Raw genomic sequence first — 206,738 nt, 5'->3', positions numbered from 1 at the left:
TGGGGGGGGGGGGCGGTCACGAGAGAATGACATACGAGAGTCGCTAGCAGACCAAGTAGAAACCGGCATAGTCGCGCGGTTCTCTCCAGGATAGAGGAAAGCCATTATATTCCAACCTCAGATCGAAAAATGTACTAGTACTACTACTACCCTGGGCACCGAACCCGGGCCGGCTAAACAACCGCCGGCCCGTAGCTCCATCCAGCCCGCCGAAGGCACCCGTACCCAGCTTATCCCCAAGATACTACGCCGTCCCCTAAATACAGCAATAAGAATTTATATGTGTCATGATATTAAGTCATTTGTGATAGAAATTATGAAATCCAGGCTCGATGTTTCTTGTAATCCGCGATATAAACTGTTACATATCGTAATGCATGTGTCACAATAGCCGCTTCCGGTTGCCGCCCGTCCACCAGACGGTCTCTGAAAAATTGCGCGTTCTGCAAACGGCGAGACCGTGAATGAACCGAAAAATACTAATAAAACTTCAACGTACGGCTTTTCTTTTTAGTGGTATTTGTAGACAATAGAAAACGTATGACAGGACCATTGAAAACTGATGGAAAACACTTAGCATTTTCTAGAAAAATGAAAATTTGTACTTCGATCGAGTAAAAATTGTAAACCCCAAGAGACCCTAATTTCGGGCCTTGTCAAACCGGAAGTGCCGAAAAGGGCCGTATCTCGTTAACGGAGACAGTTCCACTCCCGGATTTCGGCGATTTGGGAATTGCGAGAACCGAAAGGCTCGTAAGGGGGTTTCAACTTTTTTCGGAATATTTCATATTATGACTTTGTGAAAGTGTTAAGACGCCGAAAACCAATCGTTTTATTTTCTGTAGGATTTAACTGAAATAATCATTCACAAGCTGTTGAAATTTGTGTGTTTCTTAAGGCTAGAAAAAATTTCTAGTGTGGGACTGATTTTCCTTTATCTATCTCTTAGGTTTAGTTCTGTTCATTAAATACATGTATAGATACAAAGAATGACTCATTTTACACATTATACTGCAGTGTTTTGGTAAACCTAACCCTTTTGAAAATGTTTTGTACCTATTTCAAAACAGCAACCTGACGATAATATATTGCCATTTGGGCCTATCTTATCTCCAAGCAGATGTTGGGAGGCTAAATCATTTTCCTAGCTGCTTGTTTCTGTCACAAATATCTGCCACTAAGTTAGGCAGGCTAGATCAAATAACAGTATATATATTTCACGTACGACACATCTATTAATATACTACATGTGAATGTTATGACATATTGGTGTAATTGTAGACTATATTGTCTGTTACTAACGTTACTGTGTATATATCTCTATTGTCCAGGTTCACAATCAGTCAAGAAGAAGCAAAAACAACTTTCTTAATCAGTATGGATAGTTTATTAAGTGTATTACTTTAACACTTAATTTTGTATAAAAATATTGATCATGTACATAATGAGATTATCTACAGTGTCAATGACCTTTGTGCTTGCCTGATTATATCCTAATATAGATATAACATCTGTGTCCAAAATATCACCAGGGTCCATAATATCGCCACCTTGAGAAATAGTGTGCTTAAAGATATTTTTACTGCAACATACCCTAGGTATGTACATTTGATGTGTGAAGGAGTGCATACCAAAAGTATGTTGCAGGAAAAAATATCTTTAAGCACACTATTTCTCAAGGTGGCAATATTATGGACCCTGGTGATATTATAGACACAGGTGTTAAATCTGTAACTTAGTGGAGATGACTACTTTTAAAGCACAAAAAAACTTAAGCCACATGTCTAAGCATTCTAATTCGTAATCTCTGTGGAAATGAACAAGACTACTTAAAGCACCCATAATGATGCCTTATCCTGTTAATTTCAAAGTAGACTGACAAAATAATTTTTACTTGGCTCAGGCAGATCCATTTGGAGAGTTTTCAAGGTGAAAAAGAAAACTTTTATGGACCTGCCTAATCTTTGAAAAGTCATTTCAAGATCTTGCTCTTGTTTCACGAAAATTTTCCAATGTTTTTTTGTTGTTTTTCACTCTTTTTCGAAGTTTGCTTCCAGCTACATTCGACAGGTCAAATGTCTGTTAGGAAGAGTAAGTGTCTATTAATTATCAAATAACTCAGTTGTTCTTAGAACAAGTAAGTAAACTGAAAACCAATGAAGAAAATAATTTCATAAAATGCATAAAGATTTTTGCTGCAAATTTGGGGTAGTCTGAGGCCAGTATTGAGTTAGAAACAGTTTTTAAAACGAAAATATGTGACTGTATGGTTATATGATGCTAATTCACCTGAGTAATTGTGTAGTTTAGATATACAAGTACATGTATGAGCTATCTAACACAATGAACTTATATGCAAAATCTTATCAAGAATTCTGTGAAGCAATCAATTATAATACATCCTATCTACATCACAAGTGGTCTAAAAGTATCATGAAAGTTTATCTGTGTCGGTAGTTACATGTTTGAAGTTAAAACTTTTGTTCCAACACAAAAAGTTCTCTCACCTAGAGCTTTCGACCAGTCACTCTGGTCTTCCTCAGTAGACTGACCCAGTCTACCAGATACATTGTACCTTTGACCCAGTGTTGACGTTACACTTCAAAGAAGCCATGTGACAAGCCTCACTGGGTCAGTCTACTGAGGAAGACCAGAGTGACTGGTCGAAAGCTCTAGGTGAGAGAATTTTTTGTGTTGGAACAAAAGTTTTAACTTCAAACATGGTCTAAAAGTGTATACCTCTTTTCTACAGCGACAATAATACCATCATATTATAACATCAGACTAACATCAAAGAATATTAGTAATACTGAACATCAATGTTTGGGGAATGTTAACCAACCAATCAGGAAGGAGGAATACATGTAGTAATACGGAATGTCAGTACTTGGTGAATGGTAATTGGTCAATTAAGAAACATGTTTAAACAACAAACAGAAATTTGTTTGTAGGTAATTCCATAGCACATCCAAAAATCAAATGCTCTAAATATAATAATTAGGACCAAACTATGGTTATGGATCATAAAAATGAAATTTTATACATATATATTCTTAGCATCCTTCTGAATTTTTTTTTTCTTTTCTAATATTTTATCTACTGACCGATATGGCTTTACATGTTGGTTCTAACCAAATCTTCCAAATCCGGTAGATTTAAAGATATATGAAGACCGTAAAGTTATCCTGAACAAACCAAAACACACCTTAACAACCAGTTTCAGTCATAAGAACATTTCAAAATGCATCACCTTCTTGATGCCAGCAAACACCTTTAACACTGACCATTAAATTTACAACTCTAGACTACAACTATTTGCTTTCATCATGTGGTTTCAACCTTCCCATTGCTACTGGCTCATGTTGAAGAGGTTAGAATATAATTTAAACATCTCGTGTACCATTCAATGTCCTGTACTCAAGAATCGCATACTAGTACCATCCTTTGGGAGAAAAGTAGCTAACCTGATATCAGTTGAACTGAGGTAACGTGGAATTGAGTAACATTCCTTTCAGGAGGATCAAAATACAACAACAAAGGCAGTTCTGATGTTACTGTAATTCCTGATTTTTTCCAGTACTTTTACGTTCACGGTTTTTGTGGCCACTTCTGTGCCACAAACTTGTCATTACTGTTATAATTTGTCAACTTTCTTTTTTCTGCACCTGCAAACTTTTGCTACCGTGAACATAAAGTGAATTACAGTATCTGATTCAACAAATTTAAACATTCAAATAGAAAGAAATGAGTCTACCAGTGACAGAGTTTCAGAGGAGGGAAAGAAAGCTTTGTGTTTTAAGATGTACATAAGGCACAGGATACTTGTATATAATATTACATATGCTGGCTACTGGCCTTGGAAGGTAACTATTGTATCACAACTTAGTGCCTGACTCTACTAACCAGGCACCATGTTGCATTGTTACAGTCACCTTTGATTATTACCATCGCAATGTGCTTTGAGATAGTTGCACGCTGTTAGATAGCATGGAATTGAACACAAAGAAAGGAGAAAGTAACCATGATATCTCTATCAGTTAATTCTTGTGGCAATGAATCTTTCTCCCTGCCATATGTACACACATTCAGGTACCCTCTTGTGTGTAGTTGTCCACTAAAATAACTACTTCTGGAAGAATTATACATATTTTGGTAATCTTGTACTGTTGGGCGCTGATGATTTGTTGCCCTTTCACCTTTGATCCTTGACCTGGCTGGTGTCTGGTTGTCTGTCAGGTTGTGTGTTGATTGGCTGTTGGGTGGTGATGTCATCATGGCTGCTGCCTAGCGGGTCCTGAATAGCAGACTGAGAACGGGAGCAAAATTAAACCTTGATGAGCAGAACATTACAAAATCCTTAAGACTTTTCTCTCTTCTTTTTAGGGTTTCATTGAGTTTCAATCAAAGATTTCTCATGTTAAAATAGTGTGTGATGGTTTCAGCTCCAAGGACAGAGCCAGTCTTGTTTTTTTTTCACATTCAGACAACAATCTGTGACAAAAATACTTGTGAATGCTGACTTCTTAATTATCTTTTTGATTTATGGCTAGAAGACTGAGAGCAGAAGGAAAATTGAATAACACTAAATTAAATGTTTTGTCTAAATACTGTTCTATCTCACATTTCTGTTTTGTGTCACACAGATGAACCTGAGTTGAAATACTGACCTGTTCTATTTCTGGATCAAACTTGGTATGGGGGATCTGTGTTGCTGCTGTAGTGTGTGTGTCGTATTTGGTGCTTTCTGTGCCTGGCCCCTCCATAGTCTCCAAGTTGCCGAAATCCTCACCAACATCTTTCCTGGTCTCCTTTTCACTCTGTTGGTCGTTAAATGGTTTCATCTCGCTGTCATCGCCTGTTTCCATTGCTAAACCATCGGATGTCACATTTTCCTTCCCTCCTGCCAAACCGCTGACAAATTGGGAGAACTTTTCCCACTCCAAACTCTCCTCCTCATCTTCCATTGTATCTGCTTCAGCGTCCTTTTTCGGGTGACTCACCAACTCAGAGAAGTCATCCCAATCCATGGTCTCTTCTTCATCTTCGAGGTAACTATCCAGTTCGTATTCTCTTTCATTCATGTCTCGATTCATCGGAATCTCTGACAGATCTTTCTCAAGATCTGCACTATCAGTTCTTTCTGCTGTAAAAGGGCCCTCATCTTTGGTCACTTCTGGAGGCATTTCTTCTTCAATGTTTTCATCATTGTCCAGAGATTCATCATTTGCTGATTCTTTTGCCTCCTTTTCTGCATTGCTTAAACCATCGTTTCTTGTGTCTGTCTCTGCCTCATCCCTTGCCTCAAACTCCCATCCTCTGTGTTCCTTGTTATCTGTGTCTTCAGCAGACTTGTTCTTCTGTTCTTCCCTCTCATCAGAACGGTCCATTCCCTCAATAACCTCGTCTCGGACAAACTTCAGCCACACGGAATCCAGGTCCTCCACCTTCTCCTGGCTCTCAATGCTCAGGTTCTTCTTGTTCTGACCTGTGAAGGCAATAAATGTACAAATCAATCGATTAAAAGGCTTGCAAAGTTTTGGTTTCTCTCTTGTCAGTGTTAAGTTCATCAACTATTCTGATATTATTGTTATAAAGATATTTACACTAATCTGTTTATCCTTTCTAAAACATATTCATATATTTAATGTATGGTGACCCTGGCTTGCAACTTGCAACACAATGTAATTCAACACCACAGGGTGTCTGCTATGTACCAGTCACCATGGTGACAGATGTCTGGTCCAGGTTATTGACCTTGTGTGTTTGGGACAGAAGATGAAGAAATAGAGCATAAACAATACGTTTTCCTTCTGCAAAGGTAAACAAAAAAAGCCAGAAGCTGAGCTGACCTGACTTATGTTTCCCCCTGTCCCCACCCTTGCCATGTCTGTGTTTGTGTTGTTTTGTCTCAGCTTCCTTCTGGTCCTCCTCAAACTTCAGTATTTCCTCCTCCAGACCGGCAATGCTGTCATCTTCTCCAGAATTCCCCTCTGCAACTTCATCTGTTTCTGTAGTAGTAGAATGGTTTACTTCTTTTAAAATGGCAGCCTAGTTTCAGCCCTAGGGCCTCAGACTTGTGTATACAAATGCACAAAAAAATTATTTATAACAGAACATATTGCATTAGAAAGCATAGCATATACATGTACTGTATATAGCAAATTTATATAAGTTAAAATATAAGCAAAAGATGAGACCTACTCAAGTACAAGTGATATCTTATCAAAATTGTATTCCATATAATATTGGTTTCTCATGAAATTATATGAAGGCAATGATATTAAAGCAAATGTCATTTTCATCCTACCTGGTCCAGAGTTTCCATCCTCTTCATCCGTCCTCCAGTCCAGGTCCAGTCGGTCCACCCACAGGTCCTCGATCTCCGACATCTCCGCACTTGCTCGTCCCCTGGACTCTCTCTCACTCCCCTCATCTTTGCCGAGAAGAGGAGAGTTCACGCTCGGATTCTCTATCTCTTCTTCCCTCCCTCCTTCCTCCGAGAGACTCGAGTTTCCTTTCAGAGATGATCCCTCTTCCTTGTCCTTTCCTTCTTCTTTTCTCCCAGATTCTGTTGAATCGTGGTCCATGCTTGTCTTTTCTTTGGACAGTTCAGAATCTCCATCTTGAGCTTCTTCAACACTTGCATAGGGTATTTTTTCTTCCATTGTAAAATCGGGGACGTCCACGTCTTTGTCAAGAGGATTGTCGTACGTATCGTAATAGTTGTATCCCGCCGCCGGCTGCCAGTAGTCAGGGTTCAGCATCTTTCCCTCAGAATCTGGTTGCCAGGTGGCGTCCTCCTCCAGGACGGGCAGGGTCGGGTAGTCCAGGTTGTCGGGGGATACGGTTGCCATTGGCAACACGTCCTCCTCGTGGGTCTGTTCTCCAAAGTGTGTGGCAGTGGAGTTACCCTGGAAAACATTGGAAAAGATTTATTTTATTACCTTCATGAAAAATGGAGGTATTGTTTATGGTGTGTCTGTCTGTCTGTCTGTCTGTCTGTCTGTCTGTCTGTCTGTCTGTCTGTGTTTCCACACATTTGTAGTCAGCATAACTTCAGAACGTCTTTATGTATTGTGATGCTCAGTTTCCTCTTCCTCTCCAAACCAAAAAGGTCAATGACCTGAACCAGACGTCTGTCACCCTGTGTTGGGTTACATCATGTTGCAATTTCATAGTATATGAAGGTATTCGAGTTTAAGTAAGAATTAACAGAGCAGACCACATGCGAACGTAAGCACTATGCATTTGCTTTAGAAATGTTACCTTGCTAGTTTATTTTGCTTTGTCAGTTTTAGATAGCTAAAGTCTGTTACCTGAACGAAAATCTCTGAGCCGTTGTCCCCCGATCCCTCTGCAGGGTCTACACTAGGCTGCTCTATGGAGTAGGCGGGACACTGGTCCAGGGGTATGGAGGTGAGCTGGGTGTGGTTCTGACAGGCTGACCTCTCCAGAGAACACAGGTTTGGGTACAGGACGCCATCAGAGCCACACACCTGGGCAGCAGGAGGAGCAAAGAAAACCACTGAAGTCATGTTGGATAAAATATTTCTGTTCACATTGAAAAAAATTATAATGATCATTGCCAATGTTTAATGTAATTGCAAAGTTTGATGCCATATAAGCCTGTGTCAACTGGAAAATTCTGTCAATAAAAAAAAATCATTCATTCATTATTCACCTGTGGTCCAGTATCCTCACAGTCCCAGAAACAGGTGCATCGTGGGATATCTTCCCATGGACAGCCAAACACAGAGTTACACTCCAGACTCGGGAAATCTGCTACAGGACAAAACGTTTCAAAGTAAAGATTTAAAAAATGATCATAACCTTAAAACAATGACTTTATACAGCTGAAATCTAATATTCTACATCATTTTATTTCATGATCATTTTCAGCATGAACTTATTCTGAATTCTGTGAATTGCTAGAAGAAACCAAGTACCAATCATTTGTTTCCAATGTAAATTTGCCTGATTTCAATATTTACGATACAATAATCCATGTATCTGTCACAAGCAGAAATAAAGTCCATACTGAAAACATGTTTTCCTAGGCCTTATCAGGCTAAAGGTTAAGTTGATACCTAGTAGACTAGTAGACTGTAGATACCTAGTACATTCTCCTCAGTTGTGTCAAGGTCATCCAAGTTGACCTGGTTACATTCGGCCCCATCCTCACACAGAGCAGTTTGCAGCAGCTGGCTCTGACTGATGTTGTAGAACGTCACAGCTTCAAAACCTGAAGGAAAATAGTTCAAGAGGTTCATCAGTCACGTAGAATTAACAGTTAGTAGAAATTCTCTGATCAGTGACTGTATTTTTGTAAGGTAAATCACGTACGTCCAATGACGGTTGGGAGCTGCCCAAGTCCTACCTACCCCTACTCCGCAAGGAGGCGGGGGAGGTCAGAAGATCCACACAAGTCTCGACCTAGTCTCGTGTTCTCGCGAGACTAGGTCACTCCGTGATCAAGGTGTTCAGTCGACACCGAAAAATTGGAGGTACGTGATCTACCTTACAAAAATAGTCACTGATCGAAGTATTTCTACTAACTGAAGAAAAAATAGTTTGCAAGCAGCTGTAACATCTACAGTAGGAAGCATAGCTTTAGATAACCTGAAGTTTGAATAGAGGGTGTCTAAATTGCTAGAGGGTGTCTTATTTCTAAACTTAAACTGAAGCTAGCTCCTCATTTTTACCTGTGAGTCAAGAGAGGAAATAAGTACAAAAGTATCAGTGCAAAATATTGGGGCCTGCTAAGGATTTGAATCAACCTTCAAAGTCCTGACCAAAAACAACAACACCTAGCCACCTAAATAGAGCAACAAACACATGAAGCAAGAAATAATTGCCAATAAAAATGCAACAAAATGGTATGTACTGACTTGGCTCGTAGTAGTCATATACCCTGACAGGCATAGGCTGGACTTTTCCCACTACGAAGATCCGGAAGGCTTCAAAACTGACACACGTCAGACATTGGCTTGGGATCTGTGGATGTCAGAGATATAATTTACAAGAATTTTTTGCAGAAACTACAGAAAACAGTTAAGATTACAAGGAAAAAAACATGGACATAAGAAAAGATATTCACCAGGACTTGCTATACAACCAACACTGAATCATAGCAAAGATATATTGAATGGAAATACAAAGGTCCTGGTACATTTGTGCATTTATGAATGGTATTAAATACCATGGGCAGGCATACTCATTTGTGTGTGGATGGTGTTCAGCACCAAGGACAGGCATGTTCACCTGTGTGTGGATAGTGTTCAGCACCAAGGACAGGCATGTTCACCTGTGTGTGGATAGTGTTCAGCACCAAGGACAAGCATGTTCACCTGTGTGTGGATAGTGTTTAGCACCAAGGACAGGTATGTTTAACTGTGTGTGGATAGTGTTCAGTACCAAGGACAGGTATGTTCACCTGTGTGTGGATAGTGTTCAGCACCAAGGACAGGTATGTTTAACTGTGTGTGGATAGTGTTCAGTACCAAGGACAGGCTCATTTGTGTCTGGATATCATGAAGTAAAGAGAACTAAATGGAGATATTATATACTTACAACTAAAAGCATGTTAGATATTGTTGGTAACTTTTCCACTTCTTACCTCATCAAAGTAGAAGAAGACCTTCCTCCCATCCACTTCGTATCTCTTAGCATGTTGGTCATGTATCAGCTGGGGAGGGACATAATTTGGTTAAAGAGTATCATACAGTACATAAACTGTACATACATGACAGCTACAGTGAATATAAAGTGATTTACAGTATTTGATGTTTGAAAACTTGCTATCTTGAAGGAAACCCAAAACATTTACCTTCTCCAGACTCTCTATGTCTGCCTCAAACCCAGTCAGTAGTGAGACCTCCAGGACGGCCATGTTGGAAGCACCAGGGGGCAGCCACCTGCACAGGGACAGGCACAGGAAACAGATTTGTTAAAATTTATTTCCTTGGTTTTCTGATATGTTAAGGCAAAAATACAGCAAGGTGACATAATAAAAGCCTGGAATACAGCCTTGTCTTTATACACTGAAATCATCAGCTGCAAGCTAAATGGGGCTATCCAGCTGTCTTGAGATTAATATATAATAGTAAATAAATCTACATATTGTAGTTGTGTTGGAAAAGACATCATACGCTATGCATGCATGGTAGCCTAAGAGAAAATTCTAGCAACCCTTCCACTGGGATGGAGACCCATTCAGTTCCAGATAACATACAAAAGATTGTGTAACACAGGCTGAAATGTATGGGGTTCAGAAGCAACATTCAGATCAAGCTTTTTTGATGTGGAACATTTTCCCGAGATTGACCTTGACTGACCTTGCGCATGCCTCGATGGTGACCTTGTAGTCCCCGGGGTTGGTGATGACATTGCTGACCTCGTTCTCTGACCTCTTGCTGCGACCCTTGACCCTGTCGTGGCGGAGTTTCTCCGAGGTTTTGATGTCGAGGTGAAAGGTCGGGTGGGTGCTGGGGTCGGGGATATTGTAGGTAACGTCGATCTGCATCAGTCCGCAGCCCTCGCCGGTAGCACTCACAAACAGTCGGGTGGGGATACTGGGGATCTGAGGGAGAACCAGTAATTGAATGCATCTGTATCAGCGACACCTGCATGTGCTGCAGTGCAATGTGAACCAGTCAGAATTGCCCTGAGGAAGGTGACAGACGGTCAATGAAAAGTCGGCTGAATAAAAGACTTGGTTGTGTGAAAAGAGTCTCTTTATTCAGAACCAGTAAGGGAATGCATCTATAGCAGCGACACCTGTGCTGCAGTGCAATGTGAACCAGTCAGAATTGCCCTGAGGAAGGTGACAGACAATCACCGAAACGTCGGCTGAACAAAAGACTTGGTTGTGTGAAAAGAGTCTCTTTATTCAGAACTAGTAAGGGTTTGTAAGAAATAAATATTCATTCAAATACATTCAAGTCTCATTCTTTTGATTCTTTCTTTATTCTGAATTAGGACTGAAAAGCTAATATATATTTTCTCTTTATGATTTTGCATGGGCACACACTGGCAAGGTAGAGAATATATGAGTCAAATTATGAAACTTATGCATGTCAAAATTTAAGGCAACAGTCTTTTTTACTACCTATGCAAACCATTTCTTCAACAAAAGTTGTCCTTGTGGGCCTTCGTACCACATTTCTTACCTCAGCTGTCTGTAACACCTCGTGGTTCTCAGAGTCCAGGGAGAAGAACTTGTTAAAGTCCAGGTTAGTAGAAGCCAGAGAGATGTTCAGGTTCACACCCCCGATGTAGGCCAGGATGGCATATTCCGACAAGGACTGCAGCGCTACACATGTGTCCTGGAAAAATAACAGAAGATGGTTTAAAATTTATAAAATTGTCTGTTCTATAGCATAACATTTTTTGGGGGGTTATCAGCAAGTATTATAATAATAATTCTCCCTGATATTCTCTTTTTTGAGCTGTAGATATGCAATACCAGTTGTTTGGGTGGGTAAAAGAGCTTTAAAATTCTGAAATGCTTCCACTGTGCAAGGATATAGATTGTCATTGAGCTATGTGATTCACTGATTCAGAAAACCAACATGTATGGTGGCTGATACAGCAATGACAAAATTCACTTGAAAGCACTCTTAATATCATTAAACAGAAACAAAAATTGTCCTACCTGAGTTGATGAAAACCCTCCAAGGGAGTTGCGTTGCTGGGACAACCACTTGACGACAGGCATGGCGGAGGCCACGTCTCCCATGGCGACGTAGGTCAGCAGGGCGTAGGCAGTCATCTCGACCTCTGCAGAGGACACTGGGGTGGGAGGGGGGCGGAGTAAGGAAACATTTTACTTGCTGTGGATCTAAAGAGCCTTTAGGAAATCTACTCAAATAACTTACACTGTAGCTACATATGTCAAAAACAATATCAGTGCCACGAGGCTGCCTTGGCATAAAAAATTTGTAGCAGATTTTTGGTTAAACAATTTTTTACCTGACTGTCCCAGTCCATCCTTGAACTGTAGAAGCTTCTCTGTCTCTTCCTGTCCCCCATACAGACTCCAATGGGTGAAGCTATCTGCATGGTATAAGAATAAAAAAAGGAATAACACATTCTGCTTAGGAGGCCTGTTGTTAGCCAGAAATCCACCCTGCTGTAGCTTCTAGTTCTTATTGCCTACAGAACACCTGTTATTAGGCCATCATTTGACATGATCATCTGTAATGGAATAACAGGAATCAAACAGGGAATCCAAAGCAAATTTGAATGTAAACTCTGACTAAGAGTATTTGACTGTATATTATTAAGTTATAATGGATTTAAAGTAATTTGTCAAGTATTTCACCTTATGTTCTAGGTAACAAAAGTTTGTGGTCTGAGAAAAATGGAGGTCTTCATGCACGGAACTATATGTTTGTGAGGGTGGCAGGTGCAGAAAAAAGGAAGTCTCCGTGAATTATTTGTTAACGGTCATGATAAGTTTGCAGTACAGAAGTGACCGCGAAAGCCACGAACATAAAAGTAGCAAGAAAAAATCATGAATTACAGTTATGTTACCTGTCTTAATAGCCATGGTGTTGAGTTTTTTGACAGCTGTAGGTCCATGTGAGCTGCGGAGTGTTGTGAGAGCGTAGGCCACCAGAGCTGCAGTGTAGGGGTCCTCCACTGTGTTCACATTCTCCTCCAGAAACTTACGGGCATAGTTTATAGCCTTGTTTACCTCCTGGAACCATAAAGACATTACATTTAGTGATCTGGTTATTTTAACATATTTGGTTTGGTTTTCCTTTGATGCCCATTTTCACCCGAGCGAAGTGAGGAAAGTCCCAACTCGTGTAAAGTGTCTTTCCCAAGGGCAAAAGTTTGGTGACTTGGCAGGATTCAAACCCGAGACCTCTTGGTCCTGACCCAAACACACTGCTATTTACGCCACACGACCTCCCCACAGCAAATACGAGCTTATATGAGACATTCTGCCAAAGTGCTAAGCACAGTACATTACAGGTTTTGCGCAGGCGCAGTACGTTCTGCCGACGTGCTGGTTCCACATACCTTGCTACTGATGCCCATAACATTTGGAAACTACTGAGTGGAGTGTTCACCTTATATACGCAAATACAACTACCTTATATTAGACGTTCTGCCAAAGTGCTATGCACAGTACATTACAGGTTTCGCGCAGGCGCAGTATGTTCTGCCGACGTGCTGGTTCCACATACCTTGCTGCTGATGCCCATTTCCAGCAGGGTAGTGACCACGTAGGCGGTGAGGGACACGCGGCCCTGGAGCCCCCCCTGCAGGTCCTTGTTAATGAGCTGGCCCAGCGGAGGGAAGAACCCGTCAGGTGCCTGCTGGGAGATGATCCACTCCAGCGGCTTCTCCAGTTCTGCCGGGTCGATGTAGATAAACGATCGTGCCTGAGAGAATGACTTCAGCACAAACGATGTCAACCTGGGGTTGGACAAGAGCAGGGCAATAGTTTTATATTTCTTCCAACTTCTGAAAAAAGATTCTGACTCAGAGGTAAATGCACTATAAGCGTGATAAAATAAATGTCTAAGAGAATGACTTCAGCACAAATGATGTCAACCTGGGAATGGATAAAAGGAGAACAAAAATTTCATATTTCTTCCAACTTCTGAAAAATGTATACTTAATAGGTACTATATATCTATAATGTAATACTTAATAGGTACTATATACTAAATGCCCAAATGAGCCTTTAGTTAGAAAACAAAATGAGCCTGAGAGAATGACTTCAGTACAAACGATGTCAACCTGGGGTTGGATAAGAGGAGGACAAAAATGACTTTCGGATTTCTTCCCACTTTTAGATTCTGAGGTAAATGTAGGAAGAAGCCTGATAAAACAAATGAATCAAAAAGAATTACTTCAGCACAAATGATGTCAACTTTCAGTTGAATTGACGAAAAAGATCTTTCTGAATCATATTTTTCCAAGATCTAAAAAGATTCCAAGGAAAATTAAGGAACAAGCCTGAGAAAACATAATGAACCTAAGAAAATGACTTCAGTACAAACAATACAGTTGAATGAGAGGAAGAGAAAAATCGTTATCATATTTTAGATTTTTTTCTAATGATAAAATCTAACTAAAAATGATTCAGGCTGAAGCAACTTAGTTGGGCAGTTGGTATTCTTTCTTCCTTTCCTGACACAAAAAGGAGACTTGTTTCTAAATCTGTGTACATTCATGCAGTTTCTCTACTGTTACATATTAATAGCTCTTCAGTGAATTTCTGAAGCACATAAGCTGTAGAATTGGTAACACTACAACACTAAAAACATACTGTTGAGAAATTCACACAATACATGACGTATTCTCACCACATGGATCCCTGCGAGTCTCTGTTTCCGAAGGCACTGTAAGATCCGTCATACCTACGGTAGGTCAGCTGACGCTGGTAACCTAGGCAGGGAAAGGATCGATATTGGTGTATAAAATAAAATAGATATACAATACCATGAATAAACTAGAAACTAAAGGTAAAAATTGCAAAGCAAATGCATAATGTTTACCTTCGCATATGGTCTGCTCTGTTAATTCTTACACAAACACATTCATATATATGGTGACAGGAGACTAAATCCTTCCTGCTCTAGAATTGTAACAGAAGAAGAAGAAGAACAAGAAGAACAAGAAGAAGAACAAGAAGAAGAACAAGAAGAACAAGAAAAAAGGAGACGTTTTCTTTCTGTAAATAATTACCTTTGACGAGGTATGTTGTAGCCTCCTCCTCCACCTCCCAGGACAGCTGCCCAGTCCTCTCCAGGTACTTCATCACAAACACGTTGGGCGCGAAGTGGATCATGTTCTGTTCACCGCACCCGAACGGCAGCTTCAGGAGGTCGTGAAGGTTCGTCAGGGTGGGGCCCATGACATCACCTGTAACCATGGAAACAACGACACTCAGAGATAAAGTCTGATTAAATTGAATTTCCATATTTGGGTATGTCACCCATAGAAAACTGTACTACAAACAGAAAAACACAAATAAACTACTCTTACTACAACAATCTCTCTAATTATAGTATATATAATATTTTCCAATTAAAACTGACTTCAGTAGACATTGTATTCTGACTTCAGTAGACATTGTATTACACTGTTATTGGTGTTGTATAGTCTGTTGATGAAGGAATAGCATAATTTTCTGAGCCTGGCATCGAATGTGAGGTGGGCAAAAATTGAGACTCTTGGAAACTTCAGAAGAATACAGAAATGATTATTATATGCTACATGACATTATATAGCTAACACACTCAAATATTTTTTACATTGTAAAAACATCATCTTAAAAATCTGACAGCCTTCATTGTCAAGTACATGTTCATGTATATAGCATTTTCCATTAGGCCATCCTTGGGATTGGACATGACTAGAATTCACTTCAGTGCAAAGGTGAAAGGTGGAAGGTCATGACCTATCATGGTGGCCTCTGCCCTCTCTGACCCGGGGATGGTGTTGAGCGGCAGCCCGAGGTGGAACACCTCGCTGTATGTACCGTCTGTGTCTGGGGATCAAAGGTCATGAAAGGTCAATAAAGGTCAACTTACAGCTACAAACTACTCATACAAGAAGGAGTTATATGACTGTATCTATACATGAAACATAATGTTGTCATGAAAATCTAAACTTACATATATAATACAGATTCACAATTCTTCTCATTATTGCACTGTTAAAGTGAAGTTCATGCAACAACAATTATTACAACTTTCTACTTCCACTGACTTTTTGCTCTGAAGCAGCATGCAACTAAAGTTTTGCTGAAATACTAACCTCAAAACTACAGAACTAAAAATTGGCCTACTAACAAGTATGGACTTCAGCATGTCCAAATACAAAATAAAGAATTCAGCACCCTGAGTGATCTACTATTATTAGTATGACTGGTAGAAACCATCCTCACTTCCCTTAGGGGTTATAAAAATCCACCTACCCTCCCGTCTCCAAATTTTGAACTCTCCCAGTGACCCCCAGCCTGTGGAGAAGCCGATGTACTTGACAGGCAGCGGGTCGGGGTCAACCCAGGTCATGATCAGGGAGTCATTAGTCGGCTCTATGCCATAACCAACCTGTGGAAACACAAATTCAGAGACCTTATACTGCCATGAAATGAAAGTTCTGCTGCAGTACCAAGGTCAGCCACTGACCTTGACCTTTGTCTACCTAAGACGTAACCTCATACCAAATATCACAATCCATAAAGGCATTCTGAAGTTATCATGACTACAAATGTGTAGAAGCACACACACACACAAAGACCAAAAACAATACCTCCATTTTTCATGGAGGTAACAAAAAATAAGCTACCTGTACGTACACAGTGTATCAGGTCTTAAATATTTCACCACAAAGTAATTTAGAATTCTTAGAACTGTGGAGAAGAATTTCTCCACTGTACTAGACTTTCTGCTTTCCAGATATAACTGTTACTGACTGACCTCAATGACGCCATCTGTCCAGGACAACCAGAAAGCTCGGAACTCATGCCAGGACAGGATCTCTGGGGTGGGAACTGTCACCAGGTGGTCTCCTATAGGTGTTCAGGTTGGGGTTAATCAAGTTATCAGATTGAATGTCTGTTGTACAATAATGGTCTCCTATAGGTGTTCAGGTTGGTTATGTCTAGTCTGTAACTTAAAAGTCATAGAAGTAACAAACTTTCTTTGAAAGTTTACTTTGTGATCTTAGATTGTACAAAACTATGAAATGAAATGTTTAATTGTCTAGTACAAAAAAACTACAGTTACGTAGTAATGGTAAACCCAGTAAAATAAAATGAGGAGGCAATTTTTTGCCATTTTAGACCAAATGTCAAGGATAGAATTTATTTCTTGGAATCAAATTTCTTTTAGGATGTGTACTAGATAATGATGTACCTTGTTTGGACCTTGTAACCCAGGACTGTGTATTCTGCCAGCCACCAATCACAATCTCGTACATACTGGGCATGTCTGTCGGCCTCGCGGACAGTGACAAATGCACGTCGTTACTGGCTTTTGTAGCAAAGGTGAAGATGGTAGTCTCCGTGGGCTTCTTGACGTACTGGTATTCATACTTGTTGGGCGTTGAGATGTGGATTCTTTCTGGAGGACGGATATTTGACAATGATAAGAGAAATTGCTGATCTGTTTAAGGAATAAGAGACCAGTGTAGTACCCAACTTGATGCTATGTTCATGTGTATCACTGCATCAGAATTTTGCCCGTTGCAGACTTTATCTTTTCCAATGCATCATTTGAAAACTAGACGTGATGGCATCCTTTATTGCAACATTATACGATGGTCACCTTAAATGAGACGTTCTGCCAAATTTCTATGCACAATACATCCTCAAACTGTTTACGACACTATCCAATACAGTGTGACATTATATTCTTTGATATGAGAATGACAAAACGCTCACCATTTGGGCAGAAGTAAACACTGTGAGTGTAAGACTTCTGAGTCCCTTCTGCCTGTAATAAAGGAAATGGAGAAGAAATTTTGAGTTTTTTTCATGCATCGTCCACTTCTTTTCATGTAAACCTTCTGTTCTTTGCTTCATCTATTTGCAAAAATAATTTAACCTACATGAGAATTAATATATAAATTCTAAAGAAATAATAAATAAATAATCATATGTTGAAAACCCCAATCATCAGACAGATATATTAAGACAAGAAAGATCACAGACCTCCACTTCTATCTTGCGAGCGACTTGATCCAGCCCGACCCTGACATAAGGTTCGCTGTCCCACGAGTCTGACCTTTGACCCTCACAACATCGCTGGTCAACAAAGGCTTCAGCATAGGCTGTGGGGAGGAAAGGAAGTGTCAAAAACAAACTTATCTTAGAGGTGTGTTAAGAAAAAGTGTGTAATGGTGCCAGCAAATTTTCCTGAGTTCTAATTGGATTGAAAATTTTCTATCAAATCTCTTGGGCACTTTTCCAGCTAAGGTAAAATTGTCTGGATGAAGCTGAATAGATTGGGTCCAATCCATCTTCAATCCAGATCGAAGCCAGATAAAATCCGATCTATTCGGCTTGATCTGGACAATTTTATATCGTGGGAAAAGTGCCTTAGTCTTCATCATCTATCTACCTGTGATCTCCATGTTCCCAAGCTCCTCAAACACCATGGCAACAGAGGTGTGCTCCACCTGGTTCCTCCCCACACACACCTTCCGCAGCTGTTTCCCTGTCTTCTGGTTCAGGAAGGACACACCTGGAGGCACCTTCACTGTCACATGCACCTGGAGAGAACAGAGATAATAGAATTATCTTACACAGGGATAACAGCAATTAAAATTTTGCATCTTTATACATATTCATAGTGACTTTTAAGGAGAATCCTATTTTTTTAAGACTTTCTTTTTTTGGTAATCATTTGTTTGTTTGGCTGCTATACATAAAGCCAAGTGCCCAATAACAAGTGGATATCTTTAAGGGCAAACCATGGGAGAAATACAAAACGACATAATCAGTAGTGACAATACTAACTTAAGAATACAAGAATAGTTATATCATCACATGTACACATACACAATTTGTGCAATTCAAACTTCACCTCAGGTATGAGAATTCCTGGTTAGTTAAAATGCAAGTAATGTTTATTAAAGAAATTTTACCGGGTGGTCAAACCTTTGCACATGCACACAGTATTTCAAGCCCCGAAAAGAAAAGGACACTGACCTCAGTGCAGTACTCCAGATAGTTGTAGATGGACAGCGGAATTTTGACCTGTTCCCTGCGTATCACGGAGTACGGGAGCGTGAAATCCACGAAGAAGGGTTTGTAGGTTCTCAGCGTGACCGGCGCGGCCAGACTGAGTCCGTGAGTCTCCGACATGGAGAAGGCCTCCGTCACCCAGCTGGTGATGGCGTCCGGCGCTGTCATGGTAACCGTCTCGTGTTTCCTGGTAGAACTGCGGAAAACGGAGCATACAATCGACAGATGGGTAAAAATCCCCCTGCAGTACCACTGGAAAAAGCCAGGTGGACCATGTTTGAACTCAACATTCCTTTCCACAACAGCTACACACAGACCAAATATTTAAAAAAATCCATCTACAACTACTTCCTAGTTGTTACAGTTTTTCTATCTATGAATGCATTGGTTTGATACAAAGTTTAAAATTCATAGTTTGAATTTTAAACCAACCTGGTGTGTTGACATCATGTTGACATCATGGCTCTAATCGTAGCTTTTGGGACTATCAGAGGCTGCCTAGGTCTGATTCTAATTATTTTTTTATTAAAAAAATCCAAGAATCAGTAAATCAAAATTGGTGTGGCTTTGGGATAAGAACACATATGGCTGACCTGACATTAAAGCATTGCCATATCCATGTCTCTGGGAAGAAGACACGTTTGCGTTTCTCTGCGTTCGGCACTCCGTCATGGAACATGGACATGGTGAAGGAACTCACAGACCCTATCAGGGAGTCTGAAGGAGGCACAGGCAGCAAAAAAAGTCAAGTAAAGAAGTCTTAGAATCATACCTGATCCAGTCTCATCATTTAAGACATGACAGTCAAAAAAAGAACAATATCTCTAAAAAATACACCATTTTCTGTACAAAAATTCCTTCACTTTAATATTATGGCGTTACAAAACATATGTCACTTCAAAATCAAATTTCCTTAGTTTGTTGGTTCTTTGTCAGATTTGAATCAAGCCAAGTGTCATCCTTAATGACATAACAAAGTGAAGTAACTCTAAAAATACATCTCATTCTATTATTTTCAACAGTTTGTACTAATGGCATTAAAAAGTACACATATATTAGAAATATATGATTTTTTCAGATTAAATCGAGCTGTTGGTGATTGGTTTGTATAAATTAGTAATATTATCAATAATTTTGGGAACTTATCAAGCTTGATCACCTTTAGCTTTATGTAGACTAGCTAAGTATAAGCACAACTCTAACCTAGGGTATAGAATTTTCTTAAACAACCAGTAAAGGTTCTCACCTGCTTACATTTCGATGTCTTTCAGACACCTTCCTTAGAGCTTCTGAATGGAGTTCTGCAACTTGCCGATATTTATCGCCAAAGTAGGTGGCGCTTTTGCGGCGAGAATGCAATCCCAAACTTGGCTGAGCTTGTATCCCCCCTCGTCCCGGTTCATCACTGGGGTTGACTTGCATTCTCGCCGCAAAAGCGCCACTTACATGTACTTTGGCGATAAATAGCGGCGAGTTGAAGAACTCCATTCAGAAGCTCTGAGGAAGGTGTCTGATAGACATCGAAACGTAAGCAGGTGAGAACCTTTACTGGTTGCGTAAGAAGAAAATTCTATACCCTAAGTATCTTCCAACCTGATGAAATTATTTACGGACAACTCTAACCTGTCTGAAACCAGTTATTGCGATCCTGCCGATGGTTCAGGCTCACAACGTCCGTCATGACTTGCAGACCTGTTTCCTGTAAACAACAACAAACAAAGCACAAACATTAGAATTCAAATCTTGACACTATACAAATATAAAGCACGTTGGCAGAACATACATACATTGTGCCAAAAACGTAAATGTACTTAGTATTTTGAATAGCACTTTGGACTGTAGTTTCCAAATGTTGTGGCGGACAAGAGATTGTCTACAACAGGCTACATTCTGATGCAACGTTGTTCAAACATCCAACAAAAACTGTGAAAAAGCAGGGTTTTGCACAGGTGGAATGTTCTGCTGACGTGCTTATTATATCACATACACACAAACACAGACACACACAAACACAGGCATACACACAAACACAGACACGCACACACATACACACAGAGACACACACACACACACACACAACACACACACACACACACACACAAACACACACAAACACAGACACACAAACACAGGCAAGCCAGAATTCACTCTGTTGTATAGTGAAATTAAAGAGCAAACCTACCATAAACGCATACATGGCGTCCCTGGTGTGTATGAAGTTCCGCCACACTGATGACCTCCTCCTGCGGGCAGAGTATCCCCACCAGTACGGCTCGTCAGTCTCACCTTGGGTCACGTCAAATGTCTCCAGTTCTCTAAAAATCTGTCAAACAGGTCAGACAAAAACTGATCTCACTCAGAAAGTGCTAATCTTTACTATGTGTACCTCACAGAAGTAAATGTATTGTTTTTGCTCTGTTTCTCCTTTTCAAACACATAAGGTCAATGACCTGGACCAGAAAGCTGTCACCATGGTAACTGGTGATGTAGCAGACATCCTATATGGTGTTGGATAACATTATGTAGCAAAGGCATAGAGTTGGAGGGGCTGGTCACAATGTACATTATATATTCAATGTGTTTGAATAAGAATAAACAGATTACCATTTCCTTGGTCAGCTGGAAGCCAGGACGTAGTAGGTAGACACTCTTGTCCACAGATGCCATGCACACACACGAGCCTGGCTTGGACTTCACTGCAATGTCCACTCTGTCTCCCGGCAGGGTCTCATTGTAAGGTAGGGACAGAACCACCTGTGATGGGGACACAAAGGGAATATCTCTACCTCAGTGGAAGCACCAAGGACAGGCATGTTCACCTGTATGTGCATGGTGTTCAGCACCAAATACATACATATTCACCTATGTGTGGATAGTGTTCAGCACCAAGGACAGGCATGTTCACTTGCTACATATGTGTGGATAGTGTTCAGCACCAAAGACAGACATGTTCACCTATGTGTGGATAGTGTTCAGCACCAAGGACAGGCATGTTCACCTGTGTGTGTATGGTGTTCAGCACCAAGGACAGGCATGTTCACCTGTGTGTGAATAGTGTTCAGCACCAAGGACAGGGTTTGACAGATTTGTTTTTATTGTATCTGCATTAAAATAAGTTGAATGCAAGGACTCAACCTCTCGATCTAGTGTTTGCTCACCTAACCACTTGACGCATTTGATGGCCATCCATGTACCTTACAAACTGGTGCAATGGCCAAGTGGGTAGAGTGCTCGCCTTGCATTCGGTAGGTCGTGAGTTCGATCCCCGGGCGAGTGATACCAAAGACTTTAAAAATGGTACATACTGCTTTCTCTGCTTAGCATTCAGCATTTGGGAAAGAGTATGGGAGTTAAACACACACCACTACCAGTGGACTTGCCCCCTGCTGTAGTGATTGCTGTGTGTGGCCCAGGGCTAATGAACGGAGATGGGCGCCGCCCTATGTGTCACTTGACGTGGGAAGGCTCTTTAACTTTAACTATTAACACGTACCTTACTCTCGAACTCCGGCTCCACCTCCAGCTGCATGCTGTCTGCCACCCCCTCACCGTTAGGCCGGATGTAGTACACCACAACTCTGCTGAGGGGCGCCATTGCGTGGGTCACCAACACCTGTATCCTGGTCTCACACACCTCAGGCATCTCCATGGGGGGGTCAGTGGACGTGTCTGGAAAGAAAAAAAATCTTGAATCACGATAAACTCTATTACACAGTCAAGGGTTGTGCAAGTGGCAAATACGGCATATAACAACAATATACTGAGACAAGTCTGCCTTAAGTAGACCCCATTCACATTAAAACAAATTGAACCAGTTCAAAAACAAATTGTTTCAGAATTTAGTAAATAGACAAATGCATTTATGCTGCTCTTCACCAATCTGACTTAAATTCACACTCAAAATGGATTGGAGTGAAAGAGCCTTCCACCTTGAATGTTGAATAGTAAGAAGTCCCCACCTTGTCTGTTGGTACCATTGATGAACTTGATCACACCTTCCTCCAGGATCCTGGTCCTGTTGTCATCAGCATCTCTCCCCTCCTCTTCCTCTCCATCTTCATCCATGGTTCTCTCCACCTGTGGAACCAATGACAGCTGTCACTCAAACATCCATCATTATCCTGATTACTGGGGAACCAATGACAGCTGTCAATCAAACATCCACCATTTACCCGATTACTGGGGAACCAATGACAGCTGTCAATCAATCATCCACCATTTACCCGATTACTGGGGAACCAATGACAGCTGTCAGTCAAACATCCATCAATAGCAATAATACCTAACATTATCATGAAAGTTCATCTGTGTTGGTAGTTACATGTTTAAAGTTAAAACTTTTGTTCCAACACAAAAAATTCTCTCACCTAGAGCTTTCGACCAGTTACTCTGGTCTTCCTCAGTAGACCGCGGCAGGGGCCGACATTGTCTACCAGATACCTTTGACCCAGTGTTGACGTCACACTTCAAAGAAGCCACGTGACAAGCTTCACTGGGTCAGTCTACTGAGGAAGACCAGAGTGACTGGTCGAAAGATCTAGGTGAGAGAATTTTTCGTGTTGGAACAAAAGTTTTAACTTTAAACAAATACCTAACATTGTAAAGGTTGTGTTACCTTGACTTGTAACTCCTCCACAATGTCTTTGGGGTGTTTCCTCCAATGTCCTCTCTTTCTGTCCAGTCTTCTTCCCTTCTTGTCTTCTCTCCATTCTTCCTTATCCTGACTCACCGCTGCGTCATGTTGTTCCAGGGATTCTGGGATCTCTTCTGCATCCCTTCTGATGATGACATGGTCCGGAAGTGCTCTGTAGCATGGAATTATGTGACAATATTGTTTCATAACAATATTTATCTTTTTTCTGGGCTTTGATCATCCTGTATTAAACAAACCCATTTCAAATTTATTATTAATTTATATTTTTAACATCACAAAGAAACAAGAAGAAGCCAAACCTCTGTATTAGTGTAGTTTTAGAGCTGTTTGTACTACAAACATGTATATGTAAGTTTTCATCTGTTCACCTGTACTTAGCCCGATAGGGCATGAATGTACAATAAAGGTTATCATTATTATGTCATAACAAGTTTGTGAGGGGTAAAGGAGGCAGTGTACATCAGGGCCCATCAACCCTCTCTGAACCATGACAGTGGAAGATTCCATCTTCAGGACCATTTTAATTCACTGACGAAGGTCGACCAGATCAAGTGAAAATTCAAGGTTTTTCTGATGTGTTGGAATGACGCTTAGATTTCACAACCTCAAATGAAATCCTGTACATCTACGATCTGCAAAGAAACTCACTGAGAGCTAAAGGCTGCTTCCAAGAAAGAGGACACAGTGGAATGAAATGAAGAAAGAATGATTGTAGTTAGAGGTTGTTTGACAACTACACTGATGTGAAGAATGCAGGGAATCTTCCTCAAAAATATGGGGAAGAACTTGGGTAAACTTCCAAATCATGTCCACAGGATGGTAAAATTAGTGAATTAGAAATGAAACAGAGAAGGCAGCAGATTCAAGTTGAAAACTCTTTGATGAAATGTGTTTTGCACGTTGCGTACCTGTGTAAGCCAGACTGGACGATGTTACCCCTGGACGCCACCTCGTAATTCAGCGTGAAGTCACAGGGACAGGTGGACAGCACTGTAAGGACAGCTTTCTTACCAACCTGTAAGAACCAGCATCACAAAAAGTATTATCACTGGTACGGATCCTCTGATTGGTCAGAAAGAAACCAATCATACGACACCATCTTCTTTCTATCCTGATTGGTTAAAACTGAGCAAATGACATAACAACATCTCATAATTTGGCCAACTCGTAAATAGGCCAATCACATGTCAGCTTTTGTCATTAGCCAAACCTAAATCAGACTTAAAAATGTCTACTCTATAAATATTCTACTCATCTAAAGCAATATTCTAGTCCAAGTACAGGTTAAGATATGTTTTTATAGTGTTCAGCACCAAGGACAGACATGTTTACCTGTGTATGGATGGTGTTCAGCACCAAGGACAGGCATGTTCACCTGTGTGTGGATAGTGTTCAGCACCAAGGACAAACATGTTCACCGTGTGTGTGGATAGTGTTCAGCACCAAGGACAGGCATGTTCACCTGTGTGTGGATAGTGTTCAGCACCAAGGACAGGCATGTTCACCTGTGTGTGGATAGTGTTCAGAACTAAGGATAGACATGTTCACCTGTGTGTAGATTGTGTTCAACTCTGCTAAATTGTAAGTAATATTAACAAGCTTTGTGCTTTTCTTCTACTTTAACTTGACCTTGAAGACAGGTGTGTTGACCTCACCTTGACCTTTTTGGGTGGGTTCTGCACCTGGATGTGACACTTGCTGGGTGAGTACCAGCTACTGATGGACAGGTAGGAGCTGAAGTAACTCTCCCCAACCTCACGCCCGTGAATCGCCAACACTTTGGCCTAGAAGAGTAAAACAGTATGTCAGAGTTTTGTGATTGTGTGTCATGCTATACCAAAATGCCATTGTCCTTCAAAGGCCTAAGTTTCAAGGGTTGGAATATGTGGGTTATATATATTTGATTCAATGTGAACTCTACTTGTGAGGAACTATATGAAGTGTACAGCAGACTACATGTGGCTTAAAAGGAAAAAAAATTACCAATATCACACATTATTATCTTGTTTTATTGTATTTTCTCTTAGTGAATTATAGTATTTGTGTTCTGATGAGAGGACTTTTCATTATGCATTCTGCATTCCATCAAATTCTAAAAAACAAATGTGAAATAAATGAACAAACTACACTCACATCGAGCCAGACATTTTGAGCAATGTTAGGAAGGGCTGGTACATCAAAGATGATCATCCCGTCAGCAGACACAAACTCCTTGGTGTAGAAGAAGACTCTGTTGACGTCTGCCTTGACTTGAACTGTGATGTTGTTGGCTGGGCTGCCATCAGGGTAGCTCACAAGGACCTGGGGGGAGGGGGTGCAATTAAAACTAGCAAATGGAAATCTTAAAGGATTCCAAAGTGTTTGCCTTTCCGTCATTTGGCAGAATTTTGCTGTTTATGACGGACAAATATTTTGCTCAATCTGTCATCTTAGATATAGAATGTATAGAAATATATCAAAAGAGATTTCATTGAACTTAGGTTAGTCTACCAGCAAAATTTGCCCCTCAAAATGCTGGAAATACTGTTCCAGAGAGCACTGTGCTGAGGTCTGGGGTTCCGTGGAGCTTCAGCAGCCTGGGTGCCATCCTCCGTAGTTACCGCCGACTCCCTATTGTCACTAGCTACCATGGAGTATGGAGGATGGTACCCAGGCCAGAGCCTCGGAAGAGGTGATTTTTTTTTTTTGAGAACAGGCAAAAATCAATGAGCGCATGGATGTCATCCATAAAATTAAGTCAGTGTGGCAAAATTAACCGTTAATATTATTTCAGAGAGTCAAGATTTCAAAATTCTCAACCTACCAACCTAATATTTTCAGATATCCTTCAATGGTAAAGTACCGTTTTTGGTCATGTTTGTGTGTTTGCAGCTAAAACTCACAGTGGTTTCATTGATCTCTAGTATATGATATATAATTATAGATTTTTAGAATAGTTATTGGGGTCCAGATGACACAGAATTTTTCATTGTGTATGTACCAGCATTTTTAGGTACTGATATTAAATATTTGATAACCCTGTGATCATCTATCGTTAAGAACTGTGATCAGTCGAATGCATTAATCCTCAGCCTGACTAACAGTTACCTTTCCGATGTAGGGCAGCCCAGGTTTGAAGTGCCTCCTGGTGTCAGGAGAGAACTCGATGTCGATCAGCTGTTTGTTGACAGGCGTGGAGTCGTCCACCGCGGTCTGCGTACTCCCGTCGCCCGTGGTTACCGTCGCCTCCACAAACAACACGCCTCGGAAGTGGTCTGATAGCGCCGACACGCCCATGGCGTTGGCACACACGTTAAAGGATGCCGTGTCATCAATCTGATAGAGGTGTAAAGTCATCATGAGTCGCATAATATAATGTAGATTAGGCCAATACAAATAAAACAATAAAGATTACACATTGTCATAGCATGTCTAGAACAGAAGATACTTAGTAAAAAGTAAGTAAGTCCTAGTTACATACATTTATTCATTACATTGATAAGAATTAAACCTCCTTCATGAAGTTAACAAAAGAAAAAAAAAAAAAGAAGACCATCTCACATCCATGCTGTTAAGAACTGTGGGTCCGATCTCGTCCTTGTAGTAGCCAATCCCGCGGATGGTGGTACTGACAGTCAGCTTCCCCTGGACAGGCTGCCCAAATGTGTACCTGTAAAATAACACTTGTAGGTTTGAGAATTTAGGAAATTTATCTTGATCCAGTTTCAGCTCACTGAAGAGCTAATCTCCCACAGGTTGTAACAAAGAAGACAGACGCTATATAGTCAGTATTTACAGGTTCATTGTACCAGGGAAATTCCCCTGGCTCTTTTCAACAAGCATAGTGAACAGTGGACCATAGCTTAACATCCTTTCCTAGGGACTGCAACCATTTACAGTAGCGTGCATGTTGGATGAGTGACAACATCTGGGATTCGAACTCCCAACCTCTTAGTCCAGAGGCATGTTGCTTAAAACACTGGACTACAAATGCTACTACGAGACAGAATGAATTAGCCAAGGAGTTACAAATTGTTTGATTTTTTTGTGGGCCATTACTTTGGGAAGATGCATATTTTATCAATTGAATTGTCTCATTCTGCCTTCATAATGGAATTGGGCAAATTTGGTTGAAGAGATCTACCAAAATGCAGTCTCAACGATCCCAAAGGTATGAAAACATCAGGTATCCAGCTGAATGTTCAAAATGTTCTTTAGAGGGCCTTAACAATATTATTTATTTTGGCAGTATTAGGTAGCCTGACTACATCACACTTATTAGCAGCTCTGCTATTGGTCAGGCCTCTTTGAGGAGGACCAATCAGACCCTGTCATTGAAAGATTGTGTAACACAGGTTAGCAGTCTTAGGAGCTATGGACTTGTGTTAGCTTTATTTTTTTCGCGCCTTTTTTTTTTCAAATTTTCACCCCAAATCACTCAAACTAACCTACTCTTGAGAAGCAAAGAGACGTGAAAAGTATGTTGAGGAGCCACTTTAGAGTCTTTGTTTAGTTTACACACACTGGAAGTGGATAGGTGATCCTAAGCCGCTCAGTCAGACACAGGATCCCTAAACATGGATTTAATACAGGTCGTTCACCTGAAACTCACCTAACAGAGGGGCAGTGTCACAGTACACATGTTACTGCATGCTACACACGTTTTAGGTCAACAAAGGAGTCGGGGAGGTTCATTGTTGGTGTACGTGTGGGGTTAGAATGCTCTATTCTATATACATATTGTGGTTTTAATTTCTTGTAACAAAAGCATTAATGAAAGCTCCCAAGTTCTGGATAACACACTAATGAATGAATGAATGAATGAATGACTGGTTTATTATGTAAAACATCGCAGCCATCAGGCTGAAGTACGTTTCACTTACATAGAGCACAACTCAATATGACACTACCAATGCCTGTCATATACCCGAAACGTGCATCCTTCAGTGATGCTATTGAACCATCCCTACATGTTACCTATTAAAGGATATCCATCCCATATGCGTCAATGAACCCTCCCTACATCACAGCCTATTCAGTATCTAATCTGCATGAGAAATGTACCCTCCCGCGAAATGTAAACTCTCCGACCCCGACCCTAAACATGTGTCTGCCAATCCAAACACACCACCACCATTCACACCCATTGGACATTTAGTTACACTTGGTGAGAGAAACACAGTGCAGTTTCCACACGAATCACGCTTGACAAGAAATGTACATAGTAACCTCACAACTACCCCGACTCTTTCTTCATACAAGTGTTGCACACTTAGTATATGGTAAAAAATGTAGGCATACTCTGTGTGTACATGGTTCAGCTCTAGTTCCTTGTGTTTATGATATATTACCTTACTTGTGGTACACAAACAAGCTAGTTTTTGCTGAAGACACCTGTTGGATTCCAAAGATTCTGCGTTTTCCCTGCAAGGACACTTTCAGATGAGGTAATTTTGTATGTTGTAAAACTGTGTGGATACTTCTTAGAAAGTTTTGGTCCTTGGCATAAAATGTATTGGTTAGCACACGTTTCTCTTCTCCATTTTAGAGTCAGGTATGGTAACAGTAATAGTATCCTTTGGGTATCTTTCATGACAATCACTAAGAACAAACATTTCTTGAGATACGATTGCTGAATGCAAACTTTAACTAAGTAAGTAAAGACAAACATCAAGTATTTGATGTCATACAAGGTGACTCGTGTATTAAGTTATAAACTTATATCTTACAAGTTTAGAATACATTATTATAGTTCAGTGTTCCAAAAAGTAAAACTCTACAAAAAAAATGAACATTTCTTTCATGGATACTAAATATTGTTATGCCAATACAGTCATTCTATTTTGACAATAAACATATAGTCCATTTTCCATTTCATTTTATTTTTTTGCTTAATTTGCCCTGCAATGTAGCACCCATACAGTTACTTTGCTGCAAGTTTTATGTACATATTATGTATATAATGTTACATATTATGTTGTGCCATATGGGCACTGAGAGGATTTCTATACATACAGGGCAGGCAGCCAACTTTTTGCCAAGAGACTCTATCTACAAGTGACTGTATAGACTATACTACAAGTCATCGTGTAGCCACTTTGGTATTTAATCTGTGCAAAATCAAACTGTTATTTTCAAAGTTCAAGTAGTGACATCATTTTCCAAGTGACCCCTGCATAGATTTTAACCTCTAAATTGCTTTTAAACACAAGTAGAGTTAATCTTTTTCCAACAGCGACTGATTTTCAGCCTCACGTGGCGACACTAAGTCTGATCTCGCCTTCTAACCTGCCACCATTCCGTCTCAATTCATGTTCTATTATTGAACTTAGCTTCACGCATATCTTAACCAGTCAGGAACAATGATTGTAACCAGGCTGGTATAAGATTAATATCTTTCCAAACATCAATAAAAAAGTTGGACGTATTTATCTTCAAACAAGTGGATAATGAGGTTGCTAGCGACCACCTAATTTTGTTTGCACTTCCAAGCAAAGAGCGGACATAGTTCACACATACACGTTCGCAAAACAGCGTTTTGTTCCGCTAATGCTCGTGTGCTTGCAGGAATAATAGACAGGACAAGTACGTGAGTTAGGTGATTAGGGAAAAATTTCAGGTGGGATTCTGGCCACTTTTTTTTAGTAAACCCCGCGGCTTAACTAAGCCTTGAGATCCTGTGTTGGCTGCTGTTGCTGTTGTTTATTCAGGAGTTATTTTTGTAGTTAGGTACAAGAGACCAGGCAGAGTGGATCAGGCAGGTATGTATGGTACATTCAGTCTTTATTCAGGGAGTTTTGTAGGCTTCTTGTAGCTATTCAAGCATGAAATTTGTCTCTCATGAATGCAGTTTTAAAGTGGAAAATTTGTGTGTGTGTTAGGGTTAGGGTCAGGGTTAGTTAGGAACAGTTGTGTAGAGTGTGTTGTACTTGTAGCCATGACTGTCATGCAGGTCATTACAGAACAGAACATAGTGACCGTTGTTCTCCAAGCTTCGTTGTTCTAAAAAGCAGGATCTGTATGTTAGAGGCCCTCTCACAGACTATGAGTGTTGTATCAGCTGAACTTGGTCGTGGGTCTGACTCTTGAGATCAACTTACATTTCAAGTGGGTTCTTAACTTACATGTACCTCTACTAGCACATACAAGTTCAACAGACAATATGTCTACTTTTTTGCAGTATTGTAGCAGCAATGTGCTTTTCTAGAAGGCTGGATTTCTGGATTAAAATTTCCCTTTTTTTGTCCGTTGATGAAACAACATAAAAAACAACATATTATTATAACAGCAACTCTCATAGTTCTGTAGGATAGCCTAAGATGCTGCTACTATAAAAAAATCTATGAATTTTAAGAGCTCTACTAAAAATCAGTATTCCCAAGTAGTGGCTGTATACCTAAACCCATGTTAAGGTCCAGGGACTGATTCAAGTCCTGAGGTTTAGGTTCAGGACCATGGCATATACATTAAGTACAGAGAGGACTTCTCAGTTAACATTTCCCAATGGAAATTGGGGCATCTTTACCGCAAAATATTGTATCGAGCACTGCACTACCAGGGTTTAGAACAATAGAGGCTTAAGCAAGATATCTGGGCAAAACTGTGGCCACATATTTTACGGAGGCCAACACTTGACAATGCCCAGTGGCAATGTTTTCTTCATTTTGCATATTTTGCAAATTTTTGACTATTGAAGATTTCAGATGGTTTAGAACAAAAAGGAGAATGTGACATGATTTTTTGTAAGTCTGGAACTTTTTCCTGCAAACCGGTACAAAGCACTATTCTCAAGGTATGCATACTTCATATATCCAGGTGTTTGTGACATTTGTATCTTTCACGTTGCTAAGTTGCTGGGAGTCTATGTGTACCTTCCCATGGCTCAAGTATTTTAATTTAGATGTTTAGATTAACTTAATAAATCACAGTTACTGTTTATAAAAGAAACCAAGGGGGATAGAGAAATTAGGAAATTATGTGGTGCTTGAAGGAAATTGGCTATCAGACAAATCCCCATGGAAATCAAATTGTACACATTTCTACTTATTGGCGGATGTATTTCATTCTTTGTTCTCAAAGGCATTTAAATGCAATTTTAGGGCGGCAAAACTTTTTTGAAGTTAATTACTGGTCAATCTTTTAATGTAGTAATTTGAATCAATCCTATACCATAGGATATTCATATCTGAGAGGCAAAAAAAGCGGAAAATGTTGTTGCTTGTTTTGTATTGTTGGCTGCTTCAAGCTATTTATGGACAGTACCAAAAAAGAGACGTGTTATGTAGCCTGTTTTTAGACTATTTCAAACTCTTTAAGTATGAAATGAAGACGATAATATGCTAAGAAATGGCAGTAAATGTCAATATCAGTCAGATTTCCTCATCCAGAATATTTTTCCGACCTGAAATTGCATTGGATGCTTTTAAAAGAAGAATAACATCCCGAGCAGGTTTGTATAATTGGTCCACTTCATTCACACATGTATGAGCCAAACTAGTTCTATTCATAATATACAAAGCCTCGGGCAAAAAATGACTGACTCAGATGTATTGTATACACATTAAGCTTAGCTTACTTCTAAGGACACTCAGAAACCAGGGAAAAAACAACTTTTGCGAACAAGGTATTGCGAGTCTAATTTTCAGATTTTCCTGTTAGTTTGGTCAACGGATTTGTACACAAGTTCTTAGACCACCAGTCCTATTCTAATTAACTGTAAGGCTTGCTGGTGTCTTATAATGCGTGTGACCCACTTTAAGTATCGACTGTTGTCAAAGGACTGGTTGTCAAGTGGACTTAAGTCGACTTCCTGTGTGTACTATAAGACAGGTGGTCAGTGTAAGGAACGGAACTGCACAGAGCAGAAAATTCTGGATTTACTGGGTTCTTACAATTCCATGCCACAGAAATATCAGGTAAAGCTATATTATCTGTTGCCTTGTTTTTGCAATAGATAGACTTTATCTGAAATCTTATTGTGCTGTCATGTCTTTCTTGTATCTATGGTAAAGTCAAATGGCAGGCAGTTACAATGTATGTTGTGCAAACTCTGCTAACAATGGTGAAATAGGTCACCCTGGTTTTACATGGCTCAAATTTGTTCCTAAAACCAACTGTGTAATGTTGTGTGATTTTGTTGTAACATTTAGGGTCAATTTGCCTTGTGCAAACCTTACACTTAGACATACAATGTAGAAAACAGTCCGGGACCCATGATTTTAACATAACGTAATATAATATGCAGCTCTGATATAGATTATTATGTTCAAGTCTGATTTAGGACCATCATAAAAAGTGGGTGTGATATAGAATATTTGGCATTCTAAAGTGCTTCTTCTTTCACAATTCGCTTAAATTTGGAGTAAAAATCTAAGCTTGAAACTTGGTTGATAATTTCGTTGAATCATTTTTAGACAGAGTCAAATGGCTTCATCATTATTTGACATCACCTATTCATGTTGTCCCTACGTATCTGTGATTGTCCTAAGAATGCCACATTCTGTGATAACAGGTGTTGTTGGTATGTACTGTAAGGGACCAGGTAAACACCACACAGCGTTATCTACTGCTGTTAGCTCTGGTAACAAAACATGCCAGAAGTTAGCTACAACAAACCCATCTGTCAGGCTATGTGTATGCTACTCCCTTATGTTACCAGGTATTTTGTAGGCATAACTTCATCATCGACATGATACATAATATAATACAAGGCTTCTTCTATATGCATGCAGTCACTGTCTTTTTTATTGTAACATGTCATGTTATAATGTTAGAGGTAAGTTTTATTTTTGCTGTTGTTTTTGAATGGGCTACAGTATTGTTTCCATTATTGACTTAAAAACATTGTGAAAAAACTCTTTTCATCTCCCATTCAATCCCAGTGATATAGATAAATGAATTAAGAGTAATTTCACATTCAAAGGTGGAAACTTTGTTGTAAATGTTTCAGTGGAAAGAGATGAGGAAGCAAAGTTAGGTTAGCCAGCTACAGGTAAACACAATGAATTTATATATCATCAATTTTGCTGACCTCTGTTTTCTACTAAACAAGCAATATTTGTTTTGCAGGTGAAACAAATGAAGAAAGAGGCAATTTGTGCCCAAAATTTCTCTTGGTCAAAAGACAACCCGATCAAGGCTGTTGTCTGACACTCTATGGAGTTTGACTTGCTCAGTATTGACTGTTAAATCCTAAGAATGAATATATCGAGCAAACCTGGACATAAGGAGGCCACCCTTTCATACTGGACTTTAAAAAAAAGACTGCAGTAACATCATCTTTATCATATGCCAGCGAAACAAGGGCCAAACATCTACGGACCCTTCTCTAACAATACCATGACAACACAGTTTGGACGAGAGGGCCAGTTCTACCACCCGTTTGCGATAGGGGTGTCTCGTGAGCATGTGTACGTGGCAGACAGGGCAGGGAGGGGCCGCGTCCAATGTTTCACCTTCCATGGTGAGTTCCAGAGCTGTTTCAACTTGTACTTCAAGAGGGAAGAGGTTGATGAGACGGTTAACGGAATTAATGGACACGAGGAGGAAGAATCAGAGGAGGATGGAATAGAGTCGACTGATTTGGAGAGTCTGACATGGAAAACTCTTGAGTTAGAGGTTGAGAGCGGTGCACTGATTGTTGACGGAAAGGGTAAAGTCATATTTGTGGGACGAGGAAAACCTTGTGGAATGGACGAGTACACCAGCATGGAATGCACGCCCGTGATCTACATCTACGATCCTGCCACCGAGCAGACGACGCTCACGCGGATCACGAGCGAATCCGGCGTGATCGTGAGCAAGATCGAGGACGCGAGGCTTCTACCCAACGGCTGTGTCGCGCTCGCAGATCAGAACAAGGTCCACCTCTTAGACCCGGCGGGGTCTATCGTATCGAGTTTGGACTTGTACCATCCGGAGGGTTTTCCGGAAACCGCGTCAGAGATGTGTTCGTGTGGCAACGACACCGGCCAGGGGTCCTTCATACGCTATCCTGTACGTTTTGCAGTGTACACGCAAGACAACGCCATTCTACTACCCGTGTCTATTACAAAGTACGGCACGATTAAAGTCCTGGACAGCAGAAAACAGACCGTTTGTTTCCAGTTTGGGTCCCTCGGGCTCGGTGACGGGCAGTTCCATGGGACTACGAGTTGCAACGGACCCTACAACTACCCCCGCGACGTGTGTGTGGACATCTGGGGAAGGATCATTGTTAGCGACTACGGGAACTGCCGTGTGCACATGTTTGACCGAGAGGGGAGGTTCATTAAGCATGTAGTGACTAAGGAGAGTGGACTGCACACACCCATAGCAGTCAGAACTTCCCGAGATGGTAGGGTGGTGGTGCTTAATGCTGCTCCTCCATATGTTCAGATTTTCTCCTACGAACCATAGCAAATGGTGTGGAAAGGATACAGAACAAAACTTTAGCTGTGGTCAAAGAGATGAGCTGGTGAAAGTCAACATGATCTTGAGCCAGTTTAACTCACTGAAGTCATTACAGAAGAGACTAATACATACAGTATATTACAGGCTCATTTCACTATAGCTAGCCACTAGCATTTTTGGCAAGCACCATGATAAACAGACATAACGTCATGATTGAAATCTTTTTCAGTAGTGTGCATGTCGAGTGTAGACATACACTTTAACAGCCGGGATTTGAACCCATAACCTCTAGGTCCACAGGCAGAGTTGCTAACTTTTCTGCCCTGCAATTGCTAGCCAAAAACTAAAGTTAAACTCTTTTATCCTTTTTAGATCTTGCACTTAGTAATCTAACCAAATTATTTATTACTGATGTCACAAATTTGAATGGTTTGTCTCTTACAAGAGTGCCTCTTACAAGAGGTACATGTATACACAAGTCATTGAGGAATATTGTGCAATTATTACATAATGGCTCCTGATGTATCCAGAGCCAAGCTTTCTCCAGAACCATACTCAGGTACGGTTCTGGATAAGTCAGTGCGTATCATGAATGATGTCTGGGGCAAATCTATCTTCTTGAATACAAGAAGACTAAATTACAATGCATAGTATCCAAAACTGTGCCTGATCCTAATCCAAACTCAATCAGGCACAGAACTGAATTGGCATGAATCTGGATATGATTGTTCCTCCTTTAACCTGAGTTCTCCCTGATGACTGCATATCCTATGCAGATAATACTGTAATAGCCAAACAGGCCTCCCTAGCAGTTAACATCTGTGTCCATAATATCACCAGGGTCCATAATATCACCACCTTGAGAAATAGTGTGCTTAAAGATATTTTTACTGCAACATACCCTAGGTATGTACATTTGATGTGTGAAGGAGTGCATACCTAAAGTATGTTGCAGTAAAAATATCTTAAAGCACACTATTTCTCAAGGTGGCGATATTGTGGACCCTGGTGATATCATGGACACGGATGTTGAAGGGTTAAAGAGACATCCCCCTGCTCACCTGGCTGTGATGTTCACCTGTTCACACCTGTCCAAATCAACGATGTATCTTGGAGGAGTGATGATGACTTCAAACTTGGGTAGAACTAAAAGAAAAGAAAAAATCCATTACAGAATTGTAACATAACATAACATAACATAATAATGGTCGGATAAGGAGGCTATATAGCCTAATATAGTATATAAATCCGCTTCTTAAGCTTAACATTAAACAACACAAATATAAAGTTCAGTTCTAAGCACAAATATAAAGTTCAATTCTAAACACAAATGCAACATGCAACAATGTGAATTGAGAGTTGAGACATTACTAAGATCCATTGATGAAAATTAAACATCCAGGTAATGAGAAATACAAGGAAAATGTTACTCAAGCAACAGGATAGATTTTAAAAACTGATGAACATTTCAAGTAGCATCCACTCAACAGCCTTATGGACCTTGAGTCACTGACAAAAATAAGTGGACACTACTTGAAATGTCTGACAGTTTTCAAAATGTATCCACTTGCTTGAGTAACATTTTCCTTGTGCATTAGCAAGATTATTCAAAAACAATCTTTATGAAATAATGTAATAGTTACAGACAAAAGAAGTTGATAGCAAAGTTTTAAAAAGTTAATATTCACCACCAATCAAGTCAAAACTTGATTCAGAATTTCATGATTAGTGTACATGTACTTAATGATTCATTAATTTATTCGAATTCTATTGTAAATTATTATTCAGAATTGACGAAGGATGATTGTAGGAAGAAATCTTGGTGCCAGTTTGAATTCAAAATCAATGATGATGTGCAATTTGGGGAAACTTTTAATGAACTGGCTTCTGTTATCAAACAGAATATCTTCCTACAATATCCTGATTTGTACCTAAGAATTACGACAAAGAATGTTGTGGAAATTAAGTCCTTAAAAATTGCAGAATAGTTCTTGTGATTAATTGACATACTTTTTACAAAAACATGAAGGTCAAACACCAGGTAGAATATTGTTTGTTATTATTATTGATACAAAATAAAAATTAAAGCAAATTGGATAAATTATCTGAGATTATTTAGACTATTTCAGCCACCGATGAAAGATAGAAGATGCTACAGCTGAAACATCTGACTTCTCAAAGAATTTATCCATCTACTTGATTTTTTTATAATACGTAATGATAACACATGTATATTCAAATGCAGCAAGATATCTGTCTACACCATACGTACCGTATTTCTGTATACTGAATGTTTTGTTGTACATCTGTCCCTGCACCTCCACAAAAATGGTCCAGTCCCCCAGAATGGGCTGGTCCGAGATGGGGAAACTCATGTTCACCACCCCTGCAAAAATGGGACAGTCCAAATCATTCCAAGGAAACATATGTGGGATTTGTTACTGTTAAAATATTGTCTTTGTTTTTCTGCCATCCTTGTGCACTGTTGAACATTTTCACAACTAACAATTCTCAATATGTGACAGACCACGTTCACATAGCCTCCTTTGCAGACTTCTAGTAGGGCAGTGTTTATTTCTACAAGTGGCTAGAGTTTGTTTGTTTTTTCTACCCCAAAGCTATATCGCCTGCTTTGTTGGAGACACATTAGATAACTTCCTTGCTGCATAACTCCCTCTGTCTCAATACAGAACCTTAGCCAATGTAAAAAAAATCCCCCCTTGGACAAAAAAATATCACTGCCCCTCCAAAAAGTCTGCAAAGGAGGCTACTGTTAAAACCATGGAGTTACAGAGTATAGTTGATAATCATTATGTCACAGTAAATGTTGTCAGCAACAAAACAACGCATCTTACAGCACCAAGAGTGTCTACTGCCGCAATATCATGTAATCATCATAGCCCAAGCATGGGAAATTGTAATTTGGAAAAGCAATAAAAGCAATGTTGCAAAACAAATTTAACATTTGCAATCAATAAAAACATCCAGAAAAAGCTCATTTTTGTGATTCGTCTCTCATTTCAGTTCAGATGTGGGATTGCTAATAACTATATAATAGTATGCTACCATCAGATCAGGCTATTTTAATGAAAATATTGACAAAACAGTGGAACTTACCACAGCAAACTGGCTTTAAGTCCCTCCATTGGATCATCTTTGAACCATGTGGGTCCTGATAAATACAAAGAAACAAACGGATAAAAAGAAAAAGTGAAATTGATACTGATGTGAAAACAATTTTATCAAAGTACAGCAAGTTATAGTTTATGTTACAACATCAACAAACGCACTGAAATATTTTGTATTCTTTTTGAGTCCTATCACTCTATCATCTAAACAACTGTGAAAATTTAAACAACTTGTGAAAAACCTTTGAATCCAATCACTTCAATAATCAAATCTACGAGTATCAGAATGCACAAGTTGATCATTGCACACAATGCCTATCCAATGGTGATACAAAAACGACCTCTAGCAGTCCAGCTCAGTACTGCAGCACTACTCTAGCTCATACCATGTATACTCACCGTTATGTAAGCCTCCATCTGTTTGGGGAAAGAAAATTAAAATACTTGGTCAATAACTGAAATATTAATGGTAAAATTTGTAACGTTAACATTACAAAATGCCGGTGTCAAACATTTTTGTCATTCAATTAAGCAAAGATATCCAGCTGCAGTGAAGTGACAAATTAAGTGTGTGGCGTACAAGCTAGAGAAAATAACAGATCAAGAAACAAATATTCAAACAAACAAACAAACAAACAGTCACAGAAGTGTGCTTACCCCTGCGTCCAGTGGCCGTAGGTTGGGGGTCGTCGTAATCACATTGATAAAAGCTGTTGGGATAGACGGAGAAAAAAAACAACATTTTAGCTCAATAAAACAAGTATAAAAACACTCGTGTACGTCATAACTACACATGTGATGAAGTTAAATTTATACCATGGAGGTTTCCATTCTGATTATCCTCCTTGAAATTGGCTAAACTGAGTTTTTCCAGCGGCAATACGACTCGAATAACGGGACTACAACTTTGGGGGCAGCCGAACTTCAAACCTTCCTACGCGGCCTCCCTGCCTCGAAACGTGTTCTTCCTCGCTAGGACGGCGTTCTTCCTCCTGTATTCCACCTCCTACGACAAGGCATGGTTCTCTGTCTTCACGCATACTTAAAACTATTTGTTAAATCAAAACATTAACTTGTTGACGCGTGGAACTGCAGTTTTTAGTAGAGATGGGAGTTTGACCTTTCACCTTTGGTCTATACTAGTACCGATTATCCAAATAATTCGCATCAATACCGCCTATCTGACACTGCCTCGCCGCATCGTCCAAATCATGTCGCAACATATTTCTGACATTAAAAGGTCACATTTAACCCGGCTTTCTGACATTACAGACAGAATTTATTGTGAATTCATTCATCCATTTCGAACTATCTTATGTTTTCCCCGTAAACGTAGCTTGGCCTTTGACCTGACGTGAACATCATATTATCCATATCAAATCGCAAGAAGTTCGCGTATCTCATATAACCGACAAAATCAATTTCATGTACACACATGCTTTATGTCCGTTGCCAAAAACTTCAATATACATGTTTTGTTTTGTTACGGACATTACAAACAGTCTGCTTATAAGTACATGTATACCATCAACACATGGACAACATATCTTCTCACGTCCTCGAGTTAGGTTCGTGGACACAACTTCACAAAAACTCCAACACTCCAACCGGCCATGTGCCCGGCCGGAACTCTGATTCACCGATCTCCCGTCACGATTCCAACACAGTCCAGTTTGTTTTGAAGTGGCGCTAAACATCTCAAATCTGGACACCGGTACACAACATGCTAACTTGTAAACCAAGGAGCCACTTGAGAGCGACAAGAGGGTCCTGTGCGATACTCAATGTTGACAAGACTCTCAACACTGTGTTTATGTGCTTGATAAGAACGGACAGGCCCGTCTAGGGTGTTCAAAGTGATATGCACAGAAAATGACATTCCTCTACTTTAGAGTACGATCACTCTCGGCCAGTAAGGGCACTGTCTTTGCTCATTAAATCATGATCACGACCTCCTTTCGATCAGTTTTCTACACAAAAAGTTACAACGAAGAACTTATAAGTGTAATAGCACCATAATGTAGCTTTTCTTGTATGCTCCATGGAATCATAGGTACCATCAGAAGTTCACAACTATGTTGTGTTGAAAGTTATGTTGAATCTTCAAAAGTTCTCTCTGTGTATTTTTCTCCTAATCTCATCTTTAGGAGTAGTACTATGTGTTCCTTATTGTCATTGATGTTGTATCCGATGATCAGTAGATTGTAGTGAATTTCCGTTTTTTTTTGTACAATTTTTTTTGTACAATTTTTTCCTGTCTTTTAAAACTCCAGTGCAGCCGTGTCAGATGTCGTCTGAAATGTCACTGATCGTACGTCGTTGACGGTTTCCACCACCTCAGTGAGATAGAGAACCCTGCGGGATGTTTGTGTAGTCTGTTTATCAACAACACAAGGAGGTTGTAAACGTCCTGTGGTCCTACTGGAACTTGAGAGTTCTGACTCACAGTGGCGTGACATGGGGTCTTATCTAAACACCAGTAAAGCATCAGAAACAAGCCACCGACACGAAAATCTAGAGTTGTATTTGAAACGAAAAGTTTCCAACTGAACACGAAAGAATATTTCAAATTCATATTCAGAACTGGCATGAATGTTCTAAATCGCTGTTTTGAAAAAAATGACATGCAAAACATTCTATGCTTTTATCATCACTGAATTTTGGCACGAAGTTTGATTTGTCCGGTTCTGACCGGAACTAACTCTGACGCAAATGGGAACAAGAACGATAAAACTTTTTTTTTCGACGCTGAAAACATCGCTTATTTGTCGTAAACATTAAAAATCTATAGTCTGTTTATGTCGTACATAAACTACAAATTCCCTTTTTTTACTGTTTTTCAGTGATAAAACTGTGTGGCGCCCGGGCAGTTTACCGGCCATGTTTGTCAACAAACTGTAAAACATATTCCGTTTGATTGTGAAATGTCTGGTTCATGGCATGACTGATACTGGAAATGTACATCGCCAAGGATGTCTGAGCTGACCAACAAACTGCATGTATGTGTGTGCACGCCTGTATGTGTGTGTGTGTGCGTGTGTGTATGTGTGTGTGTGTGTCTGTGTGTGTGTGTGTGTGTGTGTGTGTGTGTGTGTGTGTGTGTGTGTGTGTGTGTGTGAGCGCGTGTGTGTACCCAGTGCAGCATCAGTGTTTTAATAATTCATGGATAAGGCAATCCGTATACTGCCCGCTAAATTCGCATCATTATTTCATAGTTCGGGCAGTTAAAAAAGCACTGCAAAAACAATCATTGGGACCTCCAATATGTCAGCCCAGTCGGTAGCGTGGTCATTAAAATTTTCAATGAGTTCTCACCACACGTACACAACGCCATCGCATTTTTCCTCCACGAATTTCTAACGTAAATATACAGTAAATAGGTGAAAATCCTGTTTTCAAGCCCTGGGATTTGTACGTGCGCCTTTAAAGTGTAATCACAACAAATACAGGCAAAGACAAATACATTGTACATGTGTAGATAAATTCGAGAACGAAAACATGAACCAAACGTGCTTCCTAACACTCGTTAAGTGTCAGGAATCCTGCGAATGTTCCCATCCATCCACCCACTTCTAACTACCAGAGATTCCAGACATTCTGTGTTGATATGGGGGACCGCCACTTGACATGACAAGGAAAGAACCGCAGTCAAATACTTGAGCGTGGCTCAGACATTCTAAGAATGCATAAAAAGCAACAAATTACTTTTTTCCTTTACAAAGTGGTCACGATAATTGTAAGTCGTCGTACAGTACGATTTTGACGTCGTAGGATGTCCAAGCGGGCTGTGAAAGAACCATCATCCGACAATGATCACCGATAGCTCTCTCGATATAATTTTCTTAAGGGCATGTTGGCCCTGGAGCCAAGGAACTGGCCTGTGTAGGCCCAGGAAATAGTCTGGAACCCAGGTAGGCCCCCATCGCGTTCACCACGATCATCGCGCGCTCTGCGACCTGAAATTGGCCGGAGCGCGGACGGAGCGCCGAGAGAGCGCCAAGGTCGCCATGGGAGCATTTGAACCAGCTCAAACCGTCGCCGTGAGAGCGCCGAGGACGGCGATCTAACAATGACCGCAGAGAGAGCGCCATTAGAGCCACGCGTCAATTTATATTCCAAACATGGCAACCTCGGAGATCTCACGGCGCTCTCTCCGCGCTCTGGCCACTTTCAGGTCGCAGAGAGCGCGGCGAGAGCGCCGTCAACTGAATGGGGGTATTTATGAGGAAAGCGGTCCTGTTACTAGTCTACCGGTAACTGCTGACCTGTTTGCCCGGGTTTGTACACGGGTTTGTCCGTCTGGATGAAGACGGTCGAGCCCCTCTCCTCGATAACGACAGACGTGGAGTTGTGAAAGAAGAAGACCTCCTTTTCCCCGACTCTGGCGGCCTGGGCACAGTTCCCACACACCTGCAAACATCAACAATAACATTCTTATTAGCAATACATTAGTAATAGTATAAAGCAGAACTATGTCCTCGGTATTTTATTCCGCGACAACTGTAAATGGTACAATGTATGGCAACAACTATTAAACAAGTAGAATAGAGGTACATGTATAAAATAAAACTTAATTAGCATCCTAAATTACTACAATAATAAGGGATAGCAGAAGCAGATATAGTTGTACAATCGAGTGGGGCTAATCATGAGTTTCGGTATGTTAGCGTTAAGTCAACATTGCTTTTGATATTTTGGTAATCCCCCATCCATTTTCTAATGTCACATTTCCAAACCGATGCCCAACCGGGACTAGAAACGCTACATCCTACGGACCCCTTGGACAGTTGCCTACTGTCTGTGTAAAAACTGACCTACCTTTAACGTGGCCTTGCCTTTTGCATCATGCGGTACCTGTAAGAGAGAGTAGTAAACCATTTAGGGGAAGTAAGGAACAAGGAGACCTAACTACATTTGCTGGCTAAAGCGTCAGCTTAGCCGGTTTCGGTGTGTGTGTGTGTGTGTGTGTGTGTGTGTGTGTGTGTGTGTGTTCAGCACGATAACTCAAGAAGCGTTGGATGGATTGTCGTTAAACAAGGTAGGTGGGTAGATCTTGATAAGACCTAGAAATAATTAGATTTTGCCCCCCCCCCCGTGGCTTGTTTTTTGCAAGATGCATCACTTAATCCATGTTTACATCTAACAAAAACGAATTTGACCCTGTGACCTTTTCCTAACGTAATTTCAGCTCATCAGATTATACTCCGTAAATAAGAAGATTGGGCCGACAGTTATTTCACCTGTTTTACGGTCACTGTAAGGTGAATAGGCTTATAATGTGGAAAGGTCAAGTTCAAGTGAAAGTCCATCACAAATATCAAGGCCAGGGCGCGACTTTGAACTTTGTTTACCATGATTTTAACTTTGCTTACCATGATTTTCTCCTGATATACATGGTTTATCCTAAACCCGTAACAACATGAGATGGGTTCGTCTGAATGTCACTCTAGTGGAGACTGAAAACAAACAACTCAGTGTTCCGTACAGCGTCGAAAGTACCCAAGTACCATCTCTTTCTCCCACTCTTCTTATTCTATCTTATTTTTTTAATCATTTCTTTCGTATTAGCTTTCATTGTGAATCTCTTTCTCTTAACATGCCACTAAAGGTAGGTGAAGCCAATATGGGGAGTAGTGTTGATCCACTGTGTCTCGGGTACAGCTTTAGAAGGCTGTCCTTTAGTTTTAACGTATGTGTGTGGTTTAGCACGATAACGCAAGAAGTTTTAGATTGTCATAAAAGTAGATACTATTAGGTGGATAGGTCTTGATGAGACCTAGAAATGATTAGATTTCATGCCCCCTGGCGGCTTGCCTGGGTACTGCAGCTGAACCTCCGGTTCTGATATCTTGTGATCTGGACATGCTACGGTCACGGATTTTGGATGTTAGAAAGCTCTTGGGCTAGGGAAGAAGCGGCATTAGTTTGGCCCCCTAGCAGCTTTTCTTGAACTGTTTGTTTAAAACTTGTTTTCTCTTGCTCCGCATGCATTGCAGACACTTTGCCCAGCTAGACAACACGCATGCCCAGTGTCCTCCCTTAACCGTGGTTTATCAGGATGTACTCCAACAAGTGGCGGTTGTCTCTCTCTCACAGCAACACCGGGGAGGAGAGCACCACTTCAGCCGGGCTGTACACGGGTCTGTATCTGTGGAGTACGGGCAGCTGGTCTGTAGTCACCCGTATCACGGCTTAGTCCAAACACACGTCTGGAGAGCACGAGTGCGTGTTTCCGCTGGACTGTACTTGACGTTATCTGTGTGTTAGAGCAGGTTTCCTGTGTTTGGTACTTCTTCAATTTCGAACAAGAGGCAACGAGACTCAGTCCTCCGTCTTTGTGTGTATGTGTGTGTGTGTGTGTGTGTGTGTGTGTGTGTGTGTGTGTGTGTGTGTGTGTGTGTGTGTGACTGTGTGTAACGTTACGTTTGTAAATCTAGGGTCAAAACGCGCATACCTTCATTCCATGCGGACCCTTGCAACATCTTCAAAAAGTGACCTGAATGAAGTTCAAGTTTAAGTTACAATTAAATTCCTCCCGCCCCTAAAATCTTGGTATATAGAGCGCTTGTCATCCCTTGCCATGGACCAAAAATTTTAAGTCGTATGGACAAAAGTAGAATCCAAACAAAAAGACTGTCTTGCTCTGTATATATGACATTCAAACAGATGTTGACAGGAAAGATCGCTAAGTTTTTTATTGTCCCATTTTTTCTGCTTGAATATGGATTGTAGAATGGCAAATATAGAGTTACAGTGTTCATTCACAAATTTGCCTTACAGTGGAAATAGTAATTTCTTATTATTTTGATAGAATTTCGTCTGTATGCTGTAAAAACGTGTGCATCACAGTGCCCTGGGTACGAGTTTACCCGGTACAGGTGGTTGACCTTCTATCACCTGATTTATCGTGACCTTCGGTCAGCTGTGGTTTGACCTCTGCGGCTAAGACTGACGGGAGCGAACCTTGGAACCACAAAGTGCCAAAACAACGTTCTTAGGGACAAAACTATCACTGCTGGAGGTCAGAAACCGTGGAGCTACTCCAGTTAAACATTCACCAAATGTGCTCCAAATAGCGCAATGGATTACGCAATCAAATAACAAACCCGCATATTGTCTTAACTCCTACTAGAAAAATTATTCCACAAATACCTTAAGAGCTTGATGTTTCAAGCCTGTATGACCGTAAAATGATTGTTTTAACAATATCTGTATGAATGTAATGACTTAATAAGAGAGAGTAAAACAATAGGAAAGTGCTCAGTGACACACTTGACTTAACCTTGGACTAGTCCATTGTGCATCGTTCGGGGGGGGACTGAACGGCACTTGTTTCGGACAAAAGAGAAAAAAATACTAAAAAAACACAACAAGGGGTGTTAAGAACAACTTAAACGTTGAATTTTGAAATGGCATGTAATGTAACATTCAAAAAGTACAGAAATGTAACTTCAGATCTTATGTTATTGTTCTAAAATAGCTTCGTCCTGAATATGATAACTGAACTGTCTGAAATGTTTGTTGTGTAAGAAGAGAGAGTCTTTGTCCTACCTTGAGACGTAAACTTCCTTTTCCTGTAAGAAGATAAGAAGGACAAAATACTTGTAAGTTGATGTAAATACAGCTGAACCTCTATGTATATCGATGCAATTAATAACGTAAAATGCACAGTATTCACAGTAACCAATCGCAATATATTTAATTAACTCAATGTTTAAGGTTCGATATTGTGAAGAATATACGATCTACCGACTTGCTACTTGGAGTAAAGTATTATAGAGCCATTGTCAAACTATCAGTATGTTGTATTTCAGTGTATTTTGGGAATTTTGTTGTCTTCGTCTTTCAAATCATATTTTCAATTGTCTTAGCATGGGTCATACAAATGAAATTCTGATCTTGAAATTAAATTTCATCTGCATGTAGAAGCCCCTCGACGGAGACGGGGCGCGCCACAGGCTTTCTGCAACTTATAGTCGAGTTACGTGACTGTGTCATTTGCATAACGTGACGTTACTGAAGCGGTGGATTGCTCATTCCTTGACAAAATCTAAAGGTATCTGTTTTTTACCTTTTCAAACCGTTTTTACTGATTGAGGAATATTCTACTAACTTCACAAAGACTGGAGTTGTACAGTCGCAAACTTGTTCAATTTCTTGTATTAGAAATTACAGTAAAATCCAATTCTAGTTCGCTCAACTGTCTCTATATATCCGGCTGAAGGGGGCCTAAATCCCTGGTTTATTTTATAACACCTCGTCTGAATAGTATGAAGTGCTAAAATCCCGACAGAAAGTTTACTAAGCCATAGGTTTTATACGCTGAAGCAGTGTACAGAAGGGCTTTGGCTTCTGAAGTGTCTATTGACTCCCCCAATTATCCCTGTCGGTGTTTCTTTGATCTGGAATTACAGGTAAACTATCTTATCTTTATTGGCGCAGGTGGGTCATCCTTCGTATCACTCCTTATGTTTTACTGTGTGGTACTTTTTTTTGTTCGCATAACCGGTAAAAACAAAATTATGTACAGAAAGTACAAGCTGCGTAAGACCATACTTTAACGTTTGAATGGCCCCCGCTCTTTTTGAAAAGTGTAGCGGGTTCTTTAACGTGGTGTGGCTATCCTAAAATACTGGACCTACAGCTTTACGTTCCATCCGAGAGGACGTCCCTAACCGAAGCTAGGTACTCATTACATAATAATTCTATGACCTCCTTGACCCAATACTTTAGTGACCTAATACGTCAGTGATATGATCTTACGGACTGTATGTGATAGAGATTGTTGACATTTTAATCCCCTGTAACACATCCAGAATCTTCCAAGGTTGACTGACGTTCGGGAGTGGCCTGAGTCTGTCTGACCACATTTAGGCCACGTCTACCTTTCTATAACAATCGAAACGAATTTGAGTTAAATTTGAGTCAAACTTGACGACCGAATACGCCCAGAACACTGCCGACCTACTCCCAACCACCAGCCAACTAAGGCCAAACCTCCCGTCCACAGTCGTATGTTTGACACATTTCGAAACATTTGGCTGGCGCAGCCGAACAGTACCCGACTTTGCCGAACACCAGCTAATAACAGTCACGTAGAATGCCTTTGTTTTCTTGTAGGTAATCCATGAAAATGAATTTTCAGACCGACCTGTGATAGTTTCAGCGGCAGAGGCCACGCTGGCCCTGTTGATGTGTACCGTAGCCTCCACATGGACGGGACTGGTGACGTTAAACATCGTGATGCTGATGACTTCCTCCACACCAGGTCTGAACACCAGGGGCGCCACGGCCATGTAACCAGCTCCGGGGCTGGGGAAGGGACGGAGGAGGGAAGAAGTGAATGAATGAATGAACGAACGAACGAACGAACGAACGAACGAACGAATGAATGAATGAATGAATGAATGAATGAATGAATGAATGAATAATAATAATTCGCAGGTTCGGTACTGCACTGGTCTAATCAATATTTCATGTCGGCTCGCTCCTAGTCTCGCTGTCTAGCAGTCTTGCTGACGGTATGAAGAGAGGCTATCCCTGAACTGGGGTTACTATTTTGTTTTGTATCCCTTCTTTGTTTAATAATCTTGAAATGACAGGTTTCTGTAATGCGCGAGCGTGTGGGTCTGAGTAGTGAGAGAGTCTACCTCTCTTTCTCTCTCTTTATGTGTGTGATTGTGTCTGCGCGTATATGAGAGAGAGAGAGAGAGAGAGGAAAGAAGAGAGGATAGAGGGAAAGAAAGTCAGAATAAGGTGGCTAAAATATCGTGCGTTGCTTGTACGTAAGCCGCTTTGGGTCCTAACAGAAGACCGTCTATCTGACAGAGTTGAAGTATGTGCGGAGGAATGCCACCAGGAGACCGTGACTTCCTGGCTTGTCGCACACGCGGTTCACGGTCAAGGTCAAACAATGAAGGACGAGGCTGTCGGGTGCACGCCACTGTCAAGGCTCGGGCTTTGTTAGTGTTTCAGAATGCCAAATATTTTCATTCAAAAAATGTGTAATTCTCGACAATGTAGTTTCATTGGATTTAGTAAAATATGTTAAAGGAAAGACTTCAGCGAATTCATTTGTGGCCTATTGGGACGAAAATGTTTGCAACGATAGAAATAGACACGCCATTGCGTTTGTTGTTAACGTTATAGACCTTCCAAACTAAAACAACATCTTACATTGGAACGGGAAACGCGGCTATGTAGATGTAAATATATAGAGAGCGGACTATTTCTCTATCTATTTAAACCGACACAATTTCGCACTGCAGTCAACCTTCATGATTCCCTAAATACAAACACACGGTAATACCAGAGGTATAAAAACGCGATGATTCGGATCGTTAAAATACTATAACAGACTCTCTTTGTCACTGGTTAAGCGAAATAGATATAATACATTCCCCATATATTGATAGAACGTAATGGAAAAATAATCAAGCAGCTGGATATATTCTCTAACGAGTCAGACGTTTCAGTTAGCATCCACAATTTGTCTTAAGTGACAGTGAATAACGAAACATTCATCGATGTAGTGAAATAGTTTTTATAAATGTGTACTCTAAAAGAATGATAATTCGGTGGCCACCACTGTCAAAAACACCTATTGTGCGGTCCTCTATAAATTTTAACACGTGCAGTCTTTTCCGCTGCTTTTGTTGTTGTTATTGGCGACTGAATTCCAGTCACAACGTGGTATCAAAGTAGCTCGTGTTTACGACAATTTTCTTTCACGCGGCTCAAAAAAACGTCTTTGTCAGCAGCAGCGTTTAAACCTGACCCCTGGCCTCAGATTCCAAAGATCCGCACACCGCATAAAAAGTCAGAACAGGCCGGGGTTTTTACAGGGCTGGTTTTGTGTGGCTACAGGATTATCGGAGCTTTGGGGGACAAACACCGTGGAAGCGAAGATTACACAACAGTTCTTAGAGAAACATGTTTTCCTACGTGTTCTCTTCGCACACGACAAAAACAGGACTTGTTTAAGACCCCTTCCAGACATGGTCATTTATTAATCAGGTGGGTTAACACCTTCGACTGTTTGCTGACAGGCAAAAAAATACTTCGTTTGAGTCTTGAAGGAAAATGAGTTTATCTATAGCTCTAGGAGTTACATCATTCGAACGATTGTTATTTTTAAGTCTTCTCGGTCCAAATGTCAGAGTCGGTTCGCACAGTGCAAGTGTCAAATGTTCAACCTGATGTTTGCTGAATGCTGATTACGCTCTGTTATCCTCCAGTCAGATTAGCTACATAGCAAACAAATCTGTCCCTTCCCCCACCGGCTTTCCCCCCAAGGCTCTCTCTTTTCTGCACATTCTTAAAAAGCTCGTTAAAGCCCCCAAACTAGCAATTGCTGAGGGGAAGCTGGTAAATAAGGACCAAATGCTCCCACCTGCTGGCCGCGGCCGGGCCCAGGAGGGCGGCGAAGAGGAGCCATGGCAGCGCCGGAGACAAGGTCGGTTCGTACCGCGGAGACATGCCTGTAGCCAGCCTACACGCCTGCTTCTCTCTCCAGAAATCCCGGCTTTTCTCAAATCTCCAGGAGAACTCCAAGGACAGGAAATGACGTCAACGTTACGTCACGGATTTTGGAGATTGTTGAGACAGGCTTGGCTAAGCGGTAAGTCCGCCCGTGCGAAGGAAGACAGAAGACTCCCGAACCTACTGGATCATAAGGTGCTCTCAAGTTGGACTCTCCTCTTTGAACGGTGGAGCCGTCCACATTTTTATAGGACCTTCAACCACTGACACCCGCGTTTTCTTAACTTTATTACAAGTTAGAAATTGCAAACCCGGCAAACTAGCATCGAAGGTTCTGTAGGGTGAGATTTAGAAACAAATAGTTTTACCAAAAAATGCAAGACCGTACCCCCTTAGGAAAGTGAATGGACTGGTCCATGCGGTTCCCTCTGATCAGCTTTATATGTGATTCATTACTGAGAGTTAAGTGCCTTCCCAGAGTGCCCTGCGGGCGGGGGAGGTACTACACACGAGCGGCACACGTGTGGGACTGTGGGTAGCGGTCCGGGGGACCTTGACCTCAAACTACGGGAGGTTTTAGGCCACAGCAAGTAACTTTTATGGATCACATCCTCAGTAGACTCCAAATCTCCAATAAGAAACAAGCAGTATTTGGACTACAATGTATTTAATTTCTTTCGATACTCCTTAAATCTTACATGGTTTAACATTAAAACTACATATTATACAAAATAAAAGCGTACAGATATACAGATGACAAGGCCCAAATAAACGAAACATACATACTAGTAATTAAATGAAACTATAAGGATTATATGTACAATGCAGTAATAGTATTAACAAATTAATTATGGACTTGACTTGTGAACAGGCAATGAATGAATGAATGAATGAATGAATCTTTACTTACGTGTCTTGTGCTTTATGTGTAATGCCCATGTGGGCTTATAAGACACCAGAAGAAAAATCTGGTACATAAATCGGAAGAACAAAGGTACAGACTGGCATAATCAATTTGCAACCAAAACTGTTTTTGCAAGGATGTGTTTTACTTACTTGTACAGCAACATTCTTCTTCGTTTCTTGGTACACCTGGATAGTATAAACACACCTTGTTAGAGTAAATGCGCCTTGTTAGTGTAAGAACACGTTTTTAGTCTAACCATGTGTGGAATTTCTGAACCCTCTCCGGTCAGGAAGTTAGGCTTTGCAGCAAAGAATTTCAAAATGTCAACAAAACAAACAGTGAGAACGATGATTCAATGATTGTTTTCAACTTGCCTGCTTTTCCATAGCCAATAACTGTATTTACAAGCGAAATGAAAGTTCAAAATTTCGAATAAATAAAACATGACTACATTTTTCAACTGCTCTTCTCTACTTTCAATGCAAAATTCTTTTCAAAAGAATTAAGTCAGCAAAAAACTCAACATAATGTTAACTATTTGTCAAAACACTCTTAGGAAAAAGAATACTAGTAGCCATTACTTATAGATATGTGTTATTATCATTTAGTTTCATCTCGTCTACTTATGAGATAGCCTGAGAGCCACCGGGCTCCCAGCCGGCACCCAGGGAGGTCAGAGGAAAGTTCTGCCTCCAACTTCTCAATGCGGTTTGCAGCAAAAGCGAAAGGAGGCGCTCTGTTCTGGACCAAACACCAGATTGTTAAAATGATGTTATAACTTGGTAGCTGGCAAGTTACTATTTTTAAATAGTAACTTGCCAGCTACCAAGTTATAACATCATTTTAACAATATACTGAATGTTGTGAGTACGTCAGCTAACATTTTAAATTTGCCTAAGTGCAGTTCTACTTTGACAAGTCAATGTACGCAACAACATGGAAAATTGTACAGGTGTAACCTTCTTTCATACAAAGCCTATTTGGTGCTTTAAGTAGTTGAACCTTTATAACTCATGATTACCACTTTATCAAATCAAACACATTACAGTGACCAATCATTTGAATACCAATTCAAGTACATGTAGTCCAAAAGTGATAAAAGCCGAAAGGCGGTTATACAGGCTCTACTGTGAGATACAGATACAACACTAAAATGCATTTTCCAATCACTTTATACAAGGTTATGATTATACAGCTGTAAGGATTGATGAAAAAAAAAAGATTTATGAAGTCAGTTTGTTCTTAATGAGGGATGGATATAGAGGGTTGTTTCTGACTGTACTAGTGACCAGTGCTTGTACTCTCTATCTGTGTCGTGCTCGGTTATTTTGGCACGTTGTTTCGGTGAAGTATCAGCTTAAGGGTCACCAATTCCATCCAAAGGTGTGATGGAGTACGGTTCCATGTCATCTTCGTCTTTGGCCTCCAGGTTTCCACGCGATGGACCCAAGTCGTCGTTCATGTCTTCGTTGCTGCTGATGTCGTCCAAATCCACACTGCTGTACGGTTCGATGCGCAGGTCGTTGTTGATGGCATCAAGAGGTACCGTGAGGTAAGGTGTCAGCTCCGAGTTCTCCTCAGGTCCTTCTGTCGTTTCTCTGCCCTGATTGGCGCAGCTGGCAGATGATGCAGACGATGTGTACATCCGATTGGAGATCATTTGAGATGTGTCGATGGTGAATCCGTGTAGTTTATGGACGGGATTCTGTCTTGCTGAATCCTCCTCAGTTTCTTTCGTCTCTTCCTTGTCCCTGTCGTCACCAGTGGCAGATCCGGAGGGTTGGTACATCCGGTTGCGGATGAGTTGAGAACTGATGATGGCACCTTGCTGTCCGTGGACTGGATTTTGTCTTCCCTTTGACACACGTCGCTTGTATATCATACCCAAACCTGTAGCCCCACCTAGCAGAACTATCACGCCGACGGTAAGTGCGATAGGCATGTAGATATAGTCCGTACGAGATTGCTGTCCGTCATCAAGATTCTTCTCCAATGCGATGCCGCGGGTACTGTCCATGGTACCAGATGTTGTTGTTCTCGCTTGCTCCGTCGTACCAGTGTGATTTTCCCGGGTCTTGGTTGCTTCTGTCATTGCGGTTGGTGGGAATGTGGCTGTCGGCTCTGTGGATGAGCAGAAGAAGCTGGTACCGAAGCCGACCAGGTCAGACCGAGACGAGCACTGGTAGTGCCCGGCCTGGACGAGCACGCCAAGGGACAAGTACTCGGGGTCACAGACCAGCCACCGCATCCTACCGTCACAGACAAACGGGTTGCCTTTAAGATAAATGCTGAGCCGAGTGTCAACGATTTTCTTGAAATTCCTTTCCAGTATCGTGAAAATCTGGTTGTTCTCGAGATAAACATTCAACCAGGCAGCTGTTGTGTTGTGACGGACCAGAGAGAGGGTCTCAACAGGAATCTTCTTCAGTTGATTTTCTTTCAAAGACATCAGATTTAAGTTGTTGAGGCCGACGAAAGCTCTTGGAGACACGGTTTCGATGAGGTTATGATCTAGATAGATTGTCTTCAAACTGGGTAGGTTTTGGAAGGTGTCTTCACCGATATGCTGGAGGCGGCTACACCGGATGGTGATCCATTGTATCGCCGGTACGGAGGAGAACGCACCCGCTTCTGCAAGAGAAATTTATTAGCAATTAGGTAACGCAAAATAAGAGCTCGCTGTTTTATTGTCTCGCTAGAATGTAGGCTGGGTGCCATCCGATTTGTAACGAGGCTTCTTAATCTTGCGCTCGCTGGCCTGAAACATCCAGCCACTCACTCAGATTTACATTGGAGATACCAAGCGCCTCTAGCTCCGATTGACTGTTTCTAACAGTCAATTAGATATAGAAGTCCAAATACTACGTAAGTGTTAATGGGCCTAAATTCTCCTCCTAGCTCTGATTGGCGGATGTTTTTCCGCCAATGAGATATAGGAGGTTACCACGTAATCTTATCTATCAAATAACTTTGTTAGCATTAACATTTTAATGTCTTGGGGTGGTGGGACTGCGTCGCACTGATATGTCAACTTTGTGTATTTAAATGTTAATTGTACTTTTTTGTTGTGTGGCGCTGTTAATATAAGTTGTAAACTTGAGTGCAGCGTCACACTGTCCTTGATGTGTTTTCATGTTTTGATGAATAAAAAAAATCCAGCCAGCGATTGCAAAGATATCATTAGCCCCTTTACAAATCGGATGGCACTCAGACTAGCTAGAATCGACCTTTTGAAGACTCTGTAACTCCTTTTACCGAAGTTAGGCTTACAGCTTTTGTTCTTGTGTATTTGTTTGCGTAGCCGTAGTCATTTCCACATGTTAGGCACGTCATGGATACTGTCACAAAGTTAAGCCAAAGGTCCCAGAAAAGGTTATCCCATCTCCTGTCTCCCATTTCTTGCCTTATGCATGTCTGTTGGCCTTATGAGGGTCATTATTGGGAAATGGCAACCTTTGCAGGTTGAAATGCACAGCTAATATATATTATAAGCCCCACACTGACCTATTGCCTGGATGGTGCTGCCGCTTATAACGAATCTGTTGAGGCTGCGTAACGGCGGAATGTCGTGTTTAGTGAGGGTGGTGAGGTTGAGCAGATTGTTCAGGAGGATTCCAATGACGGACTGGTTAAACCCGGTAGGAACGCCATTTAGACACGTCAGGCCATGATTTTCTGCACTACAAACACTGTCAGCGGCAACCTGGTGAAAAACAACAATGGTGTAATTCGTTAAGTAAGGGGTGTTGCACTTTGGAAAAACTGGTTGCACTTAATTTCCCAAATTGGTTGCACTTTCGAAAATGGTTGCGCTTGGAAAAATTGGTTGCACTTTGGGAAAATTAGACGTGCTATCACATGCATCACGCTTTGTTTCGTCCGAGACTTTTGACAGACCAGACTTTTGACAAACTTTTGACAAACACGGCAATTTTGTTCCGTCACAGCTTTTTGAAAAGAAATCCTCATTTTGCGCTCGTTAACATGTCATCACTTTAAAGTTTAAAACTAGAAGGTAACATTTGTAAAGCAAATGTCACATATGATCTGCTCTGTTAATTCTTACTCAAACACATTCACATATATGGTCACAGGAGTCTAAATCCCTCCTGCTATAAAATTGCAACATGACGTAACCCAACACCAGTTACCATGGTGACAGACGTCTGGTTCAGGTCATTGGGAGAAGAAGAAGTTTTGTTTGGAGAAGAAGAGGAAACAGAGCAGAAACAATATATTTTCCTATGGTAAACATTTTCAAAATAACCCGTTACAGCCTATCGTGCAATAATATATTTGATTTCCAAGCTTGCTGGGGAGGGAATTAAAATGGGAACTTAAAACATGTAGGTATAGTTATAGATATATAGACATATAGGTATAGAATGTCGACAGGAAAAAAAATAGTATTGTGTCCCTACCGTTAAGCCGTTGCGACGTTGAAAGCAAGACTTAGACGACTGGGGACACTGGCAGTTAGGTGACGTCGACCCACGAAGATTCTTTCGGAAACACTCCTCAGGACAAGGCAAGGAAAATTTCAGAACCAGCAAAACTAGGACAGCGACACAAAACCTGCCCATTCTCGATACGATGGCGAGACGACTGTACAACACGTACACACAGGTGTGACAGGCTGAATACAAGTTCTAAACGGGAACTATGCGGCTCCAGATGTCTTACTGAGGGACGACTGCGTGTGCGAGCTGTCGGTTAGCTTGAGGAATGAATCCCCTCTACGCACACACAGGCTCACCAAATACACAGCTCAGAAAAACATGTCTTTACAGGGATTAATATAGTCCGATTGGTACGTCTGTGATTTATAGTTCTTACTCTGACTCTTGATTATTTTCACAGATCAAAGACCAGCTTGAATGAAGAAACACTATTTGGGATTGGACAGTGTAAAAATATTCACATCACAGTGTAGATATACTCCCATCTTAAAACACTTTATAGAATAACATCTACGTTGTAGGCGTCAGCAGTGGTTTTGGGGAATTTGTATATTTTGGGAGACTTGTAATGTTTTGTGGTGTGGTCAGATTATATTTATGACAAAAAAATGTGGATAAATACTGTTTTTTTCCGTTTCATAAATCTGCACGACCTAAATACATAATTTCATAAAAGCCTACTGATATACAGGATATATATTTTTCTTTGATGGTCCGCCATTTTTTCTGTGTATGAAGGGATTGTTTAGGGTAAGTGTATGGCTCTCCCCAAACACGGGACATCCTATCCGAGGAACGTCCCTAACCGAAGCTAGGTACTCGTTTACACCTGAGTGAAGTGAGGAAATTCGTGTTAAGTGCCTTTCCCAAGGGCACAAGATCGGTGGCATCAGGCAGGATTCGAACCCGGGACCTTTTGGGTTTGAGCCGAACATGCTAACATTTACGCCACACGCCCGCACAGAGATCAGGTCATGGCCATATTTTAACCGCAGTTAAACTGTCTGGTAGCTTCCTTTGCTTATAAAATGTATTTTAGGCACCATCTGATGTTTACAAATGTACGTGGGGAGGTCAGACTGGATCTAGACACGAAATTGAATTGGTCGGATTACAAGGGTTACGTATTTCTGTCTTTTATGATCCCACCAAGGACTAAATCTTCTTGATCCCACGCGACCTAAATACATAATTTCATGAAAAATATCCTTGTGGCAAAACTACAAAAGATCAGACTGCAACAAGATATTGTCAATGTTTCAGTTTTATTGAAGTCACAAACAGCTATATACAAGGACTAACTTCCAAAGTTGACATTCATATCATAACAGATTTCATGACTGAAATCTCACCCGGTATTGCATACCAAGTGGATATAGGGTAGCACGTCAGCAGAACGTACTGCACCTGCACAAAAGCCCCATTTTTCATCGTTTTTGTTGGATATTTGGTTAATGCTGCATCAAAATTTTGCCTGATGCAGACAATATTTTTTCCGACACAACATTTGGAAACTACAGACAGAGTGTTAACTTTATATGCACGATTATGACCTTATATGAGATGTTCTGCCAAAGTGCTATGCACAATGCATTACGGGTTTCGCGCAGGTGCAGTACATTCTGCCAATGTGCTATATACATGTAGCATGAATTACCAAATATTTGTTGATATCAACCACATTTGTGGAGGGATTGACCTAGTAGCTGACTACAGACATGACTAAGGATATTGCAACTCGAATCCAATCGGAATTCTTTTGACTTGCTTATGTGTCAGACAAATGCAAAAGGACCTGTCAAAAGCTGCTGGACTATTCTATATGAAGACAATTGGAAGAGCTCAAAAACAGGTTGGAATCCATGCTACTGTACTCTCCAAGCAGAGGTTTGGGGTTATTTTTGGCTTGTTTTTAGGCTTTTTTATCAGGGTTTCTCTTTTGCACTGGAATTTTTTTCTCACCCAACCCCAACAATTCCAGTGCAAAAGAGAAACCCCGATAAAAAAGCCAAAGTTCAAAAACACGCCAAAAATAACCCCATACCTAAACCTCTGCTTGGAGAGTAATGCTACTGATATATTTGCAGTGATGAACAAATCTATCAAGGCTACAGTAATTTTTCATGGAGATGATACCATCATGCTATTTGAGTCATCTGAAGATAGCAGCACATTCCCTAGCCACACATTCAGTGAAGAGCTGGCTGTTGGATTTTACCCATAGTTCCACAGTGCTCGTGTTGACCTTCGTGGTGACCTTGACATGGAGCAGACACAGGCCCTGCTGCAGGAGAGTTCCGCTGGCTATGCCCTCATTACCTAAACAAACAAACAAATAAGCAAATAAACAAACAAACATGGATACAGCTTCTATCCAAATACATGGCAATTTCATCTCTTTCATCATACATATTTTTAACATACAATTTCTTTTCACAAGAAGGGAAAAGGGATTATCTTTTTTTCCTTTCTTTTTTTTTTATTAGACATTGGCAGTCTCTAGTGATAGTACAGTTTAACAGAGTAAAACTTGCATGAGGACACTATTTTTGGAAAACCGATTGTACAGTGTTTCATCACTCAGGTGTCAGATCATGGAGCTAGAAAAGGTTGATCAGCTCTTGCAGGGTTCCACCCAAAAAAAAGCCTAGGGATAGATCAAAATAATCTTACCTATGATATCTACAGCATGGATTCCAAGTCTGCCCTTGAACATGTCCATGACTACTGCTACTTTGGTGACTTTGTTGGTCTCCAGTTTGAGGCGCTTGTCATGTGATGTGAGCGGCCATTTCTCCCCGTACTGTTCCGTGGTTAGTTCTAATGGTCTGTAGGTAGGGCAAAAACATTATAGCAACTGTTAGTGTGCAAGTTTGTTTGAACATTCACAATACTGTGGATCACTCATATACAAAATTGGAATTTACCGACAATCTTTTTCCTTTTCCTACATTTTTCCTTAAAACTAGACTGCTTGTATCAAATCAAGAAGCTCAAATACAGTATTTTTCTTCTTTTTTCCAAAATGTGTTAATCCAAATGCGTATTACAGAGGAAAAACTGACAGGTGTATAGGACAGGTGAAATTTTACCTGAAAACATCTGACATGTGCATTATTTATTGGACAGGTGAAATTTTACCTGATGTGTGACAGGTGTATAATATATACAATGTATATACATGACAGGTGAAATTTTACCTGACAACATCCGACAGGTGCACGGCACAGGTGAAGAAGAGGCGCCTGTTGGTGAGGGTGTGGTCCTTGTACGACAGTTCCCCGCCCAGGTGCATACTCAGGGCAGGTGCTTTACAGGTGAGGTGAGCTGAATGTACCGAGCACGAACATGGTGCTATCTTCTCCTCCACAATACAGCTAGTTTCAGCTCCCCCTATGGAACACTGAGTACGGGAAAAAATAAAAATCTATGAGTATTGATACGTAAAGCATTTCCAGTTCATGATACCAACACACAAAACATAACCAAATTTTCATCTCTAAATCTAAAAGTAAATGAGTACATGTAAATCTACTTATTGTGAATTTATGCAGATTGGTCCTTCCTACTCATCAAGTAAAATATACTGTAGAATTAATTTAATTCAAGTTTGCAGGACTTAAAATTCCTGTTACATGCTTTTAAACGTTGCTGATTTAAAAAATGTCAATACTACATGTATCAAGAGTTTGTAGTATCTTTGAATTTTTAGTTGAAACAATTTATTAGTAACAAAAAGGGAGGCAAAAATATGAGGTTGCAGTGAGAGAAAACTGAACTTAAAAACACCATCATAAAAATAACAAATTTACACCTGAAAATTTGACGATGGCTCCAACTTCACACAGACGTCAGTGACAGCTCTGTTGCCACTGTGGTTGGTCAGGAAAATCACGACAACAAACTCCTCTGGTTTCCACACTTTACACAGCGTCAGGCGAACCACTTCATCGCTACACAATTCCACATGTTCCACAGAATGTGGGAATTTCATCAGGTCTTCCGGTAACGTTGTAGGAATCTCTTTTCCATTGTCGAATCTCATCCCGTCTGTATCATTGTCTCTATCAAGTATTGAGTCTGTTGATGTGGAAGTGGGTACAACCTGTGGTCTGTCTAACCCTGCAACTAAGTCTTCTGTCTGGATTTGTAAACTGTCAGGTTGTTGCAATCTTTCTGAGTCTTCAGTCCTTTGTTTAGTTCTACTGTTTGAAAGCACTTCACTAGTAGTATTGTTTTCCTGTAAACTTAATGTATTTTCTGGCATATTCGATTGTCTAGAGTCTGTAACATCTTTAGAGTCTTTTTCTACGGTTTTCAAAGTTAAATCTTCCAAGTTGATTTCTGCATGGCTTGTTTTCTCAATTTTGTCTGCAGTGGAAGACGATTTTAAGACTTCAGTGCCAATAGGATCTAGTTGTAGGACATCTTGTAGGTCTAAGATACTATCTTGTGTCTCGGTGCTGGTGAAAAAGTCTGTTCTGTCAGCTGTAGGGTTGAGGGTGTCTTGAGGAGAGAGTTCTAAGGTGTCGATTCCTTCCAGAAGGTTCCCGACGGCCGGCCCTCGAGTCTTGCCTCTTCTAGACGTCTTAAGAATTCCTCGTCCTCTGGACGTCTGAATGAAACATTTTAAGAAAAGAGAGCAGGTTTAAAGTAAAGTACAATGTATGACTGTGAACATCATTACCAATGCTTGGTGTTTTACAACCTATAGACGCTTGGTGGCTTGTATCCAGTTGGTTTGAAGGTAACTATAGTTTTCTACACTTAAGTTTGTTTCTCTACCAATATGTTGAAATGAAAACATGTTGAAATGAAAATTCATCTCTTTGAATTAATTTTCTTTACATCCAAAAATAGACAGTAACTATTTGAAAAGATTTAATTGTGGTAATGAGTTTAATATAATTCACTATTTGCCATTCACCTGTGCTGTTCCCCCCTGCTGCAGTCCACTGAACAGCGCGCTGGCCAGCTGCTGTTTCCTCCTGTCCTCCTGAAGGTCAGGCAGGTCATCGCCGTGCTGTCCTGGAGAGGCCACTACTGGACTGGGCTGGAGACAAACATCAACGTTTTCTGATTTTTTAGTTTTGCATAAGCTTATTAAATTACCTTCCCAGCCTGAAAAAAAAATGCATTTCTATTAACACCTCCCAATTCACACATCTCGCAAACATTCATACATGTTGGCCACTTCATACTCCACTGCACACAGAAAAGAAATCAAACCCAACAGTAACATTATCTAAAGTAGTATTAGCATTACTTAATATTATCATTTTTACTGTTTATTATTTTATTATGTTCTTGCAATTAGCCCTCAGGCTTGCATTAACAATTATAAACTTTCAATTAATATTTCCCAACACAATTATGACAAAGCCAACTGCAAAAAAACTATGGAATAATAATATGCTACCTCCACTTGAGCACTGCCTGAATAGCTTGACTTGTCCGGCTCATCCAGTACTACTTCAGTGGCCTCCTCTTGTCTCTCTTGCGTAACCTCAAGGTCAACAGTAGGAGCGGCCATTTTCCTGACCTTGGTGCAGCCATCTTTGCTCCAGATCTTCCGAACTCCCCGTGTCCTGAGGCCCAGACTGTAACAGTCATATTACAAAACAAAAGTATGTGAATACAAAAAACCAACTTTTTTCATTAATTAGTGCAAAATATATACACCTACATGGTAGTGCAATCTTCATGTTCTTTCTTAAATAAGCATCAAGGGTGGCCAGCCTTGTCAGATTTAGCATCATAATTTAATGTAATTGTTATTGGAATCCCTTGTACTGGCCATACAAGACAGTATTATATTGTGCAATTCTGACTGGTTCACATTGCATTGCAGCATCTATAGCAGCAACACCTGTGCTGCAGTGCAATGTGAACCAGTCAGAATTGCCCTGAGGAAGGTGACAGACAGTCACCGAAATATCGGCTGAATAAACGACACGGATGTGTAAAAAGAGTCTCTTTACTCAAGTATACTAAACTTGTACATTGTATTTACAAAGAAGGATTTTCTATACCTACCCATCAAGTTTCTCCGAACTTTCCCCCGACCCCCCTGAGCTGAGGGACCCTAAAGGCTCCGATACCCCCTTACTCTGAGAGGAGGGGGGTGTGGAGGATGCTGTGAGGGAGGGGGGGACCAGGGGGGTGTCGTATGGCTTGAAGTTGAGCCCGGAGAACAAGGCGGCTTGGGCTGGGTGAAATAAAAATACCTGAGTGAATCTTCAAATAAAAGTACATCTGTGACATTACTTGACATTATGAAAAAATTATACACTATTAAAATTTTTTATACATTATGAAAAAGCTATACACTTGTAGGAAAAAATTTATACAGCTTGAAGGTAAGCAATTACTTTGTAAATGTAAATAGTGCATGAAATATTTATAACCAGGTAGAGAGTGAATGGTACTGTTGAGTATATTGGGGTTAACTATAAAATGTAAATTTGTAAAACAAGTCATATGACAATGGCTGAATTACATGTTTATGAAAAGGTGCAGCATGTACATTTGTGGTACTGATGAATGATTCCTGACCATGAAATGATAACATTTCCTTCTATCCCCATCATTTCATCCTACTGTGTTTAACACTTTCCCATCTAACTTCATATAATTTCTAGACACCAATATAATCTTTGCATTCTATCTCTAAGAAGTACATGTATATAGAGACAAAATTATAAGTAACTTGGTTGTAAACTGTATATAGGATCAAGACAATTTGCCATAAAATAATTTTAACAAGCTCACAAGTCACAACAGTGAAATACTTGTTATAGCACATTAATTAAAGAACTCATGCAAGGAAGTTACAGAACTTCAAAAACAATTGATAATTCATTGAAAATCAAATAATAATTCTTTAAATTCCAACACCATGAACCACACACCTTTGTCCTCCATAGCCATAGTTTCTGACTGTCTCTGTAGCCTGGGTTTGTAGGGTGCTGCACCCCGACCCAACGCTTCTGACACAAACTCATCCAGGAATGACAGGGACGGGTCAATCTGGCAAATAGAAAACAGGAATCATATCTTATCTTCTTGCCTCTCTCTGCTTACTTACTAACACATTTAACACAAAGTCTTTTTTTCTGGCTGATGTTTAAAATATACTGTAATTAAAATAAAAACTATAAATAACTATGGAAGTCTTATCTTAGCCCTCTCTGCTTTCTAGGCAGGCTCTTCTACATGCAGGTCAATGTTTTTGAAACAAAGTTGTATATTTTTTGGGTAAAACAGTAAAATTAGGAAAGAGAAATGACATAGGAGTATTTTTGTATACCTCTGCTTTCTATTCTAGGCCAACGCTGTTGATATTAAGTTGCAAAAACTTGACAGAGAGTTTATTCTTAAAGATAATAACTTTACAATTTATAGTAATGCCAATGTTTGTCTCTGCACTTTTTTGAACATTTTCAATTTAGAACTTAACTGTAGCAATACCAATGTCTGTCTCTGCAATTTTTGTAAAATTTTCAATTTGATCACAGTAAGACACCAAAACATAGCCTGGGTACCATCCTGGTTAGTTTATGTCTGCTCCCACAGTCGCTACTGTTGGTCGATAGTGACTGTGTGAGTGGACGTAAACTAACCAGGATGGTACCTAGGCTAACCAAAAAAGGGTGTCGCCAAATAATAGCAGTTGTTTTTACCTGTAGGTCCTCACAGCTGGCGTCTAGCGGCAGGACAGTCTGCATGATCGGGACGTCTGTCTGGAGTTCTAACAGTTCTGCTGCTCTCTGTCTGATATCCACATCCATACAGCTCAGGTACTGTTCACACACTAACACAACCTGGGGAATAATAATAATAAATGGTTTATTGGTCAAACATTACCCATGCAATTGCAGCCTTTTATAGCCCTGAATTGATGCAGGGTTTACAATCACATAATACACATGATACATATAACATTTTTGCTCCACACACTTTTGTGGAACTGTTGCAAGAGTCTGTGCGGCTGCCATTCGGTGCCACCAGGTGACCTCAATATGACTTTCCCCAACCAAAATTACATGTAGGTACCCATTCACACCTGGGTGGAGTGAGGAAAGTCGTGTAAAGTGCCTTTATGTGATGTGGTATCATAATATTGTACAGTTTGTTAATCGTCCTTTGTACACCCAGCATTGCATAAAAAAACAGGTTGTTATGTACCTGAGTGTTACTGCTGGTGAAATAAACAAACTGAAAAAACAAACTGAAACAAACAAACCCACCTCCTCTGTGACCCTGCCCATCTGTGCACAGAGTTTAGTGATGGCTGTGAAGACCGTCCCCATGGTTTCTACGGAGCGGTACTCCCGCTCCAACAGGGGCAGGAGTCTCCGCAGGACTGCCTCTGGTTCTACATCAGGCAGCAGGTAGGAATATTCACCCAGCGTCTGGGATGGAAAGGAAAGGGTAGAACAAGTTAAGAATCATACCATGTACTAGAGAATAATCTTGAATAGTGACATTATATCAGTATCTGTATTGGCATAGTTGGTATAACCACCCTTCGGCGTAACACGCCAGCTAACTATATCACACTGAATGACCTGTTACACCCAATCTTTACACATTTTATTGTAGGAGTTGTAGTGATGATGCCTCAACAGTGCTTGATGGCAACAAGTTCCACTCTACAATAGAACAACTCAATTCTTGGTTGATAACTCTGATATTTGAAGGCATGACTGTTTCTTGTTCTTTTCTGGGCTGGTATCAGATACTTGATAGCTGGTATGTTGTCCACCAGTTTATTATTCGTTTTATACATCATGCATAGTCTGGACAGGAATTGAGAACAATACACAACCGCAAGAAAGCATTGTCACTGACCCAGCAAGACACTTGCACCAAAATATCAGGAAGGTGAGGTCGTTCTACAAGGCCGAGGTAAGACTGAACTGCATGTAGCCTCAGTTCTGCATCCTCAGATTCAGAGTCTGTTCCCTCGGCTAAAAGTAGCAGCAGATTCTGGGCCACGTCATTCGGGACCAGGTCAGAACCCAGCTCAAACACCTGGTTCATGGTAGTGATGAACCATTCGTTACTGGGGGCAAATGTGGGATTGTTAAGGAGGAAACTCAACTCATATCACTATTCATCTTACTTTACATTAAAACAAACTACAGTGTATAACATTCAAAAGGGTCAGTGCAGCTGCCATTCTGTGCCACCAGGTGACCTCAATACGACTTTCCCAAACCGAAGTTAGGTACCCATTCACACTTGGGTGGAGTGAGGAAAGTTGTGTAAACTGCTTTTCCCAAGAGCACAACATCAGAGCACATGTCCAGACATGTCCCAGGTACAACACTGGATCGAACCCGGGTCTCGCTGTTTCATAGTCGAACGCTCTAGCACTACGCCACCCGACGCCACATTATTGTAAATTTGGACTGTCTATCTTATCAATTCTACTTGCATGTTTACCTACCAATTCTATTTTCTTACAATGTTGACCCTTAATAATAGTCAACATTCAACTAGTTGGGCAACCCTGGCTGTTGCATGCCAAACTAATAAATAAACATTTTTTTTCCTAGGCCTTATTGACGGTAAGGATATCTCTCTGCCAGTTGAGTGATCTTGGTGACCAGGTCTGACTTGAGGTAAGTGTCTGTGGTGGTGCTGAGATGGGAGATGAGCCGGTCACAGATCACTGTCACGTTGGGCGGACCTGTCATCCTGTACAGCAGCTCTAAGGTCTGCGGTGGGGAGGGGGGCACAACAAGAAACAATTGTAAATGTCATTATGAAAAACATTGGGTCAAGATCTTTAATTCCAAACTGTATCTCTTTGCAAGAGGAGTGAAAGAGTCACTACATGTGGGGTGACACAGGTTATCTGGCACATATGTTCTTGCGTCTTGTACCAGAAGTAGACAGGTTCATTCCAAGAACATTAGAAAAGTTCAAGGAGTCAAAAGTAAATTTGGGTAACTCCAAATTTAGTATAAGTGTTGGAACATAAAGTTATCATATTGGAAAGACATGGACTTTGTACATTGCATGAAAGGGTATAATTTTTGCATTAATTCAATGTTTTTTCATCTTTTAAACGTGAAACTTTACGGTACCTTCCTCTGCAGGGTTTCATCCGGATCATCCAGACACTCGATCACCACCATCTGGTGTTCAGCAGCCACACCCGGTAATACAGGCAGCATGGAGGTTAGAGCTGTGATACCTACATGGGAGTATAACACCTGTCAGTACTGTAATATATACAGGTACATGTAATACAGGCAGCATGGAGGTCAGGGCTGTGATACCTACATGGGAGTATAACACCTGTCAGTACTGTAATATATACAGGTACATGTAATACAGGCAGCATGGAGGTTAGAGCTGTTATACCTACATGGGAGTATAACACCTGTCAGTACTGTAATATATACAGGTACATGTAATACAGGCAGCATGGAGGTTAGAGCTGTGATTCCTACATGGGAGTATATAATCGGCCATTACTGTTAGAGATACTATAATTACACTCTATTACTGCAAATAGTCTGGGGTTCTAAATCAGATACAGGTAAATATTGTCCCAAACGATGTGCCAAACTGTGGGGTTATGTGGGGTTAACGGTGGCGTGTTCGGCTCAGGACCAAGAGGTCCCAGGTTCGAATCCTACCCATGTCACCAATCTTTAGTCCTTGAGTAAGGCACTTTACACGACTTTCCTCACTTTCCAGTGTGAGTGATTCAAACCTCACAGTCCGGTCTTACACAGCTTGTACTTACATGTACAAAACTGGTGTGTTATGCCTAAAAAGGTGGTTTACCAGTTATGTGAAACAAACAAACTGACCGAGGTATCTGAGGTTGTTGTTCCTTGAGTGGAGGAAGCGACCAATCATGACATAACATTTAGAAACTACAGACAGAGTGTTAACCTTACATGCGTGAATACGACCTTATGTGAGATGTTCAACTGAAGTGCTAAGCATAATACATTACGGGTTTTGCACAGGTGCAGTACGTTCTGCCGACGTGCTGTGCCAGACTGACCGAGGTATCTGAGGTTGTTGTTCCTGGAGCGGAGGAAGCGGCCTATCCTCTGTGCAGCCTTCTCCAGCAGTGCAGGGTTGGGATGTACAGCGGTGACCGTACGCACACACTCATACAGCACAGCGTAGCCCATGTTGTGATTAATCTCAGACTTATCCAGGGTTTCATCCAGGACAGCGTAGATCTGTTCACTGTTCCTGTAGGGACGTATATAGCAACAAAATTAAAGTTAAAACCTGTACAGGGCACCACCTCTACAATTATGGCCTAAAAATGTTGTGCTTTCTGTTTCAGTCCTAAAAATATTAGGGTTGGTCGGTACAGGTTTTCCTTTGTTTTTTCTTTCTTTTATTAGACTTTGGTGATCTCTAGTGATCTAACTTATACAATACATGAGGAAACTTATATTTTCTAATGTCAATCAATGTTGGAAAACTGATTGTACAATGTTTCATCACTCAGGTGTCAGATCATGGGGCTAGAAAAGGTCGATCAGCTCGAAAAATTTATGTCCCTTTGCAGGCTAGGGTCAGCAGGGAAACAGGAAAAACAACATTTTTTCTAGGCCTAAGGACCACCTGGCCAATGTAACCACATTTTAGTGGTCCCTGAAAAATATGATTTCTATTGAGAGTCTTTTTGGGCAGTTCTGACTGTAGATTGAAGTCACTAAAGAGGACATACTAGAACAGATGGACCTCAGTAATACATTTATGTCTTAATTCCAAACAATTTAACACCAAATAGTTCTTACTTGTTGTGCCCAGCTCCCAACATTCCCATGATCCTCAGCAGCTGCACCTGGATCCATGGCGCGGGAACACTGTGATAAGTGAAGTCATTGGTCAGCTTTCCACCAATCACCTGCTTCATGATGCAGGCAAAGGTGTTGGTAAGATCCCTGTGCTTCTCTACATCCTCCTGGAGAATGGAAAAAAATATAACAGTTGCTGTAAAAACTATCTACTAATTAGCATGAAAGTTAATCTGTGTTGGTACAAGTCTTCATGAAATAACGACTCTTAACTTCCAATTCTAACTAAAAAGGTAAGTCCCAATTCTTTGTACATGTAGTTAGTGTTGGAAGTTAAAGCTTAGTTTTTATTTCATAACTATCTAGACTAGGTTTTCCTAATCATTTGGGTGAGGAAGAGTACCAGTATTTCTCACGATGATAGGCATGATAGCTTTGTGGTTAGAGTTGTTGATTCAAAATCTGAAGGTTCTGGAACTAGCAGATGACCCCTAATTGATTTCTTACATGTTGTGCAAAGTTACAAATAAACTAGAAAGGTAACTTTTAAATTTTAAGCAAATGCATAATGTTTACCTTCGCATATCTGTTAATTCTTCCTCAATCAGTCAAACACATTTATATATATGGTGCCAGGAGTCTAAATCCCTCCTGCTATAAAATTGCAACATGATGTAACCCAACACTTATAAGTTACCATGGTGACAGCTGTCTGGTTCAGGTCATTGACTTTATTTGCTAGGAGAAGAAGAAGACACAGATCAAAAACAATATATTTTCCTTCCGTAAAGGTAAACATATTAGTTAATACAGTAAACAACGCAAACACAGACTGTACCTTTATCAGGTCATAGAATATGTTGAGCGAGGCCCCCATGACCCCGGGGTCACGATCACACAGAACCTTGCGGAACTTCTCGTGGATGTGTTGGACCAGGTTTGGAGCCTTCAGGTAGAACCTGTGCAGAGCCATGATGGCTTTCTTACGCACAACCTCCCTGGACAAAACACAGCAATTCTGTTGTCAGTCTACAAAATCACAAATAGAGGTAAATAAAACTATGCCAAACTAATTGACAATATGACACTATTAAATGCAATATTCAAACTTTTAGTCTAGTGTATGGTGACCAGCCCCTCCGGCTCTGTCTTGCCACTTGCTACAATTATTACATACATTATATTATAATCCTACACCACAAGGTGGTCTCTGCTAGAGCACCTGGTGAGCCACTAAGGTGACAGCCATCTGGTCTAGGTCATTGACCTTATTTGTTTAGAAGGGAAGAAGAAGAAACAGAGCAAAAATATGTTTTCCTTCTGCCAAGGTGAACATAAAAACTTCTTTGTAAATCTACATTTGGATACATAATTGTACTAGATGATTTTCACATTTAGCATATTTTAGCTCATTGAAGTACTGTAAATTCACTCAAGTTCATGAGGACTATGCAAAATCTACACACAGTACAGTGATGCCCCCTAGCTCTTACTTTGGGTGCTGCAGCTTGTCTTCCACCATAGGCAGCAGTGCTGGGATCATCTCCGTGCTGATGAGAGCACAGACCGCTGTCAGGCCCATACACACATGCAGGATGTTGGTGCTCTTCAGATCCTATTGTGTATCATAGGAAAACATTTTAGATAGAGCACAAGAGAGCGTCATTTCAAAAACTAAAACAACGGTCAGAATGCTATTGTGTATTGGTGAAAAGTTTCATCAGGTTGGTAAGTCACTGAGTAAAGAGACTTTTTTACACAACAAGTGTTTTATTCACAGCCGACGTATATTTGTATACATGTATCTGTACATGTAGATATATGTAAATATTGTACGTTTAGGTAATGCATCTATAGCAGTGACACCTGTGCTGCTGTGCAATGTGAACCAGTCAGAACTGCCCTGAGGAAGGTGACAGACGGTCATTGAAACATCGACTATGAATAAACTTAATTTTACATATGCATGTACACACTCAGTGCTACATGTCAACTGTAATATATATAAAATCAAATTCAAAGATGAATTTTTTTTCAGTTATGACCTTCTGTATCGTGTTGATGAGCAGCATGATCAACTCATGGTCTTCATGGAGGAACAGCGACACTGCAAGGTACCCTGGGAACAAAAACACACATGTATGAATGATATATACACTAAAAAAATAGCCAATACAAAAACTACCAAAGTCCAGTTAATAAACTAGTTCTCAAACCTGACTACAAGTAACCACCTAAACATAACTTCATAAGGATCATTTTTTTTTCCAAACTTTTTTTTTTTTTTGCACGCTCGCATCAGTTTTGGGGTTCCCCTAGCCTGACTAAATCTGCGCTCCTAGCGGCCGGCCCAGTATTACACCAGCCGCGCAGGCTAGGGTTCCCAGAGGATGTCATCCATATAATCAAATCAACATTGCCTTAGCAGTTAAAAGTACATCTGAATCTGGACATACCTACTCTCTTCTCCACCAGTCCTCCCTGCTGGGCCAGTTTGAGTGCGTGGATGTACCCAAACGTGATGTCATGTCCCAGCATGTGACAGTACACCAGTCGTACCAACAACTCCTTCATCTGTTTCTGTAGGGGATGGTACAAGAATGATTGTCAAAGGGGTGTCACACTAGTACTGTTGTCAGAGGGACAGACCAGGAATGAAGATGAAGGGGTATAAGACTAAAAGAGTCAACTGTTTCTATATAGGATGATTTTATTCTATTTTCGCACCAAGATTTCTGGATTTCTTTTGTTGCTTTCTTGTTTAATCCTATCGATTTTTTTCCCTAGCTGTCGTAGTATGAAATAGCCCAACATAAATGATTATGGAATTTATGACAATGGGACTGATAGAATCTTACCAATCGATGTGCAAATGTAGAAGCATTCAATTATACTAGTTTGTAGATGTTATAACATAGCAGTTATCATACAATCTTGATACGTACCTTGGAGATATCTGGTTGAGTGAGTTTTTGCTGCAGGTAGCTCACCTCCTTTTTCATGATACGTTCCTCCTCCTGAGTACAGAGACATTAATATTTACACGATCAGCTTTTCGTAGATAGACAAATGTCAATTTGTGATCTGCTTTGTAAACTTGCAAGGCCCTTTTTACACTACAGCAGAATACACATTTTGAAAACTTGAATTCTAATTACAGTCGACTGGCTGTCTGGATAAACAATAGCCTATTCAAAAAGTGTGACAAACACAACTAAATGCTAGAAAATTTATACATTTATTCATACATGTACTAGTATCTACAGTACACTGCCAGTGCAGCTTCTAGTCAAAATCGCCTGCACCCATACAAATCAATAATCAAATTTTTACTGAGTTTTCAAACATGACAATGTCTTGTAAAGGAGATGATATTAATTTATACGTTACAGCATGATCGTTGAGCTTTCAATATCTTCCGATCGGTGCAAAAATGCGTGATAAAAACTACAGCGTACAGCATGCAGTGAACATATACTGTTACAGTTGTTAGTGTATAAACCCGAAAGGGGAGGGGGGTCTTACATGTTTAGACTGGGACTCGCCGATCGCCTTGATGAGGGACTGAAACCCGCGCGAACCGCCGAAAGCCCCGCCCAGCTCCCCTTTGATGAACATCGGCAGGGAAGCAAGGGTCCTCTCCATCACTTCTGTCATGTCCAGCCGCCTGTAGACAGAAATGCCGCCCGAACATATCAGAAATCGGCACTGTTATTTTTTTTCGTCAACTGGCGGAAGCCATATTGAAATCGACGTATGCATACCAATCATCCCACTGTCGAAAATAGGGGGGAAATGTTTACGTTTTTAAATCATACAAAAATTCGTTATAATAGCCTTACTTAGTAAATTATCAAATCAAAATATTATTTATATTTCTAATCTTATGATTTGATGTATAAAATCTTTGCTGTTTTCTTAAAAGAAGATGGTTTCCTCCAAGAAAATGAGTCAGACCAAGGTCACGTGACGTCAGATTTGGCTCTGCTTTCTTGTATAGCGGATATGCTTCGAGGCGAACTCTGTTGTCCAAAATTCGCATTTCTGTTCGCTTAAACGCTTCAAGTTTTCATTTCTCTCACCTTCTGGACACCACAAGTTATTTGCGACGCCACAAGCTATGTGAAGACCCTCAAAACCTCACAGAACCGCGCAGAAAGGGTGAGTACTCTATCGTTCTAGATTTCGGATCAGTCCCTTCTATTCAAAGCTATAATCGTCCCTTTGTGGTTTCCAAATAAATTGTCCATCGACCACCAACTCCTACAAATCTTACTAGATCTGAATACGTATTTTTCGCGGGTACTTCAGTACCTGTTGTTGTTTTCTTAGGAATATGTTTTGATATCGTGAGTAGAGGGGTTTTGAAAATGTGTTGTTGTGAGGTGGTGGGTGTTGAGAGATGGTATGTCGGTGTCAGTACTAGAAGACATGCTGGGAACTCTTGACATGTTTTCTACTGGCGGTATGGCACATAGAAAGAGCCTCAAACACACCACCACACACACCGACACATGTGGGGAGCGATCCGCTCTCTCCTCAGATCGGCCAGAGAAAAAAGAAACCAGTTGCTCATGCCGACCTTGCACAGGAATTTTAGCCAAGATGTTATCTGGACTGTCTACCCTTGCACAGTTGGATCCAGCCTGTTAAGATTTTAATATGCATTTCATGTCATATGGATGCTGTGGACAAGAATCAGAATGGAGAATGGTCTAGAATGTAATCTGTAATGCTAAAAAAATCTATCAGCTATTATAATTTGCAACACTTTTTTTTATTCCCAGCATTATTACACAATCAACACATTGGTAGAAAGCTCCATTGTGCCACCACAATTAAGCTAATAAGCAATTAACAATCTGCAGTGTTTCATATACTTATGCTAAATGATTGTCAGAGGTACAGATCTTAGTGATAATAAATTGTTTTTTTGTCTTTGAATAAGTGTGTAAAATGGTATGATATTGATAATCTTCCATTTTATATCATGAGTTTGCTTATTTATTTGAGCTCTGCATGAAAATACATGACTTGTTACACTATGTGCTTATGAATATGGAATTGTATGATGGTGAGATTGAGAATACATTTTATCCTGCTGCCTAACCCCATCACCAATACGAATTTTGTTGCAAAAGGCTACCTAAGTTAGTAATATTTAGTATGTTAAAGGTTGATTATAAAAATGCTGCAATATTGGAACACTTGCAGATGATGTTATAATTTAGAAATGGGGACAGTTCTGTAGTAATGCTAATAGTAATACTAGTTTTTCCTGAACCGTCTTAATCCCTGATAAAACACAGCACACACACAGGCATGTATCAGTGACATAGACCCTCTAAGTGCCTTGCTACATGCTTGAGCAGATACAAACTTGCATAAACATTGGACGCATATAATCAAATGAATCCAGCTTGGGAATCAAACATTTTCTTAAAGTCAATAAAGACTTACTAGACTATCGTGAGCTCCTTTACGTTGTTGATGGTATCAGTGTGGAAAAAATTGCTCTGGTAATTTGTATTCAGTTAGGAAAAGTAGTCCAGTATCATTATATGTTTCAAATGCATTAGCATTAGGCTTAGCAGTGGTTCAAATTTCTCTCCTATAGTTGCTACCATTTCATCAGAAATGGCTGGACCTTCAGAACCACCAGAATAGAGAGAAATTCCATCAGTGTGAGGTCTGTAATCCCAGCAGAACTAATGGTGGTCGACCTAGGCCTGTATTCCCTGCAGACCATTCAAATGGCCTTGTGAAACATACTACATAGAATGCCAAAAACTGGGGGTTTGGGGGTCTTCATGGTCTTTGGGAGCTTTTATGTGCTATTTTCTGATTGCATATAGAAAACATAGCCGGCTTGGTTGAATTACCCTCGTTTTTTGAACTGGGCTAATCAGAAACCCCCAGTTCTATAAGCCTGCTACGGAGGCTTTTAATTTAAGTGAAACAGCAGTAGCATATCTATTACCTTGGTGACTCAGAATGTCTCTCCAGGCAAATTTCAAGAAATGATCCATAAAAGTCTTTCGTCATTTTGCTTTTTTAGAGTTGAGCTGGAACAAAAATGCACTGGAGTAACTGATAAAATGTAGCTATCATCCACTCACTATAGTATATACATAATAACATCAGCACTGTAAGTGTAATTGCATGTCCCTATGTAATCTAATTATTGTATTACTGTGATACATTTCTTACTAATAATAGTGTAAATGAATTCTCTATATCTATACTGACATCCATATTATGTTAATAGCTGCTCATAATTATACAGCACAGGGCTTTGACTATGACTAATTAGCACTGAAATCTGATATCATTCACAGTTCATCAAGTGTCCTTACTACACAGCTAGGGGGTCTTGATTGACTGGCTGCCCTGGAAGTGTTCTTATCAGATGTTGATTTGGTTATTAGTGTTAATTCCACTGTTCAACAAGTGGCAATTACTTGTTATTGGACTTATTCATCATTATATGGTCATCAAGAACACATCAGTGCATAGCTAGGGGGTCTTGATTGACTGGCTGCCCCAGAAAAATTGTAATGTCACAAGTTGAATGACAGGTTGATTTGATTATTAGTAGTAATGCCCCAGTTCAACAAGTGTCATTACTGGCTATACTTGGTCATCAAGAACACATCAATGCATAGCTAGGAGGTCTTGATTGACTGGAAATGTTCATCATCATGTCACAAGTTGAACGACAGGTTGATTTGATTATTACAGTAATGTTCCAGTTCAACAAGTGTCATTACTGGTTGTACATGATCATCAAGAGTCATCAGTGCATAGCTAGGGGGTCTTGATTGACCTGTTGCCCTAGAAATGTTCATGTCACAAGTCGGACGACAGGTTGATTTGGTGATTTAATAGTAATATCACATTTCAACAAATGTCATTACATGGTCATCAAGAACACATCAGTGCATAGCTAGGGGGTCTTAATTGACTGACTACCCTGGAAGTGTCCATGTCAACATTCCTAATTAAGTTGATTTTATTGATTGTAAAAAAGAAAGTGTTTTTGATTGGCAATTAAGATTAAGATGTGACTAGAGCTATATGGTCTGTTTTAACATATTTATTTTTTACGATACTTTTTCTTGTGCTGGTAGAATATTGTGTTTTTAGATGTTGATCCCAACACATGATACTCAATTTATATTGATACAGTTTGGTGCAGTGACTGTGTATCATAATCTATATTACATTTCCATGCCTGCTTATGAAGATTTATAGTTATACTGTTATAGCGTTACATATGGATAATGCACATCATTTTTTTGTCGCATACACGTATGCCTTATTTCTTTTATTTAGCCCAGAATAGTTTTCTCAGGTTGGTATTTAATAACTGGGTATTGTCAAACCAATTGTCTATGAGTATGACTATGAGTAATACTGACTGGTTTGTTGCCCCACATGCCGCAAAGATGACATACCCTGTCGCAGTGTCTAGCTCTCAGGATGTCCAAAATAAAAGACTAGGAGAAAGAATAAAATTCAAGTAGCTTACTGTACCTGTGCAAAACACTGCCATTTCCCTGTAGGCACCTGGGTGTACATGAAACCGTAAGATGATCCCGTATGTGTACTGAATTGTATCTGGTAGTTATCTGTTACCTGCATATGCAGGTTAGTGCAGGTAAAATGGGAGTTGTGCAGGTACTATTTGTAATTTTCTGATGTCTACCTGCACCTAACCTCCACTGGTAAATGTCCTGGTATATGCAGGTTTGTGCAGCAAAAAATGTTCAGTTCTAAAAAAAATACTACAAGTACAACAAAGATTTTCTTATTTTTCTGACACTTACATATGTAGATGTCAACAACATGCTGTACAGTAGTATACATTCAGTGGCAATGATATGCAGGTGTGTAGAAAAAAAGGATTTCAAGCCCTGACCAGCCTGTACATGAAACTGTAATAAGATCCCGTATGTGTCCTGAATGGCACCTGGTCATTATAGGTGGTGAATAATGTATAACTGGGATGGTCTTACACGAGAGACTAGCCTGGTTTCACAACCCAGAGCCTGGCTTACCATGCAGGTATGTCCAAAACATGACCTCTCGGTGCTTAGTACAGGTTTGTTTATATATATTCAGGAGTGTCGAAATTTCTGAGGAGACTTTGAAACAAACAGGAAAGGCCTTGAACTGTTTATGTGAAATCTCAAGAGATAGGTTATAGGTAAGTAGATTTACTGTGTCATGTTTCTTGAACCAGGCCTTATTTGTGTGGGATTTTTTGCAACGTATATTATCAGATCAAGGAGTTCTCTCTTTAACATTCTTGGTCAGACATATATTGAGAAAAATGACATGTTTATTTCATGTGGATAAAAACCTCAAAATGGTAAATTTTACTATTTTAGATAGAGGCAAATGATAGGGTTTCAATATGGTATGTATGGTATTAGCCGTTGGCGAAAGTAAGCTGGCAAATATAGATCAGTTGCTATTTTGCTGCATGTTTGTTTTTTTACCACTACATACTAGCTACATGTAGTAGGTGTTTGTTATGAGACTGATTATTTTTTATGTTCCAAAATTGGCAACTTGATTATTTTTTTTGCCTATGGCCTGAAAATTCTTTCTACAAATTGTTCCGGTTGGATATTTCGAGCCCTGAAGATAGAATGTTCTAGAGTCAGAATGATAGTTATTATCTAAATAGTCTGTCTGTGCCTCCGTAGCAGGCTTATACGGGAACTGGGGGTTTGGTGGTCTTCGGCTGTTCTAAAACGGTTTATTCAACCAGGCCGGATATATATATGTCGTCTATATGCAATCAGAAAATAGCACATAAAAGCTCCCAAAGACCCGGCCTGAAGACCCCCAAAACCCCCAGTTTTTGGCATGCTATGGAGGCTAAGTCTGTGGTCTGTGAGATTTCAACAGTCACCAGATTAGCATGACATGTACATCCATCCAGCTGACCTCCAAATAACCTGTTTAGAGTTTTGTCCAATCAGGTGGAAGGAAGTTGGCAGTTTTATGGTCGGAATGGTGAGTGACAGGCCTGAGTCACAGGATGAAACAAGCAGAACGTTTGTGACTGTGAATTTTGTCACCTTGTGCTTTTACTCTTTGTAGGAGTACTAGGGAGAATTGTGAGTAACATATACACAAGATTATTATTTTTAATGTTAGCATGTGTCAAAAAAATAAGATTAAGGGCAAATTTTTCTGCTCAAATTTCGTTTATGATCAGAAGATGGCAGGAAAAATGTTACTTTTGCAGAAATCATATCTTGATTTGAAAATACATATAATGCATTTCATATGAGAACTAAATGTCAAACAAAATAGTGATTATATTTTGAATAGAATACCTCCAGGTTTTGTGAACATGAAATTTGCACCATTTTAGGACCACATTTTAAAAGGAATTAATGATTTATGAGTGATAATATATCGGAAAAATCTCGTCATTAAAATTGTCCTTGTCAGCCATTTTCCAATCAAGATCTGACAATTCTAACAAAGGCCGAATCCCTTCAAATGCTATGTTTGGGATTCCTATGGGGAATTTCCGCTCTTTTCGGGAATGTATCGGAATGCAGTCGTCATGGAAACAGACTAAGAAAAATGATCGTGCAAATGTTCCCAACAGATACAGCATCATGGGAATTGATGGAGGAACGGTACATGTAATATTAACGGCATTCACGGAAGCCACACCTGACCACCGCCGCGTATTGTACAAATCATATCGTATCACGGAAGAACGAAAGATGGTTGATATTTGGATCATTCCATTCCAAAGTAGGGATTCTTTGAAAACAAGTTTTATATGTGCTTTCACAGTATAGAGACACAGTGAAAACTGCAATAATAGTATTATAAACCCTCGTGCACCATGACCATTTCAAAATGTACCGTACTCGATAAAGGCATTAAAGAATTTGAATGCCATTTTCAAGGTAAGTTTGTATGCTGAATTTTAAGTGCTTTCATGGCCAGTAACATTGGAATTTACATGTGACCTGTATTGGTTGGCGATTTCTCTCACGTTTATTTCAATTTCCCTCATGTTCATGACCCATTTTATTTCAATTTTTAAATTGCGGTCAATCCTTTGGTGGTAGGGATGACTGTCAACTGACCGAATATTGACTAGAAAATTGACTTTGAAAATCCAGTTTTACTGTCCTAAAATTCCTTTAAATCTCAGAACACGTTCACACTAAGAAAGTGAACCGAATTGAGCATCAATCGTTGTCAGAAATTATCTATCCTGATTGACAATGCAGCAATTGTCTTGCACCTCCTTGAGCCAGGTTGAGGACGGTGGATTACTTTTGGTTCAGATCGGAGAAAATTGAACTGATTCCAGGATTCACACTCCAAAAACACGCGATGATCCCGATTTATGAATTCTAATCTGAATCGATGCTCAATCCGGATCATTTTTTTTTCTTGGTGTGATGGACCACTGGCCTAAGAGTCCTACGTTTGTAAACAACCAGAGTGTGAGAAATCGGAGTCTCTTATCTGAGCAGACCCTGCTCCAGTGCTGGTCAAAACAGCTCAGCGTGAGACTCTGCTTGGAGAGAAGATTATGTCCAGGAAGAATAAACAAGTTGATGCAGATTTGGGAGGGCTAACTCCCAAACTGCATGTGGGAGCACTTCCCTTTTGCATACAGGTTCAGCCCAGCATGCTAAAACCCGATTTACACATGAAGGCAAAAACCTGAGGTATGAAAACCGTGTGTGTACATGTATACACACAAGTGTACCTCAATTTTTTCCTGCATGTAAATTGGCTTGCATTGAATTGATGTTTCGTATACTTGACTTACTTGTGTGCGGGTAGACTACACTACTACTATCAGAAATACATGCACAGCTCCAATTTTACCTGCACTAAGGTGCATATACCCAGTACATGGACCAGTGCTGGTTAGGTACAGGTAGACATCAGAAATACCTGCACAGCTCCAATTTTACCTGCACTAACCTGCATATACAGGTAGTATTTCAAGCCCAACATGCATAAAAAGCACCAGAACACCATAAGTCACTGAGCTGACCCTACATTTGCTTGGCGCCAAGAGTATAGAGAGAGGGATGTAGTAAAGTGAGCGTCACTGAACGACCATCAAAGAGCCAAGGCATCTAAGGGGTTATATTCCCACTGGAGATGTTAGTACTTCTAACCCTCTGAAAAAGCTATTCCCCGCATGCATTTGAAAGGCAAATTTCAACAAAAAGCCATGGAAATATCCATGTCATTTTTATGCAATGTGGGCAAGATTTTCGACCCAGAAAAATTCATGATCGAAGTGGAAGCCATGAATACAGTACATCCAGTCTATTGATAGTCAATCCAAGTGTTCATCACACAAAGGCTAACTGTAATTAGGTACTCAACAATCGCTATTCTTCAACAGACAATGGAACAATAAAGATCACTTCAAAGCCTTTTTTATGCCATTCAAATGTAAAAGACTTGGGTGGAATATCTCTATTCAATACCCAAGGTAGGAAAATATCCACTTGGAAGAAGAAGGGACAATTGTGATAGACATAAGCTGGGATGTGCCTATCTATAAATAGCCCAGGTGTGACATTCCTATAGGGCTTTAAATAACACCTATATAGCTATCTTTGCTGTAGATATCTAGGCAAGCAGGTAAGTTTTAACAACACCATTGTAATTTCTAGATTCATAGATTTGGAAAAAAAGCTAGAATGTAATTTCCAAGCAGATTCTTTGAGCACTTGTTCTCATTCAAATGTACAAAATTCTGTCGCCACTCTTGACGACTAGGTATGAGCCAAATCACGGACCTCATCATTGCTTTCTTCATTATCCCAAGTACACTTTTGTAAGCTATATTAGTACATGATTGTATATACGTAGGAATAAAGAAATATTGAGAAAATTTGTGGTTGAAACTGTCATATGATTGGGGTCGAAATTACATTTATTTGCCCCTTTTTAGAAGTCAACCATATTATTGGATCACATGTCTCACAGCCTAGGTTTCTCTTGATACTAATAGCTAGGATTGCAAATTCAATTTCCTCTGTCTTATCTAATGCTATATCTTTATGCTGTATATTTGTCACAATAAAATTTCAATGTAGAACAAGATAGTTGTCAGCTCTTATAGCCCATGTAGGGCAGGACTGACTCAATAACTGTTAGAAACTTTGAATTGTTTATGTACAATGTATACTGTTTAGTGTTTACGCAGCATTCAAATTATAAGGATTTCCGGAAAGAAATTTACAAACTTTCCTTATTCTGGCCCCTGGCCATGTACTGTACATGCATCTTTGTTCTTGGTGTAACAAATTATAGGGCCAAGACCCTCTGCCCTGAGCCTTGTCTCCCTTTCTTTAGAATGGCAGTGGCCCAGAACAGGGGAAATTGTAGGTTGATTACAAGTTGGGACATCCCACTGTGACATAATGGGGGGGGTTGTAATCAGAGATTTCTCAGCTCTGGGGAAACTTTTTTTTGTGATGAGCAAAGTTTGGGGATATTCCAGTAAATGTTTGAAAGGGAGGACAATATTCAGGGATGTACCATTGATGAATATGATTGGTGTTACCAATTAGAAATTTGTGGAAATATTAGTCTTCTCATTCTTTGAAAACTTATTTTATATAAGATCTTATTTTGCTATCCACAAATCTTCATGTATACTGTAGGCTGTGTCTCTTCTTAACTGCAAGATTGCTTGTGTAAGTCATTTCATGACTTACCGTAAGTTACTCTAAGTGCAAAATACGCCCCCCTCCCTTTTGATCCCCTCCAGACTTCCTGGCCCCACTTCCAAGGCTGAACCTGAGGTTTTCAATTTTCCGTTATTTCATGGCGAGCGAACCGATTCCCTACGCTTCCCTGAAGGCCCACATCTGCCCGGCACCATGCTGGTCGCTTTGATACAGATCCTGGGCATTTACATGGGGTCACGGGTCTCTATGGGCCGGCACTTTGGAACCCACAAGTTGAAGTTCAAAACATCACCCACACCCCAAGGCCACAGCAAGTCATTTTTATGGATGACATCAGAGCACGCATTGATTTTCGCTTGATTTTGGGAAGGGAAACAAGAAATTTTGTTGCCCTCTGACAGTGGTCTTAAACAAGCTGAAAATGGGTTATCTGTGTATCAGTTCTGTGAATACAGGAATAAAAGACCTGTTGGGTATGATATCATGTTTTCTCACCTCAATTATTGTTACAAAGTTATTATGATCTCAAAATTTGAAAGTAGGAATCCTGTTTTTTTTTTGCCTTGCCTTGTTTTTTTCGCCCTATCGCATAAGATTTTGGGTTTGCAGAGGATGTCATCCATAAAATTTAATTGCTGTGGCCCAACACAGTATGTGGAAAACTTGATCCTCCAGATGTGTAGAAAGCATTGGAGGGGTCAACCGTTGCTATGACGATGGGATGACCTTGAATATTAGATTGTAAGGATCAACAGGCAGGCCGAGAAATTGGGTTCAAGGTCAGTTGAAGGATTATAAACGACCTTGCTGTCACTGTGGGTTGATGGATGGAATGTTAACGTGTAGGTTTTTGTAATTACAGATTTCGCAAAGTAAAAACCTGTTCATTTTCAAACTTTATTTTGTATCTGAGGGTATGTAGTGGTAATTATATTACAAGGGAATAAACATATAAACCTGAGGTACATATAAGAGCTGGAGTGGGCTAAAGTACATTTAGAACATTTTGTTACAAGCAGGCCATCACTATTGCTACGATAATATAATATACACGTAGTAATTTGGACAGATTTCGTTTACAACCGGTGTGACTTTTAGGTAGGTTTTAAGAAAAGTCAAGTTTAAAACTTTATAATAGAGTGGTTGTTCTCAGCACTTGATGATTTTCCAGTCTATCTTGTTTGAGAAAAATTTACTATAATGTAGATGTAGTTATGGGGCTTGATTCTGAACATGCCGATGTTTCGTCAGGATGAGTATAGGAATGTTTCCTGTCGAGACATTTACAGGGTGAACCAGTTTGTTACTCTATGGTGTCCTGGAACCAGTGAAGTTGAAACACAGGTCACAGGGCTCCAAATTCATTTTTGGGAATAGGTGCATGCACTGGTGCACCCAGCCTAAAAAATCGGGTGCACAAACATTTTTTGGCATGCACCATATAATAATGTCAGCAAAAACTGTTTCATTTCTAAAGAGAAGCACTACTACAAAGATTTATTATTTTTCTAGCACATGGATGTTCAGAATATGCTGTATACTACTATACATTTAACATCTTTGCATACTAATATGTAAGCCTACGAAAATATTTGGGTGTACTGGTGCACCCATAGAAGAAAATGGGTGCACAGCTCCAAATTTGGTGCACCAAGTAAGATGCACATGCAGTCAGTATTTCTAGCCCTAGGTCAAGTTTGTGTACAAATGTATCTTCTTCCCAGCCCCGACCACAGTAGACAGATGCCCTGAAGCCATTCCCATGTAAATTCCCCAGCCTTTCTTCCCTTCCCCTTTCTTCGAGCGGGGCGGAAGGAAGAAATTGCTGAATTCCATTTGGCGCAATTTTCCAGTCGGGGAGTTTTGCTGGGGAACAATGCTGGCATGCAAGTGGGCAGCAGATCTCTTTTCAACAAAATCCTGACCCTTTTGTTACCATGCAGAAATGTCAATGCAAGGGGCCTTTTTCAGGGCAAAGAGGGGGTTCTAACACCAGTAACAGAGTCTGTCTGTGATTTTTGTCCTCATTTAGGGGGCAGAGTTTTACCCGACTGGAAACTTAGAGCACGTCCAGTAAACTTGTGAGCAGCAAGAGATTGAGCAGACGCAGACAAGGCTTTAGAGTTACTCACAAGTAAGCTTAGCAGTTAGTCTTTGAGATAGAGGTCTGTAGGCTTCTTATAATGGAGAATCTGAGTGGGAAGATGCAGTTTTAGACTCCTTTGTTTGTTTTTAAGAGCACGAGTCTGGCTATTTCTGAATGGGTTTTGTCTGCGTCAGTCAGTGTAAAAATGTACAGTAGCTAAGATTTTCCTTAGCGTGTCGACTGTGAGAAACTAAGAATGGAAGAAGACTAGAAATATTCTTTTCATAATTTGTTTTGACAATTTGGTTTTGTAGTAATATGATGTTGTAATGATCGTTGTCATACAGTACTAGTATTTGTAGTATATGTACAGAATGAACAGTATGAAAACTGCATACACATGCTAGCGTACGAAAATTGCATATGTCAAATTTTTTCTGGGTGTCAACTGGCATGCTTTGACATATGTCAAGATATACGTTCAGTTCATATGCCAGCCCTTGAGGCAGCGTATGATCATTCTGAACATACATTCGTGACGTACATCATGTCAAAGAAGTCCGATTTACATGCAGAAAAAACGTACACAGTTTTCATAAGATCATTTGCCTGCATGTAAATTGGGTTGTTTTGCTGTTGCACAGCATTTAAATAACACCAACTTTAACTTAAAGTTTAAGAGCATGATGGGAGTCTAAAAGATTTACGTTCAGGAAATGATGAATGAACTGGAAGATTTAACCTATAAACAGTGGAGTTTGTCCATGTTTTAGACCTGTGTTTGAGAACACATGATGGTGTGTTAGCCTGTACTGTCCCAGGATATTTGTGGTCGCTTGTTGTTCCCTTTGAAACGTTGGAGGAGACATCCTGGCACTGTGCTTCATGTAAACACTGTCAGTCTGAGGCTGTCATTGGGGTAAACATGGCTGGAGATGGGGGCAAACCTAACACAGTGGATACAGTGTTAGAACCAGTAACAATGGTCTGAAAGGGAAATGGACTAGTAGATAGTTGAAAGTGAGAGTAGTCAAATAACGAGTTGAACTAACATTTATGTATTCTTCCATAAACATTACAAGTATACAATAGTATATATTTCCATCCATTAACGATAAGACTATACTCAGAGAAATACCAAAGATATTACTAGAAGTGGTTTAATCTGAAAATATTCAATATGTCAATTGTGACTGTTGTTATACAGAATATGATTGTTATGTTGAATATGCAAATTCCATGTCTATTTCTGTATAATTTTGCAGCAAAGGAGCACTTAAAAATAGTGCAGTATAATTACGTAGAATTTAGAAATAAACAAAGATTTGCCTTTTTTCTTGTCATGCAGGAAAGTTTTGTAGACCTTTGACCTGGTGCTGCTGGCCAATGGGGAGGCAGAATGAAGACACACCTCCAGCCACGTTGCTGCCGATTGGTCTGCTGCTGTGCTGATTGTTGAAGGTAGGTGGTGTCTGAGACTAAAATGGATATGTCATAATTATATGGTGGACATGGTGTTGGCTGTGTTCATCAGCTCCTCCTAGTGACATATGCTGAAACTGCAGCCATGAGTTTGACTGTTGTTGGGTCATCAGGTACAGTATGGATACAGAGAATAACAACAATCTTCATCTGTTACAACTCTGCTAGAATATTGGGGTAACTACAAAACCAGTAACAACTCTAACCTGCCTACATTTTTATGTCTATCAGACACCTTCCTTAGAGTTTCTCAAAAGCGGGGGGGGGGTGTTACCGGTTGTGTAAAAATAAAACCACAATATCCTATATTTACCGACCAGATAAAATTATTTTCTGTACTCTGACTGCTTTATTTCCGTAGGATATAAAATATATTTGCCCCATTCTCTGCAATGTTTATGTTAGCTCTGCTATACATTACAAAATGTATAATCTTCTTTTGTGAGGGCTAGGCTTGAGCCAATTAACACAAATTTATGGGATCTTATCAAGACCATCATAGATTTCTCTTCCCAACTGATGCTAACAACATGCTTCTCCTTTTATTTATTTGGTTAATTTCATTTCTGAGTTAATTAATTTCATCATTTCTGTGGAATGGAAATAGAAAAAAACGAGAACCAGTTAATCAAATCCACATGACCACACCAATTTTATTTGTTGGTTCACGGATTTGCCTGCTAATGTTTTTCTCACTTGCAAAAAAAAAATCATTTCAACCACTGAATCAAAATGCTCATATTTTGGCCCAAGCAGTTGAAGGAAGTCCCCTCTCTTCAGAGTTGTCACAGTTTTTCTATCTATCAATGCAGTGGTTTGATTAAAAGTTTGAAATTCGTTTTTTGAATTACAAACCAGCCTGGTATGTGGACTTTATGGCTCCTAGTAGTCCTATCATTGGATGCCAATGTCTGTTTTTATTTTTTGCCCTGCCGCTTCATATTTTTTCTGAAAAAAATTTGAGAACCAACAAATCAAATCTGTATGGCCTAATGGGAGAAAAGTTGTGTGTAGTGCTAATTCTACTCTCCATAATCGTGACAGCAGGTTTTCAGGGGTCAGGACTTGACTAATGGTGCCAGCGTGGTGCCAGGACAGTAATGATGTTGGATTCAGGATTTAATGTGTGTTGCGCATGCTTAATTACTTATTAGCATAAATTTGCAGCACCATCCCTTGGTAATAGCCCTCCCAGGGGGGTAGACAGCCTGTGGGATAATGGGGAGGCTAATGCCACACCTTTATGCTAGGCAGGTGGAAAAAGTTGCCCATAACTCACCTTCAAAAAGATGGCAATCATAAAAGCCATTTTCAATGTAGGTAGAAATGTACTAATGTAAACAACAAAAAATGTATATATCAAGGTGTCTTCATGCAGAATTTGATAATGATCTATTAAAATCTCACTGCAAAATAAAAAAAGAACTTAAATATTTATATTTACATGATGACTGCATAATAGCTTTGTGAGGTACAAAGTATTGTTAAATTGGCATGAAAGAGTCTATACTTAAAAGTAGATTTTAATTCTATGTGTGCAAAAGAGCACCTGTTTCAGTTACAAAAATGAAAGGCACTTTCACTGTGGTTTTCTATGAATGTTATAAGGATTTATTGTTTACCACAAGATTTAATGATCTGCCATAGATACCAGTTGTGATTGATGACACTCTGCAGAGATAGCCTTTATACAATCATACAGTGGAAATGAACAAAACCCTCGAAGTCAATTATGTGTCAACCTTACCAAAGAGTGCACTGTAATTATGAATGGCTGAAAAGTTTTCAGTAAATAATACAGTAAACTGATACTGAAATCTTGAAATTTTGTAGTGTTTTTTCTCACTGGCTACCATGAGCTGGTGTGTTATGCCAAAGGGCGATTATACCGGCTATACAGATACAGATAAAGATGAATTGTTGACACTGCAAATAAGCATTTCCAATATGTCAGCTCTGTAGACTCTGACTACAGAATGCCTTCTACCATGAACTTAAAACACTACAAAACCTATTTTCTGTTCTTGCAGATATTTACAGTAATATTACATCTTGATATGACATGTTTTACTTAAAAAGCGCACAAAATTTAATCAGTTGAAATTCCCATAGTTTAAAATGTAGGTGCTACTTTAAAATTCGGACACAATGATACTATAAACCTATATGTCAGAATGCCTAGTGTTTGCCAGAACAAAAAAAAATGTTTTATTTTTTAATGTGGAAAGAAAATTAATATGAACTGTTTTTTAAACCAGTCCTGACTGGTTAGATGTGAGCTAACGTCTGGGGAAAGTCACGTGACTTTTCTATAATATATTCAAAATGACGGACGAGGCTGCATTTTATCAGTCTTGACGTGTCATATATCACCACTCTGTTATCTAACGCGCCATTCCTCAACTGTCAAGGTTCTGCTCAACCCTTCAAGTTAATTAGATACTTCCATTAAACACTTGTATATTTACCCAAAATCATGACAAAAATTTATTGGATTTTACAAAGATTTCTGTAGTTAATGGTTCGCAGTAATTAAGTTACGATAAGTTATTGAGATAGTGAACATAATTTTTAATCATGGATGGAAAGACGTAGGTGGTATAATCTGCAGATTAACCAAAGTGCCGTTGGAAAGCCATTATTGGAATGCACAGATGGCAGATTATGAGGTTGATCCTTTGGAAAGCAAATTCTAAGCTATTGTACATTGTAGTTATCACAAACACACACATCTTTAAAAGCAATTTATGTGCACAAAAATGATACTATTTATTTATTGTATTATTTCTAGATTGGGTTTTTTAATAGTTTTTGTCTTTTTCATAACAATGACTTGAAATGATATCAGCCATTACTATTCATTAATACGTACATGACACTTAAAAAACGATAATAAATTTCCACTCTAAAAATTTGTACTAGTATATTGTAATTTTGTTATACATGTACCATTACCATGAAGATTATTATATTATACTAGCTGCAACTTATATGTTTATGCTATATTTCTTCAATGTTATTCATAGAATCATTGCAATATACACACTTCATGCTCGTAGGACTTTTTGAACATCCACAGAGATTTTTGTACCACAAAACCATTCGTTTTCATCCTGAAACTTTGACAGGTCCGGTCTCAGGGGGGAGGGGGCATGTATTTGTAAATTCCATCATGGACAAAGAATTTTATGACCTCATAAATGCATTTTCTTTATGTGTGCTTCTTGCAGATTCAAAGAAAAAAAGTTGCCTATCATTTAATCTGTACAATAATTTTTGTTCTGAACTTACAACAACTAATATTGCACAGAAAACAGTCAGTGTAACATCAAATTTTTGATATGTCTTTGTTCTTCTGCTATTGGGTGATGGATAGATCTCTTGATACATACATATTTGCAGTAAAATATTCTAGCAACAGAAACGTTATACGTCACTGTCACTACTACTACCATGCATGAGAATTTAGCTGGAAATTTATTTGCTTGATTGTTTGCTTGTTTGGAACTTTTGTTTGTGGTAAAATTAAGATAACTTTGATGTTCTGGAGTACATTGTCCCAAGAGAAATTCTGTGTATCAGAGCAGACTGCATTTAGCCATTTGTATGTTGTTGTGTACATGTAGCCTTTTATAAAGTAGGCAATTTAGAAATAGCCCAGGGCTAGTTTAGTAATACTATGAGTATGTTGTATGTGTACAATAGAGGGGAAATTTATGTACAGATTCTACACAAATCCCTAGTTTTATGTGGTTCAGTTGGATTCAGGCAATGTTCAAATTTTGGAATTGAAGCATTATATTTTATTTCATTAATGTCCAATTTTCATGTAAATTTACTTTGGATTTTGAGAATTTCATAGTAATAATAGTAATAACAGGCACATTGTATGTTTGTACATGTACATACATGTACATATAAGTCTGTGTTTGTTGTACCTTCTTCATACATGTACATGTAGTTTGCAAAAGAAACTTATGAAGTTTATTTTGTGAAACTGAAACATCTCCCAAACAGGCTTCATGAGTATGCTACACTGTTCTCTGGAAAAAGTTTGGTACAATTATCATATCCATCATGCTTTAATGTTTTATTTTATTATTCATGTGTATTAGCCTTATGTCTGGATAATGTAATTCGATAGCATTCCATTACCAAGGCTTTTATAATTTGTAGAAACAGCATAAAGTGTGAAATCCCACATGGGTCCAGGAAAGGTCTCTCTGCATATATGTATATCATGTATGCATAAAGTGTTCATAATGCTATATCCTAACCCATATCAAAAACATAAAATCATGTGTTGTGTATTTTGTTGTTTTTATAACAAACAAGTTCTGGCATGCATCTGAATGTAAACTTCTAAAGCAAAAGAGCAAAAAATTTAAAAGCAACCTAAAATTTTGTCCAAGTTGATACATTGTATTTTGATACAAATATAATATTATGACAACTTTAAACTGAACCTAAAATCTGAGAATTAAACTTTTTGTTTAATAACAAAACAGAAAAGTAGAACTGAAATGAGACCATCGTCATAAAAATTTAACTGATCCTAATAAATGATATTTGACTTTTACGATGATCTCAGTGACTTTTTGTCTTTTTGAAAAGTTAATGACCCATTCAGACAGAAAACTTCCACTCCAGAGAATAACATAATAAATGTACCATAATCACCAATAAAAACTCATGCATAGCAAACTGAGACTTGTAAATCCAATTTTACTTTCATGCCAGCAGTTTGAATCCTTAAAAAGCTTGTACAATGAAAAGGTATTCAAAGTTTGGTAGCTTATTTTATGACTTTTTGTTTATGGGAAAGTCATAGAAACTATACTCCCATGAAATTAATCTGAATCAAACTCTGATATATATATTACATGCCATACTATGGATATCAGTTGTTTTTGTACCTTTTTTTTATAAACTAGTACTACAAGCATTATGAGAAGTTTAGATGTTAGAAATGACCAGTCTTTTATTTTATGACTTTTCATTGATGATAAATTCATAGGAATTGTATAATTCCAATAAAATGCATCTAAATCAGAATCAAAGATATCATAATACATGTACATGTATATGGGTATCAGTTGTTTTTGTACCTTTAACTGTAGGATTTTACACTTAGTATGACAAGTTTTGATGAGTCAGCAATGTTATTGAGTTATGACAACCATTTCCTTGATGTCTCATACTCATTACCCCACATGTTAACTATACACACGTGTATGTAACTGACCTACATGTATATCAAGTGAAGGAATTTTCTTGGAAGGTCTGAGTAGACTGACTCACTCAAGAGTCATCTTCAAAGTGATAGGAACTCCTTATTTATGAGGTGAGTCAGCGAGTTCAGAGGGTTATCTGAGGTTAGGAGATACCGGCATAACTGTAAAGATGGCTGCCATGGTAGGTTATTTGCTTTGTCTTGTTCTGTTCTGTTACTGTTGTTTAAATTTCAGTCACAGTGACTAAGAGAAAATGTTACTAATAGTAATAGTCTCAATATTATGTCAGAGAAAAAAAATGTTATCTTCTAAGCTATACTACATAGACCAGGTATATACATGATATACCTAAAAGGCATGATTTTTATCATCAAAACATAAATTGCTTGATAGTATACATGATCTATACACATGTATTTATGTGTCAAAGACTTGATAGACCATATAACTTTAGATATGTCGGGAATTATATTTCTTAAGGTGATTTGATAGGTAAATTTTTGATTCACAATTTTTTTAGGTAGGTTTTTAAAAGTTTTGATTGCAGTGTGTGTTTGGACATTCATCCATAATGACACCACATGCAAAGTTTATTACCAAGTTTTGTCCCTAGGGGGAGGGTGTATGGAGGAGACTACATAACATGGATGAAATGAAACTCCCCCAGGACCTAAGCCCAGACAGGGTATAAGGGCAGTAATATATGCATGTCTGCATGTGGTGGTAATAATAGCTTTGAAATGTTGGAGACAAAGGAAGAAAAAAGGCTAGACAAAATTCTTACAGACAAGATCAATAAAAGATTGAAAGGCTTAGCTTTAAGTCAAGTTCAAGACATTATGATAGATAGAAATTGCAAAAATACATACTGCGCTTCTATAAAGTTTTTGCTTATTGCGACTGTTACAATACTTTTATATTTTGTAATTCTATGATTGTGATATATAGAATTAGTCTTTGCAGCAATCATAAAGGTTTGATGAATATTTTGCAGCAGTGCTTTATGGTAGTGTAACATTTTTTTGTGTAACATTATATTGATAAGAAGAATCATTTTGGGTAGTCATAGTTTGTCAGTTTTGTAGAAATTTGTATCAACTTTGATGGAATTTTGTAACATGCATGGCATAAATGCATAATGATATACAGAATTTTAAGTTCTTAGATATTTCAAGTTTTTTTCTTATTTTCAAAGCCAAGGTTGGAAAAAGTTGTAAATTCCAGCACAGAATCCAAAGGCATCTGTGGCTATGGTTTATGCATTTCTAGAATATGACAAAGTATGACTGCATTTTGAAATTGTCAAGAGTGTGAATCATTCGTTAGATTTTCTGAGTGTCTTAGGTTCAGGAACTGTCGGGGAATCCCCACCTTATGATGTCAGGTGACTCACACGCTGACGGTTAACACCTAACGGTCATCAGGACACCCAAGGACGCGGGGGCGGAACACATTAACACGTAGATGGCTGCGGAATTACCAACTCCAGTAATTACAGATTTGCAAATAGATGACGAGATTCATCACAACTTATATATGTGCTGGCATGCTTTCTGATGGTTCGACGAGTTTTATGGAATTTTTTATTCTGATTTATGATTTGATGAAGGTGATGATACCAGCTTTCTCGCTTACACTTGGGAGAAAACGACCTTTTACGTCATAAAACGACTATTATATTGTGGTCATCTAATATTAAAGGGATGAGTCATCGGTTGCACGTAGCTCTCTATATGCAAATGAGGAGCGTTCCGTACTTTTTCTCTGGAGTACGGTTCGTGAGAATCATTCCGGCGCCAGAATTTCCGGGAAAATGGTTCGCCGAGATGCCATTATGGTGGGTACGTTGGCATTTTTTCCTTTTTCGATTTTTTTAGCATTGAAAAATCCGTACACACAATTCTTATCCGTTCTAAGTATCGACTTTATTGCAAAAATCTCTGCCATAAAAGTCTTGTATAAGTAGAAAAGGGCAGATGGTATTTGAAGGTCAAATACAGGATTTTTGTAGGTCAAAGTCAAAGTGGCTTCTTTACGCCTTGTCAAACAATAGACAGTCCCAAATGAGCAGCTGTAATATTAGATATTTTATGTGTCTGCTGGTGCTTTTGTTTGGGGGAGGACAGGGAATATTGTTGTCTCAACTAGTGTCAGGTGACAGGGATAGAATTGACACCTTGTGAAAGACAGATGTCTAACGCAAGTACTGTAGCAGTGACAGGGATGTATTGTATTGCTTCTATGCGTCTATGAATTGTCTACGAATTTTACAATTTATAGGGCCGGGTAGGGAAAGGTTATCTAATATTTATTTGCAGGGCTGATAATATGATTATTGGGTTGTAAAATTTGATAGATATTAAGATTGGAAACCTTTTTTTCTTCAAATCAATTTTGTATGCACATATCAAGTCTTTTCTCCAGTCATTTTTTTTCGTTTTGCAAATATTGTCGGATAGACTTATAGTAATTATATCATATTTTATACTGTAAGTCATAAATAGAATATATTTTGCTGTACTTTGGATTGTGTAGATTTATCAATGAAAAAGTCATAATATTCTGAAAATGCAAACCACCAATTTTTAACAGGTTTGTTACGAATAACAGGTGCCAAAATGATTTCAGTTGATCAATGTCAAAACTATTATAATATTCTTGACTACATGTATATCATGCTGTCAAAATGTACTTTTATCTAGTATGTATATTTCTGAACTATTGGGTAGTATTCTGGCATAGCATAGAATTGTAAAATGTAGTATGAAATTTATCCAGTACTCTAAAATGGCCCTAATAATGACTACCAGCATGATGTGTGTATCTGAAGCTATTTCCCCATAATTAGCCATTGTCGGCCACATGTGGACACATGTTTCAGACCAATTTAGATGCTAACGCTGCGAAAATGCAATTTCCATACATTTGCACAAATGCGGAGAATTTGCACATTTTCGGGGCGGTGGGTTTCTCTCGTATAACTGCCACCAGTGGCCAACGCCCTACAATTGTTAAGCCTGCTCCACTTTTACCTCATAAATTATACGTCCCAGCCATGCTAATAAACTACCAGCCCATACGGGGTTATTTCCTACTACAACGTATTAAAAGAATACCTAAATCAATACTTCAGATGCCACTAGTTTTATGCAGTGTTAAAAATATGCATCATTTTTAGAGAATTTTTTTTTTTGTTTTGATGTAATGCGAGGGTGTGTCGGGGAGAAATTATACCCGATAAGCTCATTTTGTATGCTGCCCCATAATGTATCCCGAAGTCCCCAAGGGTGCCCACCAATTTCCCGACCTGCATAATGTACGGTTAGCGGAGCCAGTCAACATGAACAAGGCAGCAGGGCAGGAGGTTTGCGATGTGGACGGCAACAAGGTCGGAAAAATGTCCAAAATCAAATTCTGGAAGATGCAGTTATTGCAACTCGGTGAGTGGCGAAGATATTTTTATCGTCCGGGAAAAATCTGGCGGACTTTTTGGGGGGTCTTTGTATCAGTAGAAAGGCATTTGGGGCATTGTGTGTGTACATGTGTGTGGGTTAAGTCTATTCTTATACAATGCTGTCTATATTACAGATGCTTTGTATAGAAGAAAGGATTAACTGTACAGTACAATATGGGACAATAGCAAAATAATGTTGTCTGATACCTCTGTAAAGAATTTTTTATCTGCAAAATGGTGTGGCCACACAAAATGTTTAGAACCTGTAATTAAGTGATTTTCTAGGTAAAGAAAGCATGTTGTGACTGTGACATTAACTGTTTTTCAGTGCAGTCTCTGGTATAAAATATTGTAACACATCGCAATTGGTATATTTATTAATTATTGCTTTTAGTAACATCACAGACAGTAGAATATGTTATACAGAAATGTTATGTCCAAGCCAGTTCATAATTACAATGTATAACTTTTTTTGTCATAAAATATTTTCTATCAGAGATGGTGCTGTTAGCTTGTGTGTTTAGTATTAGGATGATTTTATTTCAAACTGAAAATTTATAGAATCATGTAGAAGTAAGAGAATTTTGATAAAATTGCGCTCTTTTTGTGAAAGTGATTTTTATTCAATATCACGTTAGAACCCATTAACTGTTGTCAGTCATTTCTTTTATGTATCATAATTACACATCTTTAAAAAGCATCAAACATTACTATTAATATTGTCATAGGAACTAATTTCTGTTCAAACTGTATGATGTTAATTTTGCAAACATCAAAAATCTTTTAATTCAAAACAAAAGATCAGTGGTGCAGTCTTTTTGCATTTTAGAGGCCATTTTATATTGATCCAGAATCAAATTACTGGAAGCCGTAGAGCCTTGGTAGTGTTTGCATGGTTATCCTTTATTGAGGATGACAGAGACAGGATTTCAGCAATATTAGCTTCACCTAGAAGGTTCATATGGTAGCGTTTGTATGTATGTTTATGGGGCAGCATAACTCGTGAAGTTGTGGATGGATCTTTATGATATTTATACGCGGGTAGCTATAGGTATAGGCAAAACAAAGGATAAGTTTAACTATGTACCCCCAGTGACTTTCTATAGTACTGCAACAGAACTTACGGTGGTTTCATATCTCTGTCTTAGTATCACAGGACTGAAAAACTAGAAGTGATAATATAAACCATATGAACAGTTTACAATGTTTAGTACATTTTGTATATTGTGTTATGATAATTTACTATTTTTGCTTTATGCAAAAAAAACTTCCCATTTTGTTTTGCTGTTGTAGGCTAGTACAATATTGAGGGTTGAAAACATATGCAGCTTTTCTAATATGAAACAAGAAATAGTACAACAGCTTATACTCAAGTCAACAGCTGGTGTTAGAATACAAAGCTGATTTTTTGTGCCACCTGTCATACTGGCCATTTTGTTGACCCACAGTGCCGCCATTTCTCATGTTCTAATCAATGATGCCAGTCACACATGGAAAAAATATTCATAATGTCATTACACGGTGTTGTAGGATCGGCTGGACTGTGTTTTTCATAAACAAAGAAATTTCTTTTTCTGGTTGTGAAAATGTTATATTGCTTTTGTAGAGCTTCACTGTAATTGTTGTTGTTGAAATATTGATAGTTCTTGTGATTTGTTTATGAACAGCAAGGGATATGTTTCCAAAACAAAATATGGTGAGAAAAAGTTGATCCAAAGCTATAAATAGGTATTGATTTTAATGTAATATGCAGGTTGGGTACTCTTAGATTTTCCAAACAAATCACAGAAAAAAAAGGGAATTTTCTAAATGAAACAAAATTAAATTGGTTAGTGTAATACCAACTGTTTCCTATTTTTCTCTTGATGAATAAAATTACCTGTATGGCTTTTCTTGCATACTCTTTCTCAGATTTGTTTATGAATGTAACTTAGTGGATATCTTTATTATAGTTGCACAGTTGATTATATTAACATGGAAAGTCCCATAAACCTCTGTATTCCTTTTGGATTCCTGCAAAACTGATCTCCTGGAATTCTAATTGTCTCTCTGTGTGTATATTGTAACCTAATCAATCTGTGATGACAGATCTACTGTCATAATGCAAGTGACAATGTCATCCTTCATCTAATAATATAATTATGCCTGTGCAGGGCTCAAAATACTGTGCATGTGCACCTTAGTGCACCCAAATTTGGAGCTGTGCACCCAGTTATTTTCTGTGGGTGCACTGGTGCACCCAAATATTTTTGTAGGTATTTTTGTACATATCAAATCTATAGTATACAGGATATTCTTGGCATCTAAGTGCCAGAAAAATAATAAAATCTTTGTTGTACTACTTGTTTAGATTTTGGCGTTAGCTCCCATTTCAGATTCAAGCTCAGAAGATGAGCAGTAAGGTCATACTATTGGGTAAATGCTTTATAATTGGTGCACCCAAAAAATTTTTTGTGCACCTAAATTTTTAGGTTGGGTGCATCAGTGCACCTATTCCCAAAAATGAATTTCGAGCCCTGGATCTACTGTCATAATGCAAGTGACAATGTCATCTTTCATCTAATAAATATAATTATGCCTATGGAATATCTCACAGCAAAATTTGGTCACTCCCCTTTTCCTTATAAGGCCACCGCAAGTAAATGTTATGGATGACATCCTCCGCAGACTCCAAATCTAATGCGAGCAGGCAAAAAAAGATGAGACGGGCAGAAAAAAAACAAGGTTCCTACATTTTTAAATTTTGACTCAATCATTGTTCAAATGGTTTTCATTCAGTGGGAACATCACATATACACAGCCAACATCACATATCACTGCATCAAAGTAAGAAACAAAACATTAAATCAGAGCCTTTTCTTGTCTCCTCTTTCCATAGTTATCTGCCATCCAACTTCCAGCATGGCAACAGACATCTTTGCCCGTTTTCGGCATGTTGATCACTGTCAGAAGGCAACCAAATTTCTTGTGTTTTTTTTCTCCGAAATCAGGCGAAAATTAATGCGTGCATTGATGTCATCCATAAAAATTACTTGCTGTGGCCTAAGGGCGTGGGTTGAGGTTGTTGGGTGACTGACATCCGGATTGGACTAGAGTGTAATTGTGTTAGTATCGACACAGACTTGTCTGTGACTCAAAAAGGATTAGTATTAGCTGAAATCTGATTGGTTAAGGGACCTAATTAGGACATAGCATTAGCTTTCAGAGATGCATCATATAATTACTTTGTCAAATGAAGAAATAAGTGAGTTGTGAGGGATTTTGTAATTGTTGAGAAAATGTTGGTGTCTATATGGACTAAATTAAGTTGAAATTTATCGTAAAGGGATATACATGTAGGCTTAAATTTTCCACAATATCTATGATGTAAACAATTTTGAGAATAAAGCATTTTTTTAAGTAATCAAACTTAGAGGATGAAAACATTTAGTTTGGGGGAATTTTTTAAATAGACAAACTTTAAGGTTTATTGCAAGTTCTTGCCCCTAGCCTAATTGCAAGACTTAGTACATGTAAGTTATTGTAACATGAAAATAAAGTATGGACAATGGATAACAATATAGAATGTTTAATTACTAGAAAATGCTCTAATTGTCTATGAAAAAGGAAGATACATGCTTGGCTCCTTCGGCAGTTTTGGGAGCCAGAAGAAACCAGCAGTCTTAACAATGGTTAATTTGTCCTGAATGATATGTTGACATGTTCTTAAGTTACGCTCTTTCTATGGTTGCACACGTGTCGACACAATAGCGCCCCCTCCCCCATTCACGCATTGTCTGATAATGCACAACTCTCGTCCACCTTCGAACAAAGCTCGTCGCAAAATCCAAAATGTCAAGAAGCTTCTTTGCTTGTGTATATGTATGGAATCGTCAACATTTTTGCTTGGTGCTACAAATTCTTGCGACATTGTGTTCCTCTGAGAAAACACACATTCAAGTAAACAGAAGCTTAAGTAAATTTCTGTTGACAATTAGTTCTCTTCATAGAATATCTTAATTACAAGGGAATCTGTAGCCTCCATAGCATGCTAAAAACTGGGGGTTTTGGGGGGTCTTCAGGTTCTTTGGGAGCTTTTATGTGCTATTTTCTGATGGCATATTATATAGACAACATAGCCGGGCCTGGTTGAATTACCCCGGTTTTGGGCTAATCAGAAAACAGCCAAAGACCACCAAACCCCCAGTTCTTTAAGCCTGCTACGGAAGCTAGGAATCTGACTTAAATTTTGGCTTGGTGAGTGGTTTGAAAGCCTGTCCGGATGCCTTTGGAAGTGGTGTGTTGTATTTAAACAGGTACTTTGCATACGTTGTGTGTCGGTGCGTTGTTCCCACTCGTGACAACAGCTGGTAACACAGTCTGTGAGGCTGGTATTTACACAACAGCTTCAGTAGGGAGAACTCCATACAACTGGCAACATGCAGGGGGGGAGGTATGTCCGCTTCTGGGTCCTGCCTGTCCCAGGTGAGAAATGGCCACGTTTTGGGTGACAAACCTGGATATTTCTGCATTCTGTAGCTTATGTACAAAGTTACAATGATTACTACTAGTATCATCTCTTAGGAAATGTTCAAACTTCAATGTAGATATTAAGTTTAACTTTAAGGAATTACTGGGTATTTATCCATGTCCATGTGTACATTTATGTCAACCACACATGGACAAGGTGAGAACTTAATGCAAATTTTGTGGGAGAAATTAGAATATTTCTACATTTTTAGCTTTGTGCAGTTTCAATGTCAGATAATTTTGGCCCCTTTGGTCAATGTTAGATAATGCATTTTTGAGCCAGCTACATTTTAGTACCTTGGTCGTCTAGACCTTGGGCTGGAAATACCTACATAATATGCAGGTGTGCAGGTATTTCTGATATCTACCTGCACCTAACCTGTACCAGTACACATATTTGCTTTACAAAATACATGTAGGTGTATGTGGATTTTTACTGTTACCTGTTAAGTATAATAGCAATGGTTTAAAGACTGAACAGGTTTTAGTATGATCCATATTTCCTAAATTCCTACTCTGAGTAGTGCAGGTAAAACTTGTCTGGTGCAGGCTGTTTTTCAGTAATACCTACACCAATACAGGTATGCAGAAAAGGGATTTTGAGCCCTGAATCGTGTCCTGAAAGTTTTCTGTCAGCGAAGGTTGTTCAAGCTGCTTGTTTTGTTGAAATGCAGGAGACATTTTGTACCGCCTCTGTCTTCATGACAGACTTACGGTCCCAAATGGGCCAATTACAACCCTGCAGTTCCTGAACTTAAACTTCAACAAAACAGCTGTGCAAAAGGCAGGTACAAATGTATACTCCAACAACAACAACTCTTACACTAGGACTACTAAAATGTTTCCTCCATATTTCCCAAAGCATACCAGGCCAGTCTTTAGAAAAAAAGAAGACAACAAAATAAAGGATACTGTTTTGAAATGAACAAAAGAAAGCTTTCTTTCTGCATGACAAAAATGTATCCACAACTATGCATGAGTACAGGTGTACAACTCAGTAGTTTGGTTGAAAATTTGTTTCTTTGTGGTTGCTATAATTATTACAGTGATTACACACATTAGTTCTAGTTGGTATGATTTAAATTGTACCAGGCATCAATAAAAGGAAATTTCTACTCCATGGAGTTCTACTAACTAGACTTGGGTGTCATAGCTCTACATGTAAAAGTAGCCTCCATAGCATGCCAAAAACTGGGGTTTTTGGGGGTCTTCAAGGTCTTTGGGAGCTTTTATGTGCTATTTTCTGATTGCATATAGACATTCAACATAGCCGGCCTGGTTGAATTACCCCAGTTTTAGAACTAGGCTAATCAGAAAACAGCCGAAGACCACCAAACCCCCAGTTCTATAAGCCTGCTACAGAGGCTACGTGTATAAAAGAACCCAACAGAATATAACAGCTTAAGGAAGGTAAAAATAAATTTCATGAAGTTATAAACAAACTTCATTGAAGACAATGTACAACAGGTACTAAGTGTTACCTGCCCAGCTGTACCTGTACTACACTGCTTGTTCTGTAACATGATATCCTAATGTATCAAACTACAACATGTGTCAGACCACCCAGGTACAGGGGGGAGGGGGGCAGGTGCCAAGGTGTAAACAAAATACTAGTATAACAGGTAGAATGTTATGGGTTTTCTGCAGTAAGTATTGAATGTTACCATTCTGTACTTGTGTACATGTATAGAAATTAAAGAGACAACATTAAGAAGATGTTTTTCTGTAGGAAATACCACCTGTACATTAGTTAGGTTAGTGTGGGTAAAATTGGAGGTGTGCAGATATTTCTGATGTCTACCTGCACTGGTCCATATACTGGGTTTATATATACAACTGGATTTATTGTCACTACCTACATTAATTAAGTAGAAATAAGCCTATTAAATAGTATTATAAGGACTATTCCATTATTTCTAAGTTCTGAATGGTGCGGGTGAATTTTGTGGTGGAGGTATGCAGAAAAAGTATTTCAAGCCCTGATGACAAAGGTAAGTACAACAACACACTGACTGTTACATGTATCCTAAAATATTATGTATCCTGGCCTTGATGACTGTTAATATTGGTCTTGCTTCTTGTTTTTGTGTAGGCACGAAGCGGAAGATGGCAGGGCCAGCCTTTGACCAGCTGCTGAGGCATGTGGAGGCCCTACAGACAGAAAACATGCACCTGAAACAGGAGCTGCAGGTAAATTCTACAGCTGTTCTGTATGGAAGTCATACGGGGTCAGGGCTAGAAATTCATTTTTGGGAATAGGTGCGCTGGTGCAGTCAACCTATATAAGACTTGATGCCCAAAAAGAATTTTGGGTGCACCATATAAAGATCTTAAACTAAAAATTACTACAACAAAGTACAAATGTATTTGAGTGCACTCACAGAAAAAAATTGGGTACACAGCTCCAATTTTGGGTGCACCTGTTAGTTAAACATCCACCCAGCATTTCAAGCCCTGCAGGGTTCAACCTAACCGTTGTACATCTAGCTGCAGAATGCCCCTACTGTATTTGGTGGCAACAAGTTCCACTCTACAATAAATATTAGAATTTGGTAAAAAATAATTTTTATCATCTCGATTATGTTAACGCTTGGGGTCAGAGTTTGCTGCTGTACTACTTTTCTCCATATGTTTCTGTCAGCCATTCAGTCTTAAACCATCTCCCTGCTAAGGTAGCCCTTTTGACATCAAATTTGTACCAGTCAAGGGGTCAGGCAGCAGGGAGAAGGTTAATGAAGCATCTCTCACCACACCAAAAAACAGTTACTCAAGCAACTGGGTATGATTTTGGAAACGGTCAGACGTTTCAGTTAGTATCCACTAGCTTTCATCACTGACTGAGAGACCAGAGGAGAATTGCAGGTTTATAAGCACAAACTATTGATTGGTATGCAAATAAGTAAAGACAGGGAGTCCGAAAAGAAACAAAAGTACGTCTCTCACCAGAGTTCCTCCCGTTTCAGGACAACTCGAGTCACTTGACCCAGCTGGAGAGTGAGGCCTGTACGATGAAGGAGGTTCTCACACACATACAGAAGGGACTGGACGAGGAGGAGAACCAACAGCCAGGAAACCCTACCTCAGGTCTGTATATAGTGCTGTGCACCTAAACCCACATTTAGGTTCAGGTCCGGATTCAAGTCCAGGGGTTTAGGTTCAGTTCGGGACTTAAGTCCGGACCTAAACCCATGGCATGTACAAAATTGCATGTTGGCAACCATGCAATGTTGTTTGGGCAAAACTTTGGCCACATAACATGGAGGCCGACACTTGACGTTGCCCAATGTCAATGTTTTCTTCAATTTGCAATATATGGAAGGCTTTAGGTGGTTCGGAAAGAAAAGGGGTATGTGACATGTTTTTTTGTTGGTAATAAGTCTGAACTCGGTTCTTGACTTTTGGGTTTTTGGACTTGAACCTAAACATTTTTACAAGACTTAGTCAGGATCCAAGTCCAGTGAACCGGTACACAGCACTAGGTCTGTAGTAACTAACCTCAGTTCCGTAGTAATAGTTACTGTAGTAACAAAAGACTTTTTTTCTTTCTCATTTACAGAAAATGGCTTGGACCCTGCAGCAGCTCAGTTGGGAAACGGCATCCGCCTACGGAACAAACCATTGCGGGCGTGGGGGAGCCACGAGGGTTCCCCGCAGCAGAGTAACCACAGCGCGTCCAACCACAGTGCCAAGTCCTCGCACACGTCCGCTGAAAGCACCTCCGCAAAACGGAAGCTGATCGTCCAACCATCGCGAGAGTATCTGGATGAGTTAGAGAAAGAGAGGTAAGAGAAGTCACACTTTTAGTAGTGAAATGCTTGGAAGAAGGGATGTTTTGTGTGTGTGTGTGTGTGTGTGTGTGTGTGTGTGTGTGTGTGTGTGTGTGTGTGTGTGTGTGTGTGTGTGTGTGTGTGTCGGTGTGTGTGTATGNGTTTTTGTGTGGCTCTGTGTGTTGTAAATCAGTGGTGACTGTTCCATTGAAATGGTTTATAAAGAATGGCTATCATATAGTTAAATTCCAAGCAGAACATTTTTATGTCACTTCAATGGAGTAAAGTATTTATTGTCTTAATTAAGCTTGTAGGTGTGTGTCTATCTGTGCGTATGTGAATATCTTTGTGGGTGTATGTTTGCATGAGTGTGTATTTGTGTGTGTGTGCGCACGTGTGCGTGTGTGCATGCACGTCTGTGTGTTTTTCTGCGATTCTCAATATACCCCCAATGCAGTATTGTCATGCAGTCTATAACACTGGAACTGTGTGAGTGGAAGAGCTGCAAAGCAGCGTGGGTAATGGGGATGAAGTCTGCCATCTTTTTATTTGGTACAAGCTGTTTTACAGTCTTTCAAATACAAGTATGATAAATGACTTACAAAGCAGCAGTATACCCTGCATGAGCTGAATGAATTTGCAAAATGACTGTCCAGCTTGCCATATATGTATTTCTCTGACCCCATACATATCAACAAAAATGGTGTAAGGTAACATCTGTGTCCATAATATCACCAGGGTCCATAATATATGATATTTTTACTGCAACATACTTTTGGTATGCACTCCTGCACACCTCAAATGTACATACCTAGGGTATGTTGCAGTAAAAATATCTTTAAGCACACTTTTTCTCAAGGTGGCGATACCCTGGTGATATTATGGACACGGATGGTAAGTGGGACACGAAGAATCAAAGGTCAATCAGTACAGATCAGTCATCAAATATTCATGAGTGTCGCAGCATCAAGACTGGGAATCACAGAGAGAGAATTATTTATAAGGTCCTTATTGTGTGATGTTTGTCCACATGCAAGCTGTATGGGGAGGTTTTTCATGTGTTTTGTCTTAATTTTGATTCTGACATTTGTATGATATTAGGGCTAATAGTAATAGTTTCCACTATAAAGGAGGATATATCTTTTCCTGTACAGTTTTGTTGGTTGGTTGGTTGCTGCTTGCTTGCTTCATTGGTTTCTTATAAAACAGAATAACCCAGTTATTTATGGATTTCTTTCAAATGGTTTTCTTTGTGGTGGTTTTATGTACGTATCGGTCATAAATTGCATTAATTGAAGATCAAATTTCAAAGCCATTTTGGCTACAATATCAAACCTCCTTGGCTCATATACAAATTGTGAACAATGTGATTTGGTCCCTAGATAATTTGTAAGGTATGTTGTGTGTGTAAATTGAAGCCACCTGCATTTTAGAATTACTAGTAGAATTTTTCCACTCTGAATCACCAGTATTCAAATAAAGTTCCAGTTTCTAAATCACCAAATTACCCAGTGGCACACAGCAGTGTAGTCACCCTATGGAGCTACTTAACTCACTTATCTTAGTATGCCATATTACCTGCACACGTACTGAGTAAAATGTCCTTGGATATCAATCATAAAAGCTTTCAAATTTTCCACAGTTACGGCTAAACCATTTCTGTACAGCAGGGGGTTTCAGCGTATGGTTTTCTTGTAGAATAATTAGTGATTTTTACAAATGTAATGACCCTTTTTTGAACGTTATGGAACTATCAGGTTTTGTTTACAATGAAACATTTGTCTTGCTAAGATTATCTTTATTCTGTTATCCTTTTGTATATCAAACGGTTTGTCCCTAATCCAGGTTGGAAATTACTGAAAGTGGTTTGTCCCCAAGTGGTTGAAAGCGAAGGATGAGGTTTTACATTATCTATCACGGGATCAACAAAATGTGTACGCTCATCATTTGTATGGGGGGACTAAATCCCTGGTCATATACATTGAGCACATCTGCAGAACTAGTGCTGTGTACCTAAACCCTGGATTCAAGTCCAGAGGTTTAGGTTTGGGTCTAGAGTTGCAAGTCCAAACCTGAACCCAGTTAACATTTCCAAATAAAAAATGGGGCATCTTTATAAACCGCAAGATCTTTACACATAACCTGTAATGTATTGTGCATAGCACTTCAGCAGAATGTCTCACTTAAGGTTGTATTTGCGGAAGACTGCATGTTGTGTTAGAAAAGATATCGTCTACAACAGGCAATTTTCTGATGCAACACATTATCCAGTGCAACAAAATGAAGACTTATGACTATTGCCCTTATAGGGGGTCCATGTAATAAAATGGCAAGCAATCATCATCAAATTGTGATAAAGTATTACAAAAACTAACAAAAGAAGTATGTCACATATTATTAAGAGAAAAGGGAACATTATTATCCCTATCCCTGTATTCCTCATAATATTCTTAATTTTCTCAATCGTCATAAAATTTGCTAACTAGAAACAATGTCAATGTTGTTAAATTTGCAGACCTTTAATTTGAATAGTAAGATTTATTAGTTTAATATGTGACTAAAGGCTTCAGATCATGTACATGTAGCTTTCCATACATATTCTTTATTTTCTCCAATGTCATAGAATTTGCTTATTATATAACTAAAAACAATGCCGATAAAATTGCAAATCTTAAATTTGGACAGTAAGAATTATTAGACTAATAAAATAATATGTGACTGAAGGCTTCAGATCAATATTATTGTACATAAAGCTTACCATACAAACTGCAATGATTAATATTCATCACTATAATTCTACTCTGTCAATATCTTTACAAATCCTCACAGCAGTCCACAGAGATCTACAGTTCATGCCAGGCTTTTGTCTTGTACTGAATAGCGTCTAAAGAGAACAATAAAGCCTTTGTGTAGGTGTGACAGTTTTAATGTACTTATAGAGATAAATATAGGGGATGGTTCACTTGCCAGCCACCTGCGCAGCTCGGTTCAACAGATTCTCGATATTTTAACATTTAATGGACTTGGGCATGTTAAGGCTAGGACAAGTTTATTCCATGGTTTTGCAGAAATAAAAGGGAGGATTTTTTTATTTGATTATTGAAATGAAAAAAATTGTACGTTATGGGGAACAACAGACGATAAACCAGAGAGAGAGAAAGACATACAAAAGACAAAGCTAACACTGTGGTAGATTATGGTGCTTTAAAGTGGAATTTAAAAATTTCTTTGGGAGTTTGTTGTTTTTATAGTCAAGTTTTGTAAAAAAATAATGTGTAAATATAGTAGAAATTTGTTGCTTTGTTAGCCATTTCAGCTAGTTCTCTAAGTTTCATTCTGAATTCTCCATTTTCCTAGTTTACTAGACCGCTAACTGTTTTTCTACACATAATTTGAGTGATTGCAAGAGTACTCCAAAAAGGTCCTTAATAACTATCTAGTAAGTGCTTTGGTTCCAAGTCATTAAGAAGATTCCTTATTTTCTGGCCCGGTGAGGTGTGACATATTGAAAAAGAAATCCACCCTCTACCAACGCTCCATGCATCATAAGACTGTCTGATGCAAGAAATTTGTGCCTGAAAACCTGCATTTTTTACGTTTTTGTGAATTTTTGGTCAACATTGCATCAGAATTTTGCTTGTTGCAGACAATTTTTTTCCAACATAACATTTGGAAGCTACAAACAGAGTGTTAACCGTATACGCCAGTACGACTTTATATGAGACATTCTGCCAAAGTGCTATGTCCAATACATCACAGGTTTTGCGCAGGTGCAGCACATTCTGCCAACGTGCTACTCAGATCATCCTAGAACATCCTATCAACTCATTCTAAACATAAATCAAATGAACAAATTTGTACCAAGTGCCTTTTTCAAGGGCATAACTTTTGGGACATGCAAGGGAGTCCATCACAGAACCTCAAAGTCAACAACTCAAACCATAAGGCCTCCTTGCATAAACTTTTATCGCACAAGTTATGCCAAACAGTAGTTCTATTGTCACTGCCTGACGACAGATTGTCCCATTATCAAATTGGTCCTGAACTTGGACCTCATGAATAATTAACGAGGGCACAGAACAGATTGTGTGCTTACGGCTGTCTTCACTCGGAAAAATACTCCATGCCACGCCCTCCCCCCTTGGGCACACACACCTGCCTTTTTTTTTATGATGATGACTGATTAATTCACAAAAATATATTCAGGTTAAAAGTCTATAGCAGCCTAAATGGCTGAATTGTTGACTTCTTAACAATTTAAAAGCTTCTTAACAATTTGAAGAATGATTATGAATTCAGACTTATACTACATTATGCATGTGATATACAGTAGTATCGACGGTACAATAAAACAGTTTAGAAGGGGAACAAGAGGTTTGATATTATGGTATGCCTGAAAAGTGATTTCCTACACTTAGTTCGCTAGTCCATCTTGTAACGGCTGTTTGAAGTTGTGGCTAGCACCTAGCGTTGACAAACTGGCCGCTGCCATTTTCCCGATCCCACCTTCACAATGACATAAACGCTAAGTTCTGAAGCATTTGATACAATTCGATCTTGGTGCTTTTTCTGTCTTATGTTTCTTGTGTTGTGCAGATGTACTCAATGTATATGACCAGGGATTTTGTCCCCCCCCAAAGTTTCTTGTCTTTGCATCCTGAATCAGAAGTTCTGCCGCAGTACCATGGAAAGTTGCCAGGGTGCGCCAAATGTAATCATTTCTTCGATACATGCGGATATAGACAGATTTCTCATCCAGAATTATATGTCTTGTTTTGCCACCTGGAAATTCCCTTTAAACAAGCAACTCATTGGAAATTGCACACGATCGCAGCAAAAACATCAATCAAAATCCACTGCAGAGACTTTCTGAACAGTTATGGTAATGTCATGAAGGTTTATCTTGCTTCCTAGCTGTCACACATAAGGAACAGGACCTTTTGCTTGTTTTGCCGCCCTAAAATTGCATTGAAATCACCGGAAAAGATCGAAGCAAGAATATCAACCAAATCCACTGCAGACTTTCTGAACAGTTATGGTAATGTCACGAATGTTATTCTTTGCTTCCTACCCAACTCATAAGGAACAGTACCAATTTGCGTGTTTTGCTGCCCTGAAATTGCATTGAAACTGCCTTTAAACAACTCATTGGAAAAGATCGAAGCAAGAATATCAACCACAATCCACTGCAAAGACTTTCTAAAAATGTCATGTTATTCTTTGCTTCCTTGCCAACTCATAAGGAAAGGATCAAAGCTATATTGCTGCCCTCAAATTCCATTGAATTCCTTTAAACAACTCATTGGAACAGATCGAAGCAAGAATATCAACCAAAATCGACTGCAGAGACTTTCTGAACAGTTATGGTAATGCCACGAAGGTTGATCTTTGCTTCCTAGCTGACTCATAAGGAAGAGGATCAATGCTATATTGTAGTCTAACTGTCGGCAGCCAGACCGCCCCCTATAGTGGCTCATTAGTATGCACAAGCAGGCGTAGATTTCAGGGCCTGACAATACATGGAGGTGGGATGTATTCCTGACATTACATCCAGGAGTGTGGGTTTGCTGCAGAGAGGTTAGGACAGGGTTTTGAGTTGTGAAGGCTAGGGTAATTTCATAGGGTTCGTTGTGTCAATGTCCTTTGGTGAGATTCAAGGTCATTGGCATATTGGTACATGTGTATATTATGTGTGAATGGTTGCTTGTAATAATATAATCTTGTGACAAAATACAGAAGGACGTAGATTCAATTTTACTAGAAGTTAATGTTAGTAACCATTTGATATAATTGATTATTGAGTAGCCTCTGTGTTAGTACAGTTACAATGCAATCATTGTGAATAATGATATAAAAATTCTGTGTTCATTTGTATGAATAAAAGTTATCTCCAAAAGAATTCAATATCACACACTCAATATAAGGTCAGATATTGCAATTAAAAAGATCGCAAGGATTCATTTTATATGAAATACTTGACTGTGTGTTTATTTTTCATGCAGACAATTCTGACCTACTTGTACTTAAAATGTTCCATGCTTCATTTGGTATATATATTTGGGTTATTATTATATTATCATATGCTTATTAGACAGATCTGTGTCAGCCATTGGCATGATTCTGAGATAGCCAAATGGTGAGAATGTAGCTGAAGAAGTAAGAAAAATATACTAGTAGTAGATTTCATTCTTACCATTTTTCACAATTTGCTTGTCTTAGCAATTAACATTTCATTCCTATCCTTAGTCTATTTTTTGCTAATTGCTTTTTTTTTTCAGAGCTCGGTTGTTACAGGAGATTGAGGTAGAGGAGAGAGAGAAGGAGCTGTACTACACAAAACTACAGAGTCTCACCAGCAGGATAGACGTGCTACCTATCACTGAACCGGTATGTACTAAATATGTTTACCAAAGGACAACATATTGTTTTTGCTCAGTTTCTTCTTCTTCTTCTCCAAACAGTGACCTCAATGACCTGAACAAATGTTGTGTTCTGTTGTCATGGTAACTAGTGTTGGGTTACATCATGTCGCAATTTTATATCGGGAGGGATTTACAGACTCCTGTAATCATATGTATGAATGTGTTTGAATAAGTTAACAGAGAAGACCATATGCGAAAGTAATTAAACATTATGCATTTGCCTTAAAATGTTATCTTTCTAGTTTGTTTGTTTGTTTTGTTGTTGACATTTTTGCTAAAAAAATATAGTCTGCAAATCTTCTTGCAATCCATTTATCATTAAAAAAACGAAAAGGTATCAAACATGTAGCATGGGCTAGATGCATTTAGGTACCAGAGTTATCAACCAAGGATTCGGGGATGTTCAAAAATCTTTCCTACAACAACATGTATCGTAGAGTGGAATCAAGTATGGTAGGGGCATATAGTCACTAGATTTATGACAATATTAAGCCAGCTGCTACTACACCATATGCCTGCAAAGCAGGTATGTTGCACTGAAGGGCAGTTATACATGTACTCAGACTATACAGATACAGAATGATACAGATACAGGGTTGTTAATCCACTGTGTATTGGACATGATAGTACTTGTAGGAAGGCAAAACCTATCCCTCTTCTTATAATTTCCACATGCACATTTTTACCTTCCCAAACAAACAAACAAACAAACAATATAACTTTGGTTGTTGAACGATGGAACATCAGGAACTATCCCTTTATCATAACTCAACAACACGACTTTGTTTGCTGGAAGATGGTACATCAGGAACTGTCCCTTGATTAAATATGGCACCCATGTCAGTAAACTCATTCAACCATATTCCCATCTGTTACCTCTCTGCACCCAACCTGGACTTACTCGCTGATTGGAGTATCGATCAACGATTCATCTTTCCAATATCCAAAATTCTCCTTACAATTTTCCTTCGATAATTTCAATCTGAGATGTGAAATTCTTCACTGGACTGCAACGTGGATTTGCATGATTGAATTATATTTCAATTTAGTTGAAATGTTGCATGGACGTCAGCAGCGCTGGTTGAACCATTATCCCAATAACATTTCAGAGTTAGGCCACACCAATTTAATTTGTTGGTTCTCGGATTCGCCTCTTCGTATTTTTCTGATTTGCAAAAAAAAAAAATTGATTCTGGTCCTGAATCAACTGGAAAATGCTCATGTTTTGCCCCCAACAGTTGAGGAAATTCCTTTTCTTCCTAGTTGTTACAGTTTTTTCCATCTATCAATGCAGTGGTTTGATTAAAAGTTCAAAATTTATACTTTGAATTTTAACCCAGCCTTTTTTGTTGACTTCATGGCTCATATTGTAGCATTTGGGGCTATAATAGGATGCCTAGACCTGTTTTTATTTTTATTATTTTTTCGCCCGCCCGCTCCATTATTTTTCTAGAAAAATCCGTTAACCAAGAAACTAAATTGGTGTGGCCTTATCCCAATAACATGTCAGAGTTACAGACACAGACACGTTGGCAATCTACATGAGAGGGCAGGCTAGGGGCCACGCTGAATATTAAGAGGTTTCCCGTGAGTGAGTCACACCGGCGTATTCTTAGAAACGCAATATTCAGTGGGCGTAGTACCTGTATATAAGAAACTGTACGCGGTTTGGTCACCAATGTCACACGTACACATGTCGACAGAAGGAAACATGTGGATTCAGGTATGATATTAGGATTTCAGTGTTAGAAATACCCACCTACAGTCTGCATTTTGTAGCGACGTTTTCAATATTGCCGAAGAAAAATTACAATTTTGCAGATTGAAAACATCAAGCTAGGGGCTCAGTGGTGTTTTTGTGTTTACTACTGACTCTATAATATACATTTGTAGACTGAAGTAATTTTGCATGTACTTTTTAAATTGCATGTAGAATGTTTGCCAACATGCAATTTTGTATATGCCATGGGTTTAAACCTGGAATTTTAAGTGTGTATTTGCAGAAAGTATTTCTGAATTGCAGAACAAAATTTTGACATTCTGCAATATTGACTTTTAAAATATTATTTAGGATTTTTAGTCTGTGTCAAGTACCGTATGTATTTTCCCACGGTAGCCATCATAGGTTAGATGCTTCTTGATGTTTGTATGTAATAACGGTTGACAGAGGAACACGACAGAACTCAATTTGTATCACAAATCCTTCCATTTTGCCGATGCCGAACAGAGATAGTTTGGCACCAAGTCTCCTTCATTTGTACAAGGTCAAATCGTGCTTCCAGAGAATTAGATTTCTTCGTGTAATCATGTTGCTGACAGCAATTTTTGTAATTGAAATGAGAGAATCTTGGAAACATTTCAATATGCAGGGTACAGGAAAGATAGAACGTTGCAGTATAATAGACTAAGTATAGCAACAACTTAACAACCTTGTACATTGTATTTATTAATGATGGATTTTGTTAATCAAGTTCCTAACAGCAATTTAGCAATGGCGGTTCTGACACCACTTTTGTGATATTAGAAAAGACGACATATTGGAAAAATTAAGCATGCATGGTTGAGGAAAGATACAGCCTTGATGTTGTTATTCGATATCACTGACAGTATATATACCTGCTATTACAACAGCAACCAAGCATAATATTATATTATATTATTCAGGGACAAGAGTGGCTATGTCAGTGACCAAAGGTTAAAACCATGGTGGTCCAAGAGTATTACTCTAAGTGATAGATGGATATTATTATTAATGCCACAGATTGCTTGTTGTATTCTGTGTGAATCGTAGATGAGTTGTGGAGCTGACTGTACAGTTTTATGGTATTGATTATTTTTGGCCCCTCCCCGATAAGTGCTTAGGCAAGCCTGGGGTGATTTCCTTACTGTCTCGGGGTCTGTTCTGTATATCAAAATCCTGTCTAAACAATATCTATTTCTGAATGTTTTTATTCTGTTATGTGAAACGCTTAACCAGTAAACTGTATTGTTGGATAGCACACTCCAGTTCAGGTATTGTAGTCAGTGCAATTCAGACTTTTTTGTTTTCATAAGTGTAGTGGGCTCCTAATACCATGCTTGAAGTGCTAGGTTTATCATTTCAATCCTGATTTAACTTTGTACAATGTTTCAGGAAAGTGTAGTCAGTCACAGCGAAACATGACGTTTACTCAGTCACTGTAACATCTTATTCAGAACATATGGTGCCAAATTCAATGTACATGTGAAACAGCAGGAAAGCTCATAATTTTCCTGACATTACATCCAGGACATGACATGACACCTATCAGCAGCGCCTCCTATGAAAGAACAGAGTACTGCAATCTCTTTGTTAAATGCTCACTGCACAGAACATTATAAATTGTTCAGTAATTAGTGAGCAGTTAAGGCCACTATTTGTTGTAACTTGAATAACCACCAGTCTTTCTCTTTCTACATGAAAAATTTCTTAATTAAGATGCTGCAGTAACCAATTTAGCAAAGTCAAGTTGATGTCATTAAGAAGAAAACAAACACTAGCAGAAAAACATTTCTCAAGATATTTTATACCCAAGCGCCCCCCCCCCCTTCTTAGGGATGGAAGAGTCTAACTGTGGCAGTTTGTACTGTACATGTGCACTCCAAAGTCTCCTTGATGAAGGTCACAGTGTAATTTCTCACGCGAGACGGTCCCGTTAATTTGTGGTCAGAGAGGCAAACCATCCATCTATGACATCTTGTATGGAGCGTCTGACACTGGAAGGTTCCATCTCTGGTAGTAGGGGAGGGCCTGACCTATATAATAGATCTGCAAAGCAGATGTCAGAGGCTGGAAAGTTTTTATGGCAAGCTATAGTATAGACACTGATGTAAGTATGCCTCTAGCTGATGCCAAAACTTGATTGTTGATTTTTCTGCAATGTATAAATTTGCAGGTTGGTATTTTCAGCTGTGGTTGTATAGCACAGAAAAGGATTGCTAAGGTGGTCTTGTGATTAGGGTTGTTGCCTCAGAATCTGATTCAGAAGGTTTAGCTTTGAACTCCTGACAAGCCCCACTGTTGTGTCCTTGGGAAAGGCATTTTGCACCTTATTTCCTCACTCGACTCGGGTGAAAATGAGTACCTGGCTTCGGTTAGAGACATCCTCTCAGGTGCGACATAAACCCAGATGCAGACGTCCTGTACACTTCAAGCAGAGGTTAAAGATCCCACCACACTTGTCCTAACATTTGTCATCTCGTAGTATATTTCAAATCTAGACATGTTGTTTGTTTTGGCCCTTCTTGTTTTTTTCACACTCTTGCATTAGAGTTAAGGTCTCCAGAGGACGTCATCCATAAAAATTACTTGGTGTGGCCTACTGTACAAAACTGGTGTGTTGTGCCTAAAGGTGGTTTACCGGTTATACCAAACAAACACTGTCACCTCAGCATAATATCTATCCCCAACATCATGCATTATCTCCAGGCCTACATATTCTAATGTAGATTTGACCACTAATGGCAAATAGACTCTTACTTTGAGTGCATACAGATTTCCAGCCTCAATTTCCTAAGGACGTTAAGCCTCATAGAGGTGGATTGGCTGTTTGATCCGATGACTTTTAAATCCAGTCCCTTGGGTGTTATATGGTCTGTAGGCTAATGCTAATGTGTGCATTATATGTACTCATATGCGGGGCATGGTGTGCATATATAGGAGCTTCGAACACTGAACATTTTGTAAAGCAAGTCTCTATCAAAATGTTAACCAAATTTCAGCAAATCGTGAACCACAACAGCATACTTTACAAGGAGAATGATGTGATTTGCTTCTAGTATGGAGGTATGGCTGGATATTCACCAAAACATGCTAGCATAACACACCAGCTTTGCTGGCATTTGACATGGTGGCAGCTGGTTATATTATACTGAATGACCTGTCACACCTAACCTTTGTACTTCTAACTGCAAATGTTGTTTAAGCTATCTATAAACCAAAAGACTACTGTAACAGAATGATATAATTCATTGGATGGTTGTTCAGCACCAAGGACTGGGTTAACTGCAGTTACTCTGGCAAATTTATCCTATTCAGACAAATAAGATCACTTTTGTGTATGATATAATTCGTAAGATAGTTGTTCAGCACCAAGGACTGGGTTATTACAGCAGTAACTCTGACAAATTTATCCTGTTCAGACAAACAAGATCACTATGATATAATTCATCGGATAGTTGTTCAGCACCAAGGACTGGCTTATTACTTCAAGTCTGTAAAATTCTTGAACAAGCATCCAAAATGTAGACAAGGTTGTAAGCTCTGACAAATGAGACAGGCACTGCTGAAATGATGTATAGGACAGCCCTAATGCCCATTAAATGGTACCTCGGGGCCTTGTTGAACCCTACTAGCGGAGACTGAGAGATACTGAGAGGTAATCTGGTCTAACCATACCAAACAGAGACTTTGGTTTATTGCATGGCTTCCTCCATGAAAGATATTTATCTACAGAAGAGGAAATTGGTGAATTGTAAGTGCCGGTCTTAACATCAATGTAGCAAAGCTTTAATAATGTTTTAACTATAGATTCTATCATGTTGCCTTTTAGATGAACACCTTGTATTGCGCACTGCAGGAGAAAATTTGCATAGGTGGGAATATTTAGGTCCAAGTGTGGTTGTAGTACTTGTACTCAGCTGTAATTTTTTTGGAGATTGGCCAGTTGCATCCGGTTTTTGAAGTAATCCCACGAGACCCCCATTCCACTGGACAGCAATCGCACAGCAACCAAAATTGGATTTCTGTGACCCTTGGTTTTATAATTGGAATATGATGCGCAGTGGTAGAGCATTGGTATGAAAACCGCGAAACCCGGGTTTGATCCCGAGTTGTACCCAGGACATGTCTGGACATGCGCCCGACATTGTGCCCTTGGGAAAGGCACTTGACACGACTTTCCTCACTCCACCCAGATGGTTGGGGAAAGTCGTATTGAGGTCACCTGGTGGCACCGAATGGCAACAGTTCCACAAAAGTGTGTGGAGCAAATATATTATGTACCATGTGATTGTAAACCCTGCATCAATTCAGCGCTACAAAAGGCTACGATTGCACGGGAAATGTTTGATCAAAACACCATTTATTAAGAGTTGTTTTCTCCCCACAGTACTCCCTTCAGAACGACATGGCTCGGCGTCAGCTGGAGTATGAGGCGAAGAAGCTGCGAGATGAGATGGAGGATCGGCTGGGCGGGGTGGAAGAGATGCAGGCCCGTGGAGAGGCAAAGGTCCAGCGAGTACGCATGATCGAGGCTGAGATGCTGCGGATCCAACAAACTCTCGCGCAGGAGGACAACTCTAAGGTCTGTGGAACTGTTTTTATGTTACCTTGTTGCAGAAGTAAAACATATTCCGAAAATAGTTTCATCAGGTTGGTAAAGTATAGGATACAGGAGTTTTCTTTTTAGAGAACCAAAATTTCTCACCTAAGTGCTGACGTTTTAGTGTCTTTCAGACACCTCCCTCAGAGCTTCCGATGTAGGTGGCGCTTTTGCAGAGAGAACACAATCCCAAATGTGGCTGAGTTTAAACATAGTATTGTTTCTGCTTTGTTTCTCCTTCTTCTTCTCCTCCAAACATGTTGAGTTAATGAACTGGACCAGACATCTGTAACCATGGTAACTTGTGTTGTAGCAGACACCCTGTTGGGTTACATTATATAGCAAGACAGAGCTGGTAGTATTTCATAACTTCTACAAAATGTGGATTTTTTTTTTACAAAATTCCTTGTGTTGTGCAGGGACATGTGGAGAGAAGAGACACGGGGTTATGTGAGGTCAACGGGCACAGAGAGGCTGATGGGAAGGATGTGAAGACAGCTGACGCTGCCACCAACACTTCCCTGTCACAGGTGGGGCACTCAGCACGCAACTTCTCACTGTTATTATTATTTTATCACGAGATGGTTGTGTCGCTCCTTCAGCTTGTAAAAGCAAATTTCTAAGGGGCCCAGTATACACAAAAATGGATGACATTAAATGGAAACAAACAAAATCTGAAAATGTGTCAAAACAACATCATCGTCCATAACTCAAAAGTCTTATCCATTATAAGGTCAAACTCAATAGAGCTGAAGTGGAGGTCACATGGTGTCACATGGCTTCATCCTTTGCATGGTAGATAAGCACATTGTATCGATAAAAACAGTAATATCTGTACTTGTGGCCTTAAATAACATTTTATCTTTGACGCCAAGATGTCTGGCTCAATGCATGACTCTGTATTGATTTTTTTTCTTATCTACCCCCTTTCCTCAGGTGGTAGTGCCCAAGGCCCACACCAGAGACAGTGGCTTCTGCAGTGATCCAGAAAACATCTGGGTTGTTCCATCCAAAACCAAGGGGGACGGCACACAGATGGTTACCCGGGCAACGCAAACGGCAGAAGTCTATATCCACGACGGGCCGCCACCTTCCCAGCATTCTCTAGAAAGGCTATCCCAGAATGTCTTGCAGCAGTCTTCCCAGTATGCAATGCAGCTTCCGCTGCAACAGGTGCTGCAGTCGCCGCACAGCCCACTGATGGGGAATCCAAATTCTCCCCACTCACTGCCCGCCAATCGGGTGGAGATGTACTCAGCTCTGTACAGAGGAGGATGGCCATTGGACAAGCTGACAAAGGTAGGAAACACAGATAAAGAAAAAATTTAGAAAATCTGTATTTGTGACAACTTTCAATTTAAGAATATTAAGAGTTTTTGTACACAACCAATTCCTTTAAACCAACCTTAATAAACTATTCACTAGTCCTACAGTTCAAGATATTTAAATATGAAAGTAATGCATGATTGAGACCATTTCAACTTGCAACTTAAGAAAAATTTAAGTTGATACCATGTTGATTTTGAAATATAGACTAAGTGCTGTCTTTAGTTAAAGAGTTCAAGTTTTGTTCCAACACAAGAAGTAAACTCACCTTAAATTTTGGGTCAATCTTGTCAACCTTTGTCAGATGTACATGTATGATACACTCGGTGAATGTTAGGACATCGGGTGCATTTGAAGTGCTTTCTTGCTCACTAGTATTGAGATGATGATTAAATGAGATGTTTCCCCCCCAGCCGGGTACCCCCAGTGAGACAGCCAGCGTCATCAGCTTCAACAGTAACTCTTCCTTTGGACCCAGGAGACTGGCTCCTCAACAACTAGGCACCAAGGTACAAGGAATTTGATCAAAATTAATGGTATAAGTGCATACTGCACCACACATTGTACAGTGTGCGTTCAAAAATAATAGCCAATGAATTGTACCCATTTGGAAGATTGGTTCACTTAGGTTCAGATTGAGGTCATAGAATACCTTCTTGATTGTAGGTTACCGAGTAAAACCCTGTGGCCATGACCCTTACCACTTACAGTTGATGAGGTCTATTGCTGCAGACAGTACAGAGTAATAAAAGTTACCCCACAGTCACTAAAGGTGATTGCTTCCATGATCATCAAGTTTTTCAATCTATCATCTCTGGGTCAATGTTCTAGCCAGCCTGATTTTTTTTCCGTCATCACAATTTCGTTTGACATAACATCCTATTGAGTTCTGAAGTGCAACAATAATAGGGGTCTGGGGGCTTGCTCACAAGAAAATGCTATTTAAGTTGCATTTTGATGTGCAATTTTGCTGGTAGACCTAAAGCGTAGTTTAATGTCATCTCTTTCAGTATCTTTACACTCATCAATGGTGATGAATTTGGCAACATTTTTATTGGTCATGAGCAGCAAAATTTCATCAAATGATAAAAAAGATGGATACTGGCTAGAACACATCTCTTCATTGGAATGAAATGAAATAAATCCATTCCTGCTGTTCTGTTTGTTTAGGTGGAGATGGTATACAGCCTGCTGTCCATGCTGGGCACACACGACAAGGACGACATGAGCCGCACTCTGCTGGCCATGTCCAGCTCTCAAGACAGCTGCATAGCCATGAGACAGTCAGGTACTGTTTGTTTTTTGTTTGTTTATTTAAGGAACCTTCAATTGGTGACAATACCGTACCACTACTTCTTCCTGGAGTCCTCTTACATACATTGTAAAATACAAGCAGTATAATAGTTACTACTATTTTTATTCTAACTACTCTAAAAAAAAACATGTTATCTTACTAACATTTGCCATCTAATACACAACTGTACATCACGGGTTCTATCCACCTCCTCAACATCTAACACATATAGGGGCATTAAGTAACGTTTTTGCACCAGAAATACATATACTTTAATTGAAAAAAATTTTCAACATTTTCACTCATAAGGTACCATATTTTGGCACCTTGACTTCCTGAATGGCACTATGCTTGTAAAGAAATGACCAGAACATTGTTAATATGTGTTTCCTGAACTAAAAAGAGCAAGACATTTTACCCTTTGAAAAGGGACGATTGCGTATAGTAGAGTAAGTTAGGCAAAACTAGTAGTTAGGCAGTGGAAGACAGCAGAGGAGCTCTGTGCAGATCAGAAGATTCAAAGAGTTAGGCGACTATGCAAACTCATCAGTTAGGCAAGTTATACATTTCATGAAATTTGTGTAAAAAAATCTGCCTCAAAAGGTTACAATTGTTACAATCAAATATCTCTCGCTATCCTAGATTGGTTGCATAATGTCCTTGGTTGCATTATATTCATTTTCTAGAAATAACATGAAAGATACATATAACTGATTTTGCAGGATTGTACTTGGAACAGCAAACAAATTCTTAGGACTTTACTTATACATGTACAAAAGAAAAGGAAACACTCCTTAGACAAGTCATTTTTTGCTGTGTTTCAGGTTGAGCAAAATGTCTACATCCACCCACAAATATGAACCATAATCTGACATTAATTTGACAGTAATCTGACAGTAATTTATTGCATATTAGCAGTCAGTATAAATGTGAGTTGTGGATTATCTCTTCCATGTATTAACCCTAACCAGCATGTCTGTCTGTCCTCTGTTCCCCCTTTCTGTTTCCCTCTACTGATCAGCCTGTGTTTTCTCCTTACCTGTCTGCCCCCCTCCCCCATTGGTGGGAACAGGTGAGCAGAAGTGTGTGAATACTCAGGACTATGCTCTCAAAACCATTCTGGCTCTCTCTAACATCCCTGAGTATGCATGGACCTTGAAAATGCTGGGTAGGTTGCCTGCAGTTAGCCCTGCTAGTTCTTTTCATACTATGCAATAAAAAATCATCACTTGGTTTTTCATCGGCTGTCTCTTTAGTTTGGTAATCTGTATGGTGTCCATCATTCTCTTTAGTCATCAGGGCTTGAAATACCGGTACTTTTTTCCACTTACATGTACCTGCACTGGAGCAACTAACATTTGAAATTACCTGCACAAGACAAAGTTTACCAGTGCGCCGATCAGACACCAACAGTCCTGGCAGCAAGTAAATGTACAGTCACAGATATGCCTACATGTATAATACATGTATACCCAGTACGTTTGTACATGGACCAGTGCAGGTTAGGTGCAGGTGGACATCAGAAATACCTGCACAGCTCCAATTTTACCTGCAGTGACCTGCATATACCCAGTACATGGACCAGTGCAGGTTAGGTGCAGGTAGACATCAGAAATACCTGCACAGCTCCAACTTAACCTGCACTAACCAGCATATACCCAGTACATGGCCCAGTGCAGGTTAGGTGCAGGTAGATATCAGAAATACCTGCACAGCTCCAATTTTACCTGCACTAACCTGCATAAGCAGGTGGTATTTCAAGCCCTGGTCTTTCAAAGCAAACGTAGACCTTTTTATAGCTCTAACATCAAGTTGCAGAAAACCACAACTTGAAATGTCAGACATAGAAAAAAGGAATTCTCTTTGGATGTTAAACAACCACACAGCATTCTGCAGACACAGTCACAGATGCTCACACTGTCAGCACCATCCATCCTTCCCTTCTATGCCTCCTTGCATGGATGTTGTCTTAACATAATTTTTCTGTCTTTTGCAGCATTTAAAGCTATAAGAAGCTTCCATGAAAAACTGTAGACGGTCATGCAATAATGAATGTGCAGCACTGATTTGCAAGCTGTAACTTGCATGCAAAAGTTGCATTTCGCATTTTGTTTTTTTAAAACCGTCAACACATCAGAAGTCCATAGTGGCAGCCTTAAGCTGTAAAATGTTAACAACAACCCACTAAAAAAATTGTCTAAAAAATGTTTTAAAAAAAAATCTTCTGAAAAAAAGTTTGTGAAAAAAATTGTTTAAAAATGTTTTTGAAAAAAATTTGTCTGAAAATTTTTTGGGGGTTTCAAACAACATGGTAAGAATGTAGAAAATTAGTTTCTGTTGCCATGGAGATGTTGTTTTCCCATCCCAGGTTGTCTGCCACTCCTGATCCAACTTCTCCACGGGGCCAACGACTCGTCGTTGCTAGGCAACAGTCGCGGCAGTAAGGACGCGCGGGCCCGAGCCGCCGCCGCGCTGCACAATATCGTCCACTCCCTCCCACCTGAAGACAAGAGGGCCAAACAGGTGGGTACAGCTAAGGACAGTGTAGGAATGAACAAAGTTGAAGACATGTGATACATTGACAGTGTTAGAAATGCCCACCTACACTGCATTTTGCATTTTTCAATATTGCAGAAAAATATTATGCAACCTGCAGTCTAAAAAGGTCAGGCTAGGGCCTAGTGTATATGTCCATAGTTTAGCCCATTTTTTACTTGATTTTGTTGCATGGTGGCTTGTATGTATCTTTCAAAATATACTGTGTCCCATCACAACTGCACATAGCATGCCTGGTAAAATAAACAGGTAGTGTTGACAGCAACCTGAAATTTTGATGGGCAACCTGAGAAAAAAAGTAGTTAGTACTCTAAGTACACCAGGTCCTGATTGTTTAGTACTACATAGCTCACATTGCCACAAACCAGTAGAGTGAGGATTGTGACCCTCACCTGCACAAAAATGCTACACGTCCTCACCGCCTCAGGTCATCCACACATAATCTCCACAAGTGTGCGCCTAAACTCCGCCGCTTGAATGGAGTCAGTGAGGTTTGAAGATGTGATTATGTCTGCCCCGGTGTGTTTGAATCGGGGTTGTCTGTACCCACACCTCATTTAGGGACTAATGTCACTAATGTGGTGCTTAGTGCTGTGAAGGTTAAAGGGCGACAGTAACCGCACGCAGCTGGAAAAGATGAGTCACAAAGTAAAGCAACAAGATGGCAGACTACACGTTGTGTGATTTTAACACTCAGAAAACATTGAATTTTGTTATTCAAAGGTGTTAGTACCAATGGTGGACAAATTTGTGAGCCTGAATTTGTACATGTAGATGGTATATTAACTTTTAAATCACAAAAAGTACCAAAAGTAATAATCATATGTTGTTATTATGTTTACCAAAGGAAAGCACTGTTTTTGGTCAGTTTCTTCCTCTTCTTCTCCAAACAAATAAGGTCAATGACCTGAACCAGATATCTGTCACCATGATAACAAGTGTTGGGCTACATCATGTTGCAATTTGATAGCAGGAGGGATTTTGACTCCTGTCACCATATATATGAATGTGATTGAATAAGAATTAACAGAGCAGATCATATGCAAAGGTAAACATTTTGCATTTGCCTTGCAAATGTTACCTTTCTAGTTCCAGTTCACGTCTCCGAGACCAAACCCAGATTACATGTTCCCCCGCCTCCCTCTGTGAGTAAAATCCCACCAATTAGATGCGTTAGGGAGGTCAACACAGGGGCTAACCCCTCCAGTCCTCATACTATAAATCTTACACAACACCTGGAACCGGAAGGTTTGTAGGACTGTTTGTAGGACATATAGAATACAGCACAGGGTAAACCGTATTGCCCAAGGTACCAGCCCGACCACAGGTCGGATCACCCGACGGCCAAAGGTAGTGTACCCACCCAAGAAAACATGCCTTTCAGTGCGAAATGAGCCAAAATTTGGTGTCCCTACAGCAAAATACAACATCAATTCCAACGTCCACATCCTGTATTCAAAAGCGGTGGCCACGGTTAGGATGAAACGCGTTTGAATCGTTCTTTGGAAGACATGGAAGCCCGGGCCGTACTGTTAAGTACAGCCCGGTCCAGAACGCATTATCACGGGCAGGGTATGATATAAAAACTGATTTGTTATGCCAAAGGGGGGTTATACCGGCTATATACGCTTTATTCTTATACTGCAAGCCATCAAATCTTTCTCGTACCTTAATTGAAAATGCTGGCTTAAAATCTTTGCCAGTTTTTTTTTTTTAACCCAAAATGGCGTCCAATTTGTTGTTTTTGAGAAGCAAGCCTGAAAGCATCACAACAATGAAAGAAGAGCATTTGTCTGACTGACTGCTCTCCTAAGGGGTCTATTGTCATTGTATCCAAGCCGGGAGACCCCAAATTTGACAACATGTCAAGCAACGAAGACAAGTTACCGCGAAAGGGTCAGATGCCTCGAGGGAAAGATTTTGTCATCAAAGCGGGTTCTATCTCTATTGTACACTCAGACTAAGAATATTTCACTCAAAAAGAACAGATTGAATGGAAAGGTGAATAAATGTACTTAGTAATACCAGAAAATATGTAAATTGATGCATGCATGAAACTTTTTCGGTTAAAGGCTTAGAGTAGGTTAACCTGTTAGGGTTACCGGTTTAAATAAGATTTTGGTGGCGTCACTGAATATGACAACAAAGGCACAATGCCATTTATTTGGATATTTTTGTTACTGTGTTTTTTCATATTAACCTTTTCACTGCCACCTAAGCAAGTAACTGATGCAGATTTGATGCCAGACTGCTATCTTAGCTTGCTGATGGTTAAAGATGCATTGTTACAGTTGTAACATAGAAAATTTTGTCTCTGAAATGCACAACCTACAATCCACCAACCACTTGCCACGTGGCAGCCACATTGTTGAGAAAGATAGTCTTTTGAGCTTTGTTGCTAGATTTCTTTTGAAGAAATGTCTTTCGAAAATTTGTGACAACAAAATCTTCTCAATCAAAGGTACTTAAACGTAATTTAACATAATTGCAGCCTTGACTTAAAAGAGCGGCTCGCTTGTCAACAGCCTTGCAAACAATAGCGGAAACAAATAATTTGTAACGATAGCACAGGACATAAGAACCATGTTTACCTGTAAACAATTCCTGACTTATTTCTTGATCTTCTGAATACAGCTACATGCCTCCTAAAGTGCTGTAATTTAAAGGAAAAATGGTAGACAATTAGGGAGTAATTTTTCCCGCCATGCCTTAAGGCGAATCATTATCTTGTCCTTTAAGTACAGTAATAATTCCCTAATGAGAGGGTCTGGGTTGGCAGCTGGGTGACTGATTGATTTTACCGCACAAAGAACCAGAACTGGAGAGGTAGGAGACTTTTATTAGTCACGGAAAGGAGCCTGAGGTCTGTTTGCTAGTTGTTTTTGTGTTTTGGAGCAAAATAAATGGTTGGAAAGGAATGTTTTCACCCATGGATTAGGATAACACCTTTAAGCCCCCTTTTTTCTGCCTCAGATATTTGAAAGTTTTTCAAAATTTTCGAACAAAGCAGCAGTTGAGAAGAATGAATGGGTCTAATTTGTTGTACTTAAAAGAATAGAGTATGTCTTTGTCCATAAGAATGTAAGGAAACATATAGTATTAATACTGGTAGCATTGTTAGAAGCATAGCCAGCATATTTCACAGAACAGTACAAACAAATTGTAGTAATCATCAAAATACTATTATATGTCATTTGATTCTTGCGATTTTTTAATGATAATTTTTTACCAAGGAATTATGTACGTCTATAAATAATTATAAAAATTTTTTATGGGGGTAGCCCACCCTGTAATACATGTAAGCCCAATGACAAGCCTTAGGTTTGTATCATCATTCAAATTCAGTATTTGAAAAGGTTCAGGCATATAATACATGTACGTGATTGTGTACAAATTAGGAGTGAAATGGATTTTTAATTAGGACAGATTTACAGGACAGACCCTCCCCAACTCATAAATCTGCCATGGACCATGCACTTAGCAAAAGAGAAACCCTAATAACTTTGTGGAAAAGAAAAAAAAAATTCACAAACAAGTCGATAGAAAAAGAAAAATCGTATTGATAAAATATAAGTATGAAGATTATATTTCACAAAACAATTTCCCCAACATTTTCAAATACACACAGCCAAACATTAACACATGCGCGACACACACACACACACACACACACACACACACACACACACACACACACACACACACACACACACACACACACACACACACACACACACACAGAGCTGTCTTCTGGTAGTTACAAAAAATGGAATGGCCCTTTGAAGTGTCATACATTATAGATAAACATCACATAAAAACCAGGTGTATGAACATATCTCTTCATCTTTGAGGCCGCAAAAGAGTTTGAGCCGAACAAAACAGCTGGAAATTCTGACACACATGTATATCCTTTTCTAAAATAACAAACAATAACTGCTCTTTGGATTTAAAAGGATACAGTTAAAAAGAAACCGTGTTTACAAATGGCTTGTTAACACCCAAAATCGTCCAATCTGCCAATTACATTTCTGCAAAAAAAGTACAATCAAAGACCACTTGTCAACACCAAAAATCTGGTCAAATTTCTTCCTCTAACCCAACGCCTGTACAACACCAAAAGATTGGCTTTGGGCTCCTCTAACTCTAATCCCTCAGAAAACCTGTTGTAAAGCCTCGGCTGAAAGTCTTCTGCTTAATCAAATTAATTTGCATGAGTGGGATTAGTCACAGAGTAAACAATATGATTAGTCACTTGGGGGGGGGGGTCAGATGGCCTCCTGTACATGTGTATTAATGTACAATACCAAGAATTTTCTGGAAGAAAGTCTCTAGGCCTCAGTACAAAGTTTGCGAACATGTCGTGTCTAAATTGAAGTTTGTACAATATACACATTATCGTCCTCCAAGGTTTTGCTGGCTATTAGTTTGATTTTACTAAAAGTAAACACAAGAAAGACATCAAGCCTTTGCACATTCATTTTTCAGAAACTCAGGTCTCCCTTCCTCCCAACATTTGTCCTATTCATGCAACAGTTAACTCATTTCGATATGTTGGTCTGTTTTGATTTGTAGATATTGAGTGGTGACGACTGAGACAAACTTGTTTTTCAGTCCGACTTTTCTCTGTTGACCTGTTTTGTGATGAGAGTAGTTCTGATGTGTACTAGCCCGGAGCGGGGTGACTAAGCTGTGTTAAATGACTGTGTAACTATTTTCTCAAGAATCTGGGATGTATCAAGTCCTGGCACAGGACAGTTCACAACTCAGCAGACCTGAAAATTCCTCTTTATCCCCCTTTCTCTCAGTTTGTAAGGGTATTGTAGAGTTTTTCACATAACTACAAAGTCCTATAATTTCAGAAGACTCAATTTTTCAGTGTCAATTTCATTTCTTTTTCATCTGTCCAGAAATGTACAGTAAATGAATGAAGATGATTGAAACCATAGTCAAAGTTAATATTAGGAATAGGAGTCATGTTGTGACTCTTTGAAATCTATTCTAACTGCATGAATACAGTGTAGTTTGATCTCATTAAATATATTTCATGGTCTTTCAATACTGGTTTCTCCATAACAATTCAGGATCCAGGCTCATAGCCAAATGCTGAAGACCTGTTGAAGTTTTCTTGTTTGTTGCTCTACTACGAAGCATATAACAACAGAAATGTCTTGGTAAATATGATAATGTCCATGTCTCTCTGTCCCCATGTGTGTGTGTTATGCTGTGGTGGTCCCTTCCCTGCCATGCCCAGGGGCCTGGTGTGTTAAATATTGCTCAGTGGCCGTTCACAATCTGATACAGCGTAATTACAGGGTGGATACACACAGGTGCTTAATTGCTCAAAAAAGGCTGGATTATTTCAGTACCGACCAGGCAGGCAGCCGAACCAGACATGGCGGTGTTTCTGCTCTGTTTACCCAAAGTTTGTGGGGCTCCGGAGTTACATGTACTTTCTGTTGGATTTTTTTGTGGAGTTTTCCATCTGGACTGGTGCCTGGAATGTCTGACAAGATGAAGTCTTCGCACACTGCTGTGGGAGTAAGAAACTGTTGAAGACAAGACAGGACAATGACCTCTGTGTTCTTGGAAGGCAATGTTCGGCCAGTTGGCAGGCATTACTTTGTTCAATTCTTCCGGCACCCAAGACATGAACTTAGAAGGAACTGTTGTTGTGAACAGTGGAACTGTGTCTAGTTCTGTTGTCAGCATTTCAGAGACTTTAAAAGACAACTCATGATTCACATTTGGCTGTGACTATCCGGGTCCTTTATGTCAGGAAACAACATGTTAAGGACAGTGAAATATCTATCAATTTGAGAGCTCACAGAAGATTGCACCACCTCCCAAGATAGTAGTACATGGCAAAGATTTAATGTTTGATAAATACTATTTGGCGTCAGAGTTGGAGAGCGCTGTTCATGTAAACATGCCGGGACGTGTTCGATCCCCGTTGTGTGTGACCCCCGACCTACATGCATGTAGCCCGGCGTACGAGCTCCATGGCAGGCTGTCGCACATGGGCGCGATGAAACGCCACATGCTGAAAACTCCCCTCACAGCCAAGCTGTGTGCTTACCTAAAGGTATCCATGCATAAAACAACACTTAGTACCTGTACTACCATTTCTAATGACTTTCTCTCTGATTCACTCTTGTGCAGAATACCAGTCAGTATAGTGTGATTGAAATTCAACAACTCAAAAGGTTCACATGCTTGTAGCATGTGTGGTCCAGTCCAGTGATTCTGCACAAGAAGGTTCAGAGTTCGAATCCTGTCCTGTTGTTTCCACGTTTCTTGAGACGGTTGCCATTTGCACTACAACAAAACATTGGACTGTGGTCAGCAGTTCATAATATGCTTGTGAAAAAGAACTGAAAGTATTTTCTCGGTTGTTTAGACAAGTACATTTTCTGTAAAGGAAAACTGCTTTGAAAATATATTAATAAATTTTATGTTTCCAGATGGTTTGAACTTGTTATTGTTTCCTATCCAGGAGGCGAGAGTGCTGAGGTTGTTGGAACAGATCAGAGCCTACTGTGACGCTGTCAGAGACTCTGACTCAGAAGAAGCTAAAGGTAATACACATGTAGACAGTATCTTGTATTCTTTTCACATCCATTTTAATATCGGGTGTTCTTTTGGAACATTTCTTGGAAAAAAATCATATTATTTTCTAAGAACTATTATAGAGTAGAACTTATTGTCACCAAGCACAGTAGTGGCATCATCAGTAGAAAGCTTTAAACAACTCCTGCAATTAAATGTGCAAAGATTGAGTGTAAGAAATCGTTCAGTGTAATATAGCCAGCTGCCACCGTGCTGCATGCCTGCAGAAGCTGGTGTGTTACGTGGAAGGGTGATTATGCTGGCTATACTGATACAGATTGTCAAAATTTCACAAATATGTTTTTTTTTTCTTTCAATGAAAGGAGGGCGTCCGAACCCAGCAGACCACCAGGTTGGGCCAGCTATCTCTGCTCTCATGAAGCTGTCCTTTGATGAGGAACATCGACAAGCCATGTGCCAACTAGGTAAGGCGTAGACTTACTCATGTCTTATGCACATTTTATTATTCCTTTTGTGGTCACAAGTAGGATTCCATGGTCTCGTTGTTACTAATCTCCAAGCAGATCTTTCAGTGTCTGCAAACTTAAAAGGCAGGATCCATTTGCCAAACAGTTACCATTTGCCACCTGTTAGGCTGGCATAAAACAAAGTTACCAGTGCAAAAAAAAGAGCCCAATAAAAATGCCTAAAAACACACCAAGAATAAGCCAAAGCCTAAACTTCAGCTTGGAGAGTATATTGTTGCCACTTTTTTGACAAAGGGATTTGGTTGGAATCCTATGTCTACAATCTATTTGTCACAGTACTGTTTGGGATTGTTGTCCTTTGGAGCTAACCTGTTTTAAGTCCTGCATTTAAAAGGAAGCCAAAGCTCAGCTTTTACAGCAGACACCAGACTTACAGATAACTTACAGATAACAGTAGGGATATAGATATAGTTACAGTAGGGATATGCCTCTATGTGAGTCGACCAAAAGCCCACATTGTTATTGTACAGTCAGTCATGTTTGTTTTTGGATTCCAAACTCATTCAGCCTGAGGGGATGTCACCTTTGGTGACTCCTCGTGTCTCTGCTGTGGCAAAGTTGACATTTAAGACAACAGTAAGCTGATAATGAGGACTTAATGAAGCGTTTTATTGCAAAGATATTGCAGAGGTCTTCTGTGATTGCAGAAAACGCCTTGAACAGTAGTGAAAGCTCCTTTTGTGTACTTTAACACAAACCACAACATTCGGGAAGTGTTTCTCTCAGGACATGATAATAAATGGAAAGGAAATTTCACCCAAGCGGGGCCCAGATCAGTGAGGGTTTTCAGTGTGCTAACGAACTATTATATCATGCTCGTAGTTTGCATGTAAGGTGTTTGCTTCAAGTTGATTAAGCTGTAAGTGTTCACATTCTTTCCAACGAACAAATGAACTTGTTGACCTAAGATTCTGAACTAAAAGTCACTTTCCAAGTAACTGCAAGGGTTGTTATTGTCATGAATATTTAGAAACTTGGGGCTTTCAATTGAGGACTTAATGTCCTGTGGTTCATGTCTAACAGATTTTATAATTAATTTTGAAAATATTTCCCAAGTTGTGTAAAACATTTAAAATATTCATGGTGAGAAATATGATTTTTGTACCATTTTTTTCCGTGTTGATTATGATCTAACAACATCTCTCTTGTCATGACTGTGTTATTGTTTAGAAATGTATTGTATTGTTTAGGCTTTTATTTGTCTTTAGTTATAGACTTCAAAATTTCAAAATACTCCCCTAGTCATGTAGAAGTTTGGAAAAACTTGTAGTGTAGTATATGATAAGTCTCATAATTTTTTCTGTGTTAATTATGATCGCTAACAACATCTCTCTTGTTGTGCATTTCTAGGAGGTCTGCACGCGGTAGCCGAGCTGTTACAGGTGGACCACGAGATAAACGGCGACACGTTGGACCAGTACAGTATCACCATCCGCCGCTACGCAGGCATGACTCTCACCAACCTCACCTTCGGGGACGGGGTCAACAAGGCCACGCTCTGCTCCATGAAGAGCTTCATGCGAGCGCTCGTGTCTCAGCTCAAGTCGAACAGCGAAGAACTTCGGCAGGTCACGGCGAGCGTGTTACGTAATTTATCGTGGAGAGCCGACCCGGGGAGCAAGAAGACTCTCCGAGAGATCGGCTCTGTCGTGATGTTAACAAGAGCGGCGATGGAGGTGAAGAAGGAGGCAACGTTGAAGAGTATATTGAGTGCTTTGTGGAACTTGTCGGCACATTGCACCGAGAACAAGGCCGACATCTGTGCTGTGCAGACAGCGCTTGCCTTCCTCGTCAGCACACTGTCGTACAAAAGCCAGTCGAACAGTCTGGCCATTATTGAGAACGGCGGAGGGATTCTGAGAAACGTGTCGAGCCACATCGCAACGCGCGAGGACTACAGACAGGTCCTTAGAGACCACAACTGTCTGCAGATTTTGTTAGACCAGCTTCGATCGCACAGCTTGACTATTGTTAGCAACGCCTGCGGCACGCTGTGGAACTTGTCCGCTCGCTGTGCAAAGGACCAGGAAATGCTGTGGGAACAGGGAGCAGTGAGCATGCTGAAAAATCTCATCAACTCCAAGCACAAGATGATCGCCATGGGGAGCCAGGCTGCGCTACGAAACCTCATGCAAGCACGCCCAGCGGTTTATCGCAACTTGCAAGATTCCTCGAGCAAAACGAACTCGCCCGGTTTGCACGTTCGCAAAATGAAAGCCCTGGAGGCAGAAATTGACCCGACGTTGACGGAAACCTGCGAAAACGTGGACAACTTAAGTCCGAAAGGTAGCCCCAGGAGGGGTAGCAATGAGGCAGTGTCCTCACCTCTCACAAAACGAGGAACTCTGAGGGATTTCTCCCCCACGTACGGGGATGGGCCAGCCCGGTTGTCCTTACGGCGAAACATGCAGAGATTTGACAGCCACGAGAGTCTGTGCAGTAACAGTAGCAACACTTTTCCCCGCAGTTGGCGCTCGCAGTCGGAAGAACGGGACTTCATTCGTGGTCGTGAAAGACACAGCTCCGGCACAAGCCGGTCCCGAGACTCCTCCCCACAGTACAGCTCCCACTCCTTAGAACGAACAAGAGATGGCACCAAGCCCAAATCTCGCACTGCAATACAGATCGCAAAGGTGGTAGAGGAAGTGTCGGGACACTCGATTTCAAGCGGTACAGAAGAGTCGCACGATGGCTCGCAGTCTGAGAACACATGTCCTCGGTCAAACTCTGCCACGTTTGATCACAGATCACATATCCCCATCGCCTCTGGTGCTACTAGATCTCAGTCCTTCAGCCAAGAGAGAAGAGACTACTTAAAAATGCACAGACGGCCGTCCAATGATAGTCTGAATAGTATAAACAGCGACATTTACCCCATGAGTCCAAACCTGAAGTACCCGTACCCTAAAGCCTCCATGGACCATTCCTACTCAGAAGAAAGTGCCCTGAACTCTGAAAAGGGGGGTAAGATGAGCAAGTATCCTGCCGAGCTGAGGAGAAAGATCGAAATCCAGGTGGAGAACTTTAACAAGATGGACAACACAGACATGGACACACCCATTAACTTTAGTCTGAAGTATTCAGACGAGGCATTAACACCAGGTCGACGGAGTCCTACTGTAGAGGAAATGTGCAGAAGAGAACAGGAGAACGAAGGAGGATGTGAGGAACCAATAGGAGCTGCAGGAATGGAAAATGGGAATCACGGAAGCTTCGTGGATGCTCACGCCACTGTGAGTATACGTAGCGACATTCCCAACAAGTACAGACTGACCTACAGCCAGTCCGATCTCGGGGGGGACGACGAACCAACCAACTTCTCTCTACGCTACACCGAAGACACTGACGGTGATCACAACGATCATGACAGTGGTGGAGAGTACTGTACAAAGTGTAAACCACCTCAGAACACTGGCAGACAACCTGAAACTCCAACCGGTGCAGGAATGGGGTACAGGGAAGGCAGCCCCAAGTTCCCGAACAGTGTAAGAAATATGTACCAAGGGCAAGGAGCGAATGAAGGCGAGAAGTCGTCTAGTGCACCAGGAAAGTTCTCCAGTCCAAGAATGCAGAGACACCACCAGTCTCAACTGAACAGTCAGGTTCCTGTGTCAACATGTCCAAATCACGCATCACAAGGGGGTAGGCCACAGCCTCTGTTTGTCAGTAGAAACAACTTCTCCCTACCCAAGGACACTAATGTACAGGCTGGGAGTAACATGTCACCCAGAGGGCCCAGGGATAGCCCACGCAACAGCAAGGCTGTCCATCCTCCCACAGCTGCATTCCAGCAAGGCGGTGATCAGATGCGAAATTCTTCCCAGGTGAACCCTAACCAACCAGCAGCAGCCAGCCCCCTGCCGTCTCAGTGGAAAGTTCACAATCTCCACGACGACCCACAAACGTTTGCGGAGGAAGGCACCCCTCTCTGCTTCTCAAGGGTGAGCTCTCTCAGCTCTCTGCACAGTGAAGAAGCCGATGATGCGAAAGGAGAGGAAGAAATGAGCCCCGAGAAGGAGGGCCCTCAGGAAAACTTCCAAGAAGACGAGGAGGAAAGTTCTGCCACAGGTCGGACTGAACTGTCCAACCACGACTCTGAACCAGAGGTTGAACCAGAAGACGAGAGTCCGACATATCACCAAGGAGGCCAGGATGAAGAACTCGAGTCTCCAGAGGGATACAAGGACGCACAAACACCTCCTGAACCCAAAAGCACCGAACCTGGCAGCCCAAATCCCATCGGTTGCGAGGAGACGCCACTCGTGTTCAGTCGCTCCAGCTCTCTCAGTTCCCTCAGTAGTTGTGAGATGAAGTCCATCTCCAGTTCTGTTGCCAGCGAGTTTCCGAGCCATCGGGCTAGTGAAGTCGTCAGTCCTAGCGATCTACCTGATAGCCCCAGTCAGTCTATGCCACAGAGCCCCCGGCACAAGAAGAAACTGCTGACTGAGCTAGGAATCCGGCGCAGCACCCCCCAAGGACGGCATGCATCCCAACCCAGCTCAAGGCAAGTCAAGGGAAGCCCTTCCCATTCTGTGGCACACGTACCCACCTCTCAGGCGTGCGAAGATGCTCCGATATCCTTCGTAACTGAAGGAACCCCTCTGAACTTCTCCTGTTCCACAAGTCTGAGCTCTCTAACAGTAGACGAGCCGCACATCAACAAGGATGTAGACATGAGAAGAACGAGACGGCAACTGGAGCCTGTCAAAGACGAAGAGGAGGTTGAGGATGACGTGAAAGAAAGGAAGGTTCAGAGGGAGAGAAGCGTAGAGGAAGAAAACGCGCATCGTGAAAGTTTTATTGCGTCGGAAGCAGATGAAAAACTGCTGGATGAAATCATCAGTGCTGCCATGCCCAAGAACAGTGCTTCTGGGAGGGATGCGAGAATTCTGGCAAACGCGAAGAAGCTTCTGAACAACCAGGCGGGGAAATCGTCCGGCAGAGACACGCCGAAGTCCCACACGTCTTCGAGATACGGAGGGCAGGAGGACACGATGAGGAGGTACAACACCGAGGACACCCCGCTCAACCGCTCCAACGCCACATCACTGAGCGACCTGAGCCTGATGTCGGGAATGGAGACAGGCGCCCGCGGGGAGGCCCAGGGCGAGTCTGAAGAACATGAACAGATGAGCCCAGAGGATCTCATGAAGTCTGAGTCCAGCTCCATGCTGGATGGCCAGGCAGAGGAGCTTCTAGCAGAGTGTATCAACTCTGCCATGCCCACGAAGAGCAGCAGGCCACCCCGACGCAGACAGATCCCTCAGCCCAGCTCTGGTCACCTGAAAAAAGGCTCCATGCTGCCTGTAAGGTCCAAGCCTGTTGCGAAGGTGCCTGCAGGGCAGAATAATCAGCTACGTGGTGCTGCAGGCATGGTGTCCCCCAAAGCAAGGCTTCAACCTCATACAAACAAGCTTAGCTCTGCACAGCCTTTCACACATAACACAGGTAGCGCCCCATCAAGACCGTTTTCCAACGAAGACTCCGTAAGGTGCTACAAGGAAGAGGGGACTCCCTTAAACTTCTCCACAGCCACTTCCCTCAGCGATTTGACCATAGACTCCCCGGACGGTGTGTCAGAGAGAGGGGGTGCAAGCAACAAAATGAACAGCCAGCCGTTGCAGACAAGTAGCAGCACCCCTCTGGCAACAGCTGTCCCTCAGCCCAACCATCCGCGGCAGATCCCTATCAGAGGGCCGATGTCCAAAGGTAGCTCACCATACGATACCCCTCACACCTATAACGTGGAAGGCACTCCGCTTTGCTTCTCTAGAAATGACTCCTTGAGTTCACTAAGCTGTGACGAAGACGTCAGCTTCCAAAAAGAGAGGCAAGAGATGAAACAGGAGTTGAACAATTCCAGGGATGGAGCGGCTGGGGAGAGAGGTGCAACTCCAAACAACATGCAAGAGGGCGCCTCTGCACAGAAACAGAGCCTGAAAAATGCAGCTCGACAGAACAAGACCGGCCAGTCTCCCTCAGGAATCCCGCACAACCTCAAACTTGTCGGACAGAACAAAGCCATGCAGAACAGAATGGTTGAGGGTCAGAACAGACCACAGGTACAGAGAAACACACCAGAACAGGCTTCCTGTCAAAACAACAACTCAGCAGAGGCTAATAACAATACCACACAGCCACAGAGTGCGTGGAAGAAGCACGGTAATGCCGTGGGTGGCGCGTACACGAGTAACTTTGCACGGCCTGAGAAGAACAAAGACACAAACTTACGCAAACCGTCGGAAGAAGTTCCGGTGAAGTATTACGTCGAGGACACTCCCGTGTGCTTCTCACGAAATTCTTCACTCAGCTCTCTGGACAGTGACATGGAAGAAGAGAACGACAGGCCAGCCAATCAGGAAGCTGCTTCTAATCATGTGGCCTCTGGCCAACCAGAGGAAGTAGCAGCCTCTGAAGAAGGCAGAAACAGAGAAGTTGCTCGCACCTTCCAAGTAGAGGACACACCAATTTGCTTCTCAAGAAATAGCTCCTTGAGCTCCTTAAGCATTGACTCAGAAGGAGAAGAAGCTCTGTTAAAGGAGTGTATCAGCTCAGGGCAACCCAAACACAGTCAGATCACCCGAGCAAAGAGGAGAACAGACTCGTCTCAACCTCCAGCTGCTTCACAAGAACCGGCATCTTCTCACCAGGCAAAGAAAGGGAAAACTTCCGGCAAAAGCGCAAAACAGAACGCGTACGAGAAAGGAGTCCCGAATGGTTCTTCTTCTCCGAGTCCATCGCCTAAGGAGTCCCCCGCCCTCCCACCAGCGTCGCCTCTGACTGTAGAAAACCTTCGCCTTCTGAACGGGAACGCTGAACGCCCAGAAGTTCCCGCAGACATCCCTTCAGACTCCTCAAACCGCTCCCTTCCCAGCGACTCGGAAATGAAACACCCGGCACGACCCAGGATAGTCAAACCCACTGATAAAGACTCAATGGAGGCAAAAAGAAAGGAAGAGTCGGCAAAGTCTGTCAAGGGGAAGAAAAAGGTGTACAAAAGCCCCATGTCTCGTATGAAAACTGACAGCCCCAGAGCAAAAGAAAAGTCATTTGTGATATCTAGGGAAAGCCCTGCTACTCCAAGAGAAAAATCATTTGTGGTTTCGAAAGAAAAGTCGTTCATCATTTCATCCGGTAAGCCAGCCGGCAGTACCCCTTCTAAATCACCAGCAAGGCCAAGTACAACAGTTAGTCCACCGGGAAGAACTACTCAAAAGAATGTGGTTTCCAGAAGTCCTGCTGCTAAGGAGCAGGGGTCGAGGTCGACCAGGTTGTCCTCTCCGAAAACAAGTCCTCGCACTGGTGTGACGTCGAGAACGCCGCCCAAAGCTTCTCAACCACCAAAAGCTCAGACTCCGCAGCAGAGAAGGATGGAAGCAGGAAGGGGGAAAGAGATGGCAGGCAAACGTGTGGAAAGCCCTCGTGGCCGCCCAGGTGCACAGAGTAAGGTTCCATCCGGTGTACGGTCGCCGGCGAAAATGTCTCCTCTCAAACAACTGGGAAGGAAAGGCTCGGCAGAAGGGGACAGGCCAGCACTTGTGAAACAGTCCACCTTTGTAAAAGACGCCCCGACCCCGTCTTTGCAGAAACAGATGGAACAGGCAGCAAAAAACGACGCTAGCCAGCTGAAGAAGGAGGCAGCTGGTAGCAAGAAGGCACCGAAGAAGGCTCCTTCTAGTGAGTCGCTAAGGGAGATGAGAGGAAAGCCGACACAAAGAGCTACCCCTCAAAAGACTCAGTCGATCGACTCATTAGTTAAGAGCACTCGCGCCGGGTCACCCCACCTCCGCGGCCCCCCCAAAATGCCTTCTGCTGACTCCATCAGAGGGACGAAGTCAACTCCGAAAAAGTCTTTCTCTCGGGCGGAATCTACAGAGTCTTTGAAAAGTAACTCATCAGCAGCCTCCAAATCTAGCAGGTCTAGTGGTAAAAAGGGGCCGTTGTCAAAAGTCGGGGCCGCAAAAGAACCGTGGAAAAGGTCGCTAAACAACTTCCTCTCTCACGGTGAGGAAAAATCAGGCACCAGTGCGAAGCAAGCTTTGGAGAATCGCGAAAAACAAGACCCAAAACCCAAAATGACAAGAAGCGGTACACTGGTGTTGTCAAAGGGGCCGGAAAATGAGTCTAAACCAGCTTCAAGGGCAAACTCCTGGAGGAAGATTCCATCTGCAATAGGAGGGGACATCAGTACCGAACAACTGAGCCTCAAAACGTCCAGTACCTTCAGTATCAGCCCCAATAGTGCACACGTCAAAGGGCCGCTGGAAGAACAGGTGCAACAGCAAGTCACAGAGCCAGACAGCGACAGTGGGGACAGCCCAGATGAGGAAGAAGACCATCTCGCTGTGCTGGAAGCAGAGTTAGAAACAGAAGTTAATGAGGAGGCTGAGATTTCTATCGAAAATGAAACATTCGTGGAGCTGGACAGTCCAACAAGGTCTACAGCAAGTAGCGAGTTTACCATCTCAATAGAGGAAAAGACTGTGACTAGGAACATACAAGTGTCGGGGAGAGCCGGTAAGGCAGGGAGTGGGGCGGATACACCTGATGATATTGAGGATATCTGGGTCCGAAGGGATGAAGGGTTCGAGAACATCGTACAGCAAGAAGCGCTACTGTTAGCGCAGGAGCTGGAACAGATGGCGCTGGAACGGTTAGACCAGGAGAGTGAAGGAGAAGCAGAAACACTGGAGGAAACGGAGAAAGGGAATGAGAGAGAGGAAGCAGAGAGAGATAGTTCTGGGGAAGGAAGGAAGCAGCAGTCGGGAGGGATGGGGTTTAGGAAGAGTCCGAACTGCTCGCCTGCGGATTCAGACAGACCCGAGGGGCTCCCGTTTGGACGATCGCGAACACCGCCGCTGAATAGCAGTAAGAACTCGTCCCCATCCTCTGGCAACTCAGCTACAGCCCTGGTGTCACCGTTCAACTATAGTCCACCCAAACACGACAGGGAGGCAGCCGGGAGGACCTCCAGGATTCCCATGGCAACGGTCGCCAGGGGCAGCCCCACCCAGCAACGGCAGAGGAAGGGCCCGGGAGAGTCCACTTCAGAGGGGAGCGAGAAGGCAACTTACCTTGTCACATCTGTCTGAGGTTTCAGTGGCGGGCTGTGACAAGGCAAATTGCCTTCAAGTTGTCAGGATTCTGAAGTTTAAGAACTTAATGGACATTGATAGCGACTCTCTAGTAGATAAAGTCATGAATGGTTCAGTTCTCAAACCTACAGATAATGACGCTCCATGTATGGCAAACCAAGACTCTCTGACAAAATCGTAATGTTTGTCAATAATGTGCTTGAGTTGAAAGTTCAGATTGTAGTGCAGTGAATGCAATGCAACATTACTGTCACACAAAACGCAATCACTTGAAGCTGAAATTTTGCAATGATGTTTATAGTATTTCATAAGGTCACACCAGAATCTACCTGTATCAAATTAAAGTTTTGACTTCCCTGCAATGTTTGTACAGTATTATTAGAGCTGCTTATTGTAGTTAGCTCCTGAAGGACAACAGTATGTTTATGTAAATGCTGGAAGTATTATGCATTTGACAAGAAGCCACAACAGATAGCAGATGACATGACAGTTTTTTTGTACGTTTATTACGAAGAAGTGTAGAGCACTGTTTAGTTGGAGACTTGTCCATATGAAAAGAACAGGATGCAAATATTTAGGGGTTTGTACATAACCCAGATTCTTTGTGTCAAAATTCAGTGAATCTCCTTTTGGTTTCTACATATTTTGTACTCAACATTCACATATCTTGTGAATTAAAATAGCATTTCCTACAAAAAAAGCTCTCAGATTTCTAGTTTGAAAAATGTCTGTATGTAGACTTGTATTCCATCACCCCTAGATGAGTCTTTGTATGTCTGCAAAAAAATGATATTCACTCAAGAACGCGACGTCTCACATGTGCCTGTTAGAACCACTTTTAATTCCTCTTGCAAATATACAATGTAGATAGACTGCTTTGCTACGAGATAGTTCGGATAGAACTGATGCAATTGTGCCAATCATGTATTAAATCAGCGCTTTTCTGGGAAAACAAGATAAGGTGGCAAGACTAGGTCTACAGTAGCCTTGTACAAGTATTTGCTTCAATATATCTTCATGTGAAGAAGTAAGAAAGTCTTTAAAAAATCCCTTTTTTCTTGATGTCTTGCCTCCCTACTTTGTTTTTCTCTGAAATAGCCAAATTTACAAGAAATCATGAAAAAAAAATCATGATGACAAAAATTATCTGTAAGAATGTGGAAAAAATATAGCATGATTCCCTATATGTACTGCATTTTTTGTTTCTCCCGCTCCCTTTTGTATGATTTTTTGTTGAGATTATTTTCCTATGATGCTATATGTACATTTTGCTGGTGTCGGACACATTTGACTGACTGTAAGAAGAGGAAACAAAGTTGTTGTATGTATGTTGTCTGTACAGTCTACCATGTTCTGGACATATAACTTATTGTCGCAGCAATATAATAAAAATGCTCATTTGAACATTCTCCTGTTCTTTCGTTTATAGATTCCTTAGGTTTATAAGAACTTATAACAAAGAGGCTGTTTAGGTCAGCAAATCTATTCCAGTCATAAACTGGAATGATAGTGTATGAGAATTTGCATGTGGAATTGAAGGGGATATGAATTCACATTTGGAACGACTCTCAGTACTAAGAAATAATATACCACAGCACAAGAAAAATCACATGTAGAATGGTAATATTTTATTTGCCAAAACTTAGGTACTTTCATCATAGCCATACTTCCATGTAGTCTTGTTCAGAGGTCAACGTTAACGTACTACTTCAAAATACCAGCTTTGAAAGACAGAAAGTTAGATTTTGCGAAGCTGAATGAAGGATTACAAGTATGAATGAAATTGTATGAAATCTCGGAATAATTTAACTAAACTAAAGCAAGTCGTTTTTACATTGCGGAAGACATAACAGATCTTTAAAAAGTTAGGACAAATCATTAAATGGCCACAGCCTTAGCAGACAGTCTATAGCAGGGCTGGAAATACATGTACTGGGTGCACCTAGCTGCACCTAAATATTTTCATAGGTTTACATAATACTAGTATGTTAAATGTGTAGTACCGGTAGTATACAGCATATTCGTAAATTCTAAGTGTCAGAAACAATAAAATTAATGTAGAAGTACTTTTTCTGTAGAAATCAAGCATTTCCTAACATTCTACTTATTTTACCTTATATGGTGCACCCCAATATTTTTTGTGCACCCAATTTTTTGCACCTATTCCCAAAAATTAATTTCAAGCCCTGTATAGTGACAAAAGATATATTTTAGAAGCCAAGATTTGGTGCTGTTTCTATCTCTTCCCCTTCTTCTTCCCTTTCTTGCCCTTGTCACCACCTTGCTGTGAAGAAGCGCCCCCTGACGCGTGCACCCGGGTCTTCAGCTTGGGAATGGTTTCTGCTACATACAGGTACACTGACTTCCCTGAAGTAAACAAGAATGTAAAACTATAGTAAAACGTTGAACTTTATTCCAACACACAATTACACAGAGATCAAATTATCCTGATGAAGGCGACACTGGTTGCTGAAAATTCGATCTCTGTGCATCTGTGTGTTGGAATAAAGTTCAATGTTTCACTATGAGTATGATTACTACCAACACAGATGAACTTTCATGATAAGAATGTATGACATGGTATCACTATCACTGCAAAAATGATTCTACACTGAAGGATATGTACTTAATATGTTGTAAATTGGTATCCCATCAGTTACAACTACAATGTATATACATCATTATTACATGTATGTATATTGCACTCTTGTAATGGCTACTAGCACGGTGTAATTTAAAAGTGTTCAGGTACAGGCTCACACCTGAATGTTTGGTGTAGCATCCACTACTTTTAGTCAGTGACTTGCAAAATCTGTAGTTAAACAGGTATTATCATATAGCCGGGTGGCGTAGACCAATCAGAGGCCTCCGTTACCCGTGCTTTATTCTCCGATAAACCATGGCTCAGCCGTGCGTTATTCTCCATAAACCATGGGTGAAACCATAATGATATAGGGGTACACAGCTCTTTCTGTTAATATTCATAGCAGTTTCCTGGTCAGACAAAATTATGTTTTTTTTTAAGCTTCATATAAACTAAAATGTGTGTGAGTATGAAATGTATATGTAAATAGATAGAATTTGAACGGGAGAGCAAAAACCATACTTATTTTGACACCCCTACAAAAAGTGGTATCGCCCACATCACCTGACTTATTTTTTTTGGTCCGCCATCTTGCCTTCTTGTGTCATGGAGAGTTTGCCTAATTTCTACATGGAAGAGATAACAGACGCGGATTTAGATGAGATATTTGGACCCATGGAGGTCGAGGAACAGACGCTGGAAGCTACACCGGAGACAGAGGTCAGCAGGGTGCGTTTCGCGTGTCTGAACGAACAACAACTTGTGCTACAAGTCGGTACCGTACGAACGTGTTGATTTTTGCCCTCCCCCATCTTTGTTATCAATTGGAATTGGCAGACGCCAGCTGAGTTGGACGCCAGGCAGAGCGCGTCTGTGAGCGGCTGTGATTCATGCCGTCCGCCATCCCGCTCCCTTATCTCGAGTATTTCCTGTCTGTGCTTTCGTATAGTTCCCGTTACCCACCAACAAGTCAGTGTAGGGTTCCCGTTCTTCCTGTGCAGACGACAGAGCTCCTGTAGGGTGAGTTTTGTGCTACAAGTCGGTACCGTACGAACGTGTTGATTTTTGCCCTCCCCCATCTTTGTTATCAATATTTTTTTCCGCGGGACGCGTGTAAAGTTGTAAACTATATTTATTGTAAAATGATCTCCATATTTATTTTAAAGTACAAACCATGATTATAATATTTTGGAATGTATTGTTATGTAAATATTAAAGGTTTAATGTTTTGAACAGGAATTGTGTTGATTCATTGTGTCAGTTTGGATAGGCTATATGATAATAACGTTAATGCACCGCCTTTTCCTCGGTGTATATGGTGTCATAAATGCATGGTCAGCTGCTATAACCACCTCATAAACCACCTCGTTCGCTTCGCTCACTCGGTGGTTTATTCGGTGGTTATAGCAGCTGACCATGCATTTATGACACCATATACACCTCGGGGCGGTGCATTAACCCTTTATTAATTTATAAAACATAGATGCATACGAGTTACCTTGTAATTAGGAAAACTTGTAAATAGTGCTTTAGATTCAAAATGTGTAAACCATTAGCCAGTGTGGCAGTTCTAGTGTAAGTTGCGTACAACAATACATGTACTTACTGTTGGGATACTTGACGTTTACAGGTGAGCCGTCATCATTCTTCAGCTGAACTCTGATCCGACCTCGTAAGTTCTGGTCTCTGTGGAACAGTTCTCTGCCGTACGCTTTGTTCTGCAGGTTTTTGAAAAAAAAAGTGAAGGGAATGACAGTGTTAGTACAAGGAATAACAGCAAACAACACGTAATGTTACCTGGAGTTATTTCAATGCCATGAATTTCACTGATTTTCTCTCAGGAATGTACTAATAATATGCTTTAATGTGCCCACTGCTCTTCTACCTCTTTCATTTTGAGGCAGCTGCTTTCAACTAGCAGAAGATTCTGCTGCCTTTTTGTGGCTAATACAAGATGGGGTTCACCAGGCCTCTATCCAGGAAAGTCATGTAAAGTGCCTTAACCATGGGCACAAGATTGGTGACATGACAGGGTTCAAACCCAGGACCTCTTTGTTCCGAGCTGAACACTCTGTCATTATGCCACACGACCCCACACCTCTTACTAGTAACTCATAACTCTAAACACTGCAAATGCCTCCTTCCCCCCTCTACCATCAGCATTCCTTGATCTGAAATGACTTTACAGTATCACTCCTACAACTCACCTCTAGTACAATGTTGAAGCCTCCAGCCTGTAGCACATCTCTGATCTCTGTAGCTGTGGGGTTGTCTACTCCCTGGGTGGGAACATCGGTGTGACACGTTTTGATACAACTTGGAGATCTTTAATAGTACCTAATGGTCACAGATTGCATTAATGTTCAGAGGGCACATTATACTTAAGTAAAAGTCTTAACATTATATTGTAATACTTTTGGGGGTTTATACTATAAATCATAGACACTATACCTACTGACCCGGCCAATGGGTCTAGATCTTTTAGCCGAATCGTTACAATGTTGACGGGTAAACTCAGAACTGGTGCCCGGGTTTGGCGTGGATTCGATCCCCGGCCCGGGACCAGGAGTGTCTTTCTGTTTCTACCCTTATTCTTACAATATTTCACACTAACAAATGATGTATTAATATACACATGTATTAAGTGATTCTATCATCAAATTATGTCCCATTCTAAATTACAATCTAAATGGCAAACAAACTCAGAAGTCGCCTACCTTCTCCTGTGCGATTCTCCTGCCTTGTGGGATGGTTTTCCGACTGTTGATGTACGCAGGATAGATACAGATGAACCTGGGGGAGGGGGCAGAAAAATAATTTAGAACTTTAGTTTTCCGATCGTCTTGTCCTCTACAATACAGAGAAGAAAATCCAAACTAGAAAAAAATTATGACATTGGAACAGCAACAAACGTAATAGATTGGTGTATAATTTTACAGACAAGGAGCAATCGAGACAAGTAGACACAAACGTATGTTGAGTTGCCCCCCTCCCTCTTGAGCTCTACCATATGGCCGAACAACTCGCGTAGTTCTACCATCAACCATCCGGCTTGGCGTTATTTTACTATAATTACCATGAAGCAAAACTTCTTGTGAAAGTCTCACACCGGTTTAACTCGTCTACGATCACGGCATAAGTCAGAAAAGCGAACTTTTTTACCTGTCTTTATCGCTGAAAGGTTTTTCCAGCGCCATCTTGGATCCCAGAACGTGTCTGATAGGAAGAAACCACTGCAAAGTAGGGGGAGCTAGGGTTCTGCAGTACCGCGAAATACCGCGAGGTAGCGCGCCTGACACGTCACAAACTTTGTTAGCGCCTTGGTGACGTCACAGAACACCCGTTCTAGCATTAGGGCATTCCAACCTGAGTTAGCGGTTTGCAGTACACCAGGCAACATGTCTACAGTCAGACGGGTACGTTTTCAGTTTATTTCACTCCATGTTTTACTCAACAGCAGCTTGTCCTCATAGTATTTTGTTGTGCTTGCTTTGTACCCAATATGTGCCAATTCCTCTTTATATCATATGTGTTTCTCTAACTTCTCTGTCTAAAACTCAGGAGGATGCCACTCAGGCTACTAACGGGGGGTGCCCTAATTCCGTGCTATGTTCCATGCAAACGCACAGACCTTTGGTAATAGATTATCTGACCAAAAACCCGCACAACATGAGATATAATATTGACAGATAAAGATCACAACGATTAAAGCTGCACAGCTGTGTATTTCACTTGAGTGTAGCGGCTTGCACCCAATCGTAATGGTTCACGAAACGCACGGCAGTTTTTTGGTCATTTTGCCGGTGGAACGTTCTATCGCAACAGGGGTGCCCTAATTCCGACCTAGTGTTTAACACAGGTCAATCTGAGAAGAGAGTTTAGAAAAAATAATACACAAATTATGACTAAAACAATCTACAAATGTTTTCTGTCCCAAACAATTCCTCTTTTTACGATTACGCGACTTGCTCCAAAGTGGCTGTTTGAAAAGCAAAACCTGCATTTTTGACACGCTCGTCAACCCCCGAACAAGCGTCGAATTCACACAGATTTTTCACTCGTCTGTTGTCGGAGTGTAGGAACTAAAACAAACTTTGTGAGATTGCCGATATCAACACAAAAACATAGTCCATTCTTGTGATTATTTTTAGGCACGTGCTCCCATGCATAACGCCGCAACAAGGATTTTTCAAACTAGTTCGGTATTAGGGATGGGTCGGAATTAGGGCACCCCCCGTTACTGTTTTTCAACAAAGGAAATAACAAGCAACAAGGGCTTCTAGTCTTCTTCTGAGACACACTGCCTCCAGCTCTATCCACCTATTCACCCTATTCCTTCTTTCCTTCCTTCCTTCCTTCCTTCCTTAGTTCATCCATCCATCCATCCATTCATTCATTCATATCCCTCATTCCTTCCTTCCTTCAGTCATTCCTTCGTTAATTCCTTCCTTCATTCATTTTTTAATTCCTTGCTTCCTTCCTTCATTCATTCCTTCATTTCTTCCTTCATTCATTCCTTCCCTCACTCTTCCGTCCCCACGTGCAGATGTCGGAGAATGCGAGCGCCCATGCTGTGGATGGTTCTGACTCGGAGGAGGAGGACCCCCTGCATTCCTTCATTCCTTCAGTCATTCCTTCCTTCATTCATCCATCCATTCATTTGTTCATCCATTCATTCATTCCTTCCCTCCCTCTTCCCTCCCCCCGTGCAGATGTCGGAGAATGCGAGCGCCCATGCGGTGGATGGTTCTGATTCTTCGGAGGAGGACCCCCCTCAATTCATCCATCCATTCATTCATTCATTCATATACCTCATTCCTTCCTTCATTAATTCCTTCCTTCCTTCCTTCCTTCACTCACTCGCTCACTCACTCACTCACTCACTCACTCACTCCACTTACTCACTCACTCACTCACTCACTCACTCCCTCCCTCCCTCTTCCCTCCCCATGTGCAGATGTCGGAGAATGCGAGCGCCCATGCAGTGGATGGTTCAGACTCGGAGGAGAAAGACCCCCCTCAATTCATCCATCCATCCATCCATTCATTCATTCATATCCCTTATTCCTTCATTCATCCATCCATTCATTTGTTCATCCATTCATTCATTCCTTCCCTCACTCTCCCATCCCCCCGTGCAGATGTCGAAGAATGCGAGCGCCCACGCGGTGGATGGTTCAGACTCGGAGGAGGAAGACCCCCCACAGAGGTTCCTGCTGGGCAGGCTGAAGGACAACCTGAACGTGCGCCGTCATCATCGCGCCGCGCACGCAGGGCTCAAACGCAGGATGGGCTTCTGGAAGGTACATCCTACGTTTATGTTGTTGTCCTTGTTTAATGTCTAATATCTATAGACGTGGTCTCTTGGTGCTGGTTCGTGCATGGTTCAGTTCAGAGTCAATTGTCTCTCTTGGTGCCAGGCTCATACTTGTGTGTTACTCTCCAAATATTAAAGCCATTTGTTTGTTTGTCTGTTTGTTTGTTTGTTTGTTTGTTTGTCACCCAAAGAAAAGTTGACAAAATAGAAAGCCTGATGCCTAAAACCTTTGAAACAGGAATAACCTCTGCTTGGAGAGGAGGTAAATTATAGTCATTCGTAAGGCTTTTGTTTTGGCAACACCACAGTGGCAGAGCCAGTACCTGAAAATGAATGGAAGTGACAATAAAGGAAAATAAACTCAAGTGACAGTAAGGAAAATGAACACAACAGTAATGAAAAGATCGAGTACATTGAAAACCAAAAGAAAACCAAAACAGAAGCGAGGATTTGAACACAAAATAAACTCACTGCCTCATCTACAGTGTACTATGACTTCAGGCTGAAGCAATGGAAATCATATCAAATGTTCATGGATGTGATGACTATGAAAACTGCTAATTCTTCCTGCTGACTCCTCCTCTAGATGGGCCAGTGCCGGTACACCTCTAGTGGCAGTGAGCGGTACTACAGCGGCACACACTGGGACGTGGAAATAGAGATCACAGAGGACTTGGACCGCAAAGAGTCCGGCATAGCTGTGGACAAGTACGCTTCCTTTTGTTCTAGAACATCTTTGTTCCTTACTTTGGGATTGCTAGCCTCCTCATCTGAGACTTTAAAAAGCAATTATTATGAACTCGTATGCCATAAAAAAAACACATTTTTAAACCCAAAAAAGTCTTCTAATGTGGCTAGGGTTCCTCTGCTTTTCTTCACCTGCCTCTCCTGTGTTTCTTTCTTCTTTTTTTTTTAAATACAATGCTTAAATGTTCATACACTTATACAGACATATGTATATATATAAGCTAATTAAGTGTATCTGTATCGATATAGCCAGTATAACCGCCCTTCAGCATAACTCTACTCGCAGGCACACTATGATTTATATATGCCTTTGTTGTTTATCTTTCTTTCTCTGTTCTTTGTCCATATAAACTTTTGATGATGTACATGTACAATAAATCAGCAACAAATAAAAAAAACCTGCTGATTTTTTTCCAAGGACTTTTTAAATGTGAATGATGTATAGAATCGATGTCTTGACTTCCAGGCAGATGGACAGAGAGAAAGAGAGGCGGATGGAGGAGGAAGAGGCGGTGAAGCTGCTCGCTGACTTCGTCCTGGCGCCGCTCAGGGAGGAGATCATGAAGGTGCTGACAGAAAGTGAGGTCAGAAAAAGCTCTTTTTTTCGCCTTCTTTTAGGCGTATATTACCAATGGCACATCTCTCTCTCTTGCACAACTGTATGTGTGGCCTGATCTCCAAGCAGATCCTAGGGTCTCAAATATAAAGTATCAAATTGTCCAGGCAGTACCCAATTGGCCAGAGAGGGTCCATGCGCAACCCAAGTTGGAGGTAGCTACAAAACAACGGGCCATATATCAAAAACCCACAATATCATTCCCCCACAACCTCTGCTTGGAGAGTATGTGTGGCCCAAGGACTTTGCACCATGTGTGTTGCAGTTTACCGATGTTTTACTAGATGGTGCTGTTGATTGCAGGTGGAGATGCAGCATGAACAGGAGGACCAGAAGCAGCAGGCGTGTCAGCTCCTCTCTGATGCGCAGGCAGAACTGGTGCACAAGGTCCGTGGACAGGAGGTGGAGGACGAGTGTGAGGATGAGAGAAACAGGCGGGAAAACATCATGGACGCTCTCATGGGGAAGAAAGGGAAGGTGAGACGCTTTCACATGCCCGTAGAAAGGGACATTCTGAAGAGCCCACACACAAATGCTCTAAGGTCCACTTTTTACCTAAATGTCCAAGGTTTTTCTTTAAAAGGTGGACTGATTTGTATCACCAGCGGGACTGGAAGCTTATTTGTCTCAGATTTTTCCTTTGAAGTTCTCTGAAAAACGCAGAAAATGCATATAAGATTTTATGTCTACCTTCATAGAAGGGAAATATAGTGTTTAGGTCAGTTTCTTCTGAAGGTAAAGATTATGTATTGTTCTGGATACAACAAGGGCATCCTATAGACAATACTTGTCCTTGGTGCTGAATAGATAAGTGCCACATTGATCATAATGGTATTGTCCTGTCCTTGGTGCTGATTGGACGGTACTTAGTCAAATATACACTCAGACATGTCCCTCGTTACCTGGCTTCTTACAGGCTTCATACAGGCAGGAACTTTAACAAGCTACATTTAGGAGATAGACTGTTTTGTTGCCAATATTCCTCTATTATGATAGTCACTCGAATCAAAGTGTTTTAGATCAGTAACAGCGTGCTTTTGTATAGTCACTGGAGTAAGTATTTATCATTTGACAGAGGTATTAATGTAATGTGGCTCTTTGTCTTACTAGATGTCAATAGATTCTTTTATATGACAAGTGTAGAATGTATGTTTTCAACCTCAGTAGTTTGGCAGGGGAAGGACGAAACTTATTATTTAGGTGGTGCAGGATATGGTGCCTCATGTGCATAAATCATCGCTACCTTTGTAGGTTGCTCTTATATATGTGTTAACGATTCTGTTAGTTCGTAAGTGATGCTGAAGAAGAGTGGTGGATGTCACTCGAAACGTCTGGATATTATTCTCTGTAATTTTTCCAGTAGTAGAGTTTGAATTTCCATTGCCTCACCAAACACAATGTATTGTGTTATTTTGATACTATAACCATCCTGTTCTTCCCAGATGGTGCGTACGGACAGCTTCACGGACCTGCTGAAGTCCCTGTCTGAGACAGACGACAAAATGGCGGAAGTACAAGACCAGCTGATGGGGGCGTTCTACCGCATGGAGGTTAGTACAGCTTAGCAGTTGGGAAGGTGGACATGTAGCCTGGTTACCAAATCTATTATAGCTCCAGAGTCCTACAGCCTCTCCACAAGTAAATGGGTTTATTTGCAAATTGACATAAAACTAGAACAACATTGCAGCCTAATAATACATGTACAAAAGGCTGAATTACGTAGTTTTAGGGAACACACAAAATATCATTAATATTTACAAACATAACAAAGTAGCAGAGAGGATGTAGGACTCGGGAGCTATAATAGGTTTGGTAACCAGGCTAGTTGTCTTGTGGTTAGGGTTGTTAAATTAGAAACAGAAGGGTCTGGATTCCAATCATCTCTGGCAAGTCTCATGCCCCTAGGATAGGTACTTCATTCCCTTGACAAATATTTTAAACCGTACACTATGCACAAGAAAAAGTTAGGGGAGCTTTAGAGTCTGTCTCTTCATCAACCCGGCAAACTGTCTGACAACTCTTTTTTTTCACTCCTCTCACTGTTAAAACTGAGTACCTAGCGTCAGTTAGGATTGTAGAGTCAGAGTGATTGTTTGCAGTAGAGACTAGTCCACTAGTAACACTGTATGTTCAGTTTCCATATTCCATACATGCTGAATGCTTAGCAGAGAAGGGTGTGCGTGTGTGGAATCTTTGTAAAGTCCTTCTTAGGACTCAATGAGCTATATAGACGATGCTAAATACTAGTATTCAATTGTTTTCTCAGGATGATGACCAGCAAGAAGAAGAAGAATTAAAGGACATTTTCAAAGGAATGCAGTCTGACCTGGTACATGAGCTTGAGCACGTGTCCGGTGGAATCCGCTCACAAGTCCATGTAAGACCATCTCTCTAGTCAGGTTTTGGTTTTCGCATTTTCCCTTTGACATTAGGCACCCACTCCAGACCAATTTCCAGCTAGCCTGGTATCCAAACATGCTATAGCTGCCAAGTCTCTTTCGTCTTGTCCGTAAATATTTGTCTATTTTAGCTGCAAAAGAGTCTACAGCTAATAGGTTTGGATACCAGGCTTCTGGGACCTAATTTCCTGTGTCTTTTTGTGGTCTGTGGTTATGTAATCCCCAACCAACTTGCTGTCACACAATAACAGTATGGACACACAAACAAACATACACGCAATACCTTAGTTTTCACAAACCTAACTTCTTGTGTCTGACCTTTTGTGGTTTGTATAGTTGTATTTCCCAACCAACTCGCTGTCACTCAACTGTACACAAACAAACAAACAAACAAACACACACACACAATGCCTTGGTTTTCACAAAGATAAAGACATGTATGTAATTGTCTACAGTCTGATCCTTTGCAAATCGTCACACGTCATGTGCATTTCATAGTAAATGAGATTGTGCCCATCTCCGTTTCAATTGCCCAGGGCCACACACAACAGTGCAATCACTAAGGCTAGGGGCAAGTCCACTGGTAGTGGTGTGTGTTTAACTCCCAGTCTCTTTCCCAAATGCTGAGTGCTAAGCAGAGAAAGCAGCATGTACATGATTTTTAAAGTCTTTTGAATGACTCCACTGGGGATCAAACTCGCAACTCACAAGGCAAGGCAAGCACCACTTGGCCATTGCACCAGTCCAATTTTTGAAGTACCTGAGATATTAATCTATATGTTTGTCTGTCTGTAGACGGAGAGCGAGCGTAAGGACATCTTGTTTGAGTCTCACAATCTGTACAACAAAGAGGCGGCGCCGTCGGAGCTGGTGGAGTCCCGAGGGAAGGTGTTTGACTCCATGGAGGGCGTCACGGAGGAGATGATGAGGCTCTACGCAGGCGTACAGGTTAGGGATTTATAAACATATTGTTTTTGCTACATATTGTTTTTTTCTTCTTCTTCCATTCCAAAAACTGACCTGGCCAATGACCTGATTTGTTTATGTCTCTCACCATGGTAATTGGTGTTGGGCTACATAATGTTGCAATTTTATAGTAGGAGGGATTTATACTCCTGTCTCCACATATATGAATGTATTTGAGTAAGAATTAACAGAGCAGGCCATATGCTAAGGTAAACATTATGCATTTGCTTTGCAAATGTTATCTTTCTAGTTGTTTATTTATCTTGTCAACAATTGTGTAGTCAGCATTTCAGTCAAGCTTGACTCAATACAGAACGTACAAACAGATAGCTGATTATCCATTAGTCATACATGATCACACATACTATTGGGTAAGTAATTTAGGTAATGCTTAGAGTCCACATTTCCAAACCAGTTCCCTCCCAGGCTGTTTCTTCATCAAATCAAGATTATACGTAAATAGTGCTAATGATTAAGTTTCTTAACTGTTTTGTGCTTTCCATAAGAAATTGTTACTCAAGCAACTGGATAGATTTTTTTGTTGCCTTTTTTATGATGATGATACTTTTCGTTCCCGCACACTGCCTAGCCAGGCCCCTGGATGAGACTTGGGACATTAGCATTAGATGGATTCTCTATTAAGCTATATATGGTTTGAAAGGGTTGCTTGTGAAGTGACAGTAACTGTTGGGTTTGTTTGACACCCTGTAGATGGACCTGGGGCAGAAGCAGGAGAAAGCAGAGTTCCAGACGCGCACGGCTCACGCCTCTGCCATGCAGGAAATCACCAAAAGGTGAGATTAAACAATGTTTAGAGTTAAAACTTTAGATCCAACACTTTCTTTGTGTTGTGTTCTCACGGCAAAAACACCACCTGTATCAGCTACATATAGCGATGAGAAACTCTAGTCAGAAGCTCTGAGGAAGGTGTCTGGTAGACACTGAAGCGTAAGCTAGGTAAGACAAGTTTGGTTGTGTAAAAGAGAACTCCAGCTATATCTGGCCTTCTGGCCTCCCCCGCCTCCTTGCAGTCAGTAGGGGTAAATAGGCACATGAAATAGGACTTGGGCAGCTCCCAACCTTCTGAAGCAATGTAAACGAATACAGTCAAACCTGCTCTTAGTAGCCACTCAAGGGACTTAGGCTACTAAAAATGATTGGCTGGTGCAGATAGGGTTGGTCATCTGAATGATTGGCACATGTACACATATCTGGTAAATACTCTGTAACAGTGGGGGGTTTATAGGCGCTACCAACAGATCCGGCAAACGGGTCTAGACCTCTTAGCGGAGAGGTTAGAGTGTCTGACTGGGGCCCGGGAGGTTGTGGGTTCGAACCCCGGCCCGGGACCAGTGGGGTTTTTACTGTCTCCTCCTGTTTCTTACGGTGGTTCCCACACTGGCCCTGGGAGTTCTGGCAAAGAGTGCCGCTCCAGGGATGTCGAATTCGGAAGATTCGAGGACGAATCTTGAAAAGAAAAGGGGGAGTAGTGTAACAGTGGGGGTTTATAGGGGCTACCAACAGATCCGGCAAACGGGTCTAGACCTTTTAGTGGAGAGGTTAGAGTGTCTGACTGTGGCCCGGGAGGTCGTGGGTTCGAACCCCGGCCTGGGACCAGTGGGTTTTTACGGCTCCTCCTGTTTCTTACAACTCTACTAACCTGATGAAACTATTTTATATGTGTTGACATGTGTTATGATTCACATTTCTGCAGGAGCCTGAAGCAGCAGGTTCACCGTGCGATGGCTCAGGAGCGAGCGAGGCGGATCCGAGAGGCAATGGAGCAGGCACGACACCCCGACCCCGGCAGGTGCCTGCTGCGCGAGACGGTCGCTAAGGTGCAGGAGGAGATGCTCATCAAGAAGTTCCACGGCAGAAAGGTGGGTGTGTCATGTAGCTTCCTCTTCAGGCCTCCGGGCAGGTGGGAGTTCTGATCCTGAGTTTTGTACCCACCAAAACTCTTAGACAAAACACAGTATCAAAACTCCCACCCGCCGGAGGCCTGCACAGGAGGCTAAGAAAGGTGGTCACGTTGCTGGCCTGGGTGCCATCTTCTGTTCCACTGAAGAAAGGTACATCTTGCAAGAAATCCCCTTTTTATACCCTGAAGTCATGACAAATATGTCTCAACATTGGGTTTCAAAAGAGTCTCCAAGCATTCAGATCTTTTGGTCGCTGCAAGATAGACAAATTGGCAAGACAGTAATATCAGTATCAAGTGTGGATTTACTTTCTTAAGGCCATGTTCATTTAATTATATAGATGACATCCTCTGGGAATCCCAGAACTGATGCGAGCATGCGAAGAAAAAAAAGTTTGGCAAAAAAAGTTTCCTTGACATTATGAAATCTATGTGCCCATAAAAGTTGAACAAATGGCTATACAGAGTATGGTATGGCAAATGATAATACTAGACTCTTCATTTTCATTTCTTCACATTTTCTTCTTTTCCTGACTTGATTTGGCATTCTGTGACATTAGTATCTCTCATTTTGTACGATTTGCAGTATGGTCAAAAATTCATGCGCGCGGATGTCATCCATACTGTTTGCTCTAGTCGGCTGTAACTCACAGTCTAAATTGCATATTCCTCCATACAAAGCAATTTTAGACTTCTAAATGTATGAAACATCATATAGACAGCTAAATCAGATGCTTGAATCCGCCAGGTGGCGTTCCGTGAACCGGAGCAGAGTCCGTACAGCGAGGAGGAAAGCGATCAGGACCGGATGTTACGGAATATCCGCCTCAGCGCCCGCCGAAAGTCCTGCGCTGTGGCAAACTGACCTTGGCAGTAAGAAAGGTTGCGAACAAGAGACGTTAAACTGTGAAAATCAAGGGACAACAGATCTGCACTCTTTCAGAAAGTTTTTATTAGTACTATCAAGATGATGGCTACATTATTTGAGACAACTAGGCACCAAAAAAGACACATCTATAATTCCATTCTATAAGACAACGTAGCTCATCTTAACTTTATACTCAAACCCTTTAAAAAATAACAGGGCACAGTCTGAAATGTCATTCATGTGTATCAGGTACAGTACACAAAATTACCATACAGTTAACGGAATAGATAGACAGAGTTAATAGCAAATTACACAAGGACCAATATGCTGTGCTGCTGAATAAACAACATGTCAGATCACAAATTTTAAAGAATTTCAATAGCATTTTTCAATAGATAATAATATGTACATGTATATAATTGTCCGTGTTGACAACAGTTGAAGAATTCAAAACATGAATGAATACCAGATGCTGGCAAAAAAAAAGATATCAGTACAACAAAAGCCAGATAAATACACCTAAAAAGATGTAATTAAACATAAGAATTACACCAAAGTCTAAACTTCTGCTTGAAGAGTAAATGTAAGAACTACAAGTGACTGTATAGAACATTGTGATACAGTTACAATGGCAAGCTTTGAGCAGCTGAATTCTATACGCAAACGAACACTTTACTACATAACATGCACCGTTATCTGTAATCTGGTTTTCAATCTGTTAAAAACTGCATTGGTTGCCTTTAAAAGCTCAATTACGCCTTACAAAAAGGACGGTTAGCCAACTTAGGCTTAGTAGAACAGAGATATGGTAGACGACTGAAACAGGAACTATCGTGCCAAGTGTCTGGAAACTCTGAGTCCCTACCAACGTAAAACACACAGTCCTCATCCCCAAAATCATCATCAGGTTGCCCGGGGGCCCAGTTAGTATAACTAGTGTTCCTGTCCAGAATATCCAAAGCATTCACTACCCAATGAAACTGCTCCCTCTTTGTAGGATTGCGCTTCAGACCGAACCAAAAGTTGCTTTTTGGGTCGGTGGTGTTCTTTAGAGAGATGAGAAACTTGTTGATGTCCTCAGTACGTGGCATGGCGAGATCCCCGCATTCTGCCATGCACTTTCCGTACGCTCCGTGCCAGATAAGTGGATTAGTAAACGCCTTGTAGCACATGCCCTTATAGAGACTGTATCCATCGCGGCAGACTGGAGAAACAACAATGGAGGGCTTCTTGTTTACTGTACCTACAACATGTACACCTAGTGCTGTGTACCAGTTCACTATAACTGGAAATGTTCTAAACCACCTGATATCTTCAACAGTCAAAAAAATTTGCGCAACACGAAATGAAGAAAATATTGCCATTGGGCATCATCAACAACATATCTTGCATCTAAACCCTTGTACAACATTTTTCAGTAAAGATGCCCCATTTTCCATTGGGAAATGTTAAACTATGAAGTCCCTTCCGTATTTGGTTTATGCCCTGGGTTTAGGTCTGGATTTAAGTTTGGACCTGAACCTAAACCTGGACTTGAATCTAGACGTGGACCCTAACATGGGTTTAGGTATACAGCACTAGCTACACCAGTCCTGACAAGTACTGATCTGATCTGTGCTTTCTACAAACCATGCAAATATTATTACTAGGGCCATTTAGTGACAGAAAACATCTACTGACCCGATCAGAGGGAAAGAAATGTTCATTTACCTAGTTTGGGTGGGTCTTGCGGTTTCCTCCCTTTCCCCACCTTAAGCCCGAACACATACGTCACAGAACTGCGAAACGGTTTGTCCACAGCTAGATCGGTGCTAGAAACAACAAAATGTACTAACAGTAGCAAACATTGCACTTTGAGAAACGGAGACATCGCGAAATGAGTTCTTCCTCTGACGCTACCGTCTGGAAACTGTTGTCTCCTGCAGTGATAACATGGCCTCAGGTACAGCTAAACCAGACACAGACATTTGATTGCATCATTGTTTAATATGCAACATCCTTGACTCCATAGGTACAGCAAATCCTCCTACGCAGATTTCTAAGTGGGCAAGCGGCTAAAGCTCAGAAGCATGTGCAACACAGCTCTCCCCAGAACAATACCATCCCCCCGAAAAGAAACCACTGCTCTAGATCTAGCCACTTGTGGAAAGAAATGCTGGCTGCCCAGGAGGCTAGGTAAAACATGCAATCTCAGTTTTCCTGGTAACATCGAATCACAGACTAATTTCGTCAGAAAAATTCATTGCTGTAGGCACATGTTCATATCTGATGCATTCATCAACAGTCCACCTACCCTATGAATATAATTTTAATATATATTTATATATTCAAATACCTGAAGAAAACATTGGTTTGGTGAAAATGGGAGGTGTATTTTTCTCTGCTCAAGCTGTTTCTTATAAAAAAAAATTATAAGAGTACTGGATAGTGTTCAGCACCAAGGACAGCTGTGCTTGCCTGTGTGTAGATGGCATTCAGCACCAAGGACAGGCATGTTCACATGTGTTTGGATGGTGTTCAGCAAATTCTTTTTTCTGACTGTGGAACAATAGACTTAATGCACAAGGAAAATGATACTCAAGATACTGGATAGATTATGAAAACTGTGAGATATTTAAGCAGCATCCACTACTTTTGGTTTGGCTGGGACAGATTGGAATTCCATGTAGAATTCCCATTTGTCCTCAGACATATTGGAATTCCAATATTTCCTAGGAAAAATGAAATTCCAATTCTGTAATTCCAATCTGAATTCCAATTTATACTGTGACAGTTTTGATGGGAGCACTACAAGTGTTTGCTCCTAAGAAAAAAATTTTTGTAAGCATTATGCTCTTAAAATGGAAGCAGGTATCAGTTTTTACATATATGTGACCTTTTTCTTTCTTTTCTTCTGGAAGGAGTTTGGACTCATGTTCAAACTGTTTTCGATCTGTTTTCGATCTTTTCATTCATTATTCATAATTTTGAATGTCTTGTCATATATTTTATTTTCCATAATGTACAAGTGGGGGCAAGAATGTAAGTTACATGCAACTTGAGTCCACCTTCACTTTGTCTTTGTCCATTTATTTGTATTTTCTTCAGTCTCCTCACCTTGCATTCAGTAGGTCGTGAGTTCGATCCCCGGCCGAGTCATATCAAGGACTTTAAAAATGGTAACATTACATTGCTTTCTCTGCTTAGCACTCAGCATTTGAAGTAGCCCCGGCCCCTGCTGTAGTGATTGCACAACTGTATGGACATTATATATTATGGGCTACGAAACAGATGGGCGCCACCATATGCGACCATGCTACGGCCTAGGAAAAAAAATTGTGTTTCCTGTTTCCCGATGGACTCTAAAAAAACCTGCCAACCCTAGCCTTTTTTTTGGTGTACCCCTGCAAGGGACATAATTTTTCAAGCTGATAGACATTTTGATCTAACACCTGAGTAACGAAACTTTGTACAATAGGTTTTTCAACATTGACATTGAAAATATATTATAAGTGTCTCATGCAAGTTTTACTTGTTAAACTGTATTGTATAAGTTGCCATATGACCATGCTTCAGTTTCAGTTTATTTAAGAAATCGACTTGCATGTTACAAAAAGTCACATGAAATACGTCGGATTTTTACAATCACTGCAAGTATCCTTGACTATCCATTAAGATAAAATGACAGTGATATATATGAAGATTTAAAATCTAGACATAAAACATCAATTGACATTTACAATCGTAACAATAATAGATTCATATTTACAGATTTGCATATAAAATCCTATACCACTACGTAGAATGCTGAGACAATAACTTCAATGCACGTGGTATAAACGACTGTTCATGTCGTTTCGTTCTACTGAAAGAGGAACGTGGCTGTTTACTTCGTCTTAAGTTATATGTGCTTTGAGGCGGAACACATACAAAGTCATGGAGAGGGTTGTCTGCTAAATGACTTTAACTTGGTTATTCTGGTTTATTGTCCATCAGGTTCGGCATGCTGTGACCGTCTGTGCCGCAGTAACATCCCCTTGGCTTTGAAGGCGTACCCACAGTCCTGACACACGAACGGGCGCGCGTTGCTGTGCTTGTACAGTCTGTGGGCGCGCAGCGAGCTGTCGTACTTAAACACGGCGCAGCACTCGGTACAGCTGAACACTTTTCCCGACATCCCTGCTGCGGTTTCCATGGTGACAGGATAATGTTGCGACAGACTTGTTCCCGAGGCCATCACAGAAAAAACTGCCGCATTCTGTGTCGTTGAAACATCGGGAAGAGACATTAAATAGGAACTAGTGTTGCTGTTAGTTACAGCTGTATTGTCTTTACCTTGTAATGCTGACGGACATGTTACAACAGCCTGTCTGTCCTTCAAGGTCATCTGTTGGTGTGACCTTGGGCTGCTGTCACCAAGGTCATCACCTTCCCTCCTAGTGGATGACTCCGTTGTATCTCCTAGGTTTGACTGTCCCTCTAAAGTCAACAACATGGAGGTTGATCTCGGCAACATTGTTGAAAACATGTTGACCCGACTTATAGTTTCGTTGCCTGTGGATTGTCTCCCTGCAGTACCAGGACTAAGAGCATCCACTCTAGGGGGCGCTATTCTATCACAAGTGCTGACATCCTCCTCTTTGCTCTTATTCCGGTTGTCCTGTAGGCTAGCCTGTAGAAGTGCACCACCTTCAGTAGTCCACAGTGTTGGGGCTTCTGTATCGTCAGTGCTACTCTGATCTGGCATCATGCTTGTATTACTGTGTTCTTGGACTTGTGAGCTGTCCTGTTCTGCACTTGTAGTAGACTTGTCAATGTTTGTGTCTTCTGCTCTAGTAGGCATAGTAGGTGTAGTACACACACTACTAGGTAATGGTGTACTATCGGCAGTGCAAGAAGCTTCACCGACATCAGCTAAACCTACTTGAGATGGTGAGGAGTCCCAAGTGCCGGGCCGCTTTCTGTGGACTCTAGAATGCCGTTTCAGCATGCTTTTGTCCTTGAAGCTGTACCCACATGTTGAACAGATGAAAGGACGGGCGTTCGAATGCTTGTAAAGCTTGTGAGCACGGAGGGAACTAGCATACTTGAACGCCGCCCCGCATTTCAAACAGGCATGCTTGTTCTGGGGCCTGCTGTAAAAACTGGTGTCCATACTACCTGACCTTGTGTCAGAGGTCACAGGCCAAATGTCAACTGGTACTAAGGGGTCAGAGGGCATTGGGAAGAGACCTTGCAAAGAGTTCAAAGGTCCATAAGCACCCGGGGTGAATGCTGGAAGAGACGTTTGAATCTCTTGGCTTCCAGGTTGAACAACAGCTCTGTCCTGGTGCTGAATACTTGCACTATCTTTATAAAGCTCTTGTTGTTGTTGAAGCAAATTGTTTGCGATTGTGCCTATCCTCTCAACAGAATGGTGACTACTTGATTCTGCAGTCACGGCTGGGGAGAAGGATTCAGAACCAAACGTACAGTCTGGAAACTCTGAGTATGAACGATGCTCATCCATAGCTGCAGAACTGTCTTGGGTTTCTGAAGAAGGATTTTCATCATTTTCTGCAGGTTCTTGTTTAACAGTGACAGGAGATGGACCTGACACATCCATGTTGTTGTCCTGGCTAGTTTGTAAACAGCCAGTTTTGTCTACTACAGCATACTCTTCTTCTTGACTGTATCCTATAGTAGACTGACTTCCAGATGTGAGATTGGTCGAGCTGGCTCTGACATCATGCACTCTTTCCTCTCTGTCTCCTACCTCATCCTTGAGAGCAGGTCTGTGATTGGTCAAGCTGGCTCTCCCATCATGCACTCTGTCCTGTCTGTCTCCTACCTCAGATTGGACTACAGGTCTGTGATTGGTTGAATTTGCTTTCCCATCATGCAATCCTTTCAGCCTGTTTCCAACGTTGGCCTGGCCTCCAGCTATGTGATTGGCTGAATTGGAAACCCCATCATGTACTCTATCCAATCCGCTTCCACTCTGACCAGCATCCATTTGATGGACAGCATCCCCGCATGTGTCTCGTACCTGCCTGGGTCCACTCCGCTCCCCAGATTGCTCAACATGAATTCTTCTTTCAGATCCTGCTGACAAAGAAACAGACAAAAAAGGGTATTTAAGACAATAATGTTAAAGCACGCCAGCAGAATGCACTGCACCTGCGCAAAACCCGTAATGTATTGTACATAGCACTTTGGCAGAACGTCTCATATAAGGTCATATTCGTGCATATAACGTTAACCCTCTGCCTGTAGTTTCCAAATGTTTTGTCGGAAAAAATATTGTCTGCAATAGGCAAAATTCTGATGCAACGTTGACCAAGAATCCAACAAAAAACGGGAAAAATGGGGGTTTTGCGCACACACAGTATGTTCTGACGACGTGCTTAATGTTATTATGCTACAATGGCAGCCTTTCAAAACATTATTAATAGACCTAGAAATTCAGTCATAATGCCTTTAAGTGAAGAAATAATGCTAAAAAGTTCATATTCACCTCTTTCTTCTGAAGCACTGTTTTCTCCATGACTGTTGTCTTGCCGTCCATGCTGTGACATGGTTGCCATAGTAACTGTTGACCTATGACCTGCCAGCTGGCTCTGCTGGAAGGTGTGACCCAGGTAGGCTGTACAGTCCTCCATGATGTCGGTCACCTGAGGTCAGGCAAGGTCAACGTTACATTAAACTCATTTTAAAGCTTAAATCAAAATATCTTTAATGATGTGTGTGGATGGTGTTCAGCACCAAGGACAGACATGTTCACCTGTTTGTGGATAGTGTTCAGCACCAAGGACAGGCATGTTCACCTGTGTGTGGATGGTGTTCAGCACCAAGGACAGGCATGGTCACCTGTGTGTGGATAGTGTTCAGCACCAAGGAAAGGTATGTTCACCTGTGTGTGGATAGTGTTCAGCACCAAGGACAGGCATGTTCACCTGTGTGTGGATAGTGTTCAGCACCAAGGAAAGGCATGTTCACCTGTGTGTGGATGGTGTTCAGCACCAAGGACAGGCATGTTCACCTGTGTGTGGATAGTATTCAGCACCAAGGACAGACATGTTCACCTGTGTGTGGATAGTATTTAGCACTAAGGACAGGCATGTTCACCTGTGCGTGGATAGTGTTCAGCACCAAGGACAGGCATGGTTATCTGTATGTGGATACTGTTCAGCACCAAGGACAGGTGTGTTTTTGTTTGTGTGTGTGTGTGTGTGTGTGTGTGTGTGTGTGTGTGTGTGTGTGTGTATGAAGAAGCCCACCTGCAGGTACACAGCTGCCAGCATGACCTCCTGTGCGTCCCCTGCTGTCAGCTGCAGCTGTGCTGTGTACATGTAGTCCAGCAGGACAGACAGGCCCTTCTCTGTTACCAGGCGTAACTCCACACTCTGAACCTCCCTCTCTGTGAACAGGGCCTTAAAGTACCCAGAACAGGCGCACAGGACACACCGATGGGCAGGGAAACTACGGCCACCAACCTGAGGGACGGATGGCAGAAACAAAGTAGAAAAGTAATATTTGCATTTAGCAAATGCTAATGTTTACCTTGACAAGGTCTAGCCTATCAAACTATTGCTCTGTTCATTCTTACTCAAAAACAGTCATGTATGTTGTGACACAGTCTAAGGCTGTTCTGCAACTTGCAACATGATGTAACCTAACACCACAGGGCGTCTGCTACACCAGTTACCATGGTGACAGACGTCTGGTCCAGGTCATTAACCTTATGTGTTTGAAGCAGAAGAAGAAACAGAGCAAAAACCAGCTTACTCTTTATCAATGGGTGTTACACATTCTTAAGTTTACAGAATGGTTGCATTAGTAAGTTTAGCGAGTTTGAAAAATGCAGGGGTAGCCAGGAGTGTACCTTGATGTTGACATCACACATGGAGCCTGTCTGTCTCTGCTGCTGAAGGCAGGTGAGGATGTGGGAGGGCAGGGCCGGGTACTGGCAGGTGTGTGGCATCAGGGCAGCCATTATTACACCTGCAACAAAATAACTCTCATTCCAGCTGCCAGGTGCAAAATACAGGCATCTCTTATTCCACCTGCCAGGTGCAACATACAGGTAATTAAAAACAATTCTCATCACACCTGCCAGGTGCAAAATACAGGTGAATAAAAACAAGTTCATTCCAGCTGTCAGGTGCAAAATACAGGTGAATAAAAACAAGTTTCATTCCAGCTGTCAGGTGCAAAATACAGGTGAACAAAACAACGCTCATTCCAGCTGCCAGATGCAAAATACAGGTGAATAGAACAACTCTCATTCTACCTGCCAGGTGTAAAATACAGGTGAATGAAAACAACTTCCATTCCACCTGCCAGGTGCAAAATACAGGTGAATAGAAATCCCATTCCACCTGCCAGGTGCAAAATACAGGTGAATAGAAATCTCATCCCACCTGCCAGGTGCAAAATGCAGCTGTGAATGAAACTCTCATTTCACCTGCCTGGTGCAAATACAGGTGAATAAAGCAACACTCATTCCACCTGCCATGTACAGAACATTTTGTATCACGCTATAGGCTACGCGTGACTAAATGATTATAATAGACTCTTAAATATCACAACCATATCATCAAAACAAAGAAATATTTACAGGGTTGCGATAGCAAAACCTGTTCTATTTTACCTGGATTTTATGGGCGCCGCCATTTTGTTTCCCGTCATGCAATGGGGCAGGTCAAAGTTGAGTGAGGTGCATTGTGGGACCTGTCACAGGCCTACAGTGTAAGGACGACACCTAGCGGTATGTTTGGAAAGAGCAGTAATTGAAAGCCTACCTGGTTGTGTGTTCATTTTGGCAGAAGTGTATAGAGGCGATGGCTTTGACGTAATAAAGGCGAGTCTGATTGTGTTTAGCACTTGACGTAATTTTCTTAGCATGACGGGAAGGAAACTTGGCGGACCTAATGCGGCGGAACTTTAAAGTGTTTTTTTATGATGAGATGGTGAGGCTTTGGTATTAGTAGGGTGGTCTTGAGGATCTTGTCGAGGCCGAGCCTAGGGACGACAGATTGTCCTCAAGTACAGGGGTTAGTAGGTGGGATAAGTGGCATGAAGTTTTGGTATGAGTACACTTCCTGATTTCAAGTTCATTATGGAAATTGTAAGTTTTTTTTCAAGCTTACCAGTCCATTATACAGTGACTGTATAGGCGTTTGTAAACGTTTTTACGACCTGCCTTTCAGGCTGCTTGAACTTAACAATGCCGTCGCTTGCGACTCTCCATCTGTCTGAAATCCCCTGTCCTCCACCCAACCAAGGAACATAATTGAAGTATCTGATCAAAACGTTAATTATAGCTCACTTTCAACCTATCCTGATCTAATCTAATTGTCATATCCCATAGCTCTGGTCATATCCATTAAATGACACCTTTTCCTTCTGTGTGAGGACTTCTGTGTGGGGTGAACATTTTTCCACGACATACTATACACTTGTGGGATGACCCGAGGCTCGGTGTGTCAACTCAACGGAAGCTAGCCTTGCCTACAGGTCAGCCAACTGCGCGACCCGATCTCCTACCTCTAATTTGCAGCCGTCAACTTCAATTGTAGGTTTTGCCCAGAGGGGCACGTCTGAGTCTACACATTAAGTTCTAGCTGTATAACCTCTACCAGACTTCAGGAGACAGCTCAGGAAAGGGGGCCTGCAAGGGGGGTCCCGACAACGATCTATGCTGAATTCGGAAACTTCTCGATTTTTTAATACGCTTTACGATAAATTCCAAGTGGCTATAACGCACTACGTAGAATTAAAACGGCGAATATGCTCTACAGAAAAGGGCTTGCGGGCCCCCCAGGAAAGAGTAGAAATTGACCAGATAAAAAGAAAACATGCCAGTGCAGGGGATCCGGAGTTGGTCCGCTAGAGGGTAAAGCGAGGCGAACCGTATATTCTCTGTTTGTGAACAGCATAACTCAAGAAGCTTAATATGCATTGCCATGAAACTTGGTAGGTGGGTAGGTCTTCAGAAGAGCTAGGAATGATTAGATTTTGGGCCCCCTGGCGGCTTTCCTAGGTACTGCAGCAGAACTTCTGGTTTTGATATATCGCGATCTGGACATGCTAGGGTCATGAATTTTGCTTTGTAGATAGCTCTTGGGGTAGGGAAGACGTGACATGAATTTTGCTTGGTAGATAGCTCTTGGGGTAGGGAAGACGTGACATGAATTTTGCTTGGTAGATAGCTCTTGGGGTAGGGAAGACGTGACATGAATTTCGGTAGGTAGGTAGCTGTTGGGGTAGGAAAGACGTGACATGAATTTCGGTAGTTCGGTAGGTAGTTCGGTAGGTAGTTCGGTAGGTAGTTCGTTCGGTACGTCGTTCGGTACGCCCGCTCGGTACGCCCGCTCGGTACGCCCGCTCGGTACGCCCGCTGGGCTCGGTACGCCCGCTCGGTACGCCCGCTCGGTACGCCCGCTGGGCTCCGTACTTGGGTAGGCCCGCTCCGTACTTGGGTAGGCCCGCTCCGTACTTGGGTAGGCCCGCTCCGTACTTGGGTAGGCCCGCTTCGGTACGGTCGTTCGGTAGGTCGTTCGGTACTTCGGTAGGTCGTTCGGTACTTGGGTACGCCCGCTCCGTACTTCGGTACGGTCGTTCGGTAGGTCGTTCGGTACTTCGGTAGGTCGTTCGGTAGGTAGGTAGGTAGGTCGTTCGGTAGGTAGGTAGGTAGGTCGTTCGGTAGGTAGGTAGGTAGGTCGTTCGGTAGGTAGGTAGGTAGGTCGTTCGGTAGGTAGGTAGGTAGGTCGTTCGGTAGGTAGGTAGGTAGGTCGTTCGGTAGGTAGGTAGTTCGGTAGGTAGTGGTAGTGATTGGTTTTATTTCTCAAAGATTACAGTTTCGCAGTGCTTGGTGTAAACCCGCACTGAATTGCACTGCTAAAACAATTCGACAAATACATGGGTTACAAATTATTAAAGAAATACATAAATTATTGATAAAATACAATCTACAAATTAACAGATTAAAAGATAACCTCTGAGTAGACATTGTCAGAGGTTAAATACATATCGTGCATACAGATTTCAATAAGCCTATTATTAATACATTATTATTGATGACTTGTCATAAATGTGTATATTCAAACATATTAGTTCGGCATTGCATAAGTGCTGGTTGAACTATTTTGGGGGACTAGAAATTTAATATTAGCAATCATTGAAACATTCCAGTCAGGGCCGTTGTAAAAAACATATTATGAGAAAATAATCTCCCATTATTGATGAATTCTCGTATCATGCAATGGTTGAGACCATACGTCAAAATCTAATACGTTCAAGGTGATAATTCAGGTCAGGTAAAGATCTTTACATAAGAATTAAAATCTAATGAATTTCTTCTCCCAAACTTAACATATGTGCATTACAACATATTTGAATCGAAACTGCAAATACTGGTTGCATTATTGTTGAAGAGTGTTACAAGATAGGGTATGGGACTATTCCTGTAACGATTAGTTCGTGTTTTAATAGTGTCCAATAGGCTGCTGTTTCTTGTTCTTCTACCACTGACGTCTCCCCGGAAGGGGGGTAGCCAATTCCGGTAGGACTCAGACTGTAGTAGTCTTCTTGCGAATGTCTGACAAAGGTGTTCACGTCTTTGCTGTAGTGTCATGAGGCATAGCGTGTTGCAAGCGTCAGTATAGGTTGTGTAGTCAGGCCCAAGGATGATTCGAAAAGCCCTTCGCTGTATTCTTTCCAGTTGACGTTTTTGGGACTGTGTAATGGCTGGTTGCCAAACTGGGACAGCGTACTCACAAGTGGGTCGGACAAAACTTGTATATATGGTGACAAGATCTTCTCTAGTAACTCCGAAAGATTTGAGTCTTCTCAAGAAGAAAAGCCTCTGGCTTCCTTTCTTGGCCATGTGGTCCACCTGGGTGTTTCATTTTAGGTCAGCTTGTATATGGAGCCCCAGGAGTTTAGCTACTTGAACTTGTACTAGGGGGTACTTGTCAATTTTTAGTGAGGGTAGTGGTGGCACAGTTTTTGAGAAGTGCAGAAACATCACCTTGCATTTGCGAGGGTAGGTAGGTAGGTAGTTCGGTAGGTAGGTAGTTCGGTAGGTAGGTGGGCAAGGCGTGGGGAGGGCGCTGTTCAAGGCGGCACAACACAGTATTAGCCCTATGGGGATTTCTATAGTTAAGGACCCCAAAGTGACTCACTTCGACTCACGGAAAATCATACTAGGGTGCACAAGCAAGGTTCAGAATTTTGATATGTTTAATTTCAGGGTATAGTGTACAAAATATGTGAAAATGAGCTTAAATTTGCCGGCTAGTTCTCTTCTCGCGCCCTCTTTCATTAGCGCCACTGCGGAGGTCATGGAACTGCAGCCGACGCACAGTACTAGGCGGGACAAGTATCCAAGCGCAAATCTACTCCGACTAAACACGCACCATAATCCAAATTTTACAGTCTCAAAACTGACGTATTCCTCTAACATTTACCACAGGTTCTGTCTCGATGCCATGCACAAAACAATCTCTGCACCCTTCCCTAGTATTGTGTAGCACTACTTTGTGCCCGGACTACTTTTGGTTCGCCCATGAATACTGTGTTGTGCGGCCTTGACGCCTGCATGACCCTCAAAAGGTTACAGGTCATGGGGCATAGAGAAGTCATAAAGAAGTGAAATTTTGTTTTGGGTGTAACTATTGTTCTTTTGTTAGTATATTGATGACGAAATTGTTTACAAGGTAAGTGGGGATTAGAAAAGGATGAGAAGGAACCCTGTAAAAGGTAAAGCACACACAAAAAACATATTGTAAGTTACACTACAATGACTATGTACAACGCAAACCTGTCTATATTAGCAACCGCTAATATTACTATCTAGTTACAGACAAAAATCACGGTGTACGACGAATTTACTTACCAATCTCAAGCGATCTTCTATCACTCAATAACGTAGGAACATCAACATGAAATATATCGTAACAAAAAGATTCAAGAGGGTCACAAACGACGAAAAACTGTCCTAAACCGAGGAGGTTGTGTTTTTACCTGTAACGTTACGTGTCAGAGAACCCGGAAGTGATTTCTAGCCTTTGACCTTTAACCCTAAATAAAAACCTGCGTGCACAACTCATACATATTGTGCCTGGGGCACTTGTTGGACGGGCCGTGTTTTAGCCCAAAATCTTGCCACGTCAAAGTGTTTTGCGGTCCGTTTAGGACTCCCTAAAGACTGAAGACGATGGAGGAACAAGAGGAAGAGACGATAGACCTCACAGGGCCAGAAGAAGTCGCGGAAGACGCCGAGTTTGCGTCAGATGAAGATTCGCTTCTTCCTCAAGCTGTGGTACAAGATGGGGAGGGACGAAGGTACGAACTTAGGGGGTGGGGGAGGGGCTAACTAGTGTCAATATTTTTCTTAAGACGATATTATTTTAAGAAGAAGAACTTTATTGCACGACAATTGCACATATTACAATGTATGGCAAAGTACAAATATAACAAACAAGTAAAATATGTGTTGAACACCTAGAATAAAACCTAACATATCCTAATTTAATTAGGAAATTATACTCAAACAATAAGGGCTAGCACAAATCTTTTTTAAAGTGTTACAATCTTTTTTAAGTGTGCAATGGTGGACACGACAGAATTTGCCAAATAACTCGGTACAGTAGGTGGGTAAAGTGCATGTTTAGATATTGATTGCTTTTAGGGACTGTAATTTGACACTAATTAGCTTAATCTTCATTATGGGCTATTCCAAAAACGTTTAGGGGGTTCAAGAAGGGCTAGAGGATATTTAGGGGTGGGGGATGGGTCTAAAGAAGGGGACAGTGGTGCTGACAACAGCCCCCCCCCCCCTAAATTTGTATTCTTTCGGAATAGCCCAATGTTAACGTCTGTTGAACTGTAGAACGTTTGGGTTGAATAGCCAAAGGATACTTTGGGTCTTTGAGACCAAAATTGATATAGTTATCAAGTCACGTGAAGCCGGGTTTTCCGACATTTTCTCCTCAATATAATGTAGATTTACCAAGATATGGACAGTTTAAATGTCATTATGTTGACCAAATTTCAAAGTTTCAAAGCATTATCGATCAAATCTTGTGACTTTTAAAACATATGAGAGAAGACCATGATGCTAACTTATCTAGTGAAAGACACTACTGTAAGTTACTAGTGGTAGCAAAGCTTATATAGAATATTTCATGACACTTCAGAAGAAAGCAGCGGCCGTCCTCTAGATCTGGACCTTTATCTTGGCTGTCTCCCCGATCTAAATCAGCTGCTTCAAGGCAAGACAGAAATACTTAAGGTTACTCTCCAAGCAGGGGTTTGGGTTTGGGGTTATCTTTGGCATATTTTTAGGCTTTTTTAATCGGGGTTTCTCTTTTGCACTGGAATCCCAAGGGTTGGGTGAAAAAAAATTCCAGTGCAAAAGAGAAACCCCGATAAAAAAGCCTAAAAACACGCCAAAAATAACCCAAACCTCTGCTTGGAGAGTACTTATAAGGTTATACTCTTGGTGCTGGGGCAAGGTGGTTCAACTGGTGGCACCACTGAGAGGTTTCAATGGCAATGGTCTTGGTGGGATAGTAGGCAGTTAAATAATGTTTAGACTTTAGATTAAGCTGCAAGGCTCTAACTGATTGGTCTTCATTTTGGCTAATCGGGTTACTCTATTGGCTCAACTTTGTTATTACCAAGAAAAGCCTGAACAACATGGAAACCATTTTTCTTGTTCTCTGTCTGCCCCCCTCAGTTTCCTTTTTGTTGCAACTTTTTACCCATGATTCTTTAGCTTTCCCAGGGTGCAATGCTAAGCAAACAATCATTTTTGTTTGAACTGTTCAAACTTTTGACAGTTGAATGGGTGAAAGGATACTAATAATAGTACATAATTTTTCATTGGAACAATAAAACTATATACAGTATTCAATATTAATTTCTTTTATCCTTTGATGAAATGTGGATGTTTGTCCTACAGACCACTACGTGGCGCTCAGCGTCCTCTGCGAAGGAAACTTTGGCAGTACGCGCCCAAGTGCAGCCGTGACAGATGCTGCTTCCTGTTTGCCATCTGCCTCACAATCTTCATCGTTCTCGTGACGTCTGCCATCTACATGAACTCCAAACACAAGTCTTCCTGTCCCTACAGCTTCCTCTTAGACACTTCGGAGAAAAAGAGTGCAAAGAAAGACCCTATAGCCACAAATGGAGAGAGATTTCCATGGGACGATGTCCGTCTTCCGTCAACAATCGTACCGAACTCGTACCTCCTCCACCTTCACCCGAATCTCACCACGTTCAACTTCACAGGTCACGTGTCTATAAACATCAGCGTCGTGAAGAAAACGGACCTGGTGGTCTTTCACGTAAAGGAGCTGAACATTACGCAGTCTTCAGTGAAAACGATGAACAATGTTTCGGTGCCGATCGTAAAGGAGCTGGAGTATACAGGAAACGAGCAGTACTGTTTACGACTCGGACAGGGACTTAGTGCAGGACAGAACTACACGATAGTGGTCCACTTCAGTGGGGAACTGAATGATGGACTGTACGGCTTCTACAGAAGCACTTACACACTGAACAAGGGCAAGGATGGTGAAGAAAGCAGGTACTTTATATATCGTAGACATTGTAGTCTTAAATTAAAGCTGCTCTATTGGAAAGATACGTATACTGAAAGTAAATTGACAGACCAGGGCTAGATCTAGCCAGCATCCTTTTTTCTGTCAATTGCAGGAACAATCCGTCAGCCTTGACAGACAAAATTCCCCAAATCTTGGGTAAGAATATAAAAACATCCAAAGGAACACCAACAGCCACTCTTAACCCAATGATTTGCCTCTCAAAATTCTGGAAATTGCATCTTTAAAGTCCAAAATTTGCCCCCTAACCACCCTAGATTACAGGCACTCATCTCCCCCAGGTCCAATCAGGAACCTGGGCTGATTTTTAAAAAAAATTGAGCTGGCTAGAGCCTAATGGTACAAATAGTTTATTGCAATATTTCTATTGGCCATGTGTGTTTCCATTCACTTTTAGTTTGTGGTGTCTTGCATTTGTTTCATACTGCCAATATCTTCTTTTCACTCAAAAGTCCCCTCAAAGTAGTAAAGATGAAGCTGTCATCCTCTGAATTTGACCTACATGTATTTGACCAATATACTACTTATATTCAATCATGTACAGACAGTTTATTGCAATGTTCCTATTGGCAGGGTCCTTGCCACGACGCAGTTTGAAGCGGCCAATGCTCGCGCTGCGTTTCCGTGCTTCGATGAGCCGGCGCTGAAGGCGACCTTTCAACTCCACATGGTCCGAGAGGGGAGGCATTCTACTCTGTTTAACATGCCCAAGGTACGTAGGTACATTTGTGTACTTCAGACTGCAATATTAACTTTTCTTCCTATTGTCCCAGCACTGTTAGCGTGGATGCCATCCGATTTGTAACGTCAACCCTGAAAAAACCTTTTCGGGGTAGCCGTTACAAATCGGATGGCACCCACGCTATAGCACTGTCCCAAAAATAAATTTTAATTGTCCCGAAGTCAGGATGAACTGTCCCAACCTATTTTTTGGGAAGTATTGTATGACTTTAAGTTGAAGTCAACTTTATTTTGCTTATGTTTACTCCCAGGCACACTATAATTGCTGTGTAGACAGGAAATAATTCAAATTATTGGTAGGCAAATAAGCCATTACTGTCACTCACTTTTGCCTACCACTCGCTGGCTATAACGTCATGGCAATCGCTTGTATAGACTGAAATAGTAATAGATGAGTGAAAAGTTGGTTTAGATGTTGATTGTTTACTATTGTTGTTGTTCACAGCAAATTCAAACTCTACTACTGGATAAATTACAGAGATAATATCCAAATGTTTCGAGTGACATCCACCACTCTTCTCACTGGACTAACAGAACTCGATAAGGCATGTATTAGTTCATTAGTGACGCTGAAGAAGAGTGGTGGATGTCTCTCGAAACGTCCGGATATTACATGTATCTCTGTAATTTATTCAGTTGTAGAGTTTGAATTTCCTATAAGTATTGTTTACCTGGATGTTGAACCTTACCTGGAAGCTGAATTGGGGCTACCCAGCTATAAATAAATGTTGTTGTTGACTATTCCAGGACCATATTGAGGACTTGCTGGGAGGTTTGAAGATGGACGTGTTTAAGAAGTCGGTAGCGATGAGCACGTATCTTGTCTGTTTCATCGTGTCCGACTTTCGAAGTATGCAGCTCTCCACTGACACTAGCGACATAACGGTAAGGCCACACTGATTTTATTTTTCAGATGACATCCCCAGGCGCATTGATTTTGTTTATTTGTTTATTAGAATTCACCACAAGTACAAACATACAAGTGGAAGGGAGGACAAAACAGGTGTATTGACACCTTTACAAGTTGTCCTCCCAAACACAACAATATAAATACAGTGCAATACAAATTACAAAGTCGAACAATTATTGACATGAAATACAAATTCCTACAATAACATACATATTTTTGGCTGTTCTCACCAAAAAAATCTCATCTTCCGAGTCTCTGGCCTGGGTGCCATCCTCTGCAGTCCATGGTAGCTAGTGATAATAGGGAGCTGGTGGTAACGTTAACTACAGAGGATGGCACTCAGGCTACCGAAGCTCCACAGAACCTAAGAACTCAGTACAGTGCCAACTCATAAATGCCACAAAAGGCCAGCACTATCCACTCATACCAAGGACATTATACACAGATAATGTCCTTGCTCATACTTATGAGGACAAAAGTCATCTGCAGTTTTTTCCTGAACTGCTAGGGGCATGCTAGCCATAGTTACAGATGACTTACAACACTTCATGTACAGCTTGCCTGTATTTTAACCTTTAAGTTCTACTATATCCAACACTGACCCACACTAGAGAGAAGGTTAAGAATCCCATTGGCCAGTTTCTGTCAATTTTGTTGCAAATATTTTACTTTAAAGCAATATTATGTAAGATTTTTGTTCCAAAACTGTAACTATAAATATTAATTGAAATTTCCAAATCTAGATTGTGATTTTCAATAACTTTCAACATATTGGCATTGCTATTTTGCTTTGCTTTGGCAACTCAGCACCGCATGAGAATAAGTTGTGCCAGAACCGCTGTATTTTTAGGAGGCTCCTAAAAAGAATGTAAACATACAGCGGATTTCATTCAGGTATCTTCAGCAGCTTCCAGCACATTTTTGCAGTGCAACGACGTTGATCTTTTACTCCCCAAATGTCATTACAAAATTATAGTGCAAGAAAATGTGTAAAACAGCAATGTTTAAAATGGTGAAAATCTTACATAATATCACTTAACAGCGCTGCAATTATTCCGTCTTCCACCAGGTGGCAGTCCACGCTCCTGAAGACCGTATCAGCCAGGCATCCTTTGCTCTCGATGTGGCGAAGACCGTTCTAGAATACTATGAAACATTCTTCGGGGTGAAGTACCCCCTGCCTAAAATGGGTAAGATATCCATCAAATCAAGAAACCAAAGGAACTTATCATCAATTTTCAGTTGATCTTGTCAACCTTTGTCAGATGTATGATCCACTCGCTGACTCTCTGGAAGTCGGAAGCGTGATGATGTCAGGAGCGCATCAAAAGTGGCGGGAAGACGGAATCTCCCACCGTCATGGTTCAGAGAGGGTTGATGGGCCTTGATATAAATTGCCTCCTTCACGCCCCTTGCAAAGTAGTCCTTCTCTGTATCCGATATGCATACCTTATCCAGTGTAACTGTGTGGCCCGGGGACTCGATGTGTACATGTTGTGAAACTTAAGACGTAGTAGAACTGGCAGGTACGTACTTATCCTACTAAAATTGGTGGCAGATTCCGTCTTCCCGACACATTTGATGCACTCCTTTCATTCAAATAAGAAACTGAATTGTTGTGGCCATACAGGGAACTCACAAGAAAATTGTCACTCAAGCAACTGTGTAAATTTTCAAAAAATCTTTCCTTGATGTCAAACTATAATCAACTTACAACTGTTTCTTCTAAAACCTGGCATGTTGTTTCTGGCCTGGCAGATCTGGTGGCCATCCCAGACTTCTCGTCGGGCGCGATGGAGAACTGGGGCCTGGTGACGTACCGGGAGACCGCCATCTTGTATGACGCGGACAACTCTTCGGCCGGCGACAAGCAGTGGGTCGCCGTGGTGATCGCTCACGAGTTCGCACATCAGGTGAGGAATTCTTTCATTCATTCATTCATTCATTCATTCATTCATTCATTCATTCATTCATTCATTCACTCACTCACTCACTCACTCACTCACTCACTCACTCATTCATTCATTCATTCACTCACTCACTCACTCATTCACTCATTCATTCATTCACTCATTCATTTACTCATTCATTCACTCACTCATTCACTCATTTATTCATTCATTCATTCATTGTAGAGGGTACAAGGATTCAAGTGTGGAAAGTTCTTGAGCAGTACTTAATATCAAGACTTAATATCTACTTAGCTACGTCCTTTGCCTATAACCTCAACCAATACCTTCGACTGATGATGATGATGATAACAATTCTATCAACCTTACCTACCTGCCTACCTTGTCCCTTGCCCTCCTGGTCGTTGGGGAACAGGGTAGAAGTGAGGATGGACAGCTGTCTCCAGCCCTCTCTGTCTCTTGCAGCAGTCAGTCTTTTGGACAGTGCTAAGGAGTCCTATTACAAGAATTACGCTACACTATTTTCTAGTAGTACATGTATGTGTGTGTGTGTGTAATGCAATATACATGACATGTGGAACAAGCACGTCGGCAGAACGTACTGTGCCTGCGCAGAACCCTGTATTTTCATGGTTTTCGATGGATTATTGGTCAACGTTGCATTAGAATTTTGCCTGTTGCAGAGGATATCTTTTCCGGCATAACATTTGGAAACTGCAGACAGGATGTTTTCCTTATATGTGCGAGTACGACCTTATATGAGACGTTTTGACAAAGTGATGTGCAAAATACATTACTGGTTTCGCGCAGGTGCAGTACGTTCTGCTGACGTGCTTGTGGAACATGGGTTAATATTTTTTATGCTGTTCCCTCCTGCTGCAGTGGTTTGGTAACCTCAGGTCACCATGTGTAGAAGTTACTGATGCCCATGTTGTTTTTGCAGTGGTTTGGTAATCTGGTGACCATGAAGTGGTGGAATGACCTCTGGCTCAACGAGGGCTTCGCCAGCTTTGTCGAGTTCATCGGAGCAGACAAAGTCTCCCCCGAGTGGAAAATGGTACGGTCCATCTAGAGCAACAAGTAGATTCTCTATCATGTACTAGAATGTTAACTTTTTAAAACCAATTTTAACAAGAATTGCCATTGTTTCACAATGAAGGGCCTTAGAAATAACTTAGAATTTAGTGAAATTCATATGTTTCCTTCGTTGTAAAATAAATGGATCTCATAAAATGCCATGGGAATTCCGTAAAATTTGTATGAATTCCATAAAATTTGTATGAATTCCATAAAATTTGTATGAATTCCGTAAAATTTGTATGAATTCCGTAACATTTGTATGAATTCTGTAAAATTTGTATGAATTTCGTAAAATTTGTCTGAATTCCATAAAATTTGTATGAATTCCGTAAAAGTTTGTATGAATTTCGTAAAATTTGTATGAATTCCGTAAAATTTGTATGAATTCCGTAAAATTTGTATGAATTCCGTAAAATCAGTTTGAATTCTTTGGCACCTCTGAAGTTGCTGATGTTGCCCTTCCCAGCTGGACCAGTTTGTTGTGAGTGACCTGCAGACTGCCCTGTCTGCCGACTCCCTCAGTAACTCCCACCCCATCTCTGTCACTGTGCACCGCCCGGAGGAGGTGGAGGAAATCTTCGACAGCATTTCCTACGACAAGGTACGCTTGTGCAGGACAGCTGAAGGTAGCAGAACACAGTTTTTGCACTATGGGGAGTTCTATAGTAAGGAGCCCAAAGTGAGAAGGTTTGATGCTTCAAAATTTATAGTGGGTGCACAAGCAAGCTACAAAAATTTATGTTTGGGTTCAGGGTACAATTAAAAATCATATAACATGTGAAAATCAGCACAAATTTGTTGAAATTAAATTTCATCTGTATTTATTTGTAGTAACATAATTAAAGTTGAAACTTTTGATCCAACACAAAAGGTAAATATTCTCACCTAGAGCTTTCAACCAGTCACTCTGGTCTCCCTCAGAAGACTGACCCCGTGAGACTTCTCTGAAGTGTGACACTAGGTCAAAGGTATCTCATTACTGCAACGGGGCCCAACATCATTGACCAGATACCTTTGAGGCTTTGATCTTTGACGTCACACTTCAAAGAAGCCACGTGACAAGTCTCACTGGGTCAGTCTACTGAGGAAGACCAAAGTGACTGATCGAAAGCTCTATAAGTGATGACAACATTTAACTTTCGTGTTGGAACAAAAGTTTTACCTTTAAATATCAGTTTGGTTGTTTTCACTGTAAACTGTTGACTTTTCAGGGTGCATCGATTCTAAGGATGCTTGAGTCGTTCCTTGGCAGGGAGACGTTCCTACAAGGCCTGACATCTTACCTGAGGGAACACCAGTTTAAGAACGCTGCTACTGACGATCTGTGGAAAGCTCTCGATCAGGTGATCACCATCGTATGTTTTTTATAATCTCCAAGCAGATCTTTTGGTGGCAAGACAGTACCAATTGGCCAGAGGAGTGTCCATTAGCTTCGGTGGCTAATGGACACTTCTCTGGCCAATGGATACTGTCTTGCCACCGAAAGATCTGCTTGGAGAGTATGTTTTTTATAGATACATCGATGTAGTACAAGTCTTAACACTAATCCTGTGTTGTGTCCCCTGTAAAATGGTACGGTCCAAAAAGGGGTCGATTATTGTAATAACCGACCACTTATGAGGTTACAGCGTGATAACCCATGGGAAATGCAGTCTTCTGATCGGTCAACTTCTTCTGGCTGTATGATAATCTGTGTTATGCCATACCTGGGCCGTGATAAAATTTTGGCACATTTCGCATTGAAATGTCTGTTTTCTCGGGTGGGTATGACATAAATAAAATACATCACGGTGTATTCCGCATCACCCTCGGTCCCAGCCCCCCGCAGGTTGGATCTCCCTCTGGCCTATGGGTGATTCGACCCGCGGTCGGGCTCGTACCTCGGGTGATACGGAATACACCGTGTTGTATTCTATATGGAGGACACCGCATTGTTTTCTATGTTTTCCAATAAATGTTTACCAATGTTTTAAGGCAATCCATTTTAATGTGCTATTAGAATAATCTTTATGTTATAGTTTTGGATGGTCTTTTAGGCCACACCAAGTAAATTTTATGGATGACGTCTTTTGGAGACCCTATATCTAATGCGAGAGGGCGAAAAAAAAACAAGAAGGGCCTTAAAAAACAAGATGCCTAGATTAGAAATACTAGTATACTAAGAGACGACAAATGTTAGGACACAAATTGAATGAGGTGACGCAGATTAACAAGCAAGAAGTCTTTTATTCATCATCAAAACAGCAATAAATCAGGTGGAATAGCAGTTGTCGTCCTGTCCTGTTTATGCGTTACGGGTTTCACGTCAATCTAACGATTTGCGGCACGTGACTCTTTGGTCATAGTAACAGGAAGCGGAATTTCTTGTTTTTTTTTTTTTTTCTAGGAACAGGCCAAAATCAATGCGCGCGCGGACGTCATCCATAAAATTTACTTGGTGTGGTCAAGAGATACTTGTATGTTTGCGTACAACCATGGATGTGACCTTTACCCTTTGAACTCCGACCCAGGCTGCCCATGGTGCTGGAAAAAGCAACATCAACATCAAACAGGTGATGGACAGGTGGACCAATCAGATGGGTTATCCCGTTGTCATGGTAACGAGACAGAACAGCCACCTGGTCCTGACGCAGGACCGCTTCCTGCAGATGCCCCCCTCCCCCGCGTGTGGGGGGGTGGTGGAGTTCACCTCCCCTTACAGGTACACCAATACATGTATCTCCAGCGTGTCGGCAGAACGCACTGCACCTGCGCAAAACCAGTAATGTATTGTGCATAGCACTTTGGCAGAATGTCTCATATAAGGTCATATTCGCGCATATAAGGTTAAAACTCTGTCTGTAGTTTCCAAATGTTATGTCTGAAAAAATGTCGTCTGCAACAGGCAAAATTCTCATGCAACGTTGATCAAAAATCCAACGAAAACTGAGAAAAATAGGGGTTTTGCACAGGCACAGTACGTTCTGCCGACGTGCTTGTATCTTCTTACCTGTATCTGGGGTTGGCGGAAAAAAGCAGTCCAGTACGGTTGGTGGAAAAAGCAGTCCAGTCCAATTTGGGGGTGGAAAAAGCAGTACGGTTGTTTCTGCGTGTAGTAGTAGTGCTTTTCCACCAACCCCCTGTATCTGTCTTTGTATTGAAATGCTTTCAGTTAACACTGGGGATACACTTTTATGTGCTGTGGGTTGTGGGTTCAATTCCCAGACTAGTCATACCAAAGACTTTCAAATAATAGTACATACTGCTTCCCTGCTTCGATATGGGGAAGACTTTGGAAGTTTAACACGTTTAACAACTATCCCCCTGCTGTACAATGTAGTTTTATCTGTACATGCATGAGGCCAATATTATTTTACATATCACTATTTAAAATCTATAGATCTTTTGATTTTGATTAATTACGATCTTTTAATTAGCAAGACAATTTACCCCAACTTTTAATTATGAGTAATTATGATCTTTTAATTAGCAGGACAATTTACAGCAGTTCTTACAGTAACCATCCTAACCCCTCCCCTGTAGGTATGAATGGATCATCCCTCTAACATATATCACATCAACCTCCCCCAAGGAACAACAGACTGTGTTCATGGACACCACCCAGAGTAAGTGTATTGAGTTAATTGAGTTAAAACTCTCCTTTAGCTGCTCACCCGAGGGTGACAGCTATTCTTCCAGGAGAGAGTATAACATCATTCTGTGTCCATAATATCACCAGGGTCCATAATATCGCCACCTTGAGAAATAGTGTGCTTAAAGATATTTTTACTGCAACATACCCTAGGTATGTACATTTGATGTGTGAAGGAGTGCATACCAAAAGTATGTTGCAGTAAAATATCTTTAAGCACCCTATTTCTCAAGGTGGCGATATTATGGACTATGGTGATATTATGGACACAGATGTTACACATAAAACATAACAATACATCAACATGTACATATATACTTCAACATTCACAATATATACAAATATACATCAATATACGCAATATATACAAATATACATCAACACAATATAAGTCAACACATCTATGTAGTTACAGTAAAATGTTGAACTTTATTCCAACAAAAAAGATTACACAGAGATCAAATTTTCAACGACCACTGTAGCCTTCATCAGGATAATTAATGACCAATCACTCAAAAATGTAATCTCGTGAGAGTTACAGTTACAGACACATAATCTTTTTCATACGATACTTTACGGATACGTGACATCAGCAATTGTTCTATAGTGCCAGGGAGTTTATATCGTCCACCACCGTCTCTGTTAAATGATTACTTCCAACACAGATGAACTTTCATGAAAACATCTAGTTTTTTTAGCTTGGTTTCCATCTTATTCCTATTTTTGTAGTGCAAATGGCCAAGTGAATTGGCTAGCAGACACAAAATCAAGAGGTCATGAGCATGTCTGCATTTCACAGTCTTAAGATGTGAAAAGACACTTGACACAACTTTCCTTAAACTACACCAAACTGTAAAATGTGTATCTGACTTAGGTTGGGGAGGTAAAAGGTGGTGGAAGGAGAGGGATGTCAAATTATTATAGGCTGGGTACCATCTGGATTTTCACTCCGCAACGCTCAAAAAAATCAATTTTTTCAAGCGTTGCAGAGCGAAAATTTGGATGGTACCCAGGCTAAAATTAGTAGTTTGTAACATCATTTCCAATGTTTTCTTCTTTTGCCACAGCCACACTTTCTCTGGACAACAACTCGCCAGAATGGGTGAAGTTCAACGTCAACCAGACCGGCTTCTATCGAGTCAACTACGACAACCAGAACTGGGACGCTTTTATTCATCAGCTGCAGAACAATCATGAGGTCTGGATATCTTTGTTGTTACACCAAAAAGTTACTCAAGCAAATGGATATGATTTTGGAAACGGTCAGACCATTTCTAAAATATATCCAGTTGCCTGAGTAACTGTTTTTTGGCATATCTTATTACCTCAATGTCTAACATTCATCGACGTATCTTTGTTGTTGTTGCTGTTTTTGCAATGCCTTAGGGACAGATCCCTTTAATATATATTACATGTATGTCAAGATTGGAAAATTGTAGGAATCTTAGCACAAATTAAGTACAAGTTAAAACACTATTATATAATAGATATGGGAAACAATAATCTCTAGCATGTGAAGTCTCAAAAGATGACAGTTATCTACAATAAGAAGTGTTGGGGTCTGTGTTGTATTATCCCAAATTTATAAGTGACTTTTAGTCGTCTTTTAAGTTGTGTCTTTCTCCTTTCTAACCAGGCTCTAAACAGTGCTGACCGAGCAGGCTTGATAGATGACGCTTTCCACTTAAACAGGTCAGTTAACCAAATTTACAGAGGGCTATGACTTCATATTCGTATGCTGGGAAAATGTTTTTTTATCTTTTTAGAGATAAAAATTTCCTCCCACTAAAAAGACAACTAATGCAATTTCAGGGTGGCAAAATAAAAAAAAATATTTTGGATGAGGACTTCAGTTACTTGAGTGTACTTTCTGCAAACTTATGTAGTTTTGAATTGTTTATAGGTTTACTGTAGCTCATTTTTATCAAATATTTGTAATCGCAGTGAGAAAGTTCATGCATAAATAGAAATACCGTGAAATGTTGCATTCTAGTCGTTGATGACTCAACATCTTTTTTTTTCGTTTCCAACACTTTCCCGTTTTGCAGGGCTGGCCTATTTGGGTTGGAAAAGTCCCTGGAACTCGTAAAATACCTGAAGAACGAAAGAGACTATGTTCCCATGGCGACAGCGTTAAGCGGGCTAGGTTACATCACAAAACTACTGGAGACAGAAGACCAAGACCTGTACAACAACATGAAGGTACAGGCGGCCATATTGGTGTCCCTATTCACTCACTCACTCACTGGGTCAACCTTCCCTCGGTTCCAATGATAGCTCACCATCTCTTCCTATCCTTCATTTCTACCATCAGGTTTTTCCTGTCGAGCTGGGTGTTGTCCATTAATTGGTTAATGTAGTTTCTTGCTGGACGACCTTGACTTCTTTTTCCATGTGAGGGCTCCCACAGTAATAACTGGTGTATGATTTCATCCTCTTTCTGTTAGCAGTGTTCGATGAACTTCAACCTTCGTTTTCTTATTGTTTCGCTCACTGTGGGTAGATTGCATATCATTAAATCATAGCTCAAGCATCTTTGGACATCTAAATGTTTTCTGACTGTGTCCATATTAACCACTATTGGATGACTATAGCTCAAAGAAGCTTCATTTCATCCTAGAGTGGAACTTGCTGCCACCAAGTACAGTAGGAACATCATCACTTAGCTTTAAACAATGTTTACAGTTTTTTAGATGTGCAAAGGTTTGGTGTAACAGGTCATATGGTGTAATATAGCCAGCTGCCACTAGCTATGTGCCTACAATGCCAGTGTGTCACAGCAAAGGGTAATGAAGAGAACACGGAAAAGTTGGTACTTTTTGCGACAAAAAGCAGTTTCTCAAGCAAGGGGTAGTCTCCCTTTCCCCCTAAACCTGCATTTCTCCTCTGGTCTCTCAGTCACTGACAAAAGCTAGTGGATACTAGCTGAAACGTCTGACCGTTTCCAAAATCATGTCCAGTTGCTTGAGTAGTAACTGCTTTTTGGCGTATCTTATTACCTGGATGTCTAACCTTCATTGATGCTTCAGTTTTGTGCTTTACCTGACTCCATGTTCTGTTTTGCAGTTGTTTGTACTGGAACTCCTGGAGGATACCATTGGGGAGGTGGGCTGGGAGGACCAAGGAGACCAGCTGACAAAGTAGGGAACTTCTTCTTATAATTAATTATCTACTTCAAGACTTCTTGATAAAGTTTCCTTCAGTAATTTGCATCTGTATCTGTATCTATATAGCCGGTATAACAGCCCTTCGGCGTAACACACCAGCTTTGCAGACACGTGGTGTGGTGGCAGCTGGCTAAATTACACTGAATGACTTGTTACACCTAACCCTTGCATAGAGAGTTGACCTGATGTACATGTACATGTACATGTACTTGGTACCCTCAAGTTAGCATATGGTGGTCGCAAATGATAGCATGATCACTCAGATAATATGGGTCCACCTATTTACTGGAATACACCAGAATACACATGAAGGAGAGCAAAATCTACTGGAATACACCCTGTTCTGCTCCTGGACTGGACAGGTTTTTCCGCCAACCCCTCTTCATGGCTACCCTGGAGGGGTAAATGTTTGGTTACATAAGGCCACACCGACTAGTGCTCGCGGGCGAATAAAAAAAAATTCCAGCCAAAAATAAAAATGCTGCTAAACCACAGGAATACAAAGCTAGTATTGTGAATTTGCGGTAAGTATACATAGTGACGTATATTACAACCCGACACATGCTGGCTTTTTGCGGAATTTATGAGTCGGCACTGTACGTATGTACTGAGTTCTTGAGTCATGGAGCTTCGGAAGCCTGGGTTCCGTCCTCCAGAGTTACCACCGGCTCTGTATTGTCGCTAACTACCATGGACTACCCAGGCCTAGAGCCAGGCCAGAGCCTTGGTAGACATGATTCTTTTTTCTTTTTTTGAGAACAGGCGAAAATCAATGCGCACGTGGATGTCATCCATAAAATTAAGTCGGTGTGGTCAAACGTCGGCACCTTAAAGAACTGAAAGTCTTTTGTCTGCTGCAGTTCTGGAGAATGTCAATCATGGGTTAATAATGTGTCAGGCCAAGTGGAAAAAATGTCCCGACCGACCCTAGAAAAAACTGCTAACCCTAGCTTTTTTGTGTGTCTGGACCCCTGCAATGGACATAAATTTTTCGAGCTAATCAACCTTTTCTAGCTCCATGATCTGACACCTGAGTGATGGAACGTTTTTCCTACATTGATTGAGATTGAAAAAATATAAATGTTCCCATGCAAGTTTTACTTAGTTAAACAGTATTGTATAAGTTGGATCACTAGAGATCGCCGAAGTCTATAAAAAAAGATCCCTACCTACTGACACTAATTTTTTTCAGGACTGGAACATTTCTTCTAGGCCTCAGGGGCATTGAATTATGTGCAAAAGGGAGAATTTTGGAAAAATGAGAATCGTAAAATGGCAATATTGGACCATCACACTAGATACTTATGCTGCCATTTGGATATTATTTCTGTGCCCTATCATGCCCTTATTGCTCACAGTCCATTTGTCAGGGACAATTAACACCCCTTTTTTATCAAAGAAAAATTATTCTGCTCCAATAATTCTGTTCAGTTAACTCTGACAGTGTACTTTGGGCAATGAACGCCCCTTTTTTTATCAAACAAAAATTATTCTGCTCCAATAATTCTGTCCAGTTAACTGTGCCAGTCTGTCTAGGGCAATAAGCGCCCCTTTTTTATCAAACAAAAATTATTCTGCTCTGTCCAGTTAACTGTGTCAGTATACTTTGGGCATTGAACGCCCCTTTTGTGTAAAAAATTATATTGCTCCAGATACGTTGGTGAAGGTTAGACATCCAGGTAATAAGATACGACAAAAAACAGTTTTTGAAAAACTTGACAACCCTTTTCTAATTTTTCCAGTCAATTTTTTTTGAAAGTGAAAACTGGATAATTTTTGTTTGACAAAAAAGGGGCGTTACAGAATGCCACAGTTAAATGGACAGTGAGCAAGTAGGGCAACAGCACAAGTGCTCTAAATAACATACCTGTCTGAAAACTGAGGAGAAAAATAATCCAGACCTTCATGATTATTGTTTGACAAAAAAAGAGGCGTGTTTAGTCCCAGACTGCCACTGGGAACAGTTTTAACTGGACAATAAGCAAAAGGGCAACCAAAGGACATATAACGATGTCCAAACCATTATCATATAATAGTTATATTACAATACATGACTTCCAGTTTTTCCATCAAATTTTTTTTAAATGTCACATTCATACACCTAGTAAAAGTTGACAGAAGATGAAATGTGGAAAGGTTGAACCCTGGTAAAACCCTGAGTATCTAAACGCCTGAGCTCAGTAAAGAACGAGAAATAGGTATGACACTTATTGACCAAGGATTGAGGTGTTCAAAAACTTGTTTTTCCTTTCTTTAGAACTAGATCATAGAGTGGAACTTGCAGGCATCAAGTATAGCTCCTCATCACTTACTAGATAGCTTTAAACAACTTTACAGCTAGAGTTGCAAAGATTAGGTGTAACAGTGGGAAGTCCGAGAGGACATACGTGCGCGCTGGTGACATGCTGCCACTGCTGCCAAGCAGGCCCCAGGAAAAATGAATGGACTCTAACTTGTACTTTGGACATTTATTCATGACTGTTATTAGGAATGAACCATTTGTTTTTTGGTTTTGCGCAAGTCATAGTCTTATGAGACTGACTGACATATATAGTGTACTATAGCGAGCTGCTGCCACACTGCATGCCTGTGAAGCTGGTGTATTATACGAACGGCCGGCTATTCTGGCTATATAGATGTAACAAGATAGAATCGATCTCACCTTGACTCGGTTGGGTTCTTGGCTTGCAACTGTTGAAGTATCTGAATCCTAGCCTGGCTATCTAGGCGTGCACGCTCTAAGTAACAAGTACATGACTCGAACGTCTCTCAACACGTCTGAACTCAACTCTGAATGGCGCGAACAGAACATCCGGGGCCTTGAACTTTGACCCCTAAAAACCTGATTACTGTCAGATACATAATACATACAAAGTACAACACGGTGTATTCCGTATCGCCCGAGGTACCAGCCGGACCGCAAGTCGGATCAACCAACGGCCGAAACTAAAAGTGTAACGGCGTCAATTCCAACATCTGAATTTGGTACATGCTTGATGTTTGTGCGTGCAAAACACATCAAATTATTCTATGGAACATCTGGAGGCCTTAGTCTGTGTTACACAAGCTCTCGGCCGGAGGTTAATGACCCCCATCCCAAGAGCTTGTGGCAGGATAGCTGTAAGCCGCGTGGACCGGGGGTGGGGGGGTGGTAGGGCGGCAACTTCGGAGCGGCCTGCCGCCAGGAGCGCGTTTAGTCAGGCTACTGGAAGCCTGTGTGATAACAAAAGAGACTCCTGGGCCATACCGCTAGTTATCACACTGGCCGGAACACCCGTATCGAACGTTATTGCAGCCCAGGCATGACTTTATTAAAGAGCAGTTATGTGAAAGAGAGTGTATCTTCCAGGTTTCTTCGGAGCACAGTTCTGGGAGCAGCCTGTGACTACGGCCACGAGCAGTCGACTCAGCAGGCTCACACTCTGTTTGCTAACTGGATGAAGGGAACTCAGTAAGTATTCTAGAGAGACAAATATAATATTATTACAGTAACTATAATATTAGACAAACTGTTGTATTCTAGAGAGACAAATATATATTATTACTATATTAGCCAAACAGTTGTATTATAGAGAGACAAATATATATTATTACTATATTAGCCAAACAGTTGTATTATAGAGAGACAAATATATATTATTACTATATTAGCCAAACAGTTGTATTATAGAGAGACAAATATATATTATTACTATATTAGCCAAACAGTTGTATTCTAGAGAGACAAATATATATTATTACTATATTAGCCAAACAGTTAATTGTTGGGTACAGTCTATGCATGGGTATCAGGCTTTCACGTTAAGAGTTCTTCTTCTTCTTTGGATACTGCACAACACCCCTAAATTGGGGTAACGCGTGCTCCTAAATTGGGGTAACGCGTGCAGGGGAGCTGTGCGATGCGTTGTTGCTGCGTCCTCAGGTGTTGTAGTACTGCAGCGTTGAACTTCGTGGGTTCTGCAGTATCTGTTATTTCTTGAGGCAAAGTGTTCCAGTCTCTGACAGTTTGTGGAAAATATGAATAGTTGAAAGAGGTATGATGGCCCTCCCCACTGAATAAATGCTGTCACTGCAAAGGAGATGTCCAATCTCTTTTCTGTAGTGTATTCATCCCTCTTAATTCTGTGTTTACAATTATTAAATTATATTCCAAGCTTTGGAATTCCCTCCCTGACAAGTGTTTCCCACCAACCTACAATCTACAGGCTTTCAAATTAAACGTTCACCACCATCTCTTGACATAGCCATGTTTCTCTCATATTTCTAGTTCAATGCCGAGAAGTGGTCGTATAGGCCTTGCATTGAACCACTCCGTTAAATAAAAAATTCTTTCATATCTTCAGTATCGGTCAAAGATGAAGATCTTCAGAATGTATCCATTCATTTGGCCTCAGGCTCCCTATACAAGTTCTTCAGGAGGGAAGGAGCTTTGCCAAATCCACCTTAGGCCACACCAATTTATTTTGTTGCTTCTCGGATCGGCCTGTCCATTTTTTTCTGATTTGCAAAAAATTTTTTATCTTTTTGTTCTAAATTAACTGCAAAATGCTCAGTGAAAGACATATTTTGGCCTCAAACAGTTGAAGAAAGTCCTTTTCTTCCTTAACTTCCTTTTTCAATGCAATTTTGTTTGATTAAAAGTTCAAAGTCTATTGTTTCAATTATAAACCAGCCTGGTATGTTGACTTCATGGCTCATATTGTAACATTTCCGGCCAACATGGGGTGCCTTGGCCGTTTTTTTTTTGTGTGTTTTTTTTCGCCCTGTCGCTTCATATTTTTTCTGAAAAAAACAAGAAACAACAAATTAAATTGGTGTCGCCTAAACACCCTCCACTCATCCCTTAACTCACTCACTCATTCACTCACTCATTTCTTTCTTGGTTGAGGTAGTCTGCTCACAGAGTGATGCAACAACAGAGTCGTTGGCATTAGATTTTTAATTAGTTTAGTAGTCTGTATACTGTTGTCTGATAACTTACTGTGTAATTAAGCTAATTTGCTGTGGTGCTAAAAACAATTACATATGTTTGTTGATAAACAGTTGATTGAAATCGAAGTTTAAGATATTCTACAAAGATTATAAAGTATTTACAGCTGCCTTAGATATCAATTCTTTCATAATTGCTTGAAGCTTAAAAGTGCATTGTCTAACATTAGGACAATACAAAAAATTTTCTGGTCATTTTAACTTGTTTACTTTTCGAGCACAAAGCCATTAAATCTAATCTCCAATCAGATTTTTCAGTGTCAGCAAAAGACAGTATCAAATTGGCCAGACAGTATCCATCGGCTAATGGACACTTCTCTGTTCAATGTATACTTTCTTGCCATTGTATGATCTGCTAGGGGATAAGTTTGAATTGCAATTAAAAGCCATGTAAAAGACGTACAACATGTGGTTAAAAATGCAAATTCCATGTAAAACTGTGAACACTAATAAGCTGCAATCTTGTGTGACTACATTATATCTATAACATATCACCACACACGATTACGCAAACATCTACACACATTTAACACAAGAAATGAGCACGGTAATTAATTGAGACGTGCAAAGCTTTTGCACGCGTTATAATCATGAAGTTTCAATTGAATTTTGCACAACTTTTCATTACGATTGGCACACATGTACATGTAGATGGGAACTTATCCGTATATCCTTCATTGTTGCTTGCTGATTGGCTTGTATGGTGATCCAATAGGAATGTGGCTGCTAACCTGAAGACTGTAGTATACACCAGTGGTGTTCAGCATGGTGGTGAGGAAGAGTGGAACTTCTGTTGGCAGCAGTACACCTCTGCCACAGTGGCCGCAGAGAAGAGGAAACTACTGTACGCACTCGCCAACACCAGGGACAACAAGCTAGTCACGAAGTAAGGACTGTTTCTTGTTTCTTTGTCCACTACCAGATATAGATTGAGATGGAAAGATGGGGGCCTGCAAGGGGGGTCCTGACGACTCTCTACGCTGAATTCGGAAACTTCTCGATTACGCTTTACGATAAATTCCAAGTGGCCACAACGCATTACATGGAATTAAAACGGCGATTACGCTCTACGCAAAATGCGCCAAAGGCGCTCTACGTTGAATTAGAGTGGTCCGTCTACGCTCTACGTAGAATTAAAACGGCCGATTACGCTCTACGGAAAAGGGCTTGCGGGCCCCCAAAGATGCTGCTCTATCTATACACTGTCAGTCAAACCTGCCCAAGCCGGCCACCCAGGGGACCGAAGAAAAGTCAGGTCACCTTGGACAGGTGGTCTCCTTGAAGAGGGTTGCCTCACAACATTACTCAGAGGCATAAATGGTTTCCAAGTTGAGATTTTTTAATGTCAAATGCTGTATTACCTGTAAACATCTTCAGTTCTGTGGTGAATGCATGTGGGGAGGGTGGTACAAGGAACAATTTACGTTGAACAAAAAACATTGTCCAGCAGTCGAGGCAAACTGGCATTACTACATCATGTAATCCAACACTACAGGGTCTGCTACAGCACTAGTTAGGCCACACCAAGTAAATTTTATGGATGACGTCCTTTGGAGACCCTAAATCTAATGCGAGAGGGCGAAAAAAACAAGAAGGGCCCTAAAAAACAAGATGCCTAGATTAGAAATATACTAAGAGACGACAAATGTAAGGACACAGATTGAGTGAGGTGACACAGTCTAACAAACAAGAAGTCTTTTATTCATCATCAAAACAGCAAAAAATCAGGTGGAACAGCAGTTCTCGTCCTGTCCTGTTTTCGCGTTACGGGTATCACGTCAATCTAACGATTTGCGGCACTGTCGTGACTCTTTGGTCATAGTTACAGGAAGCGGAATTTCTTGTTTTTTTTTTGAGGAACAGACCAAAATTAATGCGCGCGCGGACGTCATCCATAAAATTTACTTGGTGTGGCCTTATAGTGACAGCCATCTGGTTCAGGTCATTGACCTTATGCATCTGGAAAAGAAGTTAGAAGAAACTGAGCAAAAACAAGATGTTTTACTTCTATGAAGGTAAACATATAATAAAATAAATAGTTTTTAAAATGTGATGGTAACATCCATCCTACAAGAAGTGTGATCTAGCTTAAGCTCAATGGAGTGTTTTTGGGTTCAATAACCTTAACAAGAACAACACAGACAACTCCCAATAACTTACCTGTCAACAGTTACTGCAGGTCAATTGCTCTGGTGATGCTGTGAAATGAGCACATAATTGTTGGCAGGCAGTTTGTTTATGGAGGGGTGTGGCAAAATTATTAGTCCATTGGCCAGAGGGAGGGAAGGATAGAGAGAGAGAGAGAGAGAGGGAGAAAGGGAGGGAGAAAGAAAAAAAGAAAGTAACCAATAGAGAATTGGCAGACAAACAGCTTATCTTTAACATGCTGTAAGTTAAGATATCTTCATGTTTTTATTGCAGACTGCTGCGTTACACTTTGGACAGTACCAAGATCAGGTCTCAGGACACAGTCAGGACTATCACCTACGTTTCCCGAACTGCGGTGGGATACCAACTGGCCTGGAACTTTGTCAAAAGCAACTGGCAAACCTTCCTAGATAGGTGAGGAGTTTCTTGTATTAATGGTTATAACTACATGGAGTCAATGGACCTATACCATTATTACGTCACAGTTTGTTTACCTAAAGAACATTCTATAACGGTCAGTTAAAGAATAGAGATCATTTCAAAGTTTTCAAAGTCAGGTATGTTTGATTTTTGCTGCGTCTAGTCTTGTTGACACAGCATAACATGCCGTAATGGGTGATTTAGTTGTGACATTAGACGAAAGTAGTACTGTATAAAGGCCTTATATTAAGTCTAACGCTACACAAACACACACCGCGCTACACACCCCTGTACAATATAATCGTCGATTGACCAGCATTCATTGCGGTAAACAAACTGTGACGTAATAATGGTATAGGTCCATTGCTGTATAGTAAACTAATGTAAATCGTTTTAGAATTTAGGGATTTAATTTTGCAGTAGGTGTACTAGTGGAAAGGATAGTTTGGGTGCCATGCTTGGTAGATAACTGTAAACTAATTTAAGTGCCACCCAAGCTATGGAAAGGCAGTTTTTCCTGTAAGTTTGTGGTCGAAACAAAAAACAGGAAGACAGAACATTTTTTGCCATGTAAAAACTGTAAACATAACACTGCCACAACTATTTCAATATTAACCATATCAACAGTTACTGTAACGGTGTGTGGAAAAACTGTGCCAGGTACAGAATGTTGACTTGCGACTTAACTGCTGTTGTTGTACATGTAGGTATGGAAGTGGTTCGTTCAACATGGCGGAACTGGCAAAGATACCGGCACATCGGTTCTCAACACGCAGACAACTGGAGGAGGTATGGGGGCTTTTCTTGTTACTGGTATATTATAGCACGTCGGCAGAACGCACTGCACCTGCGCGAAACCCGTAATGTATTGTACATAACACTTCGGCAGAATGTCTCATATAAGGTTGTATTCGCTCATATAAGGTTAGCATTTCAACAGTAGTTTCCAAATGGTGTGTTGGAAAAGATATCTTCTGCAACAGTCCAAATTCTGATGCAACGTTGACCAAAACTCCAACGAAAAACACGAAAATCCAGAGTTCTGTGCAGGCGCAGTACGTTCTGCCGACGTGCTGTATATTATATAGTTGAATGTCAACTACCCGACTTGCATTCTACTGGAAATGTAAAGAGTCGCATCATTTTGGCCTTGATGGAGATTCTTAACTGACTCAACAAAAGTACAGAGACTTTCGTATGGTCGTCTCATCATCATCAGTTGACCGTATTGGTCGGGGTCGAGCTGACAGACCCTTTCGTTAGCTTAATACAAGATGGGGTTCGCCACGCCTCCGTCCGGGTGATGATGTAATCACCATGTGGCTGATACGGAACAGAGGTTCGCCAGGCCTCCATTCAGGTGATTTGAAGTGAATCACCAGCTGGTGTGTTACGCCGAAAGGCGGTTATACCGGCTATACAGATACAGATACAGATACCAACTCCATACAGTAGTGTTTGTACCATCGCACACCAGGGCATGCCCCTACTCTTTTTCGAAAGGTATGGTGGGTTCTTTAACGTGCGTGGGGTGTGGCTCTCCCCAAAGACGGGACCTCCATTTAACGTCCTATCCGAGGGATAGGATCGTCTACAACTAAAAATGTAGCAAAGCTATAATACACGTATGAATAATGTCACAGAGTATACATGTATGTATGCGGCAAACTACGTACAGAATATATGGTAACAATAAAGGTTTAACTATTCTCTAACATGTAGTCTCTTAAGATTTAAGCATCTTTTAATCTAATTCCTTTTTTGAACACTGTACTGGTTATCTCCCCTGATAAAGTAATTGGGTTTATCTAGAGGATCTGATGTTTTGAAAGCAGGAAAAAAATAGCCCTAAGGATCCGAAGAGGGGTATAATTTGTGCAGCCTCTTTAACCCCACACTCAAACCATCTGTTCTAACTACAGAGCAGTGTTCTAGCCAGGTTTCAATCTGTCTTTACGACAATTGACAAAATTTTGCTGGTCATAGTAGACAAAATTTTGCCCTACGTGTAAATGGGTTTATCTATAGTATCTGATGTTTTGAAATCAGTTGAACAAGCAGGAAAAAAAATAGCCCTAAGGATCCGAAGAGGGGTATAATTTGTACCGCCTCTTTAGAGAGCAGTGTTCTAGCCAGGTCTCAGTCTCTCTTTCCACCATTTGACAAAATTTTACCAGTCATGGCAGACAAAATTTTGCCCTACATGTCGTGTAAAGATATTGAAACTTAGCCTACCTGCAAAATTTGTCCCTCAAAATACAGGAAATATCACACACACACACCCAAAGTGCCCCCCCCCCTAAAGTGCCCCAACAGGGGGCTATATGGGGGTGCAGCCGAGGCTCGTACAACATCTTAGAGCCCCGGCAAAGATGAAGATGAAGATCATTTCAGAGAGTCAAGATTTAAAAGCTTTGGACCCTCCTAGGATCACGCCTTCAGTGTTTAACACGATGTTTCGTCTATTTTGTATTTAGCCTCTTTTTGAGAGATCTTTTCTCCTCACCCATGGCCATTACTGATGAAATCATTGTGGTTCCAGTGTATCAGGCCAAAATGTACCCCAGGCCAAATATAACCGGGTCCCTTTTGACCAGGGGTACATTCTGGTCAGTTACACCAGGCACTCAGTATCATGATATGTTTCGTTGGAAAATTCATATCTGAATCACTACAAAAGCGACCATATTGTAGATAACTGATATATCTCCTGAATTACAGAATGTAATATTACTCTTCTTAAGAAAATACAATAGATTAGCTTGAGTATCATTAGGAACTAGTTCATTAGAATTGTATTTTACTATTTTAGTTCATGTATGTAGCCTTGTTGTTTCTTTGCCATACATTGTACATTGTACCAGTTACAGTTGTTGAGCAATAAAGTTGATCTTGATCTTGATACAGTACTGCGTAACACCCCTCGGTTGGGGTCAAACACAAGGGGGGGTGAGCGCGCAGCGCTCTAAATACTCTTCAAATGTAGCAGAACTGCTTCCTTAAACTTGTTGGCCTCTGGTATTTCTGGTAAGGCCTGCGGAATAAGCTCGTTCCAGTCTCTTACAGTCCGTGGGAAATACGAGTACCTATAGCAGTCCTTGTGGAATGCTAGAGTCTTGTAGGAACTCGGGTTTGCGTGCCGCGATTTGCGTGGTGCGGACAAGAGCTGAGTTGCAACCGGTAAGGTTATTTTATGTTGTCTAGCTTTGTGTAAGATAGGTAATCTACTGGCTGTCCTTCTGTTATGTAATTAAGTTGATTTGATTTGATATGTTTCCTCAGGTGAAATCGTTCTTCCAGAGTCATGATATCAGCGCGGCAGCCCGTGCCGCTAGACAGACCATCGAAACCATCCAATCCAACATCTTCTGGCTGGAGAAGAACAAGGACAAGGTCAAGACGTGGATCAAGAACTACTTCATGCCCCCCGAAGGAGGGAAAGCGAGAAGTTCTGAAATCTGAATATCACAAATTCAGAGAATTCGTGATGTAAATAATCATGGAAAATATAATTGCTATACGTCTGCTTGTCTGAATTGGTGGACAAGACTAAACTAAGAGTTTATTTTATTGACTTGGAAAAAGTGGCCTCACCGAGTTGTTTGTTTTTCTGCACTTTTGGGGTATGGCCCCACGGGACTCCCGGGTTCTGCACCTGCAGATGATTCTTTTTGGGAATGCCAGGCCCCCATTTTTTTTTCGACTAGGAGTTAAAGTCAACCTGGGTTCCGGCACAACAAAAAAAAAAACATGTAAATTATGATAGAATTGACAGCTCCTCTCCGGCGGGCCACCATCCAGTTTTTTTTCATCACTTATCAGCCCTGCAAATAAGGACATTTTCCAGGTGACCACCTGAACACCCCAGGACCTCTAATGTGCTTTATAATTATGACTGTGACAGCCCGGGGCTACAGTCTGTATGTGAGCTGAGCATCATGCCCGTAGCCAGGGGGGTGTTCGGGGGTTCCGGAAGAACCCCCCCACAAGGCTAGCCGGCTCAAAGGTCCACTTTTTGGTCCACTTTTTATGTTAAGGTCCAAGATTTTTCTTGAAAAGATGGACTGCAATCGTAGAAAAACTGCTCCCTTTGTCATTGAATAAAAATTTATCTCTGAGCGCCTGCGGCACTCGAGGTCCCCTCAAGCAGTGGGAACAACCTCCCATTCAAAATCCTGGCTATGGGCATGAGCATTATATATATTACAAGGTGGTGGGCTATATTTTCAAAATACATTGTACAATTGTGTGAGTGTAAAAGATATTATATCATACCTGGGCCAAGGTAATGTTTGATACGGGTGTTCCGGCCCGTGTGATAACTAGCGGTACAGCACGGGTTCTATTTGGCTATCTACCTACCTAGCTACCTACCTAGTCCCATGACCGACACTGGTCGTCGGGGGGACAAGGCAGACTTTGCAGCAGAAGTGTAGCCAGGTCTTCCTATTTGGTTACTACACACTAAAATGTTCAAAAGAATAATGCAAAATGTATTTTGCTTGAGCCATGTGCGCCGCTTTCAAAATTTAGATAACGGATTCGGACGTTGGAGTTCATGAACATGTAGTTTCATTTTTTTGTGTAGGGACACCAAATTTTGCATTGAAAGGTGTGTTTTATCAGGTGGGTATGACATTATTTTGTAAATAACACAACATTGGAGGATGTAGTAGCCCAAATAGCTGTTAACAACGATTATGATCTGTAACCGAGCTTTGAAAAAATATCAATTTACTGGATTGTTAAATTCCACTGCAGTAGAATTGATCACTTTTAGTGGTGAACTCTGTGGCAGTCAACAATTCATAGCCTGGCATCCAGTCTGATTCGTGGTCGGGGCCGAAAGAGCTCAGACCCGCCCGCCTCACATAGGTTTCCCGGTGTGTATTTCACGAGAGATTGAAACCAAATCCCCAAGCATACTGTCTCTTATCAGTGTAACACTCCTACCGGGACGGCCTGTTGCACTGGGCGGGGGAAGCTATTAGAGCCCCCGAAGGCACAACCTGCCTGAACACCCCAACACCCCAAATCACGTAAGACTGGGTACCAGGCTAACAATCCACTGCCTTTGCTTTTTTTTGGTGACGATGGTGCTTGTAATAAAGCTGTGTTTGTTGCATGGATTTTCTACGAAAGATATAAAATATCTATCTAGAGTCTTACAACGATAAAGGTTAGACATTAGGTAAGGCCACACCAAGTAAATTTTATGGATGACGTCCTTTGGAGACCCTAAATCCAATGCGAGAGGGCGAAAAAAAAACAAGTAGGGCCCTAAAAAACAAGATTCCTAGATTAGAAATATACTAAGAGAGGACATATGTTAGGACACAAATTGAATAAGGTGACACAGTGTAACAAGCAAGAAGTCTTTTATTCATCATCAAAACAGCAATAAATCAGGTGGAACAGTGGACAGTGAAAACAGGATGGTATCGGACACTTTCTTCGCGTTACGGGTTTCACGTCAATCTGACGATTTGCAGCACTGTCGTGACTCTTTGGTCATAGTTACAGTCTTGTTTTTTTTCTAGGAACAAGCCAAAATCAATGTGCGCGCGGACGTCATCCATAAAATTTACTTGGTGTGGCCTAATGAGATACACAAGAAAACTGCTGCTCAAGCAACTGGATAGATTTTGAAAACTGTCAGACACTTCAAGTAGTATCCGCTACTTTTCGTCAGTCATTATTACTTTTCTTGTGCATTCACAGTCTTATGGAGCTGATGTAGACATTGTGAAAAAAATAAAATGTTGAACTTTTTTGTGGCTTTCTTGATTTATTCATTGTGGATTCTCTATTTACCTCCTTGAATTTTTCCACCAAATCGATGGATTTTTTTCCAGTCACAATGAAATTCTGTACATTGAAAGAAAGTGAGGATATATGTCCACGGTGAATAGGAATTGGCTGTACACTGTACCGATACAGCGCACCAGATGGAGGATGGCCTGTATGGGGGGGGGGGGTGATTACGAATTACGCAATTATTTTCGTCGCCGATTACAAATTACGTTAAATTCTCATAGCTGACAACGACTTTGCGGCAAATGTACCATTACGAATTACGTTGATTTTTGGGGAGGTTGCCTACGGATTACGAAGACTAAAAAGGCCTGATTACGCCTTACGAAAAAGGGCATGCAGGCCCCCATTGAGGGACCTAGTCCGCGGCCTATGCCGAAAGATGGGCAGCAGGCCTAAATAAGTAATGTACTTGTGGGCTTTCGTACGTACCGTGCCATACGGGTACTGGTCTTTCTACCTGATCCCACGCCCACCCCCTAGGTTAAACGGTGATTGGTGCATGTGTGTTCTAGTGTTAGTGCCAGTTGTCTACAGCTCGGAGCATTCTGGGCATTCTCGCATAAACGCCCGGACAGACAAGGAGTGACTCCTTCTCCACTCTGCTCTTCACAGTTCTACGCCAAAAGTAAGTTTTTTTTATTCTCCAATTTCTTTACCGTATTGTTTGACGCTTTTAGACTGATGCCAGAGTAAGTAACTTTTAGTAACTTTTTCCTGGGGCAAAAATGCTGTTTTACACCTGTTGGAGCGTTTTAATTGACGTTTGATTGGTCTACTCACTGTGAGTGGAGTAAAAACTATTTGTTTTGTTTGAACGTTCCTGGCTGCAAGCTTAGTAATTTATCTATTCGCACATGTCGGTAAAGAACATGAATAAGAAGTATGAAACTATTAAAAGGTTAGATTTTTTCGTACACTCCAAGGCCCCAAGCAGAGGTTTGGGGCGTATTTTGGCGTGTTTTATGCTTTTGTAGCAGGCTTTCTTTTTTACCCTGGTATCATTTTTGATTTGATTTGATTTATTGAAATTGCAACAGTGCAATACACGCGGAACAGAGGCAGCTGTTGCTGGTATTGTGTCCCGCACATAGATACGAATACTGGACAGACAATACTCATTTTCACTTGAGTCTAGTGGGGAAAGTCGTGTGGCACCGAGGGCACAAGATCGGTGGCATATCGGGCAACCCGGGACCTCTTGATTCCGAGTCGCGCACGCTGCCGTTGCGCCACACGACCCCACGATCATTTTTGCGCCAGTCCAACGTATTTTTGGCTTTTTTATCGGGGTCTTTTTTTGCACTAGAATTTTTTACGCCAACCCGCCCCGGGTGAGTGTCGGCAGAGATTGAAAAAATTCCAGTGCAAAAAATTAGCCCCGATAAAAACAAAAACACGCCCAAAATGAGCCAAAACCCAAACCTCTGCTTGGAGAGTACCTCCGCGGCATAACTCGCGTCGCTTCCCGGAACAAAATTAACGCCGTCGCCCACAAGTCTTCGAAGTAGGCTCAGTTACGTAACTTGGCTCGATTCCCTCCTCTCAATTCGACCCGATTCTCCAAGGCCAAAACAGTTGTCTGCCAAATCTTGGGAAACAAAAACACGTCGGACCAGGATGGAAACTCAATCACAACTAACTTTATTCAACATGTAACCTGCCGGTTCTAGCTAGAGCCCCTTCCTTCCCATTCGAACATAGATACTACATCACTATAACTTCAAAAATATGACAGTTGATGTTCAGTGTATGATTGTTGGGAATTTTTCGATGGACTGAATTCATACATAGTGTATACCGTGTATGTTGTAAGGTAGTGAGTGCGATTCAGCGGACCGGTATTTTGTTTGTTTGTTTGTTTGTTTGTTTGTTTGTTTGTTTGTTTGTTTGTTTGTTCGTTTGTTTGTTTTGTTAACCTGTTTCTTCAAACACGACGCAGTCCACGCACGCGTTAGAACAGGTGGCCGCCCACGGCAAGAATTCAACACTATATATCACCTTGTTACAATGGGTAGAAAAAAAATCCGGTTAAAACGCCTAAAAGTGGGCGGGAATCTTGCGTTTTGTTTTTTGAATACTAGTATCTGAACAGTTTGGTGATAGAAACCACCTAAACTCCAGGGAAGTGTGTGTGTGTCCATGGAGCATATACATTGTACTAGTAGTTATATATAATTATAAAAGAACCTGATAGGCCCTGATACCAAATGAAGCGTGATGATGCTACCGAGTTCTATGGATACTCCATTCATATGGTCAACGTATGCAAAGTTCGTCATACTTTTCCTCGGGGTACCCACTAGCCTGGGTGCCATCCTCCGTAGTTTCCGCCCGCTCCCTAATGTCGCTGGCTGCCACAACATTATAGCCTGGTTGCCAGACCCACAGCACACTAGGCGCAAAGTTTTTTCTGCACACAGGATAACTTTGAGCCTAGTGTGCTCTGGGTCTTAGCCTCTACCAGGCTTGAGGGCGCGACTGGAAATAGTAGAAATTGGCCAAATAGAGAGATAACACGCCGAGGGAGTTTTGCCATCCCCTTGAGGGGCCGACAAACTGTAAACTGGATGGCTAAACTCCCTCGGCGTGTTATCTCTCTATTTGGCCAATTTCTACTATTTCCAGCCGCGCCCTCAAGCCTGGTAGAGGCTATGTGGGTCTGGCAACCAGGCTACCACATTAGGGAGGGGGCGGGGCCTACGGAGGATGGCACCCAGGCTAGTTGCCCACTGGGCACTAAACCAAAAAGATAGGTCGATGGCCCCATTCCTTTTAAATTGTCCGGATCGAGCCGAATTGTTTCGCTTTGATCCGGCTAGATCCGGAAATTTAGTTTTACCCTTGTGGGGAAAGGGCCTTTGGGCCCGGCCGGGCGGGCAGTAGGAGAGGCGTGAGTCGGGGGTAGCCTCTACCAGGCTTCAGGAGGCGGCTGGAAGAGTGGTAATCATGAAATTGGCCAAATAGAGTGTGATATAACATGCCGGGGGAGTTGGTCCTCTAGAGAATACAGTTTGCCGACCCGAAGCATGTCGTGGGTCGCTATTATTATTCCAACAAAAAAACTATCTCAGTTCCAGTGTCGCGCCCATGTGTAGGGAGTTGCGCCCATGTGTGTTTATATATTTTAACATTACATCTAGGGAAGACGGTGCGGCAAACTGTAGTCTCTAGTGGACCAACTCTCCCGGCATGTTTTCTCTCTCCGTTTGGCCAATGTCTACTCTTACTAACCGCCTCCCTGAAGCCTGGTCGAGACTAGGGGCGGGTATCACTCGCCTGCACGCGTGTAACCTAGAGGCCGGGTGCCGCCTCAAGGGTTAAATGTATAATTATATTAACAGTGTATATTCAAATGGCTATACTGGTACTCATGCGTATTAACAGGGCCACCGTCCGACAAGCCATTTGCACAAATAACTTTTTCTCCGGATCAGCCACGAGGCAGCAGCGAACTTTAACAAAGAAGGTTATTTTAGCCTTTCCTCACTCCAAAATCATATATACAGGGGCCCCAAATTTCGGTCACTTCTTCCTGAGCACATAAGCTATTTAACACATCAAAGCCGCGCCCATGTGCAGTCCAAAATATATTTTAAAAAGTTATGCTGCTAGGAAGTCTAAAATATAATCGTTTCGAGGTCTCATCACCTAATATGAAGAAAATCCATCCAAGCCTTGCTGAGTTATTGTGTTCTCTTTCCCCTCTCTCTCCCTCTCTCTCTCTCTCACACACACACGCGCGCTCACACTGTGACGCACAAATTATAACTTTCAGTTGCTAATCATTGCACTCTGTTCGAACACGGAAGTTTGAAGTTGAGTAGTCCGAAATAAGGGTGCCTGTATGTACTAATAGAGTGTAATGATTAGTTTGTGTGTCACAGTGTGAGCGCACGCGTGTGTGTGTGTGAGAGAGAGAGAGGGGGAGAGGGTGGAGAGAACACAATAACTCAGCAAGGCTTGGATGGATTTTAACACCGGTACCTAATCTCCAAGCAGATCCCTCTTGGTGGCAAAAAGACAGTATCAAATTGGCCAGGCAGTATCCATTAGCCAGAGAAGCTCCGCGGCCACCGACGGGTGAGGGTCAGGACAAAAAAACGGCCATATATTAAAAGGTAACGATCATTCCCCACAACCTCTGCTTGGAGAGTAACCGGTACCCTCAGCCCGACGGGCTGTCATATCTGTAATAAACGCGGGTCGGGATTTTTCACTCTTCTGGTTGAAAGGGGTGTCATGCCGCTTATCAATACACTTTGTTGATATTTTCTGCGCCCCGGGGCCCATTTACTAGTATATAATATAGGGGTAAAGTACATTTTTAAGTAAGGGGTCCTTTTTTTCGTCAGTTTTCACACATGGCTGCATGGAAAAAACGGATTTTCTCAGGGTAACGGCTTACTACTCAAAGAAGCTCAGTACCAAATGTTTCCGATATTAAAATCTAATTGAAATCGATACTATCTTCACTGCGCACTTTACTTAGATTTAAACTCCGACCCGGAACCTTCCCGGAACCGGAGTTTAAATCTAAGTAAGTGCGCAGTAAATCGCCGAAACGTGACTTTGTTTGGTACGTTTTGGTATTCTAAATAGCTGTGTACATATCTGTCTGTTTTCTGAAAAGCCTGTTAATTGTAGCTTTTAGGAAAATTTTGAAAAATGAACCTTCTGAACTGGCATTTCATGCGTTTTTGAGAGGATTTCAGAGAAAAAATCAGAGATAACTTTTTATTCAAATGACAAAGTAGGCAGTTTTTTAATACGACTCCAGACCCGCTCATGATACGAATCAGTCCATCTTTAAAAGAGAAATCTTAAGACCTCTCAAACCTTTAGATAAAAAAAAAAAGTGGACCAAAAAGTGGACCTTTGAGCCTTGTGGGGGGTCTTCCGAACCCCCCTGGCTACGGGCATGGGATACTTGTACTAATATCCTGTTTTATACTTTACAGTTCCAGGATCACCATGGCCCGTGAAATAGTCTTTGACTACGACTATCTGGTTCGTCTGGAAGAGTCTTCCAGGAAGCTGGAGTCCGACTCAAAACAGCGACTGGAGCTGCTACTGAAGGCCCAGAGGGAGGTGGACACCTACCTGGAACAGCTGAATATGGACCATCCCACTGGATGGGCGATACCACCTCAGGAGGAGCAGGTATCGGTAAGTCTGGACAGGGTTTTTATTTTTGGCTAAAACTACCTGTGCACGAGAGATTATGTAAATATTGTACAATGAATGCAGTGGAAAATGAAATACATTTTGTTAGTCAGTGTCCTCACTATGAGACCGAAAGAAACAGATTACTAGTATTTCAGACAGTTACAAAAATTTCTCCATCCTTTCGTCATTTAGGCCATTTAGAAGATCACCAAAAAACTGCATTTCTACTAAGATCACAAAACCCACTAATTATGCAGAATGTGGGACTATTCATTATCCACTGCCTTCAAAGAAGAAGTCGAACCCCATAATAGCTAGCATAGTTGTAGAAGTAGAAGTTTTTTCCAGACAGTTGTTACCTGTCTCCTGTTACTGTATTGCAATTAGTATTATACTTGATTGTAAAAGCAATTAGCCTACGGGCATGATTTTGCAAACAAAGTTTCATTTCTTTTTGGCAACGCCGCAGGGGCGGAGCCGTTGGTATAGTAATGCGATTGAGTTGAAAATATTCTAAGAATTCCACGAATGCATTCCCTAGGGAATCAAATTTTGTCAACAAGATAACTCAAGAATGGCTGGATGGATTGGTTTCATACTTGGTGGGTCCGTAGGGTGTGACTAAATCTAGACATGGTGAGATTTATTTTTGGCTCCCTAGTTGCTTCCCTTGGTACTGCAGCGGAACTTCTGATCTTGATATGATACTTACATCTTCTGGTGCTATGATTAAAACTGAAATGTTGCTAGAGCTTTAATATCTATGTGCTCACTACACTTCTCGGATATAAAGTTAATTTTTTCCTTTTCTCTCTCACGCTATGATTAGGTGCAGGCGGGTCCGGACCAGGTACGTTAACAAATCCTATATAAACTAGAAAAGTAACATTTGCAAAGCAAATGCATAATGTTTACCTTCGGATATGGTCTGCTCTGTTAATTCTTACTCAAACACATTCACATACATGTATAAGGTGACAGGAGTCTAAATGCCTACAATGAAATTGCCACATTGTGTGTGTGTCACATTGTGTAACCCAAAACCAGTTACTATGGTGACAGACGTAAACAAAAGAGGCCATTGGCCAGGTCAGAGGTTAGTGTTTGGAGAAGAAGAAATGGAAATGGAGCAAAAACAATATGTTTTCCTTCGGTAAACATAATAATTAAATGTTGTTATAAATTATAATAATTTGATTCGAGTTGATAATACGTTGTACCACTTTTTATTATATCTTGCATGCTTTGACTGAACATAAATTGTAGTTGTGGTGCTTTCAAGTGCAATAACTTTTAATATATTTCTTGTGTAATTATATCTTTTAACCTTTAGCAATATATTGTGTAAGTCTATGATAATGTATGTATCATCACCATAATTCAGTCTTAGGACTGCAAGTGTGATATATGTGAGTGAAATGTCAAATAAACCATTCATATACAGGCGGGTCCGGACCAGGCACAGTCGGGTCTGAACAAGGGACAGGGGCCGCTTCCCATACAGGAGAATGCCGTCAGCATAGGTAAGCTACTGTAGTCTTCGGAAGCTGAATAGATTCAGGTGTTAAACCTTAGCCATATAGGTTGTGTTTCCTTACCTTAGGCCTTCCTTTGACTTAATTCAGTGATGTATCGTTTGACTTTCTTGGCGTGTTTCTGTTTCCCCCAGCATTTGTGTTTCTCTCTCTCTCTCTGTGTGTGTGTGTGTGTTTGTGTGTGTGTGTGTGTGTGTGTGTGTGTGTGTGTGTGTGTGTGTGTGAGTGTGTGTCCGTGTGTATGTGTGTGTGTGTGGCTGGTTGGCTGGCTGGTTGGCTGGCTGGTTGGTTGGTTGGCCTGTCGGTCGTTCGTTCGTTCGGTCGGTCGGTCAAAGACCTCCTGTTAAAGATATCTTCCCCCCACAGACGTAGCTTTGCGTGACTTCAGCCGTATCGGTGAGGAGATGGAGCGGGAAGGTCACCCCGGTCACATGGCGATGGTTCCCGGTAACTCCACCGCCCCGGCCGCCGTCGGAGACTTCTTAGCGGCCTCCTTCAACCCGTACCCACGTAAGATCGGCGCAAGATTCGTGCCTTACTAGTAGACGAGCTACGGGCGAGCTACGCGCGAGCTGGAAACGAGCTCTGCGACCTCAAAAATCGCCGGCGACTAGTCGCTGATGTTAAGAACACGTTTCGCGTGTCAGCGAGCTTTGGCCGACTCCAAAAAATCGCCGGCGATCCCGAAAATTCGCGCGATGCTCGACGGAACATCGGGCGTACTTCGGCCGTAAATGTCGTTTAGAGCTCGCCAACTAGTCGGCCGATCGATTGACGCGCAATGTGACGGTCCCTTTAAGGCCGTTGTTAAAATGTATCACTAACGGGTATTATATAACTACAGTTAGTTTGAAAAGTGTTATAGTAAAAATTTATGAAATGTGAAATCTTATTTACAATCCAGAATTGGGCTATCATTTGAAACTAGCTGGAGCGGAATGATTTTTGATTGACAGAGGGCCTTACTATTGTCCCATAAAAAAGTCATGTCAAGGCCTATTTAAACAATGAACATATGAAATGTGCCAACTTCGGGACTACTGCTAGGTCAATGATTGAGTTACTGGGTTCCTACGGTCACTGACCTATAAGGTAGAAGATGCTACCTGAAACCAAGTCTTTGCTGAAACGTAAGGCAGTTTTCAAAATCTATCACTACGTAGCAGGTATATAAATGCAACAGTGAACTTCATGGAAAAAAATGAAAATAATGTAACATACTGTAGTAATATTACTACAGTAAAAAGTTGAAAAGGGGTTTTGTATAAAAAAATGACGAAAATGTGAAACTTTGTAGACATGACAGAACTGTGCAATAACTGGAGCGGAAGGATTTTTGATTGACGGAAAGAGGGCGCAAATTGTCCCAGAAGACAGTAGCTTATATAAAAATGTATTGTTCATTGTTTATTGTTCATTGTTATATAAGTGTGTACTAGCCTGGGATTATTGATGCTGTGTAAATAAGATTAACCAAAGTTTCACTCAAAGCGATTTCCGGAAAGTAAAACATGACTTTCCTGTGATTTTTTAAAAATTAGTAAGTCGAATCTATAGCTAACCTATCCCATAGTAAACTGAGGAAAAAATACAATGTTGCTGACGGAAAACGGTGGCCTGTTTCGTATCAAGGGCTTGCCCTAGCTATGTTTGGTGGTACCCAAATAAAGAATATATAATTTATTTTTGGGCTATTTCAAATGCTTCAAGTATGAAATGATATTTTGCCCCCTGAAACTGCATTGGGTGCATTGAAACGGTAACCAATGCAACTCCAGAACGGTATAATATTCTGGATGAGGAAATCTGATAGTGACATTTACTGTGATTTCTTAGCACATTTTCGTCATCGTTTCACACTCCATGTTCTCCCATGTTCAACGTGAATGGTATTTCACACATAATCCTAATTTGCATAGACCTAATTTGCATAAATGGGACGTTAACATACTCCCGCTATTCCCCTTCCGATTCTGTGGACCACGTCGCCTCCTGCTGGAGGGCGGTGAAAATGCAGCAGCAGATCGTGCAGTGGGATTTCACACATAATCCTAATTTGCATAGACCTAATTTGCATAAATGGGACGTTAACATGCTCCCGATATTCCCCTCCCGATTCTGTAGACCACGTCGCCTCCTGCTGGAGGGCGGTGAAAATGCAGCAGCAGATCGTGCAGTGGGCGGGCCAGCTGTTCGGCTACCCGCGCACGTGCGCCGGGAATCTGACGTCAGGCGGGACCGTGGCGACCATGGTTGCCATGGCAACGGCTAGAGACACCAAAGTGCCCCAAAGTAAAGACTATAGCAGGTAATGTGACTGAAACCTGAGGCTACAACCACAGGTGGACTAAAATGATCTAAAAATCTTCAATTAGCAGACTTTTTCTTTTAATTATAAGCGTTTTGCAATTAACTGGCTTCCACTGTATCTGTTATTTCTTGACTCAACAAAAACGTAGAACGCTTTATCATGTTTACCGACGGAAAACATATTGTTTTTGCTTTGTTTCTTCTTCTTTTACTTACTTCTCCAAACAAATGAGGTCAATGACCTGAACCAGGCGTCTGTCACCATGCCCATGGTAACTGGTGTTGGGTTACATCATGTTGCAATTTTATAGCAGGAGGGATTTAGACTCCTGTCTGACCATGTTGAGTGAGAATTAAACGAGTGGTTGTGAATGAAGTTTAACTTTGTGATTCAATCCTTCACCATTAATTTTTTTAAATTTTTCACCCTTCTGAATTCCCTTGCTTTGTTTTTCTCCACCAGTAAGAATCACAGTACCTAAATGCTACCTTGTACATGCAGTTCTGATAACTATTGCTAGGTGGCGCTGTGAGACTGTGCCTAAATGTTTATTTTTTCCTTACCAACACAGGAGTGTGTTGTATATCAGTGAGTTGACACACGACGGTGTGGCCAAATGTCTGAACACCCTTGGGATGCGGGAGGCCGTGGTCAGGAAGGTGCCTGTGGATGACCAGTACGGCATGGACGTAAACATTCTGCGCAAATTCATCCAAGATGACTTGAAGGTTTGAATCCGGCTTGGCTACTTGGTGGGGGATTGGATTGAAAGGTGAAATGGTGAGATGTGTAAGGTGAATAGCCAGAGTGATGACTCATAGCACACACCATATTGTTTTTGCTCTGTTTCTTCTTCTTCTTCCGTTCCAAACAAATAAGGTCAATGACCTGAACCAGACGTCTGTCGCCATGGTAATTAATGTTGGCGGGTACATCATGCTGCAATTTTATAGCAAGAGGGATTTAGACTCCTGTCACCATGTATATGAATGTGTTTGATTTAAAGAGCAGACCATATGTGAAGGTAATAAACCTTATGCATTTCCTTTGCAAATGTTACATTTCTATAGCCTCCGTAGCAGGCTTATAGAACTGGGGGTATTGTGGTCTTCGGCTGTTTTCTGATTAGCCCAGTTCTGAAAACGAGGGTAATTCAACCAGGCCAGCTATGTTTATTTGCAATCAGAAAATAGCACATAAAAGCTCCCAAAGGCCATGAAGACCCTCTAAACCCCCAGTTTTTGGCATGATATGGTGGCTAATGTTTCTAGTTCTCTCTTTAATTTCTTCCCCCATTTCTCTTCCTCCCAGGACGACCTCCTCCCGTTCCTTGTGGTGGCGACTGTAGGGACTACAGACGCGGGCTCCGCGGATCCCGTCCCTGCGGTTCGAGCCGTGGCTACTCAGTACAACATGTGGCTGCATGTGGACGCCTGCTATGGAGGCTTCTTCGCCCTCTGTAACTCCGCCAGACACCTGTTTGAAGGGGTGGAGACAGCTGATTCCATCTCTGTGGACCCTCACAAGGGTACTTCATTCGTTCATTCATTTATTCATCTATCCATCTATTTTTTCCTTCCTTCCTTCCTTCCTTCCTTCCTTCCTTCCTTCCTTCCTTCCTTCATTCCTTCCTTCCTTCATTCATTCCTTCCTCCCTCATTCATTCATTCATTCATTCATTCATCTATCCATCCATTTCTTCCATCCTTCATTCCTTTCTTCATTAATTCACCCATTCCTTCATCCATCCATCCATTCCTTCCTTACTTCATTCATTCATCAATCCTTTCAGTCATCCCTTCTTTCCTCCATTCTTAGCTTACTTCCTTCCCTACTTCTTTCCTTCCTTCCTTCCTGCCCATATCCATTCGTTTCTTTCTTCATTCATTCACACAGTTGACAATGATTGCATGCCTTATCAACAGGTTTGTACGCGCCATTTGGAACTGGCCTGGTCCTGGTGCGAGACGGTATCTTACTGCGGAAGTCAAACACCCGCAAACACGGGAACTACATGCAGCACCAGAACAACAACCCAGAGGACTGGAACCCAGAGGATCTCACCTTTGAGCAGAGCTCACACTTCAGGTAAGCATTGCTGCAGCTATATATACTATTTGCATACTCGGGACAACTCACTTATAGATAATGGTGAGTTGTCCACAGTATGCAAATAAGCTATGTGCGATCATATATTTGCATACATTGCTTAATTTAGATGACCTTGCGTTAAAAGTGCCTCTTGCAGATTATTGCTCAACTACAGAATTACATGTGCTATGAATATGACAAAATCAACTCCTTGCAAGCATCTGTCTGGCTTATATCCAGATCCTAGGAGACATTTCAAAGCACAAAATCATTCTATACTTAATGTGTTAGAAATAGCTACGTGAGGGGTCCCTTTATTCCTTGGTACCACCAATAAATAGCTAGAACCACCCTAGAACCACAAAACAGGCAACGTTTTACGTCAGTGTCAATCACAGATATCGATATGATGAGGGTTAGGGTTGATTCAACTTTAATACTACATAAAAAATGGCCGGCCAGAAATTTGACTTTGAAAACCCAGTTTTACTGCCCTTAAATTGCTTAAGGTACCTTGAAAAGTTTAATACCTGGTATGATAAATGTTTTGTCTGTGTGTTGATTGCGGCGGTTTGTTCTGTGCACAGAGCCCCGAGGATCTGGCTGCCTCTTCAGGTGTTCGGAGTCTCGACTTTCCGAGATGCGCTCCAGGAGAAACTTGAACTGGCCAAGTACCTGTACCTCCGACTCAAATGTAAGAATCTCTTCTCAGTTTTCACTCATTCTGAAGGTAATGTGTAATGGGTGTAATTTCGATGCATTCTGCTAGAGGGCGCAGCTGCCTGGATGCCCTATTTTTTGTAATGGGGGGATCTGAGTAAGCTGACATGCTAGCCAGCCCAGCCAGGTAGACAGGCAAGATGGCCAGGCTGATCAGGCACCCAGGCTTTTCCATAAACCCTCTGTAGGTACTAAAAGTACCATTACCCATCACTGGCAACTATTTGATTTTTACTTCTGGGTAAGGAAGTACATGTATTGTATATTTTTTTGGTAAGTTTGTAATTAATAAAAGTATTGGTTATTCAAATTTTTAGATAATTGTTAAAATTGTAATAAATTTTTAGATAATTATTAAAAATTTTATTTCTAAATTTATGACAACACAAAACACTGTAATTCCTGATTTTTTCACTGTACTTTTATATTCACTGTTTTCACTGTCACCTCTGTACAGTGAATTTATCATTACAGTTAACAAGTAATTCCTGAACTTTCTTATTCCTGCACCTGTCGCCACCGTGAACATATAGTTCCGTGAACATGTCCATTTTTCTCAGACCGTGAACTTTTGCTACCGTGAACATAATGAGAAATTTTCCATTCAGTCTGAAATCTTTTATTTCTCGTTCTACCTGGACAGGTCAGCCGCGTCTCTACGTGGTGAAGCCGGTGCTGTCCATTGTGCTGTTCCGTCTCGCTGCCATGACGGACAGCGCAAACCACGCTCTCCTGAAGAAGATCACGGCCGACGGACGCTTCTTCATCACCATAACCACGGTGAAGGGTGTCCAGTACCTGCGCGCCTGTATCTTCTGCTTCAGGTATTCATGCGTTATTTTTATTATGTATATATATATGTACCTAATTAATCAGAATGATATAGGTTAAGTTTTTATGATTGTTCTTGTACTTCATATTGTATTGAAATTATGTGCCCTTTGTGTTTTTACCTTCGCCAAGAAGGTTATGTTTTCAGTAGCGTTTGTCTGTGTGTGTGTGGGTTTGTGTGTGTGTGGTTTAGCAAGATAACTCGAGAAGCGGTGGATGGATTGGAATGAAACTTGGTAGGTGGGTAGGTCTTCATGAGACCTAGAAGTGATTAGATTTTGGGCCCCCTGGTGGCTTTCCTAGGTACTGCAGCAGAACTTCCGGTTTTGATATCTCGTGATCTGGACATGCTAGGGTCACGAATTTTGGATGGCAGATAGCTCTTGGGATAGGGAAGAAGTGACATGAGTTTGGGTCCCCTAGCGGCTTGTTCTGGAACTGCAGGAGCATTTGTTGAAAATTTTTCGAAGGAGGATAATTCAAGAACCGGTTGACGGATTGTCGTGATTTTTGGTATGTAGGTAGTTGAAGTGATGCTTGACATGATCAGATGACAATTATGCAAATCAGGAGCTAATTTGCATAATTAATGAGGAAATTCTATAAATCTGCTTTGTTTGATAATAGACCTATGAAACACTTGTGACATTTGTGAGAACGAGAAAAAACATCTGAGGATATAGATTATGTAAATGAGGACCTAATTTGCATAATAAATGTCAAATTTTTATAATTTCATAGTTGTAACTGCTGGGAATTTCATACTTGCCACATTTGGAAGTTAAGTGAAGGTGAACATCAACAAACATAATTTATTCAATCATGGCCTCATTTGCATAATTTATGAGGAAGTGCTATAATAGCATTTTTGTTAAGATAAGGCTGTCATTGGGTGTAGAATATGATCAACTGATATAATCCATGCAAATGGGGTTCTTATTTACAAAATCAATGATTAAAATTGTATAATTTGTCAACCACAAGGGTTAACATCATTTGGCGAAGGTATGAGATCGTGGAACTCTTGTTTCCTTATATGTTGACTCTCTAATATCAGCTTTGCTGCCTTGAGAGTCAGTGTAATGTCTAAGTGTTACATGTTTCAATAAATAAATCTTCTGCTTCAGGACCCACCGTCAGGACATGGATGTCTTCATCAACAAAGTGATGAATGCCGTGGCTGAGATGGGCCTACCTGAGGACGAGTTTTGCCATGCAGGGTGAAGCCTGGCGTGGATTCGCGTGCCCCTGTTTTAATATTATAAGGCCACACCAATTTAATTTCTTGGTTAACGGATTTTTCTAGAAAAATAATGGAGCGGGCGGGCGAAAAAAAAAAAAATAAAAACAGGCTTAGGCATCCTACTTTGGCCCAAAATGGTACGATAGGAGCCATGAAGTCAACACACTAGGCTGGTTCAAAATTTAAACAATGAATTTTGAACTTTTAATGATACCACTGCATTGAAAGATGGAATGACTGTTACAAGGATTAAGAAAATGACTGTTTTCAACTGTTCAGGGCAAAATATAAGCATTTTGCAGTTGATTCTGAATTTTTATTTTTATTTGCAAATCAGAAAAAAATGAAGCGGCGAATCCGTTAACCAAGAAATTGAATTGGTGTGGCCTAAAGGCATCCAGTACAGTTTTTAGGGCTTGGAAACCTGAATTTTCAAAGTCAATATTCTAGTCATTTATCTACATACAGAGTTAAAACCACACTATCCCAATGTGTATTGACCCTCTTGGAACAAAAATACCCAAAATTCTGACTAAATTCGGTCACTGGAAGGGCCCTGGGCCCTGATTTTTAGGGTACCACCCATAAAATAAAGGACTCATCTTGGGGCTTGTTTCTGCAGTTTTAGATGTCTTAAGTATGAAATACTGATTGAAATGTGCTTATGTGTGGCAGTATGTGTCAATATCATGAAGATTGCCCTATTCAGAATATTTCCAGTTTTGCTGCTCTGAAATTGCATTGGATGTCTTAAAGTCAGGGAGGGCCTGCATGGGGGTTGGGTGGGTGTAGTGATTACAGATCATGCAAAATTTTCGCTGCCGATTACAAGTTGCGTTTAATTCTCAGAGCTGATTACCTGTTATGGCTTGTGTACTGATTTATGAATTAAGGTGATTTTGGGCGGCTGCCTGCAGAGTATGAAGACTAAAGTAAAAAGGCCTGATTACGCCTGATGAAAAAAATTTCTTGTTTTCTTCCCCAAAACAGGCAAGATTTAATGCGTGCAGGTGTGATCCGTAAAAATTACTTGCAGTGGCCTTAGACCTGTCAGACTACTCAGCAGGCAGAGGTTTTGGTTGGGGTAAATTTTTTTCACTCACAGGTACAGGCTGCTTGGAGAAGGATGAAATGTATTCTTTATGGAATAAGTTACTAAGAATCTTAGCTATTTAACCCAACATTTATCCCTTGGCTTACATACATCCACCACTTTGAAAAACATTGCCGTTTGAGAGATTGCTAGGGCAGAACCACCAAGCTGTGTTACTCTTGCATTTAGCGCCATCTACCGATTTCTTTCAGCATTGCATGATAATAAAGTACAGACATCTACATGTACTCTAAGTTCGGATGAAACCAAGGATATCATATATAACTGTGAGTTTATATTATATATAAAAGTTATAAATATATTAGCAGGGGAATGTGGTGCATTTGCTTGCGATTGTTCTATTACGTTTTAGTGATAACTTAGGTTCATCTTGTTATATGTGATAAAGTATAATAAGTGTTGCCTAAAGTTTTTTTTTCAAAATGTGGAAAATAAAATTGATCAATCGTCTGAAACGCGTTCTGGATACTTTCCTTCAGACTTTACCAGTCGGTGGTGAGCTAGCAGCCTCTACCAGGCTTCAGAAGCGGCTGGAAAGAGTAGAATTGGCCAAATAGACAAATAACATGCCTGGGGGTTAGTCTAGTCTAGCCTGCTCCGCTAGAGAGTACATTTTGCGCCTCCCGAAGCCTAGTAGAGGCTAGAGTCAGTCAACCTCCTTGGGTTAGTCTGCTAGTACATATTGCAGTCCCTACGCCTGCCTCCGAAACCTGGTAGAGGCTATTGAGATTGGTCGGCTCGGGATCATAATATATCATCTTTTTTTTTAAACTATTGAGGTTCGATCAGACTTCCTTGGTGAAACTATGGAAAATGGGGGCAATCACACAGACACACACACGCACGAATACATACACACAGAGTGACACTATTTTTCCAGGATCGTCCAGCGATCCGCGGTGCCTGGTAGAGGCTACTATTAAACCTCTGCTAGTAGCTATTGAACTGGTCAGTCAGTGGACGTGGGTGCGTCACACGGCGGGTCCTACAACAAAAGAAATCCCCCCAGCTCTGTTCTTCAGTCTTTTGTGCTTGTGATTTTCTGGTGGCGATGACTATGAATCGTTCTGCTTATGGTAATTCAATTATCCTCGGAGGCTTCGTTTCGCCCGAGGTCACACGAACAAAGCCGAAGCTACGCGGATTTTAGCGGCAGAAACTCAAAACGAACGAACCGTAACCCAATCCACCTGCCTAGCCTCCATAGCATGCCAAAAACTGTGGGTTTTGAGGGTCTTCGGGGTCTTTGGGATCTTTTGATGTGCTATTTTCTGATTGCATATAGACAACATAGCCGGCCTGTTTGAATTACCCCTGTTTTTACTGGGCTAATAAGAATAGGCCACCAAACCGCCAGTTCTATAAGCCTGCTACGGAGGCTACCACCTGCCAAACCACCATATCATAAAAATAGCGTTAAAACAGCCCATGGTTATTCATTGCGCTAAAACTAGTAGTAAAATGCACTTCATAAAATTGACATTTGCACATCAATTTCTGTTATAATTGAATTTTGAACGTTTCTTTATTGGGGAGTCATTTTCATGAATAAAATTGCAAGCAAGAAGCAAGACCCACCTTACGTCACACCTCATTTAGGGGGTTAAGAATTTTTAACCCCCTTGCCCTTGTTAAATGGGGTAACAACTTCATATTCGTGAGTGAATTTATGATAAAATTACTAGTAGATAAGCGACATTGAGAAAAGGGTTACCCTATACGTTGCAGTATTTTCTTTGTATTTGCAAGGTGGTTGTGAAATTTGTTTTAAATTATTTGGAAAGACCATCGGTATGTTTTCGTCTTTCCGAAACAGAAGCCAAGCATCAGACAACTTGTTTTGTGATTTTGAAACAATGGATAAAATTCAAACGCGCTAAAAAAAATGTGTGTCTGCATACGTGTGAATTGAAACATACGTTCTCCATCAAACCGGTTGTGGAATTTTCCTTTCACTGGGCCAATAATATGGTTTTAGTTAAGAGAGTTTAAATTTTCAAATGAAGAAAAAGCCAACTGAAAGAAGTAA

At 40.8% G+C, this 206,738-nt stretch overlaps 10 protein-coding genes across 13 annotated transcripts; 5 read left to right on the top strand and 5 right to left on the bottom strand.

Moving 5' to 3' along the window:
- Positions 1 to 4,130: 4,130 nt before the first annotated feature.
- On the bottom strand, positions 4,131 to 49,484 carry LOC109468453 (C3 and PZP-like alpha-2-macroglobulin domain-containing protein 8). The gene is made up of 47 exons (XM_019766697.1): positions 49,260 to 49,484; positions 47,019 to 47,179; positions 45,419 to 45,441; positions 42,686 to 42,721; positions 42,133 to 42,277; positions 38,525 to 38,577; positions 38,267 to 38,284; positions 37,857 to 37,911; positions 37,012 to 37,125; positions 35,801 to 35,885; positions 26,910 to 27,018; positions 26,457 to 26,684; positions 25,503 to 25,670; positions 25,025 to 25,153; positions 24,278 to 24,384; positions 23,331 to 23,520; positions 22,675 to 22,792; positions 22,209 to 22,384; positions 21,320 to 21,469; positions 20,898 to 21,038; positions 20,339 to 20,414; positions 19,309 to 19,432; positions 18,680 to 18,911; positions 18,090 to 18,240; positions 17,681 to 17,799; positions 17,411 to 17,462; positions 16,884 to 17,090; positions 16,446 to 16,537; positions 15,941 to 16,076; positions 14,707 to 14,883; positions 14,325 to 14,406; positions 13,197 to 13,428; positions 12,535 to 12,700; positions 11,971 to 12,054; positions 11,654 to 11,790; positions 11,169 to 11,324; positions 10,304 to 10,579; positions 9,827 to 9,925; positions 9,617 to 9,685; positions 8,889 to 8,994; positions 8,114 to 8,242; positions 7,682 to 7,779; positions 7,317 to 7,496; positions 6,308 to 6,911; positions 5,850 to 6,008; positions 4,668 to 5,485; positions 4,131 to 4,306 (listed from the first exon to the last, which is right to left on the bottom strand). Exons 1-47 carry the CDS (start codon positions 49,343 to 49,345, stop codon positions 4,193 to 4,195), a joined length of 7,167 nt encoding a protein of 2,388 aa, XP_019622256.1. The 5' UTR covers positions 49,346 to 49,484; the 3' UTR covers positions 4,131 to 4,192.
- LOC109468956 lies at positions 29,848 to 35,134 on the top strand. The gene is made up of 2 exons (XM_019767331.1): positions 29,848 to 30,109; positions 33,417 to 35,134. The coding sequence occupies exon 2, from the start codon at positions 33,636 to 33,638 to the stop codon at positions 34,743 to 34,745; it is 1,110 nt and encodes a 369-aa protein (XP_019622890.1). The 5' UTR covers positions 29,848 to 30,109; positions 33,417 to 33,635; the 3' UTR covers positions 34,746 to 35,134.
- Positions 49,485 to 51,612: 2,128 nt separating the features above from the next.
- Positions 51,613 to 54,838, bottom strand: LOC109468452. The gene is made up of 3 exons (XM_019766696.1): positions 54,677 to 54,838; positions 53,760 to 53,958; positions 51,613 to 52,886 (listed from the first exon to the last, which is right to left on the bottom strand). The coding sequence occupies exons 1-3, from the start codon at positions 54,836 to 54,838 to the stop codon at positions 51,613 to 51,615; spliced, it is 1,635 nt and encodes a 544-aa protein (XP_019622255.1).
- Positions 54,839 to 56,721: 1,883 nt separating this feature from the next.
- On the bottom strand, positions 56,722 to 70,249 carry LOC109468451 (AP-4 complex subunit epsilon-1-like). The gene is made up of 21 exons (XM_019766695.1): positions 70,027 to 70,249; positions 69,447 to 69,518; positions 68,958 to 69,081; positions 68,547 to 68,620; positions 67,995 to 68,116; positions 67,340 to 67,499; positions 66,502 to 66,668; positions 65,748 to 65,944; positions 64,813 to 64,922; positions 64,301 to 64,440; positions 63,569 to 63,794; positions 62,965 to 63,129; positions 62,398 to 62,538; positions 61,627 to 61,744; positions 60,752 to 60,923; positions 60,135 to 60,315; positions 59,643 to 59,768; positions 58,530 to 59,330; positions 57,916 to 58,118; positions 57,389 to 57,543; positions 56,722 to 57,034 (listed from the first exon to the last, which is right to left on the bottom strand). Exons 1-21 carry the CDS (start codon positions 70,156 to 70,158, stop codon positions 56,868 to 56,870), a joined length of 3,753 nt encoding a protein of 1,250 aa, XP_019622254.1. The 5' UTR covers positions 70,159 to 70,249; the 3' UTR covers positions 56,722 to 56,867.
- A 215-nt stretch (positions 70,250 to 70,464) lies between these two features.
- On the top strand, positions 70,465 to 135,361 carry LOC109468773 (adenomatous polyposis coli protein-like). Of its 2 annotated transcripts, XM_019767099.1 has the most exons (15): positions 70,465 to 70,662; positions 82,649 to 82,761; positions 98,072 to 98,169; positions 98,943 to 99,063; positions 99,536 to 99,761; positions 106,025 to 106,133; positions 112,297 to 112,491; positions 112,929 to 113,039; positions 113,446 to 113,808; positions 114,249 to 114,344; positions 115,006 to 115,123; positions 117,498 to 117,652; positions 124,179 to 124,260; positions 124,615 to 124,716; positions 126,130 to 135,361. In XM_019767099.1, the coding sequence occupies exons 3-15, from the start codon at positions 98,086 to 98,088 to the stop codon at positions 133,869 to 133,871; spliced, it is 9,504 nt and encodes a 3,167-aa protein (XP_019622658.1). In that variant the 5' UTR covers positions 70,465 to 70,662; positions 82,649 to 82,761; positions 98,072 to 98,085; the 3' UTR covers positions 133,872 to 135,361. The 2 variants fall into 2 exon arrangements, with proteins under 2 accessions (XP_019622658.1, XP_019622657.1); XM_019767098.1 differs by lacking the exons at positions 70,465 to 70,662; positions 82,649 to 82,761 and adding an exon at positions 95,851 to 95,934.
- Positions 135,362 to 135,480: 119 nt separating this feature from the next.
- On the bottom strand, positions 135,481 to 139,717 carry LOC109469012 (signal recognition particle 19 kDa protein-like). Its single transcript, XM_019767401.1, has 5 exons — positions 139,621 to 139,717; positions 139,176 to 139,251; positions 138,666 to 138,737; positions 138,065 to 138,176; positions 135,481 to 136,241 (listed from the first exon to the last, which is right to left on the bottom strand). The coding sequence occupies exons 1-5, from the start codon at positions 139,653 to 139,655 to the stop codon at positions 136,111 to 136,113; spliced, it is 426 nt and encodes a 141-aa protein (XP_019622960.1). The 5' UTR covers positions 139,656 to 139,717; the 3' UTR covers positions 135,481 to 136,110.
- A 1,882-nt stretch (positions 139,718 to 141,599) lies between these two features.
- Positions 141,600 to 149,289, top strand: LOC109468450 (protein CROWDED NUCLEI 2-like). Its single transcript, XM_019766693.1, has 10 exons — positions 141,600 to 141,761; positions 142,362 to 142,483; positions 142,989 to 143,106; positions 143,442 to 143,615; positions 144,581 to 144,688; positions 145,405 to 145,515; positions 146,333 to 146,485; positions 147,215 to 147,297; positions 148,218 to 148,383; positions 149,173 to 149,289. The coding sequence occupies exons 1-10, from the start codon at positions 141,600 to 141,602 to the stop codon at positions 149,287 to 149,289; spliced, it is 1,314 nt and encodes a 437-aa protein (XP_019622252.1).
- Positions 149,290 to 153,253: 3,964 nt separating this feature from the next.
- LOC109468810 (zinc finger and BTB domain-containing protein 46-like) lies at positions 153,254 to 162,281 on the bottom strand. Its single transcript, XM_019767149.1, has 6 exons — positions 162,152 to 162,281; positions 157,136 to 157,254; positions 156,531 to 156,746; positions 155,768 to 155,924; positions 154,192 to 155,358; positions 153,254 to 153,435 (listed from the first exon to the last, which is right to left on the bottom strand). Exons 2-6 carry the CDS (start codon positions 157,244 to 157,246, stop codon positions 153,254 to 153,256), a joined length of 1,833 nt encoding a protein of 610 aa, XP_019622708.1. The 5' UTR covers positions 157,247 to 157,254; positions 162,152 to 162,281.
- Positions 162,282 to 162,359: 78 nt separating this feature from the next.
- On the top strand, positions 162,360 to 187,855 carry LOC109468809 (endoplasmic reticulum aminopeptidase 1-like). Its single transcript, XM_019767148.1, has 21 exons — positions 162,360 to 162,600; positions 163,455 to 163,529; positions 164,222 to 164,851; positions 165,459 to 165,597; positions 166,374 to 166,511; positions 167,606 to 167,726; positions 168,295 to 168,449; positions 169,390 to 169,503; positions 169,993 to 170,127; positions 170,738 to 170,869; positions 172,037 to 172,227; positions 173,049 to 173,131; positions 174,225 to 174,355; positions 174,794 to 174,849; positions 175,206 to 175,359; positions 176,224 to 176,297; positions 179,674 to 179,775; positions 182,029 to 182,199; positions 183,735 to 183,875; positions 184,589 to 184,670; positions 187,164 to 187,855. Exons 1-21 carry the CDS (start codon positions 162,473 to 162,475, stop codon positions 187,341 to 187,343), a joined length of 3,132 nt encoding a protein of 1,043 aa, XP_019622707.1. The 5' UTR covers positions 162,360 to 162,472; the 3' UTR covers positions 187,344 to 187,855.
- Positions 187,856 to 190,228: 2,373 nt separating this feature from the next.
- LOC109468998 (tyrosine decarboxylase 1-like) lies at positions 190,229 to 203,697 on the top strand. 3 transcript variants are annotated; one of them, XM_019767386.1, is made up of 12 exons: positions 190,229 to 190,323; positions 194,657 to 194,864; positions 195,694 to 195,714; positions 196,309 to 196,387; positions 196,766 to 196,909; positions 198,524 to 198,707; positions 199,282 to 199,438; positions 200,022 to 200,238; positions 200,636 to 200,798; positions 201,389 to 201,495; positions 202,165 to 202,345; positions 203,480 to 203,697. In XM_019767386.1, exons 2-12 carry the CDS (start codon positions 194,670 to 194,672, stop codon positions 203,574 to 203,576), a joined length of 1,545 nt encoding a protein of 514 aa, XP_019622945.1. In that variant the 5' UTR covers positions 190,229 to 190,323; positions 194,657 to 194,669; the 3' UTR covers positions 203,577 to 203,697. The 3 variants fall into 3 exon arrangements, with proteins under 3 accessions (XP_019622945.1, XP_019622942.1, XP_019622943.1); XM_019767383.1 differs by having other exon boundaries at positions 196,303 to 196,387; XM_019767384.1 differs by having other exon boundaries at positions 190,239 to 190,323; positions 194,650 to 194,864; positions 196,303 to 196,387.
- The last annotated feature ends 3,041 nt before the right edge of the window (positions 203,698 to 206,738 follow it).

This window comes from Branchiostoma belcheri, unplaced genomic scaffold (assembly GCF_001625305.1).
Source record: "Branchiostoma belcheri isolate BF01 breed outbred unplaced genomic scaffold, Haploidv18h27 scaffold2, whole genome shotgun sequence".
Lineage (NCBI taxonomy): Eukaryota > Metazoa > Chordata > Leptocardii > Amphioxiformes > Branchiostomatidae > Branchiostoma > Branchiostoma belcheri.
Note: the sequence above shows the minus strand (reverse complement) of the source record. Positions and strands in the feature narration are given on the sequence as shown.

Coding starts and splice junctions, on each gene's coding strand:
- LOC109468451 (XM_019766695.1), bottom strand. CDS start 70,158: ATGACAGAAGTGATGGAGAGGACCCTTGCTTCCCTGCCGATGTTCATC. Junction 68,117..68,546: donor TCATCAACACGATACAGAAG/GTCATAACTGAA, acceptor GATACACAATAG/GATCTGAAGAGCACCAACAT. Junction 63,130..63,568: donor TGGTGCAAGTGTCTTGCTGG/GTCAGTGACAAT, acceptor TTTCCATCCCAG/ACGCTGGGTGAATATTCCTA.
- LOC109468450 (XM_019766693.1), top strand. CDS start 141,600: ATGTCGAAGAATGCGAGCGCCCACGCGGTGGATGGTTCAGACTCGGAG. Junction 145,516..146,332: donor GAATCCGCTCACAAGTCCAT/GTAAGACCATCT, acceptor GTCTGTCTGTAG/ACGGAGAGCGAGCGTAAGGA. Junction 147,298..148,217: donor ATGCAGGAAATCACCAAAAG/GTGAGATTAAAC, acceptor ACATTTCTGCAG/GAGCCTGAAGCAGCAGGTTC.
- LOC109468810 (XM_019767149.1), bottom strand. CDS start 157,246: ATGGCTGCCCTGATGCCACACACCTGCCAGTACCCGGCCCTGCCCTCC. Junction 155,925..156,530: donor TGGCAGCTGTGTACCTGCAG/GTGGGCTTCTTC, acceptor GCCTGACCTCAG/GTGACCGACATCATGGAGGA. Junction 153,436..154,191: donor CTCCTCACCATCTCAAGTAG/GTTTAGCTGATG, acceptor TGTCGGGAAAAG/TGTTCAGCTGTACCGAGTGC.
- LOC109468453 (XM_019766697.1), bottom strand. CDS start 49,345: ATGTCTCCGCGGTACGAACCGACCTTGTCTCCGGCGCTGCCATGGCTC. Junction 20,415..20,897: donor ACGCCATGTATGCGTTTATG/GTAGGTTTGCTC, acceptor TGTTGTTTACAG/GAAACAGGTCTGCAAGTCAT. Junction 6,912..7,316: donor GCTCAGAGATTTTCGTTCAG/GTAACAGACTTT, acceptor AATGTTTTCCAG/GGTAACTCCACTGCCACACA.
- LOC109468998 (XM_019767383.1), top strand. CDS start 194,670: ATGGCCCGTGAAATAGTCTTTGACTACGACTATCTGGTTCGTCTGGAA. Junction 194,865..195,693: donor CTCAGGAGGAGCAGGTATCG/GTAAGTCTGGAC, acceptor CGCTATGATTAG/GTGCAGGCGGGTCCGGACCA. Junction 196,910..198,523: donor CTCCTTCAACCCGTACCCAC/GTAAGATCGGCG, acceptor CCGATTCTGTAG/ACCACGTCGCCTCCTGCTGG.
- LOC109468452 (XM_019766696.1), bottom strand. CDS start 54,838: ATGGGCAGGTTTTGTGTCGCTGTCCTAGTTTTGCTGGTTCTGAAATTT. Junction 53,959..54,676: donor AACGTCGCAACGGCTTAACG/GTAGGGACACAA, acceptor GTTTTTCACCAG/GTTGCCGCTGACAGTGTTTG. Junction 52,887..53,759: donor CAGCACCATCCAGGCAATAG/GTCAGTGTGGGG, acceptor TTTCTCTTGCAG/AAGCGGGTGCGTTCTCCTCC.
- LOC109468773 (XM_019767098.1), top strand. CDS start 95,889: ATGCAGGGGGGGAGGTATGTCCGCTTCTGGGTCCTGCCTGTCCCAG. Junction 95,935..98,071: donor CTGGGTCCTGCCTGTCCCAG/GTGAGAAATGGC, acceptor GTTTTTGTGTAG/GCACGAAGCGGAAGATGGCA. Junction 117,653..124,178: donor AAGACAAGAGGGCCAAACAG/GTGGGTACAGCT, acceptor TTTCCTATCCAG/GAGGCGAGAGTGCTGAGGTT.
- LOC109469012 (XM_019767401.1), bottom strand. CDS start 139,655: ATGGCGCTGGAAAAACCTTTCAGCGATAAAGACAG. Junction 139,252..139,620: donor CCTTTCAGCGATAAAGACAG/GTAAAAAAGTTC, acceptor CCCCTCCCCCAG/GTTCATCTGTATCTATCCTG. Junction 136,242..138,064: donor AAACGTCAAGTATCCCAACA/GTAAGTACATGT, acceptor TGTTTACTTCAG/GGAAGTCAGTGTACCTGTAT.
- LOC109468956 (XM_019767331.1), top strand. CDS start 33,636: ATGCCAGCGAAACAAGGGCCAAACATCTACGGACCCTTCTCTAACAAT.
- LOC109468809 (XM_019767148.1), top strand. CDS start 162,473: ATGGAGGAACAAGAGGAAGAGACGATAGACCTCACAGGGCCAGAAGAA. Junction 169,504..169,992: donor TCTCCCCCGAGTGGAAAATG/GTACGGTCCATC, acceptor TGCCCTTCCCAG/CTGGACCAGTTTGTTGTGAG. Junction 172,228..173,048: donor GAGTTCACCTCCCCTTACAG/GTACACCAATAC, acceptor CCTCCCCTGTAG/GTATGAATGGATCATCCCTC.